General features: G+C 33.3%; 10 protein-coding genes and 1 long non-coding RNA gene across 15 annotated transcripts; 5 read left to right on the top strand and 6 right to left on the bottom strand.

The window, feature by feature from the left end:
* Positions 1–309: 309 nt before the first annotated feature.
* On the bottom strand, positions 310–6,623 carry Ssrp (structure specific recognition protein). Its single transcript, XM_081986669.1, has 10 exons — positions 6,421–6,623; positions 5,954–6,355; positions 4,214–4,392; positions 3,918–4,157; positions 3,738–3,866; positions 3,386–3,677; positions 2,971–3,055; positions 2,402–2,569; positions 817–1,146; positions 310–747 (listed from the first exon to the last, which is right to left on the bottom strand). Exons 1-10 carry the CDS (start codon positions 6,469–6,471, stop codon positions 410–412), a joined length of 2,214 nt encoding a protein of 737 aa, XP_081842795.1. The 5' UTR covers positions 6,472–6,623; the 3' UTR covers positions 310–409.
* Positions 6,624–17,541: 10,918 nt separating this feature from the next.
* Positions 17,542–71,081, top strand: LOC145734186 (uncharacterized). Of its 3 annotated transcripts, none has more exons than XM_081987393.1 (5): positions 17,542–17,831; positions 43,208–44,187; positions 53,292–55,084; positions 59,810–60,131; positions 68,495–71,081. In XM_081987393.1, exons 2-5 carry the CDS (start codon positions 43,222–43,224, stop codon positions 70,748–70,750), a joined length of 5,337 nt encoding a protein of 1,778 aa, XP_081843519.1. In that variant the 5' UTR covers positions 17,542–17,831; positions 43,208–43,221; the 3' UTR covers positions 70,751–71,081. The 3 variants fall into 3 exon arrangements, with proteins under 3 accessions (XP_081843519.1, XP_081843518.1, XP_081843520.1); XM_081987392.1 differs by lacking the exon at positions 17,542–17,831 and adding an exon at positions 20,060–20,423; XM_081987394.1 differs by lacking the exon at positions 17,542–17,831 and adding an exon at positions 20,062–20,423 and having other exon boundaries at positions 59,810–60,023.
* Positions 71,082–72,265: 1,184 nt separating this feature from the next.
* Positions 72,266–78,321, top strand: LOC145734187 (uncharacterized). Of its 2 annotated transcripts, XM_081987396.1 has the most exons (5): positions 72,266–72,402; positions 72,467–72,736; positions 75,041–76,523; positions 77,154–77,259; positions 78,112–78,321. In XM_081987396.1, the coding sequence occupies exons 2-5, from the start codon at positions 72,504–72,506 to the stop codon at positions 78,240–78,242; spliced, it is 1,953 nt and encodes a 650-aa protein (XP_081843522.1). In that variant the 5' UTR covers positions 72,266–72,402; positions 72,467–72,503; the 3' UTR covers positions 78,243–78,321. The 2 variants fall into 2 exon arrangements, with proteins under 2 accessions (XP_081843522.1, XP_081843523.1); XM_081987397.1 differs by lacking the exon at positions 72,266–72,402 and having other exon boundaries at positions 72,409–72,736.
* A 161-nt stretch (positions 78,322–78,482) lies between these two features.
* On the bottom strand, positions 78,483–81,021 carry Cdc6 (Cell division cycle 6). Its single transcript, XM_081987398.1, has 3 exons — positions 79,849–81,021; positions 79,582–79,751; positions 78,483–79,441 (listed from the first exon to the last, which is right to left on the bottom strand). Exons 1-3 carry the CDS (start codon positions 80,437–80,439, stop codon positions 78,589–78,591), a joined length of 1,614 nt encoding a protein of 537 aa, XP_081843524.1. The 5' UTR covers positions 80,440–81,021; the 3' UTR covers positions 78,483–78,588.
* Positions 81,022–81,160: 139 nt separating this feature from the next.
* Positions 81,161–82,016, top strand: Trs23 (trafficking protein particle complex subunit 4-like protein Trs23). Its single transcript, XM_081987399.1, has one exon. The coding sequence runs from the start codon at positions 81,289–81,291 to the stop codon at positions 81,940–81,942; it is 654 nt and encodes a 217-aa protein (XP_081843525.1). The 5' UTR covers positions 81,161–81,288; the 3' UTR covers positions 81,943–82,016.
* A 123-nt stretch (positions 82,017–82,139) lies between these two features.
* Positions 82,140–83,232, bottom strand: LOC145734190 (uncharacterized). Its single transcript, XR_014179374.1, has 3 exons — positions 83,070–83,232; positions 82,703–82,805; positions 82,140–82,250 (listed from the first exon to the last, which is right to left on the bottom strand). It is a non-coding gene; the product is annotated as an uncharacterized LOC145734190 (long non-coding RNA).
* A 771-nt stretch (positions 83,233–84,003) lies between these two features.
* Positions 84,004–145,928, top strand: Rpn2 (Regulatory particle non-ATPase 2). The gene is made up of 13 exons (XM_081986140.1): positions 84,004–84,171; positions 84,420–84,537; positions 84,588–84,757; positions 84,815–85,053; positions 87,229–87,624; positions 87,986–88,212; positions 88,271–88,523; positions 90,026–90,214; positions 94,838–95,053; positions 97,591–97,655; positions 142,035–142,542; positions 145,103–145,601; positions 145,730–145,928. Exons 1-13 carry the CDS (start codon positions 84,153–84,155, stop codon positions 145,798–145,800), a joined length of 2,970 nt encoding a protein of 989 aa, XP_081842266.1. The 5' UTR covers positions 84,004–84,152; the 3' UTR covers positions 145,801–145,928.
* Positions 124,027–190,474, bottom strand: 5-HT2B (5-hydroxytryptamine receptor 2B). The gene is made up of 8 exons (XM_081986142.1): positions 190,360–190,474; positions 189,890–190,306; positions 174,298–174,609; positions 138,224–138,456; positions 136,942–137,149; positions 129,652–129,967; positions 126,771–127,249; positions 124,027–125,687 (listed from the first exon to the last, which is right to left on the bottom strand). The coding sequence occupies exons 3-8, from the start codon at positions 174,596–174,598 to the stop codon at positions 125,137–125,139; spliced, it is 2,088 nt and encodes a 695-aa protein (XP_081842268.1). The 5' UTR covers positions 174,599–174,609; positions 189,890–190,306; positions 190,360–190,474; the 3' UTR covers positions 124,027–125,136.
* On the top strand, positions 178,741–184,658 carry LOC145733693 (organic cation transporter protein-like). 2 transcript variants are annotated; one of them, XM_081986638.1, is made up of 10 exons: positions 178,741–178,851; positions 181,191–181,380; positions 181,433–181,619; positions 181,665–181,768; positions 182,051–182,205; positions 182,825–182,993; positions 183,114–183,357; positions 183,472–183,683; positions 184,231–184,409; positions 184,469–184,658. In XM_081986638.1, exons 2-7 carry the CDS (start codon positions 181,238–181,240, stop codon positions 183,301–183,303), a joined length of 948 nt encoding a protein of 315 aa, XP_081842764.1. In that variant the 5' UTR covers positions 178,741–178,851; positions 181,191–181,237; the 3' UTR covers positions 183,304–183,357; positions 183,472–183,683; positions 184,231–184,409; positions 184,469–184,658. The 2 variants fall into 2 exon arrangements, with proteins under 2 accessions (XP_081842764.1, XP_081842763.1); XM_081986637.1 differs by having other exon boundaries at positions 178,761–178,851; positions 181,219–181,380.
* Positions 190,475–191,166: 692 nt separating the features above from the next.
* Positions 191,167–202,479, bottom strand: LOC145733644 (structural maintenance of chromosomes protein 3-like). Its single transcript, XM_081986563.1, has 15 exons — positions 202,430–202,479; positions 202,262–202,376; positions 202,064–202,203; positions 200,651–200,821; positions 200,303–200,596; positions 199,299–199,753; positions 199,015–199,248; positions 198,121–198,272; positions 197,817–198,070; positions 197,480–197,630; positions 197,181–197,423; positions 196,794–197,128; positions 194,943–195,430; positions 194,683–194,891; positions 191,167–191,773 (listed from the first exon to the last, which is right to left on the bottom strand). Exons 1-15 carry the CDS (start codon positions 202,442–202,444, stop codon positions 191,397–191,399), a joined length of 3,633 nt encoding a protein of 1,210 aa, XP_081842689.1. The 5' UTR covers positions 202,445–202,479; the 3' UTR covers positions 191,167–191,396.
* A 3,745-nt stretch (positions 202,480–206,224) lies between these two features.
* LOC145733522 (uncharacterized) lies at positions 206,225–207,120 on the bottom strand. The gene is made up of 3 exons (XM_081986383.1): positions 206,913–207,120; positions 206,703–206,828; positions 206,225–206,646 (listed from the first exon to the last, which is right to left on the bottom strand). Exons 1-3 carry the CDS (start codon positions 206,968–206,970, stop codon positions 206,393–206,395), a joined length of 438 nt encoding a protein of 145 aa, XP_081842509.1. The 5' UTR covers positions 206,971–207,120; the 3' UTR covers positions 206,225–206,392.
* Between the last annotated feature and the right edge of the window lie 6,456 nt (positions 207,121–213,576).

The following is a 213,576-nucleotide window of genomic DNA, read 5'->3' on the forward strand; positions in this document are numbered from 1 at the left end:
GTATAGCCAATGTAATAAGCTTTCTATTGACGTATAAAAGTTGATGGGTTAGGGGTACTGTTTTGTCGCTAGAGAACGTAAAAATTTTTAATAGTAAAATTACAAAATTCCGTAGGTGTTACAGCAATTTTAAGTACTGGCAAGAAAATAGGCAACTGTAAAAAATGGCCTTAACACAATTTGTCAAATTGCCAAATGAAAGAGAAACCAAAAGGCCTCAAGATAGATAAATGGAGATCCGTACTTAAACCAATAGTAATATTGAGTATGTTGAAATTTACCTCTTATCTCTCAAACAGGTTGCACATATTACACCTTATTTCAGCAACTATATTTTATGAAAACTTATAAATACAACCAACATTTAATATGGAAAAAACTCTCAAAAGTTGTTGAATCAACAAACCAATTAATCATCATCCTCATCACTAGCATCGCTAGCTTCGGGGCTACTAAGAATTTCTTCCTCTTCGCTATCATCATCTTTCTTGTTTTTCTTTTTATCACTTTCATCGTCGCTTCCCTTCTTTCGTTTGCTGCTCTTATCATCGTTTTTCTCCTGCTTCTTAGAGTCTGGTTTTGACTTTTTCTTACTATCCTCGCCTGAACTGCTGTCGCTTTCTTCGATAAACTCGCGACTCTTGAACGTGCCACTTTTGGATGGGGAAACTTCCACTTTCTTTGAACTGGATGGTTTTTTCGATGATGAGGAAGATGAAGACTTAGACTTAGATTTTTCTTCGCCACCTACATTGAAACAATAATTGGTAAGTACCAGCTCAATAAATTTGTTTTAATTAATTGTAAATAACTTACCGCCCGACGCTTTGTATTCAGCCATTGCTTTGTTGTATTCTTCCTTTTCTTTGGCAGCTTTCTCCTCCCATTTGCTTTTGTCTTTCAATTCTCTCCACATTTCTCCTCCTTTTTTCGCAATTTCTGTTACTGTAATTCCCGGATGTTCTTTCTTAATTTGCTCTCTGGTGGCGTTCAACCACAACATAAAAGCAGTGGACGCCCGTTTCGGCTTATTATCGTCCTTTTCCTTTTTATCTTTGCGCTTACGGGGTTTATCCGAAGAGGGTTTCTTTTCTTTTTTCTCGACCTTCTTTTTTTCTTTCTTCTTTTTACTCTTCTTTTCACCATCTAAGGATAACGAATCTAATTTAGAACGCAACGAACAAATATAGAATATTTTGTAATCTAAGAGCAAGTTGTTTTAATAATATTGAGGTGACGTTTTTGTGGTTTCTCTATTCCTTATTCAAAAATCGAAAAGATTACTACTAAACGCTGTTTTCAGTGTTTAGTTTTGGTTTGACAACGCTCTTTTTCTTTTCCACTGATGTCGCATTTTAAGGAGGGTTTCAGAGGCAACAAACTAGCAAAATTGACTTTCCAACGGTATATCAACTTTGGTTAGTCGGTCATATACTATGGCTTCTGTAGAGATTAAACTTAATCGTTCCAAAAACGGATTAAAATTACCAGAAACCTATAAGGTCATTTTGAAAGTGCCAAGACCTCTAAATGATACTGAAAACCTTCTAAATAGTGCCAGAGGCTTCTACAGATGTGTTAAACCTTCCCAGAGTTGTTTTAAATTGTCAGAGGCCTATAGGATCGTTTTGAATGTGGCAAAGACATCTAAATGCTACTGAGAACGTACTGAAAAGTTCCTGAGCCTTCTACAACTGTCTTAAACGTTCCTAGAAATATTTTAAATTGCCAGAGACCTTTATAACCATTTTAAAGGTTCTATAGACCTCTAAATGCTATTGAGAACCTTCTAAATGTACCAGAGGCCTCTACAGTGTCTTAAACTTTCCCAGAACTGTTTTAAATTTTCAAAGGCCTCTTGGACCATTTTGAATCTGCTAAAGACCTCTAAATGCTACTGAAAACCCTTCTAAAAAGTGCCAGAAGTTTCTACACGTGTCTTAAACCTTCCCAGAATTGTTTTAAATTGTTAGAAGCCTCTAGGACCGTTTTCAATGTGCCAAACACATCTAGATGCTACTGACAACCTTCTAAAAAGTGCCAGCAGCCTCTACAAGTGTATTAATCCTTCCCAGAGGCCTCTAGAACCGTTTTGAATGTGGCAAAGATATCTAAATGCTACTGAGAACGTTCTGAAAAGTTCCTGAGCCTTCTACAAATGTCTTAAACTTTCCTAGAACTATTTTAAATTGACAGAGACATTTAGGAACATTTCGAAAGCTAACCAAAATCAAAGACAGTTGGAATGCCCAAAACTGTTTTTAAAACTGATCTGAAACGCCACTACATTTTTTGCTGGATGTGACACCTAACATGTAAATAATTAATCAGAAAGGTCTTTAAATAGTAGTTTACAAAATGCTATTAAAATTTGATAAAAACTAAAACTAGTACAACTTACCAGACCCGCCTTCGCTTTCACTAGTACTGGGATTACTATCAAACTCTTCCGCCACTTCACTTCCGCTCCCACTATCATCACCGCTTCCTTTCTTCTTTATCGCGTCCGGATCAAAGTCTTCATCAGTACTTTCATCTTCATCATCATCATCTTCATCCCTTTCTTGACCTATTTTAAAAATTAAGTAATGCAGTTGGAATAATAAGTAGTAAATAATGTTTATTATTAGATCCAGTGAATTTTAGTTAGTACAAAATGGTAAATATTGAAACAGAAAGAGGTCTTTACCCCAATAAGCATTGAAATTTGTGTGTGGTGATTGGTCTGTAATTGTCGATCACAATTACTCCAAAAACACACCAATATTAATTCATGAGCAGTTTTCTCTGAAGTCGATTAACAAAAAAATACAAATTCAAACATTGTTTAAATAATTAACTGAAATACTATATTGACCTTTCCATTCTCTGTAGATCTTGGTTAACTAAATATTAAGAGATTCACATAAAAAGATAATGCAACTGTCATGTAGTGCAAATACTATTGGGAGTGATGATGATAATACTAACCTTCAGCTTTAACTCTTTCAAGATAGGCATCTGGTGCAGCTTCTTCATCTGAATCTCCAAAGTCGTCTTTGTATGCTGTTTTGTCCTAGTTTTAATAATAAAAATGTATTGTAAAAAATAATTAAATTAAGTTAATAAGATGGCAGTATTCAACCTAAACTTTGTAGCACGAGAAATTGGTGGACAATTAATATATTCAGAACTCCAAACTGCCACTAAGAAAAATTTTGACTGTATAGAAAAATTCTAGATAGCTTCCTTAGTGCTTTTGTGAAATTAGAATGACTTAATTCAAAAAGGTTGAATTAATACTTGTTTTATTTTCCAGATACTTCCTGCGATTTTTCCCCCCAGTTATTAACATAAAAAACCAAAAACTAATAAAGTAAATCCATCAGAAAACATAAATACTTACTCCTTTTCCTCTGTTCTTTATGTTCAGTTTCTTAGATGTGATAAAATCGAACAATTTTGAGTACTCTTCTTTTTCTATGCTGCTAAATGTGTGAACAGTGCCGGACTTCAACTCGATCTCAAAGTCGAAAGATCGAGTGCTGCCTCCGCCTCTGGCAAAGTTGACGGACGTAATCTCCTCAAAACGGATATGAAGTGGGGGCTTGTGCACATACATAAAACCCCTTTCCAGCGGATACAAAAATCCTGCAGCGGCTTTAAATGAGCACCCCACAGCTGGAGTACCAGAATTTCTATATGATAATTGAATAATAATGTTTATTGCTTCATTTTTTTAAAAACTATTTACGAACCCTATGAAACCACCTGGGCCTGTAAGTTTCCTTCCAACAATATGTTTCATAATTTTACCCAAAACTTCATAAGTTGGGCCAGACATTTCCTTTTCCAATTTACCTTCAAACTTTTCTTTTATTTCCTCACTAAAAACCAATTAATAAAACTGGTGCAGTTTCAAATAAACTCCCACTTACTCAGAGAACGGTAGTTCCAGTGAGGTTTCATCCTCTTGGTTAAATAGGAAAACTATAAAGTGATACCTTGTCTGACCTTGTTTAATGGGAGGATCGAGACTAACGACGAAAAACATTTGTCTCCCGTCTCTATGCGGTAGTATAAAAAGTCGCAAGACTGTAGTAATTGGAATCTTATAATCAAATGTTTTTCCATGAAGTTGAAAGAATGATTGGTACAATTTGATGTCATAACGACCTCTACAATAAAAGATAACTACAGTTAATCTGACTATAGCAAAGATCAAATTAACCACCTTGGGGTGAGGCAAAGCAAGTCTCTGAATATAGCAATGGCATCGCCTGATATACTGATGACGCTAGCTTTCGACATAACTTGTTCTTGGAATGCTTCAACCGGGTCTGTATCACCAGCTAATTCACTAGCAGGAATAAAGAAGCGCATCTCCATTAGACCTACTGGAGCATCATCATTCTAAAATGTATTGCACATCTCAAAAAAAGACCAATGCTGATTTGTTTTTAGTGACAGTTATGTAGCACCCAAATGGTTGTTATAATACTAAGAAACTAGCATTTTGTCTCAAAAACACTATAGTCTATTTAAAAACTAGGAGGAGGGAATGAAGAAGCCTGACATACACAAGCAAAAGTTACCAAGAAAATCCCCAAATTATATTTATTGGTTTGGGTGGCATTGGCAGTTTGTTGATGTTTAGGTTAGATAAATAATCTTCATTTAATATTTGTTAGTACATATCTCCATACATATTCACTATTAATTGCTTTTCTTCAGGATACAAATGGTCTAATTCTATAATTTTGCTAGGGAATTATTCACATGGTTCTTGGCGTAGTTGAATACATTATGCAGAATGGATATTCAAGTGGTGTATACATTTTTGGTGAAGGAAGATCATGGGAGGGGAGTATGAGTTATTACCACTAAAATTATGTTTAATCTAACTTTAGGTCCTTAAAGTCAAGACTGTGTGTACAATCAAACATTTTAATTTGTTATTAAATATCCTGATATAAATAGGTAATGTTTGTTTTTTTTTATGATGGAAAACTCTTCATACTTTAAAAGGATAAGTTAAGCTAAATCTGCTAAATTAACATTGACTAGTAAATTTTGAAAAATCAAACATTTAAGCTGTCATTTCTCTATTTTACTGTCAATTTTACCATTTACCCAACCAGATTATATAGTCGGATTTTTACCTTTTGAGAATGACGTCATCTTTTTACATCTTTGTTTCTCGCATATCAAACATGTGAAATAAACAATTTTAACAAAAAAGGCAGGTTATTAATTTTGTCATCCTGTCAAATTAAAAACGTTGACATTTACTGTCACTTTGATATAAACAAATATCAAAGGTATAAAAATGATGCGCTACAATGAGCAAGCCCAAAAGCTAGTTCTAAATGTGCTGCTTTTTTTGTAGTACGAAAAGAAACAGTTTCCAGATGTCATCCCAATTGATCATCAGTCACTTCTGAACACACTAATTTTTCAAAGCATTTGTAGGTTAAAACTTGTGATCTAATTCCATCCATGTGTGTTTTTTCACCTGCATGACCTCATTCTCAAAGGGTAAAAATTTGACTATAGTATCATAGACCTAAATTATCAGTTGGTGCCTTTATCTACTTATGCCAAAAGCAGTCAAAACCAAATTGTAAAATACTATGGTTGGTTGTTCAACTATTAAAAATATTTTGTGTCTAAACTAGATTTTATTCAGTAATAAGAATATTAGGAGAATTTTAACAAATATTTTTAAAATGGCATTCTGCTGATTAACAATTATTGATGTAAGTAAAGAAGAAAAAACATGCTGTAGGATTATTTTAATGCTTTCATTCTTCAGTCCTTGCTTCTGTTTATAACCACTTAATAATGATATAAAACTTAAACTTTTTTTATAATAAAATATTATCCATTATATGGTTTCCCCATGTTAGTTTAAGAACCTTCTATGGTACATGATCAGACATTATAAATTCACAGTTGAACCTTGTATACTTACTTGGTGAAACTCCATAGTAATTTCATTTTTGCCAGCAATACACTGTGACACATTGTTCAATGGTATTTCAAAAGCACTCTTGTCACCAATATCAAAGCTCAGCACTGAGCCACTAAACTTGGCAGTGCCCCAGTTCCATCCCTTCAAACAAAGCTCTTTCTCCAACATATTAAGTTTGTATGTATTCGAAAAGAATTTGGCAATCTTTTCTTTCTCTGATTCCCTGAACCCGACGTATCTGTGCAAGGTGCCATTTTTAAGGAACACCCTAATGCCCCATGTTCCGGCAAAGTTTTGAAAGTTAACAGCATCAAAGTCTGAAGCTGAGATTTGATCAACTTTGCCTGTCTTGCTGTTTTTAAAAACTATGTTTTGGTCGGTCATTTTCAGTTTGCCTGATGTCTATACAAAAAATAAAGAACACAAGTTTCTCAAAATGCCCCCAGTTTTTGGACAGTGTGGCTTACCATACATCCTTTAACTTCTGACGAAATATCCGAGTATTCTAAGAAGTCCATGTTGATAGGAAAAACTGCTTTTTGCTTCTAGCGTTTGCTCCACAAACGAGTAAAACGTGAGTCTTTAAAACCCCTAAAATTTAAACCTTGTTTTTATAAAGGGCACATTTATGTTGAAGTAAAGGTAAAGATAAAAACGCCGGGAACATATTTTTGTTTTGACAGTAATGACAGTTTGGACTTTTTTTGACATTTGTCTGTCAGTTAATGTGTAAATGGTTCATATACTCCAAATATTGTACACTATTTCACTATTTCCTTGGTTTTGAAATTTGATCTAACTACGAGATCTACGAATTATCTAATTTCACAGTCTAATCTACACAAGAGCAAACGTTAGGCCACCTTATCAGTAAACTTAATTGACTTCTTGTGCAATCGCCGCTAAACTTATACTACTGGAGTGATCTAGTGCAGCTCCGGAGCAACACCCGAGGAATTAACGCGTCTTTATTTTTATATAGCACTTGTATAATGTTTTTTTTTTTTCATTTATACTAAAATACAAATCCGATCGTTAATACACTATTACTGATTACAGAATTTTTCTTTAGTCAAAAAAGTAATTCAAATAACCCAAGAATAATATAATAAACATTTTGTATTATTGACAGGGAAACTAGCAACTCCTTTTGTAAACCAACCGTTTTTCAGTTAAGTAAACTTTCAAAAAATATTTATTACAGTTTAAAGCGCCTATTTTTTCTTCAGTGTTACATGGTGTATTGAAAATAGAGCCCATCCTTCTGGGAGCGTTAAAAATAGCATAATAAAATAGCAAATAATTTAAAAAAATAGCGTATTAGCGTTGTTCTCTCTAGATTCTCTCTATTTGAATAGCTTATCACTAGCTTAAGTTAAAGTCTAGTCCAGACTGTGACTTTTTCCACGTGTATTGTCACAGTCTACAGCAAACTTAATTTACAAAATCAAATGGGGGTTCATCTTTCATTCATCTAAATGTTTTCATGTAAATTTACAAGGTAAAAATTGAAAATTTTGGTTATATGGTTAATTACTGGTACAGTGGCCCTATATGGTAGGTACACCAAGTAATAAGTATTGGCGCTTTCTATTGGTATATCAAGTCAAAAATAGTGTGTTACGTTAAGTTGAGTTTATCCCCTATACATAATAAATAAGATTGCTCTATCCTAGTACAACTTTCTTCACTTTCTTCAGTCAATTATAATAATCAAAAAAATCTTTAATTGACATGTTTATTATAATCTCTAATCAGATTCCAAATCAGAGGGATGATTCAAAATTTGATTTTGTTGAACATAAACAAATTCAGTGATGCTTGTAATACCATCTTCATCAAGTTACTTCTATTAATTGTGCTTCATCAGGACTTTTTTGTCTCATTTCTTATAGTGGTTCAGCCACTATTTTGCACGACTTGGTGGATGTCGTGTAGTTTGGTAGTAATAATGGACACCTCGGAAGACTTTGGCGAAGAAATTTGTGTTGATTGTTTTGGCTGCAAAAACACTTTCTGTATGATTCTTCATAGAATATCTTGCAGTAATGGTTTTCTCCAAATGAATTTAAAATCTAATCTAAAACAAATATGTAGTAGGAAGCCCTTTCAGGACGGTCTTCATACCCGATATCTAATAATCCGTCTTGTGTCCTGGATATCGGTGCTAGACGTGGTGACGAGGTGACGCAAGAACATTTTGAAGCCGAAGGCAAACCGAGTAGGAGCATTGCCGGCCAAACTTTGCGCAATCGAGAAGTCGATGGCGTTTTAGTGTCCCGCGTGTCTTTTACAAATACCTCTGGATCAAGCCAAAATCCCTTTAACTAGGTAAGTTCGAAAATAATGCTTATTGTCACACTATTACACACAGGGGCGATTTAACATTTAACTCTTCTTAACAGCTTTTGACACACACTGTTCATACACCTAATCAAAAATAATAGTTTAATTAGGCTTATAAACTAGAATTGCAGTGAAATCATTTATATATTCGTCAGGAGCATTATTGTAGTCGTTTATACCAGTTGACCCATTTTCAAATTAATTTTTGCTGCTATACAAGTGCAGACTTCTTAAACTTGAACGTATAGTCTTTACGATAACAGCTTATCAGTCGCTCGAGTGTTTGAGGTTGAATATATGGCATTATGGTAATGGTTGCAATGGAAGGGGAAATATCGGTGTTCGTTTGAACTATTCGCTAGTAAATAGTGCTTAGACAATATACATTCCTATGTACAGGGTGGCTCATAGTCTGTCATCGGTCTGCCCAAGTTCTACCTGTCCTTTGAAGTACAAGGAGAAAAAGTTAGTTTTCTTTTTTCTGATCTGGTGCACTAATAATTTCTTTTAGAGTCAAATTTCTTGTTTAATTTAGAAACTTTTTTGCCTCTTTTTCGAGAAAACTACAAATTTCAGAAAAAACACCCAAATTTTCCTACCATTGTGCATTATAAAATTGTGATGTATTTTCAGACAATAAAAATCCAATTTGAACCTATAAACCGATTTTCAGCTACATTTGAATATCTCCTGGTTTCTGTTCCAAGAGCTGTGTCATCGACCTCTTTGCCTCTTTCTTTTATCACTTGCGTAACCCATTCGAATTCAGTGCACTCCCGGTTCGTTGCAGGGATCCCATATTCCATGCGGCACAGTTTTTAGTCTGTTTCTTCACCAAGAAGCTTACTATTAATAGTGTTGTGCTAGTACAGGATGAATTTTACTACTTACATACTATCAATATAGTAATTTTGAATTTACAACCTTCCACGACAATTTTGTTAAGGTATAGTTGCAATCATCTTTATTCCTTCTGTCTCAGTTTTTTAAATAAGTTTTTATCTAAATTTTAGTTGCAATGAATGATTATGTACCCAGAATATGATTTTGCTATTTTTTTTATGATTCCATATGCGATTGTATAGCATTTTTAAGTAACCACGCATCTTCAAAACAACAATAGGACGTCCTGACCTTCATTCCATTATACAATCAATTAGCATGTATTTATGTAATAGTTATTTATCAGTTGTCTTGTAGCGAAAATTAGCACTTAATTTCAACAACTCTCAATAGCATTTATTACTATTAATCTAGATCTACTAGGCATTTCTTTATTACAAATCACTTCCAAGAAGAATTTCTTTTTTGTTACATTATCTGAACACAAACAAGAGCAATTATTACGCATCACTATTAGTCTGCTCAAGTTCTTCATGATGGCATTTAAGCGAATAAATATGTATAATTATCAACAATAAGCTTGTATAGCATACTTTACGGGCTTAATCACAATTACACACTTCGCCTGCATACGCTGTCAATCAATAATAACTTCTTGATAAAGCTTTTTTGTGATGTTTGTTCATTGGTGACAAGGTCAGCTATTTGTCAGTTATGTTATTATGAAGTGAGCATTATTCTTAGTCAGCCACTCTTAATTTGTGTATACACCAACTTGATACATTACACTACCTTCTACAAAATTGTACTGAAATATTGTTATAAGTTTAATTAACACATTTGTGTTATAGAATGCATTTACGACATTCTATAACATTGTCACTTATTTGGTTTTGGCCATATATTAATTGATCACGAATTCTTCCAAGAAACTAATATCCATGCAAAATGTGAAAATAATAATGCAGAAATTTGTAACCAAAATTATTTGCTATAGTCTGTTCAGTGGTTTCAGACTGTTGCGTCACAATCAGCAGAAAAAAACGTATGTCGGTGATTAAATGTGATATGGATTGATTGTGCATATAGTATATGACCAACCAATCAAAGTTTATTAAATAATTCTCAGAAAGTGTAGAACACTTGCAGAGCTTGCTTGCAGCTTCTAGCAAATTTTTAGAAGGTTCTCAATATCTTAGAGGCCTCTGACAATTTAGAATAGTTCTGGGAAGGTTTAGACATTTTGTAGAGGCATCTGGCACTTTTTAAAAAGTCCTCAGTAGCATTTAGACGTCTTTGACAGATTCAATACGATCTTAGAGGCCTCTGACAAGTTAGAACAGTTTTGGGAAAGTTTAAGACAGTTGTAGAGGACTCTAGAACTTTTCAGAAAGCCCTCAGTAACATTTAGTGGTCTTTGACAGATTCAAAACGGTCCTAACGGCCTCTGACAATTTAAAACAAGTTTGAGAAGGTTTAAGACACTTGTAGAGGCCTCTGGCACTCTTTAGAAGGTTTTCATTAGCATTTAGAAGCTTATGGGACTTGGAAAATGTAACTAGACACCTCTGGGAATTTTAAGACGGTTGTAGAGGACTCTGGAACTCTTCAGAAAGCTCGCAGTAGCATTTAGAGGTCTTTGACAGATTCAATACGGTCTTAGAGGCCTCTGACAATTTAGAACAGTTTTGGGAAAGTTTAAGACACTTGTAGAGGACTCTAGAACTTTTTAGAAAGTCCTCGGTAGCATTTAAAGGTCTTTGGCAGATTCAAAACGGTCCTAACGACCTCTGGCAATTTAAAACAAGTTTGAGAAGGTTTAAGACACTTCTGGCACTCTTTAGAAAGTTTTTATTAGCATTTAGAAGCTTATGGGACCTTGAAAATGTTCCTAGAGACCTATGGGAATTTTAAGACACTTGTAGAGGACTCTAGAACTTTTCAGAAAGTCCTCGGTAGCATTTAGAGGTCTTTGACAGATTCAATACGGTCTTAGAGGCCTCTGACAATTTAGAACAGTTTTGGGAAAGTTTAAGACACTTGTAGAGGACTCTAGAACTTTTGAGAAAGTCCTCGGTAGCATTTAGAGGTCTTTGACAGATTCAATACGGTCTTAGAGGCCTCTGACAATTTAGAACAGTTTTGGGAAAGTTTAAGATACTTGTAGAAGACTCCAGAACTTTTTAGAAAGTCCTCGGTAGCATTTAAAGGTCTTTGGCAGATTCAAAACGGTCCTAACGACCTCTGGCAATTTAAAACAAGTTTGAGAAGGTTTAAGACACTTCTGGCACTCTTTAGAAAGTTTTTATTAGCATTTAGAAGCTTATGGGACCTTGAAAATGTTCCTAGAGACCTATGGGAATTTTAAGACACTTGTAGAGGACTCTAGAACTTTTCAGAAAGTCCTCGGTAGCATTTAGAGGTCTTTGACAGATTCAATACGGTCTTAGAGGCCTCTGACAATTTAGAACAGTTTTGGGAAAGTTTAAGACACTTGTAGAGGACTCTAGAACTTTTTAGAAAGTCCTCGGTAGCATTTAAAGGTCTTTGGCAGATTCAAAACGGTCCTAACGACCTCTGGCAATTTAAAACAAGTTTGAGAAGGTTTAAGACACTTCTGGCACTCTTTAGAAAGTTTTTATTAGCATTTAGAAGCTTATGGGACCTTGAAAATGTTCCTAGAGACCTATGGGAATTTTAAGACACTTGTAGAGGACTCTAGAACTTTTCAGAAAGTCCTCGGTAGCATTTAGAGGTCTTTGACAGATTCAATACGGTCTTAGAGGCCTCTGACAATTTAGAACAGTTTTGGGAAAGTTTAAGACACTTGTAGAGGACTCTAGAACTTTTGAGAAAGTCCTCGGTAGCATTTAGAGGTCTTTGACAGATTCAATACGGTCTTAGAGGCCTCTGACAATTTAGAACAGTTTTGGGAAAGTTTAAGATACTTGTAGAAGACTCCAGAACTTTTTAGAAAGTCCTCGGTAGCATTTAAAGGTCTTTGGCAGATTCAAAACGGTCCTAACGACCTCTGGCAATTTAAAACAAGTTTGAGAAGGTTTAAGACACTTCTGGCACTCTTTAGAAAGTTTTTATTAGCATTTAGAAGCTTATGGGACCTTGAAAATGTTCCTAGAGACCTATGGGAATTTTAAGACACTTGTAGAGGACTCTAGAACTTTTCAGAAAGTCCTCGGTAGCATTTAGAGGTCTTTGACAGATTCAATACGGTCTTAGAGGCCTCTGACAATTTAGAACAGTTTTGGGAAAGTTTAAGACACTTGTAGAGGACTCTAGAACTTTTGAGAAAGTCCTCGGCAGCATTTAGAGGTCTTTGGCAGATTCAAAACGGTCCTAACGGCCTCTGACAATTTAAGACACTTGTAGAAGCCTCTGGCACTCTTTAGAAAGTTCTCATTAGCATTTAGAGGCTTATGGGACTTCAAAAATGGTTCTTGAGACCTCTGGGAATTTTAAGACAGTTGTAGAGGACTTGTGGAGAAAGTTCTCAGTAGCATTTAGAAGACTTTGGCACATTCAAAACGGTCCTAGAGGCTCCTGACAATTTAAAATAATTCTAAGTAAGTAAGAGTGTCGAAACGAAAGAGGAAGAATTTTTATCCGAATTTTCGGATTTTGGTTGTTATCCATTCTTGAATTTATATGAAATGATATTTAAAGAAAAAAAACTTTTCTATGGCACCTTTTCCAGCTTTACAAGATGGTGCCTACGAACATTTATTACAACGTTTTGTTTCTTACAAATTTGGTTGTTCTTAGGGTCAAAAATAAAAGTACGTAACGTAAAATAACAGAATAAATCGTTTCAAAAGTTCCCCATTTTTCCCAACGCTCAGCGTCAGAAATTTGAAAAATTTCAGTTGGCCATATGTTGAAGAAGTCACTAAATTCGAATATTACAAATATATGAACCCAATCAATGCAATTCCGACATTTCTCGGAAAAATTCAAGTACCAAGGGATCAAAAATCCCCCAAAAAGATCAATCATGTTAAATTGACTGGCTGATAAATAGCATTATAAACAATACACTATTTAGTGTGACTGTCTTGATTTTTAAACCTTCAAAATGAAGTTTAAGGGCAAACTATAAGTTAACTCAGTTCGAATGTGAGAAACGAAAATAATCCGGTAATCCAGAATTCTAGAAAATATCCATAAGTGGAATTTTTTAGGATTACAATTCAGTGAATCCTGCTAAACACTCTTCTTAAAACAGAATGAGTGAATGATAAATTCTTAATTATTCATTGTATATTTTGTAGTTTTTAATTATGATGGTTGGATTCAGTTTTTCCATTTCATATTTCCAAATATTCTTTGATTTAGTTAAATATTTTGTGAATTACTGTCTCTGACTACTTTGTGTATAACCTGCAGTCAAGAGTGATTTTGTCTAAGTGTGTCTTAAGTTAGTTCATCAAAATGAAGACAACAAATTGATATGTAAATTTCAAATGGACAGCCAAGCTATATCAGAACAGCCATAGTGAGAATATTCTTGGTAAATAAAAAGCAATGATAGTTTTAAATTACTTAGTTATAAAAACATGCATGCGCTAAAACGTGTTGTAATCTGCAACGTACACTTCTTGTAATATTGAACTAACGATAAGATAAAGGCTTGAGGTTATTAATTGAGGTCTTTAAAATAAAGTAGTGCCAGATCTGTACACGGCCGCATTTAATCCTTCAGATAAGGTATGAATGATTCCTGCCACGATTCTCTTCGATTCTCTTTGTTTAGAATCGATGAGTGATCATATCTTATCTTTTATTGAACATTAATCTGTTTGTTTTCAATTACCCAAACCTTAAAGTCTTGCGTTTTTTCCTTCTAGGAATAGAATTTATTTCGGAAACGCTTGTTTGTACAATCAAGTGGTGTTTACACTGTTTACGGTTAACAGTATTTTTTAGAGATAATAAGATTAAAAGGGAAACAGCTACGTGAGCAACCAATATGTGTCTTATATCTACGTCATTAATAATTTTGAAAGAAATTTGAGAACTGACTGAAGCTTTTTATTCTGACAAAGCTCCAACGAAAATGAATTAAACAGATTAAACATCTAACAGGTTTTTCCTGTTTCTTTATTGTGTAATGATGCGATCAGACAATATCCTTATATGTTATCGATCCGTAGAAAAAGTAGCCCTCTTGGGAATCCTTAAAAGTGGTGGTGCGACCCTCCGAGGCCATCGATTGTCGAGAACGCAGCAGGTTAGCCCTAACAACCCTTTGCAACGCAAGAGTGTATGAAACATACGCCAGCGTCGACTACTCTTTTTATCAATACTGTCCAATGAATCTTTTATTAACTGTGATCTAATAATAGACCGAGCTTTGGGGACATAATGGTTTCTACTTATTACACTGATACACCAACATAACAGATGAAATTTATCGTCGACTGTCTGTTCTGCTGTATTTCGTAAATAATTAATTATGGCAAATTACATTCTGTTGTGTTTCTCGTTTCTCCAAAGACAACAAGATCAATATTATTGTCAATTAAATTGACTAACATTATCTCAATTAATTAGTGATCCTCTGGAACCCTATTAAAATTTGATCATAGAATATTAATTGCTTTCTTCAAAGTGTACTTCCTTGATTACGCATTCAGACAAGTAGAATGACAAGAGAAAATGGACCAGTCAGAGAAACCGGCATGTTGTATGAAAGTAATATTAAGACAATCAATAATATTGTGGACGTGACAATATTGTCAATTGTATTCATTGATGCATCAAGTTGATCGTGTAAGAAGGAAGGAATTTGAGAAAATTTGATTGATTGAAGTATATTCACGAAAACTATTGATCCTCCTCAGTTGAAGCAATGAACATTTTAAAGAAAACAGTTACGATATCCTTTAAGAGACGACCTCTGCATAGCTCTATCGCATTTTGACGCCACGAGAGAGTAAAACAGAAAACAATGGTGTAAGAGTAGGAATGAGCTTTCTGAGAGATGATATTCCAGACGAGGAGCAAATAGGAAGAAAGATATTGGTGGATACAAGTTGGAAGAGCAAGGAGGTGAGCTTTGAACGTGAAATCATTTTAGATCCGGACAGAAATATTAAAAAATAATGGCAGATGACAGAAAGGAATAAATATGAGAGTAATCTGAAGTCACATTAAGTTAAAAATAAAGAGGAATGGGAAATGGGTGATGAATGGCCGACTGGTAGTGATTTTTAAAGTTTGCCAGTTGTTTTTCGATCTTCTTACCTGAAACAATTTGGATTTGAAAGAGGGCAGATGGTGTGAATGTGAAATAAAGGAGGAAACAGTGGAACACGTGAGGAAATCCCAGAGAGAGAGAAGAAAAGGTAATGAAAAAAAAAAAAATGGTAATGAGAGAAAACAGGAGTGAGGTCAGACAGCTTTTAGAAAAGATGAAGAACACGATTATTATTCATCTGCTCCTGTTAAAATTTTATCTTCTAGTCTATCCTTTGTATCAATTTCCTTGCAGAATGTATTTGACTCTCAAATACTTTAACAGTTAGTTCAGGCAAGAACCTGCCATTTAGGCAGAATGAATCATAAATGTCATTATTAATTTTAAAGTCCAGTACTTTATTATCTAACTTAAAAGTATTAATTCAGGTATTTTTGTCCGTTGAACCTTTACACTCAGTTTATCTTCATAAACTACATCAAAGCTGAAATTAATAAAAATTATTCGAGGATTAGGAAAATTAATGATGTCAGAAGTAATAAGGTCAATCAGGTTATTTGGATTCTTGGCTGGATAATCTAATATTAGCTGGAGTGATGTTAAGCATACGGCAAAGCTCTTGATAGATACTTTTCGCTTTCTTATTACTCTAAATATTTTAAAAATAATCATCAAAACATGAATTAATGAATGCATTGTTGTCTCTTTCAATATTCCAGTTTCCATTCTTTATGAATCACTTTCTATTTTATCGGAATGTTGTACTTCAATTTGCGGATCTAGATAAGTCAAAAACGATGTTTAACTTATCAGTCAGGATGACTCACAACTAAAATATTACCATAGTCCTACATACTATTCCAGGGGTTTTTCAAAAAAAGTTCAATCTATCATAATTTCTAAAGTCGTTAAAATTTAGTTGTAGAAATTCTGCCTTTCTAAGTGTTGTATCAATATTCATGTATTTACAAAGGCGTAGAAGGGCCACACACATTATTTTTCTTAAATTCGGACTTCGGATCGGAGATTAGTCCAACTTCAAACTCGGAAATTAGTTCAATTCCGACTTCATACTCAGAATTTACATCATCACATTGCAAACACACTTTAGTCGAATCTGTCAGTTTGGCAACATTGCAACTAAATTCCGAGTTAAAAGTCTTAATACATTTCCAAGTAGTTTATTACTTTTATAGTGGTTTTTTAGTAAAAACAATTATATTATTATCATAATTGGATATGTTATACCAATATTGACTTAACATTTCATCGAATGCAGCAATGTTGCGTGCCGTTTGCCTATTCGCTTACAGCCCTTTGTCAGCAAGCGCAGGAAGGAAGGAAGGAAGTAGGTTTCGGAAGGAAACGATTTATGATAATGTACTCAGCTATTGCGTTTTTGCCTAATTAATTATTTAGCATTTTTGGTCCCCTCTGTACAACTTTGCTTGTACAAGAAAATATTTATGAATCAAATAGTGTGATCGTTATGATGATTAGTCCTATTTCACGGACTATATCCTTCGTCCATTGAAACTACAATGCAATTTTCACTTGATTACAGCGACAATTGAACTCCTAAGTGAAAATTGCATCTTTTTGGGTGCGTATTCTTGAAACGAGAGGAGTTATCAAGAGAACGACCTGTAGAATGTGACAGAAACACATTATTGTCAGCTTTTTTTGTCACATTCTATCAACACTTCTCTTGAGATTTCCGTTTCCTGCTTTCAAGAATTAGGCCACCACCACAATTAGTCCAAATCAGAGCTACTGTTATATTATAGAATTGACAGTGTATTCTGATTCAGGATATAGTCCACAAAATAGTTTGGTGCATGGAAAATTTTAGATCTTGTATTCACTTGTTGTTGTTGCCCTAGACATTGTTAACTTTGTTAAACCAATTTTTTTTTTATATTTAGAAATAATTGTAAATTGACCAGTAGGCGACGTGTTGTTTTATTTGATCACCCGGTACAACATTGTTTTCTGGTTTATCTTGAATTGATTTAAATTGGTGATTATCAATATTCTTCAACATATTTTTGGGCTGACAAGTGAAACTCTAAAGTACGGCTTCAGTATAATGATGAATGGTAACAAAACGTTACATTACGAAGTGGTACACAAAGCATTGTTAAATCACCCTCGAGCAGACCATCATCGATTTGTTGGTTTCGCTTTGTCAGCGTCCCTGCGACCCCTCGCCGTTTGCCAGGAGGCGAAGAGCAAGAAGGGCGCTGTTAAAGGCTGAAGATGGCTTGCTGGACGCCCAGGCAACGGTTCTGTAGTCTGCAGGCTGGCTTTGCCAGTATTCCTTAGGCCGGTGGACGGATAACACGCCTTCCTCTTGTTATTTGGTGAGTTTTGTGATATGCGCGCGGCTTTGACGCCCTACTGCTGACGCACCACCCGTTGCTGCCGACGAGGACGTCGTCGTCGTCGAATTGCGACATCCAGCCCGATAACGAGGTATACACTCTGATAATAGACTGTGGGCTTGTGTACCAGTCCCGTTTCAAATCTAGCTTTTGTAGCACTTTAGCAGTAAACCACACGATTTCAGGAACTTTTCCTGGCTTTCAAAAACTTTACTTTAAAACCTTGAACCACACTGACGCCCACTGCTAAATGACCTGTTGATAAGGCTGTGTATAATATGGCAGCACTTAACTACACTTTTTAATGCAGCACCGCTCTTCTATTGGCCAGTTACTGCTTATTTACTAAACAGAGAGTATGCAAATACCACTCATCTTCCTAACAACCGTAATTGCCGCTTGGAGTGCTTTGGACCATCGAGCTATATAAACTGTTCCATCTTTTTTTATCTGGATGGAAAATGTGTTTGAGCAAGCTTTAGCACTCTATTACAGCTAAAACGAACGTTTTTAGATGGTCATCAGTATTCATTATTTTACCAGTTGATTCTATTTATCAAAGTGCTCCAATTTTTCACCACCACATTTTAGAAGTTAACCAGTTTTAGTTTGCGTCATCATATGCACCTTTTTACCTTTTACTCCTACAGTTAACCTTATTTTTAATAAATTGAAATCAATTCTAGTTTGCTATCTTAGAAACTAAATACAGGGTGATACAAATATCTCAGAAACTATAGTTGATAGAGCTTTAGTTAAATGGAGGCAAAGTTTGCGCAATTCTTTTGGATAATGACACCTTCTGGAGGTACTTTTTTATGTTCTTCAAGAAAATAGTTTAGTTTTCCACTTAGCCTTCATTTAACTAAGAATCATCAACTATAGTATCTGAGATAGCAATGCTAATGCGTAGAATTTGTAACACCCTGTATATTAAAAAAAATGCTTCCAGAAAAAATACGATGTATTGACATTTCATAGGGGGTGATCGATGAAAGAGAGTATGTTACAGGAATAGTGTTATCAAGTTTAATACTTTACTACTAATTCATGTAAATCACTGCTGTGGCCCAATCAAATCAGCCCCTATTTCATACTAAAATTGTTTAAGTAATTTTCATAATTTTTTCCAGAAGGGTTTTTAGCAATTCTATGTGTATTTGTCATAATATCTGTACCTACTTAAACGAAAATAATTTCGGTGGTTTAGTAAGAATAACTGAAAAATCTCGAAAACGCATTTTTGAGTCACTGTGTAGCCCTTAGTGTGCGCAACCCACTGATCTAAAAATATACAGGGTGTTTCATTTAAATTTCGTGACTTTTGACACTTTGAACATCAGAATGGAAAATAAATATCTAAATTTGCTGTCACTCTAGTGTGAATACTTTTTTCCAAATAAAACTTAATTTGTTATTGTCCACAAATGTGATTCAGATTATCTCTGTCTTTTAAACTTTTGCCTTTTCTCTTCTGGTATAATCTGGAACTCCAAAATTCTCGTTCTTCACATCTTTAATCGAATCAAAATTAAAATAAGTTTTTAATTGTACGTACTTTAAGTCAAAGCTATAACTGAATATGGCCACTTCGTCCTTCTAAGTCCAAAAATACACTGTTAGTTACAGGTTTAAATTGTTTCCTTTTAAATCTATTTTTATTTATGCAACAACACTTTTTTTAGGAAGCAGCATTTGATGCTTTTTGTCCTATTATAAGACCATTTAGGCTAGTTGTAGTCCAGCTATTGGGAGAAATTTTTGGTTCTCATTTAGGGCAGGAACATTTTCTGGAATTTTCTTGCTCATTAATTTCTTCAAAATGATTTGTTTTGACAGACTTTTCTATAAGCACTTGAATTGACTTTTTCTTAAAAAAAATGAAAATACTGGTTGAAACAAGGTCTTCATCATTATCTCACTAATATTTATTTGATAAGGGGACTCGTATACTGACGAAATCGTCTAATTGAAAAAATGTCATTTTTCTATTTTGTTACAAAAAGTTTAACAGATGAATTTGTAAAGTGCTAATACCTAACATACTGGTGTGGTAAATCCAAAACCGACCATAGGAAAACCGTGTAACTGACAGAGAAACGTAGATAATTGCATGCCTGGGACAAAGACAGAAAACGAAAAAAATACCAAGTAGGCCATATTTTCAGTACGCTGTTGCCAAAATCCAATGCATTTTGTCGACGGTATTGGATTTTGGCAACAGCGTACTGAAAATATGGCCTACTTGGTATTTTTTTCGTTTTCTGTCAAGATCTCAGGTGGCTTGACAGATACGTCAATTATTGTTTTGTCTTGATCTATGCACCACCCGCCACTATTGTGAATGCAAAGTTTAGTACGGGAAAACATTGTGGTGTAAAAATTCCAAAGGAAACTAGAACCACCTTAGTGCAAGACAAATTCTTCCACGCGTGGCTTGAATATCGACCTCCAAGAGCAAATTTAGATTGACATGCAAGGCACCGGTTCAGCCGATAAGATAAGATAGATAAACACTTTTTCTTCATCATATTTGTCCGTTCTTTTATCTTTTTTGTGTCAGCACGTCTTCGAATTCCATCCGAACAGTCTTCCGCAGTGTGCGTAACGATTTCCTGGAGTAAATGCCAATTGTGCTAAAGTGTTGTTCATTTTGAAATATGTGCACCTGCATTAAAGAGCGGTAAGTCATGCTTGTTAATGATTTATTTTATTGTCGCTAACCTCTTATCTCGAGGATTGTAAGAACGAATCGAAGTTCATTGCTGATGATGGATACGTTCATATATTTCGCCACAGTTATCAGTTTAAAGTACCTTTGGAATGCAATGGCAGTGAAGTCTTTGCTAGTTATTTTGTATAACTTCTTTTTATGTTATTACTACGCTACTAAAATCTAAATATGGGTTACACTGCACAAATAGGAATCTATTTAGAAAGTGTTCAAAAACTTTGCGTTAAGCAATTTACGGACGCAATTATTAGTTCTTCCTGCTTATCAGAAGATAAGGTAACCCGAATTGGTTAGATATTACCACACCGCGATAACAAACTTCCACAGCAGGTTTAAATGTTGGCTAAAGAAACCAATTCTACGAGTTTACAACGTTGGAAATATGTGCCTATAAATATTTTCTGTTATCTGCTAAGTTTGGTACGCATTTCCTTACAAAGTAATGGTGACTCCCACCACCATTTGAAAAATGGTATCCTTGAGATACTTAACCAATTAGAAAAAATTTGTACAGTTTTATTTATGGTGCATTTTTGAAAATATACTCATTGTGATTACTATTACTAATATGTTAAAGGAATGTATCACGCTTGTCTTTGTTCTCTTTCTTGCATTGTCTTTGTGACATTTCTGTGATTTCCACGAAACTAAATAGCTTCAAAAGTCCACGTCAACGTAATTGACAAACAAACTGTGATTGGGCAAGAAAAAACAGCAAGTTTTGACCAATCACAAACTACCACTGTGCTGCGATTTTCGCAAATGCTGCACATGTGGATTTCAAGTTAATTTGACGTTTCGTTGGGTTGGTAAGAATGAGCGTTGTTGTCAGATTTATACATATAGCTAAATTGCTTGGATGTTGTCAAGTCCTCTAACATTTTGAAAATCATTTTATGACAGTCTAGAAAAACAGTCGGCGCTTTTTAGACATTATAAACTCCTGATGATGGGTGTTTATATACTCGAAACATGTCGAGCGTCCCTCTTTAATTAGAGGTTGAATAAACTTGTTATGGAGAAGGATTTGTGTTTTTCTTTTCATTAATCTTCTTAAAAATGCCAGAGCCCTCTACAAGTGTCAACTTTACCATAACAGTTTTAAATTGCCAGAGGTCTCTAGAACAATTTTGATACTGTCAGAGATCTCTAAATGCTATTGAGAACCTTCTTAAAGGTGCCAGAGGTGCTTTAAACGGTTTTAATTTGCCAAAAACCTCCAAGACCATTCTGAAAATTTCTCTAAATGCTATTGAGAACCTTCTTAAAAATGCCAGAGCCCTCTACAAGTGTCTTAAACCTTTAAGTAACTGTTTTAAATTTCCAGAAGCCTTTAAGACCATTTTGAAAGTTCCATAGACGTCTAAATGCTATTGTGTCTTTTAAAAAGTGCCAGAGACTTAGACAACTGTTATAACCCTCCTAGAATTGTTTTAAATTGCCAGAAGTCTCTAGAACAATTTTGAATGTATCAGAGACCTCTAAATGCTACTAAGAACCTTCCAAAAAGTGCCAGAGCCCTCTACAAGTTTCTTAAAACTTTCCATAACTGTTTTAAATTGCCAGAGGGTTTTAGAAGTATTTCGAAAGTGTCAGAGATTTCTAAATGCTACTGAAAACCTTCTAAAAACTGCCAAAATCCTCTACAAGTGTCTTAAATTTCCTCATAACTGTTTTAAATTACCAGAGGCCTCTAAGACCATTTTGAATGTTCCATAAACCTCTAAATGCTATTGAAAATCTTTTCAAAAGTGCCAGAGCCCTCTACAAGTGTCTTAAACCTTTAAGTAATTGTTTTAAATTGCCAGAAGTCTCTAGAACAATTTTGAAAGTGTCAGAAACCTCTAAAGGCTACTAAGAACCTTCCAAAAAGTGCCAGAGCCCTCTACAAGTTTCTTAAAACTTCCCATAACTGTTTTAAATTGCCAGAGGCTTCTAGAACAATTTTGAAAGTGTCAGAGACTTCTAAATGCTGCTGAGAAAAACTGCCAAAATTTTCTACAATTGTCTTAAATTTTCCCATAACTGTTTTAAATTGCCAGAGGCTTCTAGAACCATTTTGAAAGTGACAGAGACTTCTAAATGCTATGCTACCATTGCTACCTTCTGAAAAGTGCCAGAATCCTCTCCAAGTGTCTTAAACCTTCACATAATAATAAGTAGGAACTTGCATCGTAACATCTTTGTAATAGTGAACATTATTTAACATTTTATTGTATTTTTTGTCCAGGCCTCGTATAGCAATCAAGCTCAATGTTGGCGGTTGGACTATTGTCATAAAGCAGGAAATGCAAGCAATATTGCATTGCAGATGCAATAGCAATTAAGCTATCAATCGTCGACAGAATACGTTTGATGCTGCTCGTTTTCGATATGACGTTATATGCATCTTATACTCGACATTTTAGCACTTTTCTGCGCTTTTGATGTTACAAGTGAGGGATAAAATGAACACATAGTGTCCTATTATAAAGTAGTAAATTGATACTTCTACCTGAATGTAAATTAGAAAAGTGCTTTCATCTTTAGAAATCAATCATCATACTCATCATCAGCTTTCCAAGTAAACCTTTAGTTTTCTTATGGTGTCATGGCGACACTAATAATAACCACTATTAGGACAATTTTTGGTATAAAAATAGTGTTTTTACAATATTCATTAAGTACCATTGCATATTTGTGTGAAACTTAAATCTAAAAAAATAACTTTATTTCTACAATACTTGCAATAATGTTTTTGCGGTATCAATGGACGATGAAACTTAAAAGTATTTTGCTATTGTGTGCTGCCTTCATTTGCATAAATTTTGATGATAATTGTAAACTAGGACTAAATAAAAACATACGTTTCACTGGAAATATAAATATAAAATAAAAAACTGGTTTAACTCGATTAGAAAAGTAATGCAAATATACTGCGCATTAACTACGTCTGTCTTTTGGCAAGACACTAAGTCTTCACGTACGTCGAATGGGCGAAGGAAGAAAAACAAGCATTCACTAAAAATAGACAATATACGCTTAAAACTTGGCTTCAAGGTGGGAATTTCACGCTGTTGAATTCAAAAAGTTTTGCCAGCCAAGCCATATAAGCGCTGACAAGATCAATTCAAACACTTTTATTGTCTGCAGTTGCGAAACTACATTGCTGAGAAATTAAATGGCCAATTTGAACCAGAAACATTCTAAAAAAATGATTATGTTTACTTGCAAAATGCTATTTAAGATTCACAACCTCAAAATTTTCTGGTGCTATTTGAAAAAGATTGGCACCATCCAGTACAGGAAAAACAAATTCACATATAAATTACTTTAATAGGATATTCCGTATGTAACCAAAAAAAAGTACATTTTTGTCAAAAAGTATAATTGACTTAGGAAAATGAAACTAAAAAATTGGTATAAAATGCATTCAACCAAAATCAAACTGATTTTGTTACTTTTCAAGTATGTTCCGTTGTTTGGTACCTCCATGGAATAGAATTTGGCAGTTTTCAGGTTTAGAACAGGTTTATAAAATACGTTTGGTACTGTTTATACTGAGTTTTTAAATTTTGTGGTTTTACAGTTTTATGAAAAGCATTTTGCACTAATATTAACTCACACGAACCAAATGTAAAAAATGCCAAAAATGCACTGAGGAAGGTAGAAATGAATTCAAACTGATTTTGTTAAACTGAATTTGACAGTTTCCAGATTAGAGAGACACCGACGACCAAATTAATCAATTGTTACATTCAAATCATTTATGTCTCTAGTAACTGTTACGTCACTACATTTTACTTTAATTTTCGCTATATTGGTGGTGTCCGCGACTGGACTGTACCAGTGAGTAATAGCTATCATTATATGCTCGTTAAATAACACTACATTATAATAAAATGTTTAACCATTTTGATTTTTAATTCTCTTTAAAACTCTCCAGGAATACAGATCACAAAATATAAGGAAACCAAAATAGGTCGAGAAATTTGTTTTTGGTTTTGGTTTAACTTTCTTTATAGATCACAGATTGCATTCATACAAACTATATTGTATTATAGTAACGGATACGTAATTAAATTTATGAAACAAATGCATTAATACTTGACCTTTCCTCGGACTTGCACTGAAGTAGACGTAGTTTCTACGACATTGAACAGGTCAGTTTATAATAAGCTAATATGCACTTTTGGAACTGCAATATCAATGTCAAAGGCGAGTAGTGGGCGATTAATTATTATCGCCATCAATCAGAGTTAACTACGTTTACACCAAGGATTTGAAAGAACTCATCAAGAAAGCTGGTATGAACATAACATGGTTCATCAGGAAAATATCCACAACAAATCTATTAATAACAATTTTGGAAGCAGCAAATTTGTTTCCTGTTCTTAAACGAGTAAGCGAATAAATTCGCACCACAAAATTGATATAGCGTGTAAACATAGGCTTTATCATAATTAATTGGCGATTTATACAGTAAATAGTAATTAAATGAGCTAAAAACCAGTTTGTCGGCTGCTCGAGGTTATAAAATGAAAGCAGCACCACTAACACACATTTAACCCAGACGTTGGGCCGTTACGTTTTCGTCCTCACTTTCTTCGGAATGTGGTTTGGTGTTACGTGATTCGTCACTTTTGTTTTCATTCATTTCCATAAGTCATTCATTAAAATTGGGTATCGTTACGGGGTTACGCTAACCGGATTTTGGTTAAAAGACAATCAGAGGAGATTTTTGATTCAAAACAGTTTTTCAGTTTTATTTTTTGCGTAGTAAATAATGTACTCACAAGAAAATTGTGAAATAAAAGATTGGCAACTCTAGACACTAAAAATATCATCGTTTCTGTACATCACAAATAAAATGTTTATGATTGGAAAAGAGTTTTTAATGAGAAAAAAAAAATGAAAATTTAACGTATTACAGGGTGTCTCTAAAAGGTGTTCCAATAAGCCGTACACTGGCTGTTTCTTTCAAACTATACAGGGTGGTCCAGTTTTAAATGTCAATAATTCACCAATCCATAGCCAATTAAAAAATAAGTTGACATGCATTATGTAATTTTCCTGAAAAATTATTCCTAAGGAAAATACAGTCCTTCAAATTTCTGTTTAAAAAATCGGTTTTTTGTCACAACTGTCAAACCGTTGGAACAATTTTGATCAAATTTGGAACACACATTATGAAATTAATACTCATTATGAATGACGTTTGCCAAAATTCTCTAGTAGCCTACATACAGGAAGATGGTTTTAATGTTTTTGCCTTATCTTCTACGTCTCTAGATATTTTTCAAAAATTACGTGTTTTTTTTTAATTTCATTGTTTACGATGAAAAAGAAATTATCTCTTATAAAATTCTGATTTGAAACTTCCTGTACGAGAAGTTCAAAGACCCAAAACTAACTCAACCCAACTTAAAAATTGTCTTGGAAACAGAAAATTCACTTAAGAAGCTTAAAAAATTTAATTGTAGCTAGTTTTCATAGTTTCCAGACAAACTGAAAGACTTTAGTTTTGAAAATTGACTGAGAAAAGATAAAAATTGATTTCAGAAGCTTAAAAATTGTGTTTGTAACTAGTTTTCATGCAAATTGAGAGACTTTAATATTGAAAATTGATTTGTACTTGTAGACATAAAAAACTACTTTTTCTAGAATTTTTTACTACAAATTCATACATTTAAACCTTAAAAATTGACTTCAACACCAAGTGACTATGAACTAATGAAAAGTAACAGCAGAAGCTTAAAATTTGCATTTGAAGTAAGTTTTCATAATTTTAAGACAAATTTCAATATTTTAGTTTTGAGAATAGTCTTAGATAGAGGACATTGACATTAGATTCATGAAAATTCTCTTGAAAACTAACTTTTCTTACTTTTAACTTTGCTTTAAATTTTCTCAGAATTCTGGACTATTTTTAGTGTTTCAAAACTGCTTTCAGCTTGGAAAATCGAGTTTCAAGACTATCTTTACCAAGTTATTGACACAGCAAACTTAAAAATAATTTTCACATTCTTCATAGACTCTAGACACCTCAGTGCTAAAAATTCGAGTATTTCTTAAAAATCTAGATTGTTTTTAGTGCTTTAAGGCTGTTTTCAATACTTCAAATCGAGTTTCAAGACTATCTTTACAAAGTTTTTGACTTATCAGGTCTAAAAGCCAATTTGTACACTGTCCACAGTTTTGAAAATGTTATTTCAACCTTCTTCAGTATTAAATTGACTTCTACACTCATCATAGGTGCAATAAATTGTAGCATCTTTATGAAATTCAGACTGTTTTTAGTGCTTTTAAAGACTGAAAAATCGAGTTTAAGACTATTTCGAAAAGTCAAGTTTCTTCAGTAATAAAAGTAAAAAATTTTGGTATCAAATGCTACGATATTAGTCTTGAGAACTAATTTTTAGAAATGAAATAGTTCGAAAATTTAATTTACTTCTAGACTTGTTCCAGTCCAGAAAATTGAGTTGTACACCAATTGAAGTCCTGAAAATAGACTTTAATCCTAGTAAAGTCAGTTCTAGCTTTAAAAGTTAACTTTTAGATTATCTTTAGAAGTAAAAAAATGAGTTTTATGCACAATACAATCTTTGTCTTGATTTCCGGACTGTTTTTAGTTCTTGAAATCCAGTTTCAGACACTCGACCAGGATGGCAGTTTGAGAAAACAAATTATAAGACTATTCCTAGTAGTAAATAGCAAGTTTTTAGACTATTCGGTACAAATTTGGACTCTCACAAGTCTTGAATGTTCAGTTTTACACTATAAAACGATTTTTTAAATTGAAATTTGAAGGACTGTAAGTTCCTTAGGAAACGTTTTTCAGAAAAATGACATAATGCAAGTCAACTTATTTTTTAATTGGTTATTGAATGGTGAATTATTGACACTTAAAACTGGACCACCCTGTATACAGGTATGGTAAATCCAAAACCGTGTAACGGACAGAGAAACATAGATAATTGCATACGAGGAACAGAGACGCAAAACAAAGCAAAATATCAAGTAGTGGTCAAAGTGGGGATGGTCCAAAGTTGGCTTTGAAACAAATTAAATATCTCGAAAACGGCTGATCTTAGAGACTTAGTTTTTGTGTCATTTTCTGTCCTTTAAAGTGTTTCAAAATACATGTTCAGTTTAGTTTATCGTTTTTCCTGTAGAGGGCGTTTTTCCAAAATTTCCGTTTTCATCCTACATATCTGGAAAAAATCAAATGCAATGATATTGCTTTCTATTGTGTCCCTTAAGAATCTGATTAACTATCGTGGTGTAAAACCTGCAGTACTCTATCTCTTCTGTACTACAGCAAGCTTTTATTTGATGTGAAATTAATTAATTATTAAGGAATGGAAATCATTCATAAAACATTGCTTTATAGTACTAAAGTGTAATTAGAAAGTGATTGAGGATCTGAAAACAAAAATGGGGGTTCCCAATCAATAGATGATGGTGTATATGAGTGTCGTTTTACTTTTAGTGACCTAAGTAGTCAATTTCAGTAAATTTATATCTTTCTTCACCTTTCTGGAAGTCAATATTACCACTTCACTTCAAACTGGTTTGTACAGCAAATTCTGTCAAAGAAGATTTCAACTTAACTAAGCAGAAACTGATGACTTGCCTTTTGACTTCATTGATCAATCATAAGTGTGAGTAACGCTTGAAAGTGTAAAGAAGGTTGGTCTGCTGTAAAAAAAGCAGACAACGCCTGCATATTAACTCAATTAAAAGAATGATATAAGAATGAGTCATCCGAGTTGCTCCCATTCGGGACAAAGCCCATCATCCTCGGATGGTCGCTTTAAGGTCCCCTGCCAACTTCCTCTTTTATTATATGGACGAGCCCGCTTTACATTACAATTTCTTCGTGCATACAGTTCCTTCAGATTAACTGATAAATATATAAGAGCCGAACAATATGGGCTCTATTCATATGCGAAGAAAGACGGAATAATTTACGTTATTTCGTTCAGAATGTAGTAGTGTTTCTTGACTTATCCAGAGTGCACCGCAACGTAAATTAGGTGTAATAAAGACAATATTAAACCATCTCAAGAGGCTCAAGGTTGTTTAAGACGGATTAAATGGTTTAAATTCCTCATTGGCATACCACGCATATTAAATTTCTAATGTGCTAGTTTCAGCTCATTTGTTCAGCAATTCTTGAGGAAAATATGATGTCTGTTGGAGAATATTGTTATTGACAAACAATTTGGTTAATAAGTAACTCTGAATAACCGTAAAAAAGCTTTCTTTGTCGTAATATACAGGATGATTTGATAAAGAAACAGAACACTTTATCTCAAACTAGGAAAATTATTACGAAAAATGTGCCTAGAAGATTGTTGGTCTAAAATAGTCTAGATAATATGTGTAATTACCTTGAAGGAAACGTTGTCGACTATTATTAACCAAACCCAAAGTGGGCATCCATGCCCATTTATGAAGGTTTAAAGGATGTTGTCAAGGTTCTTGCAGATGGCACTTTGAAAGCAAACGATCAGGATTATTTATTTAAATAATTACTGGAGTTAGAAACAATATAAAATATCGTGATGGGCTGGTTTTTCTGATATAATAACACGTAATTATATTGTTCTTTGTCGCATGTATACTTTTGATAGCACCAAATTAAATTTTCGATAATTATTTACGGTACTAGGGTGAAATGAACGTTTTTACCGTTACATGTGGAAAATCACATAAATCAAGTATTTTATCCAACTGCTAATTCTGGTAAAATAAAGATTTTGCACCAAAATATTTTCAGTCAAAATGGGGTTAGTTAAAAAAAAACAGTTTGGTGCACTCTATCACATTTTGTCTTATAACTTCTTAGGAAGGCTCTTACGGACAAAAATACCTTAATAGAATCTTGTGGAAGATGAAACTACCACTTTCCTTATTTAATTTTTTTTGTAGCTCTTCAAATAACTATGCTTTGTCAAAATAAAATTATAAAAAATGCAGTTTGGTTTATCCTGTCACTTTAAAGGTTACGTGAGACTTTTGGCACGTCAAAACGGAATTTGAAGGTCACGTGACTGTTTTTTACAGTAAAAATGGTCACGTGATGAGTTAAAATTATCAAATTTATTTTTAAAGATAAGGCCACTCTCTTTTAACATCAAAACGGAATCCTAAAGGTTACGACTGTTTTAAATGTCAAAATATTATTTGAATGGTCACGTGACTGTTTTTAAGTTTGAACTGCTGTTTTTTTAAGTCACGTGTCAGATTTTAAGGTCAAAACGGTTACGTGTCTGATTTCATGTCAAAATTTTACTTTAAGGGTCACGTGACCGTTTCACAGTTTAAACTGATATTTTCAAAGGCGGATATGACTCTTTTTAAGATGGAAATGGTCACGTGACGATTTTCAATGATTAAATTTATAAGGTCACACGACTTTTCTTAACATCAGAACGGAATCCTGAAGATCACGTGACCGTTTCTAAGTTTAAACTGATGATGTTTTTTGAAGTCACATAATAGGTTTTAAGGTGAAAAAGGTCACGTGTCTATTTTCAATCATTAAATTTAATTTTAAAGGTCAAGTGACTATTTTTTTAACGTCAAACCGTTTTAATTGTCATAATATTACTTGAATGGTCACGTGACTGTTTCTAAGTTTAAATTTATGTTTTTGTTAAAGTCACGTGACTGCTTTTAAGTTACGTGACGATTTTCAATCATCAAATTCATTTTTAACGGTGCAGTTTTTTTTAACGTCAAAAAGTAATCTTAAAGGTCACGTGACTGTTTTAAATGATGAAATATTATTTGAAATGTCACGTGACTTTTTTATTTTAACGTCAAAACGGATCTTGAATCTTAACTTTACCTCAACATTCTGCTTCATCTTGTATTTTCCATATATTTAGTACTGCTCAGAATAAAAAAAGTCTACAACATGAGGTATACAAGAACTCGTATTTTTGACACCTTTTCTTCATTTCTTGCTTGCAAATATGCATTTTTTGCGTGGTTCTAAATCTACCTGTGCTTCAAAAAAAACGCCATCCTTATCAATCAAACATTGCTACGGTACAAGACTTGGTGACCTTCGAAACGAAGAATGTCACCACGTTTCATAACAAACCGTCGCGAAGGCTATTCTTCATTAACACCGCTAATTTATTTATTGTGTTAATCGAAACCATTCTTGTGTTCTTCGCCAATCATTAGTTGCAGAAGAGTCAATCTAACTTTTGCGAAATTGGCCAAAACATTATAGTTACTGTCATATTACAACAATAGTTATTACCTGCAAATATCATAAAATCGTCTCTTTACATTCTTTAGTTACTGAATCCATTACGTAACGTTTTGCTATGTATACTACGGATTACTGTCGACAAGGACATTCTTCATTAGCACTAGTTAATCTTTAGATCAATATTTATAGTTATCTTCACTGATTTACGGTCATGTCCCAAATAGTATAGATAGCTTAATCTGTTTGGCCTGGTTTGTGGATGCAACTTTTAATAAACTTAAGATGATACTCTTGCAGTAACTGAAGCAAGAATTTAAATGTTTATAAAATAGTAAACATAACAAAAAGTAAAAAATATACAAACTACGACCTATTTCTTAAACATTCCTCTTAGGAATTCCCAAGTCACCCGTAAATTCTTCGCGTTCTTGACGATTTAACTATTCTTTCAGGACATCCTGTATGATAAACTGGTTTTCGTTGCATAATAGCTATTATTAAAAAAAAATATTTACTTCCAGCGTCTTTGCTTGTGAAGGACATTCTTCATTAGCAACATCCCGATACTTATTTACTTTTATTTTATCGTTATTCCAATTCCGCAATTCTTGTTAATTCACTAAACTAGGTTTATTGTTGTTGAGCGTTTTGCTGTAATTTTCCATGTCCTAAAATACTGAAGAATTTAAAAGTAATTTAATTTGCAATTCACCAACGACATTAATAATCACTGAGGACTGGATATAAAATGGATTTGGAGTTAATTATTAAGCTTTAATAATTATTGCAATGGTTTAATATTTAATGTTATTCTTATGCAAGTTTGAAGCAGAAATTTAAACGATTTTCTGAATAGAATTTTATTGTGGTTTGTGCGGTGAATTACTGTTGTTGGGATCCTTGTAATTCTTAAGATGTTTCAAATGATGAAAATGTTACATAAAAGTACCTGTTCTAGAACACTATTTTCTTAGTTGTTTGTACATTTAGTATACCACTGTAAGTATATACCATTGGATAATAATTACCACTGGAGAGAGGTTTAATTCATAAATCATGCGATGACATTCATCATGTAATGTAAATCAATTAATTGCAATGTCATGGTTCTGTATTGTGTAACGTTGCTTAATCTGATAGGTACAAGAAAGATTGCTGTCATTTTTAGCTTGTTGTAAGTATTTTCAATAAAACAGTGGAATTGTTAAGTAGACGAGTTTGGCTCGATTAGCCACAGTTTAGATACTTCCCCCACACGAAGCGCTGACAGATGTTCCCCATAAAACGTTCACATGGGAAGTGCTCCAGATTTCTGTTAAAAATGTTTGGTTTCCTAACTAAAGAAAGCACGCCAAGCGATTGGTTTCTTGGATTATTACGTCGCATTTTACATTCTTATTCATTATTATTACAGGACTTTTTAATGTCTTGTGAAACACGAATTTTGATGACTGTAATTGGTAGAAGAACGTCTCAAGTTTGTTTCAGAAAATACAAACTGTAACTCTAGGCTTAAGATTACTGATGGTATTAATATTTGAATATGACTAATATTGTGATTTGATGCAAAATTCGATTTGAAAAAAATCTCATTATAACTAAATGTAGCTTATTATTTGCAAGAAGTGTTATTTTACTAAAATTCAATTTTAAAGAATCTAATTAAAGATGTACTATTCAAGAAGCACAACAACCAAAACAAGAAAAAGGTTCAAACAAATATTATAAATCATTAACACAATATTTAGAGAAACAGTTCAAAGAAAACTCAGACACTCAGAAATATATTTTTTAAAGAAAAATGATGACACACAATTTGACAGTCAACAGTTGATTTGACAGTTAACGTGTCGCACACCACCGATTGGTCCAAGAGGTGTTTAGGTTGTCAAAAAAATGTTTTGGAATCATTTTTTACCACTCTCACGTGTCAAAGTAAAAACAGAAGGCTTTTCGATATTTTTCAAAAGTCAAAAATGCTTTCTAGAGTTAAAATTTCTTTGGATGTCTTTTTTGTCGTGAATAGTGCTGCCTGAAGCTTTCCTGAGGGGTTTGGATTGTCAAAAAATGAGACAAAAGCATTTCTAGTGTTTCTAAAAAGTTATATGGAAGCATGCTTCACGCTGTCTTTGAATAGTTAAAAAAACTGAAGACTTTGCGTTGTCAATGTCTTTGATAGTCAAAAAAAAAATAATTCAGCTTATCAAAGCAGCAAAAGCAGGAAGCATTTTTGATATCTCTAAAATATCAAATTGAAGCTATAATATACCTATAGTCTGATGTTTTTTGGTAGTCAAAACAACATCTACAAGCATTTTTAATATCTTCAAGTATCAAATTGGTTTCAGAATGCTTCTAGATGTCTTTGAATAGTCAAAAATGCTGTATGGAGAGTTTGAATTGTCAAAACAAAAGGTTGAATGTTTCCAAAGTGTCAAATTAAAGAGAAGAAAGTTGTTCTATATTTGTTATAGTCAAAAATGCTGTATAAATACTTTGGATTGTCAAAGCAAAGGCAGGGCGCAATTTTGATACCTCGAAAGTGTCAAACTAAAGTTATAATATATTTCTGTGGCGGCTTAATGCTTTAGATAGTCAAATCAAGGACAGGAAGCAATTTTGTGTGTGTGCTGATGTCAGAATGGTTTTTGCTATCTTTGAGTAGTGAAAAATACTGTCCGCTGTTTTCTTGAAAATTTTTGTCAAACAAGCATTTTACTGTGACGAAATTAAAAGTTGGTTGATGTGTTTTAGTAATCAAAAATGCTATCTGAAGCATTCTCGTTGAGTTTATATTGAGAAAACCAAAGCAGTATTTGTGCAAATTACAGCATTCGTAGTTTGTAACTGGTCCAAAAAAGCAGCAAGCTGAAAGCTGTTTTTTGACCAATTCTAAGCTAACCTATGAAGTTGTGTTGCTACATTTTACTTGAATCAAAACCATATCGTTAAATCATAATGAGCTCTTCAAGTGTTAATCGGTTTGATTATTTATTTCCACTCCTTTGCTGCTAGTCATCCTCATATCGAACCCATATTCGTCTAATTAATTCTTCAATGTGACCCCCAACAACTATCGTGATCTATCTACAATTACCAATAATTAAAGCTCGCATGCAGATTATATGCATATAAAATTGTTCAAGGAATGCAGGGACGTGCGTACGATATATTATGGTCGCCATCGCCAAAGAAGCGGCCAGTGCTTTGTTTTATGATTCATGCCTAGTTCTGGTTATTTTTTTTTCTACGTCTCAGCAAATCTGCAAATTGTTCGCGAAGACAATTTGCAAATAAACAAGCGTCATGAGCAATCGTCATCTACATAATTAGTTCGAGGTCGTCGCTTATTTGCAGCAAAACGGAGAGCACGTAAAGAGACTCAGCGCATAGCCAATAGCTGTTTATTTGGTTTCTGTGACCGTGCCAACTATATGTTTTAAGAAAATGTATGTTTTTTCAACTACTAACCTATCCTCGTCTGCATAAAATCGGGTTATTTAGTACAAAATACACAATGCAAAAATTGAGAATTATTATGTATAAAAATTGTAGTAGCTCCTCAAATAACAAAGATACTTAAAAACATGAAAAAAACTGTTTTAGTGCTGAAATTTGACAATATAAATGATGAACTGACTATTTCAGTCATAATGTAAAATGACAGACAGTACCTACATATTATGAAACTGAAAAATTTTCAAAAACCCCTGCAATGTTGCATAATACCTATTAACAAACAAAAGTTGAAGAAGAACTGGAAATGTTGTTTAAAATTCTTTGTAAGTCTTAGAAATGTTGAAAAAGGACTAGGAACTTTCCAGAATGCCTAAAAATGTTGCAAGAAGTCTAGTAATGTTTAAAAATACCTAGAATATCTAAACAAATGTTGGAAAAAGTCTAAAAAGCTTTAAATAAAAGCTTGGGAATGTGGAAGAAAATCTAAAAATACTGCAAAACTTCAAAACTTTCAATGTGCTCTAAAAATGTTGAAAAAGACTTAGGAACGACCTCGACCTGTAATAAGTACTGGGAATGTTGCAAAAGGACTAAAAACATTCAAGAAGACTTAAAAATGTTGCAGAATGTCTACAAATATTGCAAAAAAAACTAAAAACCTACAAAAACGTAAAAAAAATTCAGAATGTCAAAAAATGTAAATGAGGAAAGTTGTAGGAAGTTTCATCCTCTACCAGATTGTGTTAAGGTGTTTTTGCCCTTTTTTGCCCAAAATGGTTTTGTTTTTAAACTAACTCCATTTCGACTAAGCGTAGCCTAGTTATTTGAGAAACTACATAGAAATGTAAATAAGGAAACTTGTAGGAAATTTTATCTTATACAGGATTGTATTAAGATGTGTTTTCCCTTTAGGGTCTCCTTAAGGAGTTACCTACAAGGCATGTTCGAAAACGCATTTTTAAAATAAAATTAGACTGTCAAAGAATCATAACTGATAATGAATCAAAACAACAGAACAACCTTTTAATCAGACAAAAAGTGACAGTATTGACGTACAATGTGTCATATTTGTCATGTCACTCTTACGAAATATTATACAAATTTTTCATGCATAATACATGATTTTATACCTTGCCAATCACTGGAATTAAGTAATGTTCACCTTTCGACTTTAGTTGTGTATGCACCACATTTGCCAACTTTAGCAACATTGTAGCCAACATTATAATAATCACATTATTGCCTGGTTTGTTGCATAAACGAACAAACCAGGTAAATCTGAAATTTTTGTTTCAACTGAAGTATAACATATGAAAAATTACACAAAAAAGGATCACGCAACAATGTAATAGACAGGTACATCGTTTTGATTGTGACAACATTTTCTTATAATTAATATTTATTTATCACACTGCATTTGACATTATAGATCAAAATGGATATACAGGGTGACTTTATGATGACTTCTGACATCAACCTTACTTTGTTTTAAATCATATTTAAATTTTTTCAGTTTTCCCCAAAAACCGATATTTCTTTAAATCAACATTTTTGCTTCACTAGACCATCGCATTTTAATAATTGAAATCTTTAAAAAAAATACCAATCAAATAAATAATTATTTACCAATAGTCTTTAAGATGATTTCCAATTAAGCGAGAAAGAAAATTCAATAAAAAAATCAACAACCTCTTTAAATACTTGTTCTGCTGTCTAGATAACTCAATTCCGGTTGACAAAAAAAAAATGATTAGGTACTGCTAATGATTGAAGTAAAAAACATCACTTATGCACCTTGAGACTTTGCCTCCGACATTATTATCGCTGCTACCTGACAGACCGACGTTATTTTAATTTTCTTAGGTCCTAAAGTAGCAAAAGATCAACTTAAGTTTGGCGTAGTAATTATTTGTATTTAACCTTTGAACCACCTTGAAAATATAAATGGCTCCTTGATACGGTGAGGCGACCTTTGATTATGTAAGTAAATAAGTGTTCTTGTTGTTCAGAATAAGTATCATTATTTTAACTCCATTAGCGTTACGTCCGAAAACTTGTACCAGTGAAGTTGTATTGGAAATGAAATTTCCACGTGGAAGCAATAAAAGTGGTACACATTTGCGTAACTCTTCACTGTCAGGCAATGAAAAGTGAAATAAAAAAAGTCGTGGCAACAAAACATACTCTCGTGTTTGTTCATTGTTGGCCTATTGCCATTCGTATTTGCATGACACAAAAGAATTCATATTCCGACCAATATTTGGAAACCATTCTTATCATTTGCGTCTTTGCACAGTCATCGAACAAAGAGCAAATTATGGTAATACAACAAGAATGTCACACACTTTTTTATATTCGAAGTCTCGACAGTGTCGTCTATTGAAGTATTATGTGCTAATTTCGCTCTGATTGGCTTTTGGCCCTTGACCTGCCGATGGAATCAGCATTTCTTGTCAATGCCGAATTAAATTCTTCGGCGTAGTTCGTTGGTTGTTAATTGTTATCACTTTTTCTTGTATCGAGTCGGATGTTTACGGTGCCAGTCATTGATTTGGTAAGTTAAGCTACTAAACACTACTTCATTAACAAGTGTACACAGTCAAGAGTATTTAAATGTCTTTATAGTTGTATTTTGTCACTGTTTGTGAATGTGGAAAATGTAAACAGACAATTTTTCTTCTCTTCTTCTTCCTTCTCTATTTTAAGAGAGTTGTTGTCACCATGCCTATTCAGCGGCCTAATTCTTGAAAGGAGGGAACGGATATCTCAGAAGAAGTGTTGATAGAATATGACAGAAGAAGCTGATAATAACGGGTTCCTATCACATTCTACAGGTCTTTCTCTTGATAATTCATTTCCTTTTTCAAAGAATACGCACCCAGGTGATAGATTCTCGCTCCATTTTTTTGTAGGTCTGCCTATGCTTCGACGACCCAAGGGTGACTTGTCGTTTCTATTTTTACGGTTCTTCTGTCATTCGGTTGATGTGTTTCTTCTTCTTTAATATCGTCATGAACGAAATAATCAAAAAACAAGCAAGCTGAGAGGCTAGAGAATGGGCGGCAGGAAGATTAAAATATTGTGCTAAGTTGATGACGCAGTCTCGATAGCAGAGAGTGAAGATGATGTGCAAAACCTATCACAAGTATTTAACCGAACAAGCTTGTTGTCACAAGGCAATTCAGGTACTTCGGCGTGGAGATATCAGGATATGGAAACGTTAAGACCGAAGTAGACCAACAAAGCGACTAGAATAGCAACAACATAATCTGGCAAAATAAACATAATATGGGAATAGAAACGAAGTCCAGAATATATAAGGTTACAATCAGACCAGCTTTCATACCATCTTATAGGAGGTCCTGCAGGAGGTCGAGATGTATTTGGTTTTATCTCTTTCGCAATCATCTGGCATTCTGTCCACGTGGTTTCTCCATTCTCTTATTCAGCTTCTTGTCCATCTCACTGCATCTTGGATCTCACATATTTGCCTTATTTCTTCATTGTTATGGTTCTTAGTGTTCGTATTTCTGTTGTTCTTAAAAGTCGTTTAGTTGTTGTGTTCTCCGTTCTAGTTTCTATAGCGTATGTCATGACCGGTCTTACGCAAGTTTTGTGAATTCTGACCTTACTCCTAGTTTATTGTTAAAGTATTACACCAACAATCCCGTATATCCACTCTTCAGACAGTCACTAAGGTATTGGAGTCAACAATCAGTGACAGTTCAACATAGCCACCTATTTACTGGTTATTCTTGGCGTTAACACTTGCATGGTACTCCCAAAGTTGACATTGATAGGGCACCTGTCAGTTCTTCTATGATTTGCCAAGCAAACCGTTGATCATCTCGTTTAGTAGCGTTCTTCCCTTAAGTATGTTGGAAGAAGAATCCACTTCTGGACAATGTAAGTGCAATTTCTTTGTTTATTAAGTTAAGTTTGTGCGATTTTGCCTTCATCACTACCGTAGAAATATAATAACAGCTTATTACAAGACGTGAAAGATCTTTTTGTTTTTTGGTGGTTTCAAACTCATAGTCTGGATGGACATTTTGTCAACAATTTGCTAGATAAACACTAGCAATACAAGAAACAGTATCTAGAACACACACTGGCAAAACTGTTTAGAACAATCCGATGCGGCTGCCAAAATGTGTGCGCTTCCGCCGAAGTTTAGAGGACGTGGGTAGTCGATCTGGCATCCGTGTTGTTGCAAAAGCACCTTGAGGATTTTGTTATTTAGTCCAAAAGATAGCCGACCCGGCAGATGAAAATAGATCGAAGAGCTTGGCATGTCGGGATTGAATAGGATCTTTACATCCGAGGCCCCCGGTGGATATATTTGGAGCGAGCGTGGCGCAAACCTACACCAGAAGCCAGATGTATCGATTCCTCTATAACGAATCTTACGATTACCTGACTGTTGGGATTTCTCTTAACTGCGAAAGCAAAAATCTGTTTTGTTCGTAACGAAATATCAAAGTGAACAAGATAAACCAGACTTTTAGTTTGAGCAGTTTTCAGTTATGTAATGTCTGGTGTCTCCTGACCTTTTGCCTATGCTACCACAAAAGAGTGAAGGTGAACAAGTTTTTACTTATTTATGTTAGTTTTTTTAGAGCAAAAAACTGCTAATTACATTGTAATTACTCATTTTCAATAATTACTCAAATGTTGGAGTCGAATAACAAGAAGATGAAGATGATCGTCGAATTAAATGCTATCCATGTTTTTTTTATCAATGAAACACCTCAGTTTTACAAGATTTGGAGCCCATGTGTGTATCAGAAAAACTGAAAGTGTGATTATGCAATCTTGCAAATTTTTTTTTTCCCATAAAACGCCTAGTTTTTTGGTTGTTGTTGGTTTGAAATTTAAGCACCCTGTAACTCGGTAATTTGGGGAGTTCAGGGAGGTTGAATCACTCAAATTAACCGTCTTGAGCCTCTCTTTCCATAGGTGTAAAACAAAAAATTCTATCTGAAAAATTACGAACAGAGTGACCAAAACCAGCCAATCACCCTAGTTTTCATGCACACCCTGTATACTGGACGCAAAAATGGTCCTGCAAATTTACGGTGCTGAGTTAAGGAGTCGATTAGGAACATTTTTGATCTCTTGCAATTTTTTGGTAACTTTCACCGTTTTCGAGTTATCTAGCAAAAACTGCTTTGGTGCAACAAATATTTAAATTAGTTGAAATTGTGGTCTGAAATTTGAACAGGGTTTAAAGGACAGTCAGGAACAAAATCGACTGTAAAATCCACTTGGAGTAAGACAATGATTGTTTTAAGCACATTTTTGGAATCCTCATTAAATTTCCTATTCAATAACATGAAAAAACAATACAAAATTTGATACAGTCTAAAAGAAAAGCGGTGGCAAAGTTTGAACTGCCAGAAACACAGTTTGAAGGGACAGTCATTTGCCTGTAAAACCTATTTGGAGTGATAAAATTACAATTTTATGCACATTTTCGGAATCCTCATTAAATTTCCTATCCAATAACATGAAAAAACACTACAAAATTTGATACAGTCTGAAAGAAAAGCTGTGGCAATATTTAAACTGCCAAAAACACAGTATTTGTAATTTACCAGTAATTTACTGGTAATTTAAAGGTACAATTTTCCTGATAAAGTAAAATTTTTGTTTTGAGACACCCTTTCACTCTTAATAACTCCAAAATCAAAATAGCTCTGAAACTGGTAGATAGACTTTTCAAAAATATATTACCTAAGTAGTTTTTATCCATTTGAATTCTTTTTAATTTCAAACAACATTTGGCATCATTGCCTCGAGAATTGTCATCAAGTTTGGCACTTGTGTCTTCTCTTCTCATCTGCATTAATCTCAGTACAGTGGGTAGTTTGTGATTGCTCAAAAAAAGCAGCTTTCAGCTGGCAGCTTTAGTTTAACCAATCACAAATTATGACTAAATTTTAATCTAAATTATTAAAATTATGCTTTTCTGGAGCAAACAACCATCAACTTAGCTCAACCATTAAACATTAAAATTTTTGATTTCTTTATTCCATTAATTTACATCATCTCAAGAAAATTCATATTCTTATTAATTTACATTATACTAATTAATGACCTTACTGTTATCTCTAATTGGCATTGCATTGTTTGGTTCTTTTTAGCCCTGAAGAATGAATTAAATTTGATGCAAAAGATCGATCTTCATTTTTTTGTTTTTACTAAGTGGCAGTCTTCTCTACAATACCGGGTGTCTTGTCTTATTTATTTCAGAAACCGTGGCAGACAAAAAATAGATTCAACAATTTTTCGACAAAAACTGGGACACTTTCTATAATTTTATTAAGTTGGATACCTGTTTTGTCACTTTCTCCATTAAAATTCGGTTGTATTACCTCCACTAATTATACTTTTTGAGATGGTAAAAGTCAAAATTAACGTCAAGTAAAAAGATTTTCTACAGAACTATAAGAATTACCTCCACGTTGAATTCAACAGAACAGAAGAACATGGATTCTTGTTTTCAGACTCTCTCATGTTTTAATGTTATTTTCAACTCAATAGAAAACTAAAGCAGAAAAGACTGTTTGGATGATTCTTACTCTGATTTGACAATCCTCATCAGTCTTCATCAAGAATTGATCATGTGACAAGTGATTGATTCTGCTTTAACTTTGACTTTTGAAAGCTTGGTGTGATCATACAAGTAAATAATGTGCTTTATAAATTCGCATTGATTTGATAAGTTATTATTCTGTTGATTTAGTAAAGTTATCATCGCATCGCACGCGTTAAAAGTTCAACTAATAATTGAATCGTTCCCGTTTGTAATTGGATTAAATCGAATTTGAATTTTTATAACCGATTTATTGAATCGTCTGGATTTCCAAACAGGTTCGAAATGATAATTGAAAACAGTCCGTCGCCGCTTCGTAAGCAAACCGATGTTAATGAAATAATCAATGTCAGAATTTCCAATACATTGTCGGTGGGTATGTATAGCCTGCATCATAACCGTTACGTACGAGAGACTTTTAAAATTGTTCGGTGATCAAAATTAAATAGGCAGGCTAGGCAGCGAGGAAGATAATACATGTTTCAGGGCCAAATTCCGACACTGTGCAATTATTTAAGTAATAAACAGATGCTCTACGGAACGGCCCACCAGTCGTTCTATAATCAGACTTAAATTTATTTTCGTTAGCTCTGAATTCTGGCTGAAAAAGAACGAAGAAAGCCGAAATTAAAACGTTTTAGTATTCACCTTTCGCACCATCAACGATTTATTCATAATTTCTCGCTAAACTAAATTTGTATATCTTTTATTGGAAGTTTCTGTAACCTTCACCAGTTTTGTTTGTACAGTGATGTTCTTTTACGTAACACGAGGCATAATAAATGTTAATTATTTCTTTTTTGCATAATAATTAATGATGATAGTCGAGCGTTTATTGCGCCAAGTTTAAAGAAGCGACATTTATTACTTTACGGGAAAATGCTTTACAATTGGGTGGAAAGATTTAACTTTTCTAACATACTATTTCAGATAATACAAAGTGTTTTGCAATTTTGTTAAAATATTCTAGTAGTTATAGAAGGATGTGTTTATGTAACATTTTCATTGCTGAGATATTTGTTCTTTTTGAAAATTGGGTTAATTTCCCAAAAAGGGACATTTATTAGAACCAGCCTAAAGAGGTCCAAAGATATTCAAGCGAACAACACAACATTATGTTTAAAACACACTAAAAAATTGCGTATAATTGGTAGCAATTTGATAATGTATTTTGCAAGCACAACCAATCGATCAGTATTGTCAAATGGATAATATTGAACAGATCTACCTGAACAACTCCCTCTCATCTCATCATTACTCCATCTTTCTGTACGGAGCGGAATCCTGGACGATAAAAACATCAGACATGCGAAGGATAGATGCTTTGAACATCCAAGAATATGCCAAGACTTCCACCAGGATGACCAGCTGACGAAGAAAGAAGATTTGAAGACCAGAAGAGCACAGAAGAGCCCCGTTGTCATCCGGGGCATCTCCTTACCCAGGACAGGACGTCGTTGCAACTCTGATTTTCCTGAAAGGGGAATATCAGTTTTGATTATGGAGTCTTCTTCCGGACCTCTCCTTTTGGTCTACAGCGATGGGAGGGTAAAACTACTTTGGACACACTACAAGAAGAGGGGGAGACAATAACCTAGAGAAATTGATAGTACAGGGAAAGGTGGAAGGTAAACGACCGAGAGGCAGATCTCCTGTTAGATGGATAATTCAAGTTAAGAAGTTCACAAATACACCACTACAAACCCTGCTAACTGAAACAATGAAACAATGGACCGACAAACATGGAAAAGTAAAGTTAATAGTTGTACCTGATTCCATGAGAACACTACTGAGAAAAAGACCTGCAACTGTCAAATTAACTGAGTTTTGTACTGCCAAATTCATGCAGCAATTTAGTTCAATCGTTCTTTTTAATTAAATAACACAGGTGTTATTTTACATTTTCACTATAGGCCTTATGTAGAGCGTTCCAAAGAGGTGCAGAATCTCAGCATTTTATGATTGTTCAAAAAAGCTGAAAGTTGCCTTTTGGACCAATCACAAAGTAGGATTTCCTTAGGAAGTAGAATTTATTCGATTTGCTCCTAACATCCTAGAAATAGTGACAAATCAGTAGAATTAATAGAATTCTTCAACAGTGCAATATTCCATTTGAAAATGATGAGGTTTGAGAATCCTCTGTCCTGGTTGGGACAATAAGTATTCTATTTTTTGGGTCTAGTTTAACTAACCTTTCTACAGTTCTCATCCTCGAATTTGTAGCACCCTGTATAACATTCCGCGGTTTACTTTGTTCTTCGTAAATAATAGCAGCATTATAATTACTACTAAGAAAAACTATCCAACCTTCACCCAGTTAATTTGTAGATTTGCGAGGAAGTTTTGATGTTTTAACCGAGATGGAAAACGAATTATTGTTCAATTGCAGTGACATTGCGAAGACTTTGAAACATCTGAACCAAGAGATGAATTAATTATTAATCAAGGTTGTTTTTCTTTCAGGTGTTCAGGTTAGCATGTCAGTGCCTTCGATGGTATATCATCGATCAGGCGGCAACTTGGCAGTGCGCAACGTTGTAAGCGACGACGCTTTCCACGAACCGGCCGCCGACGTCTCCGACGCCGACGAAGACGTCGTCGTCGACGAGCGGCCTGCTGCTGCCAACGATCGTAGCAAAGAGTTACCCGATTGCAAGGTAAGGCGCAACTACACGTGCTCAAGTTGTGACTTCTTCACGCAAAATCCGCGTTTGTACCTTTATCATCTTCGCGATGAGCACAAACAGAAAATAAAGGTGTTTGAGTGTCCGAGTTGCCTTTACGCGTCGAAACATTTTCAAAAACTTTTGAGACATTCGAAAATGGTGCACGGAACCAGTGAGGGTGTTAGTGTCGCCGAAACATCCCGAAAGTCGCGCAGACGCTCCGCAAACGACGTCGGGGACGAATGCGAAGAGCCGCAAGAACCACTCCAAGAACATCAAGACGAAGAAGTCGAAATTGACGAAATGCTCCCGGAAGATCCCGACAGACCGGCGGTATTCAAGTGTTCAGTGTGTGAATTTACAAGTCGTAATCGTATGCAACTTAGTAAGCACGAACGCGAGGAACACATCAAAACGAAGTTCTTCCGGTGTTCCAAATGCACTTACGTGACTCACATCAAGGCCAGATACACGAAGCACGTGAAATATCATTCTATGCCCATGATCAAGTGCGATATGTGCGATTTTCGGACGCCGTACAAGTGGAACCTTGACAGGCATTGCAAGAACCACAACGGAAAGGGTGCTTTCCGTTGTTCCGCTTGCAATTTTACTGCTGACATCAAACAAAGTTTGACGGTGCACGAAATGAACCATCATGTACCGCCAGTGGGGCAAGCAGCAGGACTCGGTGTTGGTCGGCGCAGAAATAAGGTCGGAGCCAGCGATACCACAGCAGCTGAAGAAGCGGCCGCTGCCAATCAGGAAACAACCCAGGTAAGCCCTACAACTAACTCATTTACGCTTCACTGTCATTTATAGCAAACTATTATACAGCACGGTCAATTTTCTATAAATGTTTGTTTACATCGTCAACACTATTGCCAAGCTGACCCTTGGCAAACCCTGAGGAAAGTTCTGTTTTGGACTGTAATACGTAATAAGGTTAGAACAGAGTAGTTAAATATACAGAGTAGCTCAAAAATAAGTTAGTATATGAAAACTGATAAACACGCAATGAGCGATATTGTCAGGTTTATAGAGCTGAAACCACCAATAGATGTCACTGTTACTGTCAAACTTAGATTTTAGAGGCTTCTGACATTTGCAGAACGATTCTAGAGGTTTCTGACAGTTTCAAGATCTCTTCGATTTAGAACACTTTCAGAAACCAAATGATTCCAGATACATTTTTCGGTAGAATCCAAAAGAGACACTTAGTTTCTTTCTCCTTCTTTTTTGGGTATGACCAAAAAAGTCACCAAAATTCTGATGCCATGTTTAATTTGGAAAAAAAAAACAAAGGAAGAAGGTCCTTTTTGAAACCGGGTGATCGCTTTTAATAAACTTTGCTCAATAAAAAATCAATCTGATGTAAATCTCCTAATCCATTTACCTGGGAAAACACTATTCGAACATTGTAAATATCACCATAACTAGTTTTATATAATATAACTAAAAAATTGTGTGGTTCTATTACTATGGCTCTAACACTAATAATTTTGACCTTTCCTTAAAAGTTTAGATTAATTGCGCTGAAGTATCTTTATTCAAACGTCCTTCGAGCTATTAAAGAAGTTGCTCCTATTTAAACACGTGCTAATGAATATTGTTTAACAAACACTCTTTTTCCGCCACTGATCAGTAGATCAAATTCTTGTTACGTTTCACTGCCAGTACGACGCAATCACCAGCCTATTCTCCCAATAAAGAAGTATATTGGTGCCAAATAGGTCAAGTTTTCAGAGCTTGAATTTATGTTGTGTAACGGAGAATGAGCTAGGAGCAAAACGAAACTAGGCGCGATGCATCAGTAAATGCACGTGGAAGGTCGTCCGGATGTTTAATTTTGTCTAAAGAAAAGCGAAAGATCGTGGGTATTAAAATAAGAAGTTGTGGGATGAACTATGGATATTAGGCAACGGGCCAAGAATATTTTACAAAGTGGTTTCGCAGGCTGGCGAGTCTGCTACGTCAACACAAGAAATAGCCAGATATGCAGGACCGTCACATTAGCTTTTGTGAGCTGTTGTTATGATAAACGGACAGCAATTTTATTCATGTTAATTAAACATACTTGTAGTTTAGCTGATATGCAGTCTATTCTGTCTTGCTTACAAAATTTCAATATGAATGAAAACTCATTTTGTATTTACTTCGATCATGTTGAAAGTCCATTGTAAGAAATACAATAGTTTAGTTAAGAGTTGCTTTTGGATTGATTAAACTAATTTTAAAACGATTATTTATTATAAACATAATTAGGAATTGAATTGTTTGGAACTTTGTTAAAACATTGACGGTTCAATAAATGGCAGGTTATTTTGACCAAAGTCATTTTGGTCAAAACACAGGTCACAGGTTTATGGTCATTTGATCAAAGTACCATAAAACTCTAAATGCTACTGAGATCCTTCTAAAAAGTGCCACAAGCTTCTACAAGTGTCTTAAACCTCCTCATACCTTTTTGAAATTGCTAGGTGCCTCTAGAACTATTTGGGAACTACCATGAACCTCTAAATACTACTGAGATCCTTCTAAAAAGTGCCAAAATCCTCTACAAGTGTCTTAAACCTTCCCATAACTGTTTTATATTTCTAAAGGCCTCTAGAACCATTTTGAAAGTGTCAGAGACTTTTAAATATTACTGAGAACCTTCTTAAAAGTGCCAGAAGTTTCTACAAACTTTGAAACTTTTCTAGAATTGTTTTAAATTGCCAGAGGCCTCTAGGACCATTTTGAAATTCCATAGACCTCTAACAGTGCTCTAAGTCTCTCTAAGTCTAGATTTTCCTAAAATCTTCTGAAGAAGATCTTAGGAAAATCGTTTTTCTCATCTGAAGCCTTAAGACATCCTGTAAAAATTCTAAACATTCTCCTGCACAAAAATTTCTTTGATGAAAGTTCTTGGTATTCTTATCATGCTACTCGCTGTGCATTTCACCCAGTTATCTCTTCATTTGCAATTTTGTTATAAAAGAGATATGCTTTATTATTAACTCTGTATGATAAGGCCTTATTTTTGACTATTTTTGAAATTTTTCTGGGTACTAATCTGGATCACCATGTTAAGTGTTTAATACAAAAACTATTGTTTAGAAAGAATCCTTGAAAACTGACTTGTTCTACATTCACTCAATTTATATTTTCCTCAAGTCTTACACAATATCCTTTTTGCTAGTAAATGTATTCAAAGCCATATTGACCAAGTAAACCAAACAATAGCCATACATGTTTAATCTTTCAAAACCAGGTTAATCAAATCGAAGGTCTCTAGTTATCGATAGATTCGATTCCCGAATCGCAATTTCTTATGCTGAATAAATTTATTGACATCATTTGAAAAACATTATACAATAGTATTACCGGCCACTTCCTCGTGTTTCGATGTTTAAATTTAAATAACTATTTGGAAAATAAAAGAGCGTGAATTTTGAGGCAATCCTGGGTTTCTTTAATTTTTTTTTCGACCAGAACGAGCAGAGGAGGTAGGCTAGTGGAGGTAGCTTTGTAATTCTAATAATAACTCTGTTATTTTCGTAGTCTGTTTTAGCGACGAGTATTTATACATTACTTCTTACGTTCTTAGCCCGCTAAAATTAGATGTCTTGAATATGTCTTGCCAAATATTCCAGGGCTTGTTTTTATTCTAGGAAGGACTTGACCTCGTTATTAGCCGACGAATTCCTGTTCTATTTAAGCGCGATTGATTTTCTTTTTCTGTCAAACATAACAGTTACATCAACAATATTTTATTTTTTCCTACAGGAAAATTTTATCATTACATCAATGTTATACATTTTTATTAAACACCTAACCTACTGACACTATAACAGAAAATTGAAATCACTGACTAAATAGTAGTGGGTGTTTATGATTTTAAAATCTGTTATCCCAGCTTCTTTACTAAAATCAAATTTCCGTTTATTTTCCTACAAATTTTTCAATACTAAATGCCAAATAAATTAAACATAACTTAATTAAACTGATTTTCAATGTGATCTAAACATGATTTTTAGGATTGTAAATCTTTCAGTCATATAATATTATTTTGTCAGAACATGCGGTTTTGAACTGCTTCCCTAGTTGAGTGTAGCACCTGGTGACATCTGTACTTAGCTCTTATGAATTAAAATATAGATGGCCCTGCCAAACTAAACCGCTTCCTATAATAATAGAGGTCGCATCATTTGGTTTACACTAAAATAATTGTTTATAAAATGAAGACAGGATTTATGTAGTGGAAATTAATCGTAAACGACAAACATGACAGTTATTGGACTATTTATAATAGCTCATAGTGTATACAATTTTTTCTTATTTCTTGGTGTCCTATCATTTGTCCGATTTAAATGTGGCTTTGTAAAATGGTCAAAATCTTGAAAATCTATTTTTATTGTTAAGTCAGTTAGCAGTCTGAAAAAACCTCAAGTTATACGAGCTGTTGCAATCAAAAAGTATTCCAAACAGCAACAATCTTCAGAAATTATAAATACTACTGAAAATCTTCTAAAATTTACCAGAGAAAAGTGTTCTAATCCTCCCAAGATTTTGTGTCCTAATCCTTAAAGAATTTTTAAAAATTGCCATATTTTTTTAAAACCATTCCTGCATCGCCATAGGCCGCCAAATCCCCAAGTCCTAAACTTTTCAATTTTTTTTTAATTACCAGAAGCGTCTAGTATCATTCTGGCAACGCCAGAGGCTTCAAAATGCTCCTAAAACTATCAGAGGCCTCTAAAAGTGTCCTAGACTTTTTAAAATTGCCAGAAGCCTCTACAACTATTCTGGCAACGCCTCTAAATACTACTGAAAACGCCCTAAAATCTACCAGAGGCCTCTAAAAGTATCCTAAACATTAAAATATTTTTTTTTATGTTCAGAAGCCTCGAATAATGTCCTAAATTTTCCAAGAGTTTTTTAAAATTGCCAGAAGCTTGAACCATTCTGCTCTTTGCCAGAGGCCTCTAAATACCTCTAAAAGTTTACTAAAAACTATTAAGCCTATCCTCCTAAAAACTACCAAAGACCTCTTAAAGTGTCCAGAAGCTTCTAGAATCATTTTGGTAACGCCAGAGGCTCTAAATACTAGTGAAAACTTTCTGAAATATATCAGGGACCTCTAAAAGTGTCCTAAATCTTCCAGATTTTTTTTTTTAATTTTCAAAAACTTCTGGTATTATTCTGGCAACGTCAGAAGCCTCCATATCCTGCTAGAAACTACCAATAACCTATACAAGTGTCCAGAAGCCTCTAGAATCATTTTGGCAGCGCTTGAGGCCTCCAGATACTAGTGAAAACGTTCTGAAATATACCAAGGACTTCTAAAAGTGTCTTAAACCTTCCAGTATTTTTTTAAAATTTTCAAAAGTTTCTAGAACCGTTCTGGCAAAGTCAGAGACCTTCATATGTCCAGAAGTCTCTATAATTATTTTGGCAACGCCAGCGGCCTCTAAATACTAGTGAAAACTTTCTGAAATATATAGTAGGAACCTCTAAAAGTGTCCTAGACGTTGCAGAATTTTTTTTAAATTTTCAAAAACTTCTAGAACCATTCTAGCAAAGCCAGAGGCCTCCAAATCCTACTAAAAGCTACCAGAGGTCTCTACAAGTGTTCTAAACCTTCCAGGATTTTTTTAAATTAAGGGTAGTCTCTAGAATCATTTTGGTAACTCCAGAATGGAACCTCTAAAAACTACCAGAGACCTCTAAAGGTGTCCTGAACCTTACAAGAACTTTTCAACATTTTCAAAAGATTCTAGAACCATTCTAGCAAAGTTAGGGATCTACAAATTCTCCTAAAAACTATCAAAGACCTCTACAAGTGTCCTAAACCTTTCAAGATTCTTTTAAAATTACCAGAAGCCTCTAAAATCATTTTTGAATTAAGGATTGTTTTCGCTTGGCGTTAAATCCATTGAAAATAGTAAATCCCATTAAACTGCCAATTTGTTTCCAGCGAACTAATTTTGTTAAAAATCACTCTTTGCCTTCAAGGGTTGACAAAACTGAAATTTCTTGATTTCAAGTTAATTTTGCAAGTTAATTCACTAGAGCCTTCCTGGATATATTAAAATGTTGGATTATGATTAGAATTGAACGTGTAATGAGTATTATTGGCATAAAACAATGAGAAATCAGTTGCATTAAAAAACAGAATTGTTTAAAAAAATTACACACATCAGAGCCATCTTTAATCTTAATTGCAGCACCAGTAATTACGTACTCGATTAACCTTCAAAGTCCTTTCGGGAGTGTAATGATTAAGATTCTTTCCAGTTCACTATGTATAAATAAATTAACTATTATTTTATAAACAGTTGAAGTTCTACATGCGGTTGCCATGTCTTTTCATAAACGCTTACTCCCATTTAAGCAATTTTGTGCCTGGCAGCGTTCTAGTTTCTTAAGGAAACATTAAACACACTAGTTAGTAAGAGCTGACGGCTGGTCTTTCACATATTTGTTTTATCAGCAAGAATAAAACATGAATTGTGTTCTATTTGCAATTATCGTTGTGCTTGTTGTGGTGAATTAGTTTTGTTAATTGTGGCGAATTAAAATGGTAAAATTGCAGTTTGTGTGCAGAAATTATTTGTTTTCTATATTTCTTGCAAGCCAATTAGTTTTTAGGAGTTTTAAAACGGATGTAGAGGCTAGAAATTTACTAAAAAATCATTGTTTTGTGTTTTTTGCGGTGTAAAAGATGATCCAAACAATTTTTGAAAACATCTCAGTCAATTTTACGTAATACTACTAATTAGTCTGCTTTCATTAATTCAGTGGGCGGTTGCGTCAGTAAATACATTGCATTACTCATTTTTGAATATTTTTTAAGTTATACCATCTTAATTAAGATTCAAAATTTGACATTATACAAGGTGCAACAAGATTTGTTGATAAAATGTGAAAAATGCTGCAAAGTGCTTTTTTTTTCTCTATTAACTTTTTCTTGTTAATCTGCTTTTCCTGTGATTTCGTTTCTAAACATTTTTTTGTCTTATTTTCTTTTCATAACTTTTATAGGTTGGTTAGTCATTTGTTAGCTTTTTCTACCATTGACATTGTTTTATTGTTGATGTACGGAAATGTCACATTTAGAATTCTTATTTGAATGGCAATTGGTTGTTATTTTTTGTCTCCTGTGTTTGTCTCAATTTTTTTCTTGTCTTTAATTAACCAATTCTAATATGTTTGCTTTCGGATTTTGGCGTTTATTCCTACTATTTTGTTAATTTGTTCATAATTTTATTAACATATTTAGATTTTGGGAAACTGTAATGTAAATCAAACTTCGTTATAGCCCGTAACTAATCGCAAATCGAATCAGTCTATTGCTGATACTTCAACTGTCTAATGACAGTTGTCAAAACTAGGTAAATTTAAAATGCGGTATAATAAAATGGCCTTTTTTGGACAGTAATGAATCAATGTTTGGCTTTATTTAAAAAAAAAATCCAAAAAAAAATAATAAGCAAGAAATCCTTTTTTGCTGATGTGTTATGCCCGGTTTACATCTTCAAATTAACAATTAAACTAAATTTACATTAAAATTAAACTAACTTTCTTGAAGTTAAAGATACACGTTTGTTTATGACATGCTATACTTCAAATTTACAGTAAACTAAAATTAATTTTAACTTATAAGTTGACCAACTTTCAACTTGAAAATGGGGGTGAAATTCGGGCTAATTCGTGAACCTTTTGTCACTTTTCGTTGTGACAAAATGTGAAAATTTATTTGATTTTTCCTTAAGTCCCTGTTTATCGGTACTATTTCATATCTCTAATTTCTTTTCCATCGTTTTGTCAAAGAAAACTGTATTCATTGTTTATTATTTTTAATTTTACAATTTATTATACGAAGGCGTAGAAGGGCCACAAAGATTTTTTTTCTTAAATTCCTCGGAATTTAGGTTAGGTTAGGTTGGGTTCGGACTTCAAATTCGGAATTTAGATAAATTCTGACTTCAAACTCTGAATTTAGTTAAAATCCGGCTTCGAACTAAGAATTTACATTGTCACGTTGCAAAAGCTCTTCAAAGCAAATTAGACAAAATTTTTCAGTTTGGCAACATTGCAAACATTCTTCGAAGCAAATTAGTAAAATTTGTTAACTTTGGCTACATTGCAAACACACTTCAAAGAAAATAGTCGGAATTGTCAGTTTGGTTACATTACAAACACTCTTCTAACCAAAATTGTAGAATTTGTTAGTTTGATAACATTGCAAGGACACTTTTGAACCAAATTACCAAATTTTGTCAGTTAGGCAACATTGCAAACAGTCTTCGATCTAAATTAGAAGAGTTCGTTAATTTGGCAACATTGCATGAAAACACACTTCAAAGAAATTAGTTGAACTTGTCAGTTTGGACAGATTGGAAACACTCTTTGATCTTAATTAGTAGAATTTGTCAGTTTGACAACATTTCAACTAAATTCCGAGTTTGAAGTCGGAATTTAGTTAATTTCCGAATTTGAAGTCGGAATTTAACTAATTTCCGAGTTTCAAGTCGGAATTTAAGAAAAATAACGCCTGTGGCCCTTCTACGCCTTCGTATGATTATTTTATACTCGTAGCTGAACTTTTTTATGAACAAAATTATGAATTATTCACACTCCTTAAGTTAGAATATGTCTAGAATACGTCAAAGTAAAAAAAACACATTAATTTTCATTTAATTTTACATGCAGGTAATTTAAATTTAATTTAATTTCTTAATAAATCGGGCATTACTCAGCCCAGTTTGCAGTTTCTGACAAATACTTCTGAGCTGTCAGATTGACAGTTACATATTCGAATGTGAATGAAAATTCTGTTCCATGAAACTCTCAAAAAAATAAGTTGGCGTGGATCAGGATTTTTGTTTATTAACATGAAAGTTTTCAAGTGTTTCAGACATTCAAGATGGAACAAGCAACAGATATTTGATTAGGCTCAGTCAAAAAGTTTGAATGTCTTTGGAGGTGGTAGGATTTGCTCACTTTTATTGTTTCATTTACAAAGGACTGATACGATAATATTCGTTTAAAAATATTTAAAATTGTGGACATTCTTAAAAAATGAGATTGACAACAACAGAAAGAGTAAAGTTAATCTGAACTTTATGGGCTGTAGTAATAAAACCTGTCTCGTTTTGTCAAAGTAAGTTAAAATAATCAACTGAGTGACTATAGTTGTAGGTTGTGGATTTATCTCCTACCGGAAGTGTGTGTATTAAATCAATATCCACAATGCCTTAATAATTGGATCAAAAGTTGACTCACCTCATTTCAAAACGCTTTGGTGTTTGGTTACTGCAAAGCGCAGAAGGACAAATAATCAATAAAATCAATATTTTTGACGTAGTGCCAACCTACATGTGTTTGTCAATGATAAATTTAGAAACTCTACAGTACAAGAACCTTCAAACATTCATCGATCATAAACTCGTAATCTAATCAAAATGTTGACTTTCTGGTAGAATGTTTAGAGCTGAATCTTGTAAAAAACATGACACATTTCCCCTGTTAGTATTAGTTTTAAAGGCGGCATTTTTACACCAATTTGTTTGGTTTATAAATTTCGTTTTGTTCCAATTCTGTGAAGGTCGTGCAGGAAATCATCGCGCTGCAGGCGAAAACCTACGATTCCGTTGAAGCAGTTCGTAGTGTGGCAAGGTGCGTCGTACCTGCCGATATCTACCTCTGTTATCATCGTAGCCCGGTAAAATTATGAATGTTGTTTAAGCAGTGTTTGCGATAAGACCACTCCGATCTTTGCTTATTGGGCGGAACTTAAGTCATTCGTGCTTTTCTTCGGGTTTGCTGTATTTTGACGACGATTTCCTGCGCCCCAATTTTGTGTCGGGTTTTCATTTAGTTCGTGATTGTTTCAGATAGTGCAGTCGCCGGAAACGGAACTCCTAGAAGAGCCGCAAAGAGTACGACCAAAAATCAAAATAACGCCCAAAAAAGCTAAACTGAGCACCTCAGCAAGTACAAATGGTGTGATACGTGAATCATCTCAGGGAAAACATTCGGATTTTATCCATCCCGACGATATCATTCAACATTCTAATGGAAAAGTGTATATTAAGAACAAGTGCAGTTTGTGCAACTTTAAAACAGCTTGGAGTAGCGAAATGGCAAAACACGAAAAACATTTTCACAACATTGGAAGAGATTTGAACAGTGAAAAGATTAAGAAAGCTTCGAGACCTGTTCCAAACTTAATACCTATTCCGTTCCAAACGAAACGTTCAACACTGGCAGACCAAGATAGAGAACCAATGATGAGTCAATCCGACATAAATGAAATTTGCAGCAGATCGGGCAACAGCGCTCTGAAAGATTTTGCTTCCTTATTTGTTTGCGAAGAGGTTTTCAAAAATCCTTCAACTTCAAAGGTACCTGATCTCATTCCTACGTCTATGTTTACCGCTAAGAAAAATAATACAGAATTTAAGCAGAAAAACGCATCGTTTTTCGATCATCTTAAGGAGAAATTGGAATTAGGTACTGGTTGTAATTTGTTTTGTGACTTGTGTGGACATGAAAGTAAATGCTTGACCGAACAAGCTAAACACAAGAAAATCTGCGGTAAAGAAAGTAATAAAATATCAAGTATTATACCAGTTCATAACATAAGTGCTTCAAGATGTCAGTATTGCAGACAGAGATGCAAATCAAGCGCTGACCTTTACAACCATTTACAGAAATGTGCGATAGCTATTAAGTATTTTCATAGTGAGGACATTAAACAGGAGGATGACACGTCGTCGGAACATGAAAATGAACTGAAAATTGACGAGGACCGACACAGCGCCGATGGAGAATTAGAAAACAAACCGCACCCAATGGAAAATAAAGTTTTCGTTTGGAACGACATTATGGTTCCTATGGATATCGACGTTGACGATTCCAATTACGAGTATACTGAAGACAGAATTGACGACAATGTGTCATTAGATCTATCTATACGAACTCAATCACCTGCCAATAGTGAGAATAGTTATGTAGGACCTGAAAACAATAATAATATAAACACTAATCATAACATACAAACTAATGTTCAACATTCTCCTGTGCCAGCCCATACGGAAAAAATTCCTACTCACGGGAACGATATTTCAGTGGCGCAACACAAAAGGGTGTTTAAATGTCCCCATTGCACTTTTTGGGCTTCGACAGCATCAAGATTCCATGTGCACATAGTAGGTCATCTTAATAAGAAACCTTTTGAATGTTCTCTATGCTCGTATCGTTCTAATTGGAGATGGGACATTACGAAACATATTAAATTAAAATCTGTACGCGACCAAGCTCATGAAAGCGCCAAAGTTTTGATGACGGACGAAACTGGAAGAAGAAACTACACTAAATACAACAAATACCTGACGGAAATTCCTTTAAGTAGCTTACAATCGTCGAATGAAACCAGCGGAGGATCGGGGACACGTCCAAGAAGTCACGACAAAAATTCCACACCCTCTACAAGCAAATCCGATAAAGCCAACAAATTTCCTACAAGCGGTGATTTTAATTCGCTTTTGAAAGTATCAAATATACGTCAACCCAATTATAAGGCCAGTGAAAAACAACTTTTGAGCAACGTCACCCAAGAAAAGAAGTCAAAATCGAATTCCGACAACAAGAGGACACTTTTCAAGTGCAAGAAATGCAATTTCAGGTAAGTCACTTTATTTTATGTCATAAAAAGGTACTATTCTAGAAGGATGTTTATTATAAACACGTGATTAGCTTTGATCGTCTTGTAACTTAAATATTTTAACACCATAATTTACAGTGATTAAGCTCAAGGATATCAGTTTATTATCACCCAGCTTTGTGAAATTTCTGAAGGTTTGAAGTAGTCTTTTGGCTATGATTATAAGTGGGGTAACCTAATTGAAAATGATTTTGATGACACCATGTTGTTTTGACCCAAATGTGATTAACTTTGTGGTAAACATGATCTTCACAGAGGCAGCAATCAAAATGTGATCTGTCATTAGATCTCAATGGAAACAATATGTTATTCTATTATTTATGACTATGTCACTATTTCTGTCATTATCTAGTAAAGTCAAGTTTCAGACTCTACAGTAATGAAGGTAAAACATATTGGCACTTAATCGTACGATATTAGTCTAAAAAGTCTAATTTTTAGAAATAAATGAGTCCAAAACATTGATTTGACTGGATTGTTTCCAGTGTTTAATTGAATTCCAGTCCAGAAAATTTAGTTTAGTAAAAATAGACTTTTGGACTCTCTTTGTCTTAGTAAAGTAATTTCTAGCATAAAAAGTCAACTTTTAGACTATTCAGTACAAATTTGGACTCTCACAAGTCTTAAGTTCAATTTTACACTACCTACAGTCATAAAAATTGAACGCCAGTAAAAATTAGTCCAAAAATCATATTTTGTTTACTATTTTTTGTCAAAAATTAACTTGTAAACCTCTGAAATGACCAGATTTGAATCCTTTTGAAACATTTTAGAAAGATGCAATAACCCAGGGAGCTAGTGGTGATTGCCCTAGACTGGTACACTCATTAAGTAGATATTATCATGCAAGCTGAAATTTGCTGTTTCTTTTTTTGCTTCATTCCAGGACACCCTGTATGAAAATTCAGTTGAAATTCACTCTTTGTGCTAACCGTGCCTAGAATTGAGATACAGGGTGTTCAAAAGTTTAGTTTAAACCCATATTCAAATTGGTATATGGTGTGGATTTTCTTAGGAAGCGTTTTTCATAGTGATGGGCTATCAAATGGTAAATTATTCACACTTTATTTCGAAAAAATGCATCTTAACATTGAAAACTTAAGAGAGGAGTTTTTCCTAAAGTTACCCAAAATGGTAACAATTTTGGTTAAGCGTTTTCGGTTAAGTTCCTGTGTCCGAAAATAAGTTCTAACTAAAATAATTGACAGGAAATCAAAGATGCTAAATTATCTGTAGGCTCATTTATGGTAAGTTCATTAACTATATGGTTAACTTATTAAAGAATATCACAATCAAAATTTATAATCATCTAACTCTTTCCTTCTTTGTTCGAATATTTTTAAACGACAATAAATTATGAGCATACAATTTCACGTGCTTTGAATAATGCTATGGTTTTCCTTTCCAAGCAGAAATAATAATATGTGAATGACAACTATTATGAGCAACACACAAGCGTTCAAAATGGCGGCTTAATTAACGTTGTTTAACATTCATACATTGAAACCTTGAGCAAAAGAACCGAGCGTGTAGTTAAAAATTTTTTACTGCAGTTTTCACCAAAGTACTTATTGTTATCACCGAGAAAAACCACATTGATTTCACGGGCAAACCCGATAAGAATTGAAATTTATGGAAAATGAAATACATACAAGTGCCAACGTATTTCGCAATTAAAAATATATGGTTCTTTCGATAACAAGAGTTAAAGTACAAGTTTATTGGTTGTTTTCGACGATAAAGAGAAAAAACCCGTAACAATGCAACGAAACTTAAACTGCCATTCGTTGTTGAATTGATCGAATCGATTCTTACGTAGGATTATTATTAGAAGGGATACTTTAAACCGCTTATCAGTATTAATTTTATTATATTTGGATACTGTTACTTATCTTGGCTGCATTTGAGGAGTTCGAACTTATCAACGGAATTTTTTTTGCTTTTCTAGGTATTGGCGATAGTTTACTTTTTCTAAGTCATTACTAACATAAGTCTTAAAGAAATATCAAAACATAGCACACAGCAAATTTAAGTAACAAATTTCAATTCTTTTGCATACTTTTTTTTCTATATTTAGGTGGTTTAAATGTATAGTTGTAACGCAATTTTAAGGTGTTTATTGAGCAATAAAACAAACAAAGGTGACATGAAGTTACAGTGTGCAGCACAACGGTTTGATAAGAAATTTGAAGAATTCTATTGACGTATTGAAGGAAATAGCGATATGAACGAGTGATAGGATCTCTTAGTATTTCTTATTCCTTGAATTTGTCCTGAATTCTAGCCTTTTTAGGTTATATTATAGTATATTATTCAACGAGCATGTAATGATAGCTATTACTCACGAAAATGAAATTTGCGTAAATTATCGAGTGAGTAATACCCATTACATGCATGTAAAATACTTGAATTTGACAATTTCTAGGTTTAGAACTGAATGTAGCTTACAACAGGGCTGTAACTGACGGCAAAATATCGTAACTGTCAAAAGTCCACTCATAAAGCTATAAAATACGTTTGGTACTCTTTATACTGGTTATACTTGATTTTAAGAGAGTTTTGGCGTTTTACAGCTTTATGGAGAGGATTTTGATTGTTGTTATATTTAAAAATAGATTCAAAAACCCACAACCAAATGTTATAAATGCCAAAAATGAACTAATGAAAGAATAAAATGCATTCAACCAGAGTCAAACTGATTTCGTTACTTTTCAAGTATATTTCGTTGTTTTGTACCTCTATGGGATTGAATTTGACAGTTTCTAAGTTTAGAACAGAACAAAAGACAGAGCTGTAACCTGTAACTGACGGCCTAATGTGATATCTGTCAAAAATCCACTCGTAAAGCTATAAAATACCTTTGGTACTGTTTTTGTATACTGATTTTACTGGGTTTTGTAATAGAAAGAAAAATTCTCAAAATTGGAGTTTTCTATTTAAGTTTTGGCACAGTTGACTAGTGTTTTTCTTGGATCATTTTTTAAAATAATTCTTTTTGAACTTGAGGAAATTATGAGTTAATGCTAAAGAACTATAACTTAAAAACCATTTTTAAAAAGTATAGGTACACTAACAATGGATGTTTTCAAACTGATCCATGATTTTTGGCACAATTGACTAATGCTCTTCTAGGATTGTGCTCAAAATGTTGCTGAATTTTTCTTCTCACATAAGAGGAAATACAGTATGTTACGAAAACTTTTGTCACAATTGACTAATGTCCTTCTTAGGTTAGGTTCAATTAGCCCAGACTCATTATGACGTCACATTTTTAACACTATCAATGTCCAAATTTTTGACGAAAAAATAATTGACGAATTCGAAAATCATGTTAACTAACCACAAGTTAAAAAGAAACCGCACTATATTCAAGTTAAATAAAATAATTCCAGGGAAACGTTGTGTTTGGCACAATTAACTATTGTCCTTTTAAGGTTATGTTCAATTTTTTCTGACCATAACAGTACCATTACTAAAAAAACAGATAAACAAGATTGTAATTATTACAGTTTTACATTTAGAGCTATGACTTTTGGCACAGTTGACTTCCAAACTTAAGCTTTTAGTTTCACGATCAGAGCTTTCTCAAATAAAGAATTAGTACAGTTTAATTTATAAAATATAAAGTTTTATTTGACAAAATATTGGAAAGTTCCCATAAGCAAGTTATTATAATTTCCAATTCAAATTAAATTAATTATTGTTATTCTGCAACCTTACCAAGGAAACGGAAAAACCTGAATATTGCAGTTTGAACCTTAAGTTGTAGCAAAAAGAAAATTAAAGTATCAAAGATCGTTTTCGACCAGTGCAGAAACAATTATGTATCGCCTAATTATGGCTTCGTTTTACACTGTTAAAGTTCTTTAATTTGACTTTTACCGACATCTCTCTATCCTATGTTTGTCTCATGTTGTGTTTTTAAAAGTTTCCCTCCATTCCTCTCTATGTGACGTGCTTCTAATGTTGTCCTGGAACGATTTTCCTGTAAACTGCTTCACTTGATCCAGCCATCGTTTTGGAAAACGTCTTCTAGGTCGTGTTTCCTCTACTTTCCCTTGGACCATAAGTTTTTCGAGATTGTCATCTTTCCTCCTGCTGACATGTCCAAAATACTAGAGTTACGTTGGTTCTATGGGCTATCCAGGAAATCCTCAGTAGTCTTCTTCAGACCCATATCTCAAACGCATCCAACTTGGCGATGTCTGTGGCTTTTAAGATCCAGAATTCTGCTGCATCTCTTCCACCTCCTTTACAAATTTTGTTGAGTTTGATCATGACCGTTTTGGCAAGAGCTATCCTTCTTCTGATTTCTTGACTTGATCCGCTTTTTCTGTTGATGTGGGCACCTAGATAGGTTATTTCCTCTACGTTCTCGACATCTTGAATACTAGGCATTTCTTCCATGCTGTGACCGACATTACCTATTCAAAATTGGTCAGATACCCCTTATTAAAGGAGGAAAGAAAATTATGGTTAAATTCTAAAACAAAGCATTACCTATGACTCCATATAGAGTACCTGCAACAAAAGAAGAGAAAATTAAATATAGAAAACTGACAGCTGACAGCAATGACGTTATTCTTCAATTCGTAGCTTTATATAAAAAAACTGAATATTGCATATTATAAGTAACTAATTTAATTAAAAAAAAAACAAACAAATGAATGACATTTTGATTTTCAGAGACGCATCCAGAGATATTTTGCTTCAACACGTGAAGGGCCATTACGAGCAGCCGGACCTGGACTCGCAGGAACAGCTCCTACAGCAAGCAGTGGCAGCCGCGCAGGTCACAGTGACACCAGCTGCTCTCTCCCTATTGGCCAGCCCGTCACCAGGTGGAATGTTCTCGTCGCAGGATTTAAGTTTACGGGGTACGAGTCCTGATAGAGACGAGGCAAGTGTAAATAACAGCCCCGCGACGAAGGGCGGCTCCGCTACTAATGCTGCGCCCTTCCGTTGCGGACATTGTAATCAAGTCTCTAACTGGAAGCATGTCATTCAGGTATACTAACCACGCCTACTAACCGTACTAATGTGATTTGTGGCTTTTTACGTTAGTTATACAGGGTGTACCTAAATAAGTATCTGCTCTTCCAGTTTTTCAAGATACACGGTGTCAAATTAGTCCAATAAACTAGTAGAGTCATCTAGTTTCAAACAGTTCTTAGATATTGACAAAAAAATTGACTAAATTATTTGACACCCTGTATTTCACAAGATGAAAAATAAAGATCATACATATTTTTAGTTGCAACAATTATTTATGAACATCCTGTACTTTGCTTTATGGAAAAAGGTTTTGTCATCACTTACGTTCCTTATACAGTGCGTTCCTCGTTACATATGCGTCATACTTTGTGAGTGATTATGCATTAAAGTACAGGGTGTCTAAAAAGTCTGGAATATTGCAAATATCTCGAAAACTGCTGATTTTATTTTTCTCAAAATTTGTGTCTTGTTAAAGTAAATAACAGCGCATGACGTGAGGGTGAAATGAGGTTCGCAAGTATACAGGGTCAGTCACAAAGTATACCAACTTTCTTAATTCAAACCTAACACACTGTATATTACTTCAGATTTTAAGAGTACTCATAAAGGCCAATTCAACGATCTACAGTATTGCTACTTTATTCTTAGTATTAGTCGATTTTATTTGAGGAAATTATGAAAACACTTAAACGTTAAGTAAATTAATTAAAACTAGCCTAACATTAGAAATAAAACACAAACTACTTTATAAGATTTTATTATTTTTTTTTTTATTTATTTATTTTTTTTTCACTCAAAAACACCATTTTAAATAATAGGAAAATTTGCCAATTAATTTAACATTATATTGACGTTAGCTGTCATTGTTACACCTATCATTGTTATAGGTAGGTACTAAAAAAAAATAAAAAAAAAAAAAATAAATAAAAAAAAAAAAAAAAATCGTATATCGTTGAATTGGCCTTTATAAGTACTCTTAAAATCTGAAGTAATATACAGTGTGTTAGGTTTGACCCTGTATACTTGCGAACCTCATTTCACCCTCACGTCATGCGCTGTTATTTACTATAACAAGACGCAAATTTTGAGAAAAATAAAATCAGCAGTTTTCGAGATATTTGCAATATTCCAGACTTTTTAGACACCCTGTATATACCACGTTGGCCATTCTGGCAACGTTTGTTATGACATGTGACGTCTTGGTGACTCGGTGTAGTTTGACATGGCACATTACGTCACATCACAAAATTGCGGCACATTTTCTCTTTTGGTGCTAGCAAAGAAATTAAACTTGAATATAATAGCAAGTTTTTAAAATGCATAATCAAGCCTTAAAGTATGACACATTTATCGTGAAACACCCTGCATGTCATTTGAATAAAATAACAGGAAATTATGTAGAGTTGTATACTCTCTTTAAAATTGCAACAATGGTACAACCCAATTTTTGCTTTTTCAGGACATACGGTATATTAAATTTTTTGAAAGAAAAACGCTCTCAAGTAAACTACATTTTTTGCATGCATTGTAAGGTGTTAGTTATATTATTTATGTTAGTTAAGGAACATGCATTTGTGATATACAATTTAACCGGATCAATTGACCGTTTGCACCAACGTTCAAGTAAAAACAGCTCCAATCCATCAGAACTTAAACCAATTGGTGCAATCGGCCACAAGATATGAAACGTAAAAATATCATTTCGAGTATGTCAAAAATCAAACATAAATAGGTTGACGTAACAATAAAGTTTAAATGTGACAAATAGAGAAGCAAACATCATACAGTGCGTTTTTTTTAACGCGCAACATAGGATTTTACGTGTTAAATTTTTAAGCCCATGTTAGACCATTTTATTTTGGAACTGCAAGTCTATAACTTGACGGGTGTGTCTTTAGTACCCTGAAGCTTAAGTAAGTCTACCAATTTGGTCTAAAAAGTGATTTAAAACTAGAAAAAAATCATTTTTTTTCGAAAAGATTTTATCGTTCCATACTCCCTGTATGCGTTGTTGTTCCTTGTTGTTTTTATACTGACAGGGCAGGTAGCAGGTAAAGTGACATATTTTGACTGCATTATGACCCGACATCTTTTGAACGTCAAAAAGGCATTTTATGATTGTTTGGAATACTGTTTGGCTTCAAACGGAGGTCACTTTGAACAATTCACTTATAAAAATACTTCTTTTGTTGTTAACTTTCTTGATATAAAGTTAATGATCACCCTGTTTTACTTTCTACGCCAAATTTTACCTGATACCTGCCGTGCCAGTATCAAAAACAACAAAGAACAACAATGCATACAGGGAGTATGAAACGATATAACCTTTTCGAAAAAAGATGATTTTTTGCAAGCTTTTTAACACTTTTTAGGCCGAATTGGTAAACTTACTTAAGCTTCAGGATACGAAACAGCCACCCGTCAAGTTTTATACTTGTAGTTCCAAAATAACATGGTCTAACATGGGCTTAAAAATTTAACACGTGAAATCCTATGTTGCGCGTTAAAAAAAACGCACTGTATATTTAAATAATTTATAATATATCTCTATTGTTACGCCATATTATTTTTGTTGTTTTTCAGACAGAAATAGGGTTTTTATGTCTAAGTTTTTGGGTTTAACTCTTTCTAATGAAAGTAGTTGGTATTGGATTTTATAATTTTTTAGTCTTGGGTAATTTGGAAGGTATCTTGGGTATCTCTAGTTAAAGGGAATTGGTTTACTTAGCCCCAGTTGTAGAGGGTAAGTCAACGATACAGTAACGTTCATTCTCTCATTAGTTTCAAAAAAATTAAAAAATGTTATATACCAAAGGTGTAGAGAATATACTGGGTGGTTCATAAAGGCGTGGCAAATAAAATATTACTGTCCTTTCAATCTGTGTTTATGGCAATTTAAACTTTGACACCGTTTTTCTGCCTGACTGTACCAAATCTTGTAGTGCTTTTTTAGGTTGTTGGATAGGAAATTTAATGAGGATTCCAAAAATGTGCTTTAAACAGTCATTTTCTCACTCCAAGTGGGTTTTACAGACGATTTTGTCACTGACTGTCCTTTCAATCTGTGTTTATGGCAGTTTAAATTTTGACACCGCTTTCCTGCCTGACTGTACCAAATTTTGGAATATATTTTTAGGTTATTGGATAGGAAATTTAATGAGGATTCCAAAAATGTGCTTAAAATAGTCATTTTCACACTACAAGTGGATTTTACAAGCGATTTTGTCCCTGACTGTCCTTTCAATCTTTGTTTATGACAGTTTAAACTTTGACACCGCTTTTCTGCCTGACTGTATCAAATCTTGTGGTGCTTTTTTAGGTTGTTGGATTGGAAATTTAATGAGGTTTCCAAAAATGTGCTTTAAACAATCATTTTCTCATTCCAAATGGATTTTACAGACGATTTTGTTCCTGACTGTCCTTTCAATCTGTGTTTCTGACAGTTTAAACTTTGACACCGTTTTTCTGCCTGACTGTACCAAATTTTGTAAGTGCTTTTTTAGTTGGTGAATGGGAAATTTAACGAGGATTCCAAAACTGTGCTTCAAACCGTCATTTTCTCACTCTAAGTGGGTTTTACAGGCGATTTTGTCCCTGACTGTCCTTTCAATCTCTGTTTATGGCAGTTTAAACTTTGACACACCTTGTTATAAAACATCCAATATTGCACCTGTTTTCGATACTACCTACATTTAATATGTTGGTTGTAGGAGAAATTTGAATACACCATTAAAAGGTTGTTCGTTGCTATGCATATTCATTGAAACGTTTTCTGGACATTATCTTCGGTTGCTTGGCTTTACAAAATTACATAGATTTAAAGCTCGATTTATACGACACTATAAAATTTAACCGTGATTTCTGATTTGCAGCAGCATGAACGTAAAACATGCAGAACGTTTACAATGTGACGTGTACAAGACGTTTAAATAGTTAAGAAACACGAGCAAATACAGAGTTCAAGTACTCTTTTTCATTAAATGTTGCTATTAAACTGTAGAAGTACTTAGGGACTTGCAAGTAACAATTAAACACTTATATGTTTCTGGAAAAGGTTATAAGTATTTTTCCCGAATTAATCAAATCATATATTCCTTCAGAATATGTACTTTAACTTATCCCTATATGCACAATCATTAGATTAGTGATAATTGGCGGACGTGAGCTGGTTATTAACGGTGACAAAGATCCATCGATTTGACTGTTAATTTTGCGATAAAATTGCTTTATGACAAAAATGTTTTAACCTTGCATAGTATGGAACGTTATCGTGTCTTTGTCTTGGGCTCTTTAATTATTTACCCAGTCTAAATTTCAACTAATCACTTATCAGTCCTTAATCTGCTTTACGATGTTTAATCTTATTTTCTTGCTAAAAACACTTATGACGGGTTACCATGTGAAAAATATCGTCTTGAAAAGAATTGCCGGTAATTTATTCTTGTTATGCAATAGAAAACTGTTTTGCTCTTGATATTACTATTATCTTTATAAATAATTACATTCGTCAAGAAAATTATATTCTGCGGGCTACCTTAAGTCCCATTGTTTCGTCTTTGTATCCTGTGTTGTTTGATTACACGCTTACTTGCACTGCCTAGGTTTAATCAGATTTTTGTGATGACCTGCAATTCATCCAAACACTTCAGTAAACAGTAATTAAGGAAAAATTTACGTTTAATGTTATACCGACTTTACAGTGTGGTAATCTTTGCAAAAGAGTGAATGAATTACATTGAAGTTATACGTTTTAGCATTTTATTACTTAATTATTATTTGTGGATGAACAATTAGATACATTTCAACAACCAATATAGTTGTAGCTAGAAACCGCAAGTAGCTTTAATTGATAACTAAATTTAGTGTTATCATCATTTAAAGTTTTACTGCAAAAAAGGCAAGAAGAAGTTATAATAGAACGAAAAGTGACCCCATCTTTTTCTGGAGTATTGTATCGATCAAAGACAATTAAACAACATTCTTCATTTTCTGTTCTCAACCCGATCAGATCAATAAAAATGCCACGAATAGAGCACAAAAATTTGTCTGAAATTCAACCTAAGGAAAAGGGAAGAATATAACTTATTCAATCATTTAATCTTAGACACTATTAATAACTTAATTACTTTCCTCTGTACAGTTTTAAACATGGGGGATCCCGACTTGCCACATCGTCAAAACTAATAAATCATCGAATCGAATAAGTATAATCTTCTAAGCAAATTTCACAGAATTATCGATACGTAAACGATTATCCTTAAAAATCACCTTAATCGCAATAACAATACCTTGACAGAAATGTAGTTTAATGCATTTAGGTAAATTGCACTTTGCCCTAGCTACGGAATCATTATCCATTAAACCTTGCTCCTATGTAATTAACTTCTTTTAGTAAATTAGTTTTATTTTTTGCATTCAAGTAGTCTGACGTTTTAGGCGATCAATTCCAAATTACCAAAAAAATTTTATGTTAACAGAAATAATTTGTTGAAAAATTCTAAAAGACGAGGGGGAGGAATAAGAATGAATAGGAGGAAGAGATAAGTTCATCAAATTTACAGTTCATATACTTTTCTAAGCAAATAGCTTTAGCTTCGTTTTAAAAGGCAATAACTAAGACGAGAGAAAATGAGTAATGAGCGAGTAATTGTATCAAAAACTGCAAATGTCATAAATTAAAATCTGATAAATTTATTGATCATTGTCATTGAAATTATAAATCAAAATATCTCTGAAATGATTTATCAAATAAAAAATGGAAACCAATTCTACAATAATTGTGGATTTGTCTATGCAAGTTTTGTGTTTTGCCCTTTATAGGTCACAGTCAATTAAAGAGAACAATGGCAAAATACACAATGATGTACACTGCATTAACATAGATTAGCTTTTGTATTTCTTTTTGATAATAATAATGTTTAAAAGCTGTCATATAAATTAAAAAAAGAGCATTTTTTGCCTGCATGGACTTACAGTCTTAATACAGTAATAGAAAGGTTAAGACCTTTTTTGCAATTTAGAATGACTAAGTCTTAAGTAATGCAAGTTATGAAGAGTAACAAGACGAATTGAAACAATTAGTTACCATGCTTTCAGTAATTGGAGTGAAAAACGTTTAGCGTCAGTTTTGGAACAAGTTGAGACTAATTTAGTTTTATCTAATGACAGAAAACAAATTTTGTTTTTGGGAACAAATATGTGGAAACACTTGCTATACCGTGGTATCACATTTTAAATAGCCGGAGGCTTTTAAGACCATTTTGAAAGTGCCAGAGCCCTCTACAACTGTCTTAAAATTTCCCAGAACTGTTTTAAATTCTCTCTATAATCTGGCACTTTTAAAAGTGCTGGTTCTACAAGCGTCAAATCTTCCTATGACAATGATGACGTTTTTAAATTGCCAAAAGCCTTTAAGACCATTTTAAAAGTTCCATAGACCTCTAAATGTTATTGAGAACTTTGTTAAAAATTGTCAGAGGCCTCTAGAACTATCTTGAAAATGTCGGCGATCTCTAATTGTGCCAGTGCAGAAAAGTGCCAGTCTCCTCTACAAGTGTTTTAAACATTCCCATAACCACCATAACTGTTTTAAATTGCCACAGGCCTCTATTACCATCTAGAAAGTGTCAGAGACCTCTAAATGCTATTGAGAACCTGCTAAAAAGTGCCAGAGGGTTCTACAACTGTCTTCATCTTTCCCAGAACTGTTTTACATTGCTAGAGGCGTCTAGAACCATTTTGAAAGTCCAACAGACCTCTACAAGTGTTCTAAAGCCAAAACAACTTGGAGTAAGAAAATGACTGTTTTAAGCACATTTTTGGAATCCTTATTAAATTTCCTATCCAATAACCTGAAAATACACTACAAAATTTCGTTCAGTCAGGGAGAAAACCGGTGTTAAAATTTGAACTGACAGAAACACAGTTTGTAAAGACAGTTAGACAAAATGGTCTGTCAAACCTACTTAAAGTGAAAAAATGACTGTTTTAAGAACATTTTTGAAATCTCTAATCAATTTCCTACCCAAGAACCTGAAAATAAACTACAAAATTTAGTAAAGTCAGAGAGAAAAGTAGTATCAAAATTTGAACTGCCAGAAACACATTTTGAAAGGACAGTCAGAGAGAAAATCGTCTGCAAATCCCACTTGGAATTAGAAAATGAATGTTTTAAGCACATTTTTGGAATCCCTATTAAATTTCCTATCTAATAACCTGAAAATATACTAAAAATGTGGTACAGGCAGAGAGAAAAGTGGTATCAAAATTTGAACTGCCAGAAACACATTTTGAAAGGATAGTCAGGGACAAAATCGTCTGAAAAACCCACTTGGAATTAGAAAATAACTGTTTTAAGCACATTTTTGGAATCTCCATTAAATTTCCTATCTAATAACCTGAAAATATACTAAAAATGTGGTACAGGCACAAAATTTGTTTAATTGTTGGTGTATAAACATTGATTATAAATATCATATAAAGCCTCTGCCTAAAATTATAACCTAAAACCATCATTTTGACAATCAATCCATATCACATTTAATCATCGACATACGTTTTTTGCTGGTGATTGTGACGTAACAGTCAGAAGCCACTGAACAGACTGTAGAATATAATTTGACTGTTATTCCCATGCCCACGTGACAAAATAATTTGATTCTTTGTGGTCAAGACTGTATTTACCTTTTTTTGAAATGAATTTTTGGTAGCTTTCTTGTAGTTTCTTGTAGTTTTCTTATAAGTCTAAGTGCCTGCTTGTTGGCAAAAATGGAATAACTTTTATGCTTTAATACTCAAAAAAAAGATTTTTTGTAATTTTTAAAGTTGCATTAATTCTTGCGTTACCATTTATTTCTGGGATCCTCAGAATCAACGTTACAAGATTTTCTAAGAAGTCTTTTGTATCAACTACGATAATAAGTCACAAGCAATAACATCCAAGTCAGAATAAGAAAGAATGCAAATACCTTGACTCTAAATTTGTTTAAACTTATAATAAGTAAAGCAATCCACTGCCTACAGTTTTTCTTAAAAATTTAAATTACAGTTATAACATAAAATAATCTACTGCAGTCAGATGTAGTATACTTCCAAATGCATAATCAGATGTCAGAAGATTAGTATTAAGTAAGAAGGTCACGTTAAAAATATGCCTAAAATATGTGGTCAAGATGTGAATGCTTATAAAACTAATTAGAAGCTGTATGTAAATCACAAATGTTGTTCTGGTTAAGGTTATTGCTTGTTTATTTATCATACATCACGATTTGTGTTGTGTTGTTTACCTACGTGCAGTTAATAATTTGCTACATTACTGCACGCTGGTAAATTATAATTTTTTTTTAATAGCAAAATAAATATATTTTTCTTTTGCAGCGTCACTGCAGATTGAAGCACAGCGGCGATATCAGAGTAGTAAGCACTAAAAACGGACAAGAAAAAATTGAAATTGACGAACAGATAGACGAGCCAGACGATATCGACACCCCCTATTTAGGCGCCTTCAAATGCGACATCTGTCCATACAACACTGACAATCAAGAGAAATTCCAGCACCATCAAAGTGGTCACTATACACAATCTGACAGTGCCTTAACGTGTTCCTTCTGCAGATTTGGAGCCGCTGACGATAAAGAACTTCAAGATCATATAAGATTACATTCGAGAAAGTTTCGTTGCGCCCTCTGTCCTTACGAAACCAATTCGAAATCCCAATACACTTATCATAAACAGTTTCATAAGGACAGAGGCGGTCAATACACATGTAGCCAGTGTTCGTATAATGTAAGTAAACGACATTTGTTACACCAACATTTGAAAGTTCACGGTATTAGCGTACCTAGTGTTAAGCACAGTGAAGATGTTAACGAAGTAAGTGAGAATAGTAATGAACCAGAGGAAACTTTATCGGATAAACCTAATCTAGATTTGTGTCATTTTGCCGATATTCCTTTAGTTTGGGTGTCAAAAAGCGGAAAATTTTCCAAAATGTTTAAATGCAGGTACTGTCCACATGTCAATTTGCGTAAAGTCAATATACAGGAACATGAGAAGATGCATAGCGTTCGGGATAAGAGTACGACAAACTCAAAAACCAACGAAATTGAACATCGTTGCACTGAATGTAATTATGTCTGTAACAATGCGGGGGTGCTATCATCGCACGTTAAAGTACATCAAGGCCAATGTGGGATTGTTCACTGTTTGGTGGATCCAGTACAGTCCGATGAAGAACAAATTCGAGAGTTGACTAGAGCGTTAGGCATAGCGGATGCAATTGACACATCAGAATTCCTTGAAGTTGAAATGGAAGAGGTAGACACATCATCAGAGAACGTACTTTACTTTTGTGAAGAATGCCCAGCCCGATTTTTAAAGGAAAACGAATACAGTATTCACAAAGAGTTCCACTTTAAAGATTTAGAATTCAAGTGCAATCATTGTAGCTATGCTGCAGAAAGTGAACAATACCTGAACGCGCACTTAAAAACTCACACTGATGATTACCAGAACAGAACCAAAATGTTAAAAAGCTTTTACCCGGTAAGCCCACAACAACCAGAACCTTCAAACTTAAAACAAGTATCTAGATCTGACGGTGATTCATTTTGGATAATAGACAATACAGGCAAAAGCAAGTTAGAACAGAGCAACAATATTTTAGCCTCATTTCTTAGTAAACCTTTGAAATCTTCTCAAACTGTACCGCTTTCTGGAACAGATCTGTTTCAACAAAGATCCGAAGCCCAACAAAGACAGTCTTTAAAAGCAGCGCAGTCTGAAAACGTAACGTCGTTTAGAAGCAACAAGTCACCTGATCCCCAATTTGGTGACCTGATGCTAGGAAATCCCGATTTCACTTACCAAACCTGTATAAAAAACGGGCGAGCCAAAGAAAAACGCTATAAATGTCATAAATGTCCTAGCGCGTTTGAAAAAAGAGAACAATACAGAATTCACATAAACTTGCACGGTTCAAACCAACGATACAACTGCACCGATTGTGACTATTCTGTAAAATACTTTGCAAACTTTAAGCAACACCTGACCAAGCATAAGTTTAGCGATGACGCTCAAGCTGCTAAAAAGACTGTTAATGGCGTCGAATCTGAAGAGAACCAGTCGCCTGATCCTGAAGAAATTCTGGATCCAGAGAGTGAGATACCCGATGAAAATAATATCAAAGAAGAGAAAACTTACTGGTGTCCGCATTGTCCCTATGTAAATGAACGAGAACACTCCCTTGAAATCCACGTACAGCGACACCAAAGTGTTTCAGGTATCAAAGATGCCTACACTTGCAAACACTGTGATTATTCTGTGCCACAAGCTCACATCCTGGAAGATCATGAAAAACTACATTTTATACCAAATAAAGCCAAATATATAAATGGCTACATGATATGTGATAATCTAAAGTTAACCTCCAGTAATTTAGAGGCCAGTAAGGATTCAGATGTAAATGTTATTTATGAAGATTCTTCAGATAGTAAAGACGACGAGGAGAAATTTAATAATAACAATAAAGGTGAAAATCAAGTAATAAATGTACAAACAGGGGAATTAGATGTTAAGAAAGATGTTAGTGATTTAAATGTAGAAAATACTAATTTTGAAATGGAAGTAAATTAGTCAAACTTCTAGTGATCATAATTTATCAGGTAAATTAACTTAATTACTTAAATATAACAACTATGTTATATGCATTCAATTAACAACGTTTGCCTTTTAGTCATAGAATAGAGTATTTTTACAGAGTATTTTCACAGCTGTAGAACTATAGCAAATAAGCGTTTGTAGTATTATTACCACTACGTATATGTAAATAATTATTTTCGTTTTTCAGAGCATTAATTTTTTCTCTTCTTTAAACGGGGTTTAATGCCAAAGCATTTAATGCCAAAATTTGCCATAATAATTGTTGTTTATTGTTTACAGAGAAAATAAATATAAATTATTCCAATCTGGTTTATTTTATTGAATGGTATTGAACTCAATGTATTTTGCAGTTTTTCAGTTTTTTTATTGTTAAGTTGGAATGGAACAGTTCAGATACAAAAGAGGTTCATGGTTCTCTGTTATGGATAATTTTGAAATTTCCACAAGTGTATAATATAAGTAGTATGACTTTTTTTAATTGTAATTAGAGTGGTTAGTTAATTGTAGTTAGAGTGGTGCCAGATTCTTTTAAGATCTTATTTCGTACTAACTTGGTTACTATGACAGCTAGAAGGTCCATTAAAACGTCGAAATTTAGCTCTTAAATTGGACTTTCTTTTACTAAACACAATTTTCTTTCAAAAATTACAAACAACCGAGATATTGACCGGGAAAGCAAGTAAACAAGTTTTTCTGAAGATGTCAAAATTTGACAGCTCCTAACTTGGTTCCTGGGACAGTTAGGAGGTTCCTTCAAACGTTAAAATGTTGCTAGTTAGTTTGACAATCTTTTACCTGAATAATTTTTTTTTCAAAAGTTACAAATAACCGAAATATTACACGTGAAATACCAACAAAGTAACTGTACCAGAAATATTGAGGATGTCCCAATTTGACAGTTTCTAACTCGGTTACTATTACAGCTAGAAGGTTCGTTCAAACGTTGAAATGTAGCTCGTAATTTCAGCTTTCTTTTATCTCAAGTCAATTTTTTTTACATTACCAATAACCTAGAAATTGACCGGGAAATAGAGCAAGCTTTACAAGTAAAGTTTTTTTGAATATGTCATAATTTGACAGCTCCTAACTTGGTTCCTGGGACTGTTAGGAGGTTCGTTCAAACGTCAAAATGTGGCTAGTAATCTTGGCATTCTTCTACCTGAATACAAGTTACAAATACCCAAGATATTACACATGAAATACAACAGTGTAATTGGGTTTTATATTATTTTTATAATTTAACTTTAAGGCTGAGAATGCTTTCATCGTACTCCGTAGATCCTCATTTATAAAAAGACACCCAGCACAAGTGCTTCCGCTTTAAATTTAACACTTTTCAGGGAGCATATGTAATAATGTTATGCATACTTAGATAATGTTTTACGGATTTTCATTTTGTTTAGAACTTACAAAGTAAACACAAATATCATTGGTCTATTGCCTTATTTTCGCGAAAAGAAGAGCCAAAACGAATAAAAGACTCCACAATGTCATTTGTCAAATGTCAAATGTCTCTATTTATTTTATTGATTTTGTTTTGTTTTGTTGGAAATGAAAAAGCAAGGGATTGTGGTGGTTTGTGAAAATTGTCTTCATAAAAAAACTTTTTTTTCAAAACCTATATAGTAAGTAGCCGTTTTCTATCAAACTTCAACGGCTAAAGCTTTCGACTAAACTGTGTTTTTTTAGTATAAATTAGTAGTTAGCCATTAACTACAAATAGAAAATGGATAGTAGTCAAAGTAGACCCAGATTCAAGGTAGATCTTAGCAGAATCTATAATGATCACAGAAAAAGTGCTACAATTTTTGTTAAAAAGGAATTTAAAACAGTGGGCGACCTTAAGGATCATATTTCATTCCTGTTTGGTATAAAACACTTTTTTCTGAGTTTGGAGCCAAATCATTTCTTGCCAGACTTAGAAGATATTGGAGTGTTGACTCCCAATGAAGAAATTTGGTAAGTGAAAACAGTTTCTATGTAGTTATTTATCTAGTTTAGACATAGTAAAGTAGCAAACTGGTAAAACTGGACAAAAATTTTGCTGTACTTACCTCTTTTATATAGTTTTTGAAAGAATTTGAAAGCCTGTCTTGCTGGTATGTTGGTTATTGTTTAAATAACAGTTAATAAATTGTTTATCATTTTTGCCATTATTGCTACTTATTTTAAATGAAAAAAATCAACATTCACAAGACCATCTTACTCAAATATGATGAAGTTAGGTTATTGCCAATAATTGGGGTAGGATTTTATCTGAGGCCTCACAAATTAGATAAGAATTAAATAATTTTTTTACAATCAAATGAACACAAATTGTACCATTGCCAGCAGTAGTAGTAGTAGTATCTATTAAATCTGTTTTTCTAGGACTTGATGGGGGCACTTAAAAAATAAGTTATTTGCAACAAAACCCACAAATTTACATGATGATTTAAGACACACAGATTATAAGACACAGACACATACTAAACCTCATTGAATATTTTTCATTTTAATTTAACTCATTGTCAGACAGTTCAATAAGCACATTTTCACCATTCAGAGGGTTTGATTAAATGGTCCCCAAAAAACAGTTTCTTTATTTTAATTCCAAAACAAAAACAAACTCATGGCCCCCAGTTCTGCTAAGGGGCACTTTTTGACTGCAGTTTATAGGAGGGGTAGATCGCTGATAATTTTTTGTACACCAAAATGCATTTTTGCATACAAAATACCTTGAAATGTCTTATTGTGATAATGCCTTAAAACTGCCTAAAATGCCTCAAAATACATCCAAATACCTTTAAATTATTTAAACTGCCTCAGGATACCTTCAAATGTTTACACATTTGTGGCATTCTTAATTTTAGTTATAAGTCCTCTGGTATTGAGATAATGATAAATCTTGATGAAATATACCCTTGACATTTTTTGTTATGATCATGTGTTTTTAAGTTGGATTAAGGAGCATACCTGCTTTTACAATTTGTACTTGACTTTTCAGAAAAAATGACTTTCTCAGGTTACTTGATTGCTTTTCCAAATTTTGAAGACCCAAAAACTTAAAGTTAATTTTTTTAAAAGAAACATGACAGTTTTTAGGTTAGGTTAGGTGACAACATAAAGGTTTTACCAAATTTTTCAAGACACTTGATTTGACCTTATGCCAAAAGCTTCAAGTTGATTTTCTAAGGTCAGGTGACTGTTTTTCCCAGTTCTGATAAACAAAAAATATTTTTTGTAAGGTTGCCTGAAATTATGGGTTATATTTTGACGTTTGCACTAATGTTACTGTCATAGTAACCAAGTTAGCAGGTTATCACTTCTCATTTAAAAGAAACATTTGAAAAATTGGTCATTTAAATTTAGACAGTAGTAAAATTGTAAGAACTACGTCACATGACTTGACAATTCAATATTTGAGCTTGCAACATTGTAAAGGCCAGGTGACATTGTCCAAAAACAGTCACGTGAACTTCAAAACGCAGTTTAAACTTTAAAAAATGGTAAATTAAATTTAGACAGTTGTAAAAACTTAAATTGCAAAATATACGTTATGTGACGTTGAAAATCCAATTTTGCATGTTCTTGCAACACTGTAAAGGCCAGTTGAAATCTGTCAAAATTAGTCACATGACCTTTCAAAGGTGGTTTTAAATAAAAAATTTGGTCAATTAAATTTAGACTATTTTAGACAATGTAAAAGCTGAAATTGCAAGAGACATGTCACGTAACTTTGATTATGCCATTTTAAAGCTTGCAATACTGGCAAAGCCAACTGACACCTGTCAAAAACAGTCCTGTGACATTAAAATGTAATTTAAATGTTGATCATTTGGTAAATTAAATTTAGACAGTTGTAAAAGCTGAAATTTACCTTAAAAATGTAGTTTAAATGTTGAAAAATTGGTAAATTATTTTCATTATTTGTAATTAATGTTGTTTCAACTCAATATCATGTAACAAAGATTTTATCATAATAATTACTTGTGCCTATGCTGTTCCATTCAATTTTCAGTCAATTTTGTTATATTAATACACTACATTTTGAAATATACAGACAATGCCTCAAAATGCATCATAATACCTCACAATGCTTCGCAATAATGGGAAAGTGCCTCATAATAGTGTGTAGACCAAATTACCTTGTTGATCTACCCCTGGAGTTTTTATGTACTTTTTTTAGGTTTTTTTATGTACTTTCCACCTTCCTACAATCAATTGGATCATCCAATCAAAAAGTTTTTATAGTTTTTTAAAATGGTATATTTTTCTTTCCAGTGTTATTCCACTTAATGAGAATAGTCTGAAGTCCCAAAAAGATCCCAGTTTAAAAAACTGTGTTGAAAAAAAATCATCCAAAAAACGAATGCTGCCGTTAAACACGGTAGAAGAAGAGTCAGATTCAAAGAAAACAAAAAAACCGAAAAAACATTCAAAAACTAAGGATCCTCAGGTTATTAGGCTTTTTGGTGAATATGAATATGAAAGTCCACCACTTGATTCAGTTGAAAAAGTCGAGATGCATTTTACAAAGACAAAAAAATTGAGCCCTAGTAAGCAGGTATCTGAATCTGCTAAGGCTAAGGTGTCCACACCTGCACATACTGACACAAATAGTACATCAGTGCGTCTTTCTAGACGTAATGATACCCCAACTATTAAACAATACATTCCTCCCAAACCAAATACTGATAAATATTTATCAAAAGCTAAAGTTAATATTGTTAAGATTGACATAATACACCGAAAGCCTGAAAAAGTTCCTGGACCAGACTTCAACATAACAGAAGACAGAGTTAAGAAAGCTGTGGAATATTTTGAGAAAGTTGCATCACCGGATTCAAACAAACCAATTGAAGAATCGGAAACACCAACAAAAGATGAGGAAAATACTGATATCAGTCAAACTGAAGCCTCAAACTACACGAAAATATATTTGAGTCAGAAGGACGCTAATTCAGCTTTTGCTTCTCAGCCAGAATCAGACGCAGAAATTATCGAAATAGAAAGCTCAGTAACTGATTTGTCCAGCACATCCGCGAATAAAAAAGATACTGGTGTTAGTTTAAAGTCCGACGAGAAAAAAGCAATTGTAACAAGTTCCTGTAAAAATAAAGAGCATCTAAAAACAGAAAATAAAAATGGTACACCTGTATGCCAACGTCAATCTTCTGAAATAGCCAGTGAACGTAATAGTACAGTTGTTAAGAGTGATAATAATAATTCAGAAGTGAATAAAACTCCTATAACTCACAGCTCAAAAAGCTTTGTAGGTGTGGGACATTTGCTGGGACAGCTAAAAGAATCCGATTCACAAAATGATGAAAATGATCTTGCAATTTCCAATAACATTAAAAGAAAACGAGTTAGGAAACGTCGGAAAGTAAACCACAATAAATCTAATTGTAATGATGCAAGCAGCGAAATCAACTCACCTCAAAACTCATATCAATTTCAAACCCCTATTACACCAGTTCTCAATACTTCCAATTCACATTTGAGGTTTGAAGATCGTGGCAACGCTGAGTCGGTAGTGCAGGAACCAATACTTATATCAGATTCAAGTTCCATTAGTGAGGTTTTTACTGGTGGAACAATTATCAAAAGTACACCTATAATGAAGGCAGCAATCATCACAGGGGATGATAATGAAAAAGTTATTCTTGAAAATAAGTCGTTTTTTTCATTGGAGATGATCCAGAAGTCGCCGTTGATGACCGGAAAGCTGGATCCTAAAATTGGTGATTTTGTTGCTTTTAAGGTAACTATATTATGGAAGTTTTATTAACTGTTGGACTATTTTTTTTTGAAAACTCATATAATAATAATTTGGCATTGGTAATTTTGTATGGTTTTCAAGCATTTTCTGTTTAAATTTTTGAATTTATAGGCGTAATTCTGAAACTTCAAGACACACTCCTAAGCTCTAAAAAAAAGTAAAATATGATTCAATTAGTTGACATGTTTGCTGTGTTTGTTGGTCTTTTTTTCTAAAAGCAGGTTTTACACCAAAAGTTTTAATTCAAAGAAATTGGAAACATTTATCAAATTTAATGCCTCAAATAAATTCATAAAGTGATTTGATTTTAAAGCTGTCAATGAAAACAATTCTACCAACCAAACCAATTTAGAGTTTAGGTGGTATTAGTTACAGATTATTCCTACTTGTTTTTCTGCAACTTTTGATATTTTTATTTTGAAATTTCATAATTATCCTGAATACTGTGTTTATGTATTGAATTCTGCAGCTCTCACTCTCACTTCAAATAAAATTCGTCCTTGAAGCCGCTTCATGAATTTCTTTGACATAAAGGCAGGAGTTTATTAGGAGTCTTTTTTCGAAGCATTGTTTACAGACACCCTTTTAAATTTTAATTACTTACATTTTCAGATATTAATATTGTCAGAAAACGGTACGCCTCAACCATCTGATTACATTATTGGCGAAGTATTGGAATATTTGGTTCCAAATAAAATAGTTCGTTTCAAAATAACACGTAAGTACTTCAGTATTGCTTCATATTTACTGGCTTATAGATACTTAATTTACTACTTAGTAGATAGTAAAAACAGTTCGAGTAGTTACAAAAAGTACGGTTTAAGTAAATTATTTTTATTTGCGTAAATCACAGCAGCTGTTCGTAGTTTGTGATTGGTAAAAAAAGCATTTTCAGCTTGCTGCTTTTTTTACCAATCACTGTACTGGGTGACCCAATAAGGCAGACAGAAACCGTACGTCGTATGACTTTCGGGTTACACAAATTACTGGGTAAATTGGCCATGAAGAATAGGTGGAAAATAATTTCCAGTTCTTAAAATGACTACCAGAGGTGAAAACTGCCATCTTAAATTTAAAAATGGTATTTTCTATAAATTTTGCATAACAAACTACTAAGTTTTTGTTCACATTTTTAAAGAGAACCAACCAGTTTATTTAGCATTTTCGTTAAACAAAAATTTCAGTTATTTCAAAAAGAAAGATGGTGGGGGGGTGTTCAAAATTTCTGTTCTACGAAAATTCTAGATAAACTGGTTCTCTTTAAAAATCTGAACAAAAACTTAGTAGTTTGTTATTCAACAATTTATAGAATTTTTAAACATGTCAAAGCTTTTGCCAAGTGAAATTTAGCAGCTCTCATTAATTTACCAAATATTTAGATAAGCAAAGAAAAAAATTGGTGACAGTTCTTTAACAGAAAAATATATAACCTGTATATTGTTGTCAAGTAAGTATTTGATTATTTTATTTTGAGGTTCCAGCTTTTTTTTTTTTTGACAATTGTTGGCTGTAAATTGCACTTAATAAGTAAAAATTTAAAAAAGCGTGTAATTATTTATTACTATTTCAGGAGGTATTGAGGAATTATGTAAGGATGAAGTGTTTCTGGACGAGTCCAATACAAAGCAAGGTCAGGAGACAAAAAATATAAAAGAAGTGTCCTGGGAACGTATTCTTGAAGCTCGGTTGCTCTACCCTTAAGTTTTTCTTTCCATTATGTTAATTTCTAAGACTGTCTGTTAATGTTATTGCTTGTATAATATATTATTATTTACTGTCAGTTGCTGTAATATTAACGTGATTGATAGTTGGGTCATATTACTACTTATTTTTCTTTTAAATACTTTCCCTTCCTCTCATTGTTTTTGATTGTCAGACACAAAAATTTGTGGCAAATTTTAGCCTCAGACGCTTTTATGAATAAAAATGAAACAAAATAAAAATTAATAACTTAAAATTTATTGAAAGTATATTTCAGTCCTATTAATTAATGTTTAAAAAACTTATGAATACCATACATCACATAATCAAAATATAAAAAAAACTATTACAGTTTACCTAAACAGGAGTCATCTTGTAAAATATCAGACATGAGCTGTTTATCTTTTAAGGCATCTGAAACTTCAGTTTCATTCCACTCTAAAATCACTTTATTCATTCTAGGCTCCTTTTTTCTGACTATTTTTATAATGCCTTTAGTTTCAATCAATGAACACAATCCGACAAATTCGACTTGATCAACAGCTGTCAAATTACGTTTACTACAAATTAGCGTATAAACTCCATGCAACTTGCCAATTGTTACGTCTTTGTTTTTTGCTTTTTTAAGCAAAAGCAAGAGTGAACAAATAACAATTTTTTGCTGTAGAGGAAATGAGTCTTCACTCTCATCACTTAAATTTTGCGAAGTTCCATACACGTTATTCAAAACGGAGACTACTTGTTGAGGATTCACTTTTTTTGTTGGTGCTTTTCCAAGTTCATTCGCAAAATTCTCTACAGATTTTAGTACATCTGCCTTTTTGTTTTCATCAATCATTTCTACAACGCGTCTTCCAATATCCAAAGCTCGTCGCACATCGCCCGAAATGGAAGCCACTTTCCCGGCCAGCATTTGCAGGGCCACTGGTGTAAACACGTCCAAAACTCCGGCCGCTTTCAGTCGGGATGTTAAAATGTTTACGATTTGAGACTTGGAATAAGGGGCAAAATGCAACAATTTTGGTTTTAATTCGCAACGTGCTTGAAGCCTGGGAAGCATCCTGTCAGTTAAATCTAAAGCATTGGCGATGCCAACCAGTATGATTTTTGATTGATGTCTTGAAGGCCATTCGAAAACTGTATACAAAATGGAGTGATTTTTGGTTTCAAGCTGATCTATTTCATCCAGAACAATCAATCTGGAAACAAAAATCAAGTGTGTTTTTTTATGATTACAAAGACCAGATTAAATAATTATTAATACATTTTACAAGACTGAAAGTCTGCTTAAACAAAGCAATTGTGAACATAACAACTTTGCATAATTTACTGTACTTACATAGGGTTGTGGTGTTTATTCTTAAGGTAGTTTTCAAATGCTGCTAAATTGTCCCTTTCTGACTTTCCTGTTACTTTGATATGAAGTTCCTTATTTATTCTGGAATACACAGAAGTTGCAGACTTTATTGCAGTGCAATTTATATAAATTTTGGTAATTTTAGAAGTAATCTGTAATCAAAAAATAGCAATTAAAACTAAAATTCACTTCTTTTACTTATTTTCTTTCTGTTACTGATTTTGCAACAAACTTTAACACATTACTTACCATTGTATTCTCTAATATTAAGTTTAAGGAGGCAGTTTTTCCAGTTCCTGGAGGACCACTAATATAAATTGACCCTGAAGTGTTATTATTCAAATGATCTTCAATAAAAACCTTTATTTCCTCAATTTCTTTTTCCCTGCCAGGCAAATCCGTAGGAAACTGACTGTGCAAAGCTTTTCTAGCTTGTTGATAAGTGGATTTTGAAGCATTTTCCTCCTCAGACGAGTTTAAATCAATTTCTGTTTTGCCAGGAAATAATGATTTTCTGGTTGGATGTTCTGAGTTTTTATTGGGACTAGTCAATGCAAGGGTTTTAAGTAATGTACTTGGTGTAGAGAGTAATGATTTATCACAGTTATGTCTTTTTTGTTTGGGTGGAGTTACTGGACTGAGTTCATTCAAATCATCTGTATGGTGTATCTTCTTTTTTGTTGGTGTTCCACTGGGTAACACATTACTTTCAACAGCATTATCACTCTCTTCACTTGAATACTCTGGAACTGGCTCTCTTCTTTTGCTCTTGGATTTCAGTGACTCTGTTGGATTCAAGCTTTTTCTGGACGCAGATCTAGTAACTCTCCTTGTAGCCATATTAACATTCCCACTGAGATAATTAGCACATTTTAGTCTGCACAAACACAATTAAGTTACTATATAACCTCTTAAACAATCACTTAAATTACCACCTCATCAACAATTTTAATAGTCAGAAAGAGTGGAAATGTTGAATAAACATCGATTTATTTAATATTATTGTTATAAAATTAATTTACAAACAAATCAGCTGTAACCTCAAACATGTATTCAAAAACACATGTTGCTACATTGCCAAATTTAGGTTAGGAAAACATTTTATTTCTGTGAAACTAAATTCGCACAAAAAGTACAATTGCTAGTGCTCTCCGTCTAGTGTTTGAGTTAAGTGTACAAAACTTCTAATGGTTTGTAAATAAATAATCAGTTTTGAGTTTGAGGAAGTATGTACAACCTGGCAACAGTGCCAGCTTATGTCATTTTGTTTTCGCGCCTAAATGTAATGATGGAGGAATACCGATACTTTCGAATCGAAATGGTGAAAACCAGTTTTATTTTTTAGCGTTTTTTTAAATATCAATTTAAAGTTATTAAATTCTTGCACTACTTTAAAAAAATTTAATAAAACAATAGTTCAGTTGATCAAGCAAATGGAAACTTTAAATTTATGTATGGTGGTAAGGCAAGTGAGAGCATCGATATTATAGTGAACATTCCTACCTGAAGAAGAAAAGTTAATTTTTTTGACAGTTGACAAATGTCACTTTAACCTTAATTTTTAGGTTATAAATTATTGTCAAATCAAAAATAATATACAAATAACTATTTATTTTCTTGTTTTTATTTTGAATACAAGTTTTATACGTTATATAAACATAATATTCCAGTAAAAAGTACTACTAAGTTATGGTCATCTATAGCATTTATATTGTATCGAAATCTGGAGGTCTAATTTTTAACCATGACCACAACCTACCGAAATTTGAAACAGAAAGACGATTCACATATCCCCTTGACCTAAAACTCAACTTTGAAAGCAAAAGAGTGTCCGTCCAGTTTGGTCAGAGAGATGGTATTCAAGCAGGACATGTTTTATGTGCGATAAATGGGATTACTATTACTGGTAGACAGCTGGATGATGGAAGAGATGCTGTGGATGTACTGGAAAATCAAGAAAATTATCCACTGATGCTAAAATTTGAAAGGCCCAAAATGACCACCAATGAAAAGATTTTCCTGGCTAGTATGTTTTATCCTCTCTTTGCAATTGCTAGTCAGCTAAGCCCTGAATCCAAGTGTTCAGGAATTGAGGTGCTGGAAGCAGATACATTTCGATTGCAGTGTTTCCAGACTTTAACCGGGGTTAAAATAATGGTTGTTGTGGATAGAAATCAAATTGGCACTGATGTGTTTCTTAAAAAAGTCTACGAGCTCTATGCAGATTATGCTCTAAAAAATCCATTTTACTCTCTGGAAATGCCTATAAGGTGTGACCTTTTTGATTCAAATTTAAAGGCTTTATTGGAACAAATTGATAAAAATGGTATTGCCAATATATAAATTTGTCAAGTGCATATACTGATTGTATTATTTATTATGTTAAATTTAGTTATAAATAAAATGGCTTTACATAAGGTGGTTTATTAATGAATTCCAATCAAGACAATAAATGCAAGATACTCTTTCAATACCCTAGTAGGTATTAAGTTACATAGGAAGAGGAAAAGTTATTTTAAGGGTCAAACAAAACAAATACATTTTAGAACATTTTATATTTTTTTTTACCATCGAAATGGGTTTTTACATTTTTAATGAAAATGTATTTGACTCCTTCCAAACTTGTCAAAAGGTCAGCTGAAGTAAAATACCTGTAAAGAAAACAAATCATTAGCAATTGAACCTTAAGACATCACAACTTAATTAATAGCATCCATGTAATTAAAAACATTGTTTTGTGTTCTTAGACCATCACTATTATTATTAAAATAGAATGGGTGGAGACACAAGTTTTATATACCCTTTATTACATTTTATGCACCAAATAATCTTGATGACATAATTATTATGAATTAAGGGAAATATGCTACTAGCCCAATAAAAAATAGTGACATGCTGGGACTTTTTGGAAGAATTGTCACAATTTACTTGGTTTTTGAAGTCTGAAGTGTTTGAAAATCTAGGTTCCTATATAATACAAATACACACAGTGCTTGATATAGGCAAATGCTGCACATGGTGACCAAAAACAACAGTTACTACAACACATGTAAATGTTAGGTTAAGTTAGTAGAACTATGCCTTCAGGGTCAATAATACTTACATTTTTGTAAAAAATAGCAGTTGGAGAGTGCCATCATCTACTTAGATCTCGCACGCATCTTCCTGCGCTTACGCTTTAGCCTTCGCATACGCTTCTTCCTCCACTGTAATAAAAAAATAAACAGTAAGCACAAGCATCAAGAAAAGGCAAATTAAACACGTTTTCACATTGTAATAAACTGAAAAGTAAACTGTTGAAAAGCACTAGACACTTTTAGTATTCATTATATACAGATTCAAAGGTTTTTTGGAGACTTCCTGGGACAAAACAAAACGTAAAAACGTGTATTTCACCACCATGATGGATTTGAAAACCAAAAAATGTAGGAAAAAACACAAAAACTAGCTAAAATATACACGGTAGTTACCTTTGCTCTCATTTTTAACTTGGCTTGAAAAGCCTAGTTTTGAAAAAACTAGGAGATTTTCAAGATCGAAGTCGAAATAGACCCTTCGGTCACACAAGCCAAAACAGAAAGGAATGATTATAATTCAGCAATTTCACAAGTGAAGTTAACTTTGAAACGTCAACCTGTTGGTTGTCAGTTGTCAATGTCATTTACGACAAGAAAATAGAGATGAGGTGACTAGGCATGAGCATAGGCTTATAACAAAAGAGCTTCTCACTTTACTTCCATTTTTATTAAATTTTATTCTATTGTGGGTCAATGTCACCGCTAGCAGCAACGATTTAAACAATGTTTTATTCACGAGTGAAATAATTTTATATATCTACCACTAGCCCGGTAATGATCCATTACATAGCTTCTTTTGATTTAGGTAATGTTCGATTTTACTTTGAAATTCGTCATATCACACTAGTAATGTAAATAACTATTTAAATCTTTCAAGCTTTCTAATAATTCAAATTTTAACGTCTAATAAAGAAACACGTGATTTAAACCTATTTATTATATGGTAATATCATTGTATACAATGGTTTAAGTCACTTGTATAAATATCTATTATTGCATGTTTCCGAGAAAAAAAGATTGTATTTTTAATTGAAATTACTAGTACATTCAACAAATACATGGTAGCGAAATTTATTGTTTGTGGAGTTGTAGTATATAGTTAATTGAATTGCAAATACAAACTAATTGCAAAAAAAGTCAAAATTCAAGAATCTCATGTCTTGACATCATAATTGAAGCTGTGAGGCAACCCGTTATTATCAATCTCACAGTCAGGTTCTCACGGCCCATTCCTAAAACACTCCTATTTGACCGTTTTAAATAAATAGTAGAGAAGAAGAGTCCAGAAAACCTTGAATTTTTGACGTACCGCACAGCTGTCACTGCTCCAATCTGTCAACTGAAATAACCAATTTTTGTTGGTCATCATTAGTTTTCCCATTTCATTGAGAATTAAATATAAAGAAAAAGTTTGGGTTTTCTAAAGTTTTTAAATAGTTTGTCGAGTTAAGAAAAGTTTACAAAGAGGTTATCATAATGAATATAACTTCTGCAGGTAAGTTGATTTGAATGATTCACACTATTCACAGTTTTAAAATACTTTTTAAAAATTCTGAAAATGCTTTGTTTTTTGTACATTTTAGGTTTTTATACCATTCTATTTTAATTTTTATAACTACAATAAATAAACAGACAGATTTGTTGAAGGGTTTTCACAGTGATGTGGAAGTTACCATTAACCAACAATTTCTCCTGTCTTTTGTTAAAACACCTTTAACTATTATAATTAATGTATTTTTGTAGCGGGAGTGATATCTCTTCTGGAAGAACCCAGGCCAGAGTTGAAAATCTTTGCTCTGAAAAAATTGGACAACATTGTTGATGAGTTTTGGCCTGAGATATCTGAAGCAATTGAAAAAATGTAAGTTCAACTGCTACACTGTAATGATTTTAACTTTTTTATTCTTTTAGTGAAATCTTGCATGAGGATAAAGTATTTCAACAGCACCAGCTTGCTGCCTTGGTAGCCAGCAAAGTCTATTACCACTTAGGCTCATTTGAAGATTCTCTAACTTATGCTTTGGGGGCTGGAGAATTGTTTGATGTTAATGCACGGTCTGAATATGTGGAAACAACTTTGTGTAAGCTTTTTTTTTTGACAGTTTAACTAAAATTCTATGGAAAATTCAATTATTTAGCCAAGTGCATTGACTACTATACTCAACATAGAATTGCATTGGCTGATGGTTCTTCAGAAGCAAAACCAATTGATCCTAGGTTGGAAGCTATTGTAAATCGTATGTTTCAAAGGTGTTTAGATGATGGACAATACCGTCAAGCTATGGGATTGGCCCTGGAGACTAGAAGGATGGATATTTTTGAGTTATCTATCACTCAAGCTGATGATGTTATCAGTATGTTGAGTTATGCCTTCCAAGTAAGTGTTTTTGTTTTGATTTTTAGTAGAGAGAGATAAGTATTATTTAACACTATCTTTAGCAACTTCAGTGGTGTTTTTAGTCAAATAAAAAGTTCTCTGGAATAAAGAAGCATTATAAATACTTGACACTTATTCTTATTAAAGTTGCAGAACTTTTAGTTATCAACTTGTGAATTTTTAATATACTAATCTTACTTTCTTTACACACAAATAACCAAAAAACACACGACAAAATATTAATTTGAACACATCATTATTGCCAGGTAATGGATTCCAAAGTTATCAAGAAATGCAACATGTTTAATGTTTATTTATTTTATTCATTTTGTAAGTACTATTAATTACTGCTGTTATTATTTATTAATCAACAATAGTATACTTTATGATTTTCTAAAATAGGGAGTTAATATCTCACTTTCATATTTTTTCCCAATTTGCAATAGTTTAATTGTCTTCACCATAGTAAAGCAGATAGAATGATGGCTTCTCAGTTAAATCAAGAAACATTTACAAAATGTGTAAAATTCAACTAAAAATTTACACAGAAATAAAAAAAAGGTAATAAATGTAAACAACTTTGTTAGTTTTGGAAAATTTTAGGTTGCTAATACAATTTCAGTTGGTGCAATAGGTTTCTTGCACAAATTTGTTTTCTTGCGCTAATTTCATTGACTTGGAGGTTAAATACATAAAGTACACTTATTTCTTGTTTAAATTACCATTTAATAACAATTATCGAAGTAAAACAATTAGGTAACTCACACCAAATCATTCAATGGGTTGAGAGTGTGGGAGAATTTATGTATTCCCCCTGTGCATGAATCTTATTCCTAATATCAATTTTCAAGCAGTTGTTTTGCTTCCATTATAACAGGTTCAGTAATTGTTATGGCCCTAGTTGTTTGTGGTTTCCTTGTTCTATAATAGCATGAACGTAGGGCCGTTGATAAGTTTGTATATGGTTTTAAATATCACAGCCACAACATTGTTGTTTGCATAGAAATATATAAAACAAAATATTAATTTTCTATGGTATGTGGTACAGAAAGGGAAAATCAATTCTAGGCACTATTTTCTGCTGTATCTGAATACAAAAGGCGACCTGACCATAACAATTATTGAACACCCCTTGTTTCCATTATTTGTCCCTCTGGGACAGTGATGTTTTTGGTTATTATTTAAAACCTTGTCATTTAGAAATTAATCAAGGGACTTTAATGCAGTTTGCAGTGTCACTGAGTTGGATTTATTAGCTTTTTACTGACGTGAAAAACTTTTGCTTTAGTGCACTGTAATTGTACTATACCGGTGGGAAATAAGCGCCCTGCAAAAAAGCCAAATTTTCAGGTAGTCTCCGATCAATTTTTTTTTGGTTTTATTTCAACAGGAGGAAGTGTTGTTTAGATCAATTTCTCGGAACCTTTTTGAGCGTTTTTCAATTAACGTCCCATATTGATTTATCTGAAAATAACAACATTGTAGTGTTCAACTTTGAATTAAGCTATGATAGCAGCTTTTTATTTGTCATTTTTATCCGGTGTAGATCCAATATTACCTGTTACATAATTTGAAAGCAACCCGATGACCGATAAGACCATACAGAGTGTCTAGTGACGTTCAAAACTTGTGGTTTTTGAAAGATTTAGAAAAATGTGAATTTTTTGAGTTTACATTAATTTTTTGGTAACTTTAATATTAGTTAGACCTAATCCAAAACTAATTACACTTTTCCATAGCAATTTTTAAAACTTTTTAAAGTAGCATTATCAGTTATTCGGACGCTTCCTCTTTAAAGAACCATTATTAACCCTCATTTTTTAATAATAATGTATGACACTTTATGGTTTAAATGCGTTTTACTCTGTTTTTTGACGTTGTCTCTCCTATAGGCCTTTGAAATATTTTTATTTAAACTTCTTAGCTTTGTTATGTTTGTTGTGTATTTCTTGTGTTCCTAGTAAGTTATTAATTTTTTTGTTTACCTATTTTCACACTTTTTTGTGCCTTCTTTAGTAGCTCTACTAATGCCTAAAATTTGTTTTAGTTATTCAAAAAATATCAAAATCAGTCTCAACTCATTAAAAATATTTTTCCAGGGTGTTCACCTCTAAATAACAAAACTTAATCTATAATACTTAATCATTAATTATTTTCACTGCGTTTTTTTTATAGGTTGCTATGAGTTTGATCCAGAATCGTGGTTTTCGTAACACCGTACTACGTTCGTTGGTCGGACTGTACCGTGGTCTGGCCACACCCGACTACGTCAATATGTGTCAGTGCTTGATATTTTTGGAAGATCCCGATTCCGTTGCAAAAATTTTGGATAAACTGGTTATCGGGCCGGAAGAAAGTCAATTGATGGGCTATCAAATTTCGTTTGATCTGTACGAATCGGCAACTCAGCAATTTTTGGAGCGAGTGATGGTAGCCTTACGATTGACGGCGCCTATTCCCGGTTTGCTAGAAAAGAAACTTCCGCCGAAAGCGGCTGAAGAGAGCACGGAGGAAGAAAAAACAGAGGGTACCACAGAACCTAAAGTTGAACTACCAAGTTTGGATAGTTTGGTAAGTTGTTTCATGTGAACTAATTATGAATTATAAGTAATAAAATTATTTAATACCAATTTAAAAATGCAGAACTTGAATATGGCATCCATAAGAAAAATCTTAGTGTGTAAATTGTGACTTAATTTACTTGCTTGTTTTTACCCTGATGATGATTTAAAATATTTATTTCATTTAACCAACCTTGTGTTACCACTGGTTTTTATTGTATTTATGCAAAAAGCTAAATAACTCTAATTTTTCAAATGCATGACAATGATGATTAAGATCCAATAAAGACCTAGAAGTGTAAGTCACGCCTAACATTGAATACAGGACAATCTAGTTCAATTAATAAATAGAATGTTTATTTTATTTGTAGAGTGAAAAAGACAAAGAACATCAACTGAGATTAGAAAAGTTACAGACTATTTTATCAGGAGAAGTTTCTATAGAACTCCATTTACAATTTCTAATCCGGTCCAATCACGCAGACCTTTTAATTTTGAAACAAACAAAAGAAACGGTTAGAGTCAGTATATGTCACACAGCAACAGTGATAGCCAACGCTTTTATGCACAGCGGCACCACCAGTGATCAGTTCTTGAGGTAAATCTTATAACAAATATATTGAAGTTACATAATCGTTGCTGTTTATTTGGTTCAGAGATAATTTGGAATGGCTAGCGAGAGCAACAAATTGGGCAAAGCTGACAGCCACTGCCTCTCTGGGCGTCATTCATCGAGGTCACGAGAACGAGGCTCTCGCCCTTATGCAAAGCTATTTGCCTAAGGAGGTAGGCCCTAGTTCCGGATTTTCAGAAGGAGGCGGTCTTTACGCTTTAGGGCTTATTCATGCCAATCATGGAGCCAAAATTATTGACTACCTTTTGGCACAACTTAAAGATGCGCAAAATGAGGTAAGTTTGGTTATTTATTAGTTAGATTTATTTTTACTTATATTTATGATTGTCTCATTATTCAAATTATCATATTTATATTATCTCAAATGTTAAAGCTGCTTTTAGAATATGTCATATCAATTGGCTTTCTGCAGTACTTTTGACCATGAAACGTTTTTCATTCAAAAATTCATGACACTGAAATATTACTCTTAGCACTGCTAAGGTAATGACGGAGCTTTTAGATTATTCATCATGTAAATGTTATATTTACTGAAATTGCTCAACTTTGCTGAAACTTGCTGAAAAAAAAGAACTAAAGTACAGGTAACTGACCTTTTAAAAAAATTTAAAGGAACAAACCTTTGTATCAAGACTATTATTTTTAAAAATAAAAAGTGACTTGAAAAACTAGCTTGATTCAAATTGGCAGAATTCTCTAAGGCCATTTTGAATGTGTCACAGCCCTCTAAATGCTAGCAGGAATCTGCTACACAGTGCCAGAGGGTTCTACAAGTGTTTTAAGTCTTCCTACAATTGTTTTAAACTGTCAGAGGCCTCTAGAACAATTTTGAAAGTGTCAGAAACCTCTAAATGCTACTGAGAAACTTTTAAAAAGTGTCAAAGTCCTTTACAAGTGTCTTAAACTTTCCCATAACTGTTTAAAATTTCCAGAGGCCTCTAGGACCATTTTGAAAGTTGCAGAAACCTCTAAGTGCTATTGAAAACATTTTAAAACGTTCCAGAGGCCTCTACTAGTGTTTAAAACCTTCCTAGAATTGTTTCAAATTGCCAGAGGCCTCTAGAACAATTTTGAAAGTGTCATAGCTCTCTAAATGCTACTGAGAATCTTCCTAAAAGTGCCAGAAGGTTCTACAAGTGTTTTAAACCTTTCTAGAATTGTTTTAAATTGCCATATGCCTCTAGGACCATTTTGAAAGTTTCATAGACGTCTAAATTCTATTGAAATCCTTTTTAAAAGTGCTAGAGACCTCTACAAGTGTTCTGAACCTTCTAATAATCATTTTGACAATCAATTCATATCACATTTTTTAATCACCCTCATACGTTTTTTGCTGGTGATTGTGGCACAGTATCAACAGTCAGAAGTCACTGAACAGACTACAGCAACATTACGTCTCAAGACGTAACAAAATGACAAACGTAACAAAATAACAATAGTGACGTAAATTGGTTCGTAATAAAACGTTGATGAGTTACTAATAACGACCCCACACGGCAAATGTAACGTTTTACAGGGCTATATAAAGTTATAAGGCAACGTCATAGAACGTTACTACTAGATGTACGGTGACGAAAAACGAGACTCAAATAACGTCTTCTAGGCGTATTTTAACGTCATTGATCATTGTCATGCTCACTGGGGTCATGTGGCTTAATTTAAAAATGTATGTGAACAGTTACAACATGGCTTCATAAAAGACCGAAATATTTATCAACAATTTTTTGGTTTGTTTGTTAATTTTATTTTTTATTAAAATGAAATTGTATTTTAATAGATGGTGAGGCACGGGGGCTGTCTTGGTTTGGGCTTAGCTGCGATGGGTACACACAGGCAGGACGTTTACGAACAGCTGAAATTTAATTTGTATCAAGACGATGCAAACACTGGTGAGGCCGCTGGAATTGCAATGGGAATGGTTATGTTAGGGTCGAAAAATGCGTCCGCCATTGAGGATATGGTAGCGGTAAGTGTCTTTTCTGTCTTACAGTGTTTTTCTTAAATCATCAATTATTTGTGGCTAAGATAAGCAGATAAGTATAAGGTAAGAATGATATTAGTAAAAAAATCAATCATCAATAATTTCTCGATCCAATTAAATGGATAAGTTCTAAAGTTATTTTGTGGACAGTTACTACGTTCACATCTCGATGACCGAATGCTAAGTGTACCATCATCATGAATGATGTCACAGAGGTAGCGAGTATTTTGTGCTATCTTAGACAATTATCCACAAAAATGCGAATACTACGTAACAGTAGTTACAATTCATGCAATATTAGCCCAATTATTGTTGAGTGTATGGAGTTTTCATTAATAGTCATCAAGTTCCTCATTAAATTTATTCGTTATGTTGAGTACGCTCAGAGTCCAATTGGGTACAAAAACAATATATTTTAAAACGAAAACATTATTGAACATTTGTTAGTCTGCTCAAAGAGTTTTGAAATTATCCACGGTCCCCACGATAATTGAATCATATTTCAGGAATAGATTTTATAACAAAAATTAACCTGTTTGAACAATAGTTTTGTTACGGGCATATTTTAGATTAGAGACTTACTCACGTATTTATGTGAATAGTCAAGTAAACCAACCTAAAAAAGTTCGGATTGTAAGTCGTCTCCTACAGAAAATAATTTTTTGATGGTAATCAAGTGGGTTAAATGTCTTAATTCGACTTGAAGTTGTATTTTTTGTAGTGCTAGTTCATTTTACAAACTTACTAACTTTTCCAAAATATAGACAACCAAAGACTCTCCCTTCCACTATTAATTTTCAGAAAATAATTATATTTTGCTACTAATTCATTCTTTTTGTCATTTTCAATTCTACACCTCAGTGAATCTAACTTGGAAACCCCTGTTATTGGCCAATCAGATCATCCATATTTCATTATGCTTTCCCCTCGATGTAGAATACACTATTTTTGTTAATTAAACAGTTTCACCTTTTGTTGAATATTTCTTTTTGTTTGGCATTGCTTTAAATAACGAATTCTTTCAATTCGAACTTTGCAAACTTTTATTATATCCGAGAAAGTAACCTTTTACAATAACAGGAAACAAAGGCTTTTCGCCACTGCTTCTCACCAAGTTTAGGTTGATTGTTTTTGTTGCTGGAAAAGGGATAAGTGTCTCTTTGCGGACGGGCCGTAAAAAATTAATCGACGAATTTAGACACGTAGTAAGCCGGCGGTTCGCTAGGAGGATGTTAAATTGCCGTTCCGTGTTATTAAGGAGGGCCTAATTCATCAGGGACCCAGTGAGTAAGGACGATCAATTTATTAAATGTCTAAACTGGAAGGTTGAATCGCAAAATATAGAATCTTTTATCTTATTTATTATGTACGTCTTCATATTCATACTCCATTAAAAGAATAATTTGTTTGTTTCATAGTAAAATGATAATGTTGGAATATTAAATAATTTTGTACTTTTCCAGTAAGGAAAGTCTTGTGGTGACAAATTTTATCTTGTTATTGGCATAATTTCCGGGCGTCAGTAAAGTGTATTTTCGACACTTAATTATTAAATAGAAGTTTTTTTGGAAACTTATTAGAGTTAGAGCTTTCAACTTCAAATGAGCTGCTTTCAAAATGAGTGTCTTTCCTTTTGCTTCCGCATTGCTTCTAATACATTTTTATGAACTCTTGAGTTGAGTTGTGTGATCATATATTTCTTTGATTATAAAGTGAGAGTAAATAACGTCCTATTTCTGTCACTTAAATTATACCACAAAGATAGCGTATATTGAGAAGATTTCCGAAGCTCCAACTGAATTTACTTGTATCGTCTCTTTGTTTGGTGTAATGCTCTCATCTTTGTCTTCAAAAGCCAGCACACCAGATTCGTTCTATCATTAACTTTTCAGCAGTCCTGACTGTATTGTCTCTTTTCACCCGTTCTATACTAAATTAATTACTTTTGACGCTTTAGCGGGATTGCGCAAATCCGGAGTTTACATTTTCGGTTCAACAGTCGCCTCTAAAATCTACTTTCCGAACTTTTGATGCTGTTTTCTCATTTCCATTCTGTCTATTAAATTTAATGATAAGTTTAAACGAGAATGTGATTCAATTAAAAGTTTCGCCGTTGTACTCATTGAGTGTCTAGGTCTTTTCCTGTTAGAACTTGGTGACGCTTTACGTCAGGAAACTTTTATAGGTTTTTACTGTTAACGTATTATCTTGCAGGCTTTTGTGGAATACTAAAAAATAACCAGTGACTCAGAGAAGTGAATATAATTCATACTCTAATTTTTTGTTTAAGTTTAATGTTAAAGCACAAGTTGCAAAGGTAAATGCAAAGCCAACTTTTATTCTTCTATTATTTAATTTTGCATTCAAATCCCACTTCTCTGCAATCAGTCTTATAAACAGTGTTTAAGTTGAGCTACTTTATGCACACTTTGTGCATGCAGCCTGCCCCAACTTTCTCTGGCTTTAAACTTTAAAGTTTCCACAACAAAATTCTTTTAACCATTTAATCTGTGAAGAACATTGTGGCGTTCCACCAAGCCTTTGGAAAATATTATGTCACGTTAATTCTTAAGAGTGTATTTTAATTGAGCTATTTAAATGATTAAATTACATAAATTTTCAGATTATCTATTCCATTTGCCTCAACATTATGTCTAAAAGTTGTCACAGTAGTGCCAATAATAAATCACTATAATTGGCTCTGTTTTATAAGCTGTTAATTTCCGAAGAATAAAGCCACTAGTGTATTGGAAGTCATTATTCCTTCGACGAAAGCTTTCAGTGAATTGAAAGCTGATGATATTGTTTCCAATGCTGGACTATAAAATTCCAATTTCTGAGTTAACGACTTGATTTTAAGTCGTTAATAGGTGATTAATCGATATGGGTTGATGAATAAGCGGAACTTGAACGTTTTCATTCAGATTGCAGCTGAAATGGCAAAGTTTGGCGTTACACAATAAAACCAATAGAAAAAGGAATAAAAAATTCATTTTTCAATATCCTGAGTTCTTCAAAACTTATATGAAACATTAAATGTGTATGTGAACCGGAGTTTCCGGAAAACGTAGCTAGTATTTACATATCGTTCTAAAAGTTTCAAAACTTTTCGAACATCTGGGATTCTCGGGAATTTATTGTTTTTAGATTTCGTTTGCCGCTGAAGGATGAAGACGCGGAAATGCGAGTTTTATAGGTTTGTCATTTAACTTTAGATAGTGGATCAATGCTGTTGTTACAGTTTGTTAATAAGTTACTGTCATGGTATTAGAAAACTTTCCCTAATTCATTCTGCAGTATTGAAACAAATGGTCTGAGACAATATTTGAACTGACACTACTGTCTGGAGATATATTTCACTGCTTAATGGGTGCTAATCTATTCTAAAAGTTTTCACCTTTATGAATGTAATTCAGTCAGAACTCTCTGCAACATTGTTTAAATTATTAATCAGCAGTAACACAGTACAGTGCTGTCAAATTGTACTGCTATTGCTAGGCTTACATGAAATTTACTGTCATTCTATCTGACACTGGTCGGTTAGGTACAGAGAGCGTCATTTTGCATATTTTTAGAATGAATTTAAAATTTTTATAGTTTGGAGAGGTAGTAGCTTTTGATTATTATTAGGTTTTACAGGGTGTTAAGCACTGGCAACCGCGTGTTTTGATAACGCGATATTTTGAATGCATTGGGTGCATATTCATGTAGTCTTAATGTAAACGACGACATTCGGTGCTTTTCCATCCTTGACACTAACGTTTCCCTAGTGAGTAAAGTTACTAACCAAGATATTCAACAAATCCCATTTCCTTCCTTATTTCAGTGGCTAGTTGTACTTTCTATTTGTTAATGTTTGAACTAAAAGCACAGTACGATAAGATACATTTTTACCTGTAAGTTAACTTTATAATCATCAGTTACCTTAATGTGCTAAGTTGAGAATGGTTTGGGAGGTGTATTTAAAAGAGAAACAGACAAATTTTCAGGCAATTCACTGCAGTGGAAAATTTTCGCAATTTTCTAAACAAAATTGTACAATGTCTATTGAGTTTATTCATTTATTGAAAAATAAGTTCCATGACAGTCGTTTGTCCTCAACCTATTGTTTTAACTCGATATTCTCTTTCAAAACGTCGTGCAATTTAAACGATACCATGGTAATTGATACTCAATATCCTTTAAGCGTGTTCATAGATTTGAATGCGGAATGAAAATTTAAAATTCTATTTTACTGTTGAATGTGTTCAATCCACCTTTTCAGTCGTAATCTTCGTTTTGTTCCTTGTCTCGTGGCATTAACAATTTTTTCACTTTAACAGATTCTCCGGCGCTCATTACCGGATTATTCCGTTCAATTTGGTCGCGTCTTTAATTTCAATTCAGCCCCAAAGTATTCTGGGATTAGAGGTACTTTTCATTAGAGGGTTGTCGTAAAGTCAATTCGTGGAGCGTTTTATTTTTAAGCTCGGAAAGGTAATCTAATTAAAATAAAACCGGAGAAGTTGTGATTGCTCCAAGAAATTAGAACTTTCTGCTTTATAATTTTTTAGTTCGTTAATTGAAAATCCAAATTCACTTCTATGACAGTATTTTTTTTTGTTTTAGTACGCGCAAGAAAGCCAGCATGAAAAAATTCTTCGAGGACTTGCTGTGGGCATTTCATTTAACATGTACGGTCGATTGGAAGAAGCAGAGCCACTCATTCAACAATTAACGACCGATAAGGACCCTATTCTCCGTCGTTCTGGAATGTACACAATTGCTATGGCTTACTGTGGAACCGGACACAATCAAGCAATTAGAAAATTGCTGCACGTGGCTGTGAGTATAAAGTAGTGTTTTCAAGTTGATAGCTGAATAAATAAAATGAAATTTATAACTCAATTTTTCCAATCAGGATCGTTTAGAAAGGCGGATAGTATCACGCAAGGGTCTTATTAACATTTTATTAACCGAATGAAGCCCGAAAGAAAAATTGTAATATAACCCTGGCTATAAATCTTATCGGCTATGCAAGGGGGAACAAAACTTCCCTATGGGTTTAACTGAATTGAAATTGGCAAGATTTTGAGGCAAAAATATGATGCTCCTGTGGGAATATCACCTATAATTTGGCGAAACTCTTTTATACAATTTGTTGCGTATATTTCAGCGGAAAATATATTGTAGGTGCTAAGTAATCCTGTTTTATTCAATATCTGAAGGAAGGGCATTTCTGCTGGCACTTTATAAGAAAATAGAAAACCTTTTGATGTGGCTATAAAAGAGTTTTTATTAAAGAAAATTCTTTGAAAAGCTCTGTATTCAAATAAGTTTACTTGGTTCTTGGCTCTACTCCGAAAAAGTGTAGGCTGTTATATGGGAAGGCAAAATGCAAGTTTCACCTTTTTGATGTTAAATAAACTCATATTCATGTGTGGAAGTGAGAACTTGTAACCTGTTTTACTTGTGTAGAATTCAAATTAAATTTATTCAAACTAAATCCATTTACTCAGGTACTTTTTGTGAAAATATTACAGTTTTCTCTTCAGTGTACTGACATTAAAATCATGAATAATGTCTTTTTAAAAGCCTTTAAATATTCCTAAACTTCGAAATGATTTTCGGGATTTCATTTTACATGTCCGCTGAAAGGATTTGTGAAAGAGAGAATGATTGATGAGTTTTACCTGATTTATGCAAAAAAGTCAAATCGATAAGATGTAAAAGTAGTTTCAGTGTAAAGTCTAGCCAGTTTTTATGTGTTTGCGTATCCAACAAAGCGGGGATTTGTGTTTTCTGCCGTTCTTGGCAATAATATTGACTGAAATGTTTTTCAGTCAGATCGTTTTTAAGAATATAAGTTCAATACGTCTACGGATTTTTTTTTGTAATTGTTAGAGTTGGGCAACTTTGCTCAATAATATTTTAATGACTATCGATGAGAAAGGACAGGAAAAACAGTTTTTTTTTGAGGATTTTCACAAAAATTCAAGTTAGAGGTTCAGTTTGATCCAATGCTCCGCTGGGACGTTAAAAAAAAAGAGTGACGTGATCTTTAAAATTAAATTTGATGATTGAAAATAGTCACGCTACCATTTGCACCACAAAAAGAGTTACGTGAATTAAATTAAATTAGGGGCCTCCTTACAGGAGTTACAAGGCAAATGGTGACTGATTTTTTTTAAACTAACTGTATTTGGACTAAGAGTAGCTGCGTTATTTGAGTGGTTACAAAAAAGTGTAAATATGGAAAGTTGTAGGAAATTTCATACTCTACCAAATAGTATTAAGGTATTTTTGCATTCAAGGTCCTCCTTAGGAGTTAATAGGCAAAAAGTGACAGGGTACACCAAAGTGCTTTTTTCATTTCGATTGAAAAATTAGGTTATTTTATCACTTTTAACATAATTTAGTTAAGATGTGACATTTTTATTTTCTCTTGTACTATTTCAATATTTTTACATCCTCATAATAGTAAATTTGTGTTTTTCCTCCGGGATGCTTTTAGTATTACTAGCACCTCCTTAAATCCAGCACTGATTCGACCATTACACAAAAATTTGCATTCTAATCTAGAAGACAAAACATAATAGAATTTTTGTTTTTAATTCGGTACGTTCTTTATCCTTGTCAGTTTTGTTCTAAATCCACTTGGCAGTTGATAGGCTTTTGCTGTCACGTGTGAAACTGTCAAGTTAAACCGTTCCTAGGCACGTGCCAGCGGGATTTTTCCTAATTAGACTAACAATAAAACACGTTCTTTGTCGCTTTCCGACAAGATCTATCCGATGTCGGAACGACGTTGTGGAAATGCTAATTACTGTAATACAAGCCTGTGTGATTTCGAACCAGCGGATTTACCTACGTGTCCTGTTTGGCAACTGACAGGAAACTAAGATCCGAGTTCCAAGTAGCGGAAACTCGAAATGCACGCCTTTTGTGGCTTGAATAAAAGTGACATGTCTTTTAGTGAAGTAATGGAAAAGTTGTCCGAAGGGAATCGCTGACTTACACCGAAAAAGTCATGCAAGAGAATTTGAAAAAACTCGTTTTTGTGTATTGCTGCAATAATCAAACTTTTGTTTGAAATGTTTTTTCTGATCAAGAATTTAATTAAGAGAGATGAGCTAAGTTCAGTAGTTTTGGAGTAACAATTTTTCAAATATACGTGGCAGTTACGTGGGTTTGTTGTCATCAGCTCTTTATTAACTGCCTCATGCTCACATTTTGCTTAACCTTAACATTATATTAGAGTAATCTTTTATCGGATGGACATCAATCTTTTTACACCCCCAGTCGAAACCAAAATATTGCTTCCATCGGAATCCTTGCATATAAAGTGTGTGGTGTCAGGACTAAGACTTTTTCTTTTCCAGGTATCCGACGTGAATGATGATGTAAGGAGAGCCGCCGTTACTGCCCTAGGATTTCTTTTATTCAGGTAAGTAACATTTTAACTTAGAACAGTTTATCTTCTTTTTCGCTTCGGAAATTTTTAAACCAATAAATGGTTTGGAGCTTGATAAATAGTACTTTTATGCCAAGGTTATTTAAATCTGTTTTTTTTGGGTTGGTTATCAGAAAATCAAATTTCAAACTTATCTGTCGACACGTTAATATTAGATAGAACAGACTCATTGACTCAAGTTCATCGTATTAAAATTCATCATTTTTGCGCAAAAAATTGTCTGGAATAAACACATCAAACTGTAAGGGACGAATTACGTCGAAAAAGTTAAGGTTATTACTTGAAGGGAATTTGTGGCGTAATAAAACGTCACGTCTTGGATAAAAGAGGAATTGATTGGTGGCGATCTGATATTTTTGTTGACAGCACAATCTGTCCTACTCATTCATATGTGAATGATTAATGATATTAGTTTCTTTAGTCTTGAATGTCCATATCTAAGTTTTTAGCAAAGTTTGATAAAAGGTGAATTCAATTACTAAAACAGTGACAGTGCAGTTATCTTACTAGTTTTAAGAAGGTGGAATCAAAGATTCATTTGTGATCATCATAACCAAGCTTAAAAGCAAATGTCTGCTTTTCATACCTGTTTTGCCTCAAAATACTTAAAGTAAAAATTAATGAAAGGAGACAAGCTTTAGAGCAGGAAAATCCTCTAGCAACTTTAGTGCCAAACTAATGTATCTATATCCTGCTCTATCAAATGCCATTGCATGACAATACAGTATGACAATACACTGATTTTGCACTAAACATGACAATCGGAGACGCCATTAAAGGGTTGTCCCCCTAAACTTTTTGCCACTAACAAACTGTCAATTTGACGGACATATAATAAAGCAAGTTTAGCAAATATATAGGGAACAAAACACGATAAGAAATCAAATAGACTATATCTTGATAAGCGCAAAGAAAGAAGCCCCCAGGAAGGAAAGAATGGATAACGGGCGAAATCCTTGATCTCATGGATAAGAGAAGAAGCTATAAAAGAAAAAATGAACAACGATATAAAGAAACACAACGAATACTCCGCTCAAAAATCAGGAAAGCAAAAGAAGACTACTATAAACAAAAATGCGAAGAAATTGAGAAATTATAAGCCAAACATGATAGCTTCAACATACACAAAAAGATCAAAGAACTCGCCGGCACCAATAAACAAAAGCAACTCAATATATTATACAACAACAACGGAAAAATAGTCACAGAAACAGTACAAAAACTAGAAATATGAAAAAACTACATTACACAACTATTCGAAGATGAAAGACGACAAACCAATCTTGATAATATAGAAGGGGATTTAGGCCCGGACATAATTAAGGATGAAGTGACATATGCACTGGAGATGCTGAAGAACAGAAAAGCTGCAGGCTCGGACCAACTGCCAGTGGAGATTCTTAAGTTGATAGAGGAATACCGGATTCATATTTTGGTAGAATTAATCAATACCATATATAAAACAGGAATAATACCAAATGACTGGTTGCTATCAACTTTTATAACTCTTCCAAAAAAGAAAAATGCCAAGCAGTGCTCTGACTACCGTACCATTAGCTTGTTGGCTCACATATTGAAAGTCCTGCTGAAGGTAGTCCATGGTAGAGTATTCAGGAAAATAGACATAAACATCGGCGATACACAATTTGGATTCCGTAAAGGCCTAGGAACAAGGGAAGCGCTAGTTTCACTCAATGTCCTGTCACAAAGATGCCTAGATATAAATCAAGACATATATACATGCTTTATAGACTACAATAAAGCTTTCGATAAAGTGAGGCATGACTTGCTCATAGAAACATTAATAAAGAGAAGAATAGACCTCAGAGACATAAGAATAATATCAAACTTATACTATGGTCAAAAAGCAGTAGTACGAACAGAAGACATGACATCAGAAGAAATAGAAATACAGAGAGGTGTTCGTCAAGGGTGTATACTGTCACCGATCCTCTTTAATCTGTACTCGGAGGACATAATAAATAGGGCACTTGATGATCAGAACATAGGCATTAAGATCAACGGCATGACAATAAATAATCTGAGGTATGCTGACGATACAGTTATTCTGGCTGGAACATACGAAGATCTGCAGACGCTAATTAATAGAATGGTCACGGTAAGCGAAGAATATGGACTATCACTGAACATAAACAAAACAAAATATATGTTGATGACAAAAACAACTCAGGACATTCGTAGGATATACGTAAACAATCAACCTATTGAGAGAGTAAGAGAATACAAATACCTAGGCACGACCATTAATGAAAACAACGACAGCTCACAAGAAATACGAATCAGAATCGAACAGGCCAGAAGCACATTTATAAAAATGAAAAGGCTTTTCTGCTGTCGGGATCTAAACCTGGAACTGAAAATACGACTAATGATATGCTATGTGCTGTCCGTACTGTATTATGGGATGGAAGCCTGGACGCTGAAGGTAACCGAAATGAGGAGACTGGAAGCGTTTGAGATGTGGGTATACCGAAGAATACTGAGGATTTCATGGGTAGACAGAATAACCAACGTGGAAGTGATGAGACGTATGAATAAGGAGAGAGAAGTTATTACGACAATTAAGGCCAGAAAATTGCAATATATGGGACATGTCATGAGGGGGGAAAAGTATCGAATATTGCAACTTATTATGCAAGGAAAAATCGAAGGATCTAAGGAGATCTGTGGGGAGAAGACGTAATTCATGGCTGAAGAACCTTAGAGAATGGTTTGGTTGCAATAACAACGAACTATTTAGAGCTGCGGTCTCAAAAATAAGAATCGCCCTGATGATTGCCAACCTTCGAAACGGAGACGGTACCTGAAGAAGAAGAAGAAGCAAATATATTAGAATGACGTAATTTAGTACACTCTAGGGTTCAACTAGACTAAGTTGTGATTTGACTGTCACAGATCATGTGCAGATCCTTAAATATGTCGGTGCAAACGGCCCTTAATGCTTTAGTTAAGGAAAAACTTAATTAAGGTAACGAAACTGTTGTGAATGCTTTTAACAGTTTCTCGCGATCTTTGATTTGCATTGTTGATTTGCAATTATTGTTGCTAGTTGAAACCAATGTCTTCCAGTAGGTTTTTTAAGGGATTTAAGGATGAATAAGGAGAGTTGAGTGAAGGATCAAGACACACTCAAACGAAAGAAAAACATATGGTCAAACTGCCACTAAATACAAGAAACTACAGCACTGAGCAGAAAGACATTTTAGGAGAATCACCAACTTCTAGCCACAAGTTTTCTAATGTATCAGATATCAGACAGAAAAGTGAAGGAAAATTGGGCCTAAGGAAAAAAAAACACAAATCAGACTGGTTTTATATTACCTTTAGTTGAGTCAAGCAAAAACACTGGAGAAGAAGAAAGAATAAGTAAAGATGTGACAAGAGAAGTAGGAAACCTACTGTCTTAATGAGGAGGAAAAAGGGCTTAACTAGAAAAACAGATTGAAGAACTGATCTGGCAAATAAAGTCTCTATCCATGATTTTTCCTGATGCATCTATCAACTTGCAGGCATTAATTTTCCTAGTTCATTTGTTGACATTAATGATAATTAACTAACGTGCATAAATGTAAATAAACATTTTGTAGCTTTTGGAAAGCTCTATTGTTCCCTGCTAAAAGGCCAACATTTAAATCAAACACTAAATGCACCGAGACTGGCCGGTTTATAGTGTAATGGTAACAGTAAATTGCTTCCGCTCTGTTTTATTTCCTGCCCGACAAAACTGAAATTCTACTGCTGTCTGCTTACTCAACGGGCGAGTAGTAATAGCGTTTCCTCACTGAAACTTGGAGAGCGGATGTGGCCAAACGAATTTCTGTTTGGATTCTACAACCTTTCAGGTGAAAACAAACGTCGAAAGGGGTTGGAAAAAGGTGTTTAAATTTTCAACTTGCTCGAAATTATGGTTAGGCATGAAATTTTTACCTACCTTCATTTACAAACAGTAACTATTTGCGGGTTATATTTTTGCCTGAAGTAATTACACTATTTGGTGTGCAAATTTGTGCTGTTGGTTTTGTATGTTAAATATGCGAGCCTAGTAAATATGCATTTTTTCCTTGCATTATTATTAATAATTAAATAATGAAAATCTAAAAATATTCTATTACTATTTTTTCTGTGAAAAGACATTTCTCAGTTAGAAGCTATTATAGTTATTTCTTTCAGCAACGCGTTCGTCCATAAAACGCTTTGAAATTCGTGCTAAAATAATTATAGTTCAGCTGTAACTAAGTAGCTCGTCCATTTATTAAAAGCTTTCATTATGTCAGTGAATTAACATGACCAAACCGCGGTCGTTAGCACCCTGCGACTTTACTCTATTACTCACAGAAAATTTATCTTTGGTGATGATAATACCCCAAGCCCTGTTAACGATTAATTCTGTAACTGATTTCCACATTTCCAGCTGTATTTTATATTAGAAATGTTCGCTAAAATATGGTGGAACAAGAACTAAGTTTAAAGCACTCGTGCGACAAGGGTGTTTGATGTTTTTTGACCCTGTTTTTTCCTTAGGCGGCATTCAAATTGAGTAGTTTTGTCAACACGCGAGAGTATATGTTTCTTGTCAGTTTTGGGTGTTGATCGAGTACGTGGGGGAGAAAATCAGAAAAAAAAACGTCAGAAAATGTTGTATATCTACGTTGTTGTCAATAACAAACTCAACTTCATAATTTGATTTCAAACTCAATTGGGTTGTTACGGGCATGAGTTGAGTTGCAAATTAAGAGGCTTTAGCGTCATGTGACCGCTTGAATGTGATCCACTTAATGGTCGACTCAATAGCGTTAAATTTACAAACATTCCAGTTATTGCTGATTTGCAAATTGTCAAGAGTAATCATTCATTAGTTGTACAATTTCCAATGACTATTTTGAACGTTTGTTACTTTAAGGGAGCATTTTCAGTAAATTCAGTTTCAAAATAATAAGCGGTTATTACAAAACAAAATTTTAAAGTACACTCTTGTCATTGTCATTGTCATCAACAGTGACATACAAATTAATTCAGGATGGTTCAGAATTCTTGGCTTTATTAATTGGGCTTGGCTATTTAATTTATTATACAGGCGATTGACTGGTAAAATTGATAAGTTTTCCTGTTACACTAAATTTCACTTTACCTTACTGGTAAATAACCAATCATAATAAATTTATGCCCACCATTATCTAAAACTCTTCCCTAAAAATTCTAAATACCCCATATCTTGAAATATTAAAATACTACAAAGGAAAAACATATGTGAGAGACAAACCATACTCTATACCTTCTTACAGGGTAAGTAGATTAGAAGTTCTTCCCTAAACATCTCCGATCGAAATATGCCTTTTATAATTTACCTTTTTACTCCTGAGCTTATGGATTTTTGTAAAATTCGGCTGGCTGAACGAAGATAAATACAAATATCTGCCAATTCGAATGCAAATTCGGCCTGTTTTCCAATTCTAAAAATATATTTATTTCCTGTGATTGGCCTATTGTTGCCTGGTTTCCGGTTTTAAACCTTTAGACCTTTTCTATAGAGTTTCTGTAATAACACATTGGTATTTGAATCAATGAAATATGGTTATTCGTTTTTCTTTGAAATCTCATAAAATATTTACAAAGCATGCATAATGCATAATTCCGACAAAGTGACATTGAGCTTCTATGGAAGATTTTAGCATAACTCTCTGTTAGTGACAGTTCTGCTGCCATTAATAACCCACCGAAGACTGACATTTGTCTTTTATTTAATTAAGCGTATTTCCTTAATAGCTCTTCAGTGATAAAAAAGTGCTAGTAACTTGAAACAGATTTAACTCACTAAAAACGACAATTAATTAGAAAGCCTAAATTTGATTACAAATAAATGTGGAAAATATTGAATTTGATACTATTTTGCGATGGAAATATTTTAACAGATCAGAAGAAAGTTTCACAAATCATCTTTTTTGATTTGAACTAAGTTGAAATTTTAGTCAGGTTATTTCACAGTTTTTCAGATTTTTTTTTACAACAATTATATTGATTTGCTCTATAAGACGATTGCAATTAATTGAGTGTATTACCACAGAAATCCTTCTTTGTAGTAGCTCATAGAATTCTCTCACAAAGTGCTTTTGTGCCACAGTTTGATTTCAAATTAGCTGCCGTTGGATGTGAGAATAATTAATATTAATTGTGTGTTAATCGGAGTTTTGTATAACGCAGGTCTGTTTGATTTATGACACGTCAGCGGCTTAATGATTAGTACCTTTAATTATTATTCCAAAATGGAATAGAAGTTTACAGCATATAACACTTACCATTATTTTCGATGTTTTATGTTTTCTATACAATTCTGATATTGATCCGTTTTCCCGTTTTAATACAGTTCATTGTCCTATGGACGATAGTAATTCGTTTTTAATTTGGTTTCTGTTTTGTTTTTGAAGGGGTGGTTCAGTTTTTTTTTTTAATGACCTAAAATATTCGTAGGCATTATATACCTAACCATTTACTGTGCTATACTTTGATATTTCTAAATTTAAGCTAATTGGAAAACATTCTGAATTCCTCTGAGGATTTGATCGAATATCACCCCGTCGAAATTCTAGTAATTCTATTTCATATAACATCGTTTCAATGTCATAATTTTGGTCTGGATTTGTAGCCCTTTGTCACCTGTGTATCGTATTTATGTTCAATATTTCATGCAAATAGCTGCGCTATTATTCGAATTTGAGATGTCCAATTGACACTGGGAATATTAATTGGCTTTGAGGTAGTCGGAAACCAATTCACTTTCAAGATTAAATACGAGCTGGTTCGAATCGATGGATGGTTTCACTGAATAACGAGCATTCAGAAAGCAGGGATTGGAACTTGTATAGCAAAACTGGCAAATAATTGACTATGCCCAAACTAAGCACAGTTGACTGGAAAACTAACAAAATACCAAAAAACTCCTAGATTGTGTCAATTCACGAATTAAATGTAGCAAGAGTTAGAACGTTTATTAAAAGTTTGAAAATATGTTTTCTTGGGCTTACTCCAACGAATTTTTTCCCTTTTAACTCATGGCCATTCTGGTAAGTAAATAATTCAGAAACTTTTCGGTTTTCAAACAGGGCAGCGGAGCGGACGATATTTTTTAATCTTAATCAGGTTGTTTAGAAGGAAAGATAGCTAATTAGCATTTTAATAAGACCGTTTCTTGGGTTCATCATTTTTCTACTTATCTACCGGGGTTTTTTTTTGCTGCGCCTCAAGAAAAAGTTTTGCCAAGCGCAATTTGCTATTTGCCCGTCAGATATTCTTCCGCATTATGTTTTTTATCTTATTCAGTAAGACCGTAAATTTTGTCAGACTCCATCTAACTTTTAAACCACTTCAAAAACTAGGACATCTAAAGTTGTTCGTATTTTTATCCAGGTTTCAGGTATGTGGGCGATTTAATGTGAATACACTCATATTTTTCTCTCATATGCTTATTTCGAAAGTTTAAGTGGGAGTAATACTTGATGTCCAAATTACTTGGTGATGTTTGTCTCATAAGTTGTATTTTCAGCAACAAGTAATTTTGTTTGTTTTGTTCCAGTTTTAATGCTGAATAATTATGGAGAATCGAACCTTGTTGCTTTAGGTGTCCTTGAGTGAAAATCAGGATTTGTAACTATAGTTTTTCAAAATACATCCTAACTATTAGAAACTGAAAACCTTCTTAAAATTCTCAGAGGCCTTTACAAGTCTCTTAGACCTTGATATAACTGTTTGGAATTGCCAGAGGCCTCTAGAACCATTTTGAAAGTGCTATGGACCTCTAAATGCTACTGAGAATTTTTTTAAAACTGTTAGAGGCCTCTACAAATCTCTTAAACCTTCCCATAACTGTTGAGGTGAGTAAAATCTGAAAAAAAAACTTGATGTCTCCACCATTTGTGGTCCTGTGGATTATTTTACAAAGTGCATTTTCCAAGACAAATCTTTAATTTTTATGTCTAATTTCACTAAGTGCTGTCTTAAATGTTTAGTACAGTAGGAATGTCAAATGTCTTATCTTTTTGAGGGTCTTTTGATTTTTAATAGATCACAACAGAGATTACTAAAGTGTTCGTATTTTGCTGAACCGGGATACCATATTTTTCAATTTACTCAAATAAGGGAAAAATCCTTAATATTTATCAGAAACTCTAAACATTTTTCATTGCCGTGTTAGTATCACTGATGTGTACTTTTTTACACGATGTAGCAATATACATAGTGTCCTATTTAAAAATGTGGAGTTTTGTGACATCAATATCTCACCAACTGTAGGAGTTAGTTACGTTTGCCAAAAAAAAAATCATATACTCCCTGTATATTGAAAAGTAGTTTTCTTGGTTAATTCGAATTAAAGCGATTAAACAAAACTGGCTTAATTAGAAAACTTTTTGTTAGTGAACGGTGTAGTCGTTGTGGATAAGTCCCGTCTCGGTCGATGAGATTCCTTCGCCACAATAATACATTTAACAGTATTGCCAATAAAGCTGTCCTTAATCGACAAACGAGCCAACCCCATCGGCCATTCATTCTCAAGTGCCAATAAACCAAATTCCGAGTTGAGTTTGCCGTAAATATAGGCCAGAAGTTCCCCAATACGTCTCGATTCGTTCAGGAACGGTGGTTTCCTGATAAGTTCGGCCACTGCATCCCTACCGCTGTACTGGACGACACCCTAGACGAATGTCACGTCAAATTTGTTCCCGTAATGAAGATGAATGCAACCCTGTAGGTAGGAAATCTATGCGGATAATTTCAGTTTGATCGTGTGTGTGGTTAAACTTGCAATTTTAGTTAGCATTCTACCTTATTTCTCAATAATTTTCACTCCTTTGATGGGATAAAATTAAAAACACCTTTCTTTGGTATAACTGAACAAACCCATTGCGTCATTATCAATTTGATTTTTAGCATATAAATTCCAATTAGGAAACTTGAAAACAGCAGCAAATTCGTAACCCGATTATGGTTTTCATTATGCCATTTTTACTGTCTGACTAGAATTTTATGGGAAACATAAAAGCGGCCTAACAGAGAGCTTTAAGTCTTTTGTGCCAGATTTTTAATTAAAGCAACTTTTCGGCCTCGATTTAAAAACTTTGAAGCTGTTACTGATAGATGGCTCAGTTTCAGCTATTCTTATTCATGTTACGTGAGTGTATGAAACGTTGGTACGTGTCTGTGTTGTTGTTTATTATGATTTATTTAAACCGAGACAATCCTACATAAACTGGAAATAACTTGGACAGAATTCTAATTTTTACTGCCAGAACCACTGTAGTTAGGAACTTTTTTTTGGAAGTTTACCTTACTTAATAATTCCAAGCACGGTTGTGATGGAATATAAGAGATACAAATTGATTGAGTAGGTCAATAAAGCGGAATAAAGTTTCGTTATTGTACGAGATTTTCAGATATATCATTCTTGTCTTTTCAAGATATTTTTCTGGTTTCTTCCTAGAATTGGGAATTATATTCTTCGAGTACGTGTAAAATGCAAGCGGAAATTTCGTTCTATTTCTAAATGGGAGTGTACGAATTATATTGGTATTGGACAGGAGAGGTTTGAGTTGTAATTGTATTGTATCATCAAAATTTGTGAAGTTATAAGTCAATTTTACGAGACTAGCAAATACTTTTTCTATTGAGTCGTAAACTGGATTTAAAGGACAGCCAAAAACAACACTAGTGTGTGTAACAAAAGAATATTTTTCCAGGTGATTTGGGGTTGCTCTATTATTTACACACATTGTATATTATTAAAGAATATCATCTATTGATTTCTAGCCGAACAGAATTTATAACCTTTGGTTTCCCTTAACTTGCCTTAAGTAACATTCTGAACAGCCTCCCATAAGTTCATACATAAAAGAAATTGTATATGTTTTATGACCGTGAATTTTTTTATGATAACATAAAACGCCGGGAAAAATAGAAGATGGTGTGGAAATGGATCATTTCCAATCGAACGGTTGGTCTTTTGGCATTCAAAACTCACAAAAATGCAAATTTAAAGTCGATATTTGATGTTGATGTAAATAGGATTAACTGAAACAGTGTTACAGGTAACATGTCACAATACCAGCTTTCTTCTAGTGCTTGATTTAAAGGTCACGTGACTTTTTTAAGATTAATAATGGAATTCATAACGTATTAAGTATAAAGCACCCCGCGGTAAATGAATTAACATTAAATTTGTGATTGAAAATAGTCACGTGACTTTTAAAATATTAGTTTATAGTAAAAAACGCTTACGTGACCTTTTAAATAACATTTTGACATTTAAAACTGTCACGTGACATTATGAATTCCATTTTTAATCTTAAAAGAGCCACGTGACTTTAAAAATATTAGTTTAAAGTGAAAAACGGGTACGTGACGCCTCAAATAACATTTTGACCTTTAATACTGTCACGTGACATTACGAATTCCATTTTTAATCTTAGAAGAGCCACGTGACTTTAAAAATATTAGTTTAAAGTGAAAAACGGTTACGTGACCTTTCAAATAACATTTTGGCATATAAAACTGTCACATGACATTATGAATTCCATTTTTAATCTTAAAAGAGCCACGTGACTTTAAAAATATTAGTTTAAAGTGAAAAACGGTTACGTGTCGCCTCAAATAACATTTTGACATTTAAAACTGTCACGTGACATTATAAATTCCATTTTTAATCTTAAAAGACCCACGTGGCTTTAAAAATATTAGTTTAAAGTGAAAAACGGTTACGTGACCCCTCAAATACCATTTTGGTATTTAAAACTGCCACGTGACATTTTGAATTCCATTTTTAATCTTAAAAGAGCCACGTGACTTTAAAAATATTAGTTTAAAATGAAAAACAGTTACGTGACCTTTCAAATAACATTTTGGCATATAAAACTGTCACATGACATTGTAGATTTCATTTTTAATCTTAAAAGAGCCACGTGACTTTCAAAATATTAGTTTATAGTAAAAAACGGTTACGTGACCCCTCAAATAACATTTTGACATTTAATACTGTCACGTGACATTCTGAATGAATTCCATTGTAAATATTAAAAGAGCCACGTGGCTTTAAAAATATTAGTTTAAAGTGAAAAACGGTTACGTGAGCTCTCATATAACATTTTTACATTTAAAACTGCCAGCTGACATTGCGAATTTCATTTTTAATCTTAAGAGTGTCACGTGACTTAAAAAAATGACATTAGATTCTTAAAAATTCATTTGATTATTGAAAATCGTCACGTGTTTGTTTTCAACTTAAAACCTGTGACGTGACTTCCAAAAAACACCAGTTTCAACTTAGAAACGCTCACGTGACCATTCAAATAATATTTTGACATTCAAAACGGTCATGTGATCTTTACGATTTCGTTTTGTTGTTAAAAGGAGTCGTGTGATCTTTAAAAATTAAATTTGATGATAGAAAATTGTCATGTGACCATTTGCACTTTAGAAAGAGTCATGGGACGTCATCTGACTATGAATATCGTTGTTTTGGGATTGTACAGTGCGTTTTTTTTAACGCGCAACATAGGATTTCACGTGTTAAATTTTTAAGCCCATGTTAGACCATGTTATTTTGGAACTACAAGTATAAAACTTGACGGGTGGCTATTTCGTACCCTGAAGCTTAAGTAAATTTACCAATTCGGCCTAAAAAGTGTTAAAAAACTTGCAAAAAATCATCTTTTTTCGAAAAGGTTTTATCGTTTCATACTCCCTGTATGCATTGTTGTTCTTTGTTGTTTTTGATACTGGCACGGCAGGTAGCAGGTAAAATTTGGCGTAGAAAGTAAAACAGGGTGATCATTAACTTTATATCAAGAAAGTTAAGAACAAAAGAAGTATTTTTATAAGTGAATTGTTCAAATTGACCTCCGTTTGATGCCAAACAGTATATTCCAAACAATCATAAAATGCCCTTCTGACGTTCAAAAGATATCGGGTCGTGATGCAGTCAAAATAAGTCACTTTACCTGCTACCTGCCCTGCCAGTATCAAAAACAACAATGCATACAGGGAGTATGAAAGGATAAAATCTTTTCGAAAAAAAATGATTTTTTTTCAGTTTTAAATCACTTTTTAGACCAAATTGGTAGACTTACTTAAGCTTCAGGGTACTAAAGACACACCCGTCAAGTTTTATACATGTAGTTCAAAAATAACATGGTCTAACATGTGCTTAAAAATTTAACACGTAAAATCCTATGTTGCGCGTTAAAAAAAACGCACTGTATAAATATGTGAAGCGCAACTAGTTAAATTTGGAGGTTTCTTGAAAAATTGTTACTTTACTTTGATTTTGCCACAATTCACCTAAAATCCAGGAAAATTAGTTTTCTGTAAGTCCTCTCCAGAAAATCAAGTTGTTTGGTTTTTTAAAAACCTTAGAACTTTTTCATGACCTAAGCTTTTTTTACCTAAAGCCATTGACCACTTACTATAAAAAAACACTGCGGTTCTTCATCTGGGACATTTTCCCTACCCAACCCTTTTTTTTCCAAACCTCTAAGCCTAATAAATTTCGCTATTGGAGAAGCCTGAAAATGTTTTCGTTACGGTCGACTACGTTTTCTTTTCACCTTTTTGAAAGTAGGTTCTGAATCATTAACTTTTTTATGAAGGAAATAAATTTCCCCATGACCCCCCTGAATCGAATCGGTGCTCACAAATGGATAGATTTAGGAGTGGAGTTTTGAAACTTGAATAGAATCGCATATAAAGGAGCAATTGTTTCAATTTGTTCAAAGGCTTTTAGGCGAATTGTGCCGATTTAATAAATCATTTTCATTGTGTTCAATCAATCAATCAAGTCCGAAGAAATAATTCTCGTTGACAAACCTGATCAAAAAACAAATGCATACATGAAAAAAGAAATGAAATACATGTCAATCGTGTCAAGAATCTCCTTCAATTGAGCTAATTTTACTTATTTTTAGTTTTTATTTAGTGTTCAATTTGTAATCCATTGTTTTTGTTTCAGGTAAGAGTCGTTTACTAAACTCATGTAAGTATTTTACAAATTTGTTCTAACCTAACTGTGAATCATGATCTAAAATAAGGTTAAATCCGCCCCTGGAACACCAGAATCTTAACTTTCATTGGCGCTTGTTACAAATAAAAATGTCTTTGTCTCTTAATAGTAATCCTTTTGTCAGCCATTTACTTGAGCAGATTTTCATAAAAATGCCATTTAGAATTTTAAATAGAGCGCTCTTGTAGGGGATAAAAACTCGGTTTCTTTTTGTTTCACAACATTTTAAAGCGATTTAGCTAATTGAGAGTTTGTTTAAAAGGGAAAATGTATTCACTAAAATCGTTCGACAGATAATCTCTCTTAATATTATTTTAATCTCTTTACGAAGAAACGGTTTAATCCTTTTTAAAAATGAGAAATAAGTCGGCAAAAATAGCTCTAAACAACTAAGCAAAACAGAAAGCTATTCTTCAATTGGTACTTTTTAACAGATACATAGAAAGAGTCAAAAGTGTTTATTCTTGAAGTACATGCAATAATATAAAATACACAAGGACAAAACACATGATTAAGAAGGTATATTTTTTTAGATCGCAAGATGACAATTTCACGTCAATAACGGAAAAATTTGACAAATTGTCACATATCTCCTACATTTTGTTAGTTTAAATTGGTTATGAGGTACTTTCGAACTCTTCTGCATGTTTTGAGTTAGTTAAGTAAACTAAAGTAAGAAAGGTTGATATAGTGTTGTGGTTATTTAATCAGAGAACACAAAAATATGCATTAGTCCTGTCATTTGCGAGTAAGTCCGGTTGTAAAGTGCAAATCTTGATTTTTCTTTACGTTTTATTTGATGCGCCAAGATAAAATATATACGCCAGAGAAAAAAATTCAAACCCGACAGACGTGCCTCTTAAAAAAGGTAAAGTAGAATAAAATTCCGGAGAAGTGGAACAATTTAGAACCTTCTTCAATGGCCAGGCTTAATAAGATACTTTCAGAAGTTCTAATTTGCTCTCTGCCTTATGGACCTCAAATATTCTTTATGAGAGTGTTTCGTTTTTTTTTTTCGTAACTTGGAATACGGTTTGTAGTAGAAAAATTAAAAAATAGGCATAACTTTGTTTGTAAGGCTGCTTTGTAAGTTAACTATACAATTGACCTTTATTAAGACAAACATTAAAGTTATTTGTTGTCTAAAATTTCCAGTTTTTAGTTTCTAAAGTACTGCTAGGCATTTAACAACTAGGTAATATAATATACTAAATTCATAACTAGATACCGGAAAGGTAACTCTGATTACGTGACCGGACAGTGTTTGGTAAACTTTGAGAGGATTAAAACCGAAAATTTATTTGGATCCCAAAACTAGGGAGGACGTAGCGAGGGAACAACGTTTGCATATTTGAGTAATTAACAATGCTCGGTGTTCATACGCGAATTAATTAATTAAATATTTTTTCTTTGCCCCCTATGAGAATAACAGTCATACCACTTACATTGTTATTAAACATTCACATGTTTTGCTAATTCTTAACTGAGCTTTTGTATAAATGAGTGCGACAGTACAAACATTCGTCAACATATTGCACTTGAGACTGCTTCCCAAGCGAATTAAATTATACTTACTACACGGATAACCGTTTTTTTTTCCATCGAAAAACATGGAAATGCACCGCAATTCTATGCGGGAAAATGCATTTAGGAAAAATTTATGAAGGATTTTTATCCCCGTTTGGAGCTTTAGGACACTTTTATGAAATTTACTTGTTTGCTGCAATTGAATGTTTTTGTGTTAGATTCTATAAACCTGTGCACAACGTAATCCTGTAATTTTAAAAGCAAAATTATTTTTAGCAATACTAATGAAATTTTATTGAAGGGGATAACAACTGTTTGTTTACCTCTTAAAGCAGAATAAAGAGTTCTTTCTTTCTATTTATTATCTTCTAATTTGATTCAGGAAAAAAGATGCATGTTTTTTGTATGTAACTTAATGTAATTTATATCTCTATTTGAGATAATATATCTGAAATTAGATTTTTTTGGGAAACAACCACATAATATTTTAATTAACCCACAAATTATTTTACGTATTACTAATGGTTTTTAACTCTTATTTAATGATCAAACTTTCTGTTCGTTATGAAAATATCATATTTCAGATCTCGCTACAAAAATGCTTTTCACATTCAAACAGTTTACTTCCTTATGACGTAAACTGCCCGAATCTCGTTACCGAGAGTTGTTTCGAAGCATTTTGAGATGAAGTTTAATTATTTCCCATTGCGCCATATGCCTGGTACAAAACTTAGATAACTCAAATGGAAGATATCGAACTTTTCCTGTTTTTCCAAAGTTTTGGGTTATGTGATCATGGCATACCTTTTACAGTTTCAATCAGAAGTTTGAGAACGTCTCGCCAGCAAATTGAATCGCAATAGCATAGATATAACATAACGAGTGTCCTAAATACCCACGAACGGGGCAATTATGTCAATAATTGAGATTGTCTTAATTGGAAAACCAGGGAAAAAATTTCTTTAAAAACAGTTAACCAAACAGAAATATTCTTTATTCTTTTTGTTTTTTGAACAACCTGTATATGCTCAGTGGTGTTGCGTTTAGCACGAAATGAAAGAGCAGTTCAAGGCGAACATTTTTACATTCGCTGAAATCACAAAAACAGCGGAGAAACGGAATTATAAAAATTTGTATGCAATTTCTAAAAAAAAGTAAAAAAACTCGAATATCTCCGAAACAGTTAGTAGATACTGGAACACTATTTCATTGGAAAGTTACGTGACAACTGTCAAAATTATGACCAAGAAGATAAAAACCACGACTTGTTTCAAATATTTCAAGAAAACTATGCCATTCGTGAGTTTTATTAAAGCTTCATGGCCAAACTAGACAAACTGTGTCAGTTTTGGTACTTATGACAGTTGTCACGTGATACTGGAAACACTATTTCATTGGAAAGTCACGTGACAACTGTCAAAATTATAACCGAGAAGATAAAAACCGCGACTTGTTTCAAATACTTCAAGAAAACTATTCCATTCGTGACTATTAAAGCTTCATGACCAAACTGGACAAATTTTGTCAATTCTGATACTTCTGACAGTTGTCACGTGATGCTGAAAACACTATTTCATTGGAAAGTCACGTGACAACTGTCAAAACTATGACCGAGAAGATAAAAACCACGACTTGTCTCAAATATTTTTTGAGTTGTATGCCCAAACTGGGAAAGTTTGTCAGTTTAGATGTTTTTGACAGTTGTCACGTGATTTTAGAACACTATTTGCGTAGATAGTCACGTGAAAACTGTCAAAATAATGGCCGTGAAGCAAAAAACCACAACTTGTCTCAAATACTCCAAGAGAATTGTATCTTACTGTGATTTTTAGAGCTTTATGCCCAAACTGGGCAAATTTTGTCAATTTTGATACTTATGACAGTTGTCACGTGATACTGAAACACTATTTTATTAGAAATTCACGTGACAACTGTCAAAATTATGACCAAAAAGATAAAAACCACGATTTGTTTCAAATACTTCAAGAAAACTATTCCATTCTGTGACTTTTAAAGCTTCATGGCCAAACTGGACAAATTTTGTCAGTTTTGATACTCATGACAATTGTCACGTGATACTGAATCAGTATTTCATTGGAAAGTCACGTGACAACTGTCAAAATTATGACCAAGAAGATAAAAACCACGACTTGTTTCAAATATTTCAAGAAAACTATGCCATTCGTGACTTTTATTAAAGCTTCATGGACAAACTGTGTCAATTTTGATACTTATGACAGTTGTCACGTGATACTGGAACACTATTTCATTGGAAAGTCACGTGACAACTGTCAAAATTATGACCGAGAAGGTAAAAAGCACGATTTGTTTCAAATACTTCAAGAAAACTATTCCATTCGTGATTTTTAAAGCTTCATGGCCAAACTGGACAAACTGTGTCAATTTTGATACTTATGACAGTTGTCACGTGATACTGGAACACTATTTCATTGGACAGTCACGTGGCAACTGTCAAAATGATGTAAAAAAAAGCTGAAAACCACGATTTGTTTCAAATACTTAAAGAAAACTGTTACATACTGTAATTTTTAGAGCTTTACGCCCAAACTGGGAAATTTTGTCAGTTTTGATGTTTATGACAGTTGTCACGTGATAATAACACACTATTTTATTAGACAGTCACGTGAAAAGTCAAGACACCAAAAATGTTCAGAGTGACTTTTTGCACCGAGTGGGCTCGATTTACACCCACTTAGAACCGGGTAAACGCGGTCATAACTAGTAGAGTGTTAGTTTCTAATTCAACTGTTTTGAGCACCCTCTGAGCAGTTCAAAACGAACATTTTGAGCTTTTTACAGTCGCTGAAACCACAAAAATGGCCAAAATACGTATTTTAAAAATTTCAAAGCAATTTTCAAAAAATTAAGTAAAAAAACTTTAATATCTCGGAAACGATTCGAGTTATGGACATTTCGAAAGAGACCAAAAATGTTTAGAATGACTTTCTGCATTCAACTGACTAGGTCTACACCCACTTACAACCGGGTAAACGCGGTTATAACTTGTAGAGTGTTAGTTTCTAATTCAACTGTTTTTGAGCACCTTGTATATGTTCAATCGTGTTGCGTTTACAACGAGGTGAAAGAGCAGTTTAAGATGAACATTTTGTGCTTTTTACAGTCGCTGAAACCCCAAAAATGGCAGAAATACGTATTTTCAAAATTTCAATGCAATTTACATAGTAAGTAAGTAAAAAAAGTGGAATATCTAGGAAACGATTAGAGTTACGGACATTTTGCAAGTGGCCATTTTTCTCTATTTTGTCACGGTTTAATAAAATTGTTTAATTCAAATTAATTCATAATTTTAGGTCTGCTTATTAGCATATGAATATGCTATAGCGTTGGCATGGGATTCACTGCTTCGTTGTGGAAAAGCAGTTAATAACTAAGAACATTACTCTTATAGTGCAATTTATTTCCAGAGGTGATTAAACCACATTGGCGCTGTATATTAAAACTGCTTTATCACTTTTAGGTAAAATTATTAAAAACTTTCAAAGACAAAAAACGTTAATTTAAAGTTTGTTACTTAATGAAAGCTGAGCAAACTTTCCATTAGGAAAATGCACGTTTTTAGGTGTTTTTTTAGGTGATTGAATATTTCTACAATTATTGTGTTTTATTATTATGGCCTGGAACTAGATACATCCACGTTATTTTTATTTTTAAATCGTACATACAGAGTTTTTTGTGATCTTCAAAAAAAAACATTATTAGTAGGAATTTTAAGCGTTAAAAGCGAGGTTCTTTTCAGATTAATCGGTCAATAGAACTTCTTTATAAATCAAATAGTAATAAAAAGAAAAAAAAAGTAAATGATCAGATAATTAGAACTTAACGGAGATTACTGCAAGTTCTGGAATTGCCACTTAAAAAGTCAATTTCTCATAGAATTTGATGTATTTAATTTTCTTTCGTTCGGTTCGTAATTACTTTTTTTTCTAGCGGTTGAAGTGACGAGGAGTGGAGCGAAATAGGTCAGGCCCTGATTAAATCGAAAAGTTATTTATGCGGGAAGCAAGAAGAAATTCCTTCAGGAAACTAAAGCAAGCAATTTTATAGCGCGCAGATGGGCCAAATGACGGAGTATTCAATTTGCCGCGGGATTTGTTAAGTCTGTTACTACCGGAAAATGTCCCGAAAAGCAGTTTGCATCCCTTTATGTTAATAAAAGAGCCCCAGCATCCGTGCAATGTTGGCGAAATACTTCTCCACTCCTCATCTCTCAAAGACATACTAGACTAGCCCAGAAATTTATATTATTCGCAAACTGCAGTCTTAAAATATTCCAAATTCGGATCAGCAAATATTTTCTAGTTTGCTGATGAAACTGATTTTTGATTTAATTAACTAACTAATGCAATCTACCATCTGTGTAGTTCCAATAAAAATTTTGAAGAAATTGAAACGACATGTGTCTTGGATAATCTTTAAAGTTCAGTGCAAATCTTACCACGTTTATTATTGTTTGCAACTCAAACTGCTTTTACACGGAAGAAGTTGTAAGCATAACCATTGTTTTCCTGTCTTTCAGAGTCCCATTTACTTTAGAATTACATTTCTATTTCAAAAGAATGTTTGTTGTTGTTGCTAAACTTAGAAAATAATCCAGAAATATCATACTTTGCAATTCCAGCTTTAATTTAAAATGTAACAATAATAATTGCATTCTCATTCAACTTAAACGTAAAAGAAAGTTCAATTTTGATTGCTTTCCTTCGCAATTATCAATCGAAATGTGACGGCAACAGCACCGAATAAGATTCCAACTTTTTTCGATCGCCATTTCGAATTCTATCTCGTATTTTGAGAGGGATTTATCTTCCAATTTCCACGGGAAAACAGCAATAAAGGTTAGATGTTCGGCCGTGTTATTTCTAGACGAAAGAATGTCTTGCGGAATGTAAATGACAGTCGGGGAAACTGGTTTTTATTTACTCGACATTTCAAGTGCGTATCACAATCGCTTTAAATCGCATTCGATTTTGTTTGTCTGTTTCAGTACAATTCTGTGAATAAATTAGTTTAGGATACTTCTTTCTATACTTATATTAATTAATTACTTTCTGGTTTGGAATAATCAGCTATGACGAATTGGAGGATAATACTGTAAGACCCGAAATTAAAAGCAGCAGTAGGCATTTGCAAAAATTATGATTAATATCTTTGTTCCTTCTTCCAAACAATTTTCGTATTTGCTGTAATTAATGACCATCCCTTAAAGCGTTCTCTTTTTTTTTTGCTTTTAGCTAAATTAATAGGGAAATTGTTGCTCGGCTCAAAACCGTAATTAGGGAAAACAATGATGTTATAATCATTAACTTGAAATGGTTTTCTTGGTTTCATGCACCAAATGATTTATTTTCTCATGACGAGAAAAATTATTAACGGAACTTTACTCAATCTGTACAAATATATTTTTTAAGGTTTTGTTTTCATCATTTTTGATAAGCTTTGGATTTGCCACTTAAAAAATCATTTTCCTTACAAATGTTAATTATTCGATAATTACTGGACACTCTACAAGGTATAAAACCGGCTGTTTTGTTAATTACGAAAGAAAAATTGAAAAAGGTTTTAAAATGAAGCCATTTTGGTGTTTCGCGATTAAAATCAACTGGATATTTAAATTTTGTTATTCGATTTTAAAAATTACATTAAATAAAATTGGACCGCTTTATACTAACCATCATCACTAGTTTAAATTGGGAATAGCCCTTAATGGTATGAATTATTCACGCAAAAGTTTATTTTAACCTCGTTGGACATAATTTTTCAATGATGAGGTAACTTGTAATGTGTTTGAAAACGTGATACCTTTAAATAGTATTGTGCATTTGTATAACATTTTAATAGTGCCACTGTACATTACTGTTAACCAATTTACGTGTTCAATTCATTTTTCAAAAGAGAGGCAAAACCTTTGCAGTCACATGCAGATTAAATTCCATTTTATCTGACGAACAGAAATGACATTCTGAATAATCGAACTGGCGTATAAAACGTATACGATTTTGTTTATTTCGTGCTGCCAAAAAAACTAACTTGGTAAGAAACAGTACATTTCGTAAAGTTCTTTAGCTACGTTTCCACCATTTATTACACCGCAAAAGTTCTTGATATTGGATCGGAAATGCACATTCGAACAAGATAAAATACGCCATTAAAGTATTGGGGAAATAACAGGCCAAAAGTCTATTTAGAGTCCTTGCTCTTTCCCTTTTGGCCATATTCCATTACTTCTGATCCTTTTGCTTGGTTTGGTTATTCAAATATGCTCTCCGTAGATTAGTTCCTGGAATGCAAGGCTAATATTGACCATCTTGTAATATGCAAATCTTTAAATTGTAATAATCGTATAATCAAATATCATGACTTTAAACGATAGTATATTACTCAACGAGCATGTTATGATACTTTATCTCTACTTTATGTTTTACGACGAATGTCAATCAAAACTTAATCCTCGTGAGTAATAGCCCACATGCGTGTAGAATACTATACTTTTTCTACGACTGTGATAAGTATTCACAACGAAAGAGAATAACACATTGCACCGTTACACACAAATTAAAATATCTTTTGTCAACGTGATAAATCTGCTATTATTTTGGTACTGGACAATTTGACAGCTATTGCAAAAATCAAGGTAAATTATTATGTTTCGTTATTTTAAAAACGAAAAACAATAATATTCAGTCAGACCCTCAAATTTTCAAATGGCACCAATTATCGTTTTTTGTGGATAGAATTTTCAGAAAATTTTTCGGCTATGAGAACTACATTATTTGAATGACGTATGACATCTGACACTTTTTTCGAATTTTCATACTTTTCGTCCGAATATTCGTTAATGAGAACCAGGCCTAAAATTGAGGCAGAAACACACAACCAGATGTCATAAATGCCAAAAATGCACTGATGAAAGTATAAAATGTATTAAACCAAAGTCACACTGATTTCGTTACTTTTCAAAGAAGCTTCGTTGTTTTGTACCTTCATGAGATTGAATTTGACAGTTTACAGGTTTAGCTAACTAATATGATCTAATAATGTTATTTCTATTAAACTGTATTTGAAGAAGCAAACGTTTACAAATGTTACATTCAAAACATGTATGTTTCTATTAACTGTTACGTCACTCCATTTTACTTTGATTTTTGCTATATATTGGTGGTGTCCACGGATGGACTGAATCAGTGAGTAATGACTTACGGATAGGTAATAGGTGTTACTATCTATTCAAAACTGACAGTAATAGAACAAAATGTTTATTGTACTTCATTTGTACTTTTTCACATAAAACAGTAATTGTTATTAATATATTTTTGATTAAGTCGGTTTATCTCACTGTATATCAACAACAGCCTCCAAGTTTTGCGATTCTGGCCATAAATTTAAGAAACGCGTAAAATTCGATTCGTCCTCAGTAGAGCGGATACCTGAACGAATTTTTCATTTCTGGCAATTTTCAGATAATGGATTTTTTGCCGAATGTCATTGATGGGTGTGCCCATAAATCCGGCTCGTGATCTTTTTTTTTAAATAAGATTTCAATTTTCATTAGAAGATGACAGAAGCTCATCTTGCATCGCGAACTAAATTCCAATTTCCAACGAATTCCTCGTTGTGTTTTATTGATTTCGAGAGCCAGTTGGCGTAATGTTTCTGAACGGGGTAATAATTTACTTAGACTTGATGAAAGCTGTAAATCAAGATAGCAGCCAAGTCTATATTTAAATGAACCCGACATTGTTCCTGGAAATAACAGCTAATCAGACGAAATAAAAGAGTAATTTTTAGGGCTTAAAACTACTCAATTTGTTTCCCTGCTTTTTGCTCTCGCAAGTCGCTTAATGTAGAACGTTTCCGAGGCCCATCAGAGTAAATCCGTTTCGTAAATCCCGTTACTTAGCCGCCTAATCTCACCTTCGGTCTATCTCATCTCCGACGGTATTTCCTGTGACTTCTACGGTAAAAAAGCAGGGCTTGGCCTTTTTGGTGATATCCGGGGTTCGTTATTATGTTACGCCTTCGTCATGAAAACCTAAATAAAGTCCATTCGTCTTTGGTCATATACTCAATGGAAAGTTTGACTTTTGACTGACAGTCATAATTTAAATTTTGTAAAACTTAATATTACCCATAATGTTAAAAGTGTCCTTTATTGTTGATTATATTAACAATGTTGTGAGAATAACTTACAATGTATAGTTATGGTAGAGGCTAAATTTAAGTGGTCATAACAAATTTTATAGCTGAATGCCAGTAAAACGAAGCTAACATTCAAGTTTTCACTGACCGTACAGAAATGTATCATTTGAATAGTTCAGGGCAACAAACTCAAAAATTCCGTTACAATTTAATTGAAACCTACAATTTAATTTAGTATATCTAGATTCTAGATTGACGTTGTCTACAAGTTTTCGTAAACGTACATTTGGGAATCGGAATCGAAATTGTAATAAATCGCTCAATTTTGTAAGCAACAGCTGCTGCAAATAATTAAAACTGCACTAGGGAAGGAAACAGTTTAAACTAGGAAAATTATTGATGGAAGCAGGAACTGATGTAAATACCAAATTAGTTAGGTTAGTTAAAACGTTTAAAAATATGAATAATAGTGTTTTTCTATACAGGGGATTTTTGTTGCAAGAATGTAATCACATGTTCAAAAGTTTGCTATGTAGCTTGAAAGAAGGTTTTTTGTATTTTTCAATTTAAGATCACATGTTTCCTGCTGTTTTTTCTGGTCTTCCACAGGTACCTGATTTCCTACACATTTCATGCACCCCCTGTATAGTAGCTGCACTGACAGACTGTGAAACTTTCAGGGATGAGTTTAGAGCTCCTCTTTCCAGTAATGTTGAGCAAAAAATCCTCTCTTAAAAATTGCGATTAGGGTGACCAAAAACTGACGGTTCTGCAAACTGATGGTGTTGGGTTAAAGAGTTGATTAGGAACAATTTTGCTTCAAATTTTTCAAAAACCTGATAAAGCTGGGATCATACTTGAAAAAGCTCAAAATACAAGAAAATATAGACTGTTATTGAAAACGGTAAAATACAAAATTTAATTAAACAATAAATAGTTTCAAAATGGCTTAAGATATCGGTTTAAACAATTTTGGGTTTTAACCTAGCTAAAAGTGCTTCCAATGCCATTTTATCTTTAATTCCTTGGAATCAGCGAATAAGATTAAATTCACGTGACATCTCAATCAAAATTAATGAATTATTTTGCATATCAGAAATTTGAATTACCTGGAAACTGTTATGTAATGTATCTATCGAACTAATGAGATACATGAAATGCTAGGAATGGCTGAAGATAAAAATGTGCCTGCAAAAATAATTTGAAAAAGTTTGAAAGACCACGATCTACCCCAAGAATTTTTGAACCAAAGATTTACTTTTATAATTTTTTAAAGCCAGAAACATCAATCAATACTGTTTTGAATGTTTTAGTGTGTAGATAGTCGTGGGTATCTAAAGTTTTAGGCTTCAAAACTTCTAGGCTTCTAACTCATCAAAATTGACTTGAAAGTTTAAAACGTTTTTGTACAGACAGTTTTCAGATTAATTTCATGTATTTAGTCTTGAAAATTAACTCCAAACCTATAAAAATTCGCTTCCAGGCTAAAAAATCTGCTTTTATGATTTTCAGACTAATTCAATAAAAGTCAAATTGACTTGGAGGCTTAAAATTTGCCTTACCAGTCAATTTTCGTGGTTTCCAGACTAATTTCAGATGTCCAGTTTTGAAAATTGAATTCAAACCCAGGAAAATAGGCTTGAAAGCTTGAAGATTGTCTTTCAAGTAAGTTTTCATAAATTTTAGACTAACATCAAGTCTCTCGCCTCAATAATTATTATTAATTCATCAAAATTTACTTGAAAGCTTAAAATGTGTCTGTAAAGAATTTCATGTATTTAGTCTTGAAAATTAACTCCAAACTTATGAAAATTGGCTTCAAGGCTAAAAATCTGCTTTATAAGTCATTTTTTATGATTTTAGAAGTGGTATTCTAGTAGAATACTTGAATTCCTTTAGATTCTATCCAAACTTGCTTTCCTCTGATCTGCCTGATCTACTCTGTACTCTATTTTACACTGTCTAGAAGTTTGAAGCTAATTTTCTTCCTATTTTTTCAGTTTTGTATTATCTTAATACTTTTCTGTTGGTTTTTATTTTTGAACTACTAAAATTCCTTTAAAAAAAAACTCTGGACTAAGTTAAACTGTTGAAGAAGCAAGGTTATTGAATATTCTACGAATAAATATCGTCAATCACTTTTTCAAACAGAAAGTATCGTCCACTTTATATTTTCCAATAAACACAGCATTAAAAGTTGCCAATCTACCAGCACTCAATTTGGACAGAAAACTTGAAAGACATTTTTGAGACTGAGTTAATTAAACTTTACAAATTAGGTAATATAAACTTGTGTGAATTTAATTAAGACTGACATTTTTAACCAGCCGTTCAGGTTGAGGACTCGACCTAATTTCTGAAATACGTCTTTTTTTTTGTTATGCGACATTCGGATTGATTTTTTCTTTATTTAGAATCTTTGTTGAACAGTTTTTATTATAGTGAAAAACACCATTAATAAAAAGCGCTAAAAAATTAATGTATCTCCTTATAGGTTTTAATTTCATAATGGATTGCCATTGACGTAAAAATGCCCTTGCGAATTAAATACCACACTTGCTTGAAAATTTATAGCCTGCTGCTCTGTAGTAGAAATTCTTTATCTTTCTGTATGTACGAGAGCCGTTTTCAAGATTAAAGTAAGCTATATAAATTCCATTCTATCTAGTAACATTCCACTTAGGGGGTATAAGATAGTTTTGGGGGAAAATGACTGTTTAGCGAGAAAATTTGAGGGGATTTTACGTTTTTAGCGAGTATAATTATCTACATACTGCTCTAACACTTTAGCTATGCTTTTTGCGCTCAAGAGCTTGTTTTAATTGCTTAGAGGTCGTATGCACCATTCTTCTTTTAATGACGAAAATGTACAACGAAAAAAGCTTTGTAGCAGTGATCGTTTTATCTTTAGTTCCTTGTACCTAAACCAGAGTTTTTTTTCATTAAAGGTTAAAAAAGCGACAAACATCATTAAGTTGCACTTTGAGTAAAGCCCTCGTAGTGGTCAATGCATGAGCATTTCACGATGATCCGAGGAGGACAAAACCTGTTTTAAACTTTCAGTATGAATTATTGGACAAAGCATAAAAGGCATGTGTTCGTCCTCGTGACTTTTTACAATAACGCGATCCCCGACCATGAAATTGAGTTTCGCCGGATTACTGCGTAGGCTTTGTTCCTTTTGATCCTGCGGTGAATGGCGGACGCGACCTATGCAAAATTAATCAGGATATCTGCCTAAAGGCGTGTAATAAACCAGCCTACGAGGGCTAGAAGTTAAATTTGTTATTTCGTACCCTATGCCGGAATCATTATTGCTGACTTCAGTCTAATCTTGTTTTTAAATGAAGTTGGAAAACTTGCTGAGGCTTGATAAAATGTAATAATTGTCACTGTAATTAAGGTTTTTATTGTCGTAACTTAAATTGGTGATTTTTTCAGTTTTCATCCATTTTCAAGCAGTTTAAAAAAATCAATCATTATTATAGTTATTCAAAGTTGAATTTATCAATCAGAGTGTTTTGGTGAAAATATTTGAGAATTTAAATGATATTAACTGAGGAAAAATAATACACCATAACATATACCAATTTTATATCTAGCTACACAATGATGCTAATTGTATGTACATATTAAGTTACTAAACTTCGAATTTTATACGTTATAATTAGGTTTTTATTATGTTACAGTTAAGAAGCATTTTTTCCCCACATTTAATGGCTTTTTTGAGCCGTTTACTATAATTACAAACTAATCAATATCACAAAAGTGTGCGTTTAGGAAATTGAACACGAGACGCTCTAAAATTATAAAATTTCTTTTAAACAGTGATTTCAAAATTGACACTACTTATCATCAAAAAATAATAAGGTACGTCAACTGGTTCAACGATCATTATGTCCAATTTCCTGCATAGCATTTTTTTTTATAAAAAATGTTTCACTTAGAAAAATACAAATTTAACTCTAATAATTGTATCACATTGGCGTTATTATCGAAAATAGGATTTATGATAGTCTACTTGCTTAATAACAATACGTTTAATTTATGATTAGAGATTTACCACAATCTTATATACTTAGTTACTTCCGGTGTCATAAAAGCAGTACAAATCTAACGATTCTACATTATATTTTGTTACAAACATTTAAGAAGTTTGATAATTTTACAATTTATAAAAATAGTAATACTGGATTTGTGATAAAATTTGTGTCTAGAATACAAAAAAAATAAGTGCAAATAATACAGTTTGTACACTAAACAAGAGTGTTAATAAACTAACAGTTCGTTTGTTACAAGGACACTTATAAAGGGTGTTACAATAAGGTAATAATTAACCACTGATGCTTTTGCTGTAATAAATTAATGTGACAAACTTACCTTTTTTGTTACATCCTCTATAATCCAGTTTGTATTAACGTTTTCAGTACTGCCAATATATCGGAACGAACAAAAGTACTCTAAGTAACTAACCGTTAATAATTCATTGACAGTTCTTAGATATGTTTTCTATTTGTATCGAGATTAGGATTCAATTAATTATAATCTTTACAGTTAATTAATTGTAACACTTATTGACATTTATGCAGCCTAGAAAAATCTAACAATTAGATATGTTTCGGACGTTGATCTAAGTATTTTGATACAAATTTACAGTTTCGTTTTTTGGTCTTTTTTAACACGCACTTGTCATCTGTGCGGTCGCCATGTAGTCTTCCTGTAACGACACAACAACACTTTTTTAAACGCTTGCCTAAAGACTTTATTGAAAATCGTATAAAATATTGGATTGACCATTGAACTGGCGTAGCCAAGCCAGGTGACTAAATGCATCACCCAAGCGTCCAGGTTCTTGTCACACTCTAGACAAAACGTTGGAAGAAGATTAAGTATGAAGAAGGGTGCCCACAGAATAACGAATGTAAAAAACACTACTCCGAGCACTTTGGTGGCTTTTTGTTCTAAACGAATTATCCTACCATGTCTTGAAGAGTTTCTGGATATAACGCTGGAGTTTCTGGAGTGGTGCGATCGTACACTTCTGGTCAATTTGCCTGCACCGGAATTGTACTGATATCGTTGTAATAGACATGGAGATGAAGGGTTTTTGTTTCGATCGTTTAGTGTTGTAGTGTTGCCATTTTGCCTCAGTGTGGCCGATCGTCGTAGTAAAGGGGTTTTCTGTGAACTTGCTGGGGAGTGCGTGAGGAGGGAGCTTTTGGTGTTGCCAAAACTGGATCCTGAAATAAACATATCATTATGCCTGAGGTTGTTGTCGATAAGAGGTAATTATCGTCATGACACTTTTTCCCATGTCGATTACGTAGTTCGTGTGGATATTCGGTGTGCAACCGTAAATTGATGAATAATAATTTTGCCCCGGAGTGGAAACTAATAACGCTTAACAACTTTTGGGCAGGAAATTGCGAAAATCTAGAGTTAGTAAATTGCAAATGCCACCCTCTCCGCAAAATGAGGCCTGTGGCTCTTTAAATTCGTTATTATGGTCGGTTTAAAATAGCTTATTGATTTTACCTTGATACGAGGAGCCCAATTTTTTATAATTTTTTTGATCTACCAATTAAGTTAATATTTTATGACACCATTTTAAACAGCCGATTATATTGCATGTTATGAATAAATTATGTATCTAAAAACCATCGTAATTGGCTATCGAATTCAGAATAGACAGTTGAAATTAATTATTCAGAGCTTTTTAATTTGAACCATATACTGCAAGATTTGCAATATTTCACATTTATAACTTTTTTGTTAATAAGTTTACCAGAACCTATTTCAGATCCTTGAAACTTCAACCCTTAGAAATTTCCCGAAAACTTTACAGAGTCGTAAGGGTCTCATTATGTGCCACAAGAATGCTATGTTTTCGGTTATTGAAGATAATTTTAAAGCCTCATTTTCACAAAAGAGCCAAACTGACTTAAATTAGTTTTGAAGGAAGTATTTTGAAAAAAGTTGGTATTAAATAGTAAAAATAAGCAAATTTTATCTTGTCCTGGTTTAGGGGGCACTGAGTTTCAGTACGAAATATCTCGAAAACTATACCAAATATTGACTTATTGTTTAGTTGAGTGAAATTATTAGCTCGTCTTGTGTACTGAACAGAGTGGTTCAAGCTGAGATGAGTTTTTGGGTAACACTATTATTGGAATTGTCTATTCAAGAACAAGTTATAGTCCCTCCTGTATGTATATGAGATATAGCTTGTGTCTGTCTAAAAGACTAGCTAAAACTTTGTTTTTGCCTGTAATACCCGCAATTAAAACTTTTCTACTACTACTTCTTTCATAACTAATACAAACCTCTTCTATGTCCTCGTTTCGACTCCCAAGTCACTACTATATTACTCGGAGATGTATCACTTCCGTCTCTACTCCGGCTGCTCAATGCCGATTTTTTCACCGGTGAAACACTGGTTGAACTAGATTTTTCCGCACTCAAAGTATAATTATTTCCCAACGCGTCACTTGGCACAATTTTCACTTCGGCAGGTTGAGGCAGGACACACTTATCATTGGATTTCATTCCGAAATATGGACACGTGCACGGAGGTGGAAGAGGTAACGAGCACTCGCTCGGTATTGACTGGTTTCGTTCACTAAACGATGTTCTGAGCGAATGGAAACTTGATCCACGTCTTCTTCTCCAACGTGGTGATGGAGATTCGTCTCGTTGATCACCTTCGTGGAAGGTTGAGGCTCTTCTGCGTTTAGATTGCCATGGAGACAGCTCCGAGGAGGTTAATAGGGAGGAATGGGACGCTGTTAGGCTTTCTGTTGATCTGAAATTCAGGTTAAATTAGTTTTTGCCTATAACAGAGAATTGAATATTTGAGCAAAGGGTGTGGCTGATGAAATGATTCCCTGGATTATTATACTTTATTGCCATAAAAATCGAATGCCGGTTCTTAATTTCGTAATGGAATCCTAAATGTCATCCATTAACGAAATTAATTATTACCTTAGTTTTTTCCTTACACTTTTTGCGTCCTACTGTTAATTAATATAGGAACTTTTTAAGTGCCTCAAAACATATAACCTGATATTGTTTTATTTTGATTACCGTCTTTGTATATTGATTCCATTTTAATGGTCTGGTGGTTGCATTTCCAATTTTAACATGGTATTTCAAAGTTTTAATAGGATTGAAAGTGAAGAGGCTTAATTTAAAGAGTCTGTTAGAGAAATCTATCACAGTAGGAAAGAAAATATGTTAGTTATTGAGTTTTTTGTTAGTTGTTGGTTTTGGGCAAATTTTAATTGAGTTAAAGCAATATTTGAGTTCCACCATCGCGGCTTTATTTTCAAACATTTAATAAACTTGCTTAACTTACCCGTTTGCAGGATTTCCTATTATTAATTAGTTTTCTAGACTCATAATGTATTTACTCCACACTGCTTTAATTATAAATCCTTCCCTTAGGCTCGATATATTTCTGGATGAGTGTATGTAGTGCTCTTGAAGTTTCGTGGTGCGAATTTTAGAGGATTAGAGTAATTCAGAGTTCAGATATGTGTAACTGATTACGTCGTAGAGTACATCTAATTAATGTTGTAAGCCTAATAACATTTGAGGATCTTTATAATGGCTTTCCCTTGAATCTAGTTTTTAGTTTTTACATTTTTAGTGTTTATTAGATGGGAATTAGGAGTGCTTATAGTAGATTGATACTAAGTAATTGTTCCAATTAACTTCTCCACCATCACTACAGAATCGTTTTCAATTACGTGTTGCAATTTTAATTACTCACGACATCACCTCAAGGTGGTTGAATTTGGCCATAAATTACCGTGTCTTATGGCGTTCTATCAATTCCCCAACGGATATTAAACGGGGAGGACTAACATATAGTTTGAACCGTCTAATACCCAAAGGGCGAACTAATTCAATTGTTAATTAGTGCGCGTTATTTAAGAGGGCAAAGGTTCGGTGACGTGCTGGAATCTCTCGCAAAAGCTCCAAGGTAAAGTAAGTTTCAGACGTTATCTGCACAATTTATAGGTTTAGGAACCTCTTAAAAATGGTGATAAAGTATCTGCATTCTTCGTGAACTGAGATAAGATTCGAAATTCTATCGTCAATCAATTCGCGTCAAAAAGGCGATCGATGCCTTTGACAAGGAAGAACCTTTACATTGAGACTATTATAAGCCTCATCTTTTGTGCTTATTCTCGGATAAAGTAATTAATCTTGTATAAGAATTCGAAGTGATATTTCTGATTCTGACATTTGAGCGTCGTAATTCATTTAGCAAAAATGATAGGTAATAAATTGATTTTATAGTATTTTTCCTGTTCATTTCTTTTGGTGTGTGATTTGTGTTGTAATTTGAGGAAACAGCTAATCTCAGTGTTATTATTACGCTTGAACGTTTTAGTGCTCTACTAAGTAAAACTGTTTTAGTCTTGCAGTACAAAACACATTTTGGCTGGATATAGGATTCCAGAAAAACTTTACCCAGTCATTAAAGACATTTAAAATGGTAATGGTGGTCACATCAGAAACTAATCGCCTATAAATATTCAAGATGCTTTCAGCTGGTAAACAGACGCCCATTATATCAGTAATTCAATTAAATAAACAGGCCCTTAATTGAGATTAAACGCTTTAACAGCTAAAGCAGATTGCTAGTTTGAATGGATCAATTTGAAATTTATTCCCGATTTATGGACGATTATTGCGGTCAGCAGTGATTATGTACACGATCGATTACTCCATGTTGAGGATGATGTTAATTAGGCGTTGAGAATTTCATTCAGATCTTGTCAGTATTAAATGCCGTCAAATAATTGGTTTATTTCAGATTTTCAACTCTTTTTCAATCTAAAACATTTCAGTTGAAACAATATTATAAAATTCAGCAGATTCAGCATACTATTGTATTAGCCCCCAATTATTCTCTTCTTAAAGGCCATTCAAGCGACTTCAGTTAACGTAGCCAGGGATGGCTTAGGTAAACGAAAGAAAATAACATTTCAGGGATATTAAAAGGTTTTGGTTGTTTAACTTAAAGCCATCCATCCAAATGGATTTAATTAAAATGCTACAAAGTTTACTGTACTGAGTGTTTACCTTCCGTCAAATTGTTTTTTCAGAAACTTGCCGTTTATTTACTTATTTTATGCAGTCAGGTAGTTCAAACACCATTAAGTTAAAGGAAAATGTAATAGGGCAATTACTTACCCTGATTTCAGAAAACTTTTTCCCGTTAATAACCGTGCTTCCATTCCAGCAGAACCCATATTTTCAACTGCAGCTGCAGTTGCAGCTTCCTGCAATCCTCTCGATAATTTGAGCATTTCGGCTCCGAATTGACCAAGTGCTGACATAGTGCAAGGAGTTGGTTCAGACTCTTGTATCCACAGTTCGTGAGTGTCCAACGTTGTCAATTCTGTATCTGTAGAACCGGCTGAATGACCATGCTGTGGTGTTGATAGTGTTGATAGTTTTCCTCCTCTTGAAGTTGCTTTCAGAAGACGCCTCCAGGTGCATCTTCGTTCTAAAAAAAAATTTCAAAAATGAAAATGGATAACATTTTTATTACCTCAATTCCTACACACTCGTTAACAAAATGAGCCATCCTATATACAGGGTAGTCCAGTTTTAAATGTCAATAATTCACCAATCGATAGCCCATCAAAAAATAAGTTAACATACATGCTTCTCAAGGAAAATACAGTCCATAAATGTTCAGTTTAATCGGTTTCTTGTCATAACTGTCAGACCGCTGGAGCAAGTTTAATCAAATTTAGAACAAATACATATGCAATTAATACATATAAAAGATGGTTTTCATTTTTCTGCCTTATTCTCTACGTCACTGGATATTTTCTCAAAAAAACTGAAATTATTTGAAGTATCTCTTATAAAAGTAGTATTTGAAACTTCGTTTACGAAATAATTGAGTTATTACGTTCAAAGACCCAAAACCAACCCAACCCAACTTAAAAATTGTCTTAAAAACGGTGAAAATTGACTCTAGAAGCTTAAAAAATGGGTTTGTAGCCAGTTTTCACAGTTTTCAGACAAATTGGAAGATTTTAGGCCTTGACAATTGACTTGGAAACTGTGAAAATTGATTTGTAGTCGGTCATTATAGTTTTCAGATAAGTTGAAAAACTTTAGTAGTGAAAATTGACTTGTAGCCATGAATAACTACTTTATCTGGAATTTTTGACTACAAATTCACACATTTCAACCTTGAAAATTGGACACCAAAATGTGACTCTGAATCTGAAACAATGAAAAGTGACATCAAAAGCTTAAATTTTGCATTTGAAGTAATTTTTCATAATTTGAAAATACAATTCAATATATTAGTCTTGAAAATAGTCTTAAATATAGGATATTAACATTAGATTCATGAAAATTGACTTGAAGACTAACTTTTTCTTAGTTTGCTTTTCATTTTCCTGGAACTCTGGACTATTTTTAGGGCTTTAAAACTGCTTTCAGCTTGGAAAATCGAGTTTTAGGGTTATCTTCACCAAGTTTTTGACATAGCAGACTTAAAAAACAATTTTTACATTTTCCATAGGCTTAAACATGCCATTTCACTCTTTGTCAGTATTAAAATAGACTTCTAGACGCTCCACTGTGCTTCCGATTGGTGAATTATTGACATTTAAAACTGGACCACCCTGTACATACATTTACGCCTATACATCACTGTATTGGAATTTCTCCGAATTGCTCTTGTACCTCAAAACCCCTAGGCATACTAAAATATATGAAGGATATATCGTTGGAATTTCATGGCGTAGGTTGATTCAATCAATATATGGAAAGCAATAACTTATTCAAAAATCAGTGTTTGTAGTTTGTGACAAAAAGCAACTTCACTAACTACCCACTGTGCTGAAATTTACGCAAATACTGCACATTTGTACTTGTGCTGACTGACACTTTAAAAGCAAACGTGAATTGTTTTAATACTTTTAATGATAGCTAGCTTAAAGGCTAAATTACCTTTGAGACACATTTATAAGTTCGTTTTGTAGCAACTAAAATGGTAACTTAAGTACAATTTAGGCAGGGTTTTATGATTGATGAGCGACAGTTTGCACAAAATGGGATTGCAGAGGAATTTCCTTTCGGTTTTAATGGAAATGCTAATTTTCGTTTGGGGAAACAATGACGAAACAATATTATTTTTGATGGTTTGAAAATGAATTATTATTATTTGGAAATTCTTTGTCAGGAAATCAATTCACAGAATGATGGTGTCAGGTCATTTTATTAACATTTAATTAAGAATCCAGGATAATTTATTTGGTTTTAAAGTAATTGGCTTTGCCACAGTCAACCACAATTAATGTTTCAATTTTATTTAGAGGGTGGGTGCAGCAAGTTTAATACAAACTCACCTTGATTAGGTTTGTCTCTGTAAATTTGACACTGTTTTAGCTTTGAAACATGTTTTTTTTATCCATGAAATGTAATGATCTAAGAGAAGCCTTCACGTGCGGAAGCAATTTTCTATTATCAACGCTAATGCAGTTTTATGTCTCCCGGGGTTTTAAGAAAGTTTAGTAGTAGCGCTGATTTCGTTAAAAACTTGTCTATAATCTGTTGCCGTGAAATAGCTTCGGTTTAGCGCACAAGAGATAAAAGCATTATGAACTAACTGGATTTTCATCCGGTGACAATTTCCCGTTGATTACTTATTAAGGTACAAAGGATGTGTACGGCTTTGCTGTAATGTAACTTGTAAAATCTCGTTTAAAAATTCGTATTCATAGTTGTTTTGAAAAACATGGATTCGTCGACGGCAGATTGGTTGAATTAATTCTAAGCGTTATTTGGAGAATCTGGGTGACGTTCCATATTAGAATTTCAAATGTGTGTGTAAGCTATGTATGAGATTTTCAGCGTTTCCATGAAAACCCTGCATATTTAAACGGTTTTTCGTTTTGTTCCAGGTATGTAACATGACGGTGAAGCTTGTAAGTTTGAAAGTTTTAAGTTCTAATTTTATTAAGTTGAAACGGTTTTAAAAACGCTAATTGCTTATGTACCGCCTTCCAAGCTTAGCGGATTCCACGTTTTAATTGGGCTTTACTTAATCTAAAACGTGATTTATCTAGTTTTGGTCTTCGGCACGTAACGTTTGCACAGAAAGCTCTGATTTATATAAGGTAAATCAGTAGCGTGCCGGGAAATTTTTTGGGAGGCAGCTTTTAGCAATGCTGTCACGTTTATATCATGTTCGTGTGTGTGTGCTAATTTAGAATTGACAATTCATGTCAGCGATGCACTTGCAGATATTCTCTATAAGTAAACTTGTTTTCTTATCTTGGAGGCGATTCGTGCTTATTTATTCTAGTTTTCAGGTTGTACAACACGTTGTGAATGAGTTAGAAAAAGGGTTTTACTAATTAAATTGTAAGCAAATTCAAGACCTTAATAACTTACTTTCTACAGGGTGGTCCAGTTTTAAATGTCAATAATTCACCAATCGATAGCCCAACAAAAAAATAAGTTGACATGCATTATGTCATTTTCCTGAAGAACGCTTCCTAAGGAAGACAAAGACCACCAAAGTTTAATTTAAAAAAATCGTGTTCAAGACTAATATTTGTATGCCAAAATAGTGTAATTTTATCAATAAAGAGTCTGAAACTTAACTTTTACTATAAAAAATAGTTTAAAATTCGATTTTTCAGTCTTAAAGCACAGTGAAGCGTCTAGAAGTCAATTTAATACTGACAAAGCGTGAAATGGCATGTTTAAGCCTATGAAAAATGTAAAAATAGTTTTTTTTAAGTCTGCTATGTCAAAAACTTGGTAAAGACAACCCTAAAACTCGATTTTCCATGCTGAAAGCAGTTTTAAAGCACCAAAAATAGTCCAGAGTTTTAAGAAAATGAAAAGCAAAGCAAAAAAAACTTGAAAAGTTAGTCTTCAATTCAATTTTCATGAATGTAATGTCAATATCCTGTATTTAAGACTATTTTCAAGACTAAAATGTTGCAATGTATTTTCAAATTATGAAAACTTACTTGAAATGCAAATTTTAAGCTTTTGATGTCACTTTTTGGTGTCCAAGTCAATTTTCAAGGTTGAAATGTGTGAATTTGTAGTCAAAAATTCTAGATAAAGTAGTTTTTCATGGCTACAATTCAATTTTCAGTACTAAAGTTTTTCAACTTATCTGAAAACTATAACGACTGACTACAAAGACAGTTTTTAAGCCTCTCAAGTCAATTTTCAAAACTAAAGTATTTCAATTTTTCTGAAAACTGTGAAAACTGGTTACAAAGACAATTTTTAAGCCTCTCAAGTCAATTTTCACCGTTTCAAAGTAAATTTACTTGTTAATAAGTCAATTTTCAAAACTAAAGTCTTTCAGTTTTTCTGAAAACTGTGAAAACTGGTTACAAAGACAATTTTTAAGCCTCTCAAGTCAATTTTCACTGTTTCAAAGTAAATTTACTTGTTAATAAGTCAATTTTCAAACCTAAAGTCTTTCAGTTTTTCTGAAAACTGTGAAAACTGGTTTCAAAGACAATTTTTAAGTCTCTCAAGTCAATTTTCACCGTTTCAAAGTAAATTTACTTGTTAATAAGTCAATTTTCAAAATTAAAGTCTCAGTTTTTCTGAAAACTGTGAAAACTGGTTACAAAGACAATTTTTAAGCCGCTCAAGTCAATTTTCACTGTTTCAAAGTAAATTTACTTGTTAATAAGTCAATTTTCAAAACTAAAGTCTTTCAGTTTTTCTGGAAACTATGAAAACTGGTTACAAAGACAATTTTTAAGCCTCTCAAGTCAATTTTCACCGTTTCAAAGTAAATTTACTTGTTAATAAGTCAATTTTCAAAACTAAAGTCTTTAAATTTTTCTGAAAACTGTGAAAACTGGTTACAAAGACAATTTTTAAGCCTCTCAAGTCAATTTTCACTGTTTCAAAGTAAATTTACTTGTTAATAAGTCAATTTTCAAAACTAAAGTCTTTCAGTTTTTCTGAAAACTGTGAAAACTGGTTTCAAAGACAATTTTTAAGTCTCTCAAGTCAATTTTCACCGTTTCAAAGTAAATTTACTTGTTAATAAGTCAATTTTCAAAATTAAAGTCTCAGTTTTTCTGAAAACTGTGAAAACTGGTTACAAAGACAATTTTTAAGCCGCTCAAGTCAATTTTCACTGTTTCAAAGTAAATTTACTTGTTAATAAGTCAATTTTCAAAACTAAAGTCTTTCAGTTTTTCTGGAAACTATGAAAACTGGTTACAAAGACAATTTTTAAGCCTCTCAAGTCAATTTTCACCGTTTCAAAGTAAATTTACTTGTTAATAAGTCAATTTTCAAAACTAAAGTCTTTCAATTTTTCTGAAAACTGTGAAAACTGGTTACAAAGACAATTTTTAAGCCTCTCAAGTCAATTTTCACCGTTTCAAAGTAAATTTACTTGTTAATAAGTCAATTTTCAAAACTAAAGTCTTTCAGTTTTTCTGAAAACTGTGAAAACTGGTTACAAAGACAATTTTTAAGCCTCTCAAGTCAATTTTCGCCGTTTCAAAGTAAATTTACTTGTTAATAAGTCAATTTTCAAAACTAAAGTCTTTCAATTTTTCTGAAAACTATGAAAACTGGTTACAAAGACAATTTTTAAGCCTCTCAAGTCAATTTTCACCGTTTCAAAGTAAATTTACTTGTTAATAAGTCAATTTTCAAAACTAAAGTCTTTCAGTTTTTCTGAAAACTGTGAAAACTGGTTACAAAGACAATTTTTAAGCCTCTCAAGTCAATTTTCACCGTTTCAAAGTAAATTTACTTGTTAATAAGTCAATTTTCAAAACTAAAGTCTTTCAGTTTTTCTGAAAACTGTGAAAACTGGTTACAAAGACAATTTTTAAGCCTCTCAAGTCAATTTTCACCGTTTCAAAGTAAATTTACTTGTTAATAAGTTAATTTTCAAAACTAAAGTCTTTCAGTTTTTCTGAAAACTATGAAAACTGGTTACAAAGACAATTTTTAAGCTTCTTAAGTCAATTTTCACCGTTTTCAAGACAAAGTTGGGTTGGGTTAGTTTTGGGTCTTTGAACGTAATAACTCAATTATCTCGTAAACAAAGTTTTAAATCAGAATTTTATAAGAGATACTTATTTTGTCAAATTGAACAAGTAAAGTAAAAAAAAAAAATTGAAATTTTTGAAAAAATCCAGTGATGTAGAGAAAAAAAAATGAAAACCATCTTTCTGTATTTACACTACTGGACAGTTTCGACAAACGTCATTAACATCACATAATGAGTATTAATTTCTTATGTATTTATTCTAAATTTGATTAAAATTGCTCCAGCGGTCTGACAGTTATGACAAGAAACCGATTTTTTAAACTTAACTTTTATGGACTGTATTTTCCTTGAGAAGCATTTTTCAGGAAAATGACATAATGTATGTTAACTTATTTTTTGATAGGCTATCGAATGGTGAATTATTGACATTTAAAACTGGACCACCCTGTATATGGATGATTAATTTTACGACAGGAAACTGTAAGGGTTTTATTCTTTTTTTATCGATTTCTTGACCTCTCTGTATATTAAAATTATAGGGAGTAAGACGATTCGAATATTGAACTCATTTCAGCTTAAGAAATGAAAAAGATACTTATTACGTTTGTTAAATGTTATTAATATAAATTATTACAGTTTTATCTAATACCATACTAATAACCTCAAAGAGAAAGGTAGTGCAAAAACACTAAAAATTTCAAATTCGTTCAACTTACACTTCAAGGCATGATTGCTAAAAAAGTAGTAGAGAGGTTTTGTATGGCACAGTGCAGCTACTAGTTTTTCCAGGAAAGTTCAGTTTTTCCAGGGAACAAGAATGACGGCTATTTTAGACAAATTGTTGTTAGGTTAGGTTAGTTTTTACACTAAAAGGGGCTATTAAACATTTTAAACTTTGCAAAAGTAGTGTAATTTCTAATACTAAAAAATTCTTTCAATATCTCAGAAAATAATAAAACAATGAAGAACAACGTTGCGTTGAATATAGCCTTTGCCTAGTATCGCTTATTAAACAAAAAACATTCATTCTTTTTACTATTTAGAAGGACCTTTCAATTTTATTTTTAGATTCTCCATATCTTTTACACACTCGCTTTCAAATAAACTTAAAATTTATTTTAGTTATAATTTACTTTTTCTTTGCATCATAAGAGTTTCTTCAGTTTCTTGTACTTATTCATTATACATTCACTCTTCCCACCAATTTAATGTTATTGTTATTCATTGTGTAATGTAACTTTATTAACAATTAATAGCACCCCACCCACCCTTATATCTTGGGGGAGATTTCTGGACAAAAAGTAGGTCATTTGGAGTGTTATATTAGGCAGTTTTTGTTCAGTTTCTCGAGAAGCTGCAAGTGTATTTTCCTCGTTATTTATTGTCATCCAATCGAATGAAGTACCCGGAATAAGGTTGTTATTGGCCAATTAAAAAGTTGAAAAATTAAAACTTACCTAACGGTGTAGAGGCTGGACCCATCCAATTACTGGACCAATTAGGTGTTCCTAAATTTTGTTTTTGATTGGCCAGCAATCGAACTGTCAGTGCGTAGGTCACCAGCATCACCAGTAACGGTATGTAGAAGCATATTATCGATCCGATGAGCTTGTAGAGTGGATCTGGGATTTGACAGGTGCCCTCTATAATCAGAGAATCTTGATCCTGAAACACCAAATTATTTAAATGCATTCATCATTTCATTTAAAGTAGTTTGATTATAGCATTAACAGACAAATGCCAGATTATTATTAATTCAAGACAGATACTGAAATTTGCAGATAAGATTTTTTATGATGAGTACAGGGTGTTCCATTGTAGTTTTAGACGAAAAATGTATCATGTAAGTATCGTAGGGCATTTCAAAAATTTGTTTGTTTCTTTTTTGTTCTATAACCAAAATCGTACGCTTCTGTCTTTTATTTTTTTGTTATCTATGTAATAATGTGATAATAACATTATTTGTAGATTCTACATTTAAAATTACAGAAAAATGGCTATTTGCAAGAATTCACTTGAAAAATTTTCCTGTCTAAACACTCTAAATCCGGACACCCTGTATAATAAGCATAAAAATGTTTTTGCTTAATTTTGTAAATTAATTTACCTCTTGCTTTTCAACTGAAAGAGTTTTATGAAAATTAATCTTGTACGTAAATATGACTTGAAAGTCGAGACGAAAAGTAGCAGATTTGCAGATCTGAGTTTCATAAGGTAAAGAGGGTTTTATGAAACACCTAAATTTATCCATAAAACAAATGAAGTCGTTTAATTTAATTTTAGTACCTGAATAGCCTACCCTTGCCTGTATTAAGAAACCCATAAAAAGAGGATGAGTCAATTTAATCAGCTTTATATTAAATTACTATTTCTTACTCCCACATTTATTTTTAGTAATGATTTCAAGTCAATTTTACCATAAGAACGTTTATGTGTATTCCCAAAGAGAAGTAGCACTCTACTTAACTGAGATTGTTTTGAATTATGAATGGCAAACGACTAGGCAGATTAAAGAAAGCCTTGGGGACATCCCTTGTCTCAGTTATAAATAGGATGACTAAATTACGCAAGTTTCACAATTTGTTGTCCTTAAACTTGTTCTTGACAGTCATTTATTATAAGTGGTAGCACAACGCAAAGATTTATATAGTTCTCAAAGGCTTTAAAGTTTCTAATCGCATTGACTTTTAGTAATTTGCATTGCAAGCTTCAAACTAAGAAAAAAAGAAGAATACTCACTTGGGAATACATTAAACTAAGTGGCAGACTCATGGCTATAGATAGAAGCCAAACGAATACTATCTTCAATATAACTCGACGTCTGGATTTATTTCGGCCGAATTTCATGGGATACCGTAAAGAAAGGTATCGGTCTACGCTGATTGTGCAAAGATGCATTATTGAGGCTGTGCAAAATAGGACGTCCAGACAAATCCAAGCCAGACAGTAGATCGAAGGCAGAGGAAAGTAACCTGGAAATAAAGAAAACATGTTAGTTTTCCCAACAAAGCAATTTATTATTAAATCCACCATTTTGCACAACAGAAAAAAATATGATCAAAGAGAAACGAGATCCAATTCGTGTTCTTTCATTTGCAGAGGAGCATTGTTTAATTAATAAAATCAGAACTTCTCGCAGGATTGCCACTGAATTAATTTTCCGTTTGAGGTTTTATATCGTTCATCCATTTTGCTGCATTGACAAACTAAATTACCATTCGCTGGAACTGTTTGTATTTTTAGTGAGTTTAACGCAGGAAAACGTTTTAATTTGTGATTTTGTTTGGTTAATATTGTTTGATTGACTTGCAGCTTTAGATTATGATTGCAAACCCTATTTTGACCAATACGAGTGTTCTTATTCTGGGTGATTAGTTTGTATGATAATCAGGATGACAAACTGAATTAATGCTCTGTGAGCACCACAAAAAAATGACAAAAATTCTTTTTGATGTTTTTTCAAATTTTTAATACTTTGTAACTTCTTTACAGACAGTTTGGAGTGGATGGAGATGGTCCTTTTCACGCTTGTGCGAGAAATCTAGTTCACCCTATAGTATAGGTTTCATATTAGAAAACTCCTGTCCTAGATCTGTCTATAAAATCATGTTAAGGGTTTTTTTAAACCAATTATTTGGTCTACAGGGTGTTTAAAAAAAGACACGACAAAAACAACTGATATTAGCATGTGTTTGTGCCTTTTTTAATTACTCTACTGTGGTGTTTAAAGTAAAATCTCATGAGTGACTTTGGTGTGGGTTCTTCAGAAATGATTTCATGAAAATATTTCTCAAAACCATTTTACACAAAAAAGATTGAATTTTTTTTCTGAAATAAACAGAAACAAACCTCTCGTCCGGTTTGTCGATTGTATTAACCGCGTCTTTCCGGGAGAAGCGAAAATCAAATAAATCAACCTACCAAGATTACGGGGATAAGAAACGGTCGGAAGATTTCCAGTTATTACTCCTTTATTGTTTCTACGTTTAATTCCATCAAGACTTTCCGATGAAATATGTTATTCGAAGGGAATTCACGGTGCCGTGATGTGTACGTAGCTGAATTGCTCAATGTACAAAAGCATTCATTTAGTTGAAATACTTCTAAATTTTTTAGTGTTTATATATTGTTTAAATAAAAATGCAACTTAGGTTTAGAATGCGACTTTAACATATTCTCTGTTCCTTATAGTGTATACTTTATAAGGTGTTTCCAAAATCGATCAGAAAACAAGAGGAGGAAATTTTAGGAGACTAAACAGTGGTAAATTTTTATCATTGATCACTGGTTAAAACTAGGTTAACTTATCTTCTTAAATAAAAATAAAAGTGACTTTCTGGCACATTTCTGGAATAAAATACGAAACAATTATTGTGACCTGGATCAACGATTCCAGGAGAGATGATCCAACATATCGAAGTGACATCGCACCGTTCGATTCACATCCTTTATCGTTCCACGCACATGACAGTCGTGGGCATTATATGTATGATAGGGCACGGAAAATGACAATATCGACCACGAAGCAATCTATTTATCGAAGTTCTCGCAGTTCATTGAATAAAATGCCGTTCGTCAGAACATCAAATTCCAAGATAGGTCCGGGCACGTTTCCCTTCCATTTCGAACGTATTATCGCATTATACGAAGGTAAAAATAGGGATTTACGGAAATACCTTTGTCGGTGGAAAAATTATTTATGACTGACGTAATGTGCTTTACTGTATCAAATAGACGTCATCGTTGCGAAGACAGGTGAAATGTTAATGCGTAGATACTTAATAACCTATACGGATGTGTATTAGCTGTAAATCAAGATTAATTTGTTAACATAGAGCATATACTGTATTATTTATTTATTATCTATTGCGTAGGTCTTAATAGATGTCTACTACGGGGTGGTCCAGTTTTAAATGTCAATAATTCACACAATAAGTTGACATGCATTATGTAATTTTCCTGAAAAATGCTTCATAAGGAAAATACAGTCAGTGTCAGGCCGTTGGAGCAATTTCCTTGTTTAGTTGAAAAATAAAGTGTCTTTTCTAAAATTCTGATTTAAACTTGTTTACGAGATAATTGACTTATTAAGTTCAAAGAAACAAAAACAACCCAACCCAAAAATTGTCTTGGAAACGGTAAAAGTTGACTTAAAAATGTCTTTGTAGCCAGTTTTTATAGTTTCCTTACAAATTGAAAGACTTTAGTCGAATCTTGACTTGGAATCTGTAAAAATTCACTTGAGAAGCTTAAAAACTGTCTTTGTGATCAGCTGTCATACTTTTCAGGTAAATTGAAAGATTTTAATATTGAAAATTGACTTGGACACCAAAAAGTGACTCTGAACCAATAAAAAGTGATATCAGAAGCTTAAAACTTGAATTTGAAGTAAGTTTTCATAATTTGAAGACAAATTTCAGTAAACCAGTCTTGAAAATAGTTTTAAATACAGAATATTGACTTGGACTAACTTTTCCAGTTTTTTTACTTTGTCATTTTTTTAGATCTATTTTTAGTGCCTTAAAACTGCTTTCAGCTTGGAAAATACAGTTTCAATACTATCTTCACTAAGTTTTTGACATAGCAGACTTAAAAATGCCATTTTAAGCTTTGTCCGTATTAAATTGACTTCTAGACACCTCAGTGCTAAAAATTCGAGCAATTCTTAAAAATCTAGACTGTTTTCAGTCTAAAAAATCGAGTTTCGACTATCTTCACAAAGGGTCCATAGTCTTAAAAGTGTAATTTTAAGATCATTCACTATTAAACTGACTTCTGCACTCATCGGTGCAAAAAATTGGAGCATTTCTAAGAAATTCGGACTGTTTTTAGTGTCGAATTGAATTCTAGTCCAGAAAATTGAGTTGTACACCAATTAAAGTCCTGAAAATAGTCTTTTGGACTTTATTTAGTCTTAGTAAAGTGATTTCTAGCCTTAAAAGTCAACTTTTAGACTATTTTTAGTAGTAACTTATTTTTTGGATCAAATTGTAAATTATTATCACTTAAAACTAAACCACACTAAAAAGTTATTTCTGTATATTTCAATCAAAGACAAATTGGACAAATTATAAGGCAATATTAAACAAATCAGTACCACTATTATTACCACGGTTTAGCTGCAACGAAATTCTCGACTAAACCCTAATTTTTGCTGTGTTTCAAACGGATAGAGGCAATTTGCAAACCGTTTATACGTAACTCTTTGATATTATACCGCTTTCGAAAGCAAAAACCCCGAGAATTTACAAAGTTTGCTGAAAGTTCAGCTTTGTTTTTCGGTCCAGTCTTTGTAGTGTTTTTAGTTGATTTGTTTCCGGGAAAGTCTGACAGTATACGTTAACAAAATAGTTCTTCACAGGAAGTTTTAGTTCAGTCTAGTATGCAAAGAAATGGCGAATTAATTTCATAATAAAGTACGATGAAATAGTGTGAATATTAAAATTAGTAGTTTGTATTGTTTTATTTTGTCTGCCCAGTTTTCCTAAATCATTTCAACTATAAATTTTTCTTCTTTGGACTGTATTTAAAGTTATTTTTATTGTTTCAGAACTCCCGAACAATGTCCGAGCGTAGTGTCTCTTTTGGCGGAATCTTACAATCCTCACGTGCGTTATGGTGCTGCCATGGCTCTGGGCATTGCATGCGCTGGTACTGGTCTTCGCGAAGCCATCGCCCTCCTCGAACCCATGGTCATGTTCGATCCGGTCAATTTTGTCCGTCAGGGCGCCCTGATCGCTTCCGCCATGATTTTGATCCAACAAACCGAGCAAACTTGCCCGAAAGTCAGCTTTTTCCGTCAAACCTACGCCCAAGTGATCTCGAACAAGCACGAAGACGTTATGGCCAAATTCGGTGCTATTTTAGCTCAGGGAATCATCGATGCTGGCGGCAGAAACGTCACTTTGTCGCTACAGTCCCGTACCGGGCACACCAACATGCTGGCCGTTGTTGGTACTCTGGTGTTTACGCAGTACTGGTACTGGTTCCCGTTGTCGCATTGTTTAGCTTTGGCGTTTACACCAACCGCTTTGATTGGATTGAATGCTCAACTGAAGGTAAGCAGTTTAAACCATTCTATGATAATGATTTTAAAAGCGTTTCACCATCGCACAACCCATATACAGGGAGTATCTATAATACCTTCCAAAACAATAATTAAATATGAGAAAGACATTTTTGAAAATGCCTTGCACAGACCAAATCAAGTTTACGATGTCAAATGATGATAACGTTCAGTTCCTTTGCGTGTTCTTGGCAACTGTGATTTTGAAACTGTAAACTGTGTGAATTGTACTGTGGTGTTTACAGTTCCATGAAGGCAAATTTGATAGTTTTGACGTTAAGTAACACTTTTCTTGCGTCATGTGACAGCTGTCATAACCTTCGAAACCAGTTCACCAGTGACCTAAAACTGTAAAGTTAGAAACAGTTGCTAATTTGAGGAATTACACTGAAACTCGTGTTTAAAGCCCGATGGAGGCAAGTTTGACAGTTAGGACGTTAAGAAACACATTGTTACTATTTCTTGCGTCACGTGACAGCTGTCATAACTGTTAAAACTCACTCACTAGTGACATGAAAGTATAAAATACCAAATAGGTGTGTTCTTTTGAGAAACTTCATTGTAAGTGGTGTTTACAGCTCCATGAAGCTAAATTTAATAGTTTTGACGTTAAGTAACACTTTTCTTGCGTCATGTGAGAGCTGTCATAACCTTCGAAACCAGTTTACCAGTGACCTAAAACTGTAAAGTTAGAAACAGTTGCTAATTTGAGGAATTACACTGAAACTTGTGTTTAAAGCACGATGGAGGCAAGTTTGATAGTGGTGACGTTAAGAAACACATTGTTACTATTTCTTGCGTCACGTGACAGCTGTCATAACTGTCAAAACTCACTCACTAGTGACATGAAAGTATATAATACCAAATAGATGTGTTCTTTTGAGAAACTTCATTGTAAGTGGTGTTTACAGCTCCATGAAGCTAAATTTGATAGTTTTGACACTTTTACACTTTTTTTTGCGTCACGTGACAGCTGTAATAACCTTCGAAACCAGTTCACCAGTGACCTAAAACTATAAAGTTAGAAACAGTTGCTAATTTGAGGAACTACACTGAAACTCGTGTTTAAAGCCCGATGGAGGCAAGTTTGACAGTGGTGACGTTAAGAAACACTTTATTACTATTTATTGCGTCACGTGACACTTGTCATAACTGTCAAAACTCACACCAGTGACCTGAAAGTATAAAATGTCACTTAACATCACAAATATCAAATTTGGGACTTTATTGAAGTGTAAATACAAGGTACAACTCTTTTTGCATTTGATAGTTTCATCCTATTGTTGAATGAGTTTTAATAGTTATAACTGTTAAAACTCGTTCAGCACTACTACTATAAGCTTGTGAAGAGTCATATTTGTCAAATTTAACGTCTTAAACTGTCATTGAACGTCACAACTGCCAAATTAAATTCCACAGAGTTAAACAAACCACACAAATTAAAATCTTCTTGAGCTTTTCGACGTTGCCAAAATGACTGAATTCAAGGTTGATTTGTATGTAAATTTTTCGTCATAAACTCCATGATTCCTTTTCTAGAATATTTAAGGAACACCCTGTATTTACTGTAAGAAGCTAATCCACTACCTAAATTATTATTTATTTACTTTCTTACATATACAGTGTACGAGTAAAATCATGTAATTTGAAGGTCCTTTTGTAGATCATGTTTTTTAAGTCACGATTTTTTTTTGCATGGATTAGTTTAAAATAAAAGTAAAAAAACACAAATTTTCTCGTCACATTTGAGTATAAAATAAAACCTTCTATAGAGCGTCAGGTTTTTACCCGTCCTGTCAGTTGTGAATATTAGCTGAAAATTGACGATTAATGCAGCCCAATATTGATTGATGCAACTACATGGGCCTATTTGCGTAGCAACTGAACTTAAATGAGGCTAAACTGCCGTAATTAATAAAATCACATTATCGCGGTATGTAGATCGCGCATGTTGTCAGGTGCATGAGCCGCCTTTCATATAGTTTATTATGCTGAGCTGATTAAATTTTGATGCGTGTCTCATTACATTTTCTTAAATATGTCAGACACGACGTCTATTTACTTTATAGGCCTTAGAAATAAATTTTTTTTGCTATTCCCGGACTGGTTTCATTTTGTGTTAACATTATTCTTACTCCGCATATCCAATTCATCTAGTTTTATACAAACAATATGTCAATTGTACTTATCTCATAAATGGTTACATGTTACATAGTTAGCACACAGGATATTTAAATAATAATTATTGTTCTTTGCTGAATTGGAACTGGAAATGTTTAATTACAAATAGGTGGTTAATATGCTTTCAAAATTTATTACCTCTCATATTGCATGACCTGAATAGATTTCGGTGTGTTTATAGATGGCGCACACGTTCCTGTTAATTTAATCAATCCGTGCATATTATTTGGATATATGAATGCTATCCCATAATTAAAAAGTTGATTAATTTTATTGAATTGTGAAGTTTGTTGTGAGAGATTTTTGTTATTATGTCAATAGTAGTAGTTTGTACTACTCATTAAAAATTTCATTTACTTTTTTGTTTCCAGATGCCTAAATTGGAATACAAATCAAACGCCAAACCCAGTTTGTACGCTTATCCAGCCCCCATGGAAGAGAAGAAACGTGAAGAACGCGAAAAAGTCCAAACAGCAGTATTAAGTATCGCTGCTCGTCAACGTAAACGTGACCACGAGCGCAAACACCGCGACGAAAAAATGGATGTCGACGAGGAAAAAGATGACAAGAAAACTGCCGAGGATAAGAAGAATGAGGAGAAGAAATCCGAAGAGAAAAAGGCTGGCACCTCTTCAGCTGAGGAAAAGAAGGACAAAGACAAGAAAGAGGAGAAGGAGGAGAAGAAGAAAGAGCCTGAACCGAATTTCGAAATCTTGCAGAATCCTGCTAGAGTGTTGAGACAACAGCTTAAGGTGGTTGGGTTGAACGAAAATAGTCAGTATGTTCCGTTGAAAGATGTGGGAATTGGAGGCCTTATTATGATGCGCAATCTGAAACCCGGCAAAGAAGAGCTTGTTGAGCCTGTTCAAGGTAGGTAATGTTTTATTCTTTCTGTTATTCTTTACTTTCCATTTTACTTCTCAACGCGAATAACAGAAAAACACAATTTAAATTGGTTCTTGTGTTGGTTTAAATTAAAAACTTTTTAAAAATTACAGCTTTCGGACCAAAGGGCGAAGAGGAAAAAGAACCTGAGCCACCAGAGCCGTTTGAATGGGCCGAGGACTAAATTTTAAAGTTCGCTATTTAATTATTAGTTTCAATTTAAAGCATCTTTTTTTCACTATAACTGTAATAGCTTCAAATAGTGTAACTTATCATGTAATCCATTAATAAACACGTGAGCTAATTGGTTTTTTTTTTGTTGTTTTTTTTTTGCATACGTTTTCATTAAAATCTGCTGAATTCAAAAAATTCTTCCTGGTGGGTTACACAAACAAAAGCGAACAAAACGCCCTATCCGCACTTATAACGCCGCATTTTGCCCAAATACATTCTAAATAAACTCCCGGCTTTATCGAACCAAAGGAGAAAATGAAACAGGAAAATTACAAAAACAGGTATGATCATCGCTGGAGATTTCGGAATTTTGCACGATTGCGTGATGTTGTAAGGAAATTAACGAAGATTAATAATTGAGTAACCTGGAACACGACTTTTCTATGTCAGAATAATTATTATTAATTATCTGGAATCGTAACTTTGTTTCCTGGATATCTAAATCCGTTGGTTTTGAAGGACTGCAACCATATAAATGCTCTTCCGTTAACACGAAAAGCAGAGAAAGCATGTAAACAAAAATGTATATAGTGTACCAAATAAATACTATTTTTACAAAATTTGTTGTGTTTTAATATTCCTATATTATGAGCAAAAGGATTTTTATAAAATAATTAAATGAATAATTTTTACAGAAAATTGTAATTTTTAGAAAAGCGAGAATCTTATTAGGAAATCAGAAACGTAAAGAGGTGAATTTCAGGTGGTCCTGTTTTTTGGGCTTATCCGCCAATTGTCAAGAAACTTTAATTTACCTCCTGCCATTTCTATGTTCCTGATACAAAACTCAATTTTTACTGAAGATCCAAAATCTTACTAGGATAGCAGAAACGCAAGGAGGTAAATTTTTGTTACTCCTGATATTTGAGCACATTCGCCAATTGTCAAGACAACTTATTTTACCTCCTGCCATTTCTGTATTCCTGATACAAAATTTAATTTTGACGAAAATTGCAATTTTTTCAGAAAATCTATAATCTTTCTTATTAGGAAAGTAGAAATGTAAGGAGGTAAATTTTAGTTACTCCTGATTGCTGTTTTGTTCACCAAATTGTCAAGAAATCTTATTAGGAGAGCAGAAACGTAAAGAGGTGAATTTCAGTTGCTCCTGATTTTTAGGCTTATGCGCCAATGGTCAAGAAACTTTAATTCACCTCCTTCCATTTCTGTGTTCCTGATACAAAACTAAATTTTTACCGAAAATCCAAAATCTAACAAGGATAGCAGAAACACGAGGAGGTAAATTTTTGTTGCTCCTAATATTCAAGCGTATTCTCCAATTGTCAAAAAAAACTGCACTTACCTCCTGCCATACTGTGTTCCTGATACAAAATCCAATTTTTGTAATTTTTAGAGAAAATCGAGAATATCAATAGGAAAGCAGAAACAAAAGGAGGTAAATTTTTGTTACTCCTGATATTTGAGCACATTCGCCAATTGTCAAGACAACTTATTTTACCTCCTGCCATTTCTGTATTCCTGATACAAAATTTAATTTTGACGAAAATTGCAAATTTCATAGAAAATCGATAATTTTATTAGGAAAGCAGAAACGTAAAGAGGTGAATTTCAGTTGGTCCTGTTTTTTTGGCTTATGCGCCAATTGTCAAGAAACTTTAATTCACCTCCTGCCATTTCTATGTTCCTGATACAAAACTCAATTTTTACTGAAGATCCAAATACTTACTAGGATAGCAGAAACGCAAGGAGGTAAATTTTTGTTCCTCCTGATATTTGAGCACATTCGCCAATTGTCAAGACAACTAAATTTACCTCCTGCCATTTCTGTATTCCTGATACAAAATTTAATTTTGACGAAAATTGCATTTTTTACAGAAAATCGATAATTTTATTAGGAAAGCAGAAACGTAAGGAGGTAAATTTCAGTTGCTCCTGATTTTTAGGCTTATGCGCCAATTGTCAAGAAACTTTAATTCACCTCCTTCCATTTCTGTGTTCCTGATACAAAACTCAATTTTTACCGAAAATCCAAAATCTAACAGAGATAGCAGAAACGCGAGGAGGTAAATTTTTGTTGCTCCTGAGATTCAAGCGTATTCTCCAATTGTCAAAAAAAACTGCACTTACCTCCTGCCATACTGGGTTCCTGATACAAAATCCAATTTTTGTAATTTTTAGAGAAAATCGAGAATATCAATAGGAAAGCAGAAACAAAAGGAGGTAAACTTTTGTTACTCCTGATATTTGAGCACATTCGCCAATTGTCAAGACAACTAAATTTACCTCCTGCCATTTCTGTATTCCTGATACAAAATTTAATTTTGACGAAAATTGCAATTTTTACAGAAAATCGATAATTTTATTAGGAAAGCAGAAACGTAAAGAGGTGAATTTCAGTTGGTCCTGTTTTTTGGGCTTATCCGCCAATTGTCGAGAAACTTTAATTCACCTCCTTCCATTTCTGTGTTCCTGATACAAAACTAAATTTTTACCGAAAATCCAAAATCTAACAAGGATAGCAGAAACACGAGGAGGTAAATTTTTGTTGCTCCTAATATTCAAGCGTATTCTCCAATTGTCAAAAAAACTGCACTTACCTCCTGCCATACTGTGTTCCTGATACAAAATCCAATTTTTGTAATTTTTAGAGAAAATCGAGAATATCAATAGGAAAGCAGAAACAAAAGGAGGTAAATTTTTGTTACTCCTGATATTTGAGCACATTCGCCAATTGTCAAGACAACTTATTTTACCTCCTGCCATTTCTGTATTCCTGATACAAAATTTAATTTTGACGAAAATTGCAATTTTCATAGAAAATCGGTAATTTTATTAGGAAAGCAGAAACGTAAAGAGGTGAATTTCAGTTGCTCCTGATTATTGGGCTTATGCGCCAATTGTCAAGAAACTTTAATTCACCTCCTTCCATTTCTGTGTTCCTGATACAAAACTAAATTTTTACCGAAAATCCAAAATCTAACAAGGATAGCAGAAACACGAGGAGGTAAATTTTTGTTGCTCCTAATATTCAAGCGTATTCTCCAATTGTCAAAAAAACTGCACTTACCTCCTGCCATACTGTGTTCCTGATACAAAATCCAATTTTTGTAATTTTTAGAGAAAATCGAGAATATCAATAGGAAAGCAGAAACAAAAGGAGGTAAATTTTTGTTACTCCTGATATTTGAGCACATTCGCCAATTGTCAAGACAACTTATTTTACCTCCTGCCATTTCTGTATTCCTGATACAAAATTTAATTTTGACGAAAATTGCAATTTTCATAGAAAATCGGTAATTTTATTAGGAAAGCAGAAACGTAAAGAGGTGAATTTCAGTTGCTCCTGATTATTGGGCTTATGCGCCAATTGTCAAGAAACTTTAATTCACCTCCTTCCATTTCTGTGTTCCTGATACAAAACTCAATTTTTACCGAAAATCCAAAATCTTACAAGGATAGCAGAAACGCGAGGAGGTAAATTTTTGTTGCTCCTAACATTCAAGCGTATTTTCCAATTGTCAAAAAAAACTGCACTTATCTCCTGCCATACTGTGTTCCTGATACAAAATCCAATTTTTGTAATTTTTAGAGAAAATCGAGAATATCAATAGGAAAGCAGAAACAAAAGGAGGTAAATTTTTGTTACTCCTGATATTTGAGCACATTCGCCAATTGTCAAGACAACTTATTTTACCTCCTGCCATTTCTGTATTCCTGATACAAAATTAAATTTTGACGAAAATTGCAATTTTTACAGAAAATCGATAATTTTATTAGGAAAGCAGAAACGTAAGGAGGTAAATTTCAGTTAATCCTGATTGCTGTTTTGTTCACCGAATTGTCAAGAAATCTTATTAGGAGAGCAGAAACGTAAAGAGGTGAATTTCAGTTGCTCCTGATTTTTAGGCTTATGCGCCAATTGTCAAGAAACTTAATTCACCTCCTTCCATTTCTGTGTTCCTGATACAAAACTCAATTTTTACCGAAAATCCAAAATCTAACAGAGATAGCAGAAACGCGAGGAGGTAAATTTTTGTTGCTCCTAATATTCAAGCGTATTCTCCAATTGTCAAAAAAACTGCACTTACCTCCTGCCATTTCTGTATTCCTGATACAAAATTTAATTTTGACGAAAATTGCAATTTTTATAGAAAATCGATAATTTTATTAGGAAAGCAGAAACGTAAGGAGGTAAATTTCAGTTACTCCTGATCGCTGATTTGTTCACCAAAAATTATCAAGAAAGCTTCAAAATATTTTTTTATTCTCCCTGTGGACCTGATAGAAAAACAAATTTTTGCAGAAAATCGTAAATTGAACCATAAACTCAATGAGGTATATTTTAGTTACTCCTAATACTCCTGGGCTTCTGATACAGAATCTGATTTTTACAGAAACACGAGAATGGAATTAAGATAGCAGAAAGGCAAGGAGGTTCAGTTACTCCTAAAGTAATAATTTTTTAGGTGCTGACGCTATAAACTGAATTTATAGTTCATTATTTCAATATATGGCTTATTAAGGTAGAAATATGCTGGGTAATGTACCAAGAATTACAGCCTTTCTGTTCAATTGATTTATAAATAACCGCAGACTAGGTCGACGCTATTTATGCGTTATAAATTGGTTCTTGATAGAATCTACATCACTTTAGTTTTTTGACTTGATTCGTATTGGGGATATGAAGCCTTCAATAATTATTGCGCTAATTTACAATTTTAGATTTTGTAAAATCAGCATTACCTGCATTAAACCAGTGCTTCACAACCAACAATAATAATTTATATTGGAGTTAATTAAATGTTTTCAGGACTAATTAGTTATCCCCCAATGGGGATAAATAATAGAGCATTTAGTGACACCTAAATTTCGTATTAGTATTTTTTACCTTTTGATATTTAATTTATTTAGAGCACGGCTAACGAATATAATTTGCAACTAATGAAATGCATTATATGGATGATTCCATATTCATGTTGGGATATTAATAAACTACAATTATTAATGTATGTATTTGTCTTGCTGCGCAGTTAAATTGGGGAATTCTAGCTGGGTGAAGTTTTAAATTATTAAATTGACTGATACGTCACAGTCAAATTTCAGATTTTTGAAAGCATTTCAAAAACTTTATAATACAGGGTGTCTCTGAAAGATGCGGAAAAAATGCTACCACAAATTCTCGAAGCCTAACCTAACCCAACTTACCTCAGTCCAAAAGTCGATGATTTCGGAGATACAGGGTGTCAAAAGGTCAATTTTGTATTAGTTTTTCCGAAATATTTTTTTTAACCTAATTTATCTGTTTCTGTCAAGTATATTTCATATTTCTTAAAAAGCTAAAAAAATGTCTTTGCAGTCAGTTTTCATAGTTTCTGGACAAATTAAAGGACTTTAGTCTTGAAAATTGACAGAAACCAGTAAATTGACTGTGAAACGGTGAAAATTAACTTGAGAAGCTTAGAAATTGTCTTTGTAACCAGTTTTCAGAACATTTGAAAGACTTTAGTCTTGAAAATTGACTTAGAAACTGAGAAAATTGACTTGAGAGGCTTAAAAACTGTCTTTGTAGTCAGTCGTCACAGTTTTCATATAAATTGAAAGACTTTAGTATTGAAAATTGATTTGGACACCACAAAAAGTTACTCTGAACTAATGAAAAGTGACATCAAAAGCTTAAAATTTGCATTTGAAGTAAGTTTTCATAATATGAAACCAAATTTCAATATTTTAGTCTTAAAAATAAATTTGCTTTTCATTTTCTTAAAACTCTTGGCTATTTTTAGTGCTCTAAAATTGCGCTCAAAAAAACGAGTTTCAAGACTATCTTCACAAAATTTTTGACATAGTAGACTTAAGAAAACGATTTTTAAATTCTCTATAGACTTAAAAATGACATTTCAAGGTTTGTCACTATTAAATTGACTTAAAACACTAACAAATCAATTTCAAACAATCGACATTGGATTGCAGTCTGAAAAAACGGATTATAAGATTATTTTTAGTAGTAAATAACAAGTTTCTAGACTATAGTACAAATTTGGACTCTCACAAGTCTTGAATGATCAGTTTGGCACTACTTGTCTAAAAAACGCCAGTAAAAATTAGTCCAAAAATCCTGTTTCTTTAACTATTTTCAGTGTCAAAAATTAACTCCCCAGATTTAAAACGTAATAACCCGATTATCTCACAAACAGAATTTTAAATAAAAATTCTACAAGAGATACTTTTTTCTCGGAAATTAAAAAAAACTGTAATTTCTGAATAATATCCAGTAAGCGTAGAAAATAAGTAGGAAAATGAAGACCATTGTCCTCCTGTATCAACGCCACTAAACAATTTTGACAAACGTTATTCACATCACATAACGAGTATTCATTTCATAAGTACTTGTTCCAAATGTAAACAAAATTGCTCCAACGGTCTGATAGTCAAAAAATCCATTTTTTAAACTGAAATTTTGAGGACTGTACCTTCCTTAGGAAGCATTTTTCAGGAAAATGACATAATGACTTGTTGGAGCGAATTATTTGAAAAAATATTCCTTGATTTATAAACGAAAGTAGATTAAAGCACACTGCTCAAAAAACTACATAATTTTTAGAATGATTTTAGAGAGAAAAATTCCAATTAAAAACTCTTTTGATTTGAATTGAAAGTTGACAATTAACCACACTTTACCCAAAGTAAATGAAAAATAAAATCACTTTTCCAACCGTCTATGAACTGCCTCATAAAGTACATAAATTCTACAACTATTTGCCTGTATACCTACAGCAAAGTAATTTATGTACATTTCTGATTTAAGTGGCACCGGCATCCCGTCGTGAGCATGGCACAATAATTCCCCGGATAACGGTAATGCTTCTTCACAATTTCTCACATAAATAACATCCCGTCGAGTATCTAATTCCCTTTTATTTTTCCTCCTGGATCGTCGAGTTCATCCTTAAAATGTTATTTTTATGCCTTTGACAGTGTGCGTTTGTTGTTTTCGGAAATCAGGTTAAAGATTATTTTGCCCGATGTGAAAGAGAATAACAAAAAAAGAGCTAATTTTAAGTTTTAATTTTCTTGTGGGTGGATTCACTCTATAGAAACATAAATTTCAATAAAAGATTTATCAAAAAATAGGTAAATGACGTGGGTAGGACAGGTTAAAAAAATGGAACAACCCAACGTCCCACAAAATAACGTAGGTAAACTGCATCTTAATGTCATTATTCCCTCTTCCTTCGAGGATTTGAGTGGAAGAGGGTAAATCCGATTCGGTCCCTGGGAGTTTGGTTTCTTGTGTGAAATTAGCGGGAAATGTGTGTGTGATTTATTGAGGAAAGTGGTAGGAATAAGCTTCTTTGCTAATGGGTGACAAATTTTATTTGGTTTATGTGAATATTTAATTTAGGAGTCGTTTACAGTGATATTATATTTCAAGAAAAGACAAGAAGCAACAGAGTAGTACAGTATTTTGAAGATATCGCTTAACGTGGATGTGTTTCAATATTTAGAAAAACAATTTATTGGCATTTTTTTTAAATAAAAAAAAGTAATTTATTAAATAAAATCCATAAAAGTTAAATACGCTTTATTTCCGCACTATTATTGTATCATTCCTATACAACCACAAAAATGCCTGTGTGTTCATTTAAAACCACAGTGCATTGTTCCAATTCCAATAACTTTGTGTATTGAACATTATTTGCATTTTCAGCATTAAATACCACCAAACAAAGCTGAAATCAGGAATTATTGCTATAGTTTACCCTGTAAACTTTTTGTTCGCTCTTGTACTGGTTATATGGTGTCAAAAGGTGGATGCCATTAAAGTTTTCCTAAAGGAATATAACTGTATTATTCCAGAACGTCGCTTCGTTATATTCCTCAAATGTGTCGGAAATAAAGGGAAGGATCTAAATGCTCCCAGAGGACTGCCCATCACTCTGTTCAAATTGTTACAGATTACAGGAGAATGCGGATGATTTATTGCACTTAGGTGAGCAGAATAAAGCAACTGAACACAGGTAGTTTTTTATGTCTTAACAGTTATTTTATTCACTACATTCACACAGATTTAGTCCCTATAATATGCGACATTTTTGTCGTTTGCTCAAGCTTTAAACTCGGTTTAAAATTCCCTGTGTGTTTGCAAAAACGTTTTTGAAAAAGTCTGTTCGTAGTTTGTGATTAGTCAAAAAAAGCAGCAAACTGGAAGCTGCTTTTTTTTACCAATCACAGTGGGTAGTTTGTAGTGATGGGTAAATTACCGGTAAAGGAAATATTTTACTTACCAGGATAAATTACCAGTAAATTACAAATACTGTGTTTCTGGCAGTTCAAATTTTGACACCGCTTTCTCCTTGACTGTACCAAATTTTGTAGTGTTTTTTCACATTATTGACCAGGAAATTTAATGAGGATTCCAAAAATCTGCTTAAAACAGTCATTTTCTTACTCCAAGTCGGTTTTACAGGCAATTTTGTCCCTGACTGTCCTTTAATCCGTGAAATATTTGTTGCACCAAACCAGTTTTTCGTAAATAACTCGAAAACGGTGAGAATTTCAAAAAAATTGCAAGGGACCAAAAATGTTCATAATCAACTCCTTAACCCAACACCGTAAGTTTGAAGGACCGTTATTGCTTCCAGTGTACAGGGTGTGCAGGAAAAATATGTTGGTTCACTATTTTTTTCACCCTGTACGCAATTTTTAAGATAGTTTTTTTTACGCTGCTCCACTGGAAAGAGGAGCTCAAGACGGTTAATTTGAGTGGTTCAACCTCTCTAAACCCCCAAAAATAACTGAGTTACAAGGTGTTCAAATTTCAAAGCACAATTTCAACTGACTTTGAAAATTTGTTGTATCAACCTAGTTTTTGCTAAATAACTCGAAAACGATAAAAGTTTCGAAAAATTTGCAAAATACCAAAATTGTTCCTAACCAACTTCTTAACTTAGCATCATAAGTTTGCAGGACCGTTTTTGCTTCCAGTATACAGGGTGGGCAAGAAAAATATGATGGCTTACTATTTTTGGTCACCCTGTATGCAATTTTTAAGATAAAATTTTTTGCTTTACACTACTGGAAAGAGGAGCTCAAGACGGTTAATTTGAGTGCTTCAACCTCTCTAAACCCCCAAAAATAACTGAGTTACTGGGTGTTCAAATTTCAAAGCACAATTTCAACTGACTTGAAGATTTGTTGCATCGAACCAGTTTTTGCTAAATAACTCGAAAACGATAAAAGTTTCGAAAAATTTGCAAAATACCAAAATTGTTCCTAACCAACTCCTTTACTTAGCACCATAAGTTTGCAGGACCGTTTTTGCTTCCAGTATACAGGGTGGGCAAGAAAAATATGATGGCTTACTATTTTTGATCACCCTGTATGCAATTTTTAAGATACAATTTTTTGCTTTACACTACTGGAAAGAGGAGCTCAAGACGGTTAATTTGAGTGAATCAACCTCCCTGAACTCCCAAAAATAACCGAGTTACAGAGCGCTCAAATTTCAATTGACTTGAAAATTTGTTGCATCGAACCAGTTTTTGCTAAATAACTTACAAACGGTGAAAGTTACGAAAAATTTGAAAAAAAACAAAAATTTTCGAAAAGAACTGCTCATCCCTGAAAGTTTCACAGTCCGTCAATGCCGCATTATACAGAGGGTGCATAAAAAGTGCAGTAATTCAGATTTATTACTTTTCAAATTCAATGACAGCTTTTAAGCAAATTTCAATTAGACCTATACATTTCCTGGCCAAATTAGGTAAAATTGGTAAATTTTCCTGTCACACTGAAATTTACTTTTTCATTTTTACTTTACCTTGGATTCCCAAATACTGCACCCTTATTTGTAGTTTAGACATGACATTATCAAATTAATAATTTGTCTCCTTTTACGTGAAATGAAAAAATAACAAAATATTAGATTTTCGTAATTACTATATTAATGCATACCTACATTTTTAATTAAAACGATATCAATCAAGTATAACGTATGTGAAATTGATATGGAACATCTGGCGACAACTGCTTCAAACTCGTGCCGTTATTAATTAACTCCTCAAATAGTCAAAACAACGCCAATATGCACTTAAATCAGTTATCAGAACAAATCAATAAATCAGAAACTGTGCTAAAATTGTGATTTTTTCTCAAACTTCTAATATTTAGCAAAATCAAGTAAGTAACTATTTTGTATATTTTTTTGGGGAGTTTGCAACACTTTGCCACAGTTTGTCGGGAAAACTATTAGCTGTCATTTAAGCTCACGAACGCCAGTCCGGAAAAACTTGAAAAGCTTTTGTAACAACGATGGAAAAGTCTCAAAAGCCTCGACCACTCTCATCGAATTCGGCAGTGAGGGATGGATTTTAAACGACAAAACTTTCTTTTAAAACGATTTTCCGCTCTCGACGGGAAATTGCCGGACGGAAAAACGCGGAAACGCTTAATTAATCACTCGATTGGATTCCAGGTTTCGAATTAATTTCCGTTGTCGGAAAACTGACCCCAAACTAGGTTGCTGTTTTTAAGTTTCGTTTTAATAAATCGATTGATTTTAGACTTTTATTAACACAAACAGTTCGTATTCCTTTTTTTTTATTTAATGTCATCCAGTTTTTCTTTGATTTTTGTCATAAATTGTGTCAAAAGTGACAGGGTGCACCAAATTGCTTTTTTAAACCAACTCCATTTCGATTGAGCGTAGCTCCGTTATTTGAGGAGCTACAGAAAAATGTAAATAATGAACTTTTGCTCTCAAGGGGTTCCTTAAGGAGTTACAAGGCAAAAAGTAACAGAGAGTGCTCCAAACTGCTTTCTTAAACTCCATTTCGATTGATCATAGCTCAGTCGAAAGCAAAAGTGTTCAAACTGGTTAAAAATTGACTTAAAAACAAACAATTTTAAAGTTACAAAATAATGAAAATTTACCTTAAAATCAGTTTAACAAAGTTCTACTCAATCTTCAAGCTAAAAATTACAAAGAGTTTGTAAAATATTATAAAAATGAACCTGAAAAGTTGTTTAATAAAATTCTAATCAGTTTTCAAGCTTCTAGCTTCAAATATTTTCTAGATTAGACCTCAAAGTACAAAACCTTTTACAAACTATAACAACTTTCAGATTTTATTAATTTCATGTAGAAAATACTTATAGTTTGCTGCACTCCTCAATTCGTCAATCATAACAATTCTAGCATCGACATGATAACAAATCAAAACATATCCGACCAAATTCATTAATTTTATATGATTAATTAACAGGTCTGATAGATCAAATCTAAACCATTAATTGTTTGTTATATTTCAAGCATAAACTGGAAATACCTGAAACATTTATTATTTCCTAAAATAATATATTGAGGGTATACATACGGTATTTCACATGAATACAAGGTGTCCAATAATTAAAAATTAAGAAAAACTCTAATATTTTGAAGCCAACTCTTTACAAGTTTCTCATGATCGCAATGGCACTCAAAGTATATAACGGAAAAGTTTTACAGAGGGAAGAAAACAACGTTCAGCAGTTCGACTTGAAACTACACTGTTTTGAACTTTAGTGGAAGAAAAAAACAGAAAATGGAACATGTAGGTTCTATGCGAAAGAATGATCAGCGAGAGAGTTTAAAAGACTTTGTAAAGTATGTTACAATTGCAGCAGAAACGAATGGATTTTATAAACAAATTTCAATGAGCACTCCAAAATGAAAAATGAAAAGCAATATACAATGTGTACATAAAGTATGGAATAAATTCGATTGCAATTCAGAGAATTATCTTTCAGAAAAATGTTGTTTAATCCTCAAAAACTCGCTTAACTGCACTACTTTTGGTAAAGTGTTATACGTCAATGGATAGCCAATAAAATGAGCTTTCTAAAGATACCCCAGCTGGGGTTAATGGATTGGACGGTTTGGCCACTAGAGGACGTTAAAGTTGACTCATTTTTTCATGACTTCAGTTACCAAAAACAATTTTTAAATCACCGAGAATCTGTAATGCTCAAGCTGACAACCGCGAAATATCCAATCTACAGCCGAATTGAAATGAAACCATATTTGAAATGGATTTCCTGTTGAAAACCTTATTAACACGTAGAACTTTTCTTGTGCATTGTAGTTTTTCAAGTAAGCATCCAATCTCTTACCTTTTTGCACTTTAGTGCACGACCTCTATTGAGTCAAGTGATGGAAAATTACGGTCCAAGGCTAAGAGGTGGTTAGTGAACGATTCTACATCCTTATGTTCTCAAACACGACATTTTCTTGAAAGCACTTGAGTAATCTTTAGTTTGAATAGAAATTTTGCTAGGTGACTGATTTTGTGTGTAATTAAACTGTGAAAAAACCAAATATGGGAGAGGCACTGTAATAGTTATCTTACACACTAAATAAAACTGAAAAATGTAAAAAAAAAATTGAAAATCAACTTATTACAAACAAAAAACTTGCAAAAAGGTTTGTTACGAGCTGGCTTAATTGCAAACATAAAAATGTCAATGCAATCTGGTTCAGTGAAAGGGCTTACGTGTCATGTCCTTTAGCTCTGGAATAGGTTTTCCAACAAAGAATTAATTCAGCGGTTTTCTCAGGCGCAGGAAATTAATGCTGTCTGCGAGTTAGTTTTACTGGGAGTGACTAATTAACGGTTTTACTCGTTTTTCAAGACCGGTTTTCACTTCGCTGTAAAAATGATTTAAAAAGAAAAAGCTTTAAAAACATTAATCAAGCTGGTCAGCGCTGTTGTTAAAATTGCGTCCGACCTTTTGTGTCCGCAGCTCTGTACAGCCTTTTTTTTAATGGGTGGTTGACTATTTTTTGATATAATCTATGTTTTTTTTTTTAAATATTTTATAATAAATGTCGTTTAATTTGATGACAGATAAGCTCAAACATTAACAGAGTCACAAACTTATAGTTTTATATGTTTCCTGTAGATTCGTTATTATTGTAAGGTTTAGTTATAGAAGTTATTTCCAAAATTTTAGGAAAGTACAGAAAGAGAGTAGGACAGATTTTTTATTATTCTACCCAAGCCCTTGCTTTGTAGATAAGAGCAATTTTAAATATAAACTGCTCGTCAAAAAAAATGAGACAGCGAAATTTTTGGTCATTTTTGAGCGGCTGTTTCTTCAAATTGATTCACTAAAATGGAGTTTTTCACTATTCTTGTTTTTAATTTAACCATTTTTTTTAATCTTTTGTGGGAGAAGAAAGGGATTAGCAAGGTTACACTTAAAACTACCCAATTTAAGTAAAAAGCTTAATCTGCGTTATACAGGGGGACCCAAAAACCAAACTGAAAACAAAATCATATTTTTATCATAAATCTTGTTATGTTCAGTGATTTTAATGGAAAATAATGATATTGGATAAAGAAGATAAAGAAGAATCTAATTCATATATCTACCATCATCAGTTTGGCGAATACGGGATAAGCAAAATTACACTTAAAACAAATCCCACAGTGAGTGTAAGTGAAAGTAAAAACACCAAGTCGATCTCCACAAAATTTATTAAATAGCTGTTATCTACTATGTGCCCTGAAAAAATCAAATAATTTTTTAAAAAAATGTAAGGGTCTTTTTTACTACTTTTTGAAATTCAATATCTCGGTAACATGAAGAGCTCATTTTGTAGTACTTTTTATCCTTTTTCTAATGGCGTTTTAGTGAAATCTATAAGAGTTCAAATAAAAAAATCAAAAATAATAAAAATAACCCCAGTTTTGAGATTTTGCAATAAAATTTGTAAACAGTCCTTAATCAGCACGATATTGACCACAAGTCTCTATTAAGGTTATTTTGAAAATCTTTATTTTTTTTGCGAGAAATGACGTTAGACCAAATTTTTTATTTTTTGACTACAACTGAAAACTTTTATAAAGATTATTTAGGTCATCAGAAAGAGGAAGAAAATACCTTTTAAACCTCAAAAAACTTATAAAAATCGAGTGAATCAATTGGAAAAAACAGCCGCACAAATTTTGCTGTCCCATTCTTTTTGACTAGAAGTTTAATAAAAAAAAAGATATATGGAAAACTCCAGTAAATCCACATAAGAAACACCTGTTTGCTAGGAATATATCCATAGAAATTTTGGGGTTTTATTGAAAATCGATATTTTCCTAGCCAATAACAGATGTCGCCAATAAAGCCATTATTTATGATAAACAACATGAACATTGTTATTATTCGTCGCTATTATTTATCTAAATACTTATCACAGTCGTAGAAAAAGTGTAGTATTCTACACGCATGTAATGGTTATTACTTGGTAATATACTTACTTACTTTTTGGTTTTTTTACCGATCTCTTACCAGGGACTACTAAAGTAATTAACTAATAATATAAAAACCAATTGCTATAAATTTGGATAGGGCGAGGATTTCAAATAGAGTTCCGGTAGAAGGGTTTAATAGCATCGGAAGGGCGTCGCCTTGAACCGCCTCAACACCCTTAACTGTCATAGTGTATCATAAGTGCAAGCGTTTCCGCTAAACTAGATAGATTCATCGTTTTATATTGAAAATACTTGCATTTAAATTGTATTAAGTTAAAAGGGACGTTTATCCAATGTGGTCAGTGTTAAAAAAGGGCTGAGAGGATCAATGTTGTTCGCTCAAAGAAAAAATGACAATTGACTTTTTACAAAAAACAAATATCTCTGAAGTTACTATTTTATTTACAAAACAGTCTATTGGCTTCTGCAAAATTACTGTAACAGATTGTCATACTGAAACATCCTGAATATTGTTGCTTTTCTTGAGATGAGAAAAAAATTATTTATTAGTATTTTTCTGTAAATTGATGCTATTAATGCAAATATCACCAATCTTCAAAACTGAAATTGTAAAAGCAAGCCACGTGATCGTGACAATTTAAATTTGCAGCTGGCAGCACTGTAAACTTAAGTTGAAACTTAACAACAGTCACGTAACTTGGAAAATGTAATTTTTAACTTTGAAAAGTATGTAAATTACATTTAAACAGTTGGAAAAACCTAAATTGTAAAAGCACGTCACATGATCGTGACAATTTAAATTTGCAGCTGGCAACACTGTCAAGTTAAGTTGAAACTTGTCAACAACAGTCACGTAACTTGGAAAATGTAATTTTTATCCTTGAAAAGCCTGTAAATTATACATTTCAACAGTTGGGGCTGATAGTGACAGTATTAATGCGCAGCTGGCAACACTGTAAAATTAAACTGACGGCTGTCAACAACAGTCACGTGTCAAAAAACCTTTTTTGGAGTTGTGTCAAAAAACAACTCAAATGATTTCAGATTAACATCCCAAGATCACAATTGAAAAAAAAAATTTTTTAATTAACTTGTCAAAATTTGCAAAGTATAAAAGACATTTTAGCGTCACAGTTTGGCTACAAAATCTAAATTTTATACTCACATTATTATAGTTTTATCATGGTTTTACCACAACCAAAGTACATAGTGTCATTTTAGGTTGAATTTGGCAGTTTTAAGTAAAAATCATAATGATAATCTACTGTGGTCAATTTTACCACTTTTGTCATATTTGACACCATCATAAGTTTTATAAGTGAAGTTTTAATAACCTTTTTCAAAAAAGTAGCAATTTCCTTGTTTAAAATCATTTTTGTTATATTTTTATCAGTTAGAACTATTAAATATAGAATAATTTAATTTCAAAGGAGTCAAATTGTCATTTGGCGCTGAATGACAAAGCTTAGTACCATTTTTTAGTAACAAAAACGTTATTTTGAAAAATTCACAATAGACGACAAAAGTAATACGAAAAATTCAAATTCTATACTAAAATACTCTTAAAAATAAGCTTTTACAAAATTATAATGGTCATTTGCCAAAAAAACATTGCATTAATTTTTCTAGATCAGTTGTAATTTTTTACTCACTATTCCATTGATCTTTTTGGGTATCGCTTCATGTTATATAACTTATAATTGATAAAATAAACCAATTCCAAATAATAAGTCATCCTAGATTAGATTAAAGCAATTCATTCTATCCTTTCTAACTAACAAACCATAGGATATTTTCATTGGAACTAATTAGTGAATAGAGAAAATAAGGTAAACTTGGAACCCTAATTTGAGTGCTCACTCTCAGTATTTCACTGAAATTAGGGTTCCACCTTACTTAAAATCTAAAATGATCTCTAAATTCCGTTCTCTATTTGGTTGAGTATTATTGCACTATATTTCTTTACTTAGAGGTGTGCTTTTGAGAGGTAAAATGTAATTTTCTATACCGAACATAATCAAAAAATCACAAACATTATTCACCAAGGTGCCAAATCACTTCTGAAAGCATTCGCACGTTAAAAATGTATATAAAAGAAGGATATATAAAATATTTTTCCCGTTCCGTCAACAAAACGATGCAAGATTACTTCGGCGAGTGTTTAGATTTCACTCGCTTCATTACACTGGGAAATATGTGACGGATTTCCGGGAAAAGAATATATTGAAATTCGCATTTTCATTTGAGCGACGCAATTTAAAAAGTCCGTATATACGTTATTTTGTAAAACAGGCAAAATACCAAAAAGTTTTGTTTGCGATGACGAATTGCATTTGACGTGCACTTGGTAAGCGAAAGTTTGCAAACAATATTGTTTTAAAAAGTCCAGAAAATATCAAAACATCAGTTTTACACCTCAATGGAAATTTGGGTTTAGCGAATAAAATGATCGTTTTGACCCTAAAAAATCAGATTACAAAACTAATTTTTGCTTTAAAATTTTGTTTTTAGTTTCTTACAGATTATACAAAAAATTCATAATAGTATATTCTATATTAAGAGCGGAAAGTATATATTTGCCGCTTGCACATGAAATTTGCAGCTTGAGGCGAAGCCGAACGCTGCAATCATGTAAAAGCGGCAAAAGTACTTTTGGCTCGAAATATAGACGATATTTTTTCGACGACTGCTGTGGGGTGGATTAGAAGGACAACTCGCATCATTTTCGTCGCTCGAACTCATTGTCACCGATAAATCACTTTGACGGAATGTGGTTATTTCAAACAGGTATGTCAAGCGTTGTTATGGAAACGCCGAAAAAAGTTGGTGAGTAGATTGTTAGTAGAAAGCGAAAACGCTCTAGAGCAGAAAATCTCTCTTTCTGCTCGCGCGCGGCAAATAACCCCTTTCTGCTTCTAAATGGAAGCGTACATGAGGTACTTTCAAAGTAAGTCGTCGAAAAATAAAATTCCATTACCCAGAATTGAGAGCACGATTTTCTAGGGAATCTAGTTTTTTCTTCTCCCTCAATCATGAAAAAGTCTCTTATTTTGTGTCTAGAGTATATGTGTTATTTATTTTAGTTATTTTCAATTCAAATTTCAAAGAAGAACAAGGAAAGGAAGAGTGGAAGTAGACATTTTTTATTTGACTTGTTAGTTTCTAACAAGTGAACAAAACGTTTTTAAAGTGAGAAAATTATTATATCATATTCATCATATTCATGAATACATTTGTTCAGAACTGCGTTTATAAATGGGAAAATTTAACTGAAGATAAATCCAGTTTTGCTTTATTTTGCACGATATTATTATAAACAAATTACAAATCATTACAAATTACATATATTTAAAAAATATATTCATATTGTATATTATTTTCATACTTTTGTATAGTGATTGTAAGTTTGAACTGTGCCTGTATTGTGTAACACTGTTCTATACCCATTTGGATTTTGAATAAATAAACAATCTATTAAGTTGGGTTAGAAAAAAAAATCTACTAACACAAAATACAGGTGTGAAAATTGTTTTTTCCTACAAACATGTAAAAAAAGCATTTTCTAACACTTTCTTGTAGCTTAATGCAAACTATAACGCCATCACGGTTAATTGACTAACTTTTTGAGTGTCTTACACAACTGAAACACAAACCAGCCTCTAACAAGTAAGCTTACACAGGGAAAATAAATTTGAGCTCGAAATAAGAAACCTCAAAATGCAATTTAAAGTTTCCCTAACGTATTTACTGCAATGCACGCTCTTTTGCCTTTGGAACCGAATTTTAAGATTCCGTTATTAAATTTTTGAACATCCTAGGCGCAGCCGGCTGTCTAAATGTAACTAAATTTCATTTAAAATATCGATTTTCAGACCACTTTTAATATCACGAATACAGCTTCTATGAGATGTGGTAAAATTTCCTTATATACAATAAAAATAATTTTGTAGTTTCTATTATACATGTTAAAGCAACTTTCTCTACTCGGTTTACAAGTTTGAGACTGTCGGCGTATATTTAAATTAACTTTATAGATTTATAAAGATTTACAAGTTTGCTCGGAGCGAATTGGTCCTTTAATTAATATTCGGCATCCTGAAGAAGCTTTAAATTCCTCGTTTTGGGATGCAAATTCCCTGTCAACTTACCATGATCACTCAAATTTACCTTCGGAGATTTAAATAAGGTTTTTATCATAAAACCGCAACCGGCTGTCGAGAACATGATTTAAATTAATTATTATAGTTTATACAATAAGAATCAAAAATTAATTTCAGTTAAGTTTTGCAGGTATAAGCAAATGCTTGTTATGATTAACTTTCAAGACTAATTCTATAGTGCAAGCCACTGTAATTGACAGTTACGTCATAGTGTGAGTGATCTAAAAGATGATAAAAAGCTGGATGTACTAAATATTTTTTTATGATATTTTTGAATTAATTATTAGTCTCTCTGAGTCTATGCAAAACATAATTTATATTCTTCTGGGAGAACATCGAAAATGAAAATCGAATGAAGTAATTTAGACGAAAATTCGTTACATTACTATGCATTGCCGCTTGCAGATGAAACGAACCGTGACTTCTCACTTTAAGCCTTCTGGACAATAAAATGATTTATTACTCAACTTGTTTTAGTATTCACCTAGTTTGCCCTCTCTTAAATTCCAATTCTAGCTTAACACGAACCTGGGGGAAAATAACAATAAAATTTAATTTCGAAAGCAATGTTTAGTTAAACAGTTTGAACGGAGGATAAGACGGTAATGTTCCAAGCATTAGCTACATTCAATCCCAATGAATTTTTGAAAAAAGGGTAATTGAAAAAAAAGTGGTTTTACGTTGATATATTACAATTCATAATTAACACCAAAGTGACAAATTAAAACTGAAAAGAAATAAACTAATTATTACATTATGAAGCAAAGGTTGCCATAACTTGTGAATGTATGATTGACGTTTACTTATAAGTGAATCGTTTTTAACTTCCAAACTGTGTTTCTGACAGTAAGTGGGTTTTACAGGCGATTTTGTCGCTGACTGTCCTTTCAAACTGTATTTCTGGCAGTTAAAGCTCTGACACCGCTTTTCTTCCTGATTGTAACAAATTTTTTAGGGTTTTTTCTGGTTATTAGATAGGAAATTTAATGAGAATTCTAAAAATGTGCTTAAAACTGTCATTTCCTCACTCCAAGTGGGTTTTGCAGGCGATTTTGTCCCTGACTGTCCTTTCAAATTGTATTTCTGGCAGTTAAAGCTCTGACACCGGTTTTCTTCCTGATTGTAACAAAATTTTTAGGGTTTTTTCTGGTTATTAGATAGGAAATTTAATGAGGATTCCAAAAATGTGCTTTAAACTGTCATTTCCTCACTCCAAGTGGGTTTTACAGGCTATTTTGTCCCTGACTGTATTTTCAAACTGTGTCTCTGGAAGTTAAAGCTCTGACACCGCTTTTATTCCTTATTGTAACAAAGTTTTTAGGGTTTTTTCTGGTTATCAGATAGGAAATTTAATGAGGATTCCAAAAATGTGCTTTAAACTGTCATTTTCTCACTCCAAGTGGGTTTTACAGGCGATTTTGTCCCTGACTGTCCTTTCAAACTGTGTTTCTGGCAGTTAAAGCTCTGACACCGCTTTTCTTTCTGCTGTAACAAATTTTTTAGTGTTTTTTCTGGTTATTAGATAGGAAATTTAATGAGGATTCCAAAAATGTGCTTTAAACTGTCATTTCCTCACTCCAAGTGGGTTTTACAGGCTATTTTGTCCCTGACTGTATTTTCAAACTGTGTCTCTGGAAGTTAAAGCTCTGACACCGCTTTTATTCCTTATTGTAACAAAGTTTTTAGGGTTTTTTCTGGTTATCAGATAGGAAATTTAATGAGGATTCCAAAAATGTGCTTTAAACTGTCATTTTCTCACTCCAAGTGGGTTTTACAGGCGATTTTGTCCCTGACTGTCCTTTCAAACTGTGTTTCTGGCAGTTAAAGCTCTGACACCGCTTTTCTTTCTGCTGTAACAAATTTTTTAGTGTTTTTTCTGGTTATTAGATAGGAAATTTAATGAGGATTCCAAAAATGAGCTTTAAACTGTCATTTTCTCACTTCAAGTGGGTTTTACAGGCGATTTTGTCCCTGCCTGTCCTTTCAAACTGTATTTATGGCAGTTAAAGCTCTGACATCGCTTTTCTTCCTGATTGTAACAAATTTTTTTGGGTTTTTTTCTGGTTATTAGATAGGAAATTTAATGAGGATTCCAAAAATGTGCTTTAAACTGTCATTTTCTCACTCCAAGTGGGTTTTACAGGCGATTTTGTTGCCTGACTGTCCTTTCAAACTATGTTTCTGGCTGTTAAAGCTCTGTCACCGCTTTTCTTCCTGACTGTACCAAATTTTTTAGTGTTTTTTCTGGTTCTCAGATAGGAAATTTAATAAGGATTTCAAAAATATGGTTAAAACTGTCAATTTCTCACTCCAAGTGAGTTTTACAAACAATTTTGTCCTTGTCCTTTCAAACTGTGTTTCTGGCAGTTCAAACTTTAACACCGCTTTTCTTTCTGACTGTACTAAATTTTGTAGTGTGTTTCCAGGTTATTAGATAGGAAATTTAATAAGGATTCCAAAAATGTTGTTAAAATTGTCAATTTCCGAATGCAAGTGAGTTTTACAGGCGATTTTGTCCCTGACTGTCCTTTAAACTGTGTTTCTGTCGTGTCAAAATTTGAACTGCTAGAAACACAGTATTTGTACCAGTCAAATTTTCCTGATAAAGTAAAATATTTACTTTACTGCGAATTTTCCCATCACTAACTGAAAGTGTATTTTAAAGTCATCATGTTATAAATTCGCAACCCTCATCGATCTAAACTCTCAACTTATTTTATGTAACAATCTTTGTATGATATGGCGGTTTAAACAAAGTATTCATTAAAATTTGCTGGTGCTTTAAATTGTATGATTTCCAATTTACCAAGTCAACAGTCTTAGCTCAAGAAATTAGAACGAAAGTAAAACATCTATGCAGCTTTCAAATACATAAAGGAAATTAAATGATTTATTATTAATGGTTTGACTTTAAACGATGAGGTTAAATGAATAATTGAATTCCTTCTAAATTATTTATTAATAACTGCAAAGGATTTTCTTTAGAGATTTGTGGTTATATTAAATAGTTGTATTTCAGTTTAAATTAGAAGGTTTGGTTGATTCTTGCGTTCAAATTTCTTATATTATTATTATAAACATGCACTACTGTCTAATTAATTTTTTTACAAAATTTCAGCAATTCTTGCTGATTGATTATGCAGTTATAATGGGGAGGAACAGGGGGTAATAATTTATGGAAAAAAGGTAGACAACCCCTTGACTACACGCGACATTGAATTGCATTAAAAAACTCTGCCACAGATGGGAGAATCGTAAATCATTGACTTTTTATTCTGTTTGTAAGGAGCACTTCGAATTCGGTGATGATCGATTCCAGTTTTTCATTAATGACATAAAATCAGATGGAATAAATTGAATCAAAATTTTAAAGATCTTGTACAGAGTGTATATTTTATTGCTTGTTCAATTTCAAACAAAAATTAATTTCTAGTAAAAGAAAATAAAAATCGTCACAGTCACATAAACAGTTTTTCAGAAGGATTATAAACCTGCTAGCCTCCACGATCGCCAGATTTGATTTTTTTCTTAATAATTATTGATAATTGTTAATTTACCAAATAAATACATTTTTCAGAAACTGAAGTTTGTGATTGTCATTCTTTTTTAGAATTTTAAAACTTAAAACTCTAAAATTAGATCTGTCAATGTTTAATTTGTTCCTCAAAAATAATCTGATATATGTAAGGAAATGGTTACACGTGTTTTCACTCAGAAACCGTTACAACTATACCGCAAAATCCTAGTTACATTTTATGTGAAATTGGAATCGTTAAGAGGATTTTCTAACGTTGTTATGGTTTACTTCCCTATTGATTACAAGCATCTTAAGCATATTTGGTCTCTGTGTTCGTATAATTCGATACAGTTGAAATAACGTAAAGGGTCTCTCCGTATATCTTTTAAAGCCGCATTGCATGTTACAACTAAATTAGGAGTTCTGTAAGCATATCTATTACAAGCGTGACTTTATCGCATCAATCTCGTACGTTATACTAACATTTTTTTTAAATGGAGAATCTTTAAAATAACGACCGCAGTTATTGCTTAAAAAAAAAGACAGAACCATAATTTAATGGACATATTTTTTAAAAATTTGAATGAAAATGTTGTTTAAGAAGGGATATACAGGGTTTTTAATGCTTTAAGCTTGGAAAATCGAGTTTAAAATTATTTATAATTGTAAAGTTTCAGACTCTTCAGTAATGAAAAACTGGACCACCCTGTTGGTTCGTAAACCACTAAATTGATCAATCTGTTAACACCTTTTCGCTTGTTGGGATTGATGAATTGCTCAAACTAAGTCCGATCTAATTGGATATTGAAGAGGGCTTTAGTACGTTAGCGGCTCGAAAATAGACTTTATAGCTTCAATAAAACGAGCTGTTTAAAGTATTCTTAAGACGATTTATGTAAAATATTACAACTGACGAATATTAAAGCAGCCATCATTTAGATTTATAACTCCCAAAAGTACGTCTAAACATATAAAATACGATTTTATTCGTGTCCGTGCAATATAAAATAATATTCACTGCTCGGAAAATTAATTTTTCATTTGCACAGGACGTGGGACGGTGACTAACAGCTTGATTCGGGAATATTAACGACTATAGAAATTGCGTTAACCCCTTTTTTGTATCTTGGCAAACAGTCATCAATCTTAAATATTTATGAATATGTCGGGACGAAAGCGGGACCGGAAAAACTTAGGAAAATACAGGCAACACAAGTCCGAATGACAAACCATTCCTGGAAAGTTTTTAGTGCAAATTTCACCTCACAGCAAAAGGTATTATTTTCACAGGTGTCACGTGACTATATAAATACTAACTAAATACAACTATCGTAAACATCAAAATTGTCAAACATTGCCCAGTGTGGGTAAAAAGCAGCAAGAATCACAGTTTAAAACAGCTTTTTTGCAGTATTTGACTTTACGACCATTATTTTGACAGTTGTCACGTGACATGTAATGTGAACGTCAAAACTGTCAAACTGTACCCAATCGGGGCATAAAGCACAAACAAAATGTGGTTAAATGTGTCAATTTCTCCCTCTAAGTAGGTTTCACAGGCGATTTTGTTCTTGACTTTCTTTTCAAACTGTGTTTCTGGCAGTTCAAACTTTGACACCGCTTTTCTCCCTGACTGTACCAAATTTAGTTGTATTTTTTTTAGGTTATTAGATAGGAAATTTAATGAGGATTCCAAAAATGTGCTTTAAATTGTCATTTCCTCACTCCAAGTGGGTTTTGCAGGCGATTTTGTCCCTGACTGTCCTTTCAAATTGTGTTTCTGGCAGTTAAAGTTCTGACACCGCTTTTCTTCCTGACTGTAACAATTTTTTTAGGGTTTTTTAGGTTATTAGATAGGAAATGTAATGAGGATTCCAAAAATGTGCTTTAAACTGTCATTTTCTCACTCCAAGTGGGTTTTGCAGGCGATTTTGTCGCTGACTGTCCTTTCAAACTGTGTTTCTGGCAGTTAAAAGCTCTGACACCGCGTTTCTTTCTGATGTAACAAATTTTTTAATGTTTTTTCTGGTTATTAGATAGGAAATTTAATGAGGATTCCAAAAATGTGCTTAAAACAGTCATATTCTCACTCCAGGTGGGTTTTACTGGCGATTTTCTCCCATACTGTCCTTTCAAACTGTGTTTCTGCCAGTTCAAATTTTGACACCGCTTTTCTCCCTGATTGTACCAAATTTTGTTGTAATTTTTTTAGGTAATTGGATAGGAAATTTAATGAGGATTCCAAAAATGTGCTTAAAACAGTCATTATCTCACTCTAAGTGGGTTTTACTGGCGATTTTGTCCCATACTGTCCTTTCAAACTGTGTTTCTGGCAGTTCAAATTTTCACAGCGCTTTTCTCCCTGACTGTACCAAATTTTGTGTGTTTTTTTAGGTTATTGGATAAGAAATTTAATGAGGATTCCAAAAATGTGCTGAAAACAGTCATTATCTCACTCTAAGTAGGTTTTACTGGCGATTTTGTCCCATACTGTCCTTTCAAACTGTGTATCTGGCAGTTCAAACTTTGACACCGCTTTTCTCCCTGACTGTACCAAATTTTGAGTGCTTTTTTAGGTTATTGGATAGGAAATTTAATGAGGATTCCAAAAATGTGCTTAAAACAGTCATATGCTCACTCCAAGTGGGTTTTACTAGCGATTTTGACTCATACTGTCCTTTCAAACTGTGTTTCTGGCAGTTAAAATTTTGACACCGCTTTTCTCCCTGATTGTACCAAATTTTGTTGTAATTTTTTTAGGTAATTGGATAGGAAATTTAATGAGGATTCCAAAAATGTGCTTAAAACAGTCATTATCTCACTCTAAGTGGGTTTTACTGGCGATTTTGTCCCATACTGTCCTTTCAAACTGTGTTTCTGGCAGTTCAAATTTTGACAGCGCTTTTCTCCCTGACTGTACCAAATTTTGTGTGTTTTTTTAGGTTATTGGATAAGAAATTTAATGAGGATTCCAAAAATGTGCTGAAAACAGTCATTATCTCACTCTAAGTGGGTTTTACTGGCGATTTTGTTCCATACTGTCCTTTCAAACTGTGTATCTGGCAGTTCAAACTTTGACACCGCTTTTCTCCCACTGTACCAAATTTTGAGTGCTTTTTTAGGTTATTGGATAGGAAATTTAATGAGGATTCCAAAAATGTGCTTAAAACAGTCATATGCTCACTCCAAGTGGGTTTTACTAGCGATTTTGACTCATACTGTCCTTTCAAACTGTGTTTCTGGCAGTTAAAATTTTGACACCGCTTTTCTCCCTGATTGTACCAAATTTTGTTGTAGTTTTTTTAGGTAATTGGATAGGAAATTTAATAAGGATTCCAAAAATGTGCTTAAAACAGTCATTATTTCACTCCAGGTGGGTTTCACAGGCGATTTTGTTCCTGACTGTCCTTTCAAACTGTGTTTCTGTCAGTTCAAATTTTGACACCGCTTTTCTTCCTGACTGTACCAAATTTTGTTGTAATTTTTTTAGGTAATTGGATAGGAAATTTAATGACGATTCCAAAAATGTGCTTAAAACAGTAATTTTCTCACTCCAAGTATGTTTTTTCCTTGACTGTCCTTTACTTACGCACCAAAAGTGTTTTCCCTCCCTGTAATGCCTTGCGATACGTTTTCGTTTGACCACCGTTTAATAACCGTAGGACATTCTGTCTGATTGAAGAAACTTAATAATATTGATTACTTTTATAATACAGTAAATAATTAATGTGTATCTCATATAAGCTAGCAATAAACGCAGCTATAGTAGAATGTTAAAACAGTAATCAAGCTTATCGCAACTTGATTACCGTTTACCGAGAAACGGGCCAGCATTCAAGCTTAATTTATTTAGTTTCGGGTTTGCACGGCCCCAGTATCAAATTTTAAGCAAAATTATCGTATAGTGCTTCGCAAAATGTAATGTACAATAAATTAATACGAGTATTTCAAGCCTAACATGCAATTCCGCTTAACGAGCTTTATTAGTCGTATTCATTTGTAATGAGCTTTTCACTAAAGCTAGTCTAACTGTTTATTTAGATATTCACACTATAAAATTCAAAACTAAAGTTGTATAATGCTAACTGAGAATTAAGTATACTGAAATCAATCAAACTCTGTAACCAGTATTACAAAGTTTACTTTTATACAACTTTTTGAGATCATCTTAACTTACTTTGATCTGTCGTGTACCCTCTTTTTTTTTATAGTTGTTTATTATAGGATTTTTAAAGCTTTAAAACAGAATTTAATGTCATTCGGGGGAAACGAATTTATTGTGTGCTCGCAAAATGGAAAATACCAACCTGCTGTAATATTGCCCTTAACAAGACGTGAAATGACACCCTAAATTTTTAAGTCGGACATAAAATGTGTTTTACACGTTGAGGTAACGCTATTGTTTTATGATGAAGGCATTTAAATTTGTTAGGGAATTTACTTTCTCTCTTTTTGAGATCAGGTTTTAGGAAATATGTATAAGAGAAAAAATTTATGATAATTGAATGTTTTTGGTCACCTCGTACGCAAATTTTTAGATAGAATTTGTTGCTTTACACCACTGGAAAGAGAAGCTCAAGACTGTTAATTTAAGTGGTTTAGCCTCCCGGGACTCACCCTATAAAAAAACATTATTTTTTGAAGCCCTATTCGCAGATAAAAATAAGAGAATTTCTTAATTATTCAGAAAAAAAAATTGAAATAACAATCGTTATAAAAGTTGACCAATACCTTCCACTACCTTTAAAGGCAACCCAAGTCTAGGTAATCAAATTATATTGGAAAAATTTCAATGGCAAGAGGAATGTACTATTGATTGTCATTAATGCATCAACATTGCCTGAAACGTTGCTTATTCAGTCGAATAGTATTTGCGTTTAATTAACCGATGTGGTTAATAGTGTACGGATGTTGTTTGCGGTTGTCAATCCCCTTAATATTCAGTCAGTTTAAGTCGGTACATCAAAACCAAATTAGTCCAAACCGCAGAATCTGTTTTGTTTTAAAGCGCAAAAAAGTTTGACAAAAAAATGAGAATGGTGTATGAATGACAAGATTTGCAAGATTTTGTGCTTAAATCGCCTCAGAATGGTGTAATTTATAGAAAAACTGGTTCATACAGTTAAATGTACTTACCTAAGATAGTTTGAACATAACCACTGTAAATTGAGTCAACTGACGGTTTTTAAAACTTTTCGTTCTGTTGAAGGCGTTTGTTTCATAACTTTTGTGCTTCAATACTCTAGAGCTGTTCATGTCCTTTAAACTCGTGTAAAATCAACGTTGTAAACTAAGTCACAGTGGGTTAAACTTCAGATCAAATGTTTCTTTTTTCGGGATATAATTATTAAATTATAACAAAATGTATAATTAAAAAAATCTATAGGTCACCAGTATTGTCAGCGTGGGCTATATCGAACATAAAACCCATAAAAAATGTACCTAACCATTCCTTTATTACCTTAAGTGTAATTCGATGTATCCATCTGTTTGAATTAAACATTCCCGGTTAGCTTTTTGGTAAAATGCCAAACTGTTTCAATACTTATTGATCAATCGGAACTGCATTAGGTAGTTTTTAATTAACTGTCAGTTAGGAAAAGTTTAGTTACCAAATTCCAGCACTGGCAAAATAGGGTCAAACAAAGTTAGGTTAACTCTCATTTTAATCTAATTACCTCTGTGCAAGAAAGAAAAAGGACTAAAGTTTTAACACAAGCCCTTTAGTAGTAGGATTTAAATATACGGACCAACCTTGTATATATTATTGTTAAAGTCCGGATTAATAAGCACTAAAATCGTCAAAAAAAGCACAAAACTCTTACAGAGATGCAAAATTTTACTCTTTTTGGAAAATTGAAATGAAATTTTTAAAAATTTGTTTTGTCAAAAACTATTTCTTATTTCTAGAAATCCGGACTCTAATTATTGTAATGGGCTCATCCCACGTAACGTAAAACTGCGTTTCAATAAAATATCGGAATTTGTAGTTTGTTTACAAAAAAGAAGGATTTTTTGGTAATTTACAGGACTTTGAAAATACGTAAATAAATTCAAGTCGACAGTTTTGCCGCGTACCTATATGACGTAGACGACTTTCAGCAGTTTTATTGGCTATGGCTGTCTGATGGCTGACAGCATCTTCCGATCAGCTGATTTATAACCTCAAAGTCACGAATGAAGTCCGCAATGTTGCCAAATAACACGTTTTATAGTACGACACGACAACGTTTTTATTTCACAGGACAAAAATAATTTGCTGTCAATTTGACATAATGTCTAAAAACTGTCAGGATTAATTTGAATCGGAAAAAGCTTACAAACTGGCAACAAGAAAGCGAGCCTAGAAAAAGCTGATGATATAAGTGGCTCTTCGCACCTAATTGGTTGAAAACCGTCTACGTCATAACTAGGGGGCGTTTTAAATGTTACAATGCAATTTTAATATTTTTATTTAATTATTGTTATGTTAGACTTAGTATTTTAAAAAAATAATAAAGCATGTATTTCATATTTTTTTGTGGTTTAGTAAAGTAAACATTTAGGCAAGAAAAATCACTTACCGCGAAAAAGTGTTAAAATTCCGAGCGGCATAACCAGTATAGCTACCATCAAATCCGTAATGGCCAGCGACATTAAAAAATAATTAGTCACATTCTGCAGTCTTCGTTCCCAGCAAATTGCCAGACACACCAAAATATTTCCGGCAGCTGTTCCAATAGCCAAACCAATAGCAGAAAGTGCCCACCAGTTGCTCTCGTCAATTAAATCATCATCTGTAGTGTTTAGTGATGGTGTGAACAAACTTGGTGGAGTGTACAGCACTATAGTAGCATTGTAGTACACTTTGTCTTCTTGGGTCATGGTGATTAATCCTAAAACAAAATTTATCATCAAACTCAGTTAAGAAACTTAATTTGTTACGTTTGCTAGAATTAGATAGAGCTAATAAGAAAATTAGAAATGACATAATACGAAAAACTTCTGTTTTTCACCTTCCTTTTGTATAATTTTACACCTCAACTTTGAGAACATGGACTACTTCTTCCAGTCCTCTTGACTTGTTGCTGCATGTTTACTTAAATGTCTAATAAACTGATTTTTACTTTTATTTAATTATATACTTTTTAAATGGCTTTTAGGCTTTTTACTACCTACATAACGTGATCAAAACGCCATTTTTCAAGACTTTACCGATTTCTGGCTAATAACCATAAAGCTGAGTTAAGCTAAAAATAACGGTATGAAACAGTAAACTGTAATTCTTGCAAATTCTATTCCATCTTTGACAGGTATCATTGTACACATTTATTACGGTATCGTGGTTTTTGATATGTTTTTTCAAAACTACAAAATTTGGTACAGTCAGTGAGAAAAGCGGTGTCAAAATATGAAGTGACAGAAACACAGTTTGAAAGAACAGTCAGGAACAAAATAGCCTGTAAAACCCACCTGGAGTAGGAAAATGACTGTTTTAAGCACATTTTTGGAATTCTCATTAAATTTCCTATCCAATAATCCAAAAAAAAACAATACAAAATTTGGTACAGTCAGGGAGAAAAGTGTTGTGAAAGTTTGAACTTAGATTTAAGAGCTTTTAATACTAATTAAGCTTTTGTTATTTGGTAATGAAATAAAATGGTTGCGCTTTCACACTTATAACTATATGGAGCTTTATGTTTTTTTTTTTGTAGTAAAAAGATCCAAACTAAATAAAAGTAAATATATTATTTTTTTATATTTAAAAAGAATGGTCAAATAATTTTTTTTTATTATAATAGCAGCAATAATTACACCAACTAGTGCTACTAGTTTGAGTCCAAACTAACAATTGAAATGCTTTGACACGTGTAAAAACAAACAAAACTTATTTAAAACACCAAATATTTGATGTGAAACTTGTTATATAAAACTCTACTTTATGTAACTGGTTGCTTTAAGTAATTCTCACAATCAATCATAATTTTATCATAATTTGTCTTATTTCACACAACTCGTTACTTCTAAGACAGAAAACTTTCGCGAAACATTATAAATTTCCCGAGAATAAATTACTTTTAGTTTTTCTTTGGACCGCCAGAGACCTAATCAACTGTACACTCTCCTTTAAAACACGACCTCAAAAAGCTGTGGAGGCTTTTAGCGAGGAATCAATGTCATTTCCGAAACCGACATGCACTCTTTCTTTAAAGTTGCAAATCCGAACATTAATTGCATGTCAGAACGTTTATTACTTCCCACATTTCTACTGAAAGCAGTGATCAAAGTCAGTTGAGTGTTGTGTGCAAGTCTAAAATTGTAGTATACTTAATGAAATTAGTTACAATTTATTGATATAACCAATAAGAAATTAATAAAGTTTCTAGCTTAAAGTTATTATTAGTTATTAATACGTCTGAATGTGACAAATCTGGTGCAAAATAACACAGCCTAAACAAAAATTTTTTTCTAAGCTTTTAAACTCAACTTACTTGGTGAAACAAACATCAATTAATTTTTTTTGGACTTAAACATTTTAAATTTAAGATGCTCAGAAAATATTTAAAAAATAACGATTTTTACTAAGATTACACTAAATCTATAAATTAATTACCTAATTAAACGTTTTTTTTTTTAAATCAGACAAACCGTTTAATTTATTCGGAAAAACGTTCCCACACTAAGAAATTATATTTTAAAAACACTACATTTTCGTCCTTCTAGTATCTAATATTCTTGTAATAAACACTGAGTAAAGCTCAAAACTGCTTTATTAACAAAACAACTTTCTAACATTTTTACTTTTTAAGTGCCAAATGGTTCTAAGTACTAATAAAAATTACCAGAAGTTTTTAAAAGTCCCCTTGACTTTGCAGGAATTTTCCAAAATTTCAGACGCCTCAAAATACTATTAAAAATCTCTTGAAATTTGCCAAAAACCTCTAAAAAGCTGTTTAACCTTACAAAATTTTGTCAAAAGTGTCAGATTTTGTCAGATGCTTCTAAATAATGCTACTAAAATCCTTCCAAAAAATGTCAAAAGCGTCTACAAGTCCCTAGTACCTTACAAGAATTTTCTAAAGTATCAAATTCTTCTGAATACCACTAATAATCTCTTAAAAAGTCTTAGAAACCTCTACAAGTCTTTTTGATCTTACAAAAGTTTTCCAAAGTATTAGATGCTTCTGAATAGTCCTGAAAAACCTTAAAAAATTACCAGAAGCCTCTACAAGTCTCTTTGACCTTACAAGAATTTGTGAGAAGATGTTTCTAAATAGTACTAAAAACCTTCAAAAAATTGCTGCCGTAAAAAATATCTGATAACTAATATAATTAATCAACAGAACAGAAATTATTGTAGAAACTTTTGACACTAATAAGTAATAAGACGTATTCTCAACAACTATTTATATAGCAAATGGGATTGACGTTAACAATTATCTCCAGGGTAATGAATGCCTGAACTATTTAGAGATAAATAAGAGGCTGTAGATATTTTTAGAGATATTATAACATCAATAGAAACCCAGAAAATGGGATTTTCTAAATATATCTAAAAAACATAAAATTTGAGGACAAAAATGCGTGCTAAAGATATTCATATGGAATATAATATAAAAGAAGGTTAAAAGAACAAACATCTGTAATTTTTTGATGATATGTTATACATGATAAGAGATTAATACATCATTATACTCCGACCACAAAATGGCACAGAAAGTCGACATTTCACTAGTGTGGTGCATTATATTCCAATAATTTTAATGTAACCTATGATAATTGAGATTAAATTACCGGATTTTGGCCAAATGCAACGTTGCTGAATTTAAATTGCGGTTGCCAACAAATTTTTGACATAAAATCATGGAAATTTACAATTGAAATAGCGCACTGAATTGTATGACAATTAGGTCTGCATTTTCAAAGAGAGCAATAATATAACAACTTGGTTTGTTAGTCAACTTAACCTTCTTTAAAAACCTTGGCTTAGGGTGGTAACCCCCATCAAAGTTCAATATTTTGGTCGTATTGTTGGTTCGTCTAGCCTGTTTAATTAAATCCCACAATCGTTTTTTGTTACACCTAAACTGAAAATCGACACTATTTAAGACTGTCTAGTACAGCCAAACTTCTCAACTTCAGTAATAAAGGGCTCTAGTTTGCCAAATTAAATAAAGTTTGAGTTAACGCAAGAATGGTTAATTTTAAAGACTTTGAACTAGAGTAATCATTGCATTCTATAAACACAATTATTTTTAAATTGATTTTTAATAAATACTGCACTCAAATGGTTAAGTAATTCACAGTTTTCCGAAACTAAAACATTCTCAAAATGCAATTAGTGTTAGGCTGCTAATTTGTGTTAATTCTCTGTTGGGGACAACTGTTTCTGTAGAGTTAGGTAAATAAGTCTAATTATAAGTTTGCCAATTAGTGAAAAACGAAACAACACACCAAAATCATTATTATTTTTGCATAAAGTGCGTTATTTTCTTTTATGTTTAGTCAGAAGTGTTAAAAAGACATTTAAATATTAAATTCGTTCCTTCACTAAATTGTTTATAAATTATTCAGTGTCAATAAGTAACTTTTGTTGTAAATTAGGACGTACCTGTTTTCCTTCACATCCTATCTAATTTTAGGGACATTAACAATGTATTATCCAAATATTTGGACATGTCCAGCAATTAGGCTATTGAAAGATATTACTGGCTAACCAGGAGTTTCCTGTAGTAATTACGTTTTAAGTAACTATTTTACTTGTATTATTAAATTACCTTAATATTACTCAGTGGTTTTAAATGATCCGGAAACACTTTAATTTGGTGTTTATATTTAATTTTACACCCCACAGTAATTATTATAGATTGGTTTTCAAATTGGGTAAAATTTTTCTGTAACTGGTTACATAAATAATAATTATTTTTGACCGTGAAATAATAGTGTAATGGTTAAGGCCATTCCTATCTGATCCACACTGTTTATACTATTTAAATTAGTTGTTAAATGTTATTACTAATCAGTTGCTTTTCGACAATCTAATGACCTGTTTTCTTATCGTGAATTTTTAAATTTGTAAGGTTTTTAGTAAAGTTTTGTTTCATGTGTTGTTGCCAATTGGTTCTTGTATTTTCAAGGTATACTTACTAATTTTATGTAGCATTTAAATTCCACTTTTTTCTTTATTATTGCCGGTTAAATATTTATTTTATTGGATATTATATAATCTGTATTCTCACGAAAAACAACCTAATCCTATAGTCCATATAAAAACTGAAATGTCCCAGCTCAGACAAAAATAATCCATCAGAACTGTTACGATATATTTTGCAGCTGTGCAACTTGTAGTTAAATTTGATTAATATTCTATGCAAAAATATATCGCTATTTTGAATAAATTATCACGTAAATAATATCTGGGGACTTTTTTTGGTAACTTTTGCTTGTGCAATAAAATAAAGAAAATCCCCTCTAAATCCGGCACTGGTAATTGCAATAAAAATTAAAATAATAATGTGCAAAATACAAGACCCACGTGAATAATGCTTTAATAAATGGATTGAAAAAATATATCAGCAACGTTTAAATTAAATAAACACCAAAATGTACTATTTCCATTTTATTCGGATGTTTTTCATTTTTAATAAGGTCCTGTATGTAGTATCATTTTATGGATTAAAATTTTATTATTGCACGTATTGTCATAAATTTTTTAACAGCTATTTTTCAATAAAATAGGATTTTTATTTTATATCCGAAGATAATGGAATACTCGTTAACCCTAATAATTGTTGGCTAGTGTGACAAGCATATTAATAAATCATATAAAAGGTGTGCACCTTACACATGACAACCAGTAATTATAACACATAATTTAACAATCCTTAACTTGTCACATTAAAAATTATTATTAACTATATTGTAACAAATATTATTCATTTTTGTTGACGTCATGTAAATAGAGATGCATTTTTTACTAAAAAACAATTGTGATTTGCAGCAAAAACTACTAAAACTAGTACTGGTTATTTAAAAAGAAATATTATCCTTAAAAACTATTAATTAAAGTACCAACTTATAAATTTACAATAACTGTAAACAGGAATGTATTTAAGACTTGAATAAAGAAACAAATTATAAATAATACATAAATATTTATAGTTTTTTTACACACAGCTGCTGCTATTCTACAAGGTGTTTTGTATCTACAAGTGAAACAATATAAACGCCAGAGATTTTTAATTACTATGTGAGTGTTGTACTTAATACAGTATTATGATTTTTATTATCATAAAATATTTGAATAAATGGTTATTAAGTATATACAATTTTCGATATACAAAGTGTTCACAATTAAATGATGATTATTGTTACTAAAAACCAGATCCAGTCCAGTGTTTCCTATTGAAAATTCGAGTTCAATTTTACAAGTTTTTATATTAACAGGTCTTAGCAATTGTTTTCTTTTTATATAACACTACCACTACGTTTTTATTATCGCCTGAGACATTTGAACTTTATTATTAATTAGAAGATTAAACGTTAGGTAATATTAGAGATAAAAACTGTTTCTCAGTTGGAGAAAATGTCACATTACATCATGAAGTAATGTTGAAATTGTGTTACATCTCTATGAGTAGGTTTTTGTCAGTTGACATGCACAACTTTCTATTTGGGATGTAATTTGGATTGCCATTAAAGTAAAAACGGTCAAAAATCCCTCCATAGAGGTGTAAAAACAAATTACTTCATAACAATATACATAAGAAACAAAAAACATTAAACTCAACTTAAACATTAAACAATTAATTAATTAATTAAACTCAACTTAGCCAATGTAGGGGAAACGGACAACCTTCCCATAACTGTTTTAAATTGCCAGACCCTCTAGAACCCTTTTGGAAATTTCAAAGACCTCTAAATGCTATTGAAAAATTTTTAAAAAGTGCCAGAAGCCTCCACAAACCTTCTCTTACCTGTTTTAAATTGTCAGAGGCTTCCAGAACCATTTTGAATGTGCCAGAGACCTGTAAGTACTACTGAATACCTTCTAAAAAGTACCAGAATCCTCTACAAGTGTCTTAAACGTTCACATAACTGTTTTAAATTGCCAGAGGCCTCTAGAACCATTTTGAAAGTATCAGAGACCTCTAAATGCTACTGAAAGCCTTCTTAAAAGTGACATGAGTTCTCTACAAATGTCTTAAACGTTCACATAACTGTTTTAAATTGCCAGAGGCCTCTAGAACCATTTTGAAAGTGCCAGAGACCTCTAAATGCGACTGAAAACCTTCTTAAAAGTGACATAAGCTTCTAGTTAAGGCAAGTTTATCAATACACTCTGTATACTAAGATTCATAAAATAACTATAAAATTCACAAACAACTTTTCACCTTATTTTTTTATTTCATGTTATTAATTTTATATTTTGCATGTTGTGTAAACGTAAAAAACGTTACAATGTTGCCAATTGCAGGTACTTTACGTAAAAAAGTTTTAAAAAGCAACTCACAACCGAATAACATGAGCTACGACGATATTTTACCCAAAATTGGGGGATTCGGAAGACATCAATGGAAACTCTATTTCTTGTTCGCTTTTCCAGTTTTCATTAATGTTTTCTTCAAAATAGGAAATGTGCTTATTGTTGCAGCCCCTCCATACAGGTTTGCTTTAAATTCTTTTATTTCTCATTGACCCACAATTATGTTTTTTTAGGTGTAGATTACCGTTTGAGTCTGCAAATGCTTCATACGAGTTAAATGACACTACCTTGAGTAAATGGTATCCGTACAATAACTCCACAATGAAATACTCTTCGTGCTCCTATTACTTAGATGGCACTGAAGTGAAATGTGATCAATTTGTTTTTAGCAAAATTCTAGGAAACACTTTAGCTGTCGATGTAAGTATTTCAGGATAATACAGGGTGATTTTATATATAATTTAGTTTGAGCTGACGTGTGAAAAGGACTACCTTATTGCGTCTACAAATTCTGCGAGTATGCTCGGCTTTATATTGGGAAGTTTCCTGTTTGGAAATGCATCAGACAGGTTAGTTTCGTAAGACTTTGTAATTAACACTTTAATTACACTATACGTAATTAAATTAATAAAGTTTACAACACCACCACTAGCTGGTGTAGCTGGATAGTTTAGAAATAACCAACTTTTGCTAGTTACGACTTTTAAAAGCTTGAAGACTATTCAGATTAATATTAAAGTTATTAAATATTTTGGACATTTCTGGCAGTTGAACAAGTGTCTAAATAAACACTAAATAGACACTTTCCTGTGCTTTTAGGGTAGAAATACTAATATGTGAACAATTTGCAGATGGGGACGAAAGCGAATGTTTGTTATTGCTAATTTCGCTTATTTATTGTTGGGTACCATTACCATTTACTCAGCAAACATTTGGGTGTTTTTGGTATTCAAAATTCTGATCGGACTCGTAGTTTCTGGAACTTATTACACTGGCTACGTATTGCGTAAGTATAATCTGTTAGACAGGTAAATATAGTGTATTTAATAGTCATTAAAGATTCAGCTGTATGTCCAATTAAAGGGACAAAATAAGAAAGTGAAAGTAAATTTTCATTAAATTTTAATGTTTTTTTAACGTTTTGACTTTGAAAGTAAACTTCATGTCAATTTTCATGAAATTTAACTGTTTTTAAATGTTTTGACTTTGAAAATTTATTAGAATGACTGCAAATAGTCCAGTAAGTAAATTTTAAGACAATTTTACTGTTTTCAAACGTTTTGACGTTAAAAATGTACTCGAATGACAGCAAATAGTTCAGTAAGTCAATTTTAATGAATTGACTGTTTTTCAAACGTTTTGATCTTAAAAATTGCCTAGAATGACTGTAAATGGTCCAGAATAAGTAAATTTTGATAAAATTTCACTGTTTTTCTAACGTTTTGTCTTTGAAAATTGAGTAAAATGATTGCAAATTGTCTAGTAAAAAAATCTTCATAAAAAAAAATATTTTTCAATAGAAGTAGAGATTATCAGTATACGACTATACAATTTGATTTTAGATAATAAAATCACACTTTAATAAAATATTTTAAACCAACGAACTAAAATATTTAAATATTCAGTTATTGAATCGACTGTGCCTAAAAGAAGAGTTCTGGCAGGGACATCCATGGTTCTATTTTACTGTCCTGCTGTTCTCGTTGCCAGTTTACTCGGATATTTATCTCCATCTTGGAAATATCTGGACATATTCTACACTATGTTTGCCGTGCCCTGCCTTATCTATGTTTGGTAAGACAAAAGACTAATTATTAATTAAATGGAGTGTCATTAAGAGAGTCTCGTGCACAATGTGTCCTTAAGAATCGCTGTTGCAGTGAAAAAGTGTTGTTTTGTAGTAGTAATTTTCAGGGTTGTTCCTGAATCTGCTCGGTGGTTGATAACGAAAAAAAAATTAGTGCAAGCCCAGAAAATTATACGGGGAATTGCCAAGGAAAACAAAGTATATTTACAGGAAGACCAGCTGGAAGCTCTACTAAGTATGACTTTTGAGGATAAGACGAGGGAGGACCCTCTCTCCCAAGCAGGCTATCATCCTTGATGCTTTGAAATACTCAACTTTGAGAAAGCGTATATTTTTTATTTTGTGTTTAAAGTGAGTACAACCAAATTCATCTAAACTAATCCATTTACATGGTTAGGTAAACTGCAAAATCGATTTAACGTCATTAACAGACAAATTCTGGTTGATTACAATAAATTATTTCAGTTTCAGTTTTCTGGTATATTTCGGAATTGTGTGGAACGTAGGACGTTTAAATGGAAATTTGTACCTGAATTTGGCATTACTTGGAGCAAGTGATATTCCTGCGTTCTTTTTAACGCTGATTCCAGGACAGAAGTTTGGAAGAAAACCTGTTTTACTAGTATACTGTATTACGTCAGGAATTTGTTTTGTACTGATGAGACTAAAGCCGTTAGGTATGTATACGACAAGTCTAATAACAGGGAATTGACGTCAAAACATTCTGGAAAATTTAAGACATTTAAGTAAGGGTGTCTTGAAACTCTTGGGAGGATTTTTAGTAGCACTTTTCAAGTCTCTGGTATTTTTAAAATGATTCTAGAGGTGTCTGGCAATTTCAGAAAATGCTTGGAGAGGACTTGTAGGGGACACTTGTACAGGCGTCTAGCAATTTTTGAAAGGTTTTCGGAAGTACTTAAGGAACTCTGGGATTTATAAAATGATTCTAAAGGTTTCTGGCAATTTTAAAAAATGCTTGGAAAGATGAAGACACTTGTAGAGGCGTCTAGAAATTTTTGAAATGTTTTCAGTAGTACTTAAAAGACTCTAGAATTTCTAAAATGATTCTAGAGGTTTCTGGCAATTTTATAAAATGCTTGGATGGTTTGAAACACTTTTCAGTAGTACTTCCCGGTTGGTTCGATGAGTTTTAGTCAACATTGCAAATATTATCGGCTATGACGTCACTCTAATTTAATTTGATTGTGGTTATATATTTTTCAGATACTCTATGGGTGCTTGTGTGGACTTTAATTGCAAAAGCATGCCTTGGTTCGGCCATTAATTTATCGTACGTTTACAGCAGCGAAATTTACCCCACGGTATTGAGAAATGCAGGACTTGGATTGAATTCGCTTGTATCGGGGATCGGTGCTATAATGTCGCCATACATTTTTTACTTGGTAACCATTTTTTGGTGAAATTAATTAAACTTGAAATTTAATTCGGAGTGAAATTTTAGAGTTCAGTATGGGGACCATTACCAAATGCTGTATACGCAGCCACTATTATTTCTGGGGGAATTATGTGTTTGCTACTTCCAGAGACACTTAACAAAAAACTACCAGAAACACTAGAAGAAGGTAATTTTTTTAACACGTGATTGTACTAATTACTTATTTTATTTTGTTAATAAAAGATATGGCACCATACGAACTGTTTTATTTAAACTGTACTAGTTTGCACCGACTGTACTGTACAATGTGTGTGTATTTAATTTAATTTTGGCAATAATGATAACAAAAACACAACGGCTTGGTTTATCGGTTTTAATTAGCAAAGTGGAATAAACCAATTTAATAAAATTTTTTAGAAAAAATAAAAATTATTCACAGTTTCATAATTTTCAGCAGGGATACAGTTATCTATTCAACAACCGTTAAAATCCCGCTTAAGCTATAAAGTGTAATTTGTATGAATATTTTGTTACCACTTTTTATGCGCCACAAAAATGCACTTTAGAGGTTTATGGCTGAAGGTTTGACAGTTGTGAAGTATTGTCCTCTGCAATAAGGTTTGACAGCTGTCACATAAAACGCAACTGTCAAAACCTGCCTGATAGAGCTATAAATTGCAGCTTGGAGTGATATTTTACCACCAGTTGATCAAAATTAAACTTAAGCTACCTTATACATCTATAATAGAAACATTATGCTTTGAAACAGGAATACGTGAATAATACATTATTATGTTGAGAACAAGCTTTATGAAGTCAGGTTTACTTTAAAACAAAAGGTAAAAGATAAACCGTTTTGCTATTCTTGGATTAAACTTTTCCTGGTAGGTTAGTTTTTGAAGAGCATTACGAACATTTGAGAAAAGTAAATAGCATATTTTTTAAAAATTATTGACTTTATAACTGACGTAAATCAACTTGCATTAAAACTGATGATTTTATTAATTCTTTCAATACCTTCATACGTATTCATAAACACAGAAGAGAATGGAAATTCCCTCTTTTCTACAAGTCTTATTCAAACAATAATAATTTTAGTAGCGTTTTAATACCTTGACTTTGTAATCATTGATTACTTATTTACTTTAGAGACCTTCCCGTTTCAAACCACTGTCACTAAAGAATTAGGTGATGAAAACTTCATTAGGAAAACTTTGGAAAGAGCTTTTAAGGAAGGTAAACGAGGCAGCCCCAATTAAAAAATGGCCATTACGAAAAGTTGCTTAAAAGTGTAATAAACGCTAAACACTTTATTAAAGTTAGAGCAAATGCAAAATGTGCCAATAAATATTTATTAACCTAAGCTAAAAGGGTGTTGTGAATATGTCAATTAAATTGTGTACGTACACTAAATAAAACACACATTTTAGCTTGCTGAGTGTTAAAAGAGCGGAATTTATAATAAACAATCCAAAAATAAACAGTGCATTTTCGATTCATTTCACCTACTGATTTGCTATAAACGAACTGAATGGCTAAACAAATTCAATATTTGACAAATGCAAGTCCAAAACGCTGTTTTCGAATCTAGGCTTTTCCAATTGCAGTGATGTAAAATTAACTTTACATTCATGTGTACTTTCATTTCATCGCACTAAATGGGTATGATTTAATGATGATGATTTAGACCTAAAAACTCTTTCTGTATGGATAAGATAAGTATTGCTGTGTACTGATTTACATGACTACAACACAAACTATCGTGCAAATGGTCCAAACCCATATTCGAAGCAGTTTAGAATCAATAACCCAAACAAAAGCTGTGGAATCTGTTGAAACCGTTTGAAGAACACTTTGTAACAATTAAAAAACACAAAAAAGTCAAAATGCCCAATAATCTAATTAATTTCAAAAATGCAACAATTTGTCTACTCTCAATTGTGACAATTAAGTCTTGGATTGTAAAAAGAACCTTTTAACATTGGCCAGGTTGAAGCATTTTTTAGCTAATAAACCTCCAATTTTTAATTAACATTCTTGCATTTGGCAAGCACTGCAAACACAAGAAGTAAATTAGTTGGGCGCCCCTTACAGCTGTACACAAGGGCGAATAAAGCTTTTGTTCTTTGTCAAAACGACACCTCTGACGCTTTCAATGTGCACCTCAAGTTTAGAGCTTTTCTTCAAGGTTTGCTTTTAATAGTAAAATATGAAACAATGGAATAATTGTTCAAAGGAATCGTTCTAAAAAAATGCAGAATTTTTTTTGTTAGTTTCACATTTAACAAGCAAACTTTTAGTTCTGGCCAAACAGTAAAAACTAATATTTCATAGTGAGTGTTGAGCAAAAAAGTTGAATAGAAAATTCTAAGGATATCTTATTAGGATGAGTAGTAAACACAAAGGAAGAGCAACATAATAAGGCAAACAGGTCTTATATTTTAATGTTAGAGCCTCTATAAAATAGGTGAAATGCGTTTATGAGTAGAATTTTGACAATTGTGACGTTTTTAACTGTCAAAAACCTGTTCATAAACGTATAAAACGGGTTAATGTCGAATCCATTCCTTAATAAAACACATTGTGCCCGAGTTTACCGCATAAATTTATACGTGTAAATCCCAAACTAAACCCATAGAAAGCATCTGATGATGAGATCAACTTCAATATGTAAATTCTCGCTAATAGCAAACTAATTCAAACTTTGCTTGTGGTTGGAAAAACAGGAAGTAACGGTTGGGCTTCATTTACATTTTGGCGACTTTGGCGTTTTCTGCCAAGGGCAATCCAAGCTACAATCCAATCTTGGTGTTTAACTTGATGTGACTTGAAAGGAAACTTTCCTCAGAATGGATTTCGAATAATGGGGGTATATTGAGTAAGTGGGTGATAATTTGAATACAAACAGGGAAAATAAATGAACTTTCTTGACAAGTTTATACCAATTAAAATCTTGGAATGAACTAAACTTTGATCCGTCAGATATTTTGTAGGTGCTTCTGAATAGTGTATTTGATTTTTGACAACCGATTTATGGTTGGTTGAAAAATAATTGATTCAGGATACGGTTTTAGGAGGAAGAGCATCGTAAACAGGCCCATAAACGGAATAGGATCAGTAATAAATTGAACGTAAAAGAAATGTTGGGAAACCAAGTTATAACCCTTGTCATTGTTCTGCTGTTATTGTTTTTTTTTAGATGATAGCCTGGCTAAATCTTTTATTGTATTGAAAATTGAATTTTTACTTGAAATTGCTAAATTGTAATACTTGAGGTCTTTTAACCCTTTTAGTGCAATATTTGTTGCAATACCAAAACTAGAAGTAGTTTAAAGCACTCGTCCTGTAGAGAAACAGAATTTCTGGTTTATTATAGTTTTAAAAAGTAAATACCAGCAATTAGCTCAAGTGTACTACTTGGAGAAACCCAGTTTGGTCTTAATTAAGCGGTCGTTTACTTAATTTCCTCAGGAATGTTAGAAACTTCTATTAGCGCTAACTTGTAACTCCTTTGTGGAACACAGACCTATTATAGACGAGAGCAGTAAAAACGTAAAAACAAAATTTTGTTTATTAACAAAACCAAAAAAAAATCAATCGATAATTTATGTAAACACTCTAAATTAGATATTTCACTTTCTTTAGACAAATTATGACAAAGAATAGAATAGAGAAATAATAAGAAAGAATGAAGTTAGGTAAGTCAAAAACTTTTGAAACAAATCAACCGTTTCGATTGCCATTCGGCGATTTCAACCAGCTACGCAATAACCATCGTTTATTTACAAATCTGGGTTATAAATTATGAACTTTTGATCATTTTTATAACCCGGTCAAGTTCAGGCATATTAACCACAAATCCGTGTAGATGTTTATTAATATAAGTACAAGCGATTTAATCATTTCTGTTTTGAAGAACAGTTTACTATTTCGCTTGTCAATCAAACTTGGTCTGATTTATCAAACCTTTTAGTTTATAGTAAGAACGAGTAAACATTACTTCCGTTCAAATTCGTTATTAATAATATTTTTCGTTAGAAATATTTTTTATATACCGTGTTATAAAAAATACATGTTACTAAGAAAGTAGAAAATGCAGATATAAGGTAAAAGTCTTGTAGACGTATGATGTTACTATAGTTTTTAAATTTAGCGTTAAAATTTTGAAATTTGTTTTGTTTAATGTAACATTTTTTTTAAATTTGATTAGTTTTAGAGCAGGTGACAAAAGTTTAGTGTGACGATTGGATCCCGAAAACGGTAAGAGCTACAGAGTTGGTTAGATAGCAATATTACGCAATTTGGAGTCTTAAAATTTCGATTATTTCTGGAGATATCCGAAAATAAAAAAATTGGAAAAACCAGTTTCCTTCTGTTCTGGGCTTAAAAAAAACAAAATTGGGAGGTTACTTCACTTTACTTAAGAAAAATATCTTTAGCAATGGTGCATTATAAAAAAGTTTACTACCCTGTACATTCTTACAATTAACATCTTGTAGTCATTAAAGTTATGAACCAATTTTAGACCCTGTATAAGTACCAAATTGTAAAACTGTTTTTTTTTAACCAATTAGAATAAAATATGCTAAAAATAGATATTGGCTGAAACAACCACTTTTTGACCTAAGACGTTTGACATGGGGCGGTAAAATAAAAATTCATAGAAAAAGGTTATTTAAAAGGTCACATAATTTTTCATTACTGAACTAAAACAATTTCAAAGTGTAAAATAAAAAAAATGTTTTAAATCAAATTGTGCCCTCTAGCGATAGAGTTCGAAAGTTTGATCAGCGGCTTCTGCTGGCCAAATTAGTAGAGTGACTCTATTAACGATAACTTTCTAGAATATAATACCTGGTAACCTAACCTAACCTTATCTGCTCACCCTGTAGATTAAAAAGAATATTTTAGTAAACATCAAGGACTTGGCAAATGATTGATTGAAGTAAACTTGTCAGGGTGTGCTTTCGAAGTGTTACAGGGCTTTATGTAAAAGAAACAACCTCTGAGAACTCTTCTTCACTTTAGATGGAATAATATATTTTTGATTTTGCAATTATTGTACTTTTGCAAATTTTAATTGAATTTCGGTAAAAACTGATAAATGAAGGTAACCTTAAATTTGTTATTTTTGTATTGGTCAGTAAACCTTTATTGTTAGTTAAATGTCCAATGAAATTAATTAGTGGTTTAGCATTATTTTCATTATGAGCAAATGTAAAAATTAATTAATTGAGGACTACTAAAGTTACAAAAATAAACAGAAAAAATTTTTGACTGCCGTAATGGAGAATAATCCTTAAACTACATAGACTTCTCTAAAAAAAGCATTAGCAGCAAACAAGTTAACGATAAAGTGATATAGTTGGCAAGATATCAAGTTGGTTCTTGTCTAGCATGCTATTGTTGTAGTTTCCTCGAAACGGAAACAGTCAGAATTAAATTATACCTTCTTTTGTGTTTTTTACAATGACTTAAGTTACTTACCACACAAGAACGGTTTTACTACAAATTTTTAACGGTATTTGAGACACTACATCACCAACCATACACACACAATTATTGTAAAAAAAAACAGGTCGTACAGACGAATCGTACGATAACACAAAAAAAAAGTCAAGAATAAACTCACGTAAACACCTGTGGAACCGAAACGCACGCTTCTCCGGGATCTTGTGAATGAGCGTCGCGACGCCACGAGCGACGTCATGTGTGCCACTGGAGCTGGAGCAATTCGTGGCGTCCTTCTTGAATAAGTTTTTCAAGAGGGTTACGCGCAGCCGTTTTAATAACCACCAACGCTCTTGCTCTTTGGTTGAGTAAGGTTATTTCCTGGAACCATGCGCTCTTTCAGAAAATTTCTGTATGAGTTGGATTCATTCTACAAGAAAATGTTGGTTGAACCTAAAAAGAACTTTTTTGATTTGATATTTTTTTATGACGAATAATAAATTTACTTTTAGTACGCCCATGCCTTGAAGGTTTTATCTTTGGTATTTCTGCAGTGATTACAGATAGTACCGTGAATGATATTGTACCGAGTGGTCCACTTTTAAGTTGACATGCATTATGTCATTTTGCTGAAAAATACAGTCCTTCAAATTAGTTTAAAAAAACGAATTTTTGTCATAACCATTGGAGCAGTTTTGATCAAATTTGAAACAAGCTCTTTAAAATTAATAATCATTATGTGAAGTTAATGACGTTTGTAAAAATTCTCCAGTGGCGTACATACAGGAAGATGGTTTTCAGTTGTCCACCTTATTGGTCATTGAGTATTTTTCAAAAATGATGATGAAAATTCTGATTTGAAACTTTGTTTACGAGATAATTGCGATCAAAAGATCAAAACTAACCCAACCCAACTTAAAAATACTTGATAAATATTTCCATACCAGTGCAGAGTTGAAAAACTATGTCATTTCCAACATCATCTTTCCAAGTCATAAGTTGGGGTTTCTTTCGGGATCAGGAAACTTGCTAGAAGTTGAGCTTGGTTCACAATGTGGCACAAGGCAGTCCGGCTTTTCCATAATATCACACACAATCTTAGCAATGTGCAATTCGGAGTATTCGGAATATTCAAATTTTAAATTCAACATTGATAGTGACACCACATTTGCTATTGAGAAAGAAATGACTTCCTCCGGCGGTGGATTCTAACGAAATAGCTTTTGATCAAATGTCAAATTTCGTATCTTCCTGGCCTCCCATTTGAGATGGAGATCTAAATTTAGTATGTTACTATAAAAAAAATTCAACAGTTAATAAGAACAATTAAGTTTATTTGATTAAAGCTTTGGTTTGGTTATAGAATATTAATGGTAATATCTACCTGGAAAAACTGTTTAACAGTTCTCAACATATTTTTTTTCCTTAACAAAAGTAATAATTTTATAATTATCAATACAAAAAAAAACAAAAACATTTGCCATACGCTAAATAAATAAATAAATAGGAAAGTTGTATCCAGTAGTTGATCAACAAGAAAATTTTAACCGTGAGTGGGATCAAGCTCGACGAATTCTCTGGCAAACTCCCGAGTCACGGACTCAAAGTGACTCGCCATATTTTGGAACTTGACCGCGAAACACTTGTGCGCATGCACGAGCAACTCAGGACGAAACGTGGTGATAATAAACTGTGCGCTGGACGACAACTCGTGGATCACGTTGGCCAACGTTTCACGACGTTCCTTGTCCAAAGCGCAATCGATTTCGTCGAATAAGTAGAAAGGGACGAGATTGCATTTTTGAATTGCGAATATTAGCGCCAGCGCCACCATCGTCTTTTGACCGGCCGATAATTGGTTTATCTCTTTTATTTCGACTTCGACGCCTTCTTTGATGAACGTGATACGTACTCCCATACCTAGAAAAAATGAAACCAAACACTATAATGACGTAACAAGTTTGAAAGTTCCAACGGCTTTGACGGTTGTTGGGTTTAGTAACAAGCGCGCAATTGCCATTTTTGTAGACTGCTGAAATGTTATTACCCAAGCCCTCACATTTAATTGTATGTATTTTCAGTGTCTTTTCAAATGTGTTTTTTAATAATTTTTGAGATTTATCCACAAAAATGGCTATTTTAAGAAGAGTTGTTCGATTTTGCTCTGACATCGTGGATGCAATATTTCAGAGGTATAAAATTATGACAAATGTTATACTTTATGGTTTTACTTTCCACTTAACATATGTTATGAGATATGCTTATCTATCTTATTATACGATATGTTAAAAGATCCTCATAGAGCAAGCATTCCTCTAAAAACATATATTAAAGTAAAAAGTACACGTCAATAAGTAATAAGTTTTTAGTTGTAAGGGCGAATTCCAAAACTCACCGGTTAAACCGCTAATCTACCAATTCCTTTCAATTATCATTGAGTACCAGAAATGGAGCGTTTCTAAATTGATCGGTAGAATAAGCGGTATTCTATCGGTAGTAAACCGGAATCACCGGGGTTCACTCCCGGTTTTTCGGTGGATATGACATTTGCCGTCATCCCTAATTTAACATTTAAATAATTAATAATTTCGGTTCCTGTTTGATCAAAATGGGTTTTTAAGGAATGGAAATAATATTGTCCTGCAAAACATCTATAGTATGTACAGGGTGGGCAAATAAGCGAGGTAAGCGGCTATACCTCCGAAACTAATGATCGTAGAGAGTTACGGTAAAAAAATTTATAGGATAAGTAGGCAAGGGAAAATGCTGGAAATTATTTTCAAGTTTCCAAGATGGCTACCAGAGGGCGTTTGCGCCATCTTGAATTACATAAAGTTACGTTTCTTGTGATTTTCCCCAATGAATGTAACAAAAAAGTATTTGCGTTTTAATGTCAACTTAAAGTCGAACATTTTTTGAAAAAAACATTTTTCTCTATCTTTCGAAATAAAGTGGTGGGGGGTATTTGAATGTTGTTTTAAATAAATGCCTGTAACTTCGAAACGTCTTTAATACATTTGGATAAATTTGGTATCATTGAAAAGAGCATTTCTTGGGCTTTTAGGTTTCTTCTGATAATGACAGTTGTGACCTAAACGGCCGCCGATAGAGGGCGTTATTTGATATTATAACCAAAATAATGGATTTTCTCAAAAAATTTAAATGCAATGATATGACTTTTTGTAGACTAGAAAATAGACAAATGACAAAAAAAGAAAAAAAAAAGAAAAAAAAAAGAAAAAAAAAATATTAAGATGCGGTTTGCGCAGGCTTATTCGTTAGTCATTTGTCTATGTTCTAGTCTACAAAAAGTCATATCATTGCATTTAAATTTTTTGAGAAAATCCATTATTTTGGTTATAATATCAAATAACGCCCTCTATCGGCGGCCGTTTAGGTCACAACTGTCATTATCAGAAGAAACCTAAAAGCCCAAGAAATGCTCTTTTCAATGATACCAAATTTATCCAAATGTATTAAAGACGTTTCGAAGTTACAGGCATTTATTTAAAACAACAATCAAATACCCCCCACCACTTTATTTCGAAAGATAGAGAAAAATGTTTTTTTCAAAAAATGTTCGACTTTAAGTTAACATTAAAACGCAAATACTTTTTTGTTACATTCATTGGGGAAAATCACAAGAAACGTAACTTTATGTAATTCAAGATGGCGCAAACGCCCTCTGGTAGCCATCTTGGAAACTTGAAAATAATTTCCAGCATTTTCCCTTGCCTACTTATCCTATAAATTTTTTTACCGTAACTCTCTACGATCATTAGTTTCGGAGGTACAGCCGCTTACCTCGCTTATTTGCCCACCCTGTACATACTCACTTGATTTAAAAAAAGTATAAGTTGATGTTAGGTTTTAACAAATGAAATACATAGAAGACACTGAAGAAAATGTAAGTACTTTATTAAATCAACACAGCACAGGAAGTTGGAAAGCATTTATAAATCCACCAAAAAAAATATTAGATATTTTTAAAAGAAGATGGTGTTTAATTGAAACTGTTACTAACACTGATGTGAGTTATGCAAGTATGAATTTAAATGTAGAAATAAATATTAATAAAAAATCATTGTTACTGAATTTACTAATTATTGTATTGAACTGAACAACAATGTCCAAACACTAAAATTATCAGAAAACCAACAATATTCACGGAGTCACAATGGCCGCATTCGTAAGAACATATCGATTAGCAAATTTTCTTATGAATGCACTGAAATACATCGATTACTGATCGAAAAAGCAATTCTTAAACGTCCTTTTGCTCATCGGATTCAAAATCCGATTTTTCGATTGATAATCGATTTGTTCTTATGAATCCGGTCAATACATTTTAAATTTTGGAATTTTGAATCAGGCTGATATTGACAGATGATATATCGATGACAGTCAAAGGAACCAAAATGTTTAATTACCGTAAAAAAATTATTAAATTAGGTTTAACCGGAATTTCTATTCGTCCACCGGTGCAACTAACCGGTAAAATTATCGGTTACTTTTGAAATTTGCCCTAAGTACTTACTTTTGTCAAACTTCTTAATAACGTAGACTACTTAATAAGTAGATCAAATTTGTATCCAATTTGCGTCCCTTAAATAATTGCGTGTAAGAAAGAGAGTTCAATAGCCCGCAACTTACAAAACGAATGCAGTTAGAAAACGTCAAACTCACGATAACACAGTGAATACATTTCTCTCAAGTGACTAAGCCAAAGACTTGGAAGAAGTTTGACATTTTAAGTTTTTTGTACGAAACTGGCATTTAGAACATACTGTATACAAAATTAATCCTGGTGATTACTCTTATAAACTTACCGGTAAACACGTCCACGTTCGTATCTTGCGGAGTGATATCACGACCTTCGTCACTCTCAATGGTATATAGAACCAACTTAGCATTCCAATTTGGCTCTAACTTTTTGTAGACCTCGGTAAAATATTTGCAAACTTGTTTGAAAGTCGTGTGAATCGCTTCGACTTTCCGATGGTCCAATACATCAATCAAACGTGCTATCCCCTCTTTCCTATAAACTTTCTGCTACCCAAAAGTGTACTAGAATCAGTAGAACACTTACCCCTTCTCTACTTTTTCCAACGACTTTTTAAGTTTATCCATCTCGTCGGACAAACTCACAAACTGGTCCACAGCTTTCATGTTAATGGGAATCAACTTCTTCAACTCTGCGTTAATTTCATCAAGTTGTTTAAAAAGCACATTGATGGGCATTTTAATGTATTTATGGTATAAATCTTGCGGTGGCAATGCGCCCATTTGCTTGATTTTTTCCGCGCTCTTCTCGATTTCCTCTTCGAGTAAGTACTGCTTCAAGGCGTACTTCTCTAAATTTTTTGACTTTTCATTAATTTGCTCCTGACACTCTTTTTTGTTTCGGTTGCATTTTTCCAGCACGGATTGTTCGTGTTTCAAGTCATTTTCCATCTCTTTCAGTTTGGTTTCGATGATGCTGAGTTCCTTGTTAACTTTTTCGATTTTTTGATCGATTTCCTCCACTTTGGTTTTGCAGTTGTTTAATTTCCGAATACGGTCCTCCTCAGAAATTTCCTATTGGAATATTTAAAACATTGCGTTAAGTGGGTCTTTATATAACTTATAGTTTACGATTTTTAATGATTATGCGACTTTTGCAATAACAAAATTCGGTGTTACTTATATTTAAAAACGATTAGTTTTTATCAAGAAAAGAATAAATAAAAAGTAAAAAAACAAAGAAGAAGGACTTTTGGTAATATTTTTAACTGCGGCAACCTAACATATTGCCTGAAAATGTGATATTAGTGGTTTTATGAGCCAATTTCTTTATTTTTTATTTCTTATATATTGATATAAAATAATAGTTATTGAAAATAGGCAACATCAAATTTTGTTGCAAAATTGGTAAATCTGCATGTTTTTAGTTAAATTTACGATAGTTTTTGATATTCTAGCCAAGACTTTTGGTATCGGACAATTTTTTTCTGTCTAATACAGATTTTTCTACGCCCGTATGACCAGGTCGGGTCAGAAAATAAAAATTTTAGGTCATCTTTAAACAATCTAGAAATAATGCTTAAAATTCGTAAAAAATTGACCTAATTTGATAGGTTATAAGTTAGGGAACCCAATCAAAATTTTTAGTTGGCTTCCTTTGAGGTCTCCTGACCACCCTACAACTTCATCGTGACAAAAACATGGAAAATTTCTTCCCCCGGTTAAATTTAAGCAAAATTTTGTTAAAAACTGAAAAAAATCGATTTTCCTGAGCTTATACCAATTTTTTCGAAACCTCCCAAAAAACACTACCCAAATTTTGTTACGTAGTGAAATCAGTGTTATTAAAAATGTTCCTCAATTTTTACCCAAAATGCTCAGTGCGTCTAACCTATTTCCAGTGACACTGACAAAATGTTTGACACCAGCAGGGGTTCACAAAATGTTACTCTAAAAATCTTTTTCCACTACCCTAGTCTTGCTTAATTAAACCATTGAGGTATAAACAAGACTACGTTACTCTCCCATGGAGCTCTAAAATAAAGCCTTGAAAACCATCAAGCTATAGAACGTAAATCAACCAAACTTTCTATACTAAAATTCTCATCAATTTTGACCATCGAAGTATAAATGGCCTTAGACTGCATTACTCTACTATAGAGCTCTAAAATTAAACCTTAAAAACCATCAAGCTATAAAGCAATTTATGCTTTACAACAAAATTGCATAAGGTGGTTATTCATGCAAAAACAAATTTCCAGGACGGTTGTTCCTTTTCAACTAAACCTTATTACCAACCTACAATTGTGAATTTATAGCCAGAAAATCACACAAAAAAATCGTGTCAATTAGCAGTCAGTTGTCAAAGAATGAAAAACATAAATATATAGTAATAAAAAAGACAATTAAAAGAGCGTTACAAACCATAAACACATACCTGTAAGTTGTTCCACAAATAATTTCGTCTTCGAATTAAATTATTACTCAGCAAGTTGTCCAATTTATTTTTTTCGGTTTCGAACTTCATCCTAGCATTAGACGCGTCCTTGTTTTCCTTTTGCAGCTTTTGAATGTCGTCATTCAGCGAATCCACTTGTTGCTGATCAGCCTCTGACAGAGACGAAGACAAGTCTTGGTGCAGTTCCGACTCCAAACTTTCCTTCGTTGTTTGCATGGATTCCAGGCTCAACTTGCATTGCGACAACGATCGCTCTTTAGATACTTGGAGTTTTTCAATGTTGGATAGTTCCTCTTGCATTAAGCGCAACCCAACTGAAAAACCACGATGATTACACAATGTTTGGAAGAAATGTGATTTAACCACCTTTCACGTTGTCGTAAATGTCTTTAGCTTTATTGTTTTTAATCTCAATTTTTTGCAGATCGGTTACGATAGCATTGCTGTTTGCTTCGGTTTGAGCAAGTTGCTTTTCTAATGATTGTAGCTCTCTTTCGCATTGTTGAATCTGCGAAATGGTTTCGGTGCGGTTTTTCTGCGTCTGTAATCGAGACCTAGACGGGTTGAAAAAGCCGCCTGTTAAGGCACCTTTGGATGATACTTGATCGCCTAAAATTTTTGGTTTTTTAACTGTTAAATGGTTGATAGTGATGGTGCAATCCTACCGTCCAAAGTGACGCAGTCTAGACGGAAATTCCTAGCCGTCTCAGTGGCCACTTCCCAATTTCTGCATACTAAAATTTTTCCGAACAAATACTTGAAGATCTTATCGTATTTTTGATCGTAGGTTAGTTTTGACACCATGGGAACTGCATCCTACATTAATTGAGTTAAAATACTATTTTATTTTTTAATATACTATACAGGGTGTCTCTGCAATGACTGTGCAACGCTTAATCACTAATTCCTTGGCCAAAAATAAGGTGATCTTTGCACGGCGCCAAAGTTTTCAAATTAATATCAATTTATATATTATAGTAAAATTAATCCAATAAAACTTACCGGACTAGGAGGATAATGCTGTTCGTGGACATCCAACCGATTCAAAGCCATAAAATTGACCACACCGGGCAATTTTTGCCTATTCAATTCTTTCAAAATCATTGTAGCGACCTGGTCATTTTCAACCACTTGATAAAACAACCTATTGCCGGCAGTAACGTCAACGGCAATGTACATATTTTTTTCGCATTCAAAATTTTCGATCACCGAGCCGTAACACCCTTTAACTATTTCGGCATCTTTGCCACCTCGAGCTGAAAATTACCGTACAGTTTAAAGGCACCAAAAATGAAGTAAAACGAACCTAAAAAAGTGTCTAACACTTTCCTCAGGCTATCCAGACCGTCCCAAATGGCTTTGCCTACCAAAAATTTCAGTTGCTCATCTGTTTTCCTCAAATCCGATTTCAATGAAGAAAGATTTATTTGGACGGTGCTTTCTTTACGCCACAACTCGCTAAAACAGTTTTAGCGTGAGTAATTTAGTAACAGTTGTCGCAAAACGTAACATTTCTTTGTATGTCTCTAATTAGAAATTTCTATTACCAATGTCCCCAACAGCAAAATCAACATAAGTCACATTATAAACCACCTAGAATTCTCATTTTTTGTGGAGTGTTAGACTATGCAGGAGCAGCAGGTAAAAAATCAGGTCACTTATGAAGGCTTCTGGCAGTTCTAGTACAATCTTGGTAAGTTTCGACAATTTTAAAATATTTGCAGAAAGTTTAAGACATTTAAATGAGTTTTCTGAAAATTTTAGAATATTTCGGGAATGTTTAGGACACTTCTAGAGGCTTCGGGCAATTTTAGAATATTCTTGGAAAGTTCAGACCACTTATAGAATTTCTGGCTAATTTTAAAATATTCTTGGAAAGTTTAACACATATAGGAGCTTCTTACAATTTCAGAATATTCTTGGAAGGTTTTGGACACTTAATAGAAGCTTGTAGTAATTTTAGAATATTCTTAGAAAGTTTAGGACATTTAATAGAAGCTTGTGGTGAAAAATTGTGTTCGCTAACGACAAATTGGACATAAATGACATTCTACATGCTGTAGAACATTGCATTTTAGTGGACTAGTGGTTCAGACTGTGCAGAATGGGTAAGTGAAAACACATTGAAAATAATCACAATTTAAAAGGTTCAGAACCTTGATTTTTCTAAATGTCTGTAAAATTCCAAACATAAACTTACTTTTTAGTTGCTTGATGTTGGTCCTTGCTCTTTTTCAGTTCGTCACAGTGTTTGTTGTAATCGTCAATGTAATCCTTCTGCCGTTCCAGTTGCTGACCCTGCTCCTCCATTTTCTTCATCATATCTTCAATTTTCTGAGCGTCTCTCGTCTTTAAATCACCTTCCAGTTCATCCTTATAATCCTTCTTGTTCTTTATTTGTTTGTTGAGCGACTCGAGCTCGTTCTTAATCCACCTGCAAAATTGCGTTAGCTCCGCCCTGTTTGAAATCAGTAAAAATAAAACCTGTCCCGATCTTCTTTTGATTTGAACTGACTTCCACGTCCATGTTTGGCATATAGTTCGTTCCTTTTCTGCTCTTTTAAAGCTAGTTCTCTGGAGCACTCTTCTTCGCGTGCTTTCATCTCTTCGTACAACGGCTTAATCTTTTCTAGTTCTGCTTCTTTTTTTTTGATTTTTTCTGTTAGTCGGGCCAGCTCGTTTTCGGCCTGTTCTTTCGATTTCTTATCGCCTTGTAGCTCTTCGGACAAGTCTTTGATGTCAAAATCCAATTTGGTTTTTTGCTTGATCAGATGTTGATAGTCAATGCTAAGAATGTCCCGTTCCTCTTTCAGAAACCTCAGTTCCTTGTTTATTTCTTTGATTTTCTTGGTTAAGGTTTTAATGGTTTCTTGGGCGACATTCAATTTTTCTGCCAGTTTTTGTTGCTCTGAACCTGACTGGTCTCTTTGGCATTTCAACTGAAATTATATAAATGATTTCAAAATAACATGAAAACGGTTTTGTAACTTTTTTATTTCTGTAATTAAATTTACAAAAATGTAAAAACAAAATACTTGGTAATGTTTCGAAATTACAGTAACACATTAGAGATTAGAGACAACTATAAGTTTTATTTAGTCAATAATGTAATGTTTTTAGGAAACTCATTTTCAATTTCTGGTTAAGCCTAGTCTAGACGATACTTTTTCCACAATTTGCCTGCTCAATCTTAAAATGGAACAAAAATCATTTTTTTTTCGCATTTTTCTACTAGAATCTCGCATTCCTCTCACTATATTTTTTAGACTTAATACGCCAAAGACGTGGAGAACTAATATTATGAAATAAACAACCGTCTAGTAACATTGTACAGAATTGAAAAACGTGGTTGTAAGTTGGGATATTAAAACCGGTTTTCTAAAAATACTGAAAGACAGTTTTTAAATTGTTCTTAAGAACAAAAGCTCTCAGTTCTGAGACCCTTAACAAAATTACATGACTTAATAAAAAGATATAGTTCTACTTACATCAATTAATTTCTTTTTGTTCTCCGCCTTTAGCGTCTTCTGAATAACGTACTCGAGAGCGCGTCGAATTTGGTCATCCAACTGATACTGTTTCAGTTTCTCTTTCTCTTTTTCTAACCTCGATAATTGTTCCTCCTTTGTCCTGTAAGATTCCCTGATTTTTACAATTTTTTCTTCACTGTCCTTTAACAATTCCATGGATTTGAACTTGCGCTCGTCGTACATCTTGATTCCGGCCACTTCTCTTAACAATTTTAGACGATAAGTATCTGGCGCGGTAGCTAGTTGCATGATCTAAACATACAAATAGATTTAGTGCGTGTGATAAAAAAGTGGAAAATCTGGTACTTTGCCCTGTTTTACAATGTAGTAAGGGTTATCGCAGGAAAATCCAGCTTGTTCCAGCAAATTCACAATTTCGTTTCGGGAACTCTTTTTCTTATTTATGAAGTACTGGTCTGTTTTCGCCCCGATTTCGCGTCGCAAGGAGATTTCTTTCTCTCCCTCTCTATTCTTGATCTGCAAATAAAACAATAGGTATTGGCGTTTCAAGTTAAGAATGCAGCGCCAGTTGAACTAGAATCGGGCAACCCGTTCCTAACCTAACATTATAAATAATATGACACTGTCACTTCATATTTATGAAACCAGTGCTAAATTCCTAACCAAAATCAACGTAAACCAATGAATAAAAAAAATGTAAACATAGCAGGAAGGAGCAATAGCAATCAAAGAGGGGGACAGAAATAAGGGGGAGGCGGGGGGAGTAATATGGCGGCCGTCAACTTCCGGTTGGCACTATCAGATCTAAATTTAATCTTGTCCACTGTACAACTTAATTTAAATTTGCAAAACTCAACTGTTAAAGAACCACAAACAAACAAACTAACACTATACTACAACAAATACAAACAACAAATTTTTGCGGGTTTGAAACTCCAAACTTTCAATGACTGCGTCAATTCAACTGCGCAGTAGGCGAATGCGCAATCAACTTCCGTCCCCCTCGCTTAATGCACAAACGGGTTATAATTTGTATTATTGTTACCTCCTGATACTTGTTCTTTTTACTCATTGACGTAAACAAACGGAGAAATGACAGCTGGAATGCCCGAAACTGTTCTCCAAACTGATCACCAGAGAGAGAGAGTACCTCTTATCTTGAAACGCCATTTTTAATGCGGTTGGGATTGTCATTGGGCTTGATTTATTAGCTATGCACACTAACTGCCTTATACAGGGTGTGAAAGAAGTGCGTGCAAAAAAGTGAAATTAAAAGTTACATAATTTTTAAAGCAACTCCATCACCAATAAGACCATACAGGGTAGCTAGAGACAATCAAAGTGGGACAAGAACGTGTCCAAAAAAAGAAAAGTATTAAATTACAGTCACTTAACTAATAAATATCTACATTTTAAATTAAACTGTTAATTTTTTCGAAAAACATTCGGACACGTCAACGACTGCGTTTCTTTTGAATATAATTTTATGTATACCTACAAGGTGGCCCAAAAATAAGTTACGATCATGAACTTAAGATTTTCAAATGCAAGCACCTATTTTTTATTACATTTTGGAATTTTAAGTTTCATGTATCATGTCCAATATCTATCCACAATGGTTATCAAGATATTTAACATAATAAGAACCCTGAAATAGCATATTATATATTAGTGGATACCTCAGTATAGACTCCCAATGTCAAAATAATTTAACACAAAAAAATGAGCCGGATTAATTAACAAAATTCAAGTACTTACAAATATACGATCATCAGAATTGTCTAATATAATTTCTACATAAGCCTTAATCATTTTGGGTCCAAATCCTTCATGAAGCAGGTTCTGCCTTTGTTGAGCGTTAAGATGAGAGTACTCATCGCTTAACACAAACTGTATGGCTATAACAGTACAAAAAAAATCAGTATTAAGTACCATTTCAGCGGTTGAATCACTCACCATTAAAAAAGTTACTCTTGCCCGAGCCATTTCGTCCCACAACTGCATTGTGGCGTGTGTCGAAAGGCCCCACAACAGTCCGTTCGCGATAACTTTTAAATCCTTCAATGATAATCTGAAATATATTTGCTTACTAATGGCCAGCATGAATGGAATAAATTTAACTACCTGTTTAATGTGCATTATGATGAGTTGGGTGGTAGGTCTTTAAAACGTCAACTTCATATAACCATGAAGTTCCTGCTCAACAATAGAAACAAAATACATACATTAGCAATCAGTTTACAGTATTTTTGTGATAAGTTATGTATAGTATAAGAAAGGATATTCCACAAAGTACAGTAAAAAAAATATTCCTTTATTGTAAAAACCTAAGTAAGTATTGTTAAATAATGCAAATGCAAAACTTTATTAGTTCTGAACCACCTTTGCTGCTTAATAATTATTAACCCCCATTTGCAGCCATGGACTTTACCCAAACAAGTTGTGAGGTTCAGACTGTGACTTTTTTACCTGTATTGTCACAGTCTGAACCACACTTAATTTAAGCTTGTCTTGATATAGTGCAAATAGGTGTAAATATTATTGTTTCTGTCTTGTCTTTATATTAACTCTAGAATGTTGTTTTAAGAAGACATTTTTTAACATCCTCTTTTTGCTGCCTGGCATTACAGTAATTACTTTTCTCCATGACTGTACCAAATTGTCATTTTCTCACTCCAAGTGTCTTTTACAGGCGATTGATCAGATCAAATTGTGTTTCTGACAGTTCAAACTTTGACCCCGCACTTCTCGCTAACTGTACCAAATTTTATAGTGTTTTTTCAGGTTATCGGATCTAAATTTTCGATGATTATATCAAAAATGTGCTTAAAACAGTTATTTTCTTACTCCAAGTGAATTTTACTGTCGTTTAAACCCTGTTCAAATTTCAACTGATTTAAATATTTGTTGCATGTTGCATCAAAGCAGTTTTTGTTAAATAACTCAAAAACAAAAAACTACAGGAGACAAAAAAAAAAAAAAAAAAAAAGAAAAGTATAGTGTCACCCTGTAGGTACAGGGTGATTGATTGAATTTTGACCACCCCCTTAACTTACTTAATTTTGATTTTAGCAAAAAACGTTAAATACAAAACTAGTAATTATTTAGGTCTACTTTATTCTTAGATGAACAGTTAATATACAGGGTGTCCCAAATTTGAGTAACAAACCAAACTTATGTTTTTTTAAATGCAATGACCGACTTTTTAATCGTTTTTCGAATTCTACGTCAAATTCTAGGCCTAATTGATGTAAAATGTCTATATCGATATTCAACTGTTTCCGCAGCAGCGTCCTTGATTGATTGAATTCTGACCACCCCCTTAACTTCCTTATTTTTGATTTTAGTAAAAAAACTTGTTTTATTAATTTAGATGTAGATATTTAAGATTTAAGTCTACTTTATTCTTAGATAAGCAGTTATTATACAGGGTGTCCCAAATTTGAGTAACTAAATTAACCCTTAATCACATAGTCGAGTCAACATGGTTAAAGTCAAGGACGGTAAACAGTACAGGAGTGCTTAATCCCATAAGCGCAATCTTGCCGGTATCGGCTCGGGCCGGTGACGATTTTTACGTCACCATGGGTCTCTCGCGTTTGCGCGATTGTTTTGCGCGATGCGCGATTGCAGTCGATCATTCACGAACATGATCTCGTACATAGCATCTCGGGCGAATATTTAGCGTATTGTGCACCCGAAGGCCCACTGTGACGTCAGAATTCATTCGCCGCCGGGAAACAAAATCGGCCGATCGAGCAATCCTGTACTGTTTAATATCCTTGGGTTAAAGTAACAGATGCTGCTTTGGAAACAGTTGAATATCAATACAGACATTTTACATCAGTTAGGCCTAGAATTTGACGTAAAATTCAAATATCAGATAAAAAGTTAGTCATTGTATTTAAAAAAAACATAAGTTTGGTTCGTTACTCAAATTTGGGACACCCTGTATAATAACTGTTTCTCTAACAATAAAGTAGACATAAATATCTACTAGTTTTATATTTAACGTTTTTTGCTAAAATCAAAAATAAGGAAGTTAAGGAGGAGGTCAAAATTGAATCAATCAAGGACGCTGCTGTGGAAACAGTTGAATATCGATACAGACATTCTACATCAATTAGGCCTAGAATTTGACGTAAAATTCAAATAACGTATAAAAAGTTGGTCATTGTATTTAAAAAAACATAAGTTTGGTTTGTTACTCAAATTTGGGACACCCTGTATAATAACTGTTTATCTAACAATAAAGTAGACCTAAATATCTACTAGTTTTGTATTTAACGTTTTTTGCTAAAATCAAAATTATGGAAGTTAAGGGGGTGGTCAAAATTGAATCAATCACCCTGTACGTACGCAATTTTTAAGACAGAATTTCTTACTCTTTACCACTGGAAAAAAGAGCTCAAAACGGTTCTATTAAGTGGTTCAAACACCCTAAACTCCCAAAAATAACTGAATTACAGGATGTTCAAATTTCAAACCACAATTTCAACTGAATTGATAATTGGTTGCATCAATCCAGTTTTTTCTAAATAACTCAGAAATGATGAAAGTTACAAAAAATTTGTAACCCCCATTTTAAAACAGCAAAAATGTTTGTAAGGAACTCATTCATGCAAGTTTCACAGTCCGTCAGTGCAGCTACTATACAGGGAGTGCATAAAAAAAGTGTCACTAAATTTTACTTTACCTTACCAGTAAATAACCGATCACGGTAAACTTACGCCCATCATTACTGTTTGCTCAGTTTGCTGTAATTTGTTTTAGCTTTTAAGTGAAAAGCCGACATTTTCCCACAATGCACCTAAATTCACTGCCATTAATGGCGCGCGAATATAAATGCGGCCAATAAACACATTGGCACGTGGCACGTGGTATTCTACCACGCGCTGCCATTGGTCATTGGTTAAAATTTGCGGGAATTCACAATTGCATGACTGCTGCGCCATTTGTAAATTTGTACTATTATACTTTAAGTTAAGACTGTGACTTTTTTCAACTGTATTCTACACAGTCTGAACCACACTTAACTTAAGAAAAGAAAATTGAATTTGGCGTGATTTGAAACGAAATGACCCTCAAAATAGGTACAATGACTGCCCCAAATACCCCATTTTTTAAATTTTTTGACTTGGCAAAGTTTGCATCTACAGGCCTCAAATAATGATATGTTTAACTTGCTGCTGAAAATAAATCCACATTTACTGTGCAAAGAAGGAGAAATTCTTTAATTTGTTGTGTCTGTAATCTTATTTATTCTTAGGAAAAGTTTGAATCCAGGTTTGTTAAATTTGAGCAACATTAAACAACCAAATCCAGAAAGCTACGGTTTGTACCAAGAAACTGAACTTACCAATAGAACTCGTGTAGACTGCTCACAATAAAAGATTACACTAAATTGTAAGAATAATCGGAATTTAATTACTAAAACACAAATGAAATCACATCAAATTAGAAGAACGCCGTGCATAAAACACATCCACGAAAAATGCCGACAATACCGGTTGAGTTGAGTGGGAGAGAGAGTGGGGGTCAGCCGTTAAAAAGATTTGACAACCAATTTTTGAATTATGCTGGGATTTTCGCGCCCTTTACAAATACGGTTTTAACTATTTAATTAAAACAAACATAAATCCAGTAAACAATTAATAGTGCAGAACGACAGTTCCAATACATGAGTAAAACAACGTTAATACCTACAAAGTGAATTTGAGAGTTCCGGAAATATTTACAAAAAACGATATTATTTTTTCAAATTTAACACCTTGTATCTCGAAAAAAGGGCATTTAAGAGGGTTGTTTATAGAAACTTTCTCCTATTTTGCATGTTATCTTAGGATATTTTGTTCAGTAATTTTACACTTAATTCAGTTCACTATGGTGAATGGTTACTCTCTTTTAATGAAATAAGAATAAGCTGAGACAATGTATTACTAATCTTTCTAAATATAGTAGAATAAAAAAAAATCACAGTGAATAACAATTTTTTAAAGTAAATGTAAAATACTAGAATAAAGAAAAGACATACTAAACGCCCTAATTAATGAATAATTTAATTATCAATTCTATATGGCATTATTATTATATTCTGTATATCAACCCAGACATGCAAAACAAAAGCAATGAAGAAATGACTTTTAGAGAATTTCCATGACTGGGTTTATCTTGTCGTTTGTTGCAATTATCACCGGCACACGTGTAACACGTGCTGGGGATAATGGTCACACCTCGATGAAGATCTTTCTGGGTTTTAAAGTAACTGTCACATTCCTGACCATCCATTTGGGGAAAGCAAGACTGCATGTTGTTGTAGGTTTTTAGTTGTCCAGTTTTAACTAAAAATAAATGTACATACCTACTAAAAACCTCATCTTTTAAACATTTAACTTACTTTCATAGGTTGCAGCTAGGCAAACGCTATTTCCTGGACACTTTCTTACAGTGCCTATACCGCTACATCCATCTTCGTCCAGTTGTGAAGCTGATACATTGCATGAGTAACAATCCAAACAACTTCCTAAAGTTGGTATTGTTAAGCATAATTAATGAAGTAGATGATGTCCAGCTTAGAATTAAAACTCTGGAACAGCTCCATACATACCTGAATGAACTAATACCAGCATGATTATGAAACAAAAATTCATACCATGAAGATCCATTGGATAATTTCTAAATTTAATCCACGCCAACTGCAACAACTAGTGAAACGGCTTGAAATACACTAAAAACAAAACCTCCAAACTGGTTTTTATTAATAGAACGTTGTAATGCTAGATTTTGCATCAGTTTGTTGTGGATTCATACACCGAAAGAAGTACACAGGTTTCACCTTAGAACGGAACTTTATTTGCTAATTGGTGCAATAGCAGCCTGTTTTTAGGGTGGTAAAAGAACAAAACTTATATATATGTAAAACAACAGTTTCATGACTTGCTTATTATATTTTTGGTTGACGCATGACATCGTCTCTCATTTGTCAACTGTCAAAGGGGGGAACGTTCAGTTCATATACTGATGGGTTGTTACAGTCTCCCCCTTTGGCCCACGTAAAGCGTCCTCGCAACTGGGACAACACTACACTAAATTTTAGGCACAACACAAGCACTTCTTCTTCACTGGCTTGCGTTGGGCTCGTCCTTCGGTTGATGGCGGTGTCTGGTTGGTATCATCTTCGGATCGTGGTGATACGGGAACTTCATCACCAGTTTCACCTATTGGGTCTTCGTTCGGGTTCATGGATTCTGTCACAGTTCGGGCTTCAGTCTCGGCTTGTTGCTTGTCACGACCTGGAGGGCGTCCTCTCTTTCTTATTGGCAGCATTGGGACTATTCCTTCACTCGTCGGTTCCTTGTATCGTGTCAATGCAGAGACATGGTATTTTCCAACAGGTTGGTCTGGTTGATCCATGGGTGTCACGATATAAGTGGTAGGTGACACTATCTTGTGGATACGGTAAGGACCATCTCGTCTCGGAGCAAACTTTGAGGTAAACTGCTTACTAGCGTTTGATAAAATATGACTGTCTATCAAAACCTTTTCACCAACATTGAAAGCACTGTCTCGTCTGCCTTCATTCTTCAGGTTAGTTCGTCGATCCTGGTTCTTTTCATGTGACTCTCGGGCTTCTTGGAGAGCGGTTTGCATAGTCAAGAGGTAGGGGGTGACTTGTGGCACGAAATTGTCATTTTGTATGATTGCTCGTAAGTCACGGTGGACATCATCGGGTGAGCGTAGCTCTCGACCAAAGGTGAGATAAGCGGGGCTATATCCTGTCGATTCACACTTCGCTGTGTTCATAGCAAATCGGATTGATGGTATTTTCTCGTCCCAGACAGTGTGGTCAGTAGACGTCAGTATGGCTAGTTGGGACTTCATATCTCTGTTTTTGCGCTCGACCGGGTTTGATTCGGGATGATAAACCGGTGTTAGGCACTGCTTGAATCCTAATACGTGTGCGACTTGTTGCATAACAGCCGTCACAAACTGCACTCCATTATCGCTTATGACCTTACGGGGAACACCATATCGTAGTACGATTTCGTCGATTAAGCAACGGGCACATGCTTCAGCTGTCGCGGTCTTTAAAGGGAAGATCTCGGTCCATCTACTCGTAGTGTCCTCAATAATAAAAATCCATCGTTGTCCTGTTGGCGTCTCTGGAAGAGGACCAAACAAGTCGATTGCGATCACTTCAAATCTCTGTGATTGAATAGGAGTTTGAAGTAAACCTGCAGGTTTCAAATTAGTGGCCTTGAAGCGTTGACACTCAATGCATCGGCCAACATGTTCGGTTATGGCTTTTCTCATTCCAGGCCAATAGAATCTTCGGGCTATCCGCTGATAGGTTCTTTCTATTCCATAATGACCTGCAGTGGGTGTGTCATGATACTCGTGCAACACTTCGGGAATTCCAGAGGCAGCTATTACTAATTGGGGCTCCTCTTCGTCTATGTCGGGGTTATATCGGTATAGGACACCATTTGACATTAGGTAGCCTCGGTCTGCCCATTTCTTAAAGTCGATTCCATTAGGGGTGTCTTCTAATCCGACAATAATTTTCCTAGTGTCAGGGTCAGCCATTTGTTGTTCCCTTATATCTTTGGCAGACATAGTGGGTAGTTCTACACTAACTAAATTGGTGGTTGCTTCTGCCACTTCTCGAGGCGGTCTTGATAAGGTATCGGCAATGACATTTTTCTTGCCGCTGATGTAGTCAATCCGTAAATCTTGAGCTTGTAAGCTCAGTGCCCATCGGGCTAGGCGTCCGGTTGGGGTTTTCAAGGAGAGCAACCATTTTAATGGTTGGTGATCACTTTGAACATTGACAGTTGAGTTCTCAATGTAACCTCGGAATTTCTGGACGGACCATACCACAGCTAGAGCTTCGCGCTCGGTAGTGCTGTAGTTCTGCTCAGCTGGGGTAAGGAGTCTAGAAGCGTATTCAACGGGGCGCTCATCTTCACCCTCCCCCTGGAGTAAACATGCCCCCAATGCATAACTACTAGCATCGGTCCTAAGTGTGTAAGGAAGGCGTGGATCAGCTTGTCGGAGTATTGGAGCACTGCTTAGCAGTAACTTAAGCTTTTCAAAGGCCTTGACTTGCGGTGTTTTCCATTCCCATTTAGCATTCTTCTTGGTCAACGAGGTAAGGGGTTTGGCAACTTGCGCAAACCCTTCAATGAAGCGTCGAAACCATGAGCAGGTTTGTAGGAAACTGAGCAACTGCTTCACGTTCGTGGGTGCCGGCATGTCCATTATGGCGGCTACCTTCGCATTATCAGGGTGAATACCTTCTGGTGATAAAATATGTCCAAGGTACTTGACTGACTCAAGGCATAAATGACATTTAGCTCGGTTCAATTTCAATTTGAATAAGTTGAGTCTTGCGAATACTTGTCGTAGGTCACTGAGATGCTCTGAAAAACTAGACGATAAAACAATTAAATCGTCAAGGTAGACTAAGAGAGCTACATCAGTCAGTCCTGATTTGAAACGATCCATTAATCTTTGGAACGTAGAGGGGGCCGTCACAAGACCAAATGGCATCCTAGTATACCTGAAAGTCCCAAATGGTGTTACAAATCCAGTTTTGTCTCGGTCCGAGGGTCTGACACTAATTTGGTGGTAACCACTCTTAAGATCTAGCGTAGTCATATACTTTGTTTTCTTTGCATCATGCAGGAGATCATCAATACGGGGAAGTGGATATCGATCGGCTCTAGTGATTGCGTTCAGTCTCCTGTAATCTACAGTCAGTCGAATTCCTCCATCTTTCTTTGGTACTAGTACGACTGGCGCGGCGTATGGGGACTCGCACTCTTCTATGGTGCCATTTTCGAGTAGTATGTCCAGTTCTTTGCGCAGTTGTTGCTTCTTTTCAATTGATATGCGATATGGCGGTACAGCTATAGGGGTATCGTCTTGAAGTACAATCCTGTGCTCTGCGAATGGTGTAGGTTCATTACTAGGCTTAAAAAGAGTGGAAAATTCTTGTAGTAGATGATCAAGTTGCTGTCTTTCCTCAGGTCGAAGTTTCAAGGCTTCATCGCTGCGCAACGCATTGGAAAGGTCAACAGTGTTTACAACAACGTGGGCAACATCACCTTCTGTTGTAAATTGGTAAGCGACGTCACTACAGTCGGAGAAATGGAAGACATTGTTATTCAGGTCTAAAACAAGCTTCATAGTTCGAATAAAGTCAGCTCCTAGTAACGTGCGACTATTGATATGGTCAGGTATCGACAAAAGCTGTACATGGGCCGTCCTGCCATACAGGGTCACTGGAACATTAAAAATGAGGGCCTGGACTTTTCTTTTGGCTCCATCGGCGAGAACCATATCTAGGTCGTTGGCTTCAAGATAGGGAACGTGTTCTTCAATCAGGATTTGAGTAAGCTTACTTCCAGCTATATTGGTCGTAGCGCCTGTATCTAAGTATGCATAACCAGCATGTTTTAGTATAGCGATTGGTACTAATGGCCGTGAGCAGTTATCTTTCGTGAACGAGCTGCATAGAAACTCTGCTGAGGCAACAGACTCTTTTGAGACACCATTTCGATTGCTGTCCACTGAACATTTAGGGCAGTTGCTTCTTATAAAGCCTGGGGTGCCACATCCATAGCAAACAATGGTAGAGTTATTATATGGTGGTGCACTTGCTGTAGTTGCCGTCTTTGGGGTGGTTAACTTAGTGGTTGTCTGCTGGAGCTGTGTACTGGACGTCTCACTGCGTCTGTCTTGGTAATGTTTAAGTTTTCTGCACTCTTCTTTAAGGTGACCTGGATTCTTGCAATATGCACAACGTACAGGTTTTTCTTTTGCTGCAGAAGTGTGGTTATCTTCATATCGACTTACAGTTATGTCAAAAGTTTCCTCTGCTAGTCTTGCTTGAGTTAAAAGTTCTTCGAATGAGGCTACCTTGTCACGTGGCACTTTCTCCCTTACGCGCCTGTGTAGTAAACCATAAATCATGTCAATCTGCGTGGCTTCAGTCAAAGTACCCGTGGGTAACTGGGCAAGAATGGCACGTGCTTTACAAATGTAGACATCACACTTTGTTTTGCCATCTTGTTCTTGAGCAAAAAGGTCTCTATAGACCCGATAGGGTGGCTTTGTTGGGCCAAAAGTGGTTCTTAATAGCGCCAATGCTCTATTCCAATCTGTTAAACTTGACTTAACACCCTGGAACCAGGTTGCTGCAAATCCATCTAGAAGCATTGGTAAACCTCTAAGTGCATTCTCTTCTGAGATGTTGGTGCAATCCTTATAAACCTCAATAGCATCTATAAAAGCATTTACATCTGAATCCTTAGATCCATCAAATCTGCTATTACATTTTGAAAAATTTCCACTAGTCGAGGATACTACTGTTGTATTTGGTGGTATTGACAGTCGAGATAAAAGGGCTTCAAATTGGTCATCTGACAATGTAACACTCATATTGTCAGAATTACTTGATTGTACAGCTGCTACAAGTTCTTTAGAACGTAGAAAATAAGGACTTCTTTGGGAGTCAATGGTGCTAGTTCTAGTTATCACAAGCTTGAAGCAAAGTTGCTAACTAAAAGGTCAACTTACTGCGTTGAAAACGATGGTAAAACACTGGCTGGAGGCACAGAATTTAATGAAAAGATCCGATATGTAACACACATACGGGGCGATTTACAATACGTACTTGTAAAAGCCAAAAGAACTAGTTGAGTGATTGCGACCAAAATTGCAAAATGACCCGAACACGGTGCGAAAATTGGTGATACGAAGTGTTCCGACGTGGATGCACTTACGACTCAACGTATTTAGTTCAGAAAAGGTTCATTAAAGTCAGAATTCCACTAATAAAGTTCACAAATTCACTGGATAACCTCACTTTCGATGCCGACACTTGGGCGCCAATTGTAATGCTAGATTTTGCATCAGTTTGTTGTGGATTCATACACCGAAAGAAGTACACAGGTTTCACCTTAGAACGGAACTTTATTTGCTAATTGGTGCAATAGCAGCCTGTTTTTAGGGTGGTAAAAGAACAAAACTTATATATATGTAAAACAACAGTTTCATGACTTGCTTATTATATTTTTGGTTGACGCATGACATCGTCTCTCATTTGTCAACTGTCAAAGGGGGGAACGTTCAGTTCATATACTGATGGGTCGTTACAACGTTTATTTACTTGTCGTCAGTTGTAATTTTTTTATTATTAAGATGCCCACACATGTTTGATCTTTGAACGTAGTTTCAATGCTTGAAGAACAATCTGAAAATCAATCAATTGATGTTCTATACTAATAGAAATAAATGTAATATGTATAATAATAATAATGTTTATTTATTTCAGATGACATATTTATAATACATAAAATGCACTGAAAGTAATTAAAATTAAATTTATAGGATAGGGCTGATTGATTACTTATCTTAGGTACTATAATTATTTAAATAATCTGATCTAAGGCTCAATCACTACTTAGATCAGCTTCTAATTTGCAGTTTGCTATAATAATCCTCTACAACAATATGGCTCCATTTTAATTAACAATTTTAGCTCTTTTTGAATGATATTACATTGGTTTGATTTTTCAGTTGATTTTAATCAACTCTTAATTGCTCAATTTTTCTCCAATTTAAACTTCCTTATATCTCTTCAAATAACCGAGATCACCGTGGTGAGGCTCGTAAAACGGGCACATGGTATGTCCAAATTTTATTACAATTTTAAATTTAATTTCAATTGAGAAATTTGCAGTTGGGAGAAAACTAGTTTCAAAGTTAGCATTTGTAATTTACCGCTAAAATTTTTCCATTACTATTATTTTACCCATTACTAATTATTTTTTTAATTTACCAGGATCGATTTTTACTAGAAAATATGAATTTAATAAGGTAATTCAGATTGGTAACTGGCATCCCATGATATTCGCCACACTGTCGTGATATGGATATAAAAGAAAAACTGAGTTAACAATTAAACAGCCAATCTTCTTAAACAGTTAATTAACTAATAATTACAGTGTAAACCAACTACAACTTTATCATATTTCCTTTATTGTTTTGATGTTGGTTTTGCATACATTTCTTAATTCTAACGGACCATCAAACGATCAAACCATGTCAGAATACAGTAATTTTACCATAATCTTAACAACACAAAATTCTGTTCATCTTGAGTTATGCACTATTCTGAACTGACTAACTTTGAGACAATTTAGAGTTGTTAGTAAACTGCCTTTTCTTGAAAATCAGACACAAAGAGAATATAAAGCTGAACA

This window comes from Ips typographus, linkage group LG9 (genome assembly GCF_016097725.1).
Source record: "Ips typographus isolate SLU linkage group LG9, UJ_Ityp_2.0, whole genome shotgun sequence".
Lineage (NCBI taxonomy): Eukaryota > Metazoa > Arthropoda > Insecta > Coleoptera > Curculionidae > Ips > Ips typographus.

Coding starts and splice junctions, on each gene's coding strand:
- LOC145733644 (XM_081986563.1), bottom strand. Junction 199,249..199,298: donor TCAAAAGAAGATCGGGACAG/GTTTTATTTTTA, acceptor GCAATTTTGCAG/GTGGATTAAGAACGAGCTCG. Junction 197,424..197,479: donor AGACTGCGTCACTTTGGACG/GTAGGATTGCAC, acceptor CAAAAATTTTAG/GCGATCAAGTATCATCCAAA.
- LOC145733522 (XM_081986383.1), bottom strand. CDS start 206,970: ATGGATCTTCATGGTATGAATTTTTGTTTCATAATCATGCTGGTATTA. Junction 206,829..206,912: donor GCTGGTATTAGTTCATTCAG/GTATGTATGGAG, acceptor TACCAACTTTAG/GAAGTTGTTTGGATTGTTAC. Junction 206,647..206,702: donor CCTAGCTGCAACCTATGAAA/GTAAGTTAAATG, acceptor ATTTATTTTTAG/TTAAAACTGGACAACTAAAA.
- 5-HT2B (XM_081986142.1), bottom strand. CDS start 174,598: ATGACCCAAGAAGACAAAGTGTACTACAATGCTACTATAGTGCTGTAC. Junction 138,457..174,297: donor AATTTTAACACTTTTTCGCG/GTAAGTGATTTT, acceptor CTTTATTTCCAG/GTTACTTTCCTCTGCCTTCG. Junction 137,150..138,223: donor TTAGTTTAATGTATTCCCAA/GTGAGTATTCTT, acceptor TTGGTGTTTCAG/GATCAAGATTCTCTGATTAT.
- LOC145734187 (XM_081987396.1), top strand. CDS start 72,504: ATGGATAGTAGTCAAAGTAGACCCAGATTCAAGGTAGATCTTAGCAGA. Junction 72,737..75,040: donor ACTCCCAATGAAGAAATTTG/GTAAGTGAAAAC, acceptor TTTTCTTTCCAG/TGTTATTCCACTTAATGAGA. Junction 77,260..78,111: donor AGTTCGTTTCAAAATAACAC/GTAAGTACTTCA, acceptor TTACTATTTCAG/GAGGTATTGAGGAATTATGT.
- Trs23 (XM_081987399.1), top strand. CDS start 81,289: ATGGTCATCTATAGCATTTATATTGTATCGAAATCTGGAGGTCTAATT.
- Rpn2 (XM_081986140.1), top strand. Junction 84,538..84,587: donor TCTGAAGCAATTGAAAAAAT/GTAAGTTCAACT, acceptor TTATTCTTTTAG/TGAAATCTTGCATGAGGATA. Junction 88,524..90,025: donor TTAAAGATGCGCAAAATGAG/GTAAGTTTGGTT, acceptor GTATTTTAATAG/ATGGTGAGGCACGGGGGCTG.
- Cdc6 (XM_081987398.1), bottom strand. CDS start 80,439: ATGGCTACAAGGAGAGTTACTAGATCTGCGTCCAGAAAAAGCTTGAAT. Junction 79,752..79,848: donor TAATATTAGAGAATACAATG/GTAAGTAATGTG, acceptor TTTTGATTACAG/ATTACTTCTAAAATTACCAA. Junction 79,442..79,581: donor AATAAACACCACAACCCTAT/GTAAGTACAGTA, acceptor TTTTGTTTCCAG/ATTGATTGTTCTGGATGAAA.
- Ssrp (XM_081986669.1), bottom strand. CDS start 6,471: ATGGACTTCTTAGAATACTCGGATATTTCGTCAGAAGTTAAAGGATGT. Junction 3,867..3,917: donor CTGGAACTACCGTTCTCTGA/GTAAGTGGGAGT, acceptor ATTGGTTTTTAG/TGAGGAAATAAAAGAAAAGT. Junction 3,056..3,385: donor TAAAGAACAGAGGAAAAGGA/GTAAGTATTTAT, acceptor TATTAAAACTAG/GACAAAACAGCATACAAAGA.
- LOC145734186 (XM_081987393.1), top strand. CDS start 43,222: ATGTCAGTGCCTTCGATGGTATATCATCGATCAGGCGGCAACTTGGCA. Junction 55,085..59,809: donor TGCAAGAAATGCAATTTCAG/GTAAGTCACTTT, acceptor TTTGATTTTCAG/AGACGCATCCAGAGATATTT. Junction 60,132..68,494: donor ACTGGAAGCATGTCATTCAG/GTATACTAACCA, acceptor TTTCTTTTGCAG/CGTCACTGCAGATTGAAGCA.
- LOC145733693 (XM_081986637.1), top strand. CDS start 178,817: ATGTGTTGTTGCCAATTGGTTCTTGTATTTTCAAG. Junction 178,852..181,218: donor TTGGTTCTTGTATTTTCAAG/GTATACTTACTA, acceptor AGTTTTAAAAAG/CAACTCACAACCGAATAACA. Junction 181,769..182,050: donor TTTGGAAATGCATCAGACAG/GTTAGTTTCGTA, acceptor AACAATTTGCAG/ATGGGGACGAAAGCGAATGT.